The following is a 288,358-nucleotide window of genomic DNA, read 5'->3' as shown; positions in this document are numbered from 1 at the left end:
TTGTAATATAGTTTGTTGTTAATGTTGGTATTTTGTTTCCAGTATTAGCCTCTGGAAAAAATATCTTATTCAGCTTTGTATTCCCTAGGTGTTTGGTAAATACATATAGAAAATGAGAAAATATTCAGAGAAATAGCCACATGCTAACACTAAGGAGGATGAACTAGATTTTGCAGTGCTTCCTTTTTTTATCATAGGTGTTTAAAGTCACATCAATCTGTTTATTAGCATTGAAAAATACACTGCTGTTCCAGACTGTATTCAATATGAACATCCTTCTCCCAGGTAGTTCTCAGCTACATTTCTGTTAGAGGTCTGCATTAGTGGAGTGGTCGAACAAGTTACCTAAAGTTACTGAAGCACCTGCCCTGGACTCTTCTTATTTGGTCAAGTTTATTCTTGTAGATTCTGTGACACTGGAAAAAAGTGCTTCTTGTCACTTTCTAACTGACTTAATTAGGGTCATATATGGGCCTTAGGGAAGACAGTAGGATTTATAGGACATTATCATACCAGGCTCTTTTAAATTCTAGTCACACATGTTTTGAAGACAGCCTATGTAGAATATATTATAAACTTTTTTTTTGCATGAACTTGTAAAAGTTTTTTTTTATTTTTTTCATTTTTACATAATCATATTATTATTGAATACATTAATTACAAAGACAATGTCTTAATAAATAAATCTCTTTAGATCGTTTTCTTTATATTCTGCATGAGCACTTTTAATGATGGAGAGTCTACACCAACAAAAAAGCAGCCTTATGTAAACCTAAATTTATCTCTTTATAATCTACACACCTTGGTTCCTTCTCTGAAGTCATACAAGTAGAATGTACATTTTCCTATTTCCTTCTTAAAAATGTCTAAAAATATGTGACTTGCTATAGTATGGATGGCATTGAACGAAGTGATAACCTTTTTCCTGGTCTCTGAGATTTCCTAAAATACAATCACCCTATTTGGATCTTTTTCATATACCGTGATATAAAATGACATTTTCTTATGTTTTCATATTTTTAGGTCAGTGACATTGTATCTTTTAATTAGTGCTGTGTTGTGGTGTGTGAATATAGATGTGCTCCCTTGATATTTTACTAATGTTTAACCAAGAAGATCTTCATAATAGTTTTTAAACATTCTATTTTTTTCCTTTATTTATTTTATTTTATTAAAATTTATAAAAGTTTTAAATGTAGCATTACTAAAAGTATGATACATCCATGCACTCATTAATGAGAAGGGAACTGTGGAGATTTTTAAAAATGTCTGTAAATCCTTTGACAACACACCCATCAGAGATGAAGAACACTAATTCCTTTCCCTTTGAATAGAAATAGAATACAATGATGCTCCATGAATTATGAGATGAGATACTAAAAAAGCAGTGCTACTCTAGCTTGACTCTTTTGTGGATTCTTGCTCTTGGAACACTGATGCTATACTGTGAAGGGGAAATCCTTGGCCCCAGAAGAGATGTCATATAGGAATTCAGAGATATAATGCCTGAAGTTCCAGGCAGCAACCCGCATTAACCACTGAACATGGGAGGGAGGCTATGAGATGGCTCCTGCCCCAGACAGTATCTGATACAACTTAAGATACCCAAATCACTTTAGTTATTTGCAGATTGCACACAATTCCATACAATTCCATGTAATTCCATACAAACTTTAGGATTTTTTTTCTAGATATGTGTTATGGTTTGGATGTGAGGTGTCCCCCAACAGTTCATGTGGAGACACTGAAGGCAGGCTGAGAGGTTAAATGACTGGCTTATGAGAACAATAACCCAATCAGTGAATGATTCCTTCATTTGGTATTAACTGAGTGGTAACTGAAGGCAGGTAGAGTGTGGTTGGAGGTGGTAGGTCATTGGGGGTGTGCTTTTGGGGTATATATTTGTATCTGTGAGTGGAGTCTCTCTCTCTGCTTCCTGGTATGATGCCTTAAGCTGCCACACTTTTCTGCCACACTCTTCTGCCCTGATGTTCTGACTCACCTCGAGCCCTAAGGAATGGAACCAGCTGCCTGTGGACTGAGACCTCTGAAACCATAAGCCTCCCACAATCTTTCTCCTCTAACTGTTCTTATTAGGTCTTTTATTCACAGCATCAAAAAAAGTAATTGAGGCAATTTGTGAAGAGCATCATATATATATATATATATATATATATATATATATATATATTTGTATATGAACACAAAACCTTTATTTTTAAAATTTATTTTTATGTAGTGCTGAAGATGGAACCCAATGCCTCACACATGCAAGGCAAGTGCTCTCTACTGCTGAGCCCCAGCCCCAGCTCCTCATTAATATATTGATAGAGATTGAATTGAATCTGTAGATTGTTTTAGATAGTATGGACATTTTAACAATATTGATTCTTCTAATCTATTAACATGGTATATCTTTCTATATGTGTGTGTGTGTTTGTGTTTTTGAATTTCTTTCATCAATGTTTTAGAGTTTTCATCATAAAGATCTTTCACCTCTTTTGTTAAACTTTTGCTCAGGTATTTTATTATTACTTTTAGCAGCTATTATAAATAGAGTTGCTATCTTACTTTCCAAACATTAGTAGCGTTGCTATATACCGCTAGTGAATTGGAAAAAAAAAATTCCAATTCACTGTCGGTATATAGCAACACTACTAATTTTTGTATGTTAATTTTGCATCCTGAATCTTTTCTGAATGAATTTATTAGGTCTAGTAGGTTTCTTTTTCTTTCTTTCTTCTTTTGAGGAATATTTTGTGTTTTTTTTAATATATAAGATCATGTTACCTGAAAGCAGTGGTAATTTTACTTATTTACCAATTTGTATGCATTTTCTTTTGCCTGGTTAAGATTTTTAGTACCATGTTGAATAAAAGTGGTGAAAATGGCTATCCTTGTTTTGCTATAGATCTTAGCCAGAGCAATCTCAAGCAAAAAGAACAAAGGAAGAAGTATGAAATTACCAGCTTAAAAAATACATCACAAATTTCTAGACATCAATACAGCATGGTATTGAAACAAAAACAGACACAAACCAATGGAACAAGACAGAGAGTCTGGAAGTCCACCCACACATCAACATCTAACTAAATTTTGACAAAGAATATGCATTGGAGAAAGAACAATCTTCTCTGTTGGTACTGGGAAAGTTGGTTATCCACAGGCAGGATAATTAAACTAGAACTCTTATCTCTCCTCAGTTACAAAAGTCAACTCAAAATGGATTAAAGATTTAAAATATAAGATCCAAAGCTATTAAACTACTAGAATAAAACAGGGTAAATTGAACATTGTAAAATGTAAAGATTTTTTTCACAAGACTTCAAAAGATCAAGAAATAGAAACAAATAGGCAAATGGGATTACATCAAATTAAAGATCTTCTATGTAACAGAGGCAACACTCCTTAGAATGAACAGAGAACCTACAGAATGGGAGACAGTATTTATGAAATACACATCTGAGAAGGGCTTAATATCTATGATGCATAAGGAACTCCAAAAACCCAACAGCAAAAAACACCAACAGATTCCAAGTTTAAAATGAGCTACAAATCTGAGTAGATATTTCTCAAACGAAATATAGAAATAACCAAGAGGGTTATGACTGAATGTTTAAACTTCTCTAATCATCAGAGAAGATAAATAGTGCTGGCAAGGATCTGGAGCAAAGGAGCACTTCCCCATGCCCACTGCTGCTGGGAATGTGAACAAGTTCAAAGTACAGTTCATGGAAAATGGCATGAGGATTTCTCAAAAACAGGAGAAAGAGAATTGCTGTATGATCCTGAAATACCACCCCTTGGTATATGTCCAAAGGACAGGAAATCAGTATATCAAAAAGACTCCTTTACTTTGATATTTATTTCAGCTTTGTTCACAACAGCCAAGAAATGTAAACAAGTTAAGTGTCTACCAACTAATGAATGGAGAAAGAACACGTGGTACATTGCAATACTCTTTTGGAACTGGATATTATTATGTTGAGCAAACCAAGCCAGGCACAGAAAGACAAATGCATATGATCTCACTAATGTGGAATATAATAAAGTTGTTCTCACAGAATTTGAGTAGAGTGGTGGCTACTAGAGGCTGAGAGAGGACAGGGATCACTGGAGAGAGGTTGATCAATAGGTACTAAGTAATAGTTAGATAAGAGTAAGAAATTATGGTGTGCTCTTTTACAGTTGTGTGACTTCAGATAATGATAATATACTGCATATGTTGAAAAGCTAGAAAAAAGGATTTTGAATGTTTTCACCATAAAGAAATAATAGTCTTTGAGGAGATACACACACACACATATGTATATATGTATGTATATACATATATATGCATATATATGTAATCATCATGATTACATAATTTATAAATATATTGCAATATTACTTGGTACTCCATTAATATATACAATTTTGTGGTTTTATGTGTCAGTTTTAAAAATAAATTTAATTTTTAAAAAGTCTCTCTGACTGATTAGCTCAGCCAAGTCAACTCCCAGAACCCTGAGGGATAATATATCAGATAATTTTTATATTCATAAGATGGTAAAAGGTGAAGTGTGTTGCTATGCCACTATAGAGGAACAGAATTTTAGTGTCACACAGAGGATTGTCATGACTAAACCTAAAACATGAGCCATTGACTTTGGGACTGAGACAGGAACAATAGCTGGAAGAGTTCATTAACGGAGCTCAAATGATCTTAAAGAATTTTTCATGGAGATCTTAAATAAATAAAAGAGAGTAAATGGTTATTAGAAAGGACAGTCAAATTCATTTTTCTTTGAATGGAAACAGATACAGAGGAAGTGATTGCTTCATGAACTTTGAGACTAGGTCTTGCAGGACAGTATGACTTCAACCTGGCTCTTTCTTGAAGCACTTTGTTCCAAGAGTGCAAAGGAGGCCCTGGTTATATGTTGAGGTGAGAAGTTTGTCAGCACGGTCTCCTGTTGTAATATGGAAGATAAATATTCTTAATATATTTGGTATGTACACCAGGTGTATTTGGTATTTATACCACAACTTATTTCTTTTAGCTGCCTATAATGTAGTGAGAGCACCAAAGAAATAAGGGCTTAAAAATAAACTGTTAAATATAAAGGAGCCAGAACCTGGGTTTCAGAAATAAAACAGTTTTTCATTCCCAACTTCTCCAGATGGTAAACTATTTTCAAATTAGTAAATAGCTTTCAGGCAAAGATCAAATCCAGGGCACTGTCAGGAAAATATGATTCAAAAACATCTTTCAAACACTTTCTAAGATTTCAGGTGCTGCCTCAACTACCTTTTCAATCACATAAAAAGGCCATCAAAGGAACTTGAGAGCATGAGTCACAGTTTGTCTCCCTTAAAAATAGGGCTTCTAGTAATTTTTAAGACATTGTCCCACAAGAACTTTTCTGGGAGCTCAAAGTAGTGAAAAATTACCTCAAAACTATTTGTGTTAATGACTTTTTAAAAATGGAGTGAAATTTTAAAAATATGGTACTAACAGAAACACTGTCAGCTGGGACTAAAAGTAAAACAACTATATGAAATGAAAGGAGACCTTGCTGCATCCAATATTCTATGAAAAGGAAACAGGCAGAGGAGAGGATTCACCTGCAATCATGGGAGATATATATATATATTCAAAAAGAAAGACAATTCAAAGGGTGGAGCCAGTGGAGCTAACACTCAATGGATGGAACTGAAGCTATGGAGAATCCCTGGTAGGCACTAGTGCTACATCCCAATCCTGGGACTGGCACATATGCTCGCCTGAATTTCAGATTTATAAGAGATCAAGCTTTTTCTGTATCTTCCATTTTTCTATTTATTTCCTTATTTGGTAATTTCTCTATACAGGTGCATGTGTCTGATGAGTCTCCCACCACAGTATTTGGTGTGTAGAAGAGGGACCATTTATTTCTTCAGTCCATGTGTGTAGATGCAGAGGGAACATACACAGATGCTACATCTGAGAAACAACACCCCAAGTCATCTGGATTCAGTTCAAGTATTCTAAACATGAAGCCTAACTGAACGTTTAATAGATGAGATTTTGGGATGTGTTATGGGATTTGAGAACTATACTCTGCATGTAGAAAAGTGTGAATAATTTGGACCCAGAAGGTGGACCGACAATCCTTTCGCTAAGGGGTAGAATTTAATTTTCCTGTCCTTAAATATGACTACTCACCACTTTGTTCTTCTAGATTGTTGGCTATTCTTTTGTATTTCCATATAAGTGAAATATTGTGAATTTTTCTCAGATTAAAAGGAATTAACTATGAATTGCATAATTTTTCAAGCTGGTGACCTAGTGAATTTTTTTTAAAGAGAGAGAGAGAGAATTTTTTAATATTTATTTTTCAGTTTTCGGTGGACACAACATCTTTATTTTATTTTTTATGTGGTGCTGAGGATCGATCCCAGCACCCCGCACATGCCAGGTGAGCGCATTACCCCTTGAGCCACATCTCCAGCCCCTACCTAGTGAATTTTAAATTATTTTTAGTGCCATTGCCATAGTCACTAGTTAAAGCAAAAATAATTATGTGGGAAAATAAGTATTGGGTTATTCTGAGTATTTAGAAATTCATCTTTAGAGTAAGATGGAAGTATGTATTTATCTGAATAAAACTAGAAAGCATTTGTGGAATAATACAGAATTAATTTGCAATGGTATTTTATTTGAGGAAGTACACTGGATATCTCATATAGGAGAGATATTTGCTTTTGTGTATGTCCTTTAAATATTTTATATTAAAAAATTTAATGAAAAATTTCAAAATAAAAATGCAACATACATTACTAAAAATAAATAAATAGATAAATATGTAAATATGACTACCCATGATGAGTTACTTCTGACACATATTATGTGGTAAGGTGAGACCCCTGAATTCCAAGGCCAGGTCACTTCTTTGTCATAGTCTCTCTTGAGATGCTTGCTTTTGGAATCCAGTTGTCATGCTATGAGGAAACTCAGTCTGCTGAAGAAGTCAGTTGTGGCTATTCCAAATGATCAATCCAGGTCACAGCAGCTGTTTGATGCCAAACAACCAGCATCAACCACCAGAAATGTGGGTGATGAAGGATTGGGGATAGCTACAGTTGTGGGTACCCTCTGAAAGAAACGTGAGCAGACCCAAGAAAGAACTATCCAGCCAAGTCTAGTCAGTCTTCAGAAATGTAGGGGATAAAAATAATAAATTATGTTGCTATTCTGTTAAGTTAGAAATAATGTTTCATACCTATTGGTAAGTGGATAATTGCTGATGTATATGTATTGTTTTAGAGCAGTCTCCAGCACATGATATTTTTAAAAAAGAAGACTCACAGGTGAATGTATAGTAGGAGACTATTGTTGTTTTGCTTCCGTTTTTAAATTCAATTGCTCAAGGATTTTTCTTTTGCCTCAAAATCGGTGACTAGAATGTAAAGCAGGGGGGGGGGAGGAAAAAAAAAAGAAGGGATTTTATTCTTCACTCAGAACTGAAAACAACTGGGCTTAAACCTTTTTCAGAGCTTATTGAGTAAAAGCTGAATGGCTCTGTTCTGCTTGCCAAGCCCCCCTTTTATGTTGATAATTGAGATGTGTTGGATAGGTATCCAAAACATCTTTGGAGCCATGCATCATAAAATGAGAAATGGAATATATTGGTACTCTTTCCTTCCTTCTCCTGAGGGAAAGAAGAGAGTCTCTTCTCAAATCACTTTTCTATTCCAAATGAGAAGGACTCAATGAAAATTTGCTAATAAAAATTGAGTGACCAGCAAGAAGGGATGTTTTCCCAAGTCGGATTATGCAATGGAGTTTCTGACCTGCTGTCTGTACATATTTGTATAAGAACAGAGGAGTTTTTTTGAGAGAAGTAGAGGATTTGAGAGAAGGAATCGCAGAAAATTTGTCAGCTTTCTAGAGTTTATTCTGTCAAGGAGGTGTGAATATCTCCTGGATAATATGGACATGTGGGGCATTAAGCCATCTTGTTGATGCCCAATTACTGGAAGAAGTAGTAAAAAAAAAATATAAGACATGTTGTGGGATGCTTGGTAAAACAGATGTGAAGAATTCAGATCAAGGCCTTGTCCACATTATGAAAGCAGAGATGATAGTGCTACTTCTCTCTGTGTAGCCTGTACTGCTCTCCCTTAATATGCACAAATGAAATATTCACCATTGACAAATTCATATGCTATTCAGAGAACTTGAACATCCAGTGAAGTCAGAGAAAAAAATAAAAAAGCCCCAAATATTTTCTACCTGGAGCTTTACAGAAAAACATTGTTGATCTCTGATCTAAAAAAAAATTGACATGTCATGCTAATAGAACGGTTAATGAAAAGAAAATTTGAGTACTCATATTAGTATAAGAAAAAATGTGGATTAAGGCAAGGAATATTTCCAGGAGTCATTTAATAAAGACAAATCAGTCAATTTATTAAGAAAACACAAAAATTCTAATATTTTGTCTCATAACAGTTATATATTGATGCATAATATTTATACAGAACAATGGGTTTCATTGTGATATGTTCATGTATGAACATAACATAATTAGATCAATTAAGAGTTTAGAAATATGTGATGGAAATTTATATAATTGCACAAAGGAATGAATAAATCTTAAATTATGATTGGAAATTTTAAGACTACTTTTTCAATGGCAGATAGAACACACAGAATATTAGTAGAGGTTTTGAAAATATAAATAGTACCATTAACTAAGTTAATGACATTTGTAGAACACTCCACACAACTGAGTACAGACTCTATCTAAGTTAATACAATTTTTTTTTCAAAATAGACCATATTCTGAGCTATAAAACAAGTCTTAATTAAAAAGCTTTTAAGTAGCACCAAATTTTCTCTCTGATTACAATGGAATTAGAACATTAAACCAACAAGAGAATGATATCTGAAAAATCCTCCCAAATATTTGTCAAATTAAGAAAATAACCCACAGAATTGAGATCAACTAAAAAAGGAATAGAAACTACTTTGGACAGAATAAAAATAAGCAGACAACATGATTAAATTTGTGGGATGCAGCTGAAACACTACTTAGAGAAGAAAATTTTCCACTACAATATACCTATAAGAAGAAAGGTTTTAAAGGTCTAAGCTTGTATCATAAGGAACCATAGAAAAAGAGAAAAGTAAACCCTAAATAAGCACAAGAATGGAAATTTTGAAATAAGGTCATCAAATAAGAAGACATAAAACAGGAAAACAAAAAGACAAAAGAATGATAACACAAGTTATTTTTTAAAAGAGCAATAAAATTGATAAACTCCTAGCTAGACCCAATCTGGAAAAGAGGAAAAACAAGAGCTGATATTAGGTATTATGGAGTGATAGTTGCTATATATGCTACAGAAAGGTCAACCAGCTTTATGCTCAGACATTTAGTAAGTCCAATGAAACAACAGGTGTCTGGAGAAGCACAAATTACCAAGTTCATTCAACAATAAATAGATAATACAAGTAGTCCTATATCTATTATAGAAATTGAATTTTAGGTAAAAGTATTTCCACAAGGAATACTCTAAGCATAGATGGTTTTACTAGTGAATTATACTGAATATTAATAAAGAAATAATATCAATTATATAGAAACACGTTATGAAAATTGAGGGGAAGAAGCTCTTTCCAATTCATTTTATAAGACTAGCATCATCCTGATAAAAAAAATGAACAAAAATATACAGAAGAGAATGTAATTAGAAAAGAACTACAGATCAATATCAACCAATGTAATTTATAATATTAACAAGCTAAAGGGGGAAAATAATATGGTCATTTAAACAGTTGCAGAAAAACATCATTCATTCACAAAAAAAGAAAAAAAATCAGTAAATTAGAAATGGAAAGAATCTCCTTCAATGTCATAAAAAGCCTCTATGAAAAACACCCACAAGATTAGAAACAAGGCAAGAATGTCTAGTCTTACTGTTTCTATTCAGCATTTTAGTAGAGGGTCTATTCATTGTAATAAGGCAAAAAAAAAAAAAGGCATCCACATTGAAAACGAAGAAGTACAGTAGTCTTTATTCCAAGATAACATAATTATCTAAGAAACATTACAGAAATCGAGGAATCAAATCTTGCTAGAATGAATATTTAGCAGAATTTCAGGATAACAGGTTGTAATAAAAAATTTTAGCATTTTTCTATATACTAGTCATAATGAAATATCTAACTTCAGAATACCATTGACAATAATACTAACAGTATGAAATACTTAGGCATAAATTTGATAAAAGATTCAAAAGTCCTCTACACTAAGAAACAAAAAATGAAAGGTGATCTAGTTTAATTAAACAGACATCCCTGCCCATTGATGAGAAGATTAATATCCTTAATATGGCAATTTACTCAAAATGGTTTCTAGATTAATATAATTTGAATCAAAATAATCAGGTTTCATAATAATCAGCTGATTATAAAATTTACACAGAAATGCAAATATTTAGAATAACCAAAACAACTTTGATAGGGAACAAAGTTGGATAATTTACACTATATCATTTCAAAACTTGTTATAAAATTATAATATTCAAATGTGAATCATTGAAACTGGATAGAATGTCCAAAATAGCACATGGATACACATAGTTGACTGATTTTGTTTTTACAAAATTGCCAAAGCAATTTAATTGGAGAAATGATAATTATTTTTAGTTAATTGAACAACTTGATAGACATAACAAAAGAAAGCCAAAAATGGCAAAAGAGAACCCCTCAGACTTTACCTCATAAGCTACAGTATGATCAACATGAAGTGAATTATATGCCAACATATAAGAGATAAGTTACCATTTCTAGACACATTAGAGAATATTTTAGAATACTATACTTTGAAGATCATATATATGAAAAAAGATTTGTATCTAGAATATGCAAATATCTCCATAATTCAATAAGAAGATAGAGTCCAATTGAAGACAAACAACATACCTGAACAGATATTTCACCAAAGAATATGCAAACTACAGATGAAAAATGAGAACTTGAAAATATACCAATTCATTTAAAGAATGTAAGCTAAGCCACTCTGAGATATCCCTTCATAATTATTAGAGTGGCAAAAAATGTCTTAAAGACTCTATTAAGCATTGGCATGGTTGTGGAACAGCAAGAATTCTCAAACACAATGTCCAAGAATATAAAAAAAAAGTATAATCATGCTGGAAAATACATTGACATTTTAATAGAGTTAAACATACACTTGGCAGACAAACCAGCTATTTTATTTTTTGGTATTAGCCATAATAAATGAGAGCATATATTCATAAAAGGACTTGCTTACAAATGTTAACATAATCAAACACAAGCTATAATCCGTATGCCCAGCAATAGATGAATGGTTAAACAAACATGGTATATCCATACTATGGAATAGTACTCAGCAATGAAAATGAAAGAACTGTGGTTACATATATAATATGAATGAATCTCAAAATAAATATATGAAATGAAAGAAACCAAACATAAAAGAATTCATACATTCCAGTTTCATTTATGTAAGTTGTAGAAAATGAAACTAGTTCATAATAATAGAAGGCACAATAGTAGTTCTGTAGAGATGTGGCTGAGGGAAGAAAAGAATGGATTGCAAAGAGGTATAAAGAAACTTTTGGAGATATGGATATTTTCATTATCTTGACTATTATATTGTCTTCCAGAGTACTAACATTTGTCAACACTTATCAAATTGAATACTTCAAATATATATTATTTTCTCTCAATAAATTTGAGGGAAACTAGTAAACTTCATTTATCAAGGGACCAAATTAAAACAAAGTGACCATATATTTGCCATGGGCTTATAAGTAGAATATATAATAAGTTCCTAAAAGCAAACAAGATATAAAATAAATAAGCAATATAGGTGATCCAGTTTTTTCAATGAGTGAATATTTAAATAGGTACTCTACAAAAGATACATATATTTTCAATCACTGTAAAAAGTTATTCAGTGTCATTACTTATTAGGGAAACACAAAACTATAGGGAGGCAACCATCAAGACAGCTAAAATTCAAGTAATTGCTGACAGCAAGTCTTGGCAAGAACAACAAATGGAACTCTTTTTAATTTTTTTATTCTAATTCATTATACATGACAGCAGAATGCATTTCAATTCCTCTACACATACAGAGCATAACTTTTCATGTCTCTGGTTGTACACAAAGTAGAGTCATACCATTTGTGTCTTCATATATGTGCTTATGGTAAAAATGGAACTTTTTTCAGGGCTGTTTAGATATTTGTTGTTACAGTCTTGGAAACATTTATTGATATTTATCAAATCTAAACATATACCCTTTGACCCAGTAATTTCACTTCTGGGTATTAACTAATGAGTGTTGATACATATTTAGAGACACTTACATAATATTCATAGTGGTTTTATTTATCATAGCACTAGTCTGGAAACAATCAAATGCCTAATTAGGTTTAAGATAAGCATGAAATGGAATATTATGTGGTAATAAAAATGAACTACTGTCCACATAAGGGTGTGGATAAATTTCATGGGCTTAATGTTGGATGAAAAAGGGCAGAGACAAAAAAAAAAAGCATATGCTATACTACTCCAAACATATAAAGTTTTTGAGATCTACTGATTAGAAGAATTTGTAAGGGAGCCTTACAGGATGTGGAAATATAATTATGTGGTTATAAATTACATACAACAGCAAACTGCTTATTTAACATTTTCCTGTCCACTATATTTTAGTTAAAAAGAAGAAAAAAACTCATCTGCAAAAACCTGAAAGTGTAAATTCCTAAAAAAAAAAAAAACGAACATAAACATTTATATATAAACCCATGTTGGCATACACAGACTCATAAATACAAAACAGATAAATTACTAGATATTTCTGAAAGGATAAACAAGAGCTAATTAAAGTAAGTTTTGGGGGGGGGGGGCTTTACCTGCTTTTCAAATCACACCCTTTGGCATTCTTTGAAATTTGTGTCCTGAATAGGTATTTTTCTATTTTAAACAAGAAAGAAAGGTTATTGGCAAGAAGAAAATGTCAACAAAATAGAACACTCCTGCCCTGCAGTCTGCTTAAGTTGTGTTAGCCTCTTAACTTATATAACCTAGTTATTGAAATAATTCAGGAAATATTTTTAAATGGCTCATTTTAACATGTAGAGAATTGTAAAGAATTTTCTGATGTTTGGAGTAGGTTTTTAGTCCTAAATATGTATGAATTTAAAAAGACCATCAATGTTTGCTGATCGAATTGTTTCCCAATACACTCCTAACCATTGAGAATCCCTTCTTCCTCATCCCAAGATACCAAGTGAAGAACAAGGAGACTTAAAAGCATTGATCCCATAATTGAAGGAGATGTCACAGAACAACTATGTTCACCCTTCTGTTGTTACAAGGTTGAGATTTTACTGTACAAGTTGGGTAAGCTTTGCTCTTTTTTCTATCAGCTCTTAAAGCCTCCTCTACTTTTTGCCCAGGTATAATTTGGGATCTCATTTGTCCAAAAACTTCTTTCGTAGTAAGCATCCTAAGACTCAAAACAGCCTACATGTCTCTGTTAGAGACAAATTTGGAGAACTGAAATCACTGATGGATCTTGTGGGATGGCAGCACGTTAGCTTTCAATGTATTCTCCAGAGTAATTGAGATCGAACTTGGAGAAAAGCATGTGAGTTTCCTTGCACTGGCTCCAACTTAGAGACATGAATGCCTATATGGCCTTTCCAGGGATGTTAGGAGCCAATGTTGAAACTGTACTTTAAAGAGCACCAAAGTTAAAATTCACAAGCTAGGGAACAACTTGTTTTCACAGCAATGAGAGCTGGCATAGCAAACACTTCTCTGTGGTGACTTACATACTTATTCAGTGATTTAGACTGCTTCTCTGGCACAGGTCAAATGGCATATTAACATGGGATATAATCCTTTCTCACTCTGTAGGCAATGGCTCAGTATGATATTGGCACCATATTAAGCTTCATTAACCCTACAACACGTTGCCGTCTTACTCTTGGCACTCTCCTGCAGGCTGCAGGCAGTAACCCATGAGTAATCTGATTACCTACAACCGACTGTAGCTGCATGGAATAGAGGCTGACTACAGAGTGGAACACAATTATAGTCTTTTGAGATTCAATTAGAAAGCTGTTGGTAGAGCTTCCTTCAGAATTCTGAAACTGGCTCCAGTAACCCCTCACGAAATGCATGTTTCTTTAAGAGCCCATAGTAAATAATCAACTTAAAAAAGCTTCACCTGTTTCTCACATGCCTTTTTACAATTTGTCCTCCTGAAGTGCATAATAAAACTAAGTGTGCATTTAGAAACAATAATAACTGTTTCTACAGACTCCATGTGGGATAGCGCTTGCCTTCTGCAATGGGAAAACGTTTTTTTATCATCCCACAGAGTGTTTTTGTTCCTAAGAGCAAAATAATTTCTTCTTTGTGAGTGGACATTGAAAAAAAAGTTAGGGTTGGGGTTGTGGCTCAGTGGCAAAGTACTTGCCTAGCATGTGCAAGGTCCTGGGTTCGATCCTCATACCACATAAAAATAAATAAATAAAATAAAGGTATTGTGTCCAACTACAACTACAAAATAAAAACTTAAAAAAAGAAAAAAGTTAGTGTAAAAGTGGAAGAGGAATTTTTGGGAAAGGGAAAGGGAATCAAAGGTGGGGGTGGTAGGATAGGGGCGCAGGGAGGGTACAGATAAAGTTCATTATACACGTGTAGAAGCATCACAATGAAACTCATTAATTTTGACAATCAATATGCAATAATTATTAGTACATATTGCATGGGGCAGAACACTCTCAAAGGCTTATTTTTGCTTTAAATAATACCTGAGGTTAAGGAAAAATAAGCTTCTAATTTGGAAACTGCAAATCAAGACAGAGATGTTCTAGACTGGATTATGTCATCCTATGACATATCACAAACATCAATCATGTTAGATGTGCTTATCTATAAGCTGTCATTCTTTGCTTGATGATGGTTGGAATATTTAATTGCACATTCCAAATGGAGTGGTTTTAAAATGCACACTGGAAAAATATAGCACATTAGTAAGATGCTCCGAGTAATTAAAATATATTTGTTTATTGTATTATTTTTGCCCCACAGCTAAACTGTGAGATTTGCATGTTGTGAGATTTCTTCCTGCCCCTTGAATTATAGAATGCATATGAGTTTTAGAGACCAACTTGAGTTTGAATCCTGGATTTGCCTTGAACTATATGACTTTGGAAATTATTATGATATTTTGAAACTCAGTTGTTTTTGTTTGTTTGTTTGTTTGAAAAAGGGAGTAAAAAAATGTCTGACAGTGTTGTAATAATTAAAAGCTCCTGATTAAGGAAGTGGCACAGGGCCGGGGGGTGTATTTCATGTTCAGCATGTGCCTTTCTAGGCCATTGAAACAATGTAGGTTTGTTTTAAGTTTGTATCTTTATTACTAGGTATCGTCCAGTCTGGTATTATATCCATAATATTTTTCTACCATGCAACTAGAGGAATCATTACTAATTATTGAAATGCAATGCTTATAAGCATCTACTTGGATTCCTGAGTTTCAGTAAGTGACATTTATGTTTGAATAAATGTAAGGGTTTTTTTTAATGTCTACTGTCCTTTTTTCATGTAAACAGTGACTGTACAATCAATAAATTAAATTGAACCAAATTCCCCAAAACTCAAGCTAACACTTCTGACAAATGCCAGTTTGTTGACCTCTTTGAGGTAAATGCATAGAGAGCTGAATGGTGGAAAATACTCTGGCTAATTGAAAATATCTCCATTTGACTCTGGAAATGAAAAGGTAGCAAATCATTGAAGGCTTGTTAATATTGAAAGGATGTTCAAAGATCCGCCTCTGACTGGGCAGATTACCATGTTTCTGGTGAACTGTCTGGTGTTAGATCCCATTGTAATACTACAGTGCATTTGAAACCTAGCCGTGGGGCATCATGCCACCCCTTAGGACCCGGAAGTTAGATGATGGTCTGTCCAGCACTTAAAATGCCTTAGTCAGACTCATGTTTATCCTCTTTGTGGTCCAACATGACACACTTCACTTTATCATTATTGATAATGAGTTACACTGTGTCAATGGAATGGGCCAAACTCATCATCCATTATTCATCACTAAAAGTTTTAGGAAGATTTTTTCAAATTCTTTTTTTATTTTTATTTTTTGCTAGATTTCTGTTATTGCAATACATTTGCTAGATTTCTGTTATTGCAACACATTTGCTAGGTTTCTGTTATTGCAATAACTATAGCTGGGTTATTGATACAGGAAAGCCAAATGGAGCCCTGAGATTCCAGAGTGACTAGTCTTCAGGGATGCTTTTCAAAGAATAATCCTAAGAACAACATGGGCATAGATGTGGCTCAAAGAGTAGAGAGCTCGTATTCATTATTTTTTATTCTTGTTTTTACTTGACCCTTAGACATAGCCACATCACCAATGAGGAGTATAGATCAATACCAGTTCAGATGAGAGAAAGAGAATGTCTTATGAGGTTGGTATAAACTTTTCAAGCATCCGATAAAATATGTCCTTTAAAAAAATTACAGAAACTCAATTTGTAAGTTGTTTTGTCAATATTGTTCATGACTTTCATGAACCAATTTTGCTATTTTCCTTCCTTCCTTCCTTCCTTCCTTCCTTCCTTCCTTCCTTCCTTCCTTCCTTCCTTCCTTCCTTCATATTCTCTCTCTCTCTCTGTCTCTCAAATCTCTCTATTTCCTCCTCCTTCTTTGCTCTAAGCTTGCTGTCAAATAATCATCAGAATAAAGTTTGGCAGACAATTTGTATTCTCATTTGGTTTCAAATTTTGCCCCATTTTTTCCTCTTTCCTCATCCATGCCTAAGACCCTGTTGCTACTGCCTGGGTTAATAGGTTTCAGGTTTTTCTCCAGGATCTTTCCCTTCCTACCCATGCCAATTACTCCCATCAATGAATTTTCCTCTGTTTCATACCAATGTCTTTCATAAACACCAGTGACAGACTCCAGGGTCTTTTCTTACTCTCAAGCCAGGCTCAATGCATACTAGCGCTCTCTTCACAACATAAACTGATTCTAAAAATGTTAGTAAATAAGACAGATTTCACTGAAGCTTAATGTTAAGGTACATTTATGCCATCTGATCAAACTGTCTGCAGGCTCTCCAATAGAGTATCTCTATTGTTCTCCCAAAGTTATTGTTGCTAGGTACTACTGCATCCTTTCCTTTTTTTTTTTTAGGAAAAAAAATGTGGATTGTTGCAGTAAACCTTTATAACTCTCCAAATGGAAAAAAAAAAAAAAAAGGAGCTTTGGAGAAGTTCAGTATACCTGAGGTCAAAATTGAGGGGTAGATAGAACTGGAATAGAGAACAAATCATCTGGGCCTCTGAAGTCCTTGCTTTTCCCAGTCAACTAGCATGTGAAGTAATTTTAGGTGCTGGTTAAGTTGGCTTTCAAAATTTCGGAAGTTACATATTTATTGTAATATGTATTTGAAAATATACAGTACAGCCAACGCAGGATTTCATAGGTACTATTGCTTAATTTTACCAGAGCAAGTGAGTCAATTAAAATAAATTTTGAGATATATTATTAATTAATTGATAGTACAAATGTTTTATGGCTATGGAAAAGATGTGAGGATGCTATTCAAATGAATAAAGTTGAGGAAATGCTGTCTCTGACTATATTATTTCATAGTTCTTTCATTTGCTCTTTGAGCACTGTATTTAACTTGAACAGCTTTTGTGCTACCTTTCCCATCTAAAATGTCCATCTTGCTCCATTTCTTGCTGAAATCCTGCTTAAGTGACATCATTGTTTCGATTAGCTTTTTCATTGCTGTGGCCAAAAGACCTGACAAGAACAATTAAAGGAGGAAAAGTTTATTTAGAGGCTCAAGGTTTCAGAGGTCTCAGTCCACAGAAGGCCAACTCTATTGCTCTGGGCCCAAGGTGAGGCAGAACCTCATGGCATAAGGGTGTGGTAGAGGAAATATCATGGCATTGGGAAACAGAGAGAAAGCTCTGCCTAACAAGGACAAAATATATACACCAAAGGCACAGCCCCAATGACCCAGCTCTTCCAGTCACACCCTTCCTGCCTGCAATTAAGCTCAGTTGATCCCTATCTGGGGAGCAATGCACTGATTAGGTTACAACCCTTATAACCCAATCACTCTAAACTTTCTTGCACATGAACTTCTGGGAGACACCTCATACCTGAGCCATAGCACCTACCTCATAAAACCTTTCCCAGTTGCTCCTCTTCTCAAGATTCATTCATGCAAAGACCTGATGGTGAGGATCCACTCTGTGGATATTTGTTGCTCTGTTGCTCCCTTCTGTTTACCCAGTGATTAAAAACTTCCTCATACATCTCTAGAACTTCATTTTCCATAGCACTTTGCCTAGTCATAAGCATCAATAGAAAGATGGTATGGGGAAAGCTGATGGTTATTGTTATTTGTCAATTTTATTGGCTTGAGGAGTGGAAGACAGCTGGTAAACATTATTTCTGATGTTTTAGAGGGTTTATGGAAGAGATTAGCAGTTGAATTGGTAGACTAGGTAAAGAAATTCATATATCCATGTGGGTGGGCATCATCCAATGCACTGATAGCCTGAGTAGAACAAGAAGGCAGAGGAAGGGCAAGGTTGGCATCCCTGCTTCAGCTGGAACATACACTTTCGCTTGATCTCCAATATCATAGCTGCTGGTTCCCAGTCCTTTGGGTTTGGGCTGGAACTATACCACTGCCTATCCAGGGCTTCCAGCTTGCATAAGGCATATTGTGGGGCTTCTCAAATTCCAAAGTTGTATGAGCAAACCCTTCATAATACATCTCTTTCCATACAATTCTCCCCAACCCTTTGTCTGTCTGTCTGTCTGTCTGTCTCTCTCTCTCTCTCTCCACACACACACACACACACACACACAAACACACAAACACACACACAATGCACACACATACACACCACTCCTTTCAGTTTGGTTTGCCTATAGAATCTTAATTCAGAAAAGAAGTCACAGAGATTGGAGCCTTGGGTTCAAATCTCACCACCTGTGAAACCTCATATAAACAATATTTGAGTCTCTGCTTATATAACATAAAATATAAATTTAACATAAATATTATATTGTAGCAGAGAGTCAATATCCATTACTACTTTTATTTACAGCTCCAATAAATATTTTCCAGATAAATAAAAAATGTACTAAAAAGATTGACAAAAACTCTATTTATTTATTTAAACTTTAGTCCTAATTGTTAAATGACCTTGAATATAATTTGATCATTATGTAGATAAAGAATATTTAATAAAAAGGATTAATTTGCTCAAATGTTCGTAAATTTGTATTAGGCCTTTTTTGATGTACATGATTACCAATTTAAAATAGTATAAGAAAAGAATCTTAAAAAATATAAAAAATGTGTGTGTATTTATGTGTGTGTGTGTGTGTGTGTGTGTGTGAGAGAGAGAGAGAGAGAGAGAGAGAGAGAGAAAGAGAGAACTTTTTTCAATTAACTATACAGTCTCAGGGGTTAGGATTTGTTTACAACATAGGCGAATCTGGCTGCAGAAATAATGTTACCAGGGTTCTGTCTGTCATTCTCCAACCCTTCCCTCTGTATTGGCTGCTTGCTGAGGTATCTTGCATGTAAGTGCAGACAGTCCAGAAGCATCAGTGGGCTTACCCCATCCTTTTAACTAGTATCTTCAGGTGGAAGCCTTTCTATCAGTACATGTTTCAATACCCAAGGATTCTCACTAGTTTTTACTGAGGTACATGCCCACCCTGAAACTATCAATGGTTCCCACATGTTGGGTCCCTCTGATCACTCTGATGGCCTCACTGGTACATGGTTTGGTGGAAGAGACCTTGATTGAGACCAGTCAGTTCGAGAAGAGAAGGGATGTTGGTCAGGTATGAAATAGCACATACTGTGCCTAAAGAAAAATGAGGTGGAATGAGCACAAGCACTCTAGGTCTGCTGTAACAGAAGCTCTTAGGGCCTCACATATATTTCCTTGGCATTTACTATTTCAGGGTCATGCTGATAATATCCTACAACAAATACCATTATATTCACATAGGACTTTCTCTTGGCCAGGGTACAGACCAGTGGAAAGTGAGGAGGATTCAATTGCCCTCTCTGGTGATTGGGTAGTGGTGAGGATACATACCACAGTTGCTTCCTTTCTCTGAAGGATACCTTGGAGACATGCTTTTCACTGTCTTCCAGAGTTCCCTAGGAAGACTGAACACCAGTTACCATAGTAGTGCTCCACTTGATGATACACTGTTAATCAGCTTCTTTTCCCTTTCTTGCTTCACTCTCCATTTCCCTCTCCTTAAGATAATGTCCTACAACATTGATTTCTTACACTGATCTCCTGATCTTAGGGCCTGCTTTTAGGGGAAATTTTAGGGGAAGATTCCAGTATCTTCACTCCACCCTACCCCCTAAAAATCTTAAGAAACCTTCAGTTGATCCCCAAGTTTCCTGGGTCGAATTGGTTCATCACAATTAATTTCATGAGGACTGAATAATTACATGATTATGGTTATTTGTCTGTAATATGTGAAAACAGGGAAAAATCCTCTAGAGATATCAACATCCTAATAAAGATTGAAAACACGTTAGATAGGATTCAGGTGAGGAACAGCACTAATATGATTTTTTTTTCTCACCCTTCCAGTTGAAAATTCCTGCCTTTACTGTCATTTTAAGGGGCATCTGAGACCCATGAAAGCATTTTGAACCAGATTTTCAAACACTTAGCTCAAATATATGTTCAGTTTTTTTAAAGGTGATGCAAGAAAAAACAACACCATTATGTTCACCATTCTAATGTGTCATTTGGAAACAGCGTTTGCCCTTTGAGTCAATAGCTTTTTGCAAATTAAATATGTTGAAATACAGAGAAGATAAACTTATACATATGTATTCAATAAATACTGTGAAATTCTTGCTGTTACCAACTATGAGGTTATGAAACATGGAGAGCAGAGTTTCAATTCTCAAGATATGTTTAATCTACAGGCAAGAGAGGATTTAATAAATAGAGAGAGTGCAGGAATCTGACAATATACGTGAAAGTTAGTATGATCAAATACTCTTTTGAGGTTAGATAATGCAAAATTAAAATAGCCAAGGAAGACAGGTCCAACATGAAAACAGAACAATGGGAAAAACATAGAATATGTTCTGGCAGCTGCTAAGTTGATCAGGTTAGCCAATAAGGCTTAATTAGGAATGGCCTTCCCCAGATGTCCCTTACTCATGGGATCTGGATATCAGGGATTTTGAAATACTGGTTTTTCATCATTTGCATTTGGATACTGGGAAGGCATGAAGAGTGAAGGGACAGTGAGGTTACAAAGAAAGAATTCATGCTGAGATTCGGGAAAAGATCTGAGGTTGTGGCCTCATTGAAAGTTCATGTGGGTCCTCTTTGCAAGAATCTTCTCTCAGAGGCCCCTTAATGTTGGAATATCTCATAGTTCTGTTTTAGTTTCTTTCTTGAAAGTTAACTACAACCATGATAATTTCTAATGTCTTTAATTATCATCTGTATGCTGGCAACTCTCCAGGTGGCTTTTGAATCCAGAATTTTCTCCTAAGTTGAAGACTAATTTTGTAAAACTCTTTAGTCAAAATCTCCAACTTAGCATACCTAAGATAGAAATTCTGTTCTTTTTGCATAAAACTTATCTTACCTGTAACATTCATCATCTCATTTAATAGCAACCCAGCTTCTAGTTGCCCAGTCTTGAGATTATTTTCAAATCTTTTCTCTGATAACCACACATTTGAGCTAGTGTGAAATCCTTTTCATTCTCTTTTCAATGTGTATACAGACCACATCTCATCATTGCCCACCTGCATATTGTATTAACCTTGTACTGGTATGCAGTCTTTTATCCTTGTGTTACCTTAAGACTAATTTCCTTACAGTGCAGGTAAATGTTTGAAACCTTGTAATAACCTCCCTATTTCTCAGAATAAAAATGGATGGTATGATATCACCAGAGTGTCCTACCTGCCCCATGTGATGTGGCCTCCTGTCCCTCTCCTATTGCTTCTCCCTCGACCAACCTGCACCAGAGCATGGCCTCCTTCCTATTCCCAGAGCTCAAACAGCCCTGTCCTGGTTTAGAAATTGTATTCAAGTTATTTTTTCTGCTTTTCATGTCTTATTTCAAATATTTGTTTGCCTTATTGCCCCAGCTCCTTTAGCTCTTTACTCAAATACTATTTTTTTCTGCAAGGCCCAACCTCCTATTTCACCCGCCACAGCCTCCACTCTGCAAGCCAAAGTGGCCATCCTCATTCTGCTCATCAACATTTTCCAACATTACCAACATTTTACTTTTTCCTACATTGCCCCTATATTTTTCCTCCTTAATAGCACCTATCAACTGCTAACATTTATCCTTTATTTTCTAATGATATATTTTTCACTGTCTTTACTTGGTGGAATAGAAGCTGCATGCAGGCGGAGGACTCTCCCTATTTTATTCCCTGGTGCTTCCTGTGTCTGTTCTCTATTACTGAGTAACAAGTCACCAATAAATGTCATGTCTTGAGACAACAGCATGCATTTATTAGCTCACAGTTCTGTATGGATCCGAAGCCTGGCACAGGATCTGGATACTCTGCATAGGGTCTCACAAAGTTGGCATCAAGATGTTGGCCAGGCTTGGCTCTTATCTGAGGTCTTAGAGAAGAATCCACTTCCAACTTCTTAATCTTGATGGCAGAGTCCAGTTCCATGCAGTTGCAGAGCTGAGGTCTCCATTCCTCACTGGCTATCAGCCAGAGTTTCTCTTGGCTCTTCAAGGCTTCCAGCATTCCTTCTCACACATGACCCTTCCATTTCCAGACTTGCAAGGAAACATTGGGTCTTCTTAAACTTCAAATCCTTATCACTTCTCCTTTGGCCTCAATTTCTGATTTTAAGGGCTCAGGTGATTCTATTGGACCCCTCTGGACAATTTAAAATATTTTTTTCTCTCTTCAATGTCAACTCAATAGTAACTTTAATTACACCAGCACAATCCTTTTTGCCATCTAACTTCATATATTCCCAAGAGTAGCGTCAAGGAGGGAAGTTCATGGGGCCTAAATTCTGCCTACCATAGTCCCCAAGTTCCAAAAACTGTGCCTTTCTGACATATAAAATGGGTGAATGTTTATGGGACAGTGATAACATGTTACCAGTTTTACTTATAGAAAGTTGTGGCTATTTGCCCATTATATTAGGAAGTTTCTGAATCTTTTCAATTTAGGCATATGGGAATGTAAAGAAGTGCTTGAATTTTTTTCCCATCTTGGAAGAGAGATGAATCAAGAAATGGGAGACAAAGGAGAAAGGAAAAGATAGAGAGCCAGGAGTAATCAAGGTCAGGCAAGAATGATAGAATGCCCGAAGCCATACACATGGGTGCTTCTAACTTTCTGTTCACACAAACTGGAAATAGAGATTTTCCACCTTTGTTAATATTGTCAGTCCCAAGACTCTCACTTTTGTATGCCAGATGTGGTTTTCCAGGCTCTTAGAGCTGTAATTGCTTAACAACCCAGACACCCTTAGAGGTCTGCATGTACCTACAGACACAGATCCATGTCTATTATAGGAGTTCTGGTGGGTGCAACATGTTCACAAGGGCAGCCAGGGATTATGAGGCCTGGGATGGAATCCATGGCTTTTTTCCCTTTGTTGGCAATAACATATTATCATTTTATCTTTCTTGCATTTAAACACAAGATATTTGAACTTAAATATGAGAAATTACTTCATTTCCTACATGAATGCTTAAACTCCATAGGGAAATTGACTTGGTAATTATGATAATGTTTGACTATCAGAAAATTTCAGATTAATTGAAAATGATAAATTAGTCATTTTTCAGTCTGTATCTGGCTTCACGCAACCATGACTATGCTGCCAGTTTAGAACTTACCAGAGTGAACTCTCAGAATTCACATTCAGGGTGTAGGGGTCCAGCTGGCCGGTCTTTTTATCCCCATTTGGCTCTTTCAACCTGTCAACTAGGAGAATCCTTGCCCTGACTGAGATGATGGCTTTGGGTGCCCTCCAAAAATTAGCATGGCCCTTCACTTTCTGATGAAATTATGCTAGAAAAAGAACTTCATGTTGGAAATCCATAAAGGTTCTTCGTTCAAGAATCAGGAGTTTGCTTTCTCTCTTTTCTCTTTCTAATTTTGTCACTTCTTCCTCTTCCTGTTATTATACAATCATGTGTTGGACATTTTCAGAGATGACAGACACAGGTTATAATTCTGAGGCACAGATTTGAGAATGGGTCCAAATAGTTTCAACTTACTGGCTGAATTCTAGTAAAGAAAGTTGTCTTGGTGAGAATACTTTTGGGAGATTGGGGGTGACTCTGATCTGGAGCAAGAGCGGGTAAAGTATAGTCTCTGTATGGCCTTCAAGTTAAGACTCTTTCACATTTTTAAGTAGTTGCGGTGAGGCGCTTAAAACATTGTGACACATCAAAATCATATGAAATTCAAATTTTGGAGTCCATCATGCTTAGTTGGAACATAGTAAGACTCATCTGCTTCCATATTGTCAGTGTCCACATTGGTAGAATTGAGTAGTCATGATCTATAAAGCATAAAATATTTATTTTCTTGTCCTTTACAGAAAGAGTTTTCCATTACTTGGCCTCTGAAAAATGTTTAAGAAACCTCACCACCACATACAAAAAAAAAAAAAAAATGTTTGGGGCGGTAGTGCGCTCGCCTGGCATGTGTGCGGCCCGGGTTCAATCCTCAGCACCACATACAAACAAAGATGTTGTGTCTGCCGAAAACTAAAAAATAAATATTAAAAAAAATTCTCTCTCTTTAAAAAAAAAAGTTTAAGAAAGAGGGTATAACTGTGGGTTGATGTCCAGGAAGTGAAGCATACTAGCCAATTTTAGACCACCAAGGATGTGGTGATTTGGTTCAAGAGTTTGTGGACTGGATTGTTTGGTGGGAAGAAGGAAGGGCAATGGAAAGAGATGGGTGATACATCCCAGGGGCTCAGCCTTGACAACATAGGGCACTTGTTCAAGAAATGAGTTGTCTGTGTTCTATGCTAAAACAGTATTAGAATTCTTATAGTTCCAAGAGATAGAAATCCTACTCTAATTTAAAATGCCTGGAAATTTATTAGCTTGTATGTTGGGTGTCTCAGGGGCTCTAGATCATTCTCCAAGCTTTGTTGATCTGTGTAACTTTATTTTACAAAAATGCTATTTCTAGGTGGTAGGTAAGATGATAGCTATCACCAGCAACAGGGCTTTTAGTTTGAGTAATCTTATTGAGGATTGTGATGGCTTGTTATAATTTTCATATTCATCCCTGAAGCATTTCCCTGAGGATGAGATGGGAGTAGAGAATTATGATTAGCAAAATTAGGTGACCAGAAATAAGGGTTTCTGTTACCATAAAAGTGGGAAAAGTTCTGGCGAAGGAAAGATAGATGTTTGTTTCTGGGGGAAAGAGCAGCATCCATATGGGCATCTCAGGGAAATTCACCTTTACACAGAGAATATGGCTTGAGCCCTTAGAGTGTGCAGCCCATTTAGCTTGGTCAAATGAACAGAAAGGCATACAAATAGGTATAATTCAATGAAGTTAAGTGTTAAAATGTAATCTTATGGTGCGCTCTTAGAATGCTTAACATAGAAGTGGTGTTTGAGTTGGGTCTTTGGGTAGGTAGAATTCCATAATTTTTAATCAGAAAAAAGTTTTAGGCAGATAAAACAGAATATGCAGAGGAATGTGAACTTGAGAGAGTAGTGAGTAGTTCATTGCTATTGAGGAGAAGGCAGAAGGTTAAATGTTATTTTTTTTAAAGTATTTACTCTGTTCAAACACTAAGCTAGGGTGCTCTCAATTATTTGTTTAATTTGAAGTACAGTAGAACCCACAACACCTGGTTATTCTGAAGGTGAAAAACTAGGTTAGGTCATCAAAAGAGGAATGTAGGATGACTAAGGTTTCTTACTGGGATAAATGTGTAGGGAGTGGTACTTTCGATGGAGGTAAAGATGAAAAAAGTAGGAGAATAGGCATATGATTAGTAGGGAAGGTAATGAGTTTAGGTTTGGAAAATTTTAATTCACAATGCCCATGTGATAATCAAGGGGCAGTATTTAGTTGGCAGCTGAAAGTATGGGTCCAGTGCTCAGAGAATTAACTCGGGAAGTTTCCATCTACTCTTCTTCCAGTATTCTCAGAAGCTTAATAAAGCCACTTGAATTGTTCATTGTGCAGCCTGAGAATTTCTCAAAACCCATTCCTTCTGCTTGTTTGTGCCATCCAGTTCGTATCCTGACTGCCCACAAACCTCTACTACTGCATGGAACTATCTTATGGCAATCTCCCATTCTGGATATAGATGGCAGCTTTTGCATTAGCTACTCTGCTAGCTTCAATCCTTTGTTTACTTCTTACATTTAGCTACCTCGTCTTTGATTGGACCCTGATCTTTCTAACACTCTATTTTTAGATTCTGATCAGTGGCCCAAATCGACACAAAGATGAAAACAACTTTTCCCTTTTCCCACATCTCAAATCCCTAGCTGTATTTCAGCTCTAATAAATTAGAATCTCTAGAGGGAGAAGTCCAGAATTTCTTTTCTTTTCTTTTTCTTTTTAAATAACACCCTGATGATTCTTCTCACACTCTTAAATTTGTGAATGAATTTAAAGCAAGAAGAAATCTATCAAGGGAACTGGACTATTTAAAAAAAAACATGGTTTAAAATGTTAAGAATGATATTTCCATCAAAATATTTTTTAAAAAGAAATTTAATACATATTAATTGGATAATGCTTTAAAAATTAACACATAAATATGAAAACAAAGCCACCTACAATTCTATACAAAAGAAGATTGTTAAAGTTGGTATATAATTTTTCCATTTTATTCTATAGGCATTTTTTTTGGTAATATTTATGTGTAGATATAGGCTCAACCTTCCAATAGCTCGTTGTAGATTTTCTTCATTCAATATGTCAGAGGCATTTTTGAATTTCATTTAACTTCCGTAGAAATGTTTTTGAATATAAGTATGATTTTCTAGCTTACAGATGTATTTTATAATACCTGTAAATAACCTTCTAATGTTGACTATGGCTTATTTTTGTATTTAGGCTACTTTGCTAATTCTACTTTTCCAGAAATAGAAATAGAAATAGAATCCTTGTTATCTTCAGATTTGTGTTTCTAGTGACCTCCTTGTTATCTTCAGATTTGTGTTTCTAGTGACCAGTCCTGTGATCCTGCATTCAAACAACCATAGCATTGTCAAAAGCATTTTTAACAGCTCAGTGGTAGGAACAGGAACCAGGTTGAGGAATAATAGGATCTAATGAAGTTGTGAGTGGGAATGTAAATTACACTTTGAAAAATCATGGGAAAAGGAAAGTGCAAGGAAAATATAACTGCTTAAAAGGAAATAAACTCACAATAACAACTACAACAAAAAAAATTGAGAACATTGGGGTGAGAAATACTTGATCAAATTTGCTGGCTGAGGAGAACCAGTGTGGGCAGGGAAAGATAGAATTCCTATAAAAAGTAGGAATTCTCAAAAATCAGCTTTTCAGGCAATAGGGAAGGATCCAGTGTTGGGTATGGAGGAAAGTTTGCCTCAGAAAGGACGAGAGGCAAGGCTTTCTCTGACAATAGAGGGCAAATCCATGCATGAATGTAGTGGGGTGAAGCAGAGGGACTTGGATGCATTCTGACTGGACATTATCGCCTTGGTGTGGGAAGCAAGGCCTTCTGCCAGGAAAAGGTGGGAGGGAAGAAGGAGCCTGCTGGTGTGGTGACAGAGCCTGCAATGTATTCACTGGCAAGTGGAAGACAAAATGAAGGGAGAAGGAGCCATGGAAGATGAGCACTACACAACCATAACCATTCCAACAAGGTGGGTTTGTGTGAGGCCAGCCCATCAATAAAGGGTTCAAAAGCTGAAGACTGCATTGGTCTTGGATTAACTAGGCAGATGCACTGAAATGTCAAATGGCATTGTTCTTTGCTCCTACCCATCTACACTATTTTAGTGGCAGTCTCACCTGGGCTAGCACCCTCTTCTTTCTATTGTGTAGTTTTGTTATGGTAATTGTGTTATTCAACCATCTACCCTTTGTGCACAGACTCTCAGTACAGCTGTGAGACACATGCAGTTTGTGTCCTCTATCTTTCCATCTCCTCATCTGCACGGCTACCCCAACATGAGCAATGCACAAGCTGGCAGAGCCGATGACAACGCACGTGTGGCCTGTGGTCTTAGAAATGCTCCATCCTTTAAGTGCTTCTTCCTTTCTGCTGGATGTTCTCCGATTCTTTTATTGATACCAACCTATTATGGTCTGGATCTGAAATATCCCCCAAAAGCTCACGTGTTAGAGGAAGGCAGCAATGTTCAGAGGTGAAATGATTGAATCATAAGGAGTTTGACCTCATCAGTGCATTAATCTCTTTAGTAGCTCAATAATTTGAATGGCCTACTAGGAGGTAATAACTGTAAGCAGGTAGGCAGGTAGGGTAGGAGGAAGCAGGTCACTACTGTGGGTGTTGCCTTGGGGACTGTTATCTGTCCCCAGGCCCTTCTTCTCTCATTTTCTCTCTTTCTCTGTCCCCAGGTGCCATAACCTGAGCTGCTTTCCTCCATCAAGCCCTTCTGCCGGATGTTGTGCCTCACCTCAGCTCCAAAGCAATGAATCTGGCTGATCATAGACCAAATCCTCTGAAACTGTGAGCCAAAATAAATCTTTCTTCCTCTAAGTTGTTCTTGTCAGGTATTTTTGTCAGAGAGATGAAAAGCTGACTAACACACAGCCTATTTATAAAATATTGCTGGATTAAAGGACTAGCTACTCTGAAAGAAGAGGAGATGGTATGAAGAATAGTTAAGGAAACAGGGTTGCCTGAGAGACATGAGAACAGGACTTATGGAAGGGTAACATGAGGAAGAAATTCTTTGGGGATAATCAGAACAGGGATGATGTGCCTTGAATTGTTTAGCTTTCTATGCTGTAGTAATGATTCATACAACCACCAGTAAAAGTTGGGTACACACAGAAAATGAATGAATGGAGGGTGAGAGAATGGGCGAAGGGTTTTTCATTTACTAACTGATTGATTTTTTTGGGGGGGGAAATGCAGATTAGATTGTCTCAGTTTCCACATCTGTGGTATAGGTACAATGACATTTACCTTGGAAGATTGTTGTAGGTCTCCCAAATAGCTCTTATCATTCTGTTTCTTGGTATGTGAGATAAAGTATGTGATTCTTGGTGTGAGTTAAATTGATTGCGATAGACAAACCAAAGTTATAAGCAGATATTTACAAATGTATTAATGGTAAGAATTTTATGCCAATTTTTCTGTTGGGAAATATTTTCAACTTTATGAGGGGTCTTGAGTGCCTGAGTCTAGAGCACTTTTCATCCATGATAAAAGATTTTTGTTTTTGTATTATAGTTTATGTCATATTCTATGGCCTGACTTGGCAGGGCATGGCTAACTGGAATTTAGGGAGGTAGAACTGTATTCTCTAAGACCCAGGACTAGACTTACTTGATGCAGTGAAGCAGGTTATGGTGATAAACCCATCTTCATGTACTGGGATCAAGTCTAGTCTAGAGGTGGAGCAATAGTTGAAATATGCAGCAAAAGACTCTCATATTAGTTACAGAGGTTACAGAGGTCCAACAGAAAATGCAAAATGACCTTGGCACCTGGATGGAGCAAAGTAATGACTACTTATGGAAATCCTAGAGAGGGAAACATTTGGCATTTAACAAGATGATTTAATGGCTAACTTCAAAGTTGTTTATCTGCAGAAAACAAACTTTTGGACCACAGTGATGAATAAGCAATAAGAAAGACCTCAAAATTCCTAGAGGAATGAAGTGTAAACTACAGGTAATCAGGAATAGAATCTAGGCATGAAAAGTCAGTTTAAGGACTGAGAGGACCGGAGCTTATAACAAGATACAAATGGAGTTGAGCATCAGAGCTGATTCAGTAACAAGAGGAAGAAGATGCTGAGCCCTGCATTGGAGTGCGTAAGAGCCATATTACTCTGATCCCACACTATATACAAACGGAAGGTCATTATTAGTTCTAGCACACATGATCTTAGCACGAGGAAACCACATCTGTGGGAGGAGGGCAATCCACTGGGAATAGTAGAGATAGGGCCAGAGTTAAACAGATAGATTGGGCCAAAAATGCTGCTCCTACCTTTCCCATGTATCAGTGGAAAGTCAGACATATCAGACCTTCAGATCTAGAAATGATCCTTTTTTATTTTCCCCTTGCAGGGGGCGGTACCAGGGATTGAACTCAGGGCACTTAACCACTGAGCCACATCCCCAGCCATTTTTGTATTGTATTTAGAGACAGGGTCTCACTGAGTTGCTTAGGGCGTCCCTAAGTTGCTAAGGCTGGCTTTGAACTCATGATCCTCCTGCCTCAACTTCCTGAACCACTGGCATTACAGGCATGTGCCACTGTGCCTGGTGGAATGATCAATTTCTTTTTTTTTAATTTGTTTTAATTAGTACAATGATCTTGACATATCATACATTTGAATCAAATGGGGTATAATTTCTCATTTTTCTGAGTGTACACTTTGCAGAATCATATTGGTCATGCAGTCATATATATATATATATATATATAGCAATAATAATGTCTATTTTATTCTGCTGCCCTTCCTATCCCCCCTTCCTCTCCCCTCCCCTCCCATCACTTCTCTATACCCAATCTAATGTGACACACTTCTTTTTTTTTCTTCCCCCTCACATCATCACACATGTATTCTGTATAACGATGAGGGTCTCCTTCCATCTTCCGTGCAATTCCCCTTCTCCCTCCCTTTCCCTCCCACCTCTCTTCCCTATCTAGAGGTAATCTTCTTCTCATGCTCTTCCTCCTTACCCCATTTTGAGTCACCCCCCCACCCTTATATCAGAGAAGACATTCCGCATTTGTTTTTTAGGGATTGGCTAACTTCACTTAGCATAATCTGCTCTAATGCCATCCATTTCCCTGCAAATACCATGATCTTGTTATTTTTTAGTTCTGAGTAATATTCCATTATGTATAAATGCCACATTTTTTAATTTATTCATCCATTGAAGGGCATCTAGATTGGTTCCAACAGTCTAGCTATTGTGAATTGTGCTGCTATGAACATTGATGTGGCTGTGTCTCTGTAGTATCCTGGTTTTAGGTCTAAGCAAATCTGTAGCTGGCTGCTTCATTGAGTAAACACACATTTGTACTGTCCCCTGTCCTCTTGTGTCCAGACTACTCAACTGGACTTGAAAAGTCCTCCATCGTGCAGCCCCATCTCCTGTTTCTTCTTTCCTTGATATCTGTGAAAGGCCTACTCATCTTTCAAGACCCAACTAAAATGTCACCTTGTCGGTGGTTTTCATCTAACTCCCCAAGGCAACATGAATCACTCCTCCTCCATTCTATTCTCACAGTCCAAACTGCTCTTCTTAATCCATCATGTCATAACTTTATCATCTCCAACTGGACAGGACAAAAGACTGCCTTATCAATTGTTTCCAAGCACCTCATTTTGTTCTTACTGTTGTCTCATGTGGTGGCCCAGTGAGGATATCATGGCTTAGTATGTTAGAATGACCTGCCCAAGGATATCCAGCTAGTCTGGAGCAAAGCTAAATCTGCTCCAGAAACCAGGTTACCTGACCTGTAATCCAGTGCTTTCATACCACTTTGTTACACCTCCCACCCAATGACTATAGTGGTCTTTTAAATTTTATAGCAACATTTAGACATTAATTTGCTTATTTGATGCTTTCTCCTTTCCTCCAGCATAGGAAAAAGAAGCTTCGTTGCCTCTCAGATTCCTCTCAGATGAAGTGTTAAAAGTCTCAGGCAGACATTGAAAGATCCTCTAAAGTGTGCTTCTGATTTTGCTAGTAGACCCTTTGTCCACGTAGAACACAATGCTAGCTAGTTGACATAGTTATCAAAGCAACAGGGAAAAGCCAATGTGACCATGCTGGTCATTGCTTGCATTGCTATGGATACCTCCTGCAGCTTTTGAAAAACATTTGAGTTCTCCCTAAAGGAATTCTACTAATGTGGATGATGTATCACTGTCCTTTCTTTTACATATATGTCTTAAGAGTGAAAAGTATGGAACTTGGAAGCAGGAGGCCACCTACGGCATTGTGAATTCTCTTTCTCAATCAGAGTCTTTGTCTAGCTGGCATAGCTATTTGCTTACCATATGAAAGCTTTTTAGCACAGTATATTGTAAAGAAAGGCATTTTCTGTAACCAGTCATTTCCCCAAAGGAAATTTTATAGGGAATCTGGGATGAAACACTTTTCTTAAGGAAACCACCAGTGTGGATAGGTCACATTTCACTCTTTTTTTTTTTTTTTTTTTTTTTTTTTTTTTTTTTTTTACAAGGACAGGGGTCTGCATAAGACCATATGGCACCATGGGGACATTTTAAAGGCAACACTTGTTTCATAAGTTACCCTTTAGTGTATTAATAAGAGCCCCAGTGACTTGAATGATTATATCTTCCTCAATTGCAGTGTAAGTAAGACACACTCTCCTATGTGCTTATGAAAGTTTTCCTTTAGAGAAGATATGTTTCCTGGTAGAAAAAGATGTTCTCAAAACTCTCTTGATCACAAATACTCACATGGTTAGGGAACTATCTGGAATAAAATATTTCTAGCCCATTGGCCTGATGTACTGCATTGGAAAATGCCTTACTAAATCTAATTAGTTACATGTGTAGAAATAAATGTGGGACTCTGTAATTTAAGATTTTTTTGTGCACATTTTATAATGAGAATGGGGAATAGAATTTCTCAGTAGGGTACAAGGAATAGGGGTCTGTAGGCCTGCAATTATATAGAGTAGCCCTGGAGTTTATGAGCAGATAGAACTATGTGGCTAGTCTCAGGGCTCACCACACTCTGAGACAGTATTAGGTATTCTGCATTTGCTTGGAGCATGTGTGTGTGCATGTGTGTATAAAGTACCTTAAAAGAAAGAATATTTTTTTTCTCTACATAAAAATAATGCTACATTAACTTCAAAAACAAATAAAAAGAAAGTACAATCAGACATATTTATAAGGAAGGTGCAAAGAAATTTTATGTGGTTGAACTCCATGAGTTTTTAAAAGTTAATTATATTTAGAAAATACAGAAAATTGGAAAGTATTGTGCCTCAAACAAGACCCACTGGCAAATGTTCTTTTTTTATGACAAATTGTTTGTCTGAATTATGTATTTTTTGTTTTATATTATGTAGTAAAGACAAATATATTGAATTCCTTTAAGGATGCTGGAATATTACAAGATTGGTGTTGAAGACTGATGATTGCCTCAGTTGTTCCCCTCACTCCCAAGCATTCACATCTTATGTGACATTGTAGCTCCTTTCATTAGAAGATGGTTTCTTTTCCCAACCCCTAACCTAGGATGACCTTGGAGTTTCTCTGGCCAACAAGCTATGTCAGACATGATGAAGTGCCAGTTCAGACCTTAAGCTTCAAGATACCTTGTACACACAACTCTGCTCTTCTTCTTGGACACTTACTTTCACCCCAAGATTAAAAGCCCAGGCCTGTCTGCTGGAGAACAGGAGACCAAGTGGGACAGTGTGAAGTCATTCTGACTGAGACCTTCCTGGATTGGCCAGCACTTAGCCAACCTGCAACTGATAACAGACACATTAAACAAGTTCTGTCTCAATTAGCAGCAGCTAAAGGCTTCTGAGCAAAACTGAAAGGTGTAAGTATCCTGAGATTTGTTTGCTTATGTGCAACATTGTGGCAAAGATAAATAGTAAAGTTTCTCAATATTTACATATGTTGATACTTTTAAGCATGATACAGAAGCCCCTCTTGTTATACAACTTTCACTTGAAAATGTACATAGATATATGAAATACTAAATTCCAAAGGGGGGAAAAACATGTCCACTTTGCATTCCACCAACAGATGGGATGCTCTCCCCAGTGTTGGACCTACAACACAGGAACTTACAGATAGCCTTTCACAACCTAAGCTTATTTGAGGTCCTTTGTAAGTTAGCCAGAATTTTCTTTTTTCATAATAGAAGTAAATCCAAATAAATTTATAAATTAGCTAATATTTTATTCCCACTAAAGCATGAATATCTTTCTGATTTATTTTTAACATTTATTCTCTTCCCTTCATTAAAGCTTATTTTCTCTGTCTACATCCTGGATAATAAAACTTGGTTCTTAGAATTATTCATACCTTGGAAAGAGGTAGGTTATAAATCTGATAAACCATAAGTTCTCTTCTAGTTCAAAGCCAGGTAAGCAAGTAAGCCATTTAAATGTATCTGGTTTTTGGAGCAGAATATGGGCTGACTTAATAGTCTTGAAGACAAATGTTCAAATTAGCCAAACAGGGTTGGATTTTGTAATAGCTGGACAAAGTAGAAGCCAAGGGAATTCAGAGTAATATCTTAAATGTAACAGAAAAACAGACACACACACACACACACACACACACAGCATTCATAATGAAAAAAATGATTCATCTTCTGTTTTCAAACTAATGTTTTGTAGAAAACCTTAGAACTGTTAACTCAATGACTTCTTTTATTTTAAAAAGGTGCTAAACATACAATCAAGCCAATGGTATTTATTGACAATAATTAGTAATAAAAATGTGTTCTCAGCCCCTGTGAATATTGTCATTCATTTGGGAAGGTGGAAAGTCCTGGAACAAGGCCACAAAAAGAACTTTAGTCAATAATTGAGCAAAAAAAGCATGTAAATACTGAGGAAATAAAATCTATGCAATTCCAGAATAAAAGAATTATCCTGGAGGAAAGGGTTTGTCTTAGAAATATAACTTAGTTAGAAAAGCTAAGTTGTGTATTAGAGGGAGAAGTTTGAGACAGTGAATGTCAAAGATTAAAAAAAGACGTTGTCAATCTTTTCCAGTACACGGGAAGTACCTCAAATCCCTCGAATTATAGTTAGTAACCTAAAGAAACAATTTGCAATTTACACTCAGTCTCTAAGCTTCTGGAAGGAGTTTATGCAGCTTTCAAAGGTAAATAATTTAGACCCAAGGGAAAGCTCACGCATGGAAAAGATCTGCTCCAATATTTGAGATGCTTCTGGGAACATCATTTTCTGAGACAGTCGAATACTAAAAAGTCAATAGTAAGAAAGTGAAAATTAACTTATATAGGCAACACTGGAATTGTCAACTTCTTTGCTTCTTTTAATTTTTTTTTTTTTGTCTTCCTGAAAAAGACGAATTTGGTACATGGTAATTAGCTGCTCTGCTTTGCTTCCTCTTTGCAACCTGATGGGCCCCACCTTATGGAACAATCGGTGTTCTGCACTGTAGACATTTCTTGACAAGTGGTGAAAGCAAGTGCTCACACAGAGGGATGGAAACACCATGATAATGGCAGGAAGCAATGCTAGAGGGCAAGATTGCTGTGCATGTGCAGTTCCTCCGATGGAGGTGTTTGGGAAGGCTTATTCTTCCTTTTTCAAATCTTTTGGGAAGGTGGATACAGCAGTTCAAGAAAAGAGATGCCATGATTCTGACAAGTTAATTAAGCTTTCACTTCTGAGTATTATATGTATGGCAAAGAAGAAAAACCTTAATTTTCTTTGTACTGTCTGACAAAAAAGAAACACAAGATAAATGCAGGCAGATTCTTTCAAAGTTGTCCTTATTACTGATTCTAGTCTGCAGAACAGAGGTTTTAGCATCCTAAATCAGAACAAGTGAAAAGTCTCAGCATCTTTTATGTTTCTGTAATTTACATATGTATCTACATATATCAATAGATAGGAGGATGCTATTCACCATAATGTGAAAGCTGAAGAACCCACACTTGGGTTCTTCCCAATAGTGGATTTCCTCTATTTCCACTTGATTTCACCAGGTGGAAAGTAAATCTTATATAGTGTGGGAGGCAGAGTTTTGTTCCCCAGGTCTTCATTGCCTGGTGCTATACCTGTGGTTATATCACACAGCAGAAGGAAGTTTGTAGAGGTAATTAAGTTGACTAAATATTAGACCTTAAATTAAGGAGTATGTTGGACTGTCCAGGCAGGGTCAATGTAATAACATGCAACCTTAAAAGCAGAGGAGGAAGTCATATAGATTCAAAGCAAAGAAGGATTCAATGTACCGTCAGGATTAGTTTCAAAGTTAGCTTCAAGATGAAAAGGGCCACAGGTCAATTAACTAGGACCTCAGTCCTACAACCTAAGAAACTGAATTTTGTTAACAGCAATGATCTTGGAAAAAGACCCTAAGCGCTAAGTGAAAACCACAGCCTTAGCTAATATCCTGATTGTACACTGGTAAGACCTTGAGTAGACAATTCAGCCATGCTGTGCCAGAATCGGACCGAGAGAGACTATGAATGAAGGAGCAGGTATTATGTTAAGCTGCCAGGATGTGATGATTTGTTATGGCATTGGGAAAAACAAACAAACATACAAACAAACAAACTAACCCATCCAGATTTTAATTCATTTATTATTTTGAGTTTAGAGTGATCTTGTTATAATTTATTATCCATTTTTAGATCCCATATATTACATTTTTGAAAAATACATGTGAGTATATATATGCATGTGTATATGATCTTTTGTAAGTAAACATATGTAAATATAGGCAAATCATTTTTAAAAAAAGTATTTTTCCCTTAAAAATGTTTCTTCAGGTGACCTCTGAATTACTTCTGAATCAAACTGATTCACAAGAACCAATGAGCTAACTGAATTTATGGACTTTTGAAATGGGATCCTGGTAGATACCAAAGGTCCAGGACTGGAGATTTAGGAAGAAGGTCTGCAATGGGCCTCCCTGTTTGCAGCCCAGTGCTGTCTCCTCCCTGCTAGGACAGATGGTTTTTCCTCTAGCAACACCCACCTACTAAGTACACACATCTTGTGATCTCTGCCAGTCACATGGTTTGACTAGGACTGAACCCCCCTGTACTTTGGGGTGGATGTTGATTGCACTGTCATCTGAGGACCCTTCCTTATGACTACAGCGAGTGGATTAGGAATCGGTTTGTAACTTGGGCTAATACCAATCAGCTCATCACATCACATCGCTCTGAATGTGTTAATTGATCCAAGGATGTGGGTCTGTCAGAATGAATGTGGAGTATTTTGTTGAGAATGCTAAGACAGAGGCACTGCTCCTTCTTGCCAAACACAACGTCAGCCCCGGTGCCTTGGGCAGCCATCTTGGGACCAGTGACCCCAGACTGAGGACCAACTTGGGAATAGAGCCAACATCAAAGATGTAGAGTGGAGACTACAGAAATAGAAAAAAGTATCCTGAACACCATTTGACCTCCGAATGAAGTCTGCTGTGTTGTTTTACTGCAGTAAAATGAATCAGGAGGTTTCCTTGCTTTTTCTTTTTAAATAAAGACTATTTGGATTTGATTTCTGTTGAGAGTAACTAAAACATTCCTGAATTGCAGAAGGTGAAAGATAAGAGCAGAAAGGACAATGCTCTTCCTGCTCCTCATTGCCCAGGACAAGCTAAGACTATTCTTTACCTTGAACACTTGCTTCTTCCAGCTGTCAGAGTCTGAGCTGTAATTTCCCCCTGACAGCAACTCTGTCCAAGTAAACAAGGCTGTACAGTAGTTTGAAAGTTGCACATGTTTCTGTTGCTCATAATGCCTGCCTTCTTCATTTGGTCATGATTTTTGTTTTCAAGTAACACACCATTTCTTTACACCATGATTCTCAAGTGATAATTCAGGGAAAGTTGATAAGAGATGAGGGTGAACTATTGTGGGGAATAAGCTGTTGGGTGGACATCTCCTCTGGAGGCTGCAGTTCCTCAGGGCTTTTCACGTTCAGGGCCATTTAATTCATTTTCAGTCCCTGTATTTATCCTGCAATCATCATTCCAGTTGACAAATTTCTCCCTCTCACGTTGTTCAGAGCATATTTTTGCAAAATGGTGAATAAAACATCTCAAATGTACTAGTGCTAGCTGAAAATAAAAACAAAAGATAATCTTGGTCTCCTGTTGCACATCTTCCTGACAATTTGCCCTGAGGTAATCTAGTGAGGAGAATTGAGAAATCTGTGTCACCCATGCACATATTTTAACAAAACTGCCAGAACTTGTCTAGGCAAGTTCTCTCACTAGGTAAAGTCTATTTATGATAAAACCTTGTTCATTTACTTTCAATGTTATTTCATGAGAGTATGTGTATTTACACATGTTAAGTTTTTTACACTCTACACACAAAGAGATCCTTAATCATGATTCAACCTCATTTCTTTACAATAATAAACCCTAAGAAATAAAATGTGGCTTAAGTTTATATGGAAAGAAGATTATAAAATAAGAATAAATGAGATTGACAGTGTACCCTTCTGTTATAACATTCTACCTTTGACCCTTCTTTCACTTTTAATGGCTGCCTAAATATGCACAAAAATTATTGTTTTTCAATAATTGGTAAAAGACTTAAAATACAAATACAGACCTCTTTGCATTAAGGTTTAGTGACACTTACAATACCTTTTCTTTGAAAAAGTGTTCATGATTGGCATAACAATGGTGATCCACAGGAAGAACCCTAAAACATGGAAAAGGGAATATTCCAGAAGTTTAATACAGTTTTCAGTTTTCATAGTAAAATCACTTTATTTTACATTTTAGTGTATAATTAAAAAAATTAACTGTGACTTTTTTCCCCCAAAATGAAGTAATTCTTCAGGGTCTGAGAAGATATCCAGGTCTGTTTCCTGTGTTTGGTGGTGATTGCTACCTGCTCTTCTAGATGTTGTCTAATGTAGGGTTAGGACTAATGGAAGGAAGTAGACTTTTCCATAGGAACTGCTTACATTTCTAAATTGAAAATCCTTCTTTATATTGACTTTTAAGGCTATCATTTTAACCTCTTCAACATTATCCTTAGGGTTTCCAGCTTTGCTCAAGTATCATGTTGATACTGAATTGGCTACTTAAGTCTCTAAGCATTCTGAATTTAAGACTTTTTGGGGTAGGTTTTCTCAGGTTTCTTACTATGTTAATGCACATTGTGACTCTAAAAGAGGGATATAATATATACAGAGATTTCCAAACTCATAGGATCTTTCTTCTAGAACACCCATTTATAGCTCATATTATATGAGTGTTTCTTAAAAAATAATTGGAGATATCTTCTTCAATAGTTAAAGGAAAACTGTACTGTTATTAACTCCAGATCAGAAGTTCAGTCCTTACATGGACCAGTTAACTTTGCTCTTCTCTAAAGTGTTGAGGTTTTGTTTAGCTCTTTTCCACCATGGTTTACAAGTGAGGCTCAGAGGAGAGGGGCTTGTCACCTAGCTCCACTACTGTATAGGGACATCCACAGCATAAAGGAAACCAAAATTGAGTTGATATAATGACTTTCACAGCCAAAAGACTTACCATTTAAGAGGAAGTTAACTTTTCTCCCATATTTCTTCTTCTGCAATGATTTTGTGGAAATGATCGCGGAAAAAATAAAAGAACTTATGAAAGAGTTTAGAATAGAATGTGAAAAGAGTAGAATTTACAAAAAAAGACTACCTGAGAAAAAATAATAGATGATTTTGTTGATCTAACCATATAGTTTCTTAGTAGCTTTGAATAAAGAATAAAAATAAAACAACTAGAATTGATAATCAGATTCTTTGATTCCAAAAAACAAATAATCCTGACTTTTTACTTCTTGCCATTTTCTTTAGAAGCCAGTATTTTTTTTTAAAAATAATCTTGTTTTATTAGATTGAAAATAGTGCTATTGTCATATTACTAAGTTCACAGCTTTTCTTATTTAGAAGGAACATTTCTTATTCAGATTTGAAAAAGTGTGAGGTCAAAGTGTACAATTACAATATGCAAGTATTTATAAAAAACAGAAGGCCAAAGAATTTTAGAAAGATAAACCAAGGATACTCATGCTACCCAAGACAAACTGGTTCTCAGAAACTTTAGGATTTAAAGGGGTGTGTGTGCATTTGGAATCTTTAGAAGTGAAAATGGCCAAAAAAAAAAAAAAAAGTGATTGCTACCTATTGCCAGGAAAGTCTCTATACTATATACCTGTTCTTAAAGCTGCATATGTAACTATGAAGAATCAATAAAACGAGTTTTAGTGAGATAAATTTTAACTCAATGTAAATAAGAATGAGGACCAAACCTAGACCTTCAGATGACCTACAGTGTTCAAGAAGAATATCATAATGATCCTCCTTAATTTTATTTCTTGGGTGTTATATATTAGTTCCTTCAAATTGATAAGATATGTTAATTGTGCTAAGTGAAATCTGCCATTAGTATTCTCACAAGGGAACTCTAATATCCACAGATTTACTAATAAAGAGCTGACAGAGTTTGCTCCTTTGGTTTTTCCAATTTTCAAGTGCGCCACCTCAGCTAAGCTTGCAATCCTCTTATTTCTAATTGTTCTGAATCCAAGACGTCTTCTGGAACAATGACTCATTGTTCACTGTACTATTTTTCCAAGGTGTTTTACCTTGAGTCCTTAATTCACCTTAGAAGCATTTCATTTCTATTGAAATGGGACTGCAGCATGGATAAATAACAACTTCACATTCTCTACCAGTGATAAGTTACCCAAAAAGAGATGGAAAGGACTCAGAGTCAAATGCAGCCCCTCTGCCTCCATTATTTCCTTGTCATTTCTTTCTTTTTTTTTTTTTTTTTGTTTCCTGTGCTTGATTTTTCTTGGAGAGATGCTTGAAGCAGATTACTTTTCAGCACTCCATTCTGCACCATGGCAGAATGTTAAATTCAAGTTGTTGTTTTCAAAGAGGAACCTGACTTTGAAACCTCAAAGTTTAGAATACCATATAGAAGAGAATAATAGAAATGAACCACTGGGGAAAGAGCTAGCAAAATACTGGCATTAGATAATATGGGCAATTTACAAACATTGTGTACTTTGATTACCAGCTAACCAGAATTTGGTTCAAGTGTGCTGAGGTCTCCCCTTTGGTAGAACATTTTCTTCCTGTTTATTTAAACATTGGCTTTCATTTTGGCCAGTGCATGAAGTCTTGTGGGATTTCTCTAAGTCTTTCAACACATGAAAAGTGACGAACTATGGGTATCCAAGCCAGGTCAACAGACATATTAATGGATCTGTATCAAATTCTTTTCCCCAATATGGACCAAAACAAAGTGCAGGGCTCTGTTGAATGCTTTTAATTTCTAACAAAACTAATGTTGAGCACTTTACCCTAGAATCTAAAACAAAATGAAACAAAACAAAAATGGCAGAAGACCTTCAAGCTATGAAAAAGCCCCAAGAAACTTAGATGAGATAGATGTGCAGAGGTCAAAATGTTTGGCACGCATAATAATATAAGAGCTTACATATGACTAGGTTTATGTTTATTCAAAGTATTGAAGGCCATTTCTTGTTCAAGTTATCTATAGAAAAATGTGTTCATAGACAAAAATAGCTGTAAATGAACTGACAACAAACTAGTGATTATATACAACTAGTAAGTTTTCAAAAATATTTGGTTAATATACTCTAGGCTTTAGCTCTGAGCCTGGATCTTTGATGTATTAAATTTCTCCTCCTCATATGCTTTGCAATTCTTGGTATAACTATTTTTCTCCACTTTGTAAAGGAATAGGGCTATCAACTAAGGAACAATAGAGCTCAATTACCAAGAAATGGTCTCATCTTATTGTGTAATTAGGAAAAATGGTTCATAAGTTATAAAATAGCTCCTCCCTGGAAATACTTTAGATTCCTTCTACAAAAAATGTTCAGGTGGAACTGAAATTGCTGGTGTTTACATAGCAGTTGATCACATTTAGGGCTTTCAGAGGTTCCTGTTTGTTTGGTACCTAAAAAATCTTCTACGCCATCTAATGGAAACAATGCAAACTGCAGCTTGCTTTGGAGGATGACAACTTCAGGTTCTTTAGTAGGGATCAGTGCAGAATAGATGAAGGCTATAGAATTTAATAGATCAAATACCAGCCTCTAAATGTAATGGCTTGGGGGAATTGGCTCTCAGTTTTATAGTACACACAATTCAAACGTGTGCAGGGTGCTATGATTTCACCATACAAATGAATTAAAAAAACAATATATCCATTCACAGCAACAGACAATGGAGTTAAGTCACATGATTTGCCAAACCAAGATCCAGAATACTTCAGGATTTATTTTTTTAACTAAAAATTCATTTTCAAGTTTAGAGCTGTATTTCTTTGTCACATCTATGCCACAGGAGCAATGTCATTTAATTTTCAAGGTGTTTACCACTTTAAAAAACTGTGAATTTCATGTCTGCATCTACACCTAAAATGGTAAACCCAAATGAAGGCAGGGATAAGAAGGTAATTTAAATTAATATGGAAGGTAATTTACACTAAATTAACTGGTGCAATTAAGTAGGGGCTATTGGCAAAGAGGAATCACACTCATGTCTATGGTGAGTGTCACTCAGCAACAGCTGGTTATTATCCAGTAAGAATGTTCAACAGAATTCAGAAAGCTCTGCTCTTAGGTGTATTTACTTATTTTGTCAACACTTGTTCAGATCCCTGAATACATCCAAGGTCTTGATATAATCTAGGCCTAAAGGCCAACATTTGTCATTGCTTATTTATTATAATCCAAGGCAACAGCATGAAAATACACTAAAACCCACAGTTACTAGAATCATTTGATATACAAATCCTTTGAGAAATAAATGCTATCACACTTTAATTAATATGCATAGACTTGTGTTAACTCCACATGGTAAGGAAAAGTATCTAATCATGGTGTTACAGTTTAAATGTGTCTCCAATGTTCATGTGTTAAAAGCGTAATCCCTGATGTGACACTGTGGACAGTCGAACTTTTAGGAAGTTACTATCTCTTAAGTTCTCTGACCTCATAAATGGATGAATATCATTATCACTGGAATAGGTTACTTATCACAGGAGTGAGGTCCTGGTAAAGGAGAGTCTGGCTTCTTTCCATCTCTGACACGTGAGGTTGCTCTCTCTTACCCTTCTGCCTTCCACCATTGGATGGCAAGCAAGAAGATCCTTGCCAGAAGTGAGCCCTCAACCTTGGACTTCTTAGCCTCCTGAATTGTAAGAAATATATCTCTGTTCTTTATAAATTACCCATTCTCTGGTACTCTGTTAGAAGAAAAAAACAAAAAAAAAAAAAAGAAAGAAAAGAACTTAGATACTTGAGTACATGGATATTGTCCCTTCTTTCTGATATTCCTGGCCAAGTAGTTCTAAATCTAAAATGCACTGAATCCACGGTTCAGCCCTGGGATTAAGGCATCTATCCAATTTTGTCAAAACGGTTTCTGTCCCTGAGTTGAGAAGTGCACATGCAAATGAAAAATAGATTTAGAGGGGCAATGTTTGAAAGGGGTCTTCAAGTGACCATCAAGTTACTTTTAGATTTTAGGGGAAAATAAAGAAAGGAAGCAACTAGTAGCTAATTAGAATCCAAAGTTGAAGAAAATACAAAATTGATGAAAGACATGAGAAGTTGTATATGAATGAACTCAACCAGACATTTCTTACTTTTCCCTAAAATTGATTTGGATTTGAGTTTTCTTCCCATCCTTTTCCTCTACTTTTCAGAACCTGCTGCTGACTGCCTCACTATTTTGAATTATTGCTGTAGATGTAGTTACTCTAAATAAAATACTTCCCCACTTCCCATGGGCTCACAGAGACTAGGGGAATGACTCTTTCACTAGCCTTGGGAAAGATGACTGATCCAAAAACTTCCTTAAAGTACCTTTGAGGGCTTATAGGTATCTTACAACATTGTAATCATCACTATGGTCATGTCCCTTCATCAGGCAAATTTTCTTTCACAGAACTGGATCCTAAATTCAGGAAACATTAATTTGTCCAATGCACGTTATCCTTGGCACAGTATTGTGTAAATATAGAGTACATCTACCATAAATGCAGGTAATGATTATTCTCATTCAAGGACCATAAGAAAAGTTACTCCTTTGCACTTTATCAGAAGCAACCAGGGCTTCTTCAGTGGCACAGAACTTGATGGTCCAGTTCTCCTTTCTTATGCTCCTTTGTATATGATGGGTGTGGTGATTTGCTGAGGTAGAGAGGTGTTTCATCAGGTAATGAGGAAGGAGGGAATGATGGTAAGGTTATTCAAGCTAAAAGAACTAATCTAATCATTATCACTATCATTATCATTATTAAATATTGTATATTTATTTATTGCCCAAGTTGAATTGTCCTAAACACAAGAGCTATGTGCTTTTTCCTTTGCAACCCTCTTCTATACCTAATAGTTGTTTTTCAACTCAGGATCTGTCTTGGCCCTTTCTCAAGATGGTATGTATTTCCCCAATATTGGAATCTATAACATCAGTTTTCTCTACACAAGAGTCTGGGATGGTTTCTCCCATTGTATTATGAATGCCTCCAGTTTTTAAAGATATAATCTTACTTCTCCACCATCTTCAGCCCTCTGAGAACTCAGTTCATGTTTCTGGTCTAAGAAATAGTCACACAAAATCAGCTTCTCTACTCCAACATTGTTAATAGAAAGAAAACATATTTTATGAGTTTTGGAAATTTCTCATCTTATTTTGTGTGAGGTACTCTATCTAGGAGGTTTGCCACATGGAGTCCAGTAATTTGTGACTTACAAAATCTTCTCTTTTCATTATTTCTTCAATGCCAAAATGTTCTGAGAAGATTATTCCCACGAGTGATGGGTCTGATTGGAAGGCTTAAGTGGTGGAGGTTGCTTTAGAGAGCAGGAAAGGCCATTTCTCTGGGCTGAATCATGTGCATGGGGGATTGGCTGAGAACAGTTGAGTGGAGTGAAGCAATTTCCATGGAATGAGCCTTGGCACAGAAAACAATGGTGTTAGACAGAGGGAATGCAATATCCATGGCTTTAGTTTTGTTGGAGCAAAATCATAATAATTAGATTTGCAAGGAAATGGGTTACAATAAATGAGTACCTGAAAGCCACCTCTTTTCCTTTAGGGTTGAATGCCTTCTTTTACAGAAGAGAAACTATTAATTCATACTCTCATAATGACTCTATGTATTTTTCTAGTTTAAGAAATAAAGCCCACCCACTAACCAAATGGAGAAATTTCAAAAGTGAAAAGAAGAAAATTACAATTCTATAACCACATAAAATAATTATGTATATATTATAAACTTTGGGTATATGTGTGTGTGTATGTGTGTGTTGTGTACTTCAGCCTTTTATGTGTCTTTTTACCTATTTGTGATCATTCCATCCTGCCTTATATCACTTAAAATACCATATAAATGTTTTCCCATTTGTTTTTAGATGCTTTTAAAGCATTTTTTTTTTGGATATAATGTGTGTCTTAATGATCTTTCCTTTACAGAACTAGAAGAAACAATCCTAAAATTCATATGGAAGCAAAAAATACCTCAAATAGCCAATGCAGTCTTGAGGAAAAAGAGTATGCTGGAGGCAACATAATGCATGTTTTCAAAATATACTACAGAGTCATAATAATAAAAACAACATGACATTGACACAAAACAGACACATAGAACAATGGAACAGAACAGAAGACCCAGAGATAGATGGCTATTTCCTGTGTTACCCAATGTGGTCATAACTATTTGAAATTATGTTTGATGAGTATTCTCTCTCTTATAGATACCAAGTATAACTTCTAGATTTTAAGATAGATTCATTCATCTTTTGAAGTCATTAACTTGGAGTGAAAATGATACTGGAAGGATTGGGACAAAGGAATTTTTTTGTCCATAATAAAGTTTAAAGTTGGACAATGAATTATGTAGCTATTAAACTGAACATCTATTTTCAAGGGTAGTTTCAACAAAGCACATAGAAAATTGCCTTTATTTTGTCAAAAGAGAGTTTGGAAATTGGAGAGGTTTAGTATGTGAAGTTACCTCTATTTTTTTTTTTTTATTTGCAGTCTCCATGTGAAATGCTGTGTAATGTCTGCTTATGGAATTTCATTAGACAGGAACACTGGTGCTTTTCATTTATGCATATTCATGTTTTTATTTAAACTACTCTTAACAAGCAATTCTTTTATATTTACAATATAAATCCCATCCAATATTTATAGAGTAAAGAAACAATGGGCATTTGCTTATTTTGTGCTCAATATATTGTTCATATTGAATTCTCCATAGACGGCAATAAGAAAACAATACAAACCCATCAATATTAAATACCAAATCTTAATCACAAATGAGTTGTAATTGGATTCAATTGCAAATGGGCTTTTTCCCTCACAGTACAATTAAAACTTACTCACAGATTTTTTCATTAGAAAATAAAATCAGCTGCTTATTTCTAAAAATGTACTGTGACAAGAGCAAGGACATTTTATCTCTGCTGGTTTTGCTTCTTGGAAGCTACAATACTCTGGCTTTCAGTGCTGGTTGATGGTAGTCTATTCTACAGGGGTAAGTACAGAATGCAAGATGCTGTAATAGAAGAGCATCATAAACTGCTGGAGACTTGAGCTGCTCAGGAACCCAAGGTATCTTCATTACAACCCAGACTCATAAATATTAAGATTAAATCAAGAGCAAATTCCTGCTGTAGTTCCTGATGGCCTCAGTCCACGCTTCCCCTGTGACTTTTTATCTTTGCAGGGGACAGAAAAGTATTGACTTTATTTTTACTCTAACAAAAAACAAACGAAACAAATAAAACCCACAAAAACAAACCTCAGAACACACCAGAATCTACCTCTCAGACTTTCTGGTTGAAACTAGATTGGAAAGACACACAAAAGAGAGAGACTGGAATTTGGCAAATATGTGAGAGAAATTTCTCCATTTCTGGCAAGAAAAAGCTTCATTTTATTCTCTTGAGAAGTCTTGTCTAGATACTGATAAATGTCCTAGATGATCAACTAGTTAGACATATTTCTGGAAGGTGTTTGCCAGGGTGCAGATGATTGAGAGACTTGATTATTGCTAAGGGACTAAGAACGTGGCTACCATTTTCATCCAAAGCACCATAACTACCTGTTATCTTTATTGTTTATAAAGTCACCTTTCTGTAGTCATGTCTTTCAATTATTGTCCTTTAAATTCCATCATCTTATGGTCCCTCTTAGTATAAAATGGAAACTGAGAAGAGATTAATTCTCAAGCTCTGTATAAAGTTAGACTTCCATAGGCCATGACCATTAAAGCCCCAAAGTTACATGTATGTATGTGCATGTGCATACTCCTGTGGATATTCTCAAAGTATGGAAATCACTAAGGTACAATTATGGCACTGTTTTGACTTTTTAATTTCTTTCTTTCTTTTAAAAAAAAAACATAAATCAGCATGTATTCTGTCATAAACTGCTGAAATAGAAAAGATGAGTTTCTAACTTGAATATAAAATGGGATGAAGATCTGCTCTGAGAGGTGCGTATTAGAAAGGCCTCTAGGCCAGTCTTTTGATCTGCTTTAAAAATATTATCTTCAAATAAAAGAGAAACCCCTTTTCCTGGTTTTAAAAATAGTATTATAATATTTAAGAGGAATACTTAGTTCTTTAGTGGTGTGTTTGAAGCACAGATCTCGAAAGCGTTAGAAGAAACTGGTGGACATGTCTTATTGAACTCTGAAAAGAGGAATGAGTTTAAGCTTGAAAAAAGTTTCATTCTTTATATTAAATGAGTACAGATTTGATTTTTAAGTGTAACACTTCATTCCTCCCATCTCTGCTTCCCCTTGTCTTTCCTAGGTCCACTTCCTAACCTAACCCCTTAATGAAGGAAAGGCCAAAGCTTTTAATAGTCTTAAAAAAAAATTTGCAGAGAATCGTTCATTCTCAGAACTCAACTATAGGCCTTGAAAGACCTGTGCCTGGTAGCAAAAGTCCCCTCCAAGCTGTCCTGTCACATCAGTGAGATCTCAGTGTCTTTTAGACCAGGTTTGGATATATCCTGATTAAATGACTTGTAGAATCTGCAGATTTCAAAGTACAAAGTGAAGGTGGACAGTATGCATAGTGGTTAAGTCATGAGGCTGCCTAAGTCTGGAGAAAATCTAAATTAAATAGATCTACAACTCTTTTGCATATAGAACCGTCATGGGTTTACCATGTTTAGGGAAAGCATTCAAGGATGTTATATCTTCAAATGGATAATGGATTTATACTAATTCAGTCTTTTTGTTTTGTTTTGTTTTCTGGTACTAGAGATTGAACCCAGGGGAGTTTGATCACTATGCCACATCCCCAGTTCTTTTTTTATTTTGAGACAGGGCCTCACTTGGTTGCTAAAGCTGGCTTCGAACTTGCAAACCTTTTGCTTCACTCCTCCTGGCCACTGGGATTACAGGGGTGCACCATTGTGCCTGGTTGATTCATTTATTTTTGGTGGCTATTGACTATTGTAATATAGTTTGTGATGATTAGTTGGAAACCCAGAAGCATTTTGTTGCTGTCAAACTCAAGGAAATATTTTGACTTGTGTAGATGATGAATATATAATACTCTTTGCAAGACACACTGTACCATACTGATATATAGGAATCCTTTGGGTAAAGTCAATAATGCAAATAGTCGAGAGGAGATTCTGGCTCTGGTTGACCCCTAAGTAAGAAGAATGACTGTTGTACTGCCTTTATCATTGTTGAAGAGACAAACTGGGACATTTGGGGGCTGATGTTAATGATAATTTGATTCAAATGTGTATGGGATATAGGAAAGTGTAAAAGGTCCCAATTTCAAAGATAGACACATCTAATATCTTAAGTTTCTTTGTCTCTTGGTCTCTCCAAAATGATGAATCTTATAATAAAATCTTTGCAGGGGAGAAAAAAAGTAATGAAAAAATCCAAGGAGAACCAATAAATCCAACTTGCCTTAGTCCAAATCTAAATTGTATTGACCTTCCTCTAACCATTCCAATCTTATGATAAGAAGATGCTACCTATCGGAAAGGCTATGAGCTAATGTGCTGGAGTGGCTTCTTGGTGAATTTATCTGCTGCAACAACTTATTCTCCAGACTCATCTGCCACATGGTAACTGTTGCTGCACTGGCAATAAATCCCCAGGGACAGAGGATGAAAAACTCAGGGGGGTCTGGTAAAGTCTGGAAACAGAAATAGACCATCTGTCTCATGGAGAAATTGACAGGAGACTCAGAACAGATGCACGCACCTCTCCACCATGAGGCAGATGGATAAGGAGAGCAAATAGGACCCAAAGCTGATTCTGGGAGGTAAATAAGGAAAAGGCATGGGGGAAGGCTGTTTCTAAAGGATCATGTGCAAATTCAACAGTCCCAGATTCAGAGCCTCTCATAGGATGGCTCCACTCTGCTTTCCCACCATTGTTCTTTACTGTTCCCTCTAAACACACCTTTCCAGCCAGAATTACTGCCTTACTATCATCCAGATGTGACTTTCGATGCAGGACATCCATTCCTCTTCTGTCAATGCTTATTTTACCCACCTTAGAGTCTCTTTCCTCATCACACCACAACATGAATCATGTAGTCTCTTTCCTCCATTAATGTTCAGCATATATTGTGTATGCCTCTCGTTTTACAATAACACTAGATTGTGCATGAGACAAAAATTCAGATTTTTCACCACTGAGCCATAAGATTTTCCCTAGCTTTACCCCATTTCTCTGGTTCACCTTGTGTAGATGTCTATACGGTCACTCAACAGCTGCACTCTGTTTTCAGGGGTCTTGAACATTGCTACATTGCTTTCTGCTTCACAAATTAGGCACAAGACTCTAATATGAGTATCAAAGAGGGGAAAGAACATTAAACCAGTAACATGAATGAGGCCTAGAGAGGCTAGGGAGCGCAGCATCTTAGGCAGAGCTAATTTTAGGTGTGACTTTGGGATAAAGAGGATGTGAAAGAAACACTTGGGGGACAAGTAAGCAATGGATATGGCAGAGGGGCAAACATTTCTAGGTGCTAAAGGGAGAATGATCACTGGTGGTGTTGTCCACTGATAATCAACCCTCTGATCTTCTGGACCAGCCATAACTTTTATTTGGAGACAAAAAGCTGGAATCTCCAGAGCGTTAAGAGAACCATGTTGATTATGACGGACATGTTTTATTCTTGATATTCAGGGTGAAGTTGGGCAGGTTTTCTTCAGCCTCTGTTTTCTATATCTGTTTTATTTTATATCTGAGAAGTATACCATATATGAATATGAAAACACAATAAAATCTAAAAAAAAAAAGTTAAGAAATGCCACAGTTAAAACTTGAGGATTTCAATTGATTTAGTTTGTTTTGGGGAATCATATGGTTTATTCCAAGAACTAATGTCATTGAATAGATGCTCAACCAGAAACAAGGTGAGTGAATACCAAATTGTTAGACCCTAATCTCTCCTTTTAAAAATGAGTGCCTCTTATAATGAGCATGTGTGTGTATGTATGGGTCTATATATATGTATATATACATATATGTATGTGTATGTGTATGTGTGTGTGTGTGTGTGTGTGTATATACATCTATACACACATATGTATATACATTTATATACAGAAATGGTAAGGGAGAATATGTGTGAAAACACTGTATGTTTGTGTGTGCATGTGTGTGTGTGTGTGTATGTGTTGGACATTAAGATATCGGATAATTAAATAATTTTTTAAAATTTTTATGTACAACCTTATGTCACCAGGTTTTACCAGCTGTGGATAGGAATAAGATTGCTTTGGCCTTTATACTACTACTCATTGACAATTCCTTAACATGCCTGCTTTACTTCTGTGAGACCTCAGCTCCTGCCATATGTCCCCCAAGTCCACCTGTTTCTGTGGTCCCAGCAGCACTTCACTTATGTCTCCATATGAGGACAAGCCTGCTGGGCACGGCTGCACTCTAGTCATGTTTGAGTTGTCCCTTTCTCACACCTGCTGTCATGTTCTCTAGCGTTCTGTGTCTGTGGCCTGTATAAAATACCTAGAGAAATGGAGAAATAGAAGCCGAAGGTGTTCTCAATTTAGCTTCTTAATCTCAGTGTAGCCTCAATTCATGTATGTGGACCAAAGAATTAGAAAGGTCAAATAGAGGACAAAAATGTTCTTGGAACACCCAAGATTGAGAATTTTCTCTCCCTTTCTCAATCTTTCTCGCTCCCTCCCTCTCTCTCTTTCTGTGTGTGTGTGTGTGTGAAAGAGAGAGAGAGAAAGAGAAAACACCTCAGAAAGTATGTCCACCACCTCTGCAGCGCAATTCCAAACATTTCTAGGAGGTCAAAACCTCCATTAACAGAACACACATTTCACAAATTGTGTGTAAATCCCAAGGCAACAGAATTATGGATCCATCACATTCTTCATTATTGACAGTCATTGCTGTTTATGAAGATGATTTTAATTGAGACATTTTTTTTAGTCATCTTAAAACATGAACAAATTAACTGTAATGGGAATGTAAGTGTAGTTTCTGACTCTATTTTATCTGATTGAGTAAACTTTAAGGATAAGTACATTTCTATCACTTCTGTCAATGAAAAAGAGAAAGAGCTTGGTTATGTGCCATACTCTTGCATCATCTTGATTCCCCAGAACGGACTAAATCAATTGAAAGATAAACTCACTGTAGTCAGGCATATGCTGACATGTTGGCCCCTTCACAAAAGCTCATGGACAGATTTCCTCTAGACCCAAACAAACTATGTAAAGAGTCTGTTTTGATTCTTGTTAGCTTTGCACTCTCTCAGCAAGCTGCTAAGAAAATTCAAATATGGCTACTCTTTTGGAAAGAAATGGCATTCCAGGATCTTTCAGGATTTTTTTTTTTTCAAAATATAAGACAAAGTTATTTTTACAGAATAGTGCTACTCTACAAAGCATTCTTGGAATGGCATAAGCTCTAGTAGTTTAGTTCACTTGAAATTTGGGCTAAAAATGTGTGATTTGAAAGCCTTACACCAATGGAAGTTTTACATATAGCTTGACCCTGGGTCTCATGATGATTCTTGATGCACTCTCTGAGGAAGCATCTCACAACACCAGTAATGTGGCCTATCCAATTTCACATAGTTTCCAGCACCTAAAATTTTATCTGGTGATTGTAAATTAGAAATGCACACTTGATATGTGTTGAATGAAAAAACAAAGAAAATATGTGCGTGTGTGTGTGTGTGTGTTGAAAACTAATGGACTAATTTAATAATTTCAAGCTTTCTGTTGCTCATTTCAAAGTGTATTTACAATTCCAGCCTTGGCCAGGAGACCTGCCTGGTAGAACATTACATGATTTCTTTGTGAAATGCTTTGTTTTATTTTATCTCATTAAATCCTACAATCCTGTGAGGTATGTATTAGCTTTTCCATTAGTAAAATTGGGGAAATAAGGCTTAGGTTAAAAGACTTTTAAAAGGAGACACACTTGGTAAGTGACAGAACAAAGACTAACATGAGTTTCCTCAATTTGTGTTCTCTTTTCCAAAATTGTTTAATTTTTTCTAGGTGAAGGCAGTGAAATTAAGAAAAGTGGAAAGGTATATACTGCTATATACTGCTGGGCTTTCATCTAAGAGTGCAGCAGTCTCTTCTGCTCTGATATAGTTGAAGTATTGACTGCAAATGCTCTTCCCAAAATACAACCTTGAACCCAAATGTAGCAACCGGGGGAATGTTCTGTGCAGGACAATGATATAAGAAAGTAAGACCTTGATTTTGTCTGGACACATTTCACATTACAAGTCGTGAGATAATCGAGAATCCTTAGAGAGTGTGCAGAAACATCATTCACTATAGCTTTCATTCTGTAGGTGCCTTTTATTTATCAAATTTGTTTCCGAATTATAACTCTTTACTCTAAAGAAAGAGTAGAGGGGTAAAAGAATGATTTCATTCTTTGTCCTAATCAGAAAGATTTTAGCTTTGGAACACATTAATGAAGTATAAATGCCATCTTGGTTTTCCCATCATGATTCCAGCATAGAAAAATAATGCAGCAGTAGAGAGATTCCAGAGGCAGAATATAATTAAGTCTGAGGACTCCAAATGCCTTCAGTATTGACTAGAATAAATATATTATTATAAACCTCATGTTCTCTCAAAACAAAGAAGGAAACACCAGAAAGACAGAGATAATTTCTTTAAGGCTAAGCAGTAAACCAACTGTGGACCCTGAGTTCTGAGAGCTGTACTTTGACTTTTCTGGTATACAGTATTTACTTGATGATTATTCCCAAAGATGTAATAGTTTAACATTTTGAGTATTTTTATAATAAAAGGTTCTATTTCTTGAAGAGGCTTTTAATCATAGCAATGACTCTAATATTTATTAATAGAGGAAAGAAACAGAGAGAATAAAATGGATAAACCTAAGGCTGTCAGTAATTTTAATATAACATCCTTGGTATTGGAGTGAAAATCAACACTTATAAGGTGATTCATAAAATGTATAATATTTTAAGCAAAATGAATGATTAAGTTTTATAAAGAAGTCTGTCTGTCATTTAGGGTAGTTTTCCCAGCCTAGCACACTACCCAAAATGACTTGGAAATCAACTATTTAGAAAATACTTTATTTATCCCTTCTCATATTAGTTTAATAAAGATATGCTGATTGTCTATGCTATCATTTGTTCTACATTCTGAGAGAATTTTATAATCATAACAGGCTTTAGATTTAGGAAACCAAATATTAGCCCATGATTAAAGGATTCTGATTTGATCTACATCTGTTTTCCTCTTTACCATCCTGCGTAGTATTGCTTCAGAGGGTGGATTTGAGGCTAAACTTCCTATCCAGTGTTCTTTACTGACAACATCTTTCTAGTGAACAAGTCTACCTAGTACTTTCTCTTCCCTTCACCCTGCTCATTCTTCATCCTGCAGATCTCAACTTAGCTGTACTCTTTCAGGAAATGTTTCTTGATGCCCTAAGGCAGAGTAAGGGCCCCTAGTCCTACAGGGTTCACAGAAGGGGCTCTTTACTGGATCTCACTCCTTGTAGATTATCATACCTCTTAAAGAAAGAGCACAGATCTATTTATTCTTATGACCTCAGGAGCAAACATGATGCCTAAAGATAGTTAATAAATACTTGTTAAAGGAAAGAATAAAGAAATAATGAATGGATATACTATTTCTAAGCAAAATAACACAGTCAGCAAATGTATCCGTGAAATGGTAACTCAGACAGATTCAACAAAGGAGATGAGAACAAAGAGAAAATTTTGCCTCTAGCTTAGAAGGCCACTGTGCTTTACTTCTTTGTATTTGCTCTATGCAATGCCAATCCAGGCCACCGAGCAGGGGTAGCATTTTCTGGTTTTATTTTTTCCTGTGAGATGGAGATTATACTATGATTGATCTTTTTCCTAGAATTTGTGCATTGCCTTCCAGGAATCTAGGAGCTATCTTTGTAGCATTCTAGAATTTCAAAGATATAGATATGCTAGTCTGTGTACATTTTTCTAAATCATTTTATCTTGAATAAAATTAATCTTTTGTCCAACAGCCAATTAGTGAAGATTTAAAGACTCGAATAAAATCTCAATCTTGTCCCAAGGGCTTCTTAGCCTAAGTTCCTTGGATTCCACCGTCATCTTACTCCCAGAAGAGACATTTTCAGTTTTGTTTTTAAAGGCATTTGTGCATGGGACTAGACTAGGGACAAATATATCACCATCCAGGTTTGGCCTGTGCTTCTCCATCCACATCAGGTAGTTAGGCATTCCCTACCTAAGGCAGTTTCTGGGCTCTCCTTTACTCTGAAAAATCTAGTCAGGTGACAGGGAGTGTGCATCATCAGCCAGAGAAAGTCAAGCTGTGTGAGAAGAGTAGAGGATGGTGAAAGAGTTGGGCAATTTCATTTGATGGGTGCCTGGAAGATTTTTTGGAGGATTCAAGTGAGAGACCTGTAGGCATGAGATAGATAAGGGAGAAGTGTTGAAAAGAATTTTAAATGAAGTTCTAAGATTCTATATCTTCAGTACCTTTTTCTGGGGAGGGAAAATGTTCATGTTGTTCATCACATTTTCAAAGGGCCTAACAATCCAAAAAAGTTAAAAATATTGATATTGTGAGTGATAATTAAAGGTTTTTATTTCAAAAAATTTCTATTAGGAGTTTAAGCTTGTCCATGGAATAATTGCAACTCAAATTTCCAGCATGCTTCACAAAAACAAAAACAAAAGAAAGATGCATTTGTAGAGAATAATATGGTTATGTAAAAAAAGAACTATTTTGTATAAATATTATTTATATGACTAAGCATATAATTCACTCTTTTGACCTAGGGAAGTACAACCAATTAGGAAATGAGATTAGAGAGTACAAGCCTTAATGAGTATATGTATAAAAAAGGCCATATTTACACGAGTGTCCAAATGATAATGGTTTCAAGTCTTCTCTGCTTTACTCATCTCTGATTCTTTCTGGTATTTTTCCCCGCCAAATATTTCAAAACTTCCAGAGCTTGTGATCTGTGTCCATGGAGTGGTTCTGTGTGTTTTCTCAGTAGACAAGTGGAAACTGAGCTATAGTCATAAAGACTGGGCTGCATATTGCTTATCTTTCTGGAAGCCATGTGAGATGACAGAACCTTAATTGTTAAGTTAACCTTGTTAAGTTTAGTTGTATAATCAAAGTGCTCTTTTCTGCTGCTGGTAAGGATCCATGGCTGCCTGTAACTACAGAATGGTTCTTGTTTCTTGGGTTATGTCCTTCCTTTGGTTCAACTATGTGTAAATCATTAAATATGACACAATACCTCAACAGAATAAGGGATAAAAACCACACAATCATCTCAATGGATGCAGAAGAAGCATTTGATAACTTCAACATTCCTTTAAGATAAAATCCCTGAGCAAATTAAAAACAGAAGGAAGGAAGGTAGTGCAATATAATAAAGGCCATGTATAATAAACAAACAGCTACCATCATATTTAATGGGGGGGGGGGAGTTAAGAGCTTTCTAAGAGTTGGAACAAGAAATGGATTCTCACACCACTTTTGAGGGGAGAATACCAGGGATTGAATTCAGGGGTACTGGACCAGTAAGCCACATCCTTAGACATATTTTGTATTTTTATTTAGAGATTGGGTTTTGCTGAGTTGCTTAGTGCCTTGCTTTTGCTGTGATTATCTTTGAACTTGTGATCCTCCTGCCTCAGCCTCCAGAGCTGCTGGGATTACACGTGTGCACTACTGCACCTGGCCCTCACTTACACAACTGTTATTCACATAGTGGTAGAAATCCGAGCCAGACCAATCAGACAAATGGATCAATAAAAGGCATCTAGATTGGGAAGGAGGCAGTCAGTTTGTCACTATTTGCAGATGGAATGGTCTTCTATATAGAAAACCACAAGGACTCCACCAAAATACTGTTAAAACTTGTAAAATGAATTCAGCAACATTGCAGAATAAAAAATCAACATACAAAAATCAGTAGAGTTGTGTTACAAATTTTGCAAGAGATACTCCAACACTGCTCATTCAGCAATGTTTTCACAAAAGAGGAGATTTGTTGCCTCTTTTTATTAAAGAGTATCCCCTAGCAAAATTTTTTGGAGAGTAAAGTGCTATAGTTATTTAGTTACATTGTTTTCCAGATTCTGCATATGCATGCATGTGCATGTGCATGTGCACACACACACAAACATACACACACACCACTAGAATTTTATTTTCCAAAGGTGCAACTGAGACTACAGGATGACAGAATTGCGATAGATTCTTATTAAGCCCCAATGGTGGCCTCAGAACCTGTATTCCTGTACCTCCCTAATCCCAGGAGAGTATTTTTAATTCATGAGTCATTACCCTTAGCCCATGTTATGCATGTCCCTTCTTGGGAACCCATTACTATTTTTCTACAAATCTAACCTAAATTCAGCAGGCATTCCACCGCACGTGTATTTCTGCACAAGGGTATCACGTGGGGTCTGGAGCCATGGACTTCCTCCTAGGGGGTCCCAGAGAAAGTATTGAAAATAGTTTCACCTCCAAGTGTCTTGTGTAAATCAATGGTGATAGATCAATTCTCAGCAGGATTAGCTAAGGATCCAAACTACAATATAAATGCATGTTAGGGAGGGAAGTGGCCTGACTCCCCTGGCCAACAGTTCTGGAGTCTCAAGCTGTTGATTAAAAAATGCTACCAAAAAAACTTCCAAATATGATAACATTTGTTCATTTGCATTAATAAAAATATTAGATGTGTTTTGTTTTTTTTGGCGTCTTAGTCTATTTGACTGTTTTTATGTGTTGATCATTTATATTTGGGAAATGCATCTTTCTCATAATTTTTAGTCTGAATTAATTAAAAATTTTTGAAAAGAGAGTATAATACAATACAGTTTTACTTCCTAATTATTCATTTAAGGTCCAGATTTTTTTCTTTAGACAATGATGATTTACATTTTCAAGAGGATTAAAACAGTCCCAAGTTTTAATACCTGTTAGTATAGGGAGCAAAGGGAAATAAATTAAAGGAATTTTCAAGACTTATAGTGTGACTAATAGCAAATAGTTTAATATAAACTAATGACAGAGACCTTTATGTCATTAAAGATTTTTGTTTGTTTGTTTTGGGTGATGCTAAGAATTTAACCTAAGTGTACTCTACCACTGAGTTACACCCCCAGTTTTTTTGGGGGGTGGGTACTGGGGATTGGACTCAGGGGCACTCGATCACCTGAGCCACATTCTCAGCCCTATTTTGTATTTCTTATTTAGAGACAGGGTCTCACTTGCATTGCTTACTGCCTCCTTTTGCTGAGACTGGCTTTGAACTCAGGATTTCCCTGCCTCACCCTCTGGAGCTGCTTGGATTACAGGCATCTGCCCTAGTTCTTTTTTTTATTTATATTTTGAGACAGGGAAGCACTTAGCAGAGGCTGGTCTTGAACCTGTGACCCTCCTGCCTCATCCTCTTAAGTAGGTAGGACTACAAGCATGCATTCCACTTCACCTGGCTACAAAAGACATCTTAATAGCATGCAAGTCTCACCATTGCAATGAATGTCTGGTGGTTTGCCTAGAGGAAGGATATATTCAGATATTCAAAATATGTGGCTCTGATAGTAGGAGATATCCTGGGACTTAGAGGCATTGATGTTTAAGGGTCCACTAAGACTGAAATCTTTCAGACCTCAACACATATAGCTTCACCCCTTTGGGTTTCATCTTTGAAAAGATTAAAGACTTGTGTAGGCTTTATGCACATGTGTTTGGTAAACATGTGGGGAACTGTGTAGGTTTTTCAGGCAGAATTTGATGAAGCTAATACATGTACATCAGTTGCAACTGATCTGTGCATGGTATTTTAGGGCTTGGAAACCCTGGAAGGTTCTGAAAACTTTCATCAATCAATATGAGCAAGGCAGTGAGGGAAAATGCTTATGGGTTTGGTCGTCTGGCTTTGTTATCATCTGCTCCAGGATTAGGAGCCATAGTTTTATGGATGAAGATGAGTTCTGAAACTTCTGGGATCTTGCATCTCCATTGCTGTTTCTGGGCATAAGATTCAGCATGAATTCTGGGACACTCAGGGCAGGAGGTAGAGGGTGAGGAAGCCCCTCAAATCCAGGAGACCGTGAATAGAAAATGCTTGCATTCTAATCTCTTTCTTTCCCCTCCACCTTTTGAGCATCCTCCTAAAACTGTCAGCTTTGTTGTTGTTGTTGTTGTTGATGACTAATCAGATACTGGAAAAAATGTTACAAGAAAAATCATGGATTCAATGTGTTATCCTTGCAAGGGCATTTGCATTTAAAAAAAAAGTTGTCAGAGAAAGAGAAAAAGCTTACTACAAAGCAATGTATTACTAAGAATGGCCTTTCAGTCCTTTGTAGGAGATATTATTAGTCAGCAAGAACTTGTTTCTAATGCCCTGCCTACCAAAATGTGCTCTATAGTTGCCTTAAACAGACAATAATAATAATGCACAAATCTACAGGAAAGCAAACATTATCTAACAATATCACCAAGCTCTGTTTAGAAACATGGTAAATTTCTTTCCTGGAATTACCATTTACTAGCTGTGTGATGTTGAATAAGCCACTTAGTCACCCTGCACCCCAGTTTTCTGATCTTCAAGTGGGAATCATTTTTCCCCACAGAGTTATTCTGAGGGTCAAATGAAATACCGGCTTAAAGGTTTTACACTGCCAAGCAAGGCTTGGTTGTGAGGAAAACAGGCATTTAACAAATGGAAAGGTTGCTATAGGGATTGAGCCATGAAAATTAACATTCTGGGAACAGCAGGACTCCTATACTCAATATTGAGTTTATAACTTATAATTCACAAACTGCCACAATGTGGATTAATTATAGAATTCAGTTGTGTGTTCTTATTTTGGGGATATGAGTTATGGATTTCTACAGAGTCAATGTGACTATGGTAATTTCCCAAGACAGTCTTCACTGGAGCATGTCATGAATGATGCTTAGAAAGAAGCAGGATTAACTTTCAGGCGGCTTCTGTCTCCATCTCTCTAGATCTGTGTAGATTTCAGTCACATTGGGGAGCTTGAGACTATTCACATACACAGAGAAGAATATGATAAGATATGCATTAAGTTACCAGTGATGAACCCCCAGATAGGTCAGTGGACGGCATGGAGAAAATGGGCTCCTTTGCTTACAACAGCAATATCACTGATACAAACTTCTTATGCATATATAATAGTGAATTCATATAGCTGGCTGGGCTTGGACCTGCTTCTTTCCCTTCACTTTGTAGATTCTGGATAACTTTTGCTCAGATAATGCTTTGAGGGATGTGATTCATTTTTATCAAGTTATCACAAATATTTCTCATAGACGTTTTAATTTTACATCTTTCAGACATCATTTTTCTATGAACCTTCATTCCAGTGTGCAATAATCATAATCTTTGTTGTAAGAAACAGAAATTAATTCTTGCTAAGGGATTTATCAGAAGGTTATCCATGGGAATGTAATAGACCTAGAAATGGCAGGAGCCCAAGAGGTATGTGCATGCAAACCTGGTCTATATAAGGTTTCATTGTCCCTTGAAAACCAGTTACCTTGCAACAACTCCGGGCAATGTCTAATGGATCCCACTCGTTTTTGGCACTCTCTAAAGATATAAAGAAATTCTGCTAGTCTACCCACCTGGGTGAATGTAGGTCATGGGCCACTCCCCAGCTAGTGAAGGAGGGGCTGTCTCCCTTCCTTCCACCCACCATGAGATTGTTCTCAAGTAGGAAGGATATTCAGGTATTCACTAGGTGTAATCAACAAGTGAGGAGTAGTCTTCTCTTTAGATATTTGGCAGTTTTTAGAGGCTCTTTTTCACTGCTTCACAGAATTTGTTCTTCTCTGCAAACCCAATATTCTTTCTAGCACTGGTTTCTTCTTTTGTTTTTTCTAGGTCTAGTCTCCTCTATCAGAGCCAGAGAATAAATCTCTCTTTCCCAGGGGTGATCATTTTTATCTATTTGCCCTCATGCACTGAAAGCTCACGTGCCTTTCTTGCTATAGGAAAGGCTGAGAATCACATCGCTCTTCTGTGCTGCAAAAAAATCACTCTTTAAGAGAGATGCATGGCTATTTTCTTTCCCCTTGATGTTTCTTGTCTATCATCCAAACCTTACCTTCTCCTCCTTGCAATGTTACCACCAAATACCCTGGGAAAAGCTTCATTTTGTGTATTTTACCATGTAGATAGGCAAATTCATTCTGTAGATGGAGGGAAGGCTAGTGCAATGTAGCATATCTTCACATGCTTATGTCTCCCCTTTAATTCTGGAAACGTGAGGCTTATGAAAGATAAATGGGCCAGAGTACTTCTATTACTGTAGTAATTCTTAGGTTTTAAATGATTAAAAAAATCATAAAAAAAACTTATTTTGAAAGAGAAGAGGATTTGGAAACAGGTGCAGCAGTCATTAAAATCTGGCTTTATTATTTCCAATCTTTGTGACCTGAAGCAAGGTCACATATTCAGAAGTCTGTAAGCAGAAGTATCATTAGTTCTAAAATGGAGGCATTTTCCAGAGACCTATAGGAGTTCACAAGTTCTCATATCAAGAACATTTCCACAGACATCTGTTTCTCCAGAGTTTTCTACAGATATCATTAAAGTTGTATTGTTTTATCACAATAAAATTAGAGTTACTCTGATTAAATAGTGAAAATAAAGCTACAATAAAGCCACATTCTGTTAAACAGAGTTGGCTGGTTATGTAGGGATCACCCAGTTCTATAGACCTGTTTTTCAAATATAGGTCCCAGCCAAGATCCAAATTAATTTACACTAAGTACCCTTGGTTTGTAATTAATTGTCAAAATCACATCACTTAAATATGTGAATTCAATGAGTACAGTTTGCATTGGTGTAGACTATGTATAAGAAAATGTCAAGCATTCTGACCTACAGCTACACTAGACTTGCAGTCTGTTATTTTATGTTTTGCTTAAGTCATGGATTCAGAATTTTATATCCTTGAACACTTTGGATAGTTCTAAATCAAGTGAATGTGAATATCATAGCAAAGAATAAGCTATTGTTTTATTTTATATATGAATACATTGTGAAATGATGACCACAATTAACTTTGTTAGTATTTCTAGCACCTTATATAGTTGCTTTCTTTATGGTAAGACTTATTCTGTTAGAAAATCTAAAGTAGATGATATGTATTGGTAACTAGGCAACTATAGTCATCATGGTATATGTTTGATTCCCAGGACAAAAATAAGTTATTTGGGGGGTGGGGGTGGTACCAGGGATTAAACCAGGAGCACTTAACCACTGAGCCACATCCCCAGCCCTTTTTATTTTTTTTATTGTGAGACAGAATCTCACTAGGTTTCTTAGGATCTTGCTAAATTGCTGAGGCTGACTTTGAACTTGCAATCCTTCTGCCTTAACTTCCTGAGCTGCTGAGATTACAAGTGTGTGCCATTGTACCCGGCTGGGTTTCTCGGTAATTCTGAAGTGAGAAAATCAAAGGCTGTGAGATGGAGGAAAGCACATCCTCACACTCAACCCTAAGACCTGAGAACTTAGCTCATCAAATGTGACTTTTTCATTATTATTGTCATCCATATTACTTTGTAATCCCATGAGTTGTCAATCTATTGACACATATTGCTCTTGATGACAAAATTCCTTTTTCTTGGACACTTGTAGGAATGAAAGACACTAAAAACGGAACGGGGAGCAAGTGGGGTGGCAATGATAAAAGACCTGAAGTGTTCTCCACAGCACACTGCTGGTTTCACCTTTATCCATCAATTACCAATTGCTAACAATTATTTATTATTTCTCCTTGGTCAGACAGCCCTTTTTCTAGTCATATAGTGGTCTACAAAGGTCTTGACATGAAACCACATCAATAAAATATTTTGCCTTCTCCCCAATATATGCTATTTATTTATATTATACACAGATAATGCTATGCTTACATGCTATGTACAATATTCAATGTTTCTAAAAGTAGAAATTAAATGTAAGAGATGAGAGTAGATATTAATGGCAGTTTTAATATTTTCTTCCACATATGGCCCAATGGCTTAGCCTGGTTACCCCCTCTGATTCTCATACCACATTTTGAAGACCACTGGACTAAAGGAATGAGATGACACTTGACAGGTAATAAAGGTAGAGTTTTGAACTATGGCCTACTGTTTCAAGAGAGCTATTATCTCAAACAAGGAACTCTTCAACTGTGAAGCATATAAGCCACACACATCTGGGCAAACTTGAAGCTAAGACAATTTTTATCTCTAGATTCTCACCAGATGCTAACATACTTGCTCTACAGTTTGCTGTGTATGAAAGATAATGGATGTGGAGACAGGATTCCTAAGGGGAGTTTGAGAATCAGAATTCAGTCCCAAACAAATGAATGGCCACTTTGTTTCAGCTGTACAACAGGCAGAAGTGGCACAACAAAAGTGCATAAGGTCAGAGTCTATTGTAAACGTTGAAGTTTCCAGTATTATTTAGAGCAAGAAGGATTGGAAGAGTGAGTTGGATATTAAGAACAGGTTGAGAAGGGCACCTAGGTTGGTTTCATAGTTTAGCTATTGTGAATTGAGTTGCTAGAAACATTGACATGGCCACATCACTGTAGTATGCTGATATTAAGTCCTTTGGGTATAAACCAAGGAGTGGGAATGAATTAAAACAAATAAAAAAATTAAAAATAAAAAGAACAGGCTGAGAAGAGAAACAGATCTCAGATGCATGTCTGGAGAAGTCAAGGTTTCTGTGCCTAATACTTTAGCACCTGGAATTGAGGGAAACATAAGATGTTACAGGTCCCCAGCAGCACTGTCATAGAAGAAGAGGCATTCAACAGCTTCCCCCACTTCACTACCCGTGTGTTTATTAAGATGCCACAACTGTTTTCCCCTCTAACACAGAAGAGAAGCTGCTCTAGGAAGACCCTGACAGTTCCTTATATCCATCTCGCAGCAACATTTCTGGGCTTGGGGTGGGGAGTGATATTTATACAAGATCAGATGATGTTCATTGTAAGTAGCTGTCATGACATTTGGACAAGAGGCAGCCACTGACACAGAGCTCTGGGGACTCACTAGCTTCTTGCTCACAGGAAGAAAGGAAAGGAAAGCATCGCTTTCACTTTGTCTGCCTCATTCTTTTAGTACTTCTTTTCTGTTTCTGATTCACTTCTCGACCTCTGTTATGTAATCCACCTGGCCACTCCATTCTGATGGATTCAGTGGTTGCTGAAGACTCTATTCCATTAATCCTCAGATAATGTTCCTGTGTAATTTATTTATACTAAGCCAAATCCTGAAATTAAAAGTTGTCCAAAATTATGTTAATCTGCCTTTGATATTTTGAACAGTAAGGTCATAATACCAATTACTAAACTGACATTAAATTAAAAGATGAAATACATCATTCAGCTGCCCCCTCAGTAATCCTGTCTGTTAGGAAAACAGATTCACCATAGCTAATGGATTACTCATATTATAGAAAGTTGACTTTACCTGAAAAAGAGGAAGGAATTAGATTTTGCTCACGATTAAACTATATAACAAATATCTAGCTGTGTTGGGATGACACTGTGAAAAGATTACTGGAGAGAAAGTCAGGAGATCCTAATCTTTATTAAGCTATAGAATGTTTAGTCTATTTATAACTCAATTTTCTTATCTGTAAAACTAGACATATGGGCTATAGTATCAGAGGCTCCTTCAAGCATTCATATTCTGTGCTTATATATTATAATGATGTGGATTATATAATCTTGATCAGAAAATGTTTTAATTCTGAATTTTCTAGGGGGAGGGAAAATTAATGAGCTGTGCCCCAGCTGAAAATTAGTAATCACAAGAGCAGAAATATCTTAAGGCGAGCTCCAGTAGTTCCCTACCACTCCACCCCAGGAATAATAGCAGCTTTCTTCTCCTTTCTGGGAGGCTGCTGAACCACCAGTTCTATAGTAAGGGTAATTAGAAGGAGATATGTTTTCGAGAGAGTGCTGGGAAGCATCCAGGATATGTTTACTCCAAGGGAAAAAAAGAAACCCATGCAAATTAACAAGACTGTTGACTTTGAAAATAGCATATTATTAATTCACAGAATATGTACTTAGCTTATAATAACTTAATAGTCCCAGAAAAGGGAAGGATGGTGCTTGCTAAAATATGTCATTATTTCTGAAGGTATGTTTTCAGAAATATTCACAAGAAGGACGAGTTGAGACGAGTTTACCTGTTTGTTTCGGCCCAGAGGGCTGTTTGGATAAGTTTGGAATTCAACAGGTTCTTACATGTCACCCAAAAGATATTTGTTGTTTGGATCTGAAGTAACTCTCAAAAGGCCACAGTTGCAGCACCTTTGCGATTGCAAAAGTCCTCCTTTTCTTCTTTTTGGTTTTTTGACTGCACTTCAAATGCTTCTTGGTTGTAGGAAAAAAATATAAAAACATTAAATTTTTGGCTTATTTTCAAACATATGAGCTCCAGGTTGGGAATAACTCCCTTTTTTCAGAAAACTAGATGTTATTGTTTCTAAATGATCCCTTTTCATTAAAAGAACAGCATGTTAAGAAGGACTGTCTTTTCCTTTTCTTTGGTAAGTTAGAGGGAAATAAAACCCTGCATTCAGCGTTTTTCAAATGTGATTTGCAAAGAATGACACACAACATTTTAAGGGCAGCAGAAAGTTTAACCTTTTGAACAAATAAAACAACACGAGCTATGAGTATGTAATTTCAGAATGGAACACATTGCTTTCTGGCAGTGCTGCTAACAATTGGCTCCTGTAGGTTGTGCAATTCTTCCAGTAATGACTTCTGTATATGTTGGGTCTATTACAGTTAAAGGCTATCATCTGGGAACTTTAGACAATTTCTGGTAATTTTTCACTATTATCCATCTTAAAATATACATAATCAGCATTTCAATGTTTTACAAATAACCACATGTCCCATAACAATTGATTAAGATATTTGGAATGAGCTAGGGATGTAGCCTACTGGTGGGGCACTCACCTAGGTTAAAGCAAGGCCCTGGGTTTGATCCCCAGTACAGAAAAAAAAAAGATATTTCAAATGGTTCAAGCAGAAATGGACTATTTTGTAGAAAAGAGAATGTTATGGTTTGGATATGAGATATTCCCCCAAAGCTCATGTGTGGGGCAATGCCAAGAAAATTTGGAGGAGAAATGATTGGGTTATAACCTTAACCTAATCGGCAAATTAATCTGATGAGATTAATTGTGTGGTAACTGGAGGTGGGAGGGTAACTGGCTGGAGGAAGCAGTTCCTTGGGAGCATGGCTATGGGGTATACATTTTGTATCTGGACAATGGAGTCTCTCTCTCTCTCTCTCTCTCTCTCTCTCTCTCTCTCTCTCTCTCTCTCTCTCTCTCCTTGCTGATTGTCCTGTGAGCTGCTTCCCTCCGCCACCCTCTTCTGCCATGCTGTTCAGTCTCACCTTGACCTCTGAGGAATGGAGTCTGCTGTCCATGGATTGAGACCTCTGAAACCGTGAGCCTCCAAATAAACTTTTCCACCTCTACAGTTGTTCTGGTCAGGTCCTTTAGTCATAGCAGTGAGAAGCTGACTAAAACAGGCAAGTTGAGAAAAACAATTTAAGTTACTAATTAGAAAGGCGAGCCTAGCATGTGTGGGAGGAGGGAGATTGCAGAATCCACAGGTTAACACATTTTAGGAGACTGTAAGTAGACTCAGAGCAAGAATAGGTAAAAGTACACATTTGGTGAATTATTTTTCACATTTTGAGTATACAGAAAGAAGGATAAAATAAAGGAATGTTTCACATTATAGTGAAAAAAATTTGAAAACCCTTATTATAGTATAATATACTATAACACACCAGTAAGGTAGGTAGTATTAGTAACATAATTCACAATGAAGCAGTAGAAAGGTTACCTTCAGATTTGGGCCTAAGTAGTTTGGCTTCAAAGTCTTAGCAGTGAACATAGCCTCCTCTCGAATGCTGGAAACTGAAAGCTCATTAAAAGCCATTTAGTCCATCTCCATAATTTTACAGATAAAAAAACTGAGGGTCAGAGAACTAAAAAAAAAAAAAATGTCCACATATTAAAGGGACTAAGAGGCTGAGCTAGGAACAAAACCCTGATTTCATGGGTCCCACTTGAAAACTCTCCACTCCGTGTTTTTCTTGGAAAAGCAAAATACTTAATAATGCCTTTAAACATTTATAATTAGATCCTTCTGTCTCTTCTACTGTCTAAACACAGTGAGTTGAAGAAAAACTAACTAGAATTGTCATTGCCCACTTAGCAGGAGATGAGGTATATGCCATTAGCCAAATGACCCAGGAAGCAGCTGGAAGCTTAGTCCAGGAGAGAGCTTACAATACATTTCAAGTGAAGCCCTTCTTTCTTCCAAATTCATTCTCCCTCCAGACTATAACTACTGCAAGAAATATGCCTTCAAGTATTTTTTTTAAATAGAGTTTAACTTTGTTTTACCATCCACCTCACAATGGACAACACAGAGATCCTAGCATAGGATGACTTGTTAGTGGAGAAAGGAATCATGCAGCTCTCTTGCCTCAAGGTAGGATTGGGCTAAAGGTCCATTCTGGCTCCAGAAATCAATTTGAGATCACCTGAGGGTTTTATTTTTTTAATTTGTTTTTAATTGATTTTATTATTATTTTTTAAATACATGACAACAGTGGAATGCATTACAATCCTTATTACACATAAAGGTTACATTTTTCCATATCTCTGTATATAAAGTATGTTCACGTCAATTTATGCCATTATACATGTACTTGTTTTTTGCATCACAATTCTTAATACACATATATACCACAATTTTTCAAATCTCTGTATATAAGGTATGTTGACACCCCACCTGAGGGTTTTAGTGTGCAGTTACACTCCTCTCTATCCAGTTCTACTTTCTGAACTTCTCTACAGGTATTCATCCTGAACACAGTCCGCAATAAACTTTGGGGCTCAGAATATGATACTCCAAAGTATGGTGATTTAGCATGCTAAGTACTTTGAACTAAAGGGATTAGAAAAGCCTCATAAGCAAGAGTTCTTTCCGACCTGCCTCTGCCCTCCCTTTTTTTTTTTTCCTCTCATTCCCCCACCCTCCAAACAGGTCATAGATTCTAGGATTCCTCTTCTTCAAAGCAAGCCATAAACTTAGAAAGTCCACCCTCTGACTTCCTTCCCCTGAAAGAAGGTCATAAGACCTTTATTCCCCTATACCAGTGTGAAGGGGCATTGCACAGAAAGGCTAAGAAAAATCTAAATGCATAGACCTTGCTCAGTTTCCCTCAGTTTATCACCATTAGACTGTGGTCTTCTTGTCCAGCTGATTATGGCTCTTATTATGTAAATTTTGTTACATAATTTGTTGTGCTTTTCTCTTGATAATCTCTTTTTTTATAGGGGCATAAGTAAAATTTTAAAAAAAACATTTTTGTCAAAAAAAGGACAGGTTAAACAAAAGCAGAGAGACAGGTAGCACCATAGTGTGTGTGCAGAGTGCCTCAAAGATCTCCCACATTTTGGAGCTTAAACCAGATAAACATGGTAGATGAGATGGACAACCTGGCTTCAGGAGACTTGTCACCAAAGTTAAGGGAATTGGATAGACAGCATCATGTAGGAGCTGGGAAGTCACTGAAGATATTGATGTGGAAGGTTAACCTGCAATGTTTCTGTTTGCAATGGAGCATACTGTTGGCTCTGTGAAAGGGACATTTCAAAAATAAATGTCAGAGGTAAGGAAACCCATTAGGATGTTGTTGTAATAGTCCAGGGAGAAAATGATGCATGTCTCAACTGGCTGGTGATAGAGGTTACATGCAGAAAGAGAAGACCACAGACCCCTTAGCTTTTTAACTCCACTGTGTTACAGGTGGTGCTATTTACTGAGTTGGAGAATAATTAAACAATTGAAGTTGCGGTGGAGGTTGTACATTCATTTGCACTTGTGGTTTTGAGGTGCATATTGGCTATATCCAGGTTGTCATGTCCAGTAGTTGGTTAGGTACCGAGACTGAAGTCCTAAGGAGAAGTTTCTGATGGAAATAAAAATATGGGAGTCCTCCACACCCACAGTTGATCACTGAAGTATGGGTGGGTAGACTTGGCCTGGGGAAACATACAGAGGTCAAATAATTGATATCCACCTTAGTGAGACTGGATTTAATGGATAGGTAGATCAAGGAAGAGAAATGCTCTCCAGAGAATCCTGACTTCACAGGTGGAAGAGGAGGAGTCCAGCAAAAATCTGCAGGGCTTTTTACTCTAGAGCATGGACTCCAAACTCAGCTGTTTCTCTATGTATGATTTGTCTCGAAGTCATGTTGTATATTACATTGAGAATTCTAAAGTGTGTTCCTCCCCTTCATTGTTGGATCCTATCATTCATTCATCACAGATTACATCAGAGCACACTTTAGCATTTCCATGCCTATTGATCTACTAAACAGAACCATTTCCATATTTGATGGAGAGATATTAGGTATTGTATACCAAAAAGAACACTGTTAATGATCTTTTGGGGAGACTATTTCAGAGGTTGTTTCTAAATAAATGCTGAGTGCAATCTAAACTTGTTGTGGAATGCTGCCTGTCCTCATTCCATAGCTTTTTATTTAGATGGATAAATGTGACCAAAATGGTTTCTACCATTGCTGATTCTTAAGCAGGCTACCTCTCTAGCAAGTTTACAAACAGGAGGATCTTAAGATCCACAAAGGTTCGTCTCAGTTCTTGCCATAATGATACTTTTTGAGATAACAATTTAAGCAACACACATGGTAGTTGCATTAGACACTTGGCATATCTGAGGGGAAATGAATACTCAAAATATTAATTTTGGCACAACTGTGGTCACTGGCAGATCATGTTCTTGAAATTTTAGGTGCCTGAAGTTCTCCCAGAATCTGTTTCACTAACTTGTTTTGCCACCTGTTTTCTGCATCAGATTTGATGTTATCAATGTAAAAATCAAGGCCTATTTGTGGTAGGAAGGATGTGACATACATCCTTTACAAAAATGTCATATCTTAGCCCCTAAAACATCAATTGTGCTGTCATCAAACACACGCACTGCATTAAGGAAGAATTCACAGGAAAAAAAAAAAACTGGGGATGGATTTCCCAGCACAGAAAATCCAGAAGTAAGTCAAAGCTTCACAGACTCATTAATTTTATAGAGGAAAGCCATTTTATCATTGGCCTTCGCCCTGAAATGTAAAGGGTCCTCTGAAGCTCTGCAGGGATAAGAATATTATCTGCTTCAATTACTACTTTCCAAGTTCCTATTCCCATAATGGGAACATAATGTTTGGATATGTGTGGCCATTGCCTGACTCCTCTTCCTCATGAGTTTAAAGATGTAAACCTGATACTACAATTGAGAAATAGACATTTAATTTATCTATACTTCATGTTTCTTGATTCAAGAAGACACAAGCCAATATTTGATGATTGTGATAATATGCTAAAAAGAATGCTTTGGAAAGTATATACACAAATGTAAGTGGTTCTATTCTCTGTTCAATTCAATTATTTCTAGTGTCTTCATGGGTGTCTATGGCTTGGTCCCCCTTGGACCAATTTTAGTATAGCTGTGGGGAGACAGCAGAGTGAGAAGGGAAGATGTTTCTATTTGTTTCTCAGTGATTCCATTAATGTACTGCTGTAGCTTTTGTTTGGACCTTGATCTTGAATTTGGAGTCTGTTTCCCTACCTTGGTCTATTATCCAGTTGTGGTAATGTATTAAGGGTTTTCATTGTATTGCTTCATGTAGGAAAAACTCCTTGGACATCAGTGCAAATAAAGATGATAAAATAGGTTTCTCTTTCATATTCTTTATAAAACAAATGTCATTTGAATTCAAAGTAATGCTGGGGATATAAGAAGAGTTTTCTGATGAAAGCATTCACTCAGAAAGTGTCCTATTTCTGTTCAAAGCACCTCAGGCACTCTTACCTGTCAAAATGATAAACTAATTTATTGCCTTCTAAGGACACAAATTTGAGCAAACTGAAATTGTTCTTTCAAGTACTCATATTACAGTTGTAGGTTTGTCAGTAATATTAAATTGACCTAGAGGCTTTCTCCCTCCACAGGGAGTCCTTATTGGAGTTTTTAAAAACAGCAGTTTTATTCCTGAATGAGGAACACACTGGAAGGAGTTAACACCGTTTATTTCCAAAGTGCTATACAACCATAATACTAGATTCATAGTATCTCTACAGATTGGCTTGTTATTCTTGTAAGCACTGTCAAAATTTATACAAAAAGAACCTCAAGGGTGATTTTTTTTTAAGGTAAGAAAACAGAACTAAAGATAACCCAACAGTCACATGGTTAGTCCAATACACCATGGTGGATTTTGCCTTTTTTTTTGTTGGCAAAAGGACTGGCTCATTCGATTCTGAAACATTTGGAAGAAGTGGGGGGGGGGGTGGGGGTGGGATCCCTTCTCTCACTTCTCTAGTAACTCTAGATATGTTGCTGTGACTGTTTGGGAGAAGGCTGCATATTAAATAATTGGTACTCCATTTACTTTGAAATCATTTGAAAATTTACCCTTCTCAGATGTCAGGTGAGAAATTTTGCAAAATTAATACATTTAAGAACTATTTAGAGAGGACTTTAGGAACAGCTGTAAGAAAAGTCAATTTGTGAAATGGAAATTGTCACCAATGTGAATAGCAATTATAAATACTTAACATATGTCCTTGGAAAGATAGAGGTTGAGAAGGGTGGGTGACAGGCAGTCTTCTAATAATCCCCATGAAAAACTTTGATTTTTGTTAAGCTTGTTAGGGAATTAGCAAGGGATAATAAGAAAACCATGGCCAGTATTTACTGAGTGCCTCCAATATTCGGGGCATTTTATGAAATATTTTATGTAATTACATAAGTTGATATTTGGATTATATGTAAGATAAGGTAACAAACACTGAGAAGTTATGCATCAGAAAGGGTTAATCTTTGCAATTAGACATATACCTCTGTGTCCCCAGTGAAAGACAACTCTAGAATTAAGCAGAAAGGGAAAGAAAAAGGGCTGAATTCTTTCCAGGGCTGGGCAATAGGATATGAATATTCTAAGAGCCTGTTTTATTGCTGCTTCACAAACAAAATTTTAGGTGTTCCAAAGAAAGAGTTAGAATTAAACCGTGTTCAAAATCTGGCCGACGGCTAATTATTGGGAGAATCTGATTTGTGGGATGTGGCTGGGTAAATTGTGATGCCTCTACATCAGGTCTCTGTCTGCCATGTACATGTAAGTATAAGATCCACACTTGTACTGGGATCACATGGTTCCCTGGATGCACAGGTAGGAGAGGAGCAGTAGGTCAGGAGTGTAATGTGTGGGCCTCAAAGGCTTCATTTACAGCTATTTATCAACACTTAAGATGGGACTCCTTAGCTCCTGACACTTAAACCAAGGAAGATATTTTGGTTCCTCTGTCTAGATTTCATCCAGTGGGGCAATCTATAGAGATGCTTTTTTCTTTCTGTCTGGATCTTTGGTTCTCTCTTGGTACCTAAACGTGCCACAGAACCCAGCTCTGGCTGGTGCTGCCATGGTTACTTTTGATTCTCAGTTGCTGGAGTGGTGTGCTTGGCCCTGCCTCCATCTGTGCTCCCCCACTAGTGTATGCTGATCACCTTCACCTCTCCTTGCCCCATGACCTCCACATTTCCAGTCTGAAGACCTCTGGAGTGGGTTTTGTTTGATTTTGTTTCTTTATGAATAGCTCCTTGCTGCCCCCTTCTGGCTTAAATTGTAATCAAGCCTTTGGTTTGCTGATCCAGGGGTGAGAGTCAGACCTGGGCAGTAGAAACTCAGTCAGTCCTTACAGTGGCTACTTGGAAGGCAGAAAAGATAATTCTCCTCTGTTCTCATTATTTTTTCTTATGTTTTTTCACTACTCATTTGTCAATAAGTATTTGTGGAGCTTCTGAAATCTCTGATTACATATACTTTCATCATAGATCCATGAGAACTCTTTTATTTTGGTTTATGTTCATATAAAGTGTTTTGTTTCTTAAAAACTTGGAAGACACTGAGCAGCAGCAGCAGAGAGAGATAGCATAGCCTATAATTTAACTATGGTAAATAATGACCCATGGAGTTAATTGTACCTGTTATTTGTATGATTGTGTAGAGACAGGCTCGTAGCCTGTTCTTTGTCTCAGTGATATATCATTAGCTATTATATTCCTTTTAAATATTGACAGAGTCTCCTGGGGAAGGGGATCATATTGCCAACTCTGTTGGGGTCTCAAATCATCATAAGATTATAGGCTTCTGCCTGGCAGGCTTCGGCCATGTGAACAAAAGATTCTTCTGTATTCTCCCCACACTCTGGAATACTGGGCTTTTTATGCCGTGATGCTCAATAAATGTGGTTGACTGGCTCTTCTGAGTTCATGATGTGTTTTCCAAAATGGCAATAAAAATGGTAATGAAATGTTAAGTTATTCTCATCTACTAAATTCTTAGTATCAGAGACCTCATAAATTGTCTTTTTGATGATCAAAACTATTTGACCGTAAATTTCAGCTAAGTCACAATAACCGCTGCATCTCTCTCTGCAGCCCCCTTTATCCCATATGTTTCCAAAGTATCTGTATGATGACTGAATCACCTTACAAATGATTGAAGCATAAGAGAAAAATACAGCGTCTGTTTAGGTAGTGTGGGGAAGTATGCACATTTTGTAGACTTACTCCACTATATGGGGCGTATCGGGGAGCGTTTTACCCCAGATGCCTTTATGGTCAATAATTTGTCTGTCCACCTTGCTTCTTCCCTGATGGTGAAGGCAATGAATTCATGCCTACAGTCTTTTAGAAAGCAATGAATAGGCTCAAAAGCAAAGCCACATACCAATGGAGTGCTCAAAATCACCACCTCTGATACTATATTTCTTGCTAATGCTTTTAAGTTATGGAAGCTAGTGAAGTTAGTGGTCTCAAGTCCAATAATACCACAAAGCCCAAGGGAGAATCTGGACAGGTCTGTTTTTAGCTACAGCAGGGATTAACCACTATGTGAGAGGAAGCTCTTCATTCTTGGTGGTTAAAAACAAGAAACAAAATGTTAAAAAAGAAAAGAAAGGAAGCCTGGATTGAATGAAATAACTTACAAACTTGTCACATTGAAAGGGCAGAAGACTCAGACATGTTTAATAAAAAAACAAATAGATTTCCTTTATTTTTTTTTTTTTTTACAGGTCTTCTGGGTTAATAGCCACATTGGGCAGAAAGTAGAGTTTCCTTATGTCCTCTTTCATCACATGCACACAAATTTCCTTGCTATCCACATATGCACCTAAGTGCTATGGTCATTAAATTGATGAGGGCCCATCATCACCTAAGTCTATAATTTTTGTTAGGAATCACTCTTGCTGTTTCTCATTTTTGTTTTGTTTTCTTTTCTGTTTTTGGTATCAGGTTTTAAACCCAGGAATACTTCACCACTGTACCTTCACCACATCCCCAGACCTTTATAATTTTGGGGGGGGGAAGGTGGGGGCGACAAAGTCTCCTTAAGTTGCTTAGAGTCTTGCTAAATTGCTGAGGCTTCCTTTGAACTTGTGGTCCTCCTGCCTCAGCCTCTTGAGCTGCTGGTATTTCAGTCATGTGTCACCGCACCCAGCCTCATTCTATGGATATAAACATATACTGACATGTAACATACCACCATTGCGGTATCATACAGAATAGTTTCGCTGCCCTAAAAATCCTCTGTTTTTTCCTGTTCATCTCTCCTTCCCTAATCCCTGACAACCACTAATCTTTTTACTGTTTCCACAGTTTCACCTTTTCCAGAATGTCATATAGTGGGGTCATACTATATGTAACTATTCAGGATTGACTTTTTTTCACTTAGCAACAAACATTTAAGATTCCTCCATGTCTTTTCAGTTTAGACAGTGGATTTTTTTCCTTTTAGTGCTGACTAGTATTCCATTGTCTGGATGTATCATGGCTTATTTATCCATTCACCAACTGAAGTACATTTTGGTTACTTCTAAGTTTAAATAATTGTGGGTAAAATTGCTATAAATATTCATGCTTTTTTCCCCCATAGACATAAATTTTAATTCATTTGGGTACAAATCAAGGAGTGTGGTTGCTGATTCATGTGATAAGAATATTTTTAGTTTTGAGAAACTATCTTGCAAAATATTTGTACCATTTTACATTTCTGCCAGACACATACAGGCAGTATTGCTTCTCCACATCCTCACTAACACTGGATGCTTTGGATTTTGGTCATCCTAGAAGGTATGTAGTGGTATCTCATTCTTGTATTCTTAAAAAATATGTTCTATATTTTATTAGCTTTGTAATTTTTTTTTCGTTTTCTCCAGTGCAGGTGATCAAAACCAGAGACCCAAGTGTGCTAGGTAAGATATCTATCATTAGGCTATACTCTCAGCCCTCAATATTGTTTTAACTTGCCAATTCCTTTTAACATCTGCTATTAAACATTTTCTTATGTCCACTCAGGTCTTTTGCCCATGTTTTAAATTGGGTTGCTCATTTTCTTATTGTTGAGTTTTAAGAGTTCTTTATATATTTTGCACAGTGGTCTTGTCAGGAGTGTCTTTTGTAAATATTTTCTCTCCATCTGTCTTGTATTCCTCTTGTATTCTCATTCTCTTGAGGAATATGCTTTTTTTTAACTTTTATATCTTCAGTATCAGGGGTTGAACCTATGGGCACTTAACCACTGAACTGTATCTTCAGCCCTTTTTGATTTTTTATTTTGAGACAGAATATCACCAAATTGCTTAGGCCCTCACTGAGTTGCCCAGGCTCACCTTGAACTTGTGATCCTCTTGCCTCAGCCTCCTGAGGCTAACATGCATCCCTGAACATGGCATGTATGTGTGATCTCTCTCTCTCTCTCTCTCTCTCTCTCTCTCTCTCTCTCTCCTCTCTCTCTCTCACTTTTATATAAATATATATATACATATATATGTGTATATATATATATATATATATATATATATATTTTTTACACTTTTACACTTTCCCTTGATTTATATATATATATAAATCAAGGGAAAGTGTAAAAACCATGCCACATTACCACAAATTATGGAGTTGAGATTTCCCAGGAAATCCGAGGGGTCAGCATATCCAGACTAGAATAGATGTTCCCTGCCCTGAGAAAATCAAAAGCAAGATCATGGTATTTCCCCTGCCAGATACCTAAGGATATACTTTAAAAAGACAGTTTTTTTTTCTTCAAATCTTTCCTTTATGGGTGACCAATGTGGAGCGTTCCCCTTAACATGTTTAGGAAAAGAATAGTTTAATTGGAGAAATTGAGCACATAATATTTGACAATTTTTGATTCTAATTCAAGAAACTTAAGAATGCCCTATGGTCTGTGCTACCAGATATCTAGCTCTGCCTACCCTAAATGGTAAGTGGATGTGGCTTTGCAACAAAGAACCCAGCAGAGAGTCTTCTGTTTGTCTGACCTTTTGCCTAAAGCCTCTTCATGTTTTGCTCTTCTGGGCACTATTTCCTGTTCAGGAATATTTTTGTCCAAGGAAACCAAGCCCCCCCTCCGCCAGCCACTTTTGTATCCCAGAGAGGGCTACCATGACAAACAAACAAGGGGAAAAAAAAAAAAACCAAGAAACTGAGATTAAATACTTTTTTTTTAAAGATGGTATTGTATTTCAATTTTCTATCCAGCATTTTCAAATCTATTACAAATGTTGGTAACTTCTTTGTGTGTGTGTGTGTCTGTGATATACCCTTTAGGGAAAAACACTTAAAAGGATTGTTAACTATCCACATTATAGAAAATATTTTCCAAAAAGAAAAAAGAAAGAAAGAAAGGCTTTACAAATATCTTTAAAATGCTGTTGAATTTGTTTCCTTTTCTTTTTCTCCTTTCCACACTTTCTTAGGTATTTTCTGAATATAGCTGAAAGTAACATCCAATGTTTGAATTCCATGTAATTCTTTGCCTATTCTCTACGTGGTCATGTCAGAAAATGACGAGGATGATAAGGTTTGAATTTTATGACAGTTGTATGTAAAATGTGATTATTATTTTTTTAGTGCATTGGGCTCTCAGATAATCTCCCCTTTGTACTTTGATTAATTAGATATAATTTCTGAAGAGTTCAGACAATAATTTTAGATGAAATCAGGCAAGTACTTAGACAAAGTCAGATTATTCCAGTAAACACACACACACACACACACACACACACACACGCACACAGATACATGCACAAATGCCCATATACCAACATATAAAACATCCCTTCCGATTTCTTAGTGCCATAGAAGTGTTTCATCAGTATGCACACAAGCATTTTCTCTCTCTTCTCCTTGCCCTTTGAAATGCAAATGAGAACTCCATGATAAAAAACACTAGAGATATACCACCTTTCTCCACAAACACAACTTTTAAAAAAGAGTTGTCTTTATTTCCATTTTATCTTCTTTATGATAAACATAACAATCGTTGCTTTCCACAGAGAGACATTGGCAGAGTTAGGCAAGTAGACTTTGTGATTCCCCTAAGAAAAGCAAATAGCTAGGTTCAGAACCCTGATAGTTCTAATAGTTTTAGAAGAGCTGTTCTTGTTAACTACTTTATTTAAGGGCATGTTAGAACTAGTACTTCCAGCTCTTCAACCTGTCAATAGACAATGAGATGTGCTATAAACACCTCCCTGTTCTTAACATCTTTGGTGTGTTTAGGTTGGGTGAAGTCACAGTTATTAGCCTGACAGGCAATGACGTCATTGACTCTTTGGGCTACACTTCTCCAGATTAAACGTGGTTGTGCAGGAAGATAATTTTGGACAACTGCAGCAGATGTTGCTGCGTTTGCAGATCTGACTAACATGGGAGCTTTCTCTCTATTGAATTTGGTGTCTTTGAAAAGAATAAATTCTCAGAAATCATTAATAAAATAATGTTAAAAATGCTCCTGCCATATCTGTGATCTCAGATTATAGCAGTTATAGTAATTACTGCTAGTTACATGCAATATTGCTGGGGCCTATTAAGAAGGCTTTTATAGGCATCTTTTTTGCAATCTCTTCACCTATAACTTTGCAAGAGAAAAAAAAGGATGCTAATAATACCAGGCCTCAAAATTTGCTATTGCCTTAGTGTTTGTAAGAATGCTTAGAAACTTTGGTCTTCCCATTTACATAGCCCCTCCAGGCCATTGATGCAGGTTTTTGCCACCTCTAGACAGTTTGCACTTTCTCATTAAGCTTCCTTAAAATTTACTCAAAGGACAAAATATTCCTACAGTGGATAGGACAATTAATAAGACTTACAGCTTGCCTTTTGTGCTGGATGCCAATAGGGCAGCCGACAATTATCTTCTTGCTCTACCTTCAGTCATTTATGTCTGAGGCAATCAGAGGGTTTCTTTATGGAGGTAGCATCTGGCTCTGGTCTTTCTGCCTCCTACTTGAATGCCACCAAGAAACAGGATTATTATTCATTGGGATGTTGATATATAAGGATCCTGCTCTGGAAACCTAAAAAGTCCCAAGACTGATTCTAGAAACAAGGTAGATTTTCATTATCTCAATTTTTTGCACGGCTATTTTTTTTTTCATGCTGTAGGTGGGTGGATATTTTCTTTCCTTCCCTCCTTTATTCCTCCACCAACTGTATTTATTTACAGATAGTTCTTCTGTGTCTTGGGAACCCAGCTTGGCTTACAGTTTACCATGTATGACCTCTCTATCTTCTGCTAGGTGGGCATTAGTGATGATTCAACATTCTGTGAGACAGTTTAGGTACCAACACAGAGAGGCCATTGGAGTCTTATGAAAGCAGGACCTGTCATGACCACTATAAAAGCAGGTTTACCACGAAGTTTTATTTACTCTAGAATTAACAGGGTTCTTTTCAGTTAAAACTTGGGCTTTGGAATTAAGGACAGCGCTGGGGTGGGAGCTAGGTTAATTGGAAGGCAAGGAGGAGGGAAGTGTGAATTTTGTTCCTTTCAAGTCAGTGAGTAGGGAGCCTCTTCACTTATAGAGAAGCAAAAGGAAGAGCCAGCTGAGAGACTCTCTCATTTGGTCTTGAAATTTTTAAACCAATAAGTTAAATTATTTTCATCTTATAGGTATCTTTAGCAGGTCAGAATAGAATAATATTATGAATAAGAGGAAAATATTGTTCTTTTTGAATTGTCAAATTTTCCCAGATTCTCTCAGGATAAAATTTTTTCATATATGAGAGATGGTATAGTGGGGTGATTAAACACATAGACTTGGAACCCAGGCTATGTGGGTTCAAAGGTTGGCTCTGCATTGCAACCTGGGGCAAGCTTCTTAACATCCCTGGGGCTCAGAATCCTAATATGTATAATGGGGTTAAAAATACCATCGACCTCAGAAGGTTGTTATGTGCATTAAAAGAGCAAATATTTGGAAGACATCTAGATGCTGTCTGCCATGTAGTAAGCAAATAATAATAAAAAAAAAGCTCAACTCTCTCCCATAACAGGGTAATGTTAACAGCAGAATTAGTAGGAAAAGTAGAAGTGGCAGTGGAAGTAGCTTATACAGCATTATGCCACTGAAGATGACATTGCTTCTGATTTACATCCCACGAGAAGAGTTTAGATGTACATTTTGCAGATGGCCTATAAATTTTTTTGAGTGATTAAGCACTCTGCTTGATATTTGGTCCACATTGCTATTTTTCATATAGATTCTAATCTACTAAACCTTTTCATTAGATTTGAACAAAATTATAATCACAGCGGTTCCCAGGATCTTTCACTATAGAGTCTTGCTATAGGAAGCACTTAGATAAAGGCATTAAATTATCATTTATTGATAAGAAGCTAAACTTGGCGAATTAATTTTTTATTTATACATTAACCTTTAATAGTCATTTAACTTTTAAAAGAGTCACAGACATAACCATCTTTCGATATCTTCCAGTTAAGATATTCTAAAATCAATCTTTTCCTTTCCAGAAATAAATCTACCACGATCACGTCATTTCCCTGATTAGAGCTATTTAGTGTCTCTCCATCATCCACACGAGATAAAGTGCACGTGCCTGATTAGGCATACGAGGCCTTTTATGTGTGACTCTTATCCTTTGTGGCATACTCTTCTATTGTTTCTTCCCTTCCTCGTCAATTTAGCTCTAGAAGTATCAAACTTCCAGGATTTTATACCTGTTATCTTTGTACCTGACAAAAGTTGTTTTGAGTATCTCTAATTTCTTTCCCACTTTCTTGCTTTCTACTTTCTATCTCTCCTCTTAGCCCACGTGCCTCATTCTGACTCAGCTTCATATTAAGTTCTGTTTAATCAAATGCCTAGGGATACTGACTCTCCATTCTGTTGTGACTTCAATAAAAACAAACAAAACCTGCATAGGGCCTACTATGTAGGAGGCTCCATTCCAATTGCTTTACATTTACTAATTCACTTAATTCCCATAATTAACCTTGTGAAATAGATATTCCCTCTCTTTAAAGACGATGAAACTGAATCATCAAGTGGTTAAGGAATTGGTCCAAAGTCATACTGCCGATTGGTCACAGAACTAGAATTTGGAGCAATTTGCACCACACTGAAGCACCCACATTCTCATGTCTCCATTTATAAAAATCTGTCAGATTTCTATATATCTTCTTTGTTCCCATAAGTGACTTCATGACCTACCAACATCCCCAATATCAGAAATGTTCAATAAATGTTTGTAAGGTGGCTGTTCATTAATTAATTAAAAATATTTGAAAATTAAGTGCGTTGAACCCAAAGAAATGTGAATTCTGAATTCTCCATTTCTTATTTTTACTTTCTATGTTTTCACATTAATAAAACTCACAGTGATGACCTTGCCCACTGTTTTCTACTCCATGTATGTGAACCTTTGCAATTTAACTGGAGACTGGGCCTGTGTTAGGGAGCTTTCCGTTTCTGTGACAAATATCTGAGAAAAACATTTTAGAGAAGGAAAGATTTACTTTGCCCCCACAGCTTCAGAGACTTCATTCCATGACCTGCTGGCCCTTTGCTTTAGGCCTGTGGTCAGGCAGAGCATCACAGCAAAAAGGTGTGGCAGAAGAAAGCTGCTTAAGTCATGACAGCTGGCAAGTAGAGAAAGAGAGAAGGGGGCAGGGACAAGATTTAGTCCCCAGGGGAACACACCTAGGGACCAAGTTTTTTAGCAAGGTCCCATTACCTACCCTTTCCACCACTTCTCAATATTGCCTTCGAGTCCTGAATCCACTGATGAGGTCAAACCCCTAATGATCCAATCCCTTCCCAGAAGTCCCGTCTCTGAACACTGCTGCACTGGGAACTAAGCTTCAGCACATGAGCCTTTGGGGGACATTCCAGATCCAAGCCATAACAGGGTCTCTTGTCTCTTTGAACTTGACATCATCAACCACTCCCTTGTTTGTCCATCTTCTCATTCTGACCACAACAGCCTCAAACATCATGTATGCATACAATTAAACACACACATTTCCTCCGCTTTGAAGATATAACTAACTCTGTTTTATGTTTCTAACCAAAGGGAGAAGAATCAAAATTGAAAGAATTTTACTATTCCAGTACCAAGATGGTCTGATGAAGTAGCTCTTCAATTGTCTATTTTTCAATAGGGAGGGAAAGTCCTGTGTAAGATCACAGTCAACCCCAGGAAGTCATCAAAGGTGATTTGGTTACTTTGATGGGTTAATTCTCCTATTCTTATGTTGTATTTTCCTCTATGTATGATTTTCTTTCAGGCATTTAATAGTGTACTTGATGGTCCTTTGTAAAGCAGTGGAAATCTTACCTTACTAGACTTTCTTTAATAATGACATAACATGTTAGCTGGGATCACATAGAAAACAATAGAGAACATCCGTGGCTATCACTATATTGACAAAAAACTCTAGTCAACTCACTTCAAATGTGGATCTGACTAATTAATTACTGGCAGAAAATCACCTGGTTGTTTTGGTTCTAAGAAGAAACAACTTCGGGTAAATTGGGCATAACCAAATATCGGTTTGTTGCAAATAGTTCTAGCCTCCCTATAATAGCCAGAGAAAAATAACCTACATATTTCCTACTGAAAATTTGAGTTTTTAAAATTAGAATGGCAGATTCTCCCTAACTGAGCATCTGATTCCAGGTGCAGGCATGCATGGTTGTAGCAGGTATGGCTAGAATAACCTTGTGTTCTTCCTTCTCTATCTTGAAGTCTTGTTTCCATCCCTCAACTCTGTTTTGCTTCTCTAGAAATGTATCCTGTATAATTTCTTATTGTATCAATATAAATTTTTCCAATTCTAAGCCTGTGGAGTCCCACAAGTCTATCTCTGAAAAAAAAAAAAAACAAATTCCATACTCCTTATAAAACATTTTCTCTCATAATTATTTTTTACTCCCCAGGAATAAAATGGGGAAAAAGTGGGGAATGTTTCTACTAGGCAAGTGCAAATCCATAAAACAAGAGAATAAGCTTTTAAAACAAAAATGTTACTTTTGCTTATGATTCCTGTCAGCTGAATCAACCTATACATTTTGTCTAAATGGTAAACAGTTGGAAACAGAATAAGATAGCCAGTAAACTATGAATATAAAGAAAGTAAGTCATTATTTGTTTTGCTACATTTTCTGCAGCATGTTGTGGTAGAAATATTTGTGAAATTTGAGGTAGCACGTAAATATGATAATATATATTTTCAGCATTGTCAGAGTGCATTCCAAGTGATAAGCTTCACTTTTACCTATATGTTGCAAATCAGTTTTTTAAAAAGATTATATTTTATTTTTTTGTTTTTAGCTGTACATGACAGTACAGTATTTTGACATATAATGCATGCATATAATGCATCACAGTACAGTATTTTGACATATAATGCATGCAACCCATTCCAATTAGGATACCATTCTTGTGGTTGTGCATGATGTGGAGGGGCTCATTTTCTGGATGCAAAAATGGCCATGGGTTACAGAGGGGATTTTAATTTTATAGGGTACAATGAGGGTGGTTTAATCATTGGAAACTGTGGACATGCCATTCAGACAGTCGGGGGCTAGTTGTACAGGTTAAAACTTTGATTCAGGAAGGCCGTTGTAAAAATGTTGAAACTACCTGAGGAGATAGGAGTCCAGATCCTGAGGAGTGAGTACTCAAATCTCGCCCATTCTGCTGTCTGTCCTATTCTCTACTATCCCCCCTCCCCTCCCCTCCCCTGACCAACAATAAAAAAAAAAAAAAAATCTCGCCCATTCCATTTCTTTCTCTGGGATTCATTGTTTCCCAGAGTTTTGCCTCCATTTAGAACTAATTTGCCACGGGGGAAGGTCAGAGACCAGAGGCCAGCTTACATATCCACCCCCTTCCTTCAGGGCCCATTGTTATTGAGAAAAGATTTGCTGGGAGGTTAATGCTTGGTTAGTTTCCCTTTTCTCCTCCTGAGCTGTACCATCTTTTCATTTTTTTCTCTGGGGTCTGTCTTGTATAAATATTATTTTCCATAACCCTCACTAAATTAATATAGTTCTATGGTATATTAATTTCTCTCTTTAGGTTATCCTAGTATGTATGTATATTGTATAACATATATACAAGTATGTATGGTATGTTATACAATATACATACATACATACATATATATTTTTTTCTTTTATGTTTTTTCAATCGGTGCTTATGGTTGTATATAATGATGAAATTTTTTGTTACATATTCATGCATGCAAACAATGTGATGATATAATTTGGCCATATTCCTATACATTTTAAAGAACAATGTGGTTCCTATAAACTTTGTATACAAAGTTTTTGAGTTTGTGTCCTCCATGTCATCTCTTGGTCCATAAGTTGGGAAAGCAAGAGAGTGATAAAACTAGCTTAACTCTCTTATCCTTAATACTTTTATTTTGCTCAGAGCAAGAACAAGATTTAAGCAGATAGTAAGTCACTAGTTGGCTTGCCCACAGAAGATGGTCTCCAGAGGCTGCTCACTGGTGTCAAATAGCCTTGTCTCATCTCTCAGTCATTAGGGCTCCTGATAGTGGCCTCAGGGCCCTGGGACCTATCAAGTTCAGTGCATATTTCTTAGCAGCTTTACCCAGGGTGGCCCTGCCCTACCTAGTCTAATCCTCTTTCCTTTGAGACAAAATTTAAATCCATATTCCTCACTTGTTGAGGACTCCAAGAAGTAATGTCATCACATAATACTTATTCAGATCAAGATGTGTGACATTTTTATTTGCATAGCTTTCAAGTTGAGAAGGCATTATTGGAGTTCCATATCAGATGTATGGTCCTCACTTAATATAAGTATACTAAACTGATTGAGCTAAGGTAAACAACACAAATGAGAATGTGTAGAAGAGCTGTAGAACCCTAAGGATGGCCTTAGGCCTGAGCCTAAGCAACTCCATTTTAAAACTCCAGTTTGAAACTTGCAGTCTCACCAGGCATGCCTAAGGAGCCCTCCAGTTTGGCCCTCAGGCACGAACAAGTCACTTCTCCTCACCCCGATAAACCCACAGTGAAGTCTCTGACAGGCTCTCCTTCTTGGATAAGAGGGAAAGGGGGAGAAAATCAGGGTGGGGACCACCAGACTAGATTTTTTTAACCCCAGGGTAAATGACTTCACTGAGAAATCTGGTGGCATCTGATAAGGATTGAAAAGGTGTCAAAAGCACCAAAATTTGATATAAATATTGGAGCAAATGAACAGACATTCTGCCAGCCAATACTGATGCACACAAGCCTGAAAGTCTGATCAGGACCTGGACTAACATCCCAACTCTTCTCATCTGCCTCGTCCTCTGCGTTGTTTTCACCACTTTCAAACTCTACAGCAGCCTCTTGACTCTAATGAGCAAAGGACTTCTCCCTATGACTGCTTCCTCAGTCAGCTCCTCCCCAGGAGAAGCCTGCCTTGGTTCCTGATCTGATCACTACAGTCTGAGTGAGTGTGCCTTTGCTGGACTTAAAGCCTAAGGCTTGAGACTTTGGATCTGACACTTGAACTTAGCATGCAGAGGAAATGTCTCTTATGAGCCTGTCATGATTAAGTGTGTTTGCAGTGCTTAGAATTAATCTAGAATTGTTTCCTGTGAATTGATTTTGTCTATTGCAGTGCCTAACATAAAGGATTATCATTTCCTTGATTAAGAACCTATAGAGTGAAACTGTATTAAGTGATTTGAGTGAATAAAACATTGAAAAGGGCAGAAGTGTGTGGACATTCTTATTCTCTCCCCTCAACTGCAGGTGTTGCACTTTTGCCCCTCATGACAAGAACTTTCAGATGAAACTGTAAAAACCATTATCATGATTTGTCAACAAAAAATGTAGGCAAACATTGTGACAGATTATGTTGTAGAAGTCTCAATTCCATGCCTTTGGGGAGGACTTGAAGGCATTTGTTGATTTGGGTGCTGATTTAGAAATAGGGCTAACGGATTTTGGAAGAAATACCAGAATAGAAATGAAGAATTGAGCCTCTTGAATTTTTTGAAGGAAATTATTAAATAATCCCAAAAGTTGTACAAACAGAACACTAACACTCAGAGAGAGGAACGACGTGAAGCGTTTTAGTGACCAAAAATACACGAATAAATAAAAGGATCCCATGAAGAAAGATCTCATTTGGACAAAAAGGAAACTTGGAGAAATTAAACAAACAAAAAATTAATGAAGTCATGAAAAACAGCACCAAATAAAGCATTAATAAACCTCTCCCTCTGGAGATGGCCTTCATTCTCTCTTGAATGTGTTTTCCTTGCTTTACCCCAGATGCTTCTCACTCTCTAATGGTTGGTATTCTCCTTTGAAAGTGTATTTCTTACTCCCCTCCACCCGTGAAAAAAAAAACAAACAAAAACAAAACAAAACAAACAAACAAACAAACAAACAACAACAAAATTTCTGTGTCTTCTCTGGGAAAGCCCCATTCTCCTTTTAAATGTGTATGTGCTTTCCTAAATAAATCTGTGTCGAAAGAAAGAAAGAAAGAAAGAAAGAAAGAAAGAAAGAAAGAAAGAAAAGAAAAGAAAAGAAAAGAAAAGAAAAGAGAAGAAAAAAGAAGAAAAGAAAGGGAAGAAACCCTCTAAGGGTCTGAGGGAAGGGGGACTGGTAGACTAGATAGTCATGCACTGTGCCTAGCTTTTGATGATGTGTTTATCATGATCAAGTTCTATGCAAATTGGACTTAATTTGAACTTGGCAGGAATGAATAAAACAAGATCAATCAGGTCAGTATGAAGATGAAGACAAAACTGAAGATCACACTACTACTTCTCTGGGATGAGAAAAAATTTCTGTAAATAGTATATTGAATTTCATGCACACTGAGGATTCCAGAAGACATCTCCAGGGACCTTGCCCAACACGGTGTGTTCTTCCTCTAACTTAGAGGTGTTTAATTCCTCCACTGCCCAATGAACTGCATTTGTAACTGTCCAGTCTTCAAGATATAGCTACCATTTTCTGTGAAAGAGATTTCTCTGAACTCCTAAGTAAGGATTCCCAAGGCCTTTGCTCATAGGCAGCATGGATCTAGGACAGAGCACACTTGTGTCCCAGAGGAGCAAATATGACTCTTCTGCTCTCAATTTTAAGCCCAGGATACAAAAGGGGACTTGAATGATTCATAGTGACTTCCTGGGATGGAAAGGAGTATCATGCATGTGGAATGTACTTTATTAATTCCAGATAACTTTGTTTACCCATCCTGTGATAATGAGATCTTAAGTGCTTCTTTGCCAACCTTGTTATCAGGGTTGCCCATTCAAGCAATCAGGTGTTCTTTGTTCACTCATTCAACAAATATTTTTGAAGTATGTTGGCCAATGCAGGGTAGTTTTATGATCATAAATCATTTTCTTAATGTGTATCTGGCTATCACAAATGTAAACTATTGAGAGTACAGACAAGCTTATATATTTTTATATTCTGTCACTCTCCCAAATCAGCTCTTGGCATATAGTAAAGTGATTAATGCTATATGATTAATTTAGCTTAGTTGAATTAACATTTGGAAGATGTGTGTATTTCAACTGGATAAATGAAGATATTAGAAAAACTCATTTTTTTATAATAACTTATCAAAGACTGTGGCCTTACATAAGTCAGGGAAGGATTATAAAAGTTTAAACTCTAGAGGCAGTAACAGAGAGACAGTCACAGAGAGACATTTCACAGTTGCCACGTCAATATCATGGCTGAAAGAAAGAGTTATTTTCAGAAGCAAAGTCCCATGTACAAAAGGAAACCCAGAAATCTCTCTTGGATGTTCCTAAAACTATAATCCAGGTAAGAAGGTGAAACTGGTATATAAAGAGCTCAGTCAAGTGTCAGGTTTCAGGAACATGAGTTCATTCTCAGGGCGACTGTAAAACTTGGTTTGTTAACCTTCCATGGAGACTCTGTGACTGCATTAACTGTATTTGACTATATGATACAAATTTTACCCCCAATATAGTCATGTGTTTCAGTGAAGGACCTCAGATGATCTAAAGCCTCAGTTCTTCACAGTTAAGATAGGCAAGTAGTGGTGGGTGCTGTGTGAGATTCACAAGAGCAGGACAGTGGTGGAAAGAAGTGTGAGAGCAGCAGATTCCACTGGCCTCGCTGGGGGCCAGCCTGCCTTTGAACACATGGGTATGAGAATTACAAATGCAATGGACACTTGCTTCCGTGTGCTGGGGGGTGAATCTCTCAAAGGGTGTGAACTCCATTATAAGACTTGAGTACCTCCCATTAAAAGGATGAGGTCCTGGATATTGTTATGACTTATTTGTAGCACTGGATTGGAGTCAAAGGCTGTAAAAAAGAGATACTGTGTCTCCTTGCCACAGCCTGCAACATTTCTGTCTCTGCCTCGATTGGACTTCAGTCAAAGGATGCAACTTTTGCTGGTATTCCCGGGAGAAGGAGCAACAGAAGAGGAAGCTTTTTCTAGTTACTTTCATGTCCGGCCTTTGTACTTAGCAGGATCCCATTATCCACTTGCTCTCTCAGTATATGAATTACTTGAGTCCTCCCTAAAATTCTCTAGAAATATTCCATCATATTCTCCTTCTATTTTCAGTTTTTCTCAGAAAAGGTTTGGTGTGGTTTTTTTCCTCCCTTATTGGATAAACTCTTTTTCCTTCATCAGATATTTCATAGGCATTAACAATTAAATTATTATCTTTAATTTTTTGCTAACCTGTATAACTTTATGATATATAACAGGATTTTTTCTCCATGAAGTCTTTTTTCTAGAATTTAAGTTTTAAGCACCTTCAACTAGATGTAAACAGGTTAAAATAAGTATTTTAGGGATAACTAAAGGAAGGAAATCATAAATTTTTAAAAGGACATTGAAAAGATATGCAATGAAGAGTGTTTATTCTTGGTGGTGGTAAGAAAGAACACAGATTCATTCCATACACAAGCAATTTCAAGTGTTATGAGGAGGTCATATTGGTTGTATCTCAAAAGTATTTGTTTGGAATTGTATTGATCCAGGATTACAGTGTCATACTAATCTGGAAAAGTTTACTCAATGAATGTAGTAGAATTTTTTTTATGCATTGTAGCACCTGGAAATAGAAATCAAGCAACCTTGAGAGTCAATGGAAGAAAGGCTTTCTTATTTTCTAGAGATAATTGTACATAAAAGTTTGTGAGATTTGCCCTGAGTATCCTTTCTACAACCCTCTCTGTTCTCTGCTTCTAGACATTTGCATTCAGACACTCTATTATCACACTATTCTTACAGATCTATCTTCCTTCATCTTTGATTCTCCAGTTTTCTCAGTACATTTGCTTTCAGACATGTGCTAAGAACAAATAAATCAGGAAAAAGTACATCACACTGTGGTGCATAGAAATCAACTATTTCTCTGAAACTATTATTTTTAAAGTGACTTATTGACCCAAATGTATAAATCGAAATAAGTGATACAATTACAGCAACTGGAGGAGGTGTTGTTTTGTAGGAGTGCAGGGAAAACAGAAGATGGTCAACTTTCAACTCCTGCCATAAACCCATGTCTTAATAGGGAGCTTGGAAAGCATCACACCTTAAGTTTTTTTTTTTTTTTTTTTTTTTTTTTTTTAGTTTAGAGATTCATATGCTTCTCCTCTTGGTTCTCTCTGTATCAGCAAAAGACTAGAAGATGTAATTTATTATCCAAAGCATAATCTCAGAGTGTTAACACTACCTACTAAAACCAACAACTCCAAAATCACAGTGGACAGATAACATAAAACTTTCTGTTCCCATCAAGTTCTGTGGAAGTTGGGTAGCTCTTTTCCTTTAGTAGGGATCAAGTTTCACTTTTATCTCAGAGTTCTTCAACTGCAGCTATGAAGAAGCAGCATGGATGCCCTAATAAGCTTCGGAGACCAGTGGAACACATAGCTTCTCTGCCCAATTCACATTGACCACACCCTTCCATAATATGGCCTGATCCAACTGCAAGAGGGTCCATAAACATAGGGGAACACACATCTAGGGTGAACATTAGTACTCTCTGCTCCTTTTCATCTGTGGGAATTTGTCCCTGGGGTAAACTGTTTATCTTTTTCATGGTTCTTTCCTACCTGAAACCAGAACTTATTTGAAGCTCTGAAGTTTCCTCGCCATCTCCTGAAACAGTTGTGTGTGTGTGTGTGTGTGTGTGTGTGTGTGTGTGTGTGTGTCTGATATTTAACCTGGTTAATGTGTGAAATAACTGATGGTGGCATTTGAATTACCAATAATACAGGCAGAGGAGGCTAGTGAAGTAGTGTGGTTAATGAGAACGGATGAGCAATGAAGTTTGAAGCAAGAAAGTCATGGAAAGGTGACTAGTATATTATGGTTTGTAAGTCAGGGTCCTCCTCAGCTGATCTTCATTTATTTGTTTTAATAGCAGCTAGCCCAAATCACATTCTCTTTCTCTGCCACCCACTATTTTATCTAATTGTTCAGATACAAATGGTTAAAGATTCAAGGTCCAAGATGATTACCTCCAATCCTTTAAAATTTAGAGTATAATGACAAACCCCAAGTATCTGGGAAACTGTTTATACAGTTTCTAAGAAGTATATGTTAATCAGAAGTATACATCAATCAGAATTATGGAAACTGAAGCCACTCCATTTGACTCCCTTTTGTGCCAATGTAGATACCCTGGAAGTTTCTGAGTAAAACAAAAAGTGAATACTCTCTGTAATCTGAAGGGTTTTCATAGGAGGTTCTTAGTTTAGTTTATAAATTATAAAACACTCAGATTCCTACATGAGTGAGCATTTTTCTACACTGTCTACTCTGTCCTTACTGTGGATTCACCCAGCCCCAGTGTTGTTTTAATGTTGAGATTGAACTCTCTCAAATTGCTTCAAAACTTTTAAATTTATGTTTTAAAGTTTGACTATTCTATGCCTTTTGTTTATCTTCCTTTTCATTACAATTTAACATGTGTTTGGTTTTCTAACAATATTTCTTAATAGAAGGAAAAACAACTGTATGCTACGAAGAAAACATAAATTGGAGAATTGATATTAGAACACAGAGAAATTGTCCTGGCTTAGAAAAGGAAAGAAAGTCATATTCACATGGGGAAACAAGAATAGTGTGTGTGTGTGTGTGTGTGTGTGTGTGTTTTTCTATTGTAGCTTAAAGGAAAACCTGTCAGTTTCTAGATAATTCTCAAGCACAGATATATTGAAGCTTAAATGATGAAGTATATATAATATGAGTTCTATTATATAAACATAGTAAGTGTCTGGGAAGATAGAAATCTTTTTGTGTATTGTGGGTAGGCTACACTTCAGAATTTTTAGGATACTTTCATCTACTTAATTTCATTCAATCTCTACACCATCTCACATACATGCAGGGCATGCATTTTTATGCTCATTTTATATTTAAAGCAAATGAAACCAGAGTGCTTAGGCTGCTGAGGTCACACTTTCTGTAAGTGGTTGAGTCAGAAATAGAGCTCACTTCTCTGGAGATGTATTCTGAATTTCCTTGTGCTGTAATAGGCTGGAATTTCTTTCCCACCATGCTAAGACCCCACTACTTGCAAAGGTTACTTTTTATTGGTTTTCTAGATAGCTCCTTGCTCATACTGAGGGAGGGGTTTTGTCTTAATTCTAATTTCTTTTTTTCTGGAAGGTAGAAGTACTTCTTCTCTTTGGTAAGTACATGGAGAGGGTACAATAATAGTTAAAAAGCATCAATGTCATCCTTGAGTCATACCTTTTCTGCAACTCTAAAGGAAATCCCATGACTGCGTATGCAAGGTTCATTCCAAATGCAATCACTACTTATCACCTCTACCACTACTACCATCTCTAGATTGCATTCTTACATTGGTCTTCTGATTGATCTCCCCAAATCCTTTCTTGTTGAAGCCCCTCCCAAGTTTGATCTCCCCACAGTGGGCAAGCCTCCATATTCAAAGCCTTTTAAGGCTCTGATCACCTTTACAGTAAAAGGTTCCACAGTGTCCCACTAGGTATGTCCCATAAGCCTTTTTAATACACTTCCTACCACTCCTTCCTTAGCTTATCTTCTTTAGCCCTCCTTTCCATCTTTCTTCCTTTTTAAAGTGACAAGCATTCACTGCAAGCACCTGGTAGTCTTCCCTTGCAAATGTGTGTCTGGCTGCACTCCTACCTTAACCCACTTGGGGGATATTATAAAGACTCCTCTTCAAAGAGGACTTTGGGACCATCTTAAGTAGTTAAACAGCACCCCAAATATATACCATCACTTTTTATCCTTTATCATTGCTTGTTAACATATAAGCATTTTTATTCATTCATTTTCTGTCTTTCTACTAGCACATACCATTCTTAAGTGTAGGGACTTTGTCTATTTGATTTTTTATTATATTCCTAGTTGTAAGAACAGTGTCTGGCATATAATGTGTTTAATAAATATTTTCTAAGTGGTTAAATTTGTTTAAGAAATGAATGACGCATGGGGTGAGACCACTTGGTCTAATGTGGCTTGGCAATTTCCTAGCTAGATGACTGGGGATCCATTATTTAACCTCTTTTTGCCTTAGTTTTTACAACTGCAAAATGGCAATTACAGTCTCTGGGTTTTTCTGTGAATGTTAAGTGTGGTTGTTAGCATACTTTGCTTCATAGATGCCTGATGTATAACCGGCTCACAAAACTTGTTCACATTGTTGACTTTACTACCGATGGATGGAATGCATGGATAAAGCACAATTGTCTTCCTCTCAGTGGAACTGTGCCCATCTATTTAGAACATGCAATCAATGGAACGGGTAACTCAGCTCTCAATTCAAGCTGTACAGAATCTTGGATCTCAGTTTTGAAGATTGCACAATTGCCTTTCAAGAAAAAATGTGACAAAAACATGTTCAGGTTTTATAGGATGCTTTGTTTTCACTGTCTTGCCAGCAATGTGGTTTCTTTTCAGAGACTCTTGAACTTTTTTGTCTTACCCAATTGTTGTGTTAGGTTTGGGGGAAGAGGTTTTGTGGCATTAGGCATACAATTATTTGCGTGAGAGAAGGGCTGACCCTGGGCATTCAGTCAGGTGTTTTAGTTAATGGTCTACTCTGCTTCCCTAAGCCCCTGGCTTTATGAGCTTTCTTAGAAAAGCCCAGGATCACCTCCCACTGGCCTAAGGTGGCCTTCTGTTTACCCTTGTGATCCTGCTGACTCACTCTGAGCTTAGGCTGGAGACCTCATAGTCTTCCTTTGCTTAGGTTTTCTCTTGGAAGTAGAAGAAGATCTTAGAAGATGGAAAAATATAAACTGTTCATGGAGCATTCCTACCATAAGTGTTTCGGGTATTTCAGGGATTGTCCCTACTTCTAGAGCAATGCTGTAAGTACAAGCTTCATGGCAGAGAAAATTAGCAGAGAATTGCCCAGAAACCTCATCAAAACAACATTTGCGGTCAGTCACCAAAGATGTCTGAGAGAGGACCGGATTTCCTAATCCATAGAGGACATAGGACATCCTTTTACAAGATGATCCACAGATCAGGGTTAAAATAATGAGACTATGGTAAATGATATGATAGAAAGTGCTTTAGCGATTCAAGGTGAGGAATTCTTGAAGGTCTGAGACACAGGTGATCCTGTTTGACCTGTTCTCACTTGAAACCTGTGTTTTCTGCAGGTGTGGGAGCAATGGTGAAGATAACACTTGTCAAGATCCTAGAGTTCAGCAGAATCACTTCAAAGGCTTGAATAACACAGATTCCTGGCCCCCACTCTCATAATTTCTTATTTAATGGACTTGTGGGAAAGATCCATACTTAATATAACCTTCTTCCAACTGTTCATCCTTTTCTTCCTCCTCCTCTTCTTCATAAACTTTATTGACATATAAATAGCATTATAAAATGTGCATATCTTGGTATTTAGTTATATATCCATAAAGATACTGTCAAAAACAAGATATAGGATATTTCCATAGTCACAGGGAGCTCCCATTGACCCTTCCTAAAGGTTCCATTTTCCCTTATATCCCCTGTTCTCCCCCTCAATTTCTTATTTCTAAATACCATTACTTTGGTCTGCTCTTGGATTTTATATAAATGGAATTATGTACTACTTACAGTTTTGCATCTGGCTTCTTTTGTTCACCATGTTTTTTGAGACTCTTTCATATTATTGTGTATGTGAGTAATTTATTCTTTTGTTTTATTGCAGTCTAATATCTCATTGTTTGACATTGTTTCTCTTTTTATTTTGATGGGCATTTGTGTTGCTTTTAGTTTTTAGCTATTGTGAGGAAGACTGCTATAAACATTTTATGCATTTCTTTTGTGAACATACATTTTTTAATTTATCTTAGGTAAATACCTAGGGGACAAATTAAATGGCTCATATAAAAGACATGTGTTTAACTTTGTAAGATTTCTTCAAAATATGTGGATCATTTTACTCTCTCAACAGCCGTGCAGGAAAGTTCTGTTTGTTCCAAATTCTTAGCACATTTGCTATCATTAGATTTTTTAAAAAATAATTAACAATGTTGAGCACCTTTTCAAGTATTTGTTGGCCATATGTAATACATTTTTTCCGTGATACATATGTTCAAATCTTTGGACATTTTTAAATGGTGTTTCTTTGTTTTCTTATCATTTATTTCAAGATCACTTTATAAGTTTTTATATCCTTCTGTGGTAAAATATTAACACTTTATTTTTTAACCAGTGTGTAGCTTGTCATTTTCAAAGACTACTTTTAATAAACAAAAATGTTTAATTTGATTAAATTTAATTTTTTTCTTTTATGTCTAGTACATTTTGAGGTGTGTTTTAAGAAACACTTTCTTCCTTGAAATTGTTAAGATATTCTTCTGTAGTTTTTTTCAAGAAGGGTTGTATTTCTGGTATTTGTGTTCAGTCTCTGTGTGTGTGTGTGTGTGTGTGTGTGTATAAGAGAGGTGCATGTTTGTGTGTGTGTATGTGTGAGAAAATAATGAGGTAAGGGTGAGATTCATTTTTCATGTATGTATTTAGTTGTTCCAGCAACAGTTAATTTAAAAAAAAGCTTGAATAACTTGATACCTTTGTTTTCTGCACTTTTTAATAGGATTTTATGTGGTTCTGATGTAGCATATTGCAAATGTTATTTGCTATATACTGCTATGGAGAAAAGGTAAGTTGGGATCTATTTTTCTTATCTATGGCAGAAAATTAACTAGCTATGAAAAACATATGTTATCAGTCATCACTGGGAAAAGTCAACTTTATTGAGCTTTGCTGCTTTACCTCAATTATAATGAATATTTTATATTTAATTTAGTCTTTTTGAAAACCCTATAGAATATGTCTTATTATCTACATATGAGTACAGATGCTTAGAGAGCTTAACTCATTTGTCCAAAGACTTTTTAGCAGCTATCAAAGTTCAAATCCAGACTCTGGCTTTCTGAGCCCAGAATAACTGTGGACTTCCATGTTCTTTCCTCCACAGGGTGCCAAGGCTTTCCCTGCTCAGACCTGAATGTCATGATTCTTGAATGCAATGGTTTTCAAACATTTTTCTCTCAGGCCAACTTCATAATCTTAAAAATTATTGAGAACCTCACGGAGATTTTTGTTGTATGAGTAATATCTATTTACACTTCCTGTATTAGACATTAAAACAGAAACTTTCAAAATATTTATCAATTTATTTTTAAAATAACAGTAACAAATCCATTGCATGTTGACATAAACAACATATTTTAATGAAAAGTAACTATCTTCTACAAAAATAATTAAAAGAGTAAATTGTTTTACTTTTTGCAAATCTTTTTATTATCTGGTTTAATAAAAGAAACCTCTTTTCTCATATATGCTCCCCCCGCCCCAGTCTGTTGAGATACATTCTTTTTTGTTGAAGTACAGCATATAAAAAATCTGACTTCACATCAATATGTGGCTAGAAAAAGAAGGAGTATGTTAAAGACTTTTCAGATAGTTAGAATTATTCTTTGAAAACACAACAGAATCAAACAAAAGGTTTCTTAAATATTAAATGCTGAAATGTAAGTTGTAATGTGGAATTTGAAACTGTTTTTGTATCAATGTTTTTTTTTTCTATTTTAAGTGTGTTTTATCTGCTTGTGTCTATGTAACAATATGCATTGATCCTTTGGAAAATATCAGTTCACTACATTACAGGGATTGTAGTGGACATGAAAATACATGACCTTGATCTCCTACCATAGAGAATATAAATGACTGGTAGCATGTGATGCTGCCCTTCTGGATCCACAAAAATTGTATAAAGGTTATGCTTCCCATGGCTGCTCTCAGTCAGGGTTTGAACATAACAAAATCACTAATGCAGTTCCAGCCCTGCAGGATGCAGACCTCCTTAAACTGCTAACTTTGGCTCCAGAACTTACCTTTGGCCTTGCATGAAAGATTACTGGAACTGCACTGCATTCTAAATCCCATCCACTTTCTTTCCTTCCTCTTTCACTGGGATGAGATCTGCACTGTGATTTGAAGGCTGTCTCTGCCTTCCCTGGCTCCCTCCTTTTCTCCTTCACATGTTTTTTTTTTTTATTAATATTTCTCTTAAATATCCACTTTTATCTGAACACCTGCTTTCGAGAACTAATACACAAATCTCCAAATATTGACACATTTCTTCATAAAATATCAAAACCTCACTTTTGTAAATATCACCACTGATCCCATCAGCACAATCCTCAAGAATTGGGTATCTGTCAAACACAAGGTTGGAGATGCAAGTTCTCCAAAATTCTATTTTTTTTTTTTACTCAAAAACTTGAATTTTATCACTGGTACTTTAAGTGTTAGGTATTTTTCTTGATGTGGCTGACTTACTCCATTCAATGCTGTGAAAACATCTGCCAAATTTCCAGGTCTGAACAACCATAGTTTAACCTGTTGGTGGTTCCTTCACATGAAAATAGTACTCAAAGAAAAATGCTGCTAGTTCACCTCACAGCTCAGATGATCAGAAAAGAATGTTTTCTTTAGAAAATTATTTTACTGCAGAATGTAGTAGAAGTGTTTTTAATCCACTTCAGTCCATCATATCACACACATTTTAATAACACAAGTATGTATTCATGGGTCAAGATTTAATAGCATTATAAAGTCTTTGTTTCATTAAGGACATTCCCAAGTGGAATGGACCCTCTATTTCCTGCTGCTGCATGACAGTGAAGAGTACACTAACTGATAGCTGTCTGTCACCATTGACCCGATTTATGCTTTGAGCCCCTTTATTTCACCCACCATTATTTTTTTGCTTCATTCACACGAAAGTCATTACAAGGAAGACAAATGATTTCACAGTATTTATATAAAGAATAATTTTCACTTCATTGATCCTCTGAAGGTCTTAGAGATTCCAAGAGTTTACTTTGAGAATCATTCCATGAAAGCAACAAATACACACTGAGCATCTGGTAAGTACATTACACCTTTGTAGGTCCTGAGAATGGACAGAATGAAATACCTGCCTTCAAAGAACTTTGGCTTTCATAAAGCAGACACAGGTTATTAAATAATTGGATTTGAGTTAGTAGGATATGTTATGGGGCAGACAGAAAGAACATCCTGGCTCTCTCTGCAAGGTGGATATGAGGCCATATTCTATAGGAACATATAGAGAATCCATTCTCATGAGGCAATGATTGAGGCAAGACTTGAGGACCCAAAAAGGGCTTGTCCAAAAAGTAATGGAAGTAGGCAATCTAGGAGAAAGTAATGACATATATAAATATATAAAGACATGTTAGAGCATGATATGCTTGTACAACAGTCTTTACAAAAATAAAAAAATATATATTGTTTAAATTCATTTAGAAGTTCATGGAGTTTTAGTTCTATATATTTCTAGAATTTTGACATCTGTGTTATTACTCAGTGTGAGTAGGTCATTGCATGGCAGCTATAGTGACAGGTACGACCTTGCATTGAGACCCCTATGTTTTTTTCTCATGGCTACATCTTTGTCACTTTTTGGAATATCACCATTTGTTTAATTTTGGGTTTGTATTTCAATAGTGATCCAAATAAGGTTATAATAGAACTGGATTGGTGTCATCATTGATTAGGAATTATATTGGCCTCATATCTATGAAGCTGAAAGGCCTAAATTCTATAGCAACTCAGATCTGGTTTATTGAATATGTGGAAAACTATGAATCTTGAAGCTCATGCCTAACCTCAAACAAGCTTATGATTTGCTAACCTTCAAGAAAATGGAAACTTTAGATCACAAAACTGCAGTGCAAATAAATATATTAGTGTGGTGGGTCTTGAATGTCTATTTATGTCAATCCAAGATTGCTAGGGAGAAGCACACTGTCTTAGTTCACTCAACAAATCATGATTCAAATGTTTCCTAACAACCACCTGGAGGAGAAACAAAATCTTCTCATTTAATCTTTTTTTTTTATCTTAATCACCAGCAGTCAGGGACATTTCACAATTGGGAAATATCATACAAATTATTAGAGCAATCATAAAATATAATAAAGCATAGAAAAAAAATATAGTTTCCCCTTGGCAGGGATTTACATAAGGTTACTTAAATATTTAAAGATCTCTTCATGTCACTGTACCCAGCTATCAAGTTGAAATCTGAATTGTCATTTCCACTGAAGGCCTGTTTTAGGAACCAAAGGCTTTTTGCTTTATAAGCAAACAAAACAAATGGATTTTAACACTGAGTTCAGGTTCAATTTGTACATCTCCTCAATGTTTGGTGCCTAGGTGGAAGTTTTAACTTTGTCTTTTCTTTGTAGACCTGTAAGTAGTTTTAGGTCAAGAAATTTCCAGTGTTGTGTCATCCTAGATTTTATGTATGTATGTAGGTATGTATTTAGTGACAGATCAGAAATCATACCAGAGATCGCTTGTTTCTTGATTTCCTAGTGGAGACCTAGGATTTCTTTGCTCTCTTCATTATTCTTAATAATTTTTATAAAAATAGAATTTTATGAAGATAAATAAGAGCAATAGGAGCTACATGGGAAAACCAAGACCCATTAAGGCAACCTCAGAGTATATGAAGGAGAATATGGAGAGGAGAAAAGGGGCAAACAAATTGCTATAATAATAACTCCAAAAATCTCAGTCCCTGAATGCTGTGGTCTGAAAGTTTGTGTCCCCACAAAGTCACATATTGCCACCTAATAACTAATATGATAGAATTAAAAAGTGGGGTCTTTGGGAAATGATTAGCCAACCCTAAGAAAGGAATTAACCTTATAAAAGAGGTTCCAGAGAGCTGCCTTGAGCTTTCCACCAGGTGAAGACAGCTCAAAGACATCATCTAGGAACCTTCTAGAGGACCCTCACCAGATACCAAATCTGCTAGCACCTTTGTTTTGGCTTTCTTAGTATCCACGACTGTGAGAAATAACTTTCTTTTGTTTATAAGCAACCTCCCTTCTTTTTTGTATTTTGTATAAGCAGTGTTAAAAATTGGAAGTTTGTTGTGCACACCTGAGTCCAATGTGAGTTGGTGGTGATGCTAGTGATGGTGGTTTTGGTAATGGTGGTAGAGTTCTGTTCCATCTGTCCAGAGACCTGCAATACTTTCATCAAGTGACTTCATCAGATCTTAGAGCTCCAGATTCAACCACTGGATCCTTTTCTTCCAGCTGTCAGGGAGGAGATTTGGAGAATTGCTTGTAAGGTTTTAGAGGTCAGGCCTGGATATGAGCTCACTTTTATTCATATTTCACTGGGCAGATCAAAGTTTTTACCATACCTAATTGCAGAAGAGGTTGGGAAATTTCGGTCTAGTTGTATGATATGGAGAAGTCAGAATCAGATTCTGGCAAATACATTGTATTGTGTTAGCTACATTCATCATTTTTTTTTTTTTTCTTACTGATGATTGTCAGCTTTTTGGGTATTTTGCATGTAGAAAAAAACTCAAGTATGTCCTAGTGGGCAGGTATTCATGTTTTAAAGATTTGTTTTTTCAAAAAAGAGTGTTTTATGTTGACTCTGAACAGGACACTGGGCATTGTACTCAGTATATGACATTAAACAGATGTAGCACACACACAAAACCCCACGGCCCCTGCTTTCAGCAGCTGTAGACTCCTACTAGCTGACACATCTGTCTTCTTTCTCTTCTTAATTTTCTTCAAGCTACTGACAGCATGACAATTGGAAGGGAAGGCAAGCCACTGGACTGATTTTCCATCCCACAGGTAACTCTAGCATCAACTTAACCACTATAGTGTGCTTTGGGAACAAATCTGAAGAATGTATAGTTTATGTTTTATATTGTTTCATATTTTAAAGTTTTTACCCATGGAGGTGAAGAGGAGTTAATATTAGCTTTGTGATCTTAACCTAAAAGACTTAAATACTCAAGGTCAATCCCTCATCCATAAAATGGGAATAATAGTGTGATCTGCCTCCAAGGAAGACAGTAAAATTAAATGAAAGAAAATTAGTAAAGTCGTTAGCAAAATGCTTAACTAATACTAATAAAAAATGATGATGGCTAGTGTTGTCATTATTATTGACTTTAAAAATGAAGGGTAGCATTATATTCAACCTAGAAATACGACACTTTGGCATAGGGATTATGTTGAGCTGAGGGCAATTGAGATGGAGCAGATGCTAGGAAATCTCTCTGCCCTCCCATTATTTGTTTAAAGACAGGTCATACATTTATAAAGTGTCTTTCCTACCCTGTCAACCATGAAGGACAACCTTGATCATTAGTGATGACTTTAGACACTTATCAACCTAGAGTCTTAGATCCTTATCAACCAAAGGAATCTACATAACATAGGCACTTGCTAGCCTTTATCTACAATTAGTTGTTCCTATATTTAGTTGCCCAGAATTGGTGAGCTTTTCCTTTGTCTTTTCACTTCTCTAAAAACTTATTGTTCTTTGTTGATAATGCTGTGTAAGCTGGAGTTCTAAGTCTCTAAGTCGCCTCTTTGAGAATTACTTTTCCCTAAGTCTTCTTCACTGTAGGTATTTCTTTTTTATATGTCAATAAACTTCTGTTTGTTTTTCTCATGTTAATCTGGCTTTGGTTATAGGGGTTCCAGCTGAGAACTCAGGAAGTTAGAAGAAAAATTATGTTCTTCTCCATTTGTGAAGTAGATGTTATTTTATCAATAAGAAAAACTACATTTCAGAGAAGGTAAGTATCTAGGAAGAGGTTACACAGCTTAGAAATGACTGGGTCAGACTGATTCTTATGGTAGTGCCCTTTCATTGATTTAATGATTGATTCTGTGCGGGGTCCACAAGTCATAGAATACTTTTGAGAGCCATTTATTTTCTTTTATATTAAAAGTAAACTGGGATAACTTGTTAAAAAAAAAGTTAAAAGACAAGTACTACTTCCTCTGGGTAGCCAGCCATGGGAACTTCTATAAATGTGTCATGTTCTGATTAAAGGCAGTGTACCCTCAGAGCACCTACACGTTACTGCCTTTGTATAAAGCTTGCTCTAGTTTCTGGATGATGTGGGAAGAGAGAATGGGAGTAAGATTTGAGGTGCCTGGATTCTCATATTTGTTCTATAGGTGGCCAGGTATATGACCTGAAATAAATCACTTCATCTGCAACTATAAAAGGTTTCTGGAATAGTGTACCATTAGTAGGCACCCCACCATTATAGCATGAAACAAATTAGCTGATGAGGCAGATGACAGAAAATAGCACTGTGGAGTTAGAAGTGAACTACAAGTCATCTTTAGATCCGGTCTGCTGAGCCCAAGCCTCTGATCCTGAGCAAGGCTGCTTGGAGAGTTTAAATCCCTCAGTGTCCCCAGAAATAAGTAGAGTCTGAATAGTCTCTGTTGCCATGGTAGAGAAAATTCTGAGGATATGAATTGTATCTATATCGAGGGTCTAATTATGATCAGACCGAGATTCATATTCCACAACTCTCTTTGTGTTGCCACAGAAACAGGCAGTGTTGGTAAGTCTGTGAATAAACTTTCTAACCAATTAACTTGCTCTCTTCCTACAATGTCTTTGTGGCCATCAAAAAAGGCTTTTACTTTATTTAGTATAAAAATTAGGGAATAGAATTCTCTCAGTATCCCCAGCCCTTATTAATATATCTTTTTAAAATAAAAATATATATATATACTGTGACAGATTTTTAAGTAAAGCATGGAAATTCTGTTATCTTATTGAAATGATACAGTGACATTTCAATCAGTATATTACAATTCAATGTGAGCTCAGACTATCTTTTATAGTATAAAGTCAAGTTGGCAAAAAAATCGCTGATTTTTCTAGACATTGAGTATGAAATAATTGATTCAAAATTTTAATTTTAGATTTATTTAGGAAATGAAAAGGTCAGATGTTGATCTCATTGTGAATGTATTATTACTATTCACTGGAGTTATTTTTACCTATGAAGAAATTTAGGTACAATCCAGTCCATGACTAATTAGTCACAGAAGAGGGGTCAAAGACCAAGATTTGTCAGATTCCTGATACTGCATTTCCATCAGCTACATTTGGAGCATTCATCTTTAACTTGCTTGGGTTTGAAAAAACTTCTATGCAAGATTTTTGTTTCCAGATTATCAAAAGAATGATAGTGGGTGTTGGGGGATAAATATAGACTAATAATTGGTTGCACATGTAACAATCTCACTGAATCTCAGGTTCCTAATTTGAAAAATAAAACAAACAGGAATAGTCATGGAACTTAAATGGGATATGAACCATGAAGGGCCTGGGACTTACTTGGATCCACAGTCTTCAGTTCCTTGACTTCCTAGGTTGTTAGCTTTCATTTGTTGCACACATTTTGTGTCATAATTTGTACTTATGTGGTTTATATGAATAATTTCATTATTTGCTCAAAACATGAGGAAGCTTAAGCTATTAGAAAATATATTAAGTCCCAGGCCACCAGGTCAGGAGGTGTTAAAGACAGTTTTCTAATTTAAATGTCCCTGATGCTGAAGACCATATATTTAATTATTGTATGCATTTATTTTCTGTTGCTTCTGTAACAAATCACTACAGATTCATTTGAGCTTCAACAGTTCAAATTTATTCTCTCTCAGTTTTGAAGGTCAAAAACTCAAAAAACAGTTTCAGGGGGTTAAAACCAACGTGTTAGAAGGATGGATTTCTTATGTAGGTTCCAGTATAGAATCCGTTTCTTTCCTTATCTGTCTTCTGGAGGCTGCCTGTATCCTTGTTAGTGATCCACTCTTGTATTTTGAGCTGGTGATGCAACTTGACTTGTCAACACATAGCCTTCTTCTTCTGTGATCAAATCCTCTATTTTACTCTTTTCGGGCACCTGTGACCACATTTAGAGCCCACCAAGACTGTCAAGAATAATTTTCCAGTGTAGAGAGCCTAAGTCAGTCAAATCTCCAAAGTTACTTTTTGCCATGAGGCAGATGACAGAAAATAGCACTGTGGAGTGCTATTTTGCCATGGAAGATAAAATTTACAAACTCTAGGATAAGAACCTGGACATCTTTGGAGGCTCTCGTTTAGCCTACCACATGGGATTTCCCTTCCCCTGTCGAATGAACCCCTTCATGGTTCATATCCCATTTAAGTTCCATGATTATTCCTGTTTACTTTCTGTTATCTAACAGCCAAGCTTTAGCTTTAGTCCCTAACTGCCATGCTATATGTGAGTTAAAGTCAATCACTTGAAAGATTTGTTAAAAACAATAACACTTGGCTTATAGGGAGGTGCCCAAATCCATAAGCTTAGAGATTTCAGATAGGACAGGCATATCCTGGCTATTCTGTAAGGTTAAAAATGCTCTGGTAAGGCAGCCACCTCTATTCTGATCATAATAGGTAGAGTCCAATAGCCTTGAGTGCTCAGCCCTAAAGGTGGTAAAATACATGACTCCTACTAGGTATGATATAAACTGAACTAGTGGATTTGAGTATCTGGAGTTATGGCCAGAGCAGGCTCTGAAGCTTCTTTCTCCCTTTCCAGAAATGTTCTATTTTTAATGCCTAATTGTAACTGTTCTATTCATATTTCTGGAAAGCTTTATGATATAAATTTGGTTAATGACAGAGGTGAAGTCTCAAAATCTTTTTATGATTCACTTTGGACATATCATTTTATAATTTTCATACATATATTCCATCATCTATTCATCTGTTCTCTATTCATAAGTACTCAAAATCTCAAAGTACAAGTAGTTTCGTGTTCTTTTTTTTTTTTTTTTTTTGGTACCAGGTATTGAGCTCAGGGGCATTCAACCACTGAACCACATTCCCAGCCCTATTTTGTGTTTTATTTAGAGACAGGATCTCACTGAGTTGCTTAGCACCTCACTGCTGAGGCTGGCTTTGAACTCTCAATCCTCCTGCCTCAGCCTCCTCAGCCACCACAGCCTGTTTCTAATTCTTGATGCCAGCCAAAAGCAAGTCAATTTACATTCACCAACTATTTCTTTTTATATAATGATCTGCATTATTCCTAATTTTTATCATAACTAACACTCTGAAGGATATTGTATAAAGGGTTTTTTTTAAATAACAAATTAAAACATATGTAAGACAATTATCCCATCCAGGAAGTCAATAGATTGAGTTCTTCATTTTTGCATTCTTGGCAATTCAACCAATGGTCTCAGTTCCATTCCCATTTGTTCATTGGTGAGCCCTATATTACTTTCTGCCAGTCACAGACAATATATTATCATTTTCCTTCAGAACTTCCTAGGAGTAAAACCTTGACCTAACCATTGCTCAACATTTTGCAGAGGCTTAGCTGAAAGAAGCAATAATTATGGACAAGTTCCAGAAAGATATTCAATTCATATTTTCTTCCAGTTACTTTAAAATCATCCCCCAGATTAAGCAAATTAGTAGGAGGTTGCACAAGTGGACTTAATTCTTTGCTCCTGAAGAATTGCTTTGAATCTCATAGTGTTTGATGTTATACTCCTGGCTCACATTCAAGGAAACTTTAAGAACTATCCCAGGGAAAGTGCTGGTATCAGAATCCAGTTGAAACAATACATACACTCTCTTTGCTTTTCCTAGTTAAAAAATAGTATCTACACTCTACTTTCCTTTAACCTCTGTTAATCAGGGACCTGAATTCATGATTTTCTCTTGAGGGCACAGCCCTCTATTTTGAAGGTATGCCTTTTAAGTGCATGCATTTGCTGTAGAATGAAAGAAAAAGAAAACCCTACTTTTCCTCCCCAGAACAGAGTAGCATGTGTTCCTACAGGTGGTCACAGCATATTCATCACATTTGCAGTCTTTACATAGGCACTCTGTTATGTTGCCAGGGCTGCTTCTTGAATTGCTTTTTCTGATTTCTTTAAGGCTCTTGGCACTGTCTCTGTCCATTTGGCTTAGCTGGTCTTGCCTACACCACATCTGTTGGTAAGATTGCCTTCATTTGCTTAGCATCAAATGGGCTTTGTAACTAGAGATCATAGTCAATTTCATTTGTTTATAATTCTGTGGCAGTTGATTTAAGAAATTGTTGGCTTTTTCTGGGCCTTAATTTATTTTTCATTACTATTTTTTTTCCTGAAATTTTGCATTGTTTGAGAAGAGAAAACTACATGAGACCAAGAATATAGAGATTCAGCCTCCCTCTAGTTTACCGATTTTTAAGGGTGATTCTAGGAATCTCCTCAATATTTCTATCACTTCTGACTTTCTATATTCATGGTTACTATGAGGATTGTAGTAATTTTTAAGGTCGGGGCTTTGGAAAGGGAAATGATATTAGCAGTGACATAAATATTTGTGTACACATAATACCAAACTACAACCAAACTACATACCAAACTACAACAGTAAACAAACAAACCAACAACCAAACTGAAAATGCTGAAGTATTTTTGATTGGAAAAACTACTCAGGAGAGATGCTGAGAGTTTGAGGACTACCCATTCCTGACAATAGTTACAGGTTATGGTCCAGCTCACTTGAGAAAAAGACAAGATGAAACCAAGTCAGGTGCAGCGTGAATCCAACTAAGGTTTGTGAGTCCTGAGTTATGTTACTAAGGAAGGTCAATTCATTATATTCTTGATTCCTATCAGTAAAAGAGCAGTAGATATATCTGGAATGAAGACTAGGAAAAATTCTACATTTGATTCCCAAATATACCTAGTCCTGTCATCTCATTATATTTATGATAGAATTATTTAAGCTAGAATTTTTAGAGCTATTAATAACAATGGCATGGCTCCATGATAAGTGATACTCTTGAAATCCCTTGAGATTTGATTTTTGAACAAAGTTCATCCACATTCAATATCAATATACTAGAATAAAAAATATTTAGCTAGCATTACTAGTGGTTTGAAGGTGGCTATATTTTCTGGAAGGCATTTCTTATCATTTGTTTAATTTCTTAATGAGCCATGAAAGACTTGAGTCTTTGTCTCTGGGGGAAACAGGAGCATTGAAAAAAAAAAGTGTGACAAATACTATCTTGTCCATTTATAAAAGAAAGAAATATCTAATAAAATTTGACAAAATGCTTGTTTGCAATTTTCTACTTCAACAAAGCTCTTCCTAACCACTTTTCAAATGTAACCTTAATATTTCCTTTTTCAGTTAAAAATGTATAATCTGAAAGTTACTGTCAATAATGACCGAAGACTTACATTTCAGTTTTAGAAGATATGCATGAAACGAAGCAAACTTTAGGAGAAAGGAATACATAAAAGTTAAAAGGGATTGGGTGTAGCAATTTGGTGAAGACCTCTTTGAGAGAAATGTTCTTAGAGGAGAAAAAATAACACATGGGAAGTTGAAAAATGGTGGGGAAAGAGAGGGATGGAATGGGGTATGTGCCGCTTGGGTGATAATGGGTCTTATGTTCTATCTTCAGGAAGAGCTCAAAGATCTTAAGTTATCCTGAGGGATAACTTAATAGGGGGAGGGAGAATACTGTTGTAATTACTGATTTTAATTCTTATTGAAGACATTTCACCAATAGCCTTGGTTTCCTTTCTGCTAATAAACTGTAATGCAGCTGTAAACCAGGAAATGGACAAGATGGTATTTGTCACGCTATAATAATCAGGAGAAGCGCTTGGGTGTTTAGAGAGCCTGCCTTTTCACTTATTTTGAGCAATTTGTTTAGGTTCTCCGAAACAGTTTCTTCATCAGTAAAATCAGTATATGTATATTTTTATACCAATAACTGAACCTAGGGCTGCTTTAGCATCAAGCCACATCCCTAACCATTTTTATTTATTTATTTTTTTTAATTTTGAGACAGGGTCTGGCTAAGTTGCTTAGGGCCTCACTAAGTTGCTGAGGCTGGCTTTGAACTTATGATCCTCCTGCCTCAGCCCCTCTGGCTGCTGGGCTTAGAGGTATGTATGTACCACCACACTCTGCTGTAAAATCAGTTTTAATGCCTGCCTTATAATGTGTAAATGAAAGGCCCAAGTATTACATAACATAAAATGTGCAAGTTGCTTGACATATAGTAAGTACTCAAGATATTATAGTTGCTTCTGTATTTATTATTGTTTTTTCTAAGTATTTAAGTAAAATGATCATTCTGTGGGATATGTGAGTAGTATGTGGTAAGATGAAACATTGAAGGTTTTAGATGAATGTCAAATAATGATTAAAAGTGGAGACCGTGAACAACAGATTCAGAGAAAAAACTGGATTCAAAGGCAAAGCTTTCCAGAATGCTGATCAGACAGAAGCACATTTTTTTTTTTTTTTTTTTTTTTTGGCTTAAGCAAGCAGAGTGAGTTTGCTCCAAGATCTGAGCCCTTCAACAGGTTCATGGAGCCAAAGCTCTGGGAAATAACCACCTCCAGCCCAGGTCAGATAAACCATCCTGGATTGGTGAGACACAAGCAGGGAGAGCAGGTGCTCTCCAAGTCAGGAAATGTGAATCGGAAAGAGGATGTGATCCTGGACGGGCACACCTTCATTAGGATGATCATTTACGGTGTTTGTTTTGAACAAGAAGAAGCCTGGTGCCTGCTTGTAGATGACAAGGCATGATTTGAAACCATGAGAAAGAAGAGTTCTGGACATGTTGGCAAGACTCTCCAAATCTAGCTTATTTTGCCACTGATGTGATAGAAAAGCAGAGTAATATATATATAAACTTTTGTAAAGATATTGGAGCCGCAGTTTCCTCTACTGAACAAAAGGATTAAATGAAATGACCTTTGAGTTTATCTCTGTGACTGCACATCAGAAATTTACACTTCTCCAATAGAGATTTATAAATTTCTAATGGGAGAGACAGCTTAATCATTTATTTATTTATTTATTTATTTATTGCCTTAGCATTTTTTTTTTTGTCCTAGAATCATGTTGAAAGTAGGAATAGGAGACTTACAGGTTTAATTATTTGAATATTATTGACTAGAAAGTTAACACAGTTCAGATTTCAGAGCATGAGTATATAGGACTACATTTACAAATCTTATTCACCTATATTTCTTTCTGTACAGAATCACAGGTTTCCAAACACTAGTGAGAATTATTTTCCAAATCTTCCTCAGTGATGGATGTAACACCTGATGTTTATTCTTATTTTGAGTGAGGGAAATGAAGTTTATATACACATTGTCCCGAGTGGTCCCTGAGGCAGTGGAATAATGGCTGACAAGCCCTGCCTGGATAAGTGGAAAAAAACATCCAGAAATACGTACTGTTATTTTTTACTTATAAACATTTTATTTTGTCTTAAAAAATAGAGTGAAACAATAGAGATAGTTTCTTGTTCAGATTTTCTTTAGAATTTCTAGAGAATTAAGAAATAAGTATCTATGTTCACCTCCCCCTTGTCTCCCCAGCGTCCACAGACTGTGGAATGTTGGGATTCATACTGTGAATGCTCTGAAAATCAATTATTGTCAGATTCTGTTTTCGGGGCTGCCAGACAATATTTTGGCTCAACTTCAGTCCATTTGGAACACAGCTGTTAAGTTGTTGACAAAAACTAAGGAAATATGAACATGTTCCACCCTTTAAAAAAATTGTCTTTGCTGGCAACCACCACCATGGATTTGAAATTTTCTTATTGGAGAGTGAGTTAGTAGCACTCACTGGCATCCTTTGGGGCTGAACTGGTCATTTTTGTGTTCCAACACACATGGAACTCTTCTTTCACCACTTGGGATGTTCGGAATTTACTTTTGATCTTGAACTTGAGCTTTAAGTTACTCTATTAATAACTGCCTGTAACTTCTAGGTTTCTGGGATACAGTGTCTCATTGGTCTCTGCACTTATCCAGGTGCATTTGTTTAAAAACCTACTATGGTAAATCAACATTAATTTATTTCTAATGAATTAGTGGTTATATTATGCTGCATGCTTTCCTTGGCAAATAATAGGAAAATCTTATTCAATTAAATAAGTAGTATGCTGTCATTTATCTAAGAAAATAGAGGAATATATATAAATACATATATATACACTATTACTTATGCTTCTTTAAATTACACATAAAACCAATGGAAAGATAAGCCATAAAATGTTTATGAGTTTATCAAAGGGATGGTAGAAGGGTAGAGCAGGGTAGAACAGATAGGAATAGGAACTAGACTTCCTTGTTTGCTGATTTTTTTATGTAAAAATTCACCTAATAGGAAAATAAAATGGAATACACGTAAAACAAATTTCTAAACATTAAAATAAAAAGAAAATAAATGAGTTCCATCATGTACCCAGCAATCAATACCGTGTAATAGAATTTTATGTGAGGATGGAGATGCTGTATGTCTCTACTGTTCAATGTACAATAGCCACATATGGTTATTGAACACTTGAAACATAGCTAGTGTGACTGAGAACCTAGATTTCAAATTCTACTTAATTAGTTTAAATTAAACTTCTAATAGCCATATGTGGCTATGAGTTACCATACTAGACAACACAGAAGCGGAATAATCATACAGAAAGCAACTACTCCAAGTGCTGTTCAAATTCAGTAATTTAGATGCATATTCATAGTGGGGTAAAATTATAAAGCCAATATAAAAATCCCTTACAATGATATTAAAAAATTTTAGGTAATAATACTTTTATGATGAGACTGATATTATTTTGAGTCTCTTAAGTATATTTAGTGAGATAAATCCAATGAATAATTATGTTGATATCTTTGAGAATACAGATTTTGGCGTGATTGAAAGAAAATATAGGTGGAATATTAGTACAGTAAGGTTAAAGTTTTAAAGCATTTATATGAACTCCTGGTATGTGTTTCTTTAAGAAGATAATTCCCAAATTTGTCTATTCAAAAGGGCTACAAACAATAATCAGCCCAGGAGCAACAACTCCTCAAGTGCTCAGATTAGGGTCTCTAATGTCTTTTCCTATTAGAAGGAACCAGGATTCTTTGGAGAAATGATGCTTCAGAGTTTGAAATGAAACTTATAAGATAAATATGGAACATCTTGCCATAATTAAAAGCAGATATGTTTTCAAAAACTAGTAGGATTATGTAAAAAAAAAAATACTCAGGACTAATTGAAAAAGCGCCCACTGACCAAAGATGGAAAAATGTGTACTTCAGTATGAATAACAACTATAATGGATTGGAAATTTTCCAATATGTTTACATCAAGGGTTTATATTCCTATTTTAAAAGCTCAGATATCTTTGAAGGCTGATAGAGAATGAATTTATTATTTTGAAATGCTCAATATCAGGTATTTATTGTGCCATTACTTTTTGGATTGTAGTTCAGGGTGACCCAAGGATTCATCAAAGTTTCCTTCTGTGACATTGTTATATCTAGTAAATAAAAAGTAATGACAAAACTGGAATATCACTATTTTCTATTCCCTGGTGTATTAATAAATCTAGACAATAATCACTAAGGGATAATATCTCCAAAAGATGATAGAATTATACTGTTATGAGTGGATGCATGCTGATTTTTATTCATTTATTTTAGTTTTGTCTATACTGTTTGCTAAATTATCCTGATAGAAATACTAGTGCATGCACATGTGTATGTGTGTGTATATGTCAAAAATAAACAAGAAATCTCATCAGGGCTGGGGTTATGGCTCAGTGGTAGAGCGCTTGCCTAGTATGTGTGAAGTGCTGGGTTTGATTCTCAGCAAAACATACAAATAAATAAAAAATAAAAGTCCATTGACAACTAAACAATATTTAAAAAGAAGTTTTCAAAAATGTAATCAAACCTAAATATGATCAAGCTTCTAGGTCTAACTACCAATAAATAGAAGACCTGATAAAGGATCACATAGCTGTGCAATAATGGAATCAGACTATGATATGCCACAGAAAGAATCAGCAAACAATGGCCTGTGGGATAATTTGTTTCCTTGCCTATTATTCTTAATGTTTTAATAGGAACACATTTTATCTATTTGTATAATGTACATTTTGCTTTTATGCTTTAATAACAAAGTTGAATAGTGCAAGAGAATTCATATGGCTCTCAAAACATAAAAGCTTTAGTGTCTCTTCCTGCATAGAAAAATTTCCCTAAACTCTGCCTGACATGATATAGTTACCTTATTTTATCAACAACAATATCAAAAATATACTCATGAACATAGATTGGAGAGCTATGTACAGAATGATTATTAGGAAACCTGTAGACCAATCACTACTTAAGAGTCTTTTCAACTAGTTACAATATATGGACTTTATTGGTTTTTTTTTTTTGAGGTTAGAATCTTTTATTTTATTTTTTAATTTGTTTTACTTAGTTACACATGACAGTACAATGATTTTGACATATCATACATTTGAATCAGATGGGATATAATTTCTCATTTTTCTGTTTATACCGGTTGCAGAATCACATTGGTCATGCAGTCACATATATACACACAATAATAACAATGTCTGTTTCATTCTACTATCCTTCCTATCTCCCCAACCCCTCCCCTCCCCTCCCATTACTTCTTTCTACCTAATCTAGGGTAACGCTATTCTTTTTTTTCTAGCAATCAGAGAAATGCAAATTAAAACTACTCTAAAATATCATCTCACTCTAGTAAGAATGGCAGCCATGATGAAGACAACAACAAGTGCTGGCTGCTGTCGAGGATGTGGGGAAAAAGGTACACTCATACACTGCTGGTGGGACTGCAAATTGGTGCAGCCAATTTGGAAAGCAGTATAGAGATTCCTTGGAAAGCTGGGAATGGAGCCACCATTTGACCCAGCTATTCCTTTTCTTGAACTATACTCAAGGGACCTAAAAACAGTGTACTACAGAGTCACAGCCACATCAATGTTTATAACAGCACAATTCACAATAGCTAGACTGTGGAGCCAACCTAGATGCCCTTCAATGAATGAATGGATAAAAAAAATGTGACATATATACACAATGGAATATTACTCAGCATTAAAAAATAATAAGATCATGGCACTTGCAGGGAAATGGATGGCATTAGAGAAGATTATGCTAAGTGAAGTTAGCCAATCCCAGAAAAACAAATGTCAATGTATTCTCTGATATAAGGGGCGGGGGGGTGACTCAAAATGGGGAAGAGAGGAAGAGCATGGGAAGAAGATTACCTCTACAGAGGGAAGAGAGGTGGGAGGGAAAGGGAGGGAGAAAGGGAATTTCATGGATGGTGGAAGGAGGCTCTCATAGTTATACAAAATACATGTATGAAGATGTGAAAAAAAAGAAAGTGTTACCCTAGATTAGGTATTTATTTCTTGAATAAAACAAATGTGAAGCAACTTTTAAGAAAATCAGAAAAATGTACATCTTGTTTGGAAATTAAAGCATTTCACACACAATTGTGGATTTTGTAGCTATATTGTAGAATTGATGTTAAGAATTCTCATCTTTTAGGTACATATTCTGAAACATTTATAGAATAAGTTGTATGATGTCTATGATTTGCATCTAAACAATCCAGAGGCTAGAGTAGAGAGGAAGTTAGATTGGCCATATATTACCACTTGTTGAAAGTGCAGATAAATTGGGTTAATTATACCATTTTCTCTTATTTTTTTATGTTTGAAAATGTTGTTTGATAAAAAAAAATATTTAAATGTCCCTTTTCTCATGGAATTACATTTTAATGGAGGAGAAGGAAACAATAATTAGAGTAAGTCACTAATTACATACAGTAAATTAGATGGTAGAGTTTGGTGTGAAAAAGCACTACAAGTTTGAAGGGGAAAGGATGGGAAATGTTGACAGCAATGTGTCTCAACTCTTGAGTGGCTGACATGGACAGTGATGTATATACATTATAACCCATTTCTATGTCTGGGGTGGAGTTTTCTTCCTATGCTGCACCCGGGAGGACTAAGCAGTCTACAGGGATGCTTGGAAGCATGCACTCTGGAGCTAAATTCCCTGGGTTCAAATCCTAATTCTGCCACCATCAGCTGCATGAATTGGAATTTACCTAGCCTCTCTGTGCTTCAGTTTCCTTATGGTGTGTAAGAATGTGATGAATATTTTTTAAAAAAATTAGTGACATGGGAATTGATGCTGAAAGTCTTTTAAAAAATTAACAGCCTTCTTGTAAGTATAGTAGGTGACTTTTCAATATTCTCAAATTGTGGTTGTCCAATTTCAATGCACATCAGAATGATCCAGGGGGCTTGTTAAGATACATGCTGCTAGGTTTTCCCTCCCTCCTACCCCAGAGTTTTTAATTCAGTAGATCTGGTGTGGTTCCTGGCAATTTGTATCTCTAACACATTCTCAAGTGAGGATGCTGCTGCTGATCTGGAGACCTCACTTTGAGAACAGGTGCAGAAATAATTTCTTTATTCGGCTGCTGTCTACTTTGAAGGAAAAAATTTTAAAAAAAGAAGAAGAAGAAAAAGGAGGAGGAGGAGGAAGAGGAGGAGAAGGAGGAGGAAGAGGAGGAGGAGGAGGAGGAGGAGGAGGAGGAGGAGGAGGAGGAGGAGGAAGAGGAGGAGGAGGAGGAGAGAGAAAAATAAACACATTTGATTGGTTTTTATTTTCTAAAGAAAATACATGTTACAACATGTAACAGAGAAAATGACATACTTAGATATGTCCCAAATTGAGAGAGTTTGAGTCTTCTCTTCTTGGCTCTTATGACTGAATGAAGGAAAACTGTACTTATGGGGTAAAAATGACATACCAGCTGCAGATTATTTTTCCCATTCTTTTTTTTAATTAAAAAATTCAGTGTAGCCAGACAATTTCTCACCTACTCATCTCCATCTAAAACAAGACACCATCTGTTATGTATCCACTTAATCAGTACCATGACAAATTGGAGCACACTCAGGTCTCTGATAGCACATACCACTCACCAGGAGCTTCTGACTAGACCTTTGGAAGGTCCTGATCAGAGACGGAGAGGACAGCTGGCCACCGGACTGCAGCTGGATTCAATCATAGTAGAGGCCCCCCAAGGACTCCCACCAAATAAGCAGGGTCAAACTGCCTGGCCAGGATAATGATGGAAAATGAGTTACCTGGTGCCTGGGAGGATTCTGAGTTTGACATACTTTCCAAGAAGGTTAAGTCATCTTTCAAAAGCAAGTCTCTTTTCTCTTTGTGTCCATCAAATCTGAAGTGGGGATGTTAAGAGTTTTCAGCTTGTCCCCAATCTATGCCTGGACTATCACTGGGGTGCTGACTCACAGACAAAATGCCTCCATGCACGGAGTGGAGGGTCTAATTTCTTTTCCTGCTGGTCTGAGGTGACCTGCAGACTGAAACCATGCCACTTCAGAACTTCTCTCCAGCAGCTAACAGGGTCTCTCATCTCGATGCTGGCTATCAACGCATTTGAGTTCAAGAGCAGGGAAAGCAGGTGGGTATTTGAAATGAGAAGAGAAAAATCAGCAGGAGCAAAGGAAACTGATAAAAAGCAATGATATAAGAAAGGAAATAGTGAAGTTGGAATTTATAGACTGCAGTCAGGGTCAATGAGGTTAGGAACTGAACTTTCAAGACCTAAGTGATTTCATTTTATATTATTTTAGTTTTAATATCAAACAAAAGGGATGAAGAATGAATAGAAAATTATGGAAAGGAAAATGTATGCAGATTATAAAAAGAATTCTTTTAGGGTTCAGATGGGTTATACATCTCTAAATATTTTTTCCTTTAAAAAGTAAAAACAGTATATATATATATATATATATATATATATATATATATATATATAATTTTAAAAAGCTCTATGTAAGGAGTTTCCAAATTCCCTTAATAATCCACATGTCAAATGTAGAAAAGAGGAAATTATGCTTAGTTTTGGAATGAGTATGGCACATGGAACAAAATAAGCCTATAGAAATATATTTCTAGAATGCAAAAGACAAGTTGTTTATTTAAGGAATAAGAAGAAGATAAGACATATTTGGAATATTCTTAGCTTCTTACTTTCTTCTTTCATTCGTTCATTTGGCAAATATTTATGAGAACTTTCTCTGTGCCAAGCACTTTTCAAGAAATGAGGCATTTAGGAATAAATGAAAGAGATAAGAAACCCTGTTATCAAAGTTTAATAAACATAAGGAAAACATGAAAAATTTCGTTGAAATGAGATTCTTATGCCCCAACTCAAGATTCTGCCCTATATATTTGTCAAAGGACCTTCAATTTTGTACCTTTAGATATAAATTTAGGTGTCTCTGATCAAGAAATTATTATCTATAAGTGATCAAGTCATCTACTGTCTCCTGGTAACCCTGGGTCTATTTTCCAGCTTGATTCTTCCCCATCGGCACTAGATTGTATATTCAAATGGTCTCCTAGGGTTCTACAAACCTGGCTTGAAGAAATTAAGTGCAACATGTGAAATATGTAAGATTACCTTTAAGTCCTGTGTGGCTTCAAAAGTCTTGAACAAGTATAACTTAGTGAAGGAAAAGTATATTTTGGCTCATGGTTTCAGTCCATGGTGGGTAGATTCCATTACTCTAGACCTAAGTTGAGGCAGAAACTTCAGGAGGGAATGGCATGGAAGAGGAAAGCAGGAAAGCTGCTCAGCTCCTGGTGCCAGGGAGCAGAGAGGGAGAAACAGGGATGGGGGGAGGGAGAGAGGGAGGGTCCAGGGACACCCAAAGGCACACCCACAGTGATCCACTTCCTCTAGCCACACCCTACCTGCCTACAAAAATCACCTGGCAGAATAATACATTCAAACTATAAATCCATCAAATGAATTAATCCCCTAATTAAGTTATAGCTTTCAGAGTCTTATCATTCCACTTTTGATCATTGCTGTAGTATTTTCTGAGGTTCTGTGGATACCTCCTATTCAAACCATGACACGTCCAAATGTATACCTCTTACTACATTCCCATTGGCAGAAACAGTATCACTATCTAGTTTTAAAGAAGAAATGGGAAGTTCATCCTGATTGTCCCCCTTCTCCTTCCTTCCACAAATCTGGTCACCTTGTGCTTAGGTGCCACCTTCTAATAGTACCTGCCCTATTCATCTCCACTGCTTCTGCCTTAGGTCAGCTCCAATCAGCGACCACCTAGACTATTTCCAGAGGCTTGCAATTATTCTCAAAATCTCTACATTCTACCCTTCTTATCTAGCCTCCATGCTTCTTCCAGGATGATTTTTGTAAAATGAAGCACCAAAGGTGTAATTCCTATATTTATCCCTTTAATAACTCCAAGTTGTTTCCTGAACAAAACCCAAGTTTCGAGGAAAGGTTAATTCATGATCCATTGATCTCTCCAGCACTTTCCTCTTGCAGAATCTCCTGTAATCTTTTAACACACCATAATTGAACAATTAATCATGAGTTTCAATCCATGGTGCCCTTGTTCCTGACTCCTCCATATGCCTAGAATGACCTTATTCATATTCTTATCCATTTGATGAAAGCCCAATCATCTTTTGCTACCCATTTTACTGTAAAAATTTTTGAAACCTGTCTCCAGCTTAACACTCCATCTAGAATTGAGTTCTTGGTGCCCAAATGTTATTATGTGCTTCTGATACAGCATATCTGACCCTTTTAGGACACAATATTTCATCTCTGACATTTTCCACTTGTGTGTGTTTGCAAGACTCTTGGGGTCAGGGAGCTTTTCCTAATCTGTATGAGAACTTTCATCATTGCATTTGGTGGATGTGCTCTTGAACAAATGAATGAATGTGTGGGAGAATAGAAAAATAACATTGAGAAATATGAAATATAACAGGCTCTGTGAATCACTGAGAGAAATATGAAATATAGCAAGCTCTGTGAATCACTGATGAAATGCAGATGTGAGTGCACCACTGATATTGTTCACAAAGTGTTGGGGAGATAACAGTGATGTGTGGATCATGTGTTGCCTGGATTTACTTTTTAACCAAAAGGGTTACTGCTACCACTGCTATTTTTTTTTCCTGGTTGGTACTGGGGATTGAATCCACAGGTGCTCCACCACTGAGCTACATCTTCAGCCTGTTTGAATTTTTTCGCTTTTATACAGGGTCTTGCTAAGTTGCTGAGGTTTTCCTCGAGCTTGCAAGTGTCCTTTCTCACCTTCTGAATCCCTGGGAGAACAGGTGTGCCTTTCCATGCCCAGCAGTCATTACATCTTCAGCATCTCCATGCACTTTGAGTTGTTCTTCAACCATTTAGGGATAGATTCATATTTCTCCATCTGTGCTCAACCAAGCTTCCAAGAGACACATGTGGAGTGTTTAGTAGATAATCATGATCCCTGCATTTTCTAAGGTCCTTTATATTTACAATGCACTTTGCCATGCATAATCATATGTATTTGATGCCTGGCAGTTTTATGAGAATAGAGTTAAATTTACCAGCCAGTACATGCTGGCAGATGCTTGAGTGTGCCCTTGCAAGGATCACTTCCTAACAAACTTGGCTACATGACATCCTTGTGTACTCTGACCAATAGATTTCCAGAACTGTATGCAGGAAAATGGTTAAAAGAGAAAAGTCTATAAATTATTTTCTGTACTTGTCTCCTCATATGTATTACTTCGTTGTGTCTGAAAAATAATAATGAAAGAAGCAAGGCTTCTTTTACCTTCAGGTAAAAGCATCTCTGAATGAATCTTTTAGATTCCAGATGCTTAAATGCACATTTAAAGAAGTAGTTTAAAAAACTGTTTTCAAATAGAACTGTTTGCCCTTGATTTATTCCTCAAAATAATTCTCACACTGAAAAAAAAAATAAATCTTCACAATTACCTGAGCAACAAGAGAAATCTGCCTGTGGTTAATTGCCAGTTGAGAGAAATATAATGATGTAAATAACCCTTTAAAAAGATATTTGTCTTTTCTGTACCTTAAGGTTCAAAATTATGTCTCCTGATTTTTTGAAGCACCCATCTTGTGTTGTTTAAATTCAAGGACCTCATCCATATAGGACTGGGAATTGCCTAGATATTAATACCTGCATTTTTATGACACATTCTAAAGTCAATAGGAAAGAGGTTTCTGAATAAAAGCCTTAAAATTACCTTATGAATTATTAATTACAGGGCATATTACCTTTGAATTATAAAAGCCCAGAAAAATGGAAAGGAGAATTGAAAAACATCAATCTCGGGTTCTTTAAAAATGTAATACCAATCATTTGAGCAGTGTACAAATCTTTTATTAAAGATAAAAAGGAGGTGATACGTTTTTTATTAACTGGAGGATATGTTCAATCCACATGATTAAAAATCTCATTACTAACTCAAGTCAGGAAAGTGATTTATTACTGAAACAGAATGGGAGGCATTCGGTCGTCCACAGCAGCGTTTATCAGAAGCAGAACTATCAGTTTGTATCTATTTTAGCATGCTTAATATTTTTAAAGGTGGCCTTGCCATCTGTTTGAGGAATTGAAGATTTTTTTTGAAGTTGGCAAACTACCTTAAAGCAAAAACATTAGCTGTTTTTCATTTAGCTTGAAGTTTTACATTTCAGAAGTAAAGATTCTATCTGTGCTCTAAGAAGGTAAAGGTTTCCCATATAAAGCGGAAAAAAAATTACAGGGCCTATTATAGCTGATCTTAGTACTTTTGTTTGTTTCTAAGAAAAGATTGTAGTTCATGAATACATATGATAAGAAGAGAATGTTTTTGAAAGGGAGGGATAATGCCGTGTGTATTTGTAATGACAGAGATGATGATAATGATGATCTTTTAGATTCTTTCCACCCTGTGATTGTTACCATTTTATTTTTAAGAGTGATTGTAATAATTGCCTTCTGAATGACTTCAGACTCTCTCAGGTTTTAATTGAATATCTAAGTTTTTGTATTTAGAGAATAGTCCCTTACTATTAACCCAATTGTTTAGTCATTTGTTCTTATTTCATACAATGAAATAACTTCCTGGGAAATAGATGAAAGCAGATGGTGTTGGGATATGCCTCATGGACCCTAGGGGTAATTTGGAAGCTGAGTATGATCTGGCTGCATGAAGGAGAAAGAGCTTTTAGTACAGGGAAAATGGCCTCCTCTTCTTAACATAGCTCTGAGCTGAGATGGAGAAAGTTGAATGAGGAGAATGATGAGGATACACCCTTGAGTGTTCATAGAGAGCTTCAAGAAATGAGTTTGGTTCAGCTAGCACTGAACACAGTTATGGAAGATATAATACTTAATACTGAAGTTATAGGAAGTAGATGGAAGCTTTTAGAATAAAGGAGAGATGGGCTAGGGAAGGAGAGCATCCAGAAAGCCATCATTCATAAGAAAAAAAATTTTTTTGACAGAAGAAAAATTAGAAGATATTACTAGATAATTCTAACTAATTTTCATGTGATTTGGAACTGAGCCCTTGCAAATGCTTATAATGTTTCAAAGAATCCAGTATTTTTAAAACAGAAAAGTCTTGTGTTTTTTTTTTTTTTTTGCCCTCACGTCTGTAACCTGTGCAATACTAAAAGGGCATTCTCGGTTAAGCCAAGAGCATAGATCTTAGGAAGCACTCACAAGTTTTCTTCAAGCCTTTCTCTTCACTTATTTCTTTATTCAGAATCAGACCTCAAACCCTTCAAGGGCTTCTGTGGGTTCAACAGAGATCTGACTATTCCCACTCTGGCCTGGGACAGCTGAGATCGCATCTGTGTGGCAGTTTACAAATGGTGCCTTCAGGGATTGCTTATTTTAACTATCACTAGGGGCACCCTGGTTCTAAGGTTGCTTTGGAATTTGGGTTTCTAACTCTGTTAATATTAAGCAACAATTACTATGGAATAGATTGCCAGTATCATAATGAAAGAGACAGACTGAGAACTTGCAAATATTTTTCTCTCTCATTTAAAAAATAAAATTTAACTTAAGAATGGTTGCCATAGATATGATCACATTGAGTAGTTTTTTGGCATTGGTATGTGTATATATCTTCTCTGACTTATATAGTGCTTTCTAAAAATAAAAGGTCTGTAAAGTCTGGTGTCCATCTATCTGTATTGATATATATGTAAGTGTATATATGTACTTTAAAGAAAAAACAAAAGAAAAACTGTGCTTCAAATGTAAAATGCCTGTAATAAAGCATCACATTTCTTCAAGCTGTTTTCGCCCCTTTGAGTATTTGAATTTAGACAAATGCCTTTTCCCTGTTCCTTTTTTTTTTTTTTTAAGCTGGCACATTCTTCTTCAATGAAAACAAGGGAGCAAGGGATTATTCTAGCCATTGAAATAGAAATGGTGTGTGAATCTGACAGCTGGAGCTTGGGTGTGAGATATTGCAATTTTTGCTGTAGGGAAAGGAGATAAAATGAGGGTTTGAATTTCATACCATAAGGGGCTACCTAAATAGCAGCTGTTAGGTATGAAATCTGTGCTGAAGATTAGAAAATGGTGGGGTTAAATCATGAAATTGGTAGGGGTTAGGTTTTCCTAAACCCTGTAACAAACTATAAGCATTTGCAAGAGCCCAATTTCAAAGAGTTGGAGGTGGGAGTGGGGGAATTGCATTATTCACAGTGGATTTTTTTTCCCTTTTCTAACTCATGGCAATTGCGTTCTGGGTGTAAACCGCACATTCATAAATTATCTTTACTTGCCTAGAATAAAAAATACCTGAAACTCTAGAGTTTTCATTTTGAAGGGGCTAAATAATATCCATAGATTGCATACAGAGTACATATTTTGAAATTGTCAATAACATTTCAGTGTGTTTAATGCTGCATTTCAAGAGGAAATGTTGTAATGAGTTGGGCTTCCAGATGACAATACAGTGATTCCCCTCTGAATAGCCCTTACTTGATAGCTTTTCATGTACTTGTCACTCCTCATATTACAGATTTTTTAATATGTCCACTGCCTCCTACAAGTTGGGTGTTCTTAGTATCCTTCTCCTTATATCCCCTCTCCTACCATCACACACCCATTCTATGCTCCAATCAAAATGTATCCTTTCAACTCCTCTAACACAGCTTGTTATATCTCACAGGTCTCACTGCTTAGACTTTAGACCAAGGTGAAATGTAGAAAATGATAAAATTTCTTCTTCCACCAACTCTCTCTCCTTCTCCCCAAAGTAACCATTACAATTTCTTGTGTGGTTTGGTGTTGTGGTTGTCATAATGGATTTCTGCTTTAGTCTGCTTTTTTTGTGCTGTGGCCAAAAGACGTGACAAGAACAACTTTAGAGAGAAAAACTTTATTTGGGGTTCATGGGTCCAGCGGTTTCAGTCCACATTGATCAACTTCATTGCTCTGTGCCTGAGATAAGGAAGAACACCCTTGTGGAAGGGAGAAAACCAGCAGTGAACATGGCACTAGGAAGCAGAGAGAGAATTCCCCTCAACAAGGTCAATATTTAAGCCCCAAAGGCATGCCCCCAATGACCCACCTCTTTCAGCCACACCCTACAGTTACCACCCAGTTAATCCCTATCAGGGGATTAATGCACTGATTAGGTTAAAGCTCTGGTAACCCAATGATTTCACCTCTAAGCTTTCTTGTATTGTGTCATACATGAGCTTTTGGGGGACACCCCATATCTAAATAAAAAAATCTCCAAATATATCTCTAAAGTTCCAAGTCTACATAAGTGGTTCCTAAACTTTTTGGTTAACAGGATTTTTTAAAAAAGTAATTATTAAGGATCTCCAGGGGGCTTTAATTTATTTCATTAAATCCATCAACATGTACGATGGTAGAAATTTAAACTGAGAATAATTTTGAATGTTTAATTCATTTTAAACTAATAATGAAATTAATCACATATTAGCATAAATAAGATACATCTTAGCAAATAAATCTCTTAATACAAAAAAGTTAGTATTTTTCTCAAATGGTAATTTTCAAAATTTCATTGCTATTGTAATTTGTGTGATTGTGACCTGTCCAAATTGATTGAGGTTTGTTTTATGGTCTAGTGTACGTTCTATCCTAGAAAATTCTATGTGTATTTCAAAGAACATGTTTTCTACCACTGTCGGGTCAGATGTCTCTACTCTATCAGAGGAATCTGGTAGTTCTGCTTGGTATATAGGATTGTTGTTCAAGACTTATTATTATTTTTTGTTTTGTTCAGAACATTTCTATCCATTATTAAAAATAGGATAATGGATCTCCAACTATCATCATTGCCTATTTTTCCTTGTACAGTCAATTTTTCTTCATGTATTTCAGAGCTCTGTTTTTAAGTGCATATATATTTAAAAACTGTGATATCTGATGGATGGTCTCTTCAATTGTTATAAAATGTTCTTGTCACTTCAGTAATATTTTTTTCCTAAAGTCAATTTTATCTGCTATTAGTATAATCTCTCAAGCTCTTCATTTATTTATTTTTCTCTTTTCATTTTTTATTGGTGCATTATATTATACAAAATGATGAGATTTTTGTTACGTATTTGTACATGAACACAATATAACAATATAATTTGGCTAATATCACTCCTTAACACTTCCCCATCCAGCTCCCTGGACTTTTTCCTCCACTGATCTTCCTTGGATTTTCATGAGATGCCCAAATTTTCTATTCTTTTTTTCTTCTCAAGTTTTCAAATATAACAGAAATCATACAACCATTAACTTTCTGAGTTTGACTTATTTTGCTTCACACATGTCCATCCATTTTCCTGCATATTGCATAATTTCATTTTTCTTACGGCTGAATAAAACATAACACACACATATGTGTGTTGTGTGTGTGTATATATGTGAATATATATGTACATGTGTATATACATTTATATGTATGTGTATGTGTATATATGTATATATATGTGTGTGTATATATGTGTATATATATGTATATATAATATTTTCTTTGTCCATTAATCCATTGATGGACACCTGGGCTGTTTCCACAGTTTGGCTATTGTGAATTGTGCTACTTTAAACATGGGTATTGCTTGTATTATTATAGTAAGATAACTTTAATTCTTTAGGATAAACACCAAGGAGTCCTGTAGCTGGGTCATATGCTGACTCCGTGTCTAGTTTTTTTGAGTAACATCCATACTGATTTCCATAGTGGTTGTGCTAATTTACAATACCACTAACTGTGTAAAAGTGTTTCTTTTCTTTCACATTCTCCCCAGCATTTATTATTAGATGTATTCTTGATGAGTGTCATGCTGACTGATGTGAAATAAAATCTCAGTGTAGTTTTTTATTTTTTACCTTTTAAATTTTGTATTTGTTTTAATTAGTTATACATGACAATAAAATGCATTTTTGCACTTTGATATATCATACATAGATGGAATGTAATTTCTTATTTTTCTGAGTGTGCATGTTGTAGAATCATATTGGTCATGCAGTCACATATATCCATAAAGTAATAATGTCTGTTTTGATTTGAATTTCCCTACTTGCTAAGGATGTTGCATTTTTTTACCTACTTATTGACCATTTATATTTCTTCTTTGAGATGTGTCTCTTTAGTTCATTTTCCCATTTACTAATTGGTTTATTTGATTTTTTAGTATAAAGTTTTATATTCTAGATATTTATCCTCTGTCAGAGAGTAGCTAGCAAATATTTTCTCCCATTCTGTAGGTTCTTTCTTCACGTTCTTACTTGTTTCCTTTGCTGTGTAGAAGTTTTTTAATTGATGCCATCACATTTAATAACTCTTGGCATTATTTCCTGAGCTTTAGGGATCCTTTTGAGAAAGTCATTGCCTGTGACTATATGCTGAAGTTTTGACCCTACGTGTTCTTCCAGAATCTGCATAGTTTCTATTCTAACTCCTAGGTCTTCGATCCATTTTGAGTTGATATTTGTGCAGAGTGAGAGATAAAGGTCTAGTTTCATTCTTCTACTTATGGATCACTGATTTTCCTAGTCCCATTTGTTGAAAAGGCTGTCTTTTGTCCAATGTATGTTTATGGCACCTTTGACAAGGATCAGATGATCATAGTTGTGTGGATTTGTCCCTGTGTCTTCTATTCTGAGTGTCTATTTTTATGCCAGTACCATGCAGTTTTGTTGCTATAGCTTTGCAGTATAATTTGAAGTCAGGTATTGTGATGCCTCAGGTATAGTGATTACTTTTCTGAGTTGGAATTGCTTTGGATATTCTGGGTCTTTTATTCTTCCAAATGAATTTTAGGACTTTTTTCCCCCCCTGGTTCTATGAAAAATGTCATTGGTATTGTGTTGGGCATTGTGTTGAATCTGTATATTGCTTTCAATAGTATGACCATTTTAACAATATTAATTCTGCCTATTCATGAAATCCATGAATGTGGGAGGTCTTTCCATTTACTTAAGTCTTTTTCAATTGCTTTCTTCTATGTTCTATAGTTTTCACTGTAGCAGTCTTGGTTAGATTTATTCCTAGATATGTAGGTATGTATTCATTTATTTGAGATTATTTTGAATAAAATTATATTCCTTATTTCTTTCTCATCATATTTATTTTTGGTGTATAGGAAGGTGTTGATTTTTGTGTGCTGATTTTGTAACCTAAAATCTGTAAAAAAAATTTGCCAAACATTTTTATTAGTTTTAGAAGTGTTTTTTTTTTAATCTTCTTGATATAGGCTCATATCATCTGCACTTAGAATTTCTAAAAAGGAATGATGAGAGTGAATGTTCTTCTCTTGTCCCAGATTTAAAGGGAAATGCTTTCAGTTTTCTCCCCATTTACTATGACATTGGCTTTGGGTTTTTCTAGATAGCCTCTATGATGTTGAGGTAGGTTCCTTCTTTCCCAAGTTTCTTCAGTGATTTTAATCATGAATTAGTGCTGAATTTTGTCAAAGTCCTTTCTATATCTACTGAGATGACTAAGTGATTTTGTCCTTAATTCTATTTATGTGATGAATTAATTTATTGAACTTTATATGTTAATCCATTCTTGCATTTCTTAAATAAAGCCAACTTGGTCATGATGTGCAATCTTTTTAATATGTTGTTGAACATTTGCTAATATTTTATTAAGTATTTTTGCATCTAAGTTCATCAGAGATATTGGTCTATAGTTTTCTTTCCTTGATGTGTCCATATTTGGTTTTGCTTTGAGTGAGATATTGGCTTCATAGAGTGAATTTGGAGGTATTATATCCCTTATTCAGAAAATAATTTGAGGAGTACTGCTCTTCTTTAAAGGTCTTGTAGATTCAGCTGAGAATACCTGGGCCTGGGCTTTTTATGTTGTTGTTAGAAGAACCTTTTGTATTGGGGAGTACCAGGAGTAGAACTCAGGGGCATTCAACTACTGAGGCACACCCCACCCCTATTTTGTATTTTATTTAGAGACAGGGTCTCACTGAGTTTCTTATTGCCTTGCTTTTTGCTGAGGTTAGCTCAGAACTCTTGGTCCTCCTGCCTTAGTCTCCTGAGCCACCGGGATTACAGGGTTGCACTGCTGCATCTAGCTGTTAAAAGGCTTCTTATTATAACTTCTATCTTATTACAAGTTATTGGTCTGTTTAGGTTTTCTATGTTCTCTTGGTTCTATGTCCTTTGACATATTGTATTTGCCTAGAAATGTATTTATTTTTTCCAAGTTTTCCAATTTATTGTATTATAAAAGTTTTCAAAATAGTTTCTTATGATCTGCTGGATGTCTGTGTGATTTCTCCTTTTACATCTCTAATTTTACTAATTTGGGTTTTCTCTATTTTTTCTTTTGGTTAGTTTGGCTGAGGGCTTATCAATCTTATTTATTTAACTTTTCGAAGAACCAACTCTTTATTTCATCAATCCTTTGTATTTTTTATTTTCAATTTCATTGATTTTGTCTCTGATCTTAATTATTTCCTTCCTTTTACTGCTTTTGGAATTTGTTCTTTTTCAAGGGCCTTGAGATGCATCATCAGATTATTTATCTGGGATTTTTTGATTTTCTTAGGTAGGCATTCATAACTATAAACTTTCCTCTTTGAACTGCCTTCATAGTGTTCCAGAGGTTCTGGTATGTTGTATCACTATTGTCGAGTAAAATTTCTCAAAATTTCTCCCTTGATTTCTTCTGTCCCTCCTTCATTATTCAAAAGTGCATTGTTCCATCTCCATGTGTTTTATATAGTTTATGTACAATTTTGTTGTGTTTATTTCTAATTTCATCCCATTATGACCCAATAAGATGCAAGGAATTATATCAATTTATTCATATGTGCTAAGTGTTGCTTTTTTGTCTACTCATTTCTCTTTTGATTTTTGTTCGTATATTATATTGTTTTCACTCATTTTATTTAATTGTGTTTGTGCCATTGAATCTAAACTTTGTCTGTCGTAGGCGATCTGCAATTATCTTGACTCAGGTGAGGCCATCACCCATTCTCTCACTTCATTGGGTCCTCTTGGCAAATACCACTTCCTCAGCTCTGCCATCCTTTCAGTTCCCAGAACAGTCACTGATGGAAGACAGTGATTCTAGGAAAGGCAGCAGAATACAACAGACACTAGTATGGCAATATGTAAATCAATGGAAGTGTAACTGATGTGATTCTGCAATCTGTATATGGGGTAAAAATGGGAGTTCATAACCCACTTGAATCAAAGTGTGAAATATGATATATCAAGAACTATGTAATGTTTTGAACAACAATAATAAAAAATTAAAAAAAGAAGACAGTGATTCTATATGTATTGGTTGAATAAATAAAATGTAACAGATTTATCTAGATAATGTTAAATTTTATTTTTAAATGTTAACCAGTGAAAAATAAAACTACTACTAAAATTTCAGAAATCAACATTATCAAATTTTAGTGAGTTTTAAAGAATACACAGAACATGTATAGATAAACTAATCTTTAATAAAAATAATCATCAAAAGTTACCAAAAATCAACATTTTTTTCTCAGAACTCCAGAAATTAAGCAAATACATGCAACAATCTGATGGTTTCTTCAAGAGAAATGATGGAGGTTTGGCAAGAAGAGGAAGGTTTATAGTGTTTTAACTTCACCTATACCATTTTCTCACTTCCCAGATCAATGGTAGCACTACAAACTAGAGCAAAGGCTCTGAGGTACAATTCATCTTAGCATGTTAAAGGACAGCCAGAAGGCTTGATAAGTAAATGGCAAGGTTGTTATTAGATCAGAGATAAAGCTAGAAGCCAACTGATGTAAAATCTATGGGTCCTAAGCAAATTTAGGTTTTGTTCTGTGGGTGCTGGGAAACCACTAAAAGCTATTGAGTAGACAAGTTGCACTATCTGATTTGTGTGCTAATGGGTTAACTTTAATCTAGGCTATTTTTTTTGAGTGGTTTGCAATCATTGGCAATATAATTTTCTCACCTTCATGTTTTTTTTTCTGCAGAAAATTTCTTTTTGCGTGTTAAGATACTAAGAGTTGCCAGCTATGGATCTAACCTAAGTAGCTATAAAACCCACACCTGTGTATAAGGGTTTTATTCAAGAACTTGCTGTGCTTTTCATATTCATTTATGGAAATCCTCTTTAAGAAAACACTTATAAAACAAGCCACAGTACTTAGACTATCTTATGACACAGAAATAATTATTTTCCAAGTAGCAGTTTATTTGTGAAGGAGAAGGCTAATTATGTCCCCTTCTGTGTTTACATTTATAATAGGAAAGATCAATCTTGAAGCATTTAGTTGGCAATCAGAAAATAAATGTCCTTGATTTTTAGCTATAATAATAATAATTTTCTATACTTTAGTTTAAAGTTCATATGACCAAAATTCTTCTGTTTTATATTGAACATTCCATTCAAGAGCAAACACCTTTAAAGAACTAGAATTAATCTGAACTATAGAGAATGTGGTAAATGTCTCCCTAATATTAATCCTTAATGAATTGTGTAAAGTATTCTACATATTCTGACATGGAATTATTTCATCAGTAGTTTTTTTAAGCTTCTAATCAATTTCTGAAAATATCCAAGTTTCATCAAGTTATTCATTCTCAATAAAGAGTTTTGGAGTGTTGCCATTTCTATCTCTGGTAAGCCTACCTCTTGTGGTAGCCCTGGATAACACATTTGAATACAATTATATTAGAGAACACAGATTAATTTGTTTTACATATTCAGAGCTAGATTTTTGGGGAAAATGTTATGCAAATTTATGTAAATTGGAATACATGTTTATGTAAAACAACATGTGATTATGCATCCCTAAATTTACAAGAAAAATTCTGCTAGTCTTCTCTTAAAAAGTAAGGAAAATACAAATATACTCACAATCCTGGTTTGGACTGGGATTCTTGCTAGGATGGTTTGTCTGGCATGTGCAAAGGCTCTCATGTGCCATAGCATTGGTGGAGAATTCTGTGTTTCCTTTGCTGAAACATGGTTTTTCAGCTTGAGTTTCAGAAGAAGATGCCAATTTTATCTCTTCTGCTTTTCTTTATATCTGTGATGAAAGATCTTGATTTCCACTAAGTAATTCAAAACGGTTTTGTAGGTTGTTACTCAATTTTATAAATAAACATATATTGGTTGAGGCCACTGCATTTGCCTTTTTGTAATAAACTGCCATAAAGAGAATGGCACATGCCCAACTATCTGACACACGTCTAATCTTTTTTCTTTTTGAAACGCATGGGAATACGATTACTTCATCTCCTATGGTTAGGGTGACCACATCTAAAGTAATTTGTCCAAACAAGTACTCCTCTGAGAGTGAGGATGGTACAATTGTTAATTATGCTAAGTTTTATACCAGACCTGTTCCAGGAAATTTGTGACAAGTGAGTCCCCTAACTATGGCTAATTGAGTCTTTTATTTATTTATTTTTTTTTTTTTGCCCCTTGGCAAGTTCAAGTAATGGCTCCATTGCATGATTAATCCTAATTTTTTGTTTTTAAATCTCAAACCTCACAAGCTTTATCAATCAGGCATTCTCCAGAATTCTTAGATAAAACTATTGTCTTCATAGATCAATTATTTTAATTATTTCTTGTCAAACTGCCTTTCCTAAATTACACTTTTATACTTTTGTTTGGATGCATTAAGAGGTGGACATTTTTTTTCCATTGAATTTTATGTTTCTGTTTCTCAGGGAAAGAGAAAGAAATTGAGATCTATGTTCCCATCTTTTAATCAACTTCAGGCATCATTTCTTTTCTTCACAAATTCTGTCAGTTGCTTTCTTTTCTCATGTTTGCTATGTTGCCAATCTGAGAAAAATCTTACCTTCCAGTAAAGGCTTAAAGCTGTGATAGGCAAAAAAAAAAAAAAAACCATAGAATGTTGTAATAACTGAATGGTGAGCCCATGACTTGCTGGAGGCGAGTTCATTCTACCAAGTCTGATAGTAATGAAATGAGATCACACAATGCAAGGAGTTCATGTGAAAAGTTCTTAAAACTGGGGGAGTATCTTAGCAACTTTGGGGCTTACATGATGGAGAATTTTCTACTGTCTTTTATTCAATGATGGTTATATAAAACTTGGTTAAAAAATCCCAATGCAGACTTTCATGTCTCAAATTTTGGAATTTATATTTTTATATTTTTATATTTATATTTTATATTTAATACCTATAGAAGGAGAGAGACCTGTATTGGGGCCATCTTGAGTCCATTTACTTACTAGTGGTATGGTGGATAACAGAGAAGAAACATGATTCTTGCCTCTACGATGATCCACCTGTTCGTGCTTACTACACAAAAGTCAGATGGCAGACAACAGGCAGAATATGGATTATTGTCTATACCTACTATAGAACGTAGCCTCACATGCTTATCTATTGGATGGTCAGTTCTTCCTCTTCAGAGTGGAGGTAAATGAATAAAAGGGAAGAGGATCTCTGAACCTCTGAGGGAAAGGTGAAGGCAGCTGCTCCCTCCTCCTCACTTATTATTTGTTCCTTGGTAATGGTAGCTTTAGGGGATCTTGGTCTGTGATCACTTGCTGTTAAGGTAACTCAAAATCTTTTGAGATCACTTGCTCTTGAGGTAACTCAAAATCTTTGAAACTTCTGATGTAAAGTATAAGCCATGCCATGGATGTGGCCTGCTTTCTGTGTAAAGAGTGGAAATTCAACATCCCTTGAACAAAATATTCAAGAAAATCCACCCTACAGTTTACAGGCTCAACAAAAGAAACTACAGGAAGAGCAGCTTCTCTGCTTTTTCACTTGCCTTGCCTAGTCAGTATTTCCTCCTCGTCTTTAATGTTTCTTCTATTAATATAGGGAATCAAGTTGAGAAATTAAGTATCTTAGGCATTGAAGCCATTGCTAATTGTCAGACATGTTGTAGGCTTGTTGCAACACTTTTGATTTTAACAATGAGCACCATTCCTTACATACTTCCCTTGACTTTATCGCTTGGGAACACTTGCACACACATACGCGCACACACACACACACACACACACACGCACTCACGCACACTCTCATACACATGTTCACACAGCAAAGAAAATGCTTTCTGTACAAGCTGTTTCATTTTTATGTAGTGTGAATTATGTGTGCCAGAGATGTAGTCCTATCTGAATTGTTCAAGTTCATGGAAATTCTCTATCTGCCTCCCATTAAATGCAGCCAAGAAGAAAAGTGAGTACCATCCGAAAGCTGAGATTTAATAAAGATGGATATTGGGCAAATATCTCAATAGTACCCTATCTTTAATATTGCCTAATTTAGCATATTCAAAGACTAAAACCAAATAGAACTATAATTTTTATTGGACCATTGTTAAAAACCTAACATGGAATATTTATTGTCAGTTCCTTGCTAAATATTTTACAAATCTTAATTCATTTAATTCATTCACTAGTGCTGGGGTGAAATTGCTAATATCTTCCCCATATTACATTTGAGAAGGTTAGACTTGTTAAAGAAGTATTTGTTCAAAGCAGAAGTTCTAAACTCTTAGCAATTTATTGTTCCTTTTCTCCTGTGTCAAATTTTTTCTTTGTTTTTGTTTTGTACATTCATCACAGATTTATGAAACCTGGTTATTCAAAGACATGGTTATCTGTTTGTGGGTGGGCCAGATAATTAGATCTTGAAAGTATCATTCATACACTTTTGTATAATTTTGTATATGTATATGTGTGTGTGTGTGTGTGTGTGTGCCTGTGTGTGGGTATATGTATATATTTCAATTTATTCATACAATTCTTCTCAAGATCTGTTTTTAAGAAACAATGCAGAGTGCTGAATGAAACAAATATTTCATTGTTAGATTCCAAGAGAGAACATAATGTTTAACAGTTGCTAGGCACAATGGGACAGTCTTATTCTCTCCCAATTTATTAAAGTAATGCCATTTATTATTTGACTGTGCCAACTATTTCAGATGGCTTTGAATATTGACTTGGTAAACGCTGTACTGACACAGTCATTAAGTTCTCCCACTCCTGAGGCCACCAAATTTTTATCTCTTGAGATGAAATAAAAGTGATTGAATGTTGCTCAAATCAGCATCTGAGAGGGAGGAGAAAGGTCACTCATGAATGGAATCAAGTTCTGACTACTTTGCAAAAAGGAAGCAAATCAAATTGTAAGTCATGCACTGCTGATTTAACGTGTGGGAACAAGAAAGACAGGAAGATGCTTAGAATGCTGGAGAGAACTATGTGCCTGCCAGTGTCATAAAATTCTCTTTGTAATCCAAGAAGAAAAGTTAAACTACTGGAAATGATCCAAATTTGCCTGCAAAAATTTCTATTCATACATCTTGAATGGTTATGTCTAGCTCTTTTGATTTGAATTATTGTTTAGCAACAATTTTCCTTTCGGAATTATAAATTAATCACTCCGGAACTGGGCAGTTAACCTAGCCCTTCAGTTTGGAATATTTACTCTACATGGAAGGTAACCAGAGCATGGGGATGATCTTCCTTATAAGGGAGAAGAGGAAGTTTGGCCAAGATAGTTGTCCTTACTTATAACCTTTCATCCCTCCTCTTCTACCTCTTGCCTTAGCCACAATGGCTACACTGGCCGCCTATACCTTCAGGCTTGAGACTATCACCTTCCTCTACTTCATCCTCTATAGATGTTCCGTTATTTTTATTTTTATTTATGTCTATATTTATTTATTTGGTGCTTGGGATTGAACTCAGAACCAACCCTTTTTATTGTTTACTTTGGGACAGGATCTCCCTAAGTTGCTAAGGCTTGCATTGAACTTGGAATCTTCCTACCTCAGCCTCCCAAAAATCACTAATTGTCAAGCACTACCACTGCATCTGGCCCAAACTTACTTTTAAACACATTTCACAAATGCAAGCTGATGAAGGAAGAGTAAAATTCCGAAACACACAAAAAAGTTATGAACTTTTTATTGTCCTTAGGAAAGGGCTCAGTGTTAAGACAACCCCTCATATGAAGTAACACCAAAGTGGGCAAATTCACCGTCATACAGTATAATTCTGTGTCCTCAAAGAGAACTGATTCAAGGTATCTCTAACCATGGGGAGCACTCAGTCTAATTCTCATGCCTCTCCCATCCTTTATGCCTGTTAGTACTATACCTCTGAGTAACCCCAGGCTTCTACCACTTGCTTTGCTCAAACTGTCTTCTCAAGGCTATGGCTATAGCTATGACTCCCCTTCCACTTTATTAACCTGTTCCTCACTCTTCCAATTGTGTGATTTCTGCTGCATTCCTATTTGGGGCTTCCTTGGGTTCTTTTGGTGCAAAGAACCTGTGCTTTCTCGTCATGTAGATAGAATAGAGCACTGATTGTACTTTGTAGAAGCCCTAGAGAAGAGTTTCTACCTAGAATTTTTTGATAGATTTAAAAATGATAAAAATTTCAGAGTGCTTATTTTTCTTATTTTAAAATAAGGTAAAAGATATTAAGATATTGTTTCCTTTAGTTGTGTGTGTGTGTGTGTGTGTGTTGTAAGAAAGCAGGAAGAAATGGGTATTTTGGTCAGCTTTTATTCACACATATTTTTCCCAATCATTAATTAGGTTCATGTTTCAGGTACTTCATTTAAATAAGATGTTTAATCTTTTTCTCCATAAAGGAAGGGCTTCATAATTATCAATGTGATAAAACATTAGAAGAGAAAGGGAATAATATCTATGTTTTGGCAATTTTCAAGATAGGGTGACAAACTGGAAATAACTTAGGAGACTATGTAATTATATTTTAGGGCAACCATATATTACAATGTAATACATTATTATTATACTAAAGGAGGAAGATTTCACAGAGACCAAGAGAAAGCAATATTGTCTTTTGCCCTCTGGGTAAGCTCATTTTTCCCCCTTCTTGGATAAAACCCACGAGAGGTTGTGATTTTTCTGGTCACATTCTTGTAATTAAACATCCTCTAGTTCTTTTCTTATGATTTAATTTTAATAATTAATATGGCCATTTCCAGAGTCAAAACTCTGAACCATGGGGCAGAATTAAAGATACTTCTCTTTCTCTGCAGAATCCAGACACTTCTCTGGGAAATGGTTGTTCATCTCTGTCCTTCCCCAGAATTTTCTTCTCTTCTTCCAGCTCCTTCACCAAGGCTTCTGAAACCCTTCCGTGAGAGTATGGAAGAGAGAAGTGAGAAGGAAAGCTGTCCCTTGACAGGTATTTTTATGACTCGGCATTGGAACATTAAGGGATAACTGGAAACTTAGAATAGTTTCTGAAAAGTGTTTGGTGGTCTTTGGCTGCTCACCAAGGGGATCTCTGAGTCATGCAGTTTACTGACACAGGTGTGGCACCATTTGCCCAGCTCCTGCCCCTGGTGGTACATCCCAGAGCCTCTTATTGCTGAGACTTCTTCAAGTCTCCATCCCATTTCCTATCCACTTGGGCCACAGGGACCCTATGCACTATTGCCACACTAATTGGCAGAAAGTAGCTGTCCCTAGACCATCTTCATTTTCCCTTGTCACAGACTGCTACATTTAGTTTTCTCAGGTGAGTTTGAAACATCCGCCCCCTTGTATTCTCATATTTCTTAAAAACGTATCAAATGCTACCCGATTCTTTAAAGCCCTCTCACTCAGAAGGGGAAACAGTCCTCTCTTCTCCCAAAAGGAAGCATCCTAGAACTTCACAACTTTCTCCAGTGAAATATTATCTTCTGGTCTCCTTAATTCAGTTATATCCTTATATAAAGTACATATGTATCTGACTTTAAAATTTACAGGTATTTCTATTTTTCTTTCTTACATTTTTCTATGTTTTACAAGTTTTCTGGAAGAAAACTCTAGTTTTAGATCTTTCCCAAAATTAAGAATGATTAATATGGGTGCTGTATATTTTAAAAATTAACCTGAAAGAAGCAGATAATAATAGTTCCTTACTACTATATATATGATATTTTTGAGTGTTCATTCAATGCAATTATATGAATTTCACAGTGCTATTGTTTGGGAAGTTTTAACAAGGTCCCAAAATAGGCACATTATTTGATCAATGAAATTTTATAGAAGTGTTAGAATTAAAGTGAGATTCCTTCCTCATTCATTCAATGGAAGACTAAAAGACATTCTGGTAGAGATTTTTACAAGTGACTGTTGCCTCCAAAAGCTAATAAATGTCAGATCTTTAGTTCTACTTTGATTTGGTTGAGGGAGGAACAAACTTCATGCATTCCAAGGAACTCATTTGGAAGCATAATATTATGAAAACCGGGGTAAAAGTTTTGTAAAGCATCAAGAAGAAATTGAAATGATAAGTAAAAGAGAATGACCTTTTGAGAGAGATTTGAAAGGAAAATGTCTGGGATACACAAAATTTTGGAGTAGGGGTGGGGGTGCTCAAGGATGAGTAACTTATTGCCCAATTGTTTTCAGTTTTTTTCCCCTTTTAGGGGCCTGTTTTATCTTAAGAATATTACAGATGACAACTAGAATAAAAACAGGTCATAATTTCCGATTTCACAATCATCTACATAACTTGAATTCTTTATCATGAAACCAGTTTATGTTGGCAAGTTCAAATAGAATACAAGACATTTGAATACTAAATATTCAATTTACAGAAAGTAGATTGGATATCCAGTGATTTTCCTGAAGAATTATCCAGCAATTTTCCGGTGAACTTTCATATATAGATGTAAGAATGCCATAAAAATTCATAGTTTCAGTTAATAGTAAATTATAAATCTAATATGTGGTTTATATTGGTCAGTCAAGTAATTACTAAGCTATGCAAAATTCATCATGGCTGGTATTGGAATTTTCATATATCAAAGAGAATACCACCAAATTATTCCTTCTTAATCATTTTTGCTGACATACTAGATCAGGTAAGCCAGTGGTCTCAACTATGAACCTTGAGACAAGTATCATCATCTTCTGGGAATTCTTTTAGAATTATAAACTCTGGGGTCCCACCTTATACATAATGAATGAGAAATTTCAGCATCCAGAAAACTGTGTTTCAACAAGCCCTCCAGGTAATTCTGATAAACAATCATCTTGGGAACCATCAAACTGGAAGAGACAGAGTTTAAAGTATCTATAGCAATTCAGTCTGTTCTGGTTAAAGGGCTCTGTGAAGTTTAGGAAATTATATTTTAATTAGGCACTTGAATCATAATTATTGAATTTATAGAAGGTACCCTAAGAATAATATGAAGAAATATTAAAAGAAGCAGGGAAAAAGTTTCTAGGACTTGTCTTCTTTCCATTTATGGAAAATGGCATCAGTAGTTTAGTCCTGAAGAAGTGAGGGACACAAGGAAAATCTGACCATTCACGATACCTGGTGATCCCTATGTTGTAATGTGTCTCTCAGCTCAAATTCAAAACATAACATTAAACATTAGGAAAGGGAGAAAAAGGAAAACCGAAATGATATCAAATATGAAATGTAAAAGAACACAAGGTTCATTATATAGTCTATACAACATTCTGCTTGTTCTGTGACAACCTGGAAATCACAAATTTATTAAGATATGTCAGACACCCAAAGGTAAACTCTGAGGATAAACTCATGGAGAGGTCATAATCCTCTATCATCTTTGTTTTCTTTTTTTTTTCACCCCATGTCATGACATCTAGTCATCTAGGGTTCAAAATAATTGCTGTGAAACACGCAGCTCCTGAGGAAGGCTTGTGGCACATCACCTGTGGCCGGTGGAGCTGCTTGAGAGAGTGCAGATTCTGAGGGTCCTTTGGGAGAATGAAAGTCCTCTTTGGGTTTCTGGCCACCTCTAGACCAAAGATAAAAGAGATGCATGCTTCCAGATGGTTCCATTGAGTCCTCTTCACCTCCCTGTGGACTTTCATGGGACTGTTCACAGGGTTGAAAAAGTGCAAAAATGGTCAGATTGGTGCAAATCAGAGGGGGTTTCTAGTATCTTCCCTTATTCTCCAGCGTTCCTGATGGTGAGAAAACACATAAATAACACATCAGTGAAAAAATACTGAGAATTTTGTAGGATTCTCAATATTCAGGGCTGTGCTTAATAGTTTTTGTTTGTTTTTATGGTGCCCAGGATTTGACCCAGGGTCTCACACATGCTGGTTAAACACTCTACTACTGAGCTACATCCCCAGACCCAAAGTTGCACTTTTTGTCCACAGGATTATACCACCATATGCTAGGTACTCTTCAGTGTATTTGTTCAACTTTAGAGGTTCTTGGCCAACAGGAGGATGTTAGCAATGAAAAAGAAGGAGTTTGGCAACATATGAACTATGCCTCTAAGGCACTTTGAAACATGGAGGAACAGTATGAAGATTGCCAGAAGTAAGTTCAATGAGGGATGTCAGAAGTAGCATTGCAAGCTTTAATGAGTATGAATATATAATAATTCGTAGGAAAATGCCAGGAACTGGATGAGGACATATTTTTAATCCATAGTAAGCCAACTTTAAGGATTAAAGACTATAATCTAATAAGAGAGGGAGGTATACACATTAAGTCCCCAGATAACTTGATGAATTCTGCCACCTGTACACATGGTAGGGTTTCCTCAGTGTTTCCTAAAATTGCCACTTGGCACAGTTATCTTGTAGACCCAAAAGAAAAGAGAATACACACACACACACACACACACACACACACACACAGAGAGAGAGAGAGAGAGAGAGAGAGAGAGAGAGAGAGAGAGAAAACAAAAAGTCTTTTCTTCTTATTTTTGCTTTCCCACATAGAATCAACTTGTGGATTGCATAAACCACAGGATATAAATCCACTATTTTAGCCAGAAACTTTCCCATCTGACCAAGACAATTGCAAATATGCTAAACTTGCTTTAATGAAAAGTCATTCTTTACATAGCTTACATCGACATAAGATGACAAGTCACTCACTAGATAAAGGGTTCTTTGTCTGAATTGAACAATAAACCTGCTCTTCCACAAAAAAATAAAATAAAAGCCATTCTATTCTGAACTGAATGTGTTTTCAAGTAATGCTGTATTCAAGACCAAACCCAAAGGAGGCCCATCTGCTAGGAAGGCCAAATGCCCATTGTGTGGCATGTCAGTTCAGTCTGTTACAGAAATGGTCACTCCAAAACTCTTTATGATTTGGAAATGCATACCTAGAATTTTTTATGTTCACCTCTGTTAACTGAATTCTGTTAAATGTGTGATTAAGAATCCTGGCTTCCTCTGAAGTATGCATAGAACATTCAGATAGGTACATCATGGAGGCCAGTATCATAGGCTAAAAGTCTATACCTCACCAGCTCAAACACACTGAAACACTGAACATTCATTTCCATGTTGAACTGGGACTCTCTTGCCCTTGGAGTAAGGAAGAACTGGTGGAATTTGACCAAATAAGATGACTGGGAGAGTGTCAGGCTAGTTCCAGGTATAAATGCTGATTGAACAAGGCTAAAGGGCTGTAGATGGTGAAATGTGATATTACTCTGCAAACCTGGCTATGCACTTTCTGCTTAGAGTCAAAATTTACAGAGGATAGAACCTGTGTTCTAAGTCAAAGTAAGATGATGAATTAGGTCAATTACTACACAGTAGACATGTAAGACATGCCAGTTCTAAGTTAGTAAAGACAGCCCACTCTTAATTATGATTACTGACACATTTATTTTCTTTTGTCATTTAAATTATTACAGCATTGTCAATAAAGCTATTCATTCACTGGTTAACTGAAATTAAATTTTCTTTCTTTTTATAAATGTTTTTTGAACATATAATTGAATAGTGATTGGAAAACACTGTTTTCTAATATTTTCATATCCTTTTTCTAAGCTTGTCTTTTTAATAACTACCATAATGAGATGAAACGGACCACTTAATATTATTCATTAGGCTAATTTCAGTTAATTCGTCTTTTTAAAGGACATCTTTAGAAAACTGTTTCAGTATAGATTGACATAAACCAAGGTAGGTTGTGATACCATCATTTTCTGTGAATTCAAATTTTGAATTGAATTACTGAAATGAACCTTAGTGAAATACATTAATCAGATCTATCTTTCTCAGGAGTGACTGGAACCATAGTTAAAACTTTTCTCCAAATTTCCTTGCTTTTTATCCAAATTAAAATTTAAAAATATTGACCATAGTCTTAACACTAACTCATATATACTTGAGTATTTCTCTTCCTCACAGGTATATAAATTATTTAGCAATTTCTGATTGATCTTATTTTATAAAATTTTGTCATTTTGTTTTCTTTGTTAAGTACCAGCACTAATTTGAGAACAAAGAGACTTATAAAAATATGCAGCTTTAGTTTGAATTTCAACTCTAACTCTTATTAGCTTTGTGACTTCCAGGGAGGCATTAAAATTGGGAAATAATGATTTTTTTTAGCTGAATTTCAGGAAATAATGATTTTTTTCAATCTGAAACTATTTTGTACTCAGTAAAGAGCAATTCAATTAATTAATGGTCCCTGAGCACTCACTACTTTGAAAACCTGGTGCAGGATGAGCAAATAAACCCATGGAAATGCCTCTGGCCACACAAATATGGGGGCTGAACTCTGTCATGAGGTACATTCTTTGGAAATTGATTACATCCTGTGGTACATGGCAATGCCCACCATATGGCTTAGCATTCTGCCAGAACACTAATCAATGAAATGCTAACCAATCAAGGAGAAGCAAGGAAATCACTGGAAGAAAAAAAATCATTTTTTATGGATTTCACTATTACACAGATAATGAAATCATTCCCGAGTTTGGCATGAAAACATAGATAGGAAACAACTTATTTGGTTAAGAAAAACAAATATGTCAGGTTTCAATTTATTGTCTGTTTTAAATCTCCCAGTCTCTGCCTGCTAGAGTGTAATGGAGGTAGATTTTCTAGGTATTCTTCCTTTGCCAGCTGGGTTAGTATTAAGCTTTGCCAATTAGAGTGGGTCATTGGAGGAGGAAAGGGTGTTTTTCTTCTTGGCTCTAGTATTCTCCCTAGGTCATCATCCTTCATGATCCAACTTTATCCAATGTTGGGCTCCTGCACAGTATATTTAGTTACTCTGGTGCTAGGATACTGCAAGGCATTCTTTAGCAATCAGCCCACCCACAGCAATGCTTTTCCAGTTCTTGGTTCCTACAACATGGAGGTGGCCAGTAGCTTTCCCAGTACCTCCTTCAATGCCTTTATACTAGAGTGTTGCTGGTGATGTACCTCTCCTAGAATAACCTCTCCTGGTATCTCTTATGTGACTGATTTAATAGAAAGTTCAGAGGGGCAATACTTTCCTGATAGCTTCCTTTGCCTCTCAAAGGGCATATTTCCAGCAAGTCCCATCAAGAAGTCTGCCCTGAGAGCCTCAGCTGTATCCATCCAAAGAGGTTTCAATCTTAGTCTGGTTTGGGCAAGAAGTATGTTTTTGATTGTCCCATATAAGCTCTACCTCAGCTTTCAGGGTAGTATACATTTCTTATATGTGCAATTACTCTATTATTTGTGTGTTTCTTTAACTCTCCCTAGCCAATGCTTTATTATTCAAATCTCTTGTTAATAATTTTTATGTTAAATTTCCCTGTTCACATTACTGGTTTGGTTTCTATTTTCTGATTGGATTCAGACATATGTAATAAATTCCATACTTTTCCTCACCTTTCATTATAAGCATTACTGAATATCAGCAATGGCTCTTGAAATACAAGTAAGAATTCCATCAAATATTAAGTATTTGTTTATTGAATGATAAGAAAAATAATTGAGAGCTAATTTGGGTACTAATTTCAAAAGGTCATCCAAATCTTAAGGTAACACAGCCATTAATATTATGAATTTCTAGAATTTGTATATTTTGTATATTGCTGTGATGACCCACTTTAAGTACAATTAGGACCACTAAACAAATGAATACATTGGCATTTTATGGTCTGATGCTTACCTACAACCATAAATCATCATTACATTTAGAAAAGAGTTATGTGGATTTTAAGGTTGTGTTATGTTTTATGTGGGCCCCAAGGTATGGGTTGCTTAGTTAATAAAATTAATAATAAAATGCCTGTGATCAAAAACATGAAATACTATTTCTCCATTCTATTTTTCAAAATAAAACAAATCATTATTCTGTTCACATATTTAGCAAAGAAATTTCAATTTATCAGTGTGAGCTCTCTAACATCATGGTTAGGTTTAATTACTTCTAGATCTGCCTTCTAAGTAATCTTTGCCATTTATTTGTGTATTTACTTCTTGACTAAGGGCAATTTCTTTGACCTTCGGTTTGTCTATCACTGAAATATGAATAACAATTTGCTAAATTGAAAGCATACAGTAATCTTATGAAGAACATTTAAGAGTGAACATGAGAATAAAAATATTTAAGTGACAAAGATCAGAAGTAAATACTGGTCTATTTGAGATATTATAATAGTTATAATAGTTTTATATTCTCTAAATTAGCATTGTCCTATGTATTAATGCATACAAAAATTACTGAGCCATTGGAGTTTCGACAATTTTCCTCATTTAAATATAAGTTTAGTATTGTATTTACCTTACTTTTTTCATCATGAAAAATAATCAAACACAATCTGTTCAACACTGGACATTTGTTAAATATTATTTCATTCATGTCACTATATTCCATAGCATTTAATTCTGTAATTAAACAACTAACTTAATCTTATCTAATATGTGAGATACTTAGCAATAAACATTTGGTCTATTAAAATATCTCATATTATTGTCTTTTTTTTATTGTTGGTTGTTCAAAACATTACATAGTTCTTGATATATCATATTTCACATTTTGAATCAAGCAGGTTATGAACTCCCATTTTACCCCGTATACAGCTTGCAGAATCACAGCAGTTACACTTCCATTGCTTTACATATTGATATACTCATGTCTGTTGTATTCTGCTGCCTTTCCTATCCTCTACTATCCCCCCTCCCCTCCCCTCCCCTCCCCTCTTCTCTCTCTACCCCCACTACTGTAATTCATTCCTCCCCCTTGTATTGTTTTTCCCTTTCCCCTCACTTCCTCTTGTATGTAATTTTGTATAACCCCGAGGGTCTCCTTCCATTTCCATGCAATTTCCCTTCTCTCTCCCTTTCCCTCCCACCTCTCATCCTTGTTTAATGTTGGTCTTCTTCTCGTGCTCTTCTTCCCTAGTCTGTTCTTAGTTACTCTCCTTATATCAAAGAAGACATTTGGCATTTGTTTTTTAGGGCTTGGCTAGCTTCGCTTAGCATAATCTGCTCTAATGCCATCCATTTCCCACCAAATTCTATGATTTTGTCATTTTTTAATGCAGAGTAATACTCCATTGTGTATGAATGCCACATTTTTTTTTTATCCATTCGTCTATTGAAGGGCATCTAGATTGGTTCCACAGTCTTGCTATTGTGAATTGTGCTGCTATGAACATCGATGTAGCAGTGTCCCTGTAGCATGCTCTTTTTAGGTCTTTAGGGAATAGTCCGAGAAGGGGAATAGCTGGGTCAAATGGTGGTTCCATTCCCAGCTTTCCAAGAAATCTCCATACTGCTTTCCAAATTGGCTGCACCAATTTGCAGTCCCACCAACAATGTACAAGTGTACCCTTTTCCCCACAACCTCGCCAGCACTTATTGTTGTTTGGCTTCATAATGGCTGCCAATCTTACTGGAGTGAGATGGTATCTTAGGGTAGTTTTGATTTGCATTTCTCTGACTGCTAGAGATGGTGAGCATTTTTTCATGTACTTATTGATTGATTGTATGTCCTCCTCTGAGAAGTGTCTATTCAAGTCCTTGGCCCATTTGTTGATTGGGTTATTTGTTATCTTATTGTCTAATTTTCTGAGTTCTTTATATATTCTGGATATTAGGGCTCTATCTGAAGTGTGAGGAGTAAAGATTTGTTCCCATGATGTAGGCTCCCTATTTACCTCTCTTATTGTTTCTTTTGCTGAGAAAAAAACTTTTTAGTTTGAGTAAGTCCCATTTGTTGATTCTAGATGTTAACTCTTGTGCTATGGGTGTCCTATTGAGGAATTTGGAGCCCGACCCCACAGCATGTAGGTCGTAGCCAACTTTTTCTTCTATCAGATGCCCTGTCTCTGATTATATATCAAGTTCCTTGATCCATTTTGAGTTAACTTTTGTGCTTGGCGAGAGAAAGGGATTCAGTTTCATTTTGTTGCATATGGATTTCCAGTTTTCCCAGCACCATTTGTTGAAGATGCTATCCTTCCTCCATTGCATGCTTTTAGCCCCTTTATCAAATATAAGAAAGTTGTAGTTTTGTGGGTTGGTTTCTGTGTCCTCTATTCTGTACCATTGGTCCACCCGCCTGTTTTGGTACCAGTACCATGCTGTTTTTGTTACTGTTGCTCTGTAGTATAGTTTGAAATCTGGAATTGCTATACCACCTGATTCACACTTCCTGCTTAGTATTGTTTTTGCTATTCTGGGTCTTTTATTCTTCCATATGAATTTCATGATTGCTTTCTCTATTTCTACAAGAAATGCCATTGGGATTTTGATTGGCATTGCATTAAACCTATAGAGAACTTTTGGTAATATCGCCATTTTGATGATGTTAGTTCTGCCTATCCATGAACAGGGTATATTTTTCCATCTTCTAAGGTCTTCTTCAATTTCTCTTTTTAGGGTTCTGTAGTTTTCATTGTATAAGTCTTTCACCTCTTTTGTTAGGTTGATTCCCAAGTATTTTATTCTTTTTGAGGATATTGTGAACGGAGTGGTTGTCCTCGTTTCCATTTCAAAGGATTTGTCACTGATATACAGGAATGCCTTTGATTTATGCATGTTGATTTTATAACCTACTACTTTGCTGAATTCATTTATTAGCTATAATAGTTTCTTTGTAGACCCTTTTGGGTCTGCTAGGTATAGAATCATGTCATCTGCAAATAGTGATAATTTAAGTTCTTCTTTTCCTATTTTTATGCCTCTAATTTCTTTCGTCTGTCTAACTGCTCTGTCCAGTGTTTCGAGAACTATGTTGAACAGAAGTGGTGAAAGAGGGCATCCATGTCTTGTTCCAGATCTTAGAGGAAATGCCTTCAATTTTTCTCCATTCAGAATGATGCTAGCCTGAGGCTTAGCATAAATTGCTTTTACTAAGTTGAGGTATGTTCCTGTTATCCCTAGTTTTTCGAGAGTTTTGAACATAAAGGGATGCTATACTTTGTGGAATGCTTTTTCCGCATCTATCGAGATGATCATATGGTTCTTATTTTTAAGTCTATTGATGTGGTGAATAACATTTATTGATTTCCGTATATTGAACCAGCCTTGCATACCAGGGATGAATCCTACTTGATCATGGTGCACAATTTTTTTGATATGTTTTTGTATCCGATTTGCCAGAATTTTATTGAGGAGTTTTGCATCTAGGTTCATTAGAGATATTGGTCTGTAGTTTTCTTTCTTTGAAGTGTCTTTGTCTGGTTTCGGAATCAGGGTGATGTTAGCCTCGTAGAATGAATTTTGTAGTTCTCCCTCTTTTTCTATTTCCTGAAATAGCTTGAAAAGCATTGGTATTAGTTCCTCTTTAAAGGTTTTGTAAAACTCTGCTGTATACCCATCTGGTCCTGGGCTTTTCTTAGATGGTAATCTTTTGATGGTTTCTTCTATTTCCTCAATTGATATTGGTCTGTTTAGGTTGTCTATATCCTCCTGACTCAATCTGGGCAGATTATATGACTTAAGAAATTTATCGATGCCTTCACTATCTTCTATTTTATTGGAGTATAAGGATTCAAAATAATTTCTGATTATCTTCTGTATTTCTGAAGTGTCTGTTGTGATATTGCCTCTTTCATCCCGTATGCTAGTAATTTGAGTTCTCTCTCTTCTTCTCTTCGTTAGCATGGCTAAGGGTCTGTCAATTTTATTCATTTTTTCAAAGAACCAACTTTTAGTTTTGTCAATTTTTTCAATTGTTTCTATTTCATTAATTTCAGCTCTGATTTTAATTATTTCTTGCCTTCTACTTCTTTTGCTGTTGTTTTGCTCTTCTTTTTCTAGGATTTTGAGATGAAGTATGAGATCATTTATTTGTTGTTTTTTTCTATTTTTAAGGAATGCACTCCAAGCAATGAATTTTCGTCTTAGAACTGCTTTCAATGTGTCCCATAGATTCCGATATGTTGTGTCTGTGTTTTCATTTAACTCTAAGAATTTTTTAATTTCCTCCTTGATGTCTTCTAAAACCCATTGATCATTCAGTAACCTATTGTTCATTCTCCAAGTGATGCATGATTTTTCCTTCCTTCTTTTATCGTTGATTTTCAGTTTCATTCCATTATGATCAGATAAGATGTATGGTATTATCTCTACTCCTTTATATTGTCTAAGAGTTGCCCTGTGACATAATATATGATCTATTTTTGAGAAGGATCCATGTGCTGCTGAGAAAAAAGTGTAGCTGCTTGATGTTGGGTGGTATATTCTATATATGTCAATTAAGTCTAGGTTGTTAATTGTATTATTGAGTTCTATAGTTTCCTTATTCAACTTTTGTTAGAAGATCTGTCCAGTGGTGAGAGAGGTGTGTTGAAGTCTCCCATGATTATTGTATGGTGGTCTATTAGACTCTTGAACTTGAGAAGAGTTTGCCTGATGAACATAGCAGCCCCGTTGTTTGGGGCATATATATTTATGATTGTTATGTCTTGTTGGTGTATGGTTCCCTTGAGCAGTATGTAGTGTCCCTCTTTATCCCTTTTGATTAACTTTGGCTTGAAATCTATTTTATTAGATATGAGTATGGACACTCCTGCTTGTTTCCGCAGTCCATATGAGTGATATGATTTTTCCCAACCTTTCACCTTCAGTCTATGTATATCTTTTCCTATCAAATGCGTCTCCTGCAGGCAGCATATTGTTGGGTCTTGTTTTGTGATCCATTCAACTAGCCTGTGTCTCTTAATTGGTGAGTTTAAGCCATTAACATTTAGGGTTATTATTGAGATATGGTTTGTTCTTCTAGCCATAATTTGTTTATTAATGCTATTAAACCTGATTTGTTTTCCTCTTTGATTATTTTCCCCCCTTTACTGTCCTACCTCCCACTGTTGGTTTTCATTGTTGTTTTGCATTTCCTCTTCCTGTAGTGTTTTGCCAAGGATTTTTTGAAGAGATGGTTTTCTAGCTGCAAATTCTTTTAACTTTTGTTTGTCGTGGAATGTTTTAATTTCATCTTCCATCCTGAAGCTTAATTTCGCCGGATACATGATTCTTGGTTGGAACCCATTTTCTTTTATCGTTTGAAATATGTTATTCCAGGATCTTCTAGCTTTTAGAGTATGTGTTGAGAGATCAGCTGTTATCCTGATTGGTTTACCCCTAAATGTAATCTGCTTCCTTTCTCTTGTAGCTTTTAAAATTCTCTCCTTATTCTGTATGTTGGACATCTTCATTATAATGTGTCTAGGTGTGGATCTCTTATGATTTTGCACATTCGGCGTCCTGTAGGCTTCTAGGATTTGGGATTCTGTCTCATTCTTCAAGTCTGGGAAGTTTTCTTGTATTATTTCACTGAATAGATTGCTTAATCCTTTGGTTTGGAGCTCTGTGCCTTCCTGTATCCCAATGACTCTTAAGTTTGGTCTTTTGATATTATCCCATAGTTCTTGAATGTTCTGCTCATGGTTTCTTAGTAGACTTGCTGAGCTGTCTATGTTCTTTTCAAGTTGAAATACTCTGTCTTCATTGTCTGATGTTCTATCTTCTAAGTGATCCACTCTGCTGGTAGTATTCTCAATTGTGTTTTTAAGTTGGTTTATTGTTTCCTGCATTTCTAGGATTTCTATTTGTTTGTTTTTTATTACCTCTATCTCCCTGTGAAATTGATCTTTTACTTCCTGGATTTGTTTATGTAGTTCCTTGTCAATGTGATCTTTCATTGTCTGATTTTGCTGTCTCATGTATTCCTTGAGACTCCAGATCATCTGAAGCATGTATATCCTGACCTCTCTATCTGACATTCCATCTGTTGCAGCTATTACCTCTTCTAAAGTTGAGTTGACCTGCATTGCCTGTGGTCCTTTCTTTCCTCATCTTTTCATACTGCTGGCATTTCTTTCTGCTTGGTGAAACTGTTGTGTTTTTGAAATTTTCCCTCTATGTATTTATATTGCTCTTGTATAGTTGAAAAATCACCCTTGCAGGGCAGGTAGTGGCTGTGATCCTCCTCCAATTGGTGTGATCTGTCTACCATGCTGGCAGGCCCTAGGTCTGCTCTGCTGGTCGGTCAAAGGTCCGTCTACCCAGCAGGCGCGAGGGGCACCTGTGTCACTCCGCAGGTTGCTGGGCCTAACCTCCCGATGGGTCGCAGGTTCCCCTAGCATGCAGGCACTAGGGGAGGGGCCGGCTCCGCCCCTCAGCAGGCCGCTGGGCCTGATCTGCTGGTGGTCACAGTCCCGCCTACCTTGCAGACACTGGGGGAGGGGACAGGCCTGCCCCTCTGCAGGCCGCTGGACCTGTCCTACTGGTGGGTCTGGTCCGCGTTCCCTGCAGGCGCGTGTAGCTGCTCTGTCACTTGGCAGGTTGCTGGGCCTGACCCGCCCGCCCGTGGGTTGCAGGTTCCCCTAGCTTGCAGGCACTGGGGGAGGGGCTGGTTCCGCCCCTCAGCAGGCCGCTGGGCCCGATCTGCCTGTGGTCACAGTCCCGCCTACCTTGCAGACACTGGGGGAGGGGACGGGCCTGCCCCTCAGCAGGCCGCCGGACCTGTCCTAGTGGGTCCGGTCTGCGTTCCCTGCAGGCGCGTGTAGCTGCTCTGTCACTTGGCAGGTTGCTAGGCCTGACCCGCCCGCCTGTGGGTTGCAGGTTCGCCTAGCTTGCAGGCACTCTCATATTATTGTCTTGTAATATAAAAAATAAAAAGAAATGGTGAAACTATATTTTCTGCTTAAACCACTGAATAAGATTTCCATTACATCACAAATGAAAATGCCAGCTAAATCAATGCAAAGCTTAGTTCTTTGGATACTTTATCTCCATTGATCATCCTCCTAGAAAAAATTTTTCATTAACATAAAGGTGAGATAGATAAATGTGAGTTCCTCTATAATTGTTGAATGGAAAAAGTCTTGGGCCATTAACACAGTAATATGGGCTAATGAGTCTTTTCACTTCATGTTTAAGTTATTCATAATGTCACCAATTTTATTATGAGAATTGTATCCACTTTCTTTGAGAACGTTTTTGGTAACATATCACATTGAGTCACTTTGTCCATTGGTTTTCATCGGCTTACAGTATCATTAGTATTTGTTTCTCTGTTATGAGTAATTAGCAATAGGAGCTACATTTATGTGGCAGTTGTGGCTGCTGCAATTCAGGGACATTATTTATATGTAAGAGGTACACAGAACAGTGTTATATATGGATGCTTTATAAAGGACCTCCTCTGCAATCTCTTTTCTAAGTTTTCTTCATTTTTTTAACCTCTATTATAGTGCTTACATAATTCTGCTTTCAATTACTGTTGGGTACTTCATTTCAAAAACAAGGAAACATTTAATGTACTGTAATCTGGTTTCTAACCCCTACGGTGCTGTGAAAATTTCTTTCAATGAGGCATCTTTTGAATTTCATGTTGTCAGTGTCAAGGAAGCATTTTTAACCCTTACCTCTACTATATATTACCACTTTTGAGGAGTTGCTAGTCAGTTTAATAATTCTTCCTCTGCATGAAATATGTCATTTCTATTTGGTTGATGTATATATGTGGGTTATCTTTGGATTTCAGAAATTGGACAATTATATGCTTAGGGAGACTTTCTTCAAATTCTTCTTTATCAGTTTGGAATCTGTAAGTTTTATATATTCACTAAATGTGAGAAGTTTTTATCCTGTATTTCTTCATTTGTTTTTCCATTCCATTTTTTCTTGTTTCTTTTTGAGAACTCCAATTATCTATATGTCAAATGTTTGAATTTGTCCCATAAGTTACTAACTTCTGTTCATTTTTTAGAAAATAATACTTTTTAAAAATTCTTCATATCATATATCTTCAGACTCTATCCTCTGTTCTCTCTAATCTGTTATTGTCTGAATCAATTTTTTTTGCTGTTATAATAGAACATATGAAACTGGGTAATTTGTAAAGAACGAGATACATTTCTTATAGTTCTGGATGCCAGAAAGTCCAAAGTCAAGGGACTTTTATCTGGAGGGGGCCTCTTTGTTTTTTAATTTGGATATATTCTTTCCTCAGAGAGGTCATAGGTCTTAGAAAAAATCTATATTTTATTTGTTAATCCTTTTCAGCTTATATTCCAGTCACTTTGCTTGCAATATAGTGTTCTACTTTTAATAAGTTGATTTTAAGGTAGTCAATTATCCTCATACATTTATATTTAATAAATTGTATTTAGTGTAGCCCTAAAGCTAATGTTATTTCATAGTTCTGTGTATGTTTTCCTTTAGTCCATAAATAGTTACATATAGGTTTCTACTAAGTAATAAACAACTTAAGGGCATGTGTCTGTCCATCCACATAGATGTTGAGTGTTAGGCAATCACTGAAGTAGAGAGGTAGAGCTTCCACTGTCACTGTGCTCACAATCCACTAGAGAAAGTTGTTATCAAACAAATACTATGTCATAAATGTAGTGATGGTATAAGAAAAAAGTATGGGGAGCTTTGAAAACAGCAGACAACTAGATACCATGAAACAGTTTCTCTGAAAAAGTAGTGTTGATAGCTGGAGGATGAGCTATAATTAGCTAAAAAAGAGATAAGTGAGAGCTTAGAGGGATATCTGAGGAACTAAGAAGGGATCAATTTCCTTGGAATGTCTGAAGGGGATTGGTAAGAGATAAAATCAGAGAAAACACCAAATAGATGTCTCTCTGGAAGATTCCTGAAAAATGCTTTTTAGAACTTTATCCTCATTGTGTTTATATAGTAGTTTTGGGGTTTTAATGCAGATTAATAAAAAAAGGAAACTAAAATGATATAATCCAATTATTTAAATCACTTCTGTACTATTAAAGCAAACAAAGTTACATGTAAAAAATTTTGGAATTCTCATATGTTGCAGAAACAAATAAAATAAAAATGAAAGTTTACATGAGGCAGTCTAATCAAACAAACTAAATTCAACCACCATTAAAGTTTTATTGAGCTCCTTCCAAGATGGGGTATGAGAGTATTTATTGATCAATTGATTATCTACTTATCTATTTATATATATTTTTATTTTTAGCATTATACTCTTAAAAACTATTCTGCATCTACATTTTTCTATGTCATAATATATTTTGGATATAAACACAGATTCTTGCTAACAGCTCTATATTATTCCATTATGTGGATGTGCCAGTGATTACTTTCTTTCAGTTCCAAACCTACTCTTCTATACTCTTCAATATGCTCCAACTCTAGAAATCATGCTTTCATTTCCATGTGCTGCCCGCCATTTTCCCCTGCCATTAATCTCTGCCAATGGCAGGTAGTAGAAGGATGGAAGACCAGAGGGAGATGAATGTCTTCCCGTTTTTCTTTTACTATTTCAGTATCTCTTCTTTCTCCTGAAAGTAGCCATTAATTTAATAGTATTATTCAATTCCAATACTGTGAATCCACACCTTTGCCTTGTCTCAGAGACACATGTACCACCACTGGTAGCCACTTCTACGAAACTTGAGTGTGGTTGCATTATGACTTTCACTGGATCTAGGCATGTAAGTCGTTGTGGAATCTGTCCTAAACACACACGCGCACGCGCACACACACACACACACACACACTCACTCCTGAAATTTTCAAAGTCCCCCTCAAGATCGGTAATTCTTAGTGTTATCAAAATCTAAATTTTACTGATACAATAAGTGATATATAGTTATATACTTTCTTCAATTTGTTTAATTATGAGTCAAGAGGAGGCCTTGACTACATTTCTTCTATATGTTTGTTGTATATTTGTTTCTTTGTTTACATAAGCTGCCTATTTGTGTATTTTGCTAGCATTTTATTTGAGTATTTATTTTTTCCAAATGATTTTCATGTGGATGTTATCATCATCGGTATCTTTACATGTCCCCAATATTTTCTCATCAACTAGTTAACTTGTCATTATCTTCAGGTTTCAGATAGGAAATGTGCCCCATATACATGCCTCTAGCTTCTTTCACACAAAAAAGACTGAATCAGAAAAACATCTTAAATTCTGGGATTATGTATAGACATGTAACATATGTCATTCCTTATTACACAGAACTGAAATTGCTTTTTACTTTCTTATCTTCCCCAACTAGATTATCATATTGAGAGCAAGGATTTTGGATAATTTGTTGAGGAAGCTCAGATAATTAAGAATGTCTGACTTGAAAAGTTCATCTCTCTCTGTGTATGTGTGTGTGTGTGTGTGTGTGTGTGTATACTAGCTAAATAAAGATGGGAACAGTAAAAGTTCATAATAGCTATACCTCTTAAGGTTTTGAATTTCCGAATCATTGATTCAAAAATATTTGAAGACCAAATTAGCATATTTCACATGTATCTCTCCAGCTCCCAAATTTAGCCAAAAATGTAAGTGCACACTAGTTGTGAGCAAAATGTAGCACTTTTCATAACAATAGAGGTAGTTTCATTTTTGTTTGACAATTTTTATGAAAGTATTTCAATTATTTTTAAGAGAAGGCCATCTATGTTGCTCAGGGGTAGTTCATTATAGAAGTTAAATTGTCTTTTAGCAGAGGCAATTCTGCACAGCAGTTCAGGACTTGGCTTGGGAGCTCATCAGTTTGTGGAGCTCTCGGTTCCAAGACTTCTAGCTTTGTGACTGTCTCCATGTTATTAATGTTGTCTGATGCCTAGTTTTTCCATCTGCAAAACAAAGACAATCATATTCTTTTCTACCTAATAGAGTTGTTGGGAGGATTACAAGACATGGTATCTGTTAAACCCAGCACAGAGTAATTAGAACACTCAGTTGTCATCATTTTTTCTTCTTTTTTTAATGAGTTGCTCATGAAAATACAATGATCTTGACATATCATACATTTGATTCAAATGTAGTTGTCATCATTTTTAACACAATCTTCTTTCTTACATACTTGGAGCTTCTTTAGAATGTGATGAGTTGGCAATATTTTCACTCAACGCTCACTGAAAAAAATAAGGAGGTGTTATATACTCATTAGATTTCTGTGGAAATTAAGCTAACATTTACTATGATATGCACTTAGAATGTAAAAGACCAGTCTGTGGGTTTGTGATGGAATAGAAATAGAGTGTGTGTTCTTGTGAACATTCATGTGTGCATGTGCATGTGTGTGCATGTGTGTTCCCATGTTTATATATCTGCATGCATTCTTACCCATGTCCTTTCCACAGTATTCTCTTTAGGAAATGATGGTAGTTAGGACTATTCTTCCTCATTCCCTAAGTAATTCCTAAGCTTTTTAAAATATTGTGATAACATAAATATAAAGAATGCATAATGACTAAAAAAATTGTGATTGATTTCCACTTTTATAATGCCCCTGATATTCATTTTCATATTATGTAATCTACAAAAAAGGTTTGTGATACAATTAGTACTGTGCCTTGGACCACCATTGGGTTGATTCTGGCTAAGGTCAGAATGAAACCAGGATTCTTCAATGGTTTTAGTGATGCCAGATTATTCTGGGGCTTGTCTAGAATGGAATGTAGTTGTGTGTGAAGGGTGGAGAAGGTGATCAGTTTTGTGATAGAAACAAGTATCAGCTGACTAAACAGAAGATTTCAGAAGGTCTCAAAAAATCCCTGTTTCTCAACATGTTCTCATCATACCTGAAATTGGAGGGCCATTTCAGATAGGTAAGTCTTGGCGTTTTTCACAGATGACTTCAGGAAATTCAAATACTGCTGAAAGAATAAGCCATTCTCATTTATTACATTTTTGAAGGGTTATTTTCTGATTGGTTCATAATATAACCTAATTCGGATGAAATTGTCTGGCAAATAGATAAAGACCATGGAATTTCAGTGTTTGATACTGTTGTAAAAGAACCAAAGGAGATAGAAATGCCTATCTATCTATCTATCAGTCTATCTATCTATCTATGTATCCTAAATATCCACTATATGAACATCTATATATGTGTATGTATGTAGCGACAGATATGATAACGACTTAATTCAACTTCTAATGCTTTAAATTTGATTCAATTTGCAATACAGCTACTACCTTGAGAGGAAATCATCTCTCATAGTATGTTTCAATCTATACTTTTTCAAGTCTAAAAGACATTTTGGTTCACTTATGTATATTAATGTGATTACCTTTTTGTCACATAATTATAAATTATTTTTATTTTTTCTTTATGCTTTATGAAAATTTGGAAAATTTTAACTATATTTAACTAGAAAGAAGAAAAATAGGAACATACCCATTAGGTTTCTACCTATACAAATAATTCACTTGTACCTATCTAATTCCCCAATCAATCAGAAAGTAATCTGTGCTTTAGAAAAAGTGGAATGAAACAAAATATAGTTATTCAAAATAAATACAAGAGACCATATTTCAACTGTAGCATCAATACAATCAGGAAAAGAGTGGATAAATTGCAAAATTGATGTTACTTGATTATTTTAGCCTTACAGAATAAAGCCTAAAGGAAAAACAAAATCACTCACCAATGTTCAATTTTATGGAAAGGAAAATTTAAACATTTTATCAAACTTCATACAGCAATAAGAAACTTTGGTTTAGTAAACATGTATTCACTCTACTCTGAGCAACATACTCAAGATTAAGTGTAAGAAATCAAAGATTGTATAGAATGCATTTGAAAAAAGCAAGAAAAATGTCTGGAAGGATATAAGGCAAATTACCAGAGGTTTACTCTGCATAGTAAGATTATGGGCAATGGTTCTTCTCATTTTGCTTCTGATCCTGTTCCCATGATACCGCCCCCCTCATCTCTCTCTCTCCTCCCTTCTGCAACCCTGTGTATTTCATATGACTTTACTATCCACAGTTGATCCCAATGCTCTTCTGTAACCTTTAACCTCAGTTTCCTTTCTCAACAATTCTCTGTCAGCCTGGTTAATGGCATACAAGGGGAAAAGATGTTTTATACTTCAAGTTTTACACCTCTTTCTGTTCTTCCTGAAAATCATGCTATTGCCAATATAAATATCAGCCACTTCAAGAAATCCTACCTTCTCTCTAAAGACTTTTCTGACACTGAATTCTTAAACACTGCCTCTTTCACCCAGGATCATTTTTTGGTAAGGTGCCTGTACTTCTGTGTACCTTAAGACCTTATTACCTAGTACTTCACATTTTAGAGCAATTTCATGTAAGTTTCCTGATTTCATTCTGTAAGGGTAGATTTTATGATGTGAGAAAACTTACTAAATGACTCACTTAGAATTCTAAGGAGCCAAGATCAAGAGCACAGTGTTTCTGATTCTTGATATCATTTTAATTCCAGAAAATGGGGTTACACTTAGTTTATTTTTATTTATACACTTTCTTTCTCTGTGTCAACACTACAGATAATTTCTATAAGCTGAAGGACCCTTTGATATTTAAGAGTATAGTGTAATTAACAGATCTTCTGTAATATTGTTGCTTATTTAGTATTTTGAAAATGACTTTAAGGAAAATAAACTTTAAATCAAATCAAATATTCCAACTTTAAGAGATAAACCTGTAATAACAAACCTGTAGATCTGTCCTTCAAGTTTATAATATTCCATTTTAAAGCATTTGTGTTTGTTTATTTCAAGATATAAATAGGACATTAAGAAAAATATAAGCATTTAGAAAGAGAAAACTTCGCACTTTCATCTGGAAGGATACATTATAGATGAGTGACTCATTAAAGAGGAACATAACTGATAAACACTCTCATGGAGAGAGAGGAAAAGTCAACACAGGGGAAGAGAAGTGCATAATGAAGTGTTGTGATTTGGGGGTTCCTTCTGGATTTTCTGACAAGAATGTAGAGCACTGAGACCAGACAAAGTTCCACAGGTTTTCAATGTAATGATGAACAGAGATTCACAATCACTGGTGGTTTCTAAAGAGAATAATATCCTGCCTGGTTATTGTTTGCTAGTACTTTAATAATTTGGTTATTATTTACCAGCCAGAAGGCAACATTTCAAGGTGAACTTTGATTGTTATGAGTTGTTTGGATTAATGAGCAAGCTGAACCACTCACAAGGAGCCAAGATCAAGAGCACAGTGTTTCAAATTCTTGATATAATTTTACTTTCAGCATATGCAGCTTTGTTTATTTTTGTCCACATCCTAAGTGTTAACAAATGAATACCCAGGGGAGATAACAGTGTGCTCACTGTAGCAAAATACAAAATCTAGTTATGTAGACAATGACAACAGTGAGCTAGAGTACTGATGGATAACAAAGCATACTACATAGGCATTTTAATCTTTGTATATATGAATCTTAAAATAGTTCTGTTATAATGAATTTATGAAATAAAAATGACATAGTTTATATTTTTTACAAAAGTAATAGTGGGTGCAAGTAGGTATTGAGCTCCCTCTTTTGTAAGATACCTTCTCTGAAAGATACTTTCATCCATTAAATACTTAGTTATTAAGCACTGTATTGCCACACCTTGCCCTAGACACTGGTGTTATAATGGAGGGGTAAACAGAACTGAACTCTGACCACATGGAGCCTGGTGGGAGGATGAGGATTCACAAATAAATTCAAAATAAAGGAAAATCTTTGGTTGCTATGAAATATATGGCACAGGATGAGACAAAGTGAGGATGATAAAGAATTCTTCCTTGAAGAAGGGACATTTGACCCGAGCCTGGAATTAGCTACATCATTGTTATGGGGGTGGGGGATAGCATAGAAACAGGAGTGTTAAGGCACAAAGACCACAAAAGTTTGGCCTTCCAGTTGGGAATGGAAGAGTTGGTGTAGAACTCTATGTGTACTCACTTCCACACAGATGGCCTACCCCAAGAGCAGATCTAGGAAGATCTTGTCATCCTAGAGAACATCCTCTGCAGAGACAGTGTTGTATGATGACATGTGAGTGTTTCAAATGTAAATTTGAGAAGAAGTATAAAAATATGAGGATGATTGCTAAAATTACATATGATGTGTTGCTGCAGTATGGCTGCAGCAAAATAACCGGGGGGTGACAAACAACTCGTGTACATTGATACAGCAGGAATGGGAGCCGTTTATTGTAGGACAGGAGGGGTATATATACATTCCACACCGCTTATCTTAATTAACATAAACTAGATACAGCAGTCAACCAATAAGGAATTTCCACACTTAATGGCTCGCTGGCGTTACTTCACAAACCACTCCCTCTGGCAAAATGCCAGGCGCCATCTTGACTTGTTTACAGACCCTAACAATGTGTGAGGTGGAATACTTATTTTGGAACTCATTATTTGGCAGACTCTTATCTCTTTGCCTTTTGCAATGGAACTGAATAGTGACCCCATGCTGTTCATATGGTGAAGCCCTAATCCCCAAAGTAATGGTATTTGGAGATGGGCTTTTGGGAGGAAGTTAGGATTACATGAGATTATGGAGGTGGGACCCCTATGCTGGGATTAGTGCCCTTAGAAGAACAGATATCAGAGAGTGCAATCTGTTTCTCTCTGTCACATAATGGTCAGGACACAGTGAGATGGGGAATCTCTGCCAGCCTTCACCAGAACTCAATTGTGTTGTAGTCTTGATTTCAGACTTTCAGAACTGTGAGAAGTAAATGTCTATTTTTAAAGTCACCCAGTCTGTGGTATTTTGTTATGGTATCCTGACCTAACAAATTCACCCACAAATTTAAATTATGTTAAAATGCCAACATTTAAAAATGGAAAAAAAAATTTACTTCACCTGAAAAAAATTCCAAGATTTTGTTGAATGTGCCTATCTTTGTACATATCATTTGACCAGATAAGGGGCAATGAGGGCTCTCTTTAAACAAAATATGAATACCTCATTCACAATTCCCATCTCACTTTTTAAAAATTCTTCCATGATTTAGTTTTTAGCTTCTACTGCCATGGCATTCACATTTGTGACCCGTTAACTATATTAATCAGATATAGAAAATGTGATGAAGGCTTAAATCCTAAAATGAATTGCAGTATGCTATATTTGGAAGATGAACAATTTTTGTCTCATATCTAAACTTTAATGAAAGGTAAGAGGCAGAAATCTTCAGAAATTTTTAAACATGGTAGATAAAAAAATTATTCACTTTTAGTTTGATAAATCCCTTCTTATTTTCCCTTTTGCTTTGAATTTTTCTTGGGAGTTTCATTCCAGTAATTGTCCATACCTCCATATCATCATACCAAAAAAAAATCTCTTTCACAAAGAAAGGGATGATATGAAAGAGGTTTGGAGAATAAAATAATTAAACTTAAAAGAGGAAAAAAAAACATTGATACGTTAAGGCTGTTATGACTTTCAAAGAATCATTTAAATCATGTGAACTATCCCAAGAATCTCTTCCTATTCTCACAAAATTTCTTATTCATACTTTTCTTATTCAGAACATAAAGAGGAAGAATTTGCTATTTTGTTCAATTGGGAAACCTATGTAACTTTGGGTATAAAAGAGTATCTTAGAAATTAGTCCTAGATTTGAGTCCAGAAAGGATCTTGGGCAAATGAGGCAAATAAATAGAAAGAAACATAGTAACAGAGTATGCTGAACATTTTATTTCTCCATCTCCTCTTTCCTGGTAATTTATGTTTGTTGGTTTAGTTTTTCTCTTGAGCTCCATGCCTCCTCCTACTAAATCTTGATTTTCTTTCCATAACTTTTTTTTTCCTCTCGCACTCTTCTCATTTCAATAAATGACCTCTTATTGTTCAGGTTTTAAAAGAAAGAGACTTGGATAAATTTTCATAGGGTCAAGCTTTTGAGTAGGACATTAATAAGTGAATGGATGTTCAGAAAACAGGAGGAGGCAGAAGGAAATTTTCAATATAGTAGCAACAGAGTGTTGCTTTATCACCATTTATCATCATTATAGTCATTAATTTTTTGTAGCTGTCAAAGTATTTCTCCAACAAGTCCCTTTCTTTTTGCTGGTGTCTGATCCTACTCTGCCTATTGTGAAGCTTTTAACAATGGCAGAACTAGTGCATGTCAGGAGATACCAGAGTTCCACTAACCATCAATGGTGCGGTTCTAATGGCCAGCTGCCCAGATGGTGCTCCAGCTCCAGTCTCATTTTAGCCAATTTACAGGTATTAGACCACTCAGATATTAGTCCTTAAAGAAGAGATGTGTGTAAAGATGGTTATTAGGTTTGTTCTAAGGACAGTGCCTGCAAAGGGTCTGTTTATATCCCCTATTGAACTGCTTTTGGGTCATCTCAACTTTATAACTAGATGGGTATGGCAGACTCAACTTATGATGGACAGTTGCGGTTGCATAGCATGTTATATCCCATTGTCAGTCTCCTTGTCTCTACTAGGGCATAGTGGCAACCCAGGAGCTCGTTTTTGAATGGTTGATACATATGCAAAATAAAGATTTCCTCTCTCCTATGACATGACCTTACTGGGGAAGTATATCTCTTAATATTGCTATTCTTGCATTACAATTCTTAATACACCTTTATATGCAAATAATAATAATAATAATAGAGCTCATGTAAAAAAAATAAATAATTTTTTTTATTATTAGTTGTTCAAAACATTACAAAGCTCTTGACATATCATATTTCATACATTTGATTCAAGTGGATTATGAACTCCCATTTTTACCCCATATACAGATTGCAGAATCACATTGGTTACACATCCACTTTTTTACATACTGCCATACTATTGTATGTTGTATTCTGCTGCCCTTCCTATCCTCTACTATCAACCCTCCCCTCCTCTACCCTCCTCTCCCATCTTCTCTCTCTACCCCATCTACTGTAATTCATTTTTCTCTCTTGTTTTTTTCCCCTTTCCCCTCACTTCCTCTTATATGTAATTTTGTGTAACAATGAGGGTCTCCTTCCATTTCCATGCAATTTCCCTTCTCTCACCCTTTCCTTCCCCCCTCTCGTCCCTATTTAATGGTGATCTTCTTCTCATGCTCTCCCTCCCTGTTCTGTTCTTAGTTGCCCTCCTTATATCAAAGAAGACATTTGACATTTGTTTTTTAAGGGATTGGCTGGCTTCACTTAGCATAATCTGCTCTAATGCCATCCATTTCCCTGCAAATGCCATGATTTTGTCATTTTTTAGTGCTGAGTAATACTCCGTTGTGCATAAATGCCACATTTTTTTGTATCCATTCATCTATTGAAGGGCATCTAGGTTGGTTCCACAGTCTAGCTATTGTGAATTGTGCTGCTATGAACATCAATGTAGCAGTATCCCTATAGTACACTCTTTTAAGGTCTTTAGGGAATAGTCCGAGAAGGGGAAGAGCTGGGTCAAATGGTGGTTCCATTTCCAGCTTTCCCAGGAATCTCCATACTGCTTTCCAAATTGGCCTCACCAATTTGCAGTCCCACCAGCAATTAAAAAATATATTGTTATTCTTCTGTTGAAGCTTGTTATCAAACTCCATCTGGCATCTTTTCCTATCAGAGACATGTTTAATACTTTATGCTTTATTGACCTGTATGCCCCAAGTTGTAGGGCTACACCATGGCTTAAACTGCTACAGAAATATCTATTTTGGGCTCAACTTAAAAATTACAACCTTTTATGTCACATGGTAAATGGATTGGAAAAGTACTCTTTGGTGTGGAATATGATGCCATTCAAATTGAGCCCAAGAAATCTGCCAGCAATGTGCCCTCCTCTTCATTTAATGAGATATTCTGAAACATGTTTTACTTTGTAGCTATGTCTTAGCATGCCTCAGGCAACTGCACCCCTAAAACCTTCACTGATGTGATGGGCCCCTGAATCTTTGTAGAATCAATTCCCTACCATCTGAAACTTATGTGCCTTATTGAGGCAGCTAATGTCCTTATACTTCTTTTTCATCTGGTTCAATTCACATGACATCAGCAGTATAAGGAATCAATAGGATGTTCTGTGGAATATATAAAAGTATCTCAACTATTATCATGGAGGGTATGTCCATTAATATAACCCTAAACAAAAACCACAAATGTATGTTTGGCCATCCAATGTGAATGCCAGCTTCATTGTCCTTCTTTTTTAAAAATACTTTTGAGTTGTTGACGGACTTTTATTTTATTTGTTTATTAATATGTGGTGTTAGTAATAGAACCCAGTGCCTCACACGTATGAGGCAAGCACTCTACCACTGAACTACAACTCCAGCCCCCATTGTCCTTCTTAATACATTTGGAAAATGATTCATTGGCCAATCCAATGGCTGCATATTATTTTTCCAAGTTCACGTTAATCTATCTTAGCACCGATCTTCACGAGACAGGAATACTACCTCTATGCCATCCTACAAGAACCTGCTGGTTTTGTAGATGTCAGATTGGTGAATCAAATGGAGACAAAATGCAGAAAGCATAACATTTTGACTGCAAACATAAGGTTTTAAGGGTGGCACTTGTCTTTGCCATCCCCATTGAAATGCACATATTTTTCTTACTATCATGTCAACGTAGTGTATCATTTTAGAGATCTTCCTCCATTACAGTTCTTCTTATCTCATGAGCCAAAGAACCCATTTGGGGATTATGCCAACTATCAAGGATGTCTATTCCAATTAGAAGTCCAGACACCAGGAGAATGATCATAGACCCACTATGAATTATAAATTGGCCAAAATTCCATTGATCATCTCCATATGTTCTTACTCTAAGGTTGGGAAGTGGAGCTTGGTGATAAATCTGAAGTTGCATGCATTGATGTTAATTTTGGATCTTATGTTTAATTATCCTTGAACTAACTAGACATTCTTGTTCCCAGTGAACATTTACTTTAGTAAATGTCCATAGGTCCTTTTCTGTAAGGACTTGTTACTTCAAATTCTGTCTGTGATTATCCTGCTTGTTAGCCTATCATTTTTGGTCAAGAATTTTGCTCAGTCCTGGAAACTGGGTGAAATATTATGACTTTTCATGAGGGTGATCTCTTTCAACCTATTGATTATGTATCCTTGATGAATTTTGCCTATTTATCTAGTTGCCAGGGATGCCACATCCTATTGATTATTTTCCTTAACTGTGTATGTAGGCCTGCATCCCTGGCTTCCAGTCCAATCATGATACTCAATACAATTGGGCATACCTTGCTTGTGACTGGTAAGGACTGCCAAGTTCTTTCTAGTACTTCCTTGTCTTGTCACCATCATTAATACCATTATTTGGTGATAGCATATCCTACTGTCAATGCTGTTTTAAAAGAACCATCACTGTGCTTTTCAAAATGTTGTGTCTTTTAATATACATTTGCTCTGCATGGAATACACTCCATGGGTACAGATGGAGGTTGTGAGTTTTGTGTAGTGTGTGCATGGTGGCATACTTTCTCAGAGCCTTTGGATTCCTTCTGCCATTAATAAGGCAGTTATAGTATTTCATTCACTGTGGGCTATGATTTTTTTCTAATCTTCCAAGCTCCTAGTTCAAGGTGTTTATGATGTCTTTTGTTGATTTGTAACAGCTTTATTGGAATTTAATTTATGTAACACAGTTTGCCCATTAATCGTGTAAAACTTAATGGTTTTTAGGATAATTACAGAATTATGGAACCATCATTGTAATCAATTTTCAAGCATTTTATCTGCTTAGAAAGAGGTGCAGTACCTTTCAGCTCCTACTCTCCATGTCCCCTCTTCAACAACAGCTATTCTACTTTTTGTCTGTATGGATTTGCCTAGTTTGAACACTATTATACATGACAGTAGAATATATTTTGACATATTATACATGTATGGAGTATAACTTCTCATTCTTTGGGTTCTACCTGATGTAGAATTACATTTGTCATGTCATCATATATGCACATAGGATATATGATCATTCATCATAATAATATGTGGCTTTTTGTGATTGACTTCTTCCACTTAGTATAAAGTTGTCAAGGTTAATTTATATAGTACTTACTAGTACTTTATTTCTTTTTATTGCTGAATAATATTCAATATGTATCACTTTGTTTACCCATTCTTATGTGGACCTGTGCAAAATTTCTGGATCATATAGTATCTCTATATTTAAATTTAAATTCTAAAGTAGCTGTACTGTTTTTCACTCTCACCAGTAATATTTGAGAGTTTTATTTTCTTCACATTCTCCTCAAACTAACATGTATTATTTATTTTATTGTAACCATTCTTTTTTTGGGGGGGATACTGGGGTTTGAACCCAGGGGTACTTAACCATTGAGCAACATCTCCAGCTCTTTTTATTTTTATATTGAGACAGGATCTCAGTAAGTTGCTGAGGGTCTTGCTAAGTTACCAAGGCTGGCTTTGAACTTGCGATCCTCCTACCTATGCCCCCTATGTTGCTGGGATTATAGGGATACACCATCATGCTTGGTGGAATTATAGCCATCTGAGTGAGGATGAAGTAGTTTTACATTGTGGTTTTGAGCTACATTTCTCTGATATTAATGACTCTGAGCATCTTTTCATGTGTTAATTGGGACATGAAATAAGCATAGAGAAATGACTATTCAGATGTTATTCCCACTTCCATATTAGTTGTTATACTGCTGAGTTTTAAGAGATCTTTGTGTATTCTGAATATAATTCCACATGAGATGTAATTTTCAAATATTTCCTGTTACTTTGTGGATTTTCTTTTCAATTTCTTAATGGTGACCTTTAAGTTACAATCATTATTAATTTTGATGAAGTCAAATTTATCTATTTTTTTCTTTTATTGTTTGTGATTTGGGTGTCATATCTGACAAAACATGGGTAACTGATTTTTGATATGTCAACTTCTTTATTCTATAGTCCCTAGTTATTTAATAAACACTAATTCAGTTGTTACTGTGAAGGAATTTGTTGATGTGATTAAAATTTCTTATTAGTTGACTTTAAGAAGCTCTATTTGTTTGAAAGTTTTTAAATGCAGAAATTTGACCTGTGCCTATAGAATTTCATTTTGCTTTTGATCTTTCCTTTCTTCATGTCTTCCCTCTGAATTCATTCCCTCTGAATGCTTAACCAACACCCATAATTTTGTAAAACAATTTCTTGCTTTATAATACACACACACACACATACACACATGAGTGTATGTTATATACATGTTCCAATATATATATATATATATATATATATATATATATACACACACACATTATGTACATGTATGTATAGGTATATGTGCATAAATGTATGTACACATTCAGACACACAAACACAATTTATTACTGGTTTTGCTTCTATGGTCAAACTCTGACAAATGTTTTCCATCTAGTTATCATAATTTGTGCTTTTCTATCCAGTTTCTAATAATGAATAGAAAAGTGCTGTCTTCCCAAATGTAGGAAGGGATGATTAAGCAGGCAACACAGCATGTTACATGACATCAACCTCCACCCAATGAAATTCTTCTGTCTCTCACATCCCATAGCTAATCCATTAGCATCTGCTTGATAAGACATCTAAAAATACAGTCAGAAGTTGTCCACCTCTCCCCACTTCCACTGTAGAAATTCATATCCAAACTATCTTTTTTTCTTTTCAGGGACAACTGTCCCAATATCTTCCCTTTATTAGCCTCCTGCTTTTCTAACATTCCATTTCTTCACAACTGAATGAACTCTTGAAAGATAAAGCATGTATCATATTTTAGAATCTTCCAATAGATTCCCACTGCAGATAGCACGAAATCAATGTTCTTATCGTGACCTACTCTAATAACAACAGTTGCCATTTTGTAGTTCAGAGCCTGATAAATACAGTGCCTTTATGATCTCATATAATCCTATAATAACCATTCTGAGATGTTATTGCCATCAGTTTACAGATAAAGAGACCCTGTTTTAGTGATGCTAAGAAACTAGTATAGGGCCATTGCACCTGGGAAGTAAAGCCTGGATTGGGCCCAGCAGTGATTCCAAAGCTCTACACAATACTACCTTAACTGTTGTTAGCATATGTACTTATAAAAAAGAAATCCCAAACTCTTGTCCTCATTTTTGAAAAACATTGTTTGGGATTCTCAGACCACCTCTCACCTGTGAAGTCATTGTTGCTAGCAAATCATATTTTACTTTTTTCCTGGGAACATGAAATACTCAATAAATATCTTTTAAATTTGTCTTTGGTCCTTAAAATTATAATTTCTAATTGGTAAATTAAGATGGACTGTGGTTGGGTGAACGATCAAGGTAATCAGGTTAACCTGTTCTGAGACCAAGAATGGAAGCATGTCACCAGTTTCTGACCCGAGAAAATTCCTACTATGGCATGCTGCTCTGCAATGGGAGTTTCTTGATGGGAGTACTGCCTCCATGTCTTTAGTAACACACCAGTAAAACTCCAGAGCAGTGTTTTCAGACAGAATGAAGGAGACTCGTACCTAAGAGAACAGTTATGGGTCATCATTGACTAACTTGAAGCATAGATAACCAGCTGGAAGGCTTGTGGGCTCTTAATCCTGGTACAGTTTGCTGGGCGTGTAATCTTCCTGCACTTGAGAACATTAAAACCCAATACCTTCTTGTGAAGGCTTAATTTGGGAGTGAGAATTTGTCCACACATGTAACTGAGGCTTCATGTCTAAAACTGGATCATTGCAGTTACTCCAGGGATCGAGAAAGAAGAACTGACATTGTTTGGTGCTTTTTGTTTGTTTAACAAAATTGTCCCAACTCTGTATGTAAATCACTATAAATAAAACAAAAAGTCAGAAGAGCTGCTAGTTAATATTTAATGACCATTTCCTTGGCAGCAATGCACATTCCAAAGATTTCCCAATCGGTTGTGTTAATATAGCTATAACCTCCAGCATGACCAGCTTTTCTGTCACCTTAGAGCATACCCCAACAGCCAGAATTTACCCTGAGAACTTTAAAACTGGTCTACGAGAACATGGCCAGGAATGTAAGGGCTCATTGCTGATACTCTTGTTGTTAGCCAGAGAAGTTAGAAGCAAAAGGCATCTTGTTTATTATTGAGTAGATTAAAGGAATATTCACTCTTGTCAACTTCATCAGAGACAGTGTTGTATGTCAAAAGAGGCCAAGTCGTTTCAAAACTTGGTATGCAAACTTCTTGTATCTGGAGAATTAGGAAAGGAACCCAGTTTAAAGGAAACGAGAAAGTTTAACAGGAAAGATTGGCAAATTGTAACTTTATTTTCTAATATTTCTGTTGAAAATACAAATCCCAAGATCTGTTAAGGAGATAATAACCAACATTTTTGTAGGTCTAAAAAAAGAGCACTTTGCACATGGTATCACATTTGACTATATTAAGTTTTTGAGAATTCATGAAAATACTATAGTAAGAAAAAGTGCCACTCTGAATATGTCAGGAAGTGTGACGTGTGGGTGCCTTTATTGAGCAATAAAACACTGAATATTTTCCCAAGGAATTTCATGGCATTGCATTCCTATAACAGCTGAATTGGATGCAACATTCTTCCTTTTATCTTTGGTTAGGTTTTGTTTTTCTATTTCCAAATGAGTATGCTGCATATATACAAAATTATGCAGTGTATAGATTCAAAGTTTGGTTAGTAATTAGCATAAGGAAATCTATATGAAAGTGATGTGGTTAATAAAAAAATAGGATGCCATGTTTCTTTTCATCAAGAAAAGAGAGTGCTGTTAAGGGTAATATTAATAGCACTCAATATTTATTTAGTTTTTAGGGTTTTTTTTTTCCTTGTATAATCTGTAGGGTAATCCCTACCCTGTGGAGTAGACACTTACTGACATTGTTCTTACACAAATGAAGACACTGAGGCATAGAGAAGTTAGGCAATTTACTCAATTTCCAAGAGGAATGACTGGAATCCAAACCCTAGACATCTGTGGAGACCATCCTATCTGTTAATTTGCCTTTTGATTGGCAGCTTTTCCTTGCTGGGTGAATACGGCCAATGTCCTCCAATTTTTTTTTTAAATCTATTCCAATGTTCTGATACCTTCCATTATTACTCCCATGAAGTTGTTTCCAGGATTAAACTGAAATAATGTATTTATAGGCACTTTAAAAGATAATGTGCTGTTCAAATGCGAAGTGATATAACATTGTATACAATGGTTAGTTACTCAAAGCAACGGTCCATTAAATGGTCAGCAATGAATGTATTTGGTGTTCTAATACAGGGAACCACAATAATAGGTTTCTTCTAGATAGACACACATTAGTTCTTCTCAGAATTCACAAGCAAGTCAAGGCTCAAACTGCCTCTGAGCACAGTTATTTGGAGATGCATATTTCTGGAAACAGGGAGGAACTGCTGTAATTGTTTGCACATGCAGGCATTGTCTCAAATATGATTTTGCTATTTCAGAGATTCCCTTGTCATAACTATCAAAATGACACAAGCAGTACTTTTTCGTAATCTCCATATTTGACGCATGAAAGAAGACTTAATTCCTGTTTGAATAAACAACATAATAAGGTTATTGAGATTAGAGACCATTACTATATAAAATTATGTCTAAGTGGCAGATATAATTAACATTGGATTGTAATTACACTAATTACAAGTCGCATTAAGACACTCCAGTAATGACAAAGTGAGAACCCTATAATTGAATGGAATAAGTAGGGAAACATGCTGCTCACACTAATTACCTAAATGAGCTAATATGTCTTCAGAGTGACAGTCATGCTCAATGTTATTACGCAGACAAGGCAGTTGAGTGAGGTATTTTTAAATTTTTTTTTTTGTTGTTGTTGTTAATTTTCTTTCTTTATTCTCTCCAGGACCTATTTCAAGTCATCAGCAGCTTCAGAATTTCTCTCTTGAGCCAAAGAAAATAAAAATTACAATTAGAGCTTTCTCTAACCTTGTTAAAGGAGCGCACATGTGGCCGAGATCTGTAAACCAGGTAAGATTCCATTCCTGGTGTGGGGAAAGCACTGAACATCAACCAGCTGGTTCCTTGGATGCTAGAGGCCCTCTGATTTTGCCTGTTCTGGCTTTCCGGCTTACCAAATCAAGCAACTCCAGCGCACTGTGTCATTTTCAGCACTGAGAATCATCAAATTGTCGGTTTCATAGTACCAAGTATGACTTGTAGCAGCCTGGCTGCAGAGAGGCCCTGGAGAGTGATAAAACCTAAATTATTCAAGACAATTAGTATGAGCATTGCACTGGAACTCACATTTCAGCCCAAGCTGTTAAGTGAGAATATAAACCAATAGTAGTGGAGTATGAATTCATGGCCATCTGAAAATTATTTATTTTTGTTGTTTCTTCCCCCCCCCCCTCCATCACATTACCTTTTCTTTATGTGCCTCCAAGTGTCTGGGGCACTGCTTTTTTGGGTAAGACAGGAAAATAATGGGAACAAACTCAGCTATTTAAAACCTTTCTTTGAAAGAGAGGTTTTTTTTTTTTTTTCTTTTAAGACAGGGAAATCACAATATGTAGCAAGCAGAACTGATGTCTTAAACTGATAAATAGTGCTGAGGTAGTTTTTATTCTCATGTGTTGGTGTAGAAACTGTGTTGGGTATGCCTTTGTTAGTAAAGCATTGGAATGCTCTGTGTACATTGCATTTTTTCTTGCATTAACATAAATGAGATTTCCTTATCTCCATTCAAAAACTATGATTTTGCCTCCTACTCACCTGGTCTAGAGGTTTCTAATACAAAGTAGTAAACCAAAGATGCAAGGTTCATTAACAAGTGGATGCTATATTATTTCAAAAGTGTCTACTTGTCCCTCCCTCTCTGTTAATTTTTTACATGTAACTCAGAAATAATGAACCTGTTTCCTTGAAGTACTCCACTTCCAGTCTTATACAATTCTTGTGATCAATCATATTTTGATTCAAAATACACTTAATGTTGAATTTGAATTAGCGTTATAATCCTATAGTTGTACAGACTCATAATCAAGTTTAGGAGTTTCCATGAGAAGATGTTGATTGAAATAAATAGTATTGGAGGCCAGACTTCTGCTAATGGACATGCAAATCAGAGGCAAATGGAGCTTGGCACACTTATGTTAGATAAAGAGTGGGGTGATTTAGATTTCATCCTTAGCACTATCTGCTTTCACTGATGATTTTGCGAGCTACTCACTCACTCTGTTTTGATATAATGGCAATTTCAATGTTACTTGCTACTTATTTTGAGTCTTTGATACTAAAAGGAGCTCAGAAACTTATTTCATTTTATGTGACTCCTCCTAGTAACTAAGTTAGATGCCTTGGCAAAGCCATCAGATACCCCAGACCAGGGTTGGCGATCGTTTTCTGTAAAGAGCCAGATAGTAAATACTTCAGTTTTTCTGGGTCACATATGGTCTCTGTCACATATTGTTTTCCCACAACCCTTTAAATGTAAAAACCCTTCTTAGCTTGCTGTATACTGACTGTATATATATGTATATACACACACATAGTTGTACATATACAGTCAATATGTTCAAGTACCCCCATCTGATGAGCCTTGGAATCAAGGTCCTCAGGATCAAGTGATGACTGCTGGGCTTATGGGTTGGTCCTTCAATACCTTTATTACTAAGAAACCTATGACTAGCCAGGTGCAGTGGTGCAGGCGTGTAATTCCAGTTACTCAGGAGCCCGAGGCAATAGCATCACAATTTCAAGGCCAGCTTGGGCAACTTAGCAAGACCCTGCCTCAAAATAAAAATAAATACAAGTTTTTAAAAGGACCTGTAAAAGTATGTATATATACACACATAGTTGTACACATATGGTCAATATATGGAACTGTATACAGGCAGAATTCAACCCACAAGCAGTGTTTGTCAGACTCTGTACTAAGCAAATGCATTTGAACATGTACCATAGTGAAGACTGTTGTGTATTAGAAAGTAAATACAAAATTGTTTCAATCAATTCTTCTTAAGGCACTGAAAAGTAAAATATAGATCATAGATTCTCAATGTTATAGATGTTTCTTCTATTTGTACATAACTAAGTGGCTATACTGTGGGTATCTGAGTTGGAGAGTGGAGAGGGGCTTTTACAAAAACTGCGGAGAGCAGCCTGGCATGTTGCTCAGGCTCAGAGCCTTGTTGGGATGAGGAGGACATCTCTGCAAGGCTGGGGACAGGGACTATCTTTGCTTAGGGTTGGATCAAACAAGCAGCAATGCCAAGAATAAGATGATACAGGTATCAGAACACATTTATAAATACAGAAATAAATAAAAAATAAATAAGCCCTGGAGTTTCAATACATATAAACACATCAACATATAGAGAGGTAAATTATGTAAATTATGGTTCACACACATGCACACATGCATACTCATTTAAACCTTTCCCAGCTGTCTGCTGTGAGAAATTGGGAGCAGCACAGGCTTAGCAATGGGAAAACCCCCCAATCAGGATTTCTCAGTATCATTCTTCACCAAAAGAAACCAGGAATTCTTGAAGAACTGGTTGATTCAAGAGCTGAGGATATTTTTCAGAAGCAAACAAACAAAACAATCAGAAAATGATTGGGTCACATCAAGAAGATCCAGAAACCAGTTTGAAGAGCCTCACACTGGAAAAATCAGGCATAATTTCAGCAGGGTTGACCTGGGCAGGTTGCTATATCACAGGACTTAATACTTTGTCCTGGGAAAAGGATTAGCAGACAAGGGGGTCTGAAGGAAATGATATGGATGGTAAACATCTTTATTATTAAGGGTGGTTTAATGCCTAGAGAGAAGTCCTTGATATTTCCATCTGTTGCTTCTATTTTCTTACTAACATTGTGGGAAAAAAACCCTTGGTTTCAGGAATGGTGATGTACTCCTGCAATCTCAGCAGCTGGGGAGGCTGAGGCAGGAGGATTGTGAGTTCAAAGCCAGCTTCAACAAAAAAGCGAGGTGCTAAACAACTCGGTGAGACTCTTTCTCTAAATAAATAACAAAATAGGGCTGGGGATGTTGTTCAGTGGTAAAGTGCCCCTGAGTTGAATCTCCAGTACCCACCCCCCCAAAAAAAAAACCAACTTAGTTTCACTCCTGTTACTCCATCCCCAACTCTTGCATACATAGATGTGAAAAGCTTGCACCCCTGGGAAAGCATGCCCACAACCTGATCCTCTATAGCTGGGTCTGTCTTTGTAGTATTGCATAAGTAAAAAAGACTAATTGATGCTCAAACAAGTTCAATACTTTGGAGTTACTATAATAAGTCAGTACAAAATTCTCCCTTCCTGCACTCAACAAATTTTCTACTGTAATTCTAATATCTAAATTCTAAATACTCAAGGCAGGTTTCTGTGGTTAAGAATTCCTTACCAAGAGTTCAAAGTCTAACATGGAGTGGGGAAATAAATTGTGTTATAGAAATGGGAGCTTCAGTCAATGTTACTTGTGGATGATTTTATGCTAAAAGACCTTCCCTGAGATCATCTACATACTTAGTACCACACCAATTGTGACTGCAGAGTCCAGGCTCCTGATTAAAATTCTATTTGTAAGTAACTATACCTATGAAGATAAGTGGAGGTGCAATTTGGGCCTCATTTTCCAATGTTTCTTTTGTATAACACTTTCAGACACAAACCATGAAGTCTTATGACGTGGGCTCAATCTCCTGCCTATTCCTGAAGAAACCTTGACTAAATCAAGAAATACACCAGATACTTCAGTCCCTCCCCACCCTCCCATCTGATGGGCCTTGGAATCGGTCCTCAGGATCAAGTGATGACTGCTGGGCTTCTGTGTGGGTCCTTCAATACCACTTTATTACTAAGAAACCTATGACTAGCCAGGTGCGGTGGTGTAGGCCTATAATTCCAGCTACTCAGGAGCCTGAGACAATAGCATCGTAAGTTCAAGGCCAGCCTGGGCAATGCAGCAAGACCCTGCCTCAAAATAGAAATAAAAATCAAGTTTTTAAAAGGACTGGGTAGCTCAATAATATAGTGTCCTGGCTTCAATCCTCAGTGCCCCACTTATACACATTCAAACAATGACAAGAGCCCCACCATTCCCTATAGGCTGTGCATCCTCCTTTTTTTCTCTATTCTCTTTCCTGCTCCCATGCTGGTCCTCTCCAAAAGCTTTCATTTTTGCCTTTCTTCCTGCTCTTTAGTTCTAGCTGAACCTAAATGTCATGGTTTGACCAGTAGATTTTCTCTCTCGTACCAATCCTTTCCACTCAAGAAAAGATCTCTATATAATCAGATTAGTAGCTAGCACTCTGCCATTTGGGGATTAATATTTTAAAATATGACATTTTCCTATCTTAGAGTAAAAATATTTTTCAAGTACAGTCTCATTCAGTTGTCTTTACGGGTGTCTGGTGCATACGTACAATCTTTGGGACTCCTGATAGTACCTTCCTCTCACCACTCTCTAGTGTGCTAGGTCCTAACTTCCTTAACCCCCTTGTTCTCCTTCCATCCCTTGAGTTGAGTCTTGCCTCAATTAAGACAATTGTAGGAAAGTATCACTCAGCCTTGGTTCTTGATTTTAAGGTACATTCTGGCGTCACACAACCTTCCATTTGCCAAATGTTGCTTTTAATGACCTTGTACCTGAAATGCTGACTATGGAATTTAAGAGGTTATTCTACACTTAACTCCCTGGTAGGACTCCAAACAAATTTAAGAGTAGAATTCAGGAGTTAAAACCATATGTTGGCCAGACTTGGTGGCACATGCCTGTAATCCCAGTGTCTCAAGAGGCTGAGGTAGGAGGATTGAGAGTTCAAAGGTAGCCTCAGCAACTTAGTGAGGCCCTAAAAAGGGCTGGGGATGTGGCTCAGTGGTTAAGCGCCCCTGGATTCACTCCCCAGTACCAATGAATGAATGAATGAATAAATAAATAAATAAATAAATAAATAATAAAAACTTATATTGACTCTACAGTTGCATAAGTTATTTAACCTCTCTGAGCCTGGTTGATATGAGTATAATACACAGATAAAATGGGAATAACAATTCATATATCATAAGAACTGATGACAACAACTATTTATCAAGTGATACTATATGTGGACCCCAAGATAACTGCTTTCCATATATTATTTGAATTTCTAAAACTCATATTGCAAGGTATGTTGTACTGTCAGATGAGGAAACTGAGGCTCAATGTAATTGTCAATTTATCTCAGGTCACTACATTAAGCAAGAGTCAGAGCTGAAATTCAATTGCTTGGACCCTAGAAAATTTCTCTGTGTTCTACAGAGTACTTCCAATGAGAAGGTTTTTCTTTTCTCCAAAGAAACAAAGAGACACATTTTTTTCTGTGGCATTTCCTGTTTTCCTATTTCAAACATAGTTTTAGTTGCTGAGGAGTTGCCAGGATGAAAGACATAATTTATGTATTGAACTGCTGCAGGCTGGAAAGAAAGATGCATTTTATCATGTTCTATCCTTTAACTCATTCAGTACGCATATTTAAGCAATTCCAGTGAGGTGGTGATAAGCATATTTTAATGAGAGATAACATTAAATAGATAAGATATTGGTGGGACAGAGGATGTGTGAGATGGAAATATCCAAGTGCTAAGGATCCTAGTCTGTAATGTTTTGGGTGCTTTAGAAAATTCTAAGACAGTGAATTTAATTCTTTAATGCCCTAGAGAAAGGAGCGCTTCCCAATGTGTTGGCAACTTCAGAGTACTGTTTGCTGACTATTCTCTTTATAATTTGTCTATAATATATCCTTTACTCTCAACCTCTTTTTGATAACATTTTATACAAATAATCATAGTTGGTATTTTTTTTATTTCTTTATGCTCCTGAAATGCAGGCTACCTAAATATGGGATCATGTTGCACAGTTTCTGGTTCATAGTAAGTACCCAATAAATACTTGTTGAAAGGGCATGGCAAAAGTCTATGGAAGATTCTCTTCCTCTGTGCATGGAGGGATCTTGGGTACTGCCACACCAAACTCTACATTCCCATATGGGAGTCACCAAACAAGGTACTAATGAACATGGATTCATTTTTGTTAATACTCTTCTGTGTCCTTCTCGTCATTGACATGGGCTCAGAAATAAGATATGCTGGCATCTCACCTAGGAAGAGAGGCAGGGAGCATTAGTGGAGGCTGAGGAAATGGGGTTATAGAGTTAACTCAGGCACAGTTGGCCAGACTTGAAGGTGCATTGAAGCCCATGGGCAGTTCAGCAGAAGTTTCTTTTAGAGGTTGCTGAGGTGTGAGGCAGGGGCAGATGGGTGGTGGTGTCCAAGATGAGGCTCATATCAGAACAGAGCCAAGATTCAGAGCCTTTCAAAGTTCAGAGGAAACTGGTAACTAGATAACTTCTGTTTGCCTGTGAGCTCCTGTGGGTCAACAGCACCCAAAGTGGCATAGCATACACTATACTTGATGCTGTGGCCTTCAAATCATGTTACAGAATTTAGGTTACTAGGAAAATATTCACAACAGTTCATTGAGTGATAAAAAGGTTTATACAACCATATGCACCATATGAGGCAAAAGCATCTCTTTATATTTTTATCTACAGCTATATATGCAGAGGAAAAGAACAGATTGGGAGGAAATCTATGAAAATGTTATTAGTGATTATCTCCAGGTGGTAAAAATCTCAGGTGATGTATACTTTCATCCATATGTTTCCCAAGTCTCCTCTAGTTAATAAGAATTACTTACAAAAAAAAAAGTAAATAAAAACCCTGAGAAAATAAATCAGGCCATGCTGGTAACTCACTTCAAGTTTGTGTTTCTTGTCTCCTGGATGCATTTTCTGGGGCTTCCTCTAGACAACAGACTATAGAACCTCTCTAGGGTGACTCTTGAATCTCATTATCCCCCATCTTCTCAAGACCCTGACTCTATGCTCACAAGTCTTACTCCTCACAATATCTGATGTTAGAAATACTATTTTTTTTTTGTTTCTTTGTTACCTAGCACTCAGCTATGGAGGTCATAACAGAGCTGGCCTTCAGACAGTGTCCAGGCAGAACACTGAGGCAGACATCCCACTTAGGAGACTTCCTCTTTAACCAGGTGTCAAAGACCCCATGGTAGTTTCCTAGGTTTCTACTGTGTGGTAGGAAAATGCTGGCACTTGCTGAAATGTAAGGACACAGACACTGAATCTGTGAGTTCAAAGATCACAATGTCTGCTTTAGAACAAAGGATGTGCCTAGGCATGGTTTCCGTGCAGCAGGAATTGGCGAGAACAGAGCAACCCATCCCTCCCAATCGTCTCCCTCTGGTCAGCCTTCACTTTCTTTCACTCCTATTTTCCCAATTATACATCTTCCTCCAAAGAAAGCCCATTTGTCACACTTTCCCCTTCAGTGTGCAAGTCCTGGGTTTTATTCCCTTTCAGGTAACTGATTAAGCTTTTTAAAAAACAACAACAACAACAAAAACCCAGAAAAACAAGAATTCAAATGGAGGTGACCATAGGTGATTATAGGTGATAGGGACTAGAGGTGTGATGTGCATCCTGATGTCACCAACTTTCCTAGTGACCTTGAGAATCTTAGGGTGTAGTGGAGATTCAAGATACCCTGAGGTGCTGCAAGACAAATACATGAGAACAAAAGGGACTTTCAAAACCCTGGATAGTATGAACAGCTGTCTATTTGAACTCAACATTTGTCCAGTTCTTATTTTCAGAGCAAATCCTCTGGAATCAATTATGTTTGCCTTTGATTTTTGTGTAATACCTAGTATTTAAATTTCAAAATTTAAAAAAGTAAATGGTAATTTCAGAAGAATTTTTATGTTGAGTCTGAAAGAAGACAATTTGATGGTATTTCTGATATGGTTCTGTAACCTGAGTGTCCCATGCTTTCGCCATCACAGCTACAGAAACCTAAGTGGTGGCTGTGACCTGGGATGTGTAATTCTGTACCTTTTGCAAGTTAATCCAAGATGGAGATTTTAAGTTGGCCAGAGAAAACTAACCACAAAACTCAGTGACAAAAGCTCCGATCATTTCTGAAACATTGATTGAAGTGGGCTGAATATAGTTTGCAATTTAGTGACCCTTAAGCTAAACTGTGCTTCTCTTAGCTTTCTTGGTGTGGCCTTGTTTTGGTGAAATTCACATCCTGAGTTCTGATTAGAATTTTGGAAAAATCAGTATTAAATAGAAGAAAAGACATCCACTTTTTAATTTCAACCAATTATGCTTTTTTCTTTCTTTTTCCTTGTTGTGCCTTTAAACTGATTGCCTATGTCATTTTAAAAATTCATATATCAATTTTGGCTTCTTTGTCATTTGAAGAGACATGACAGCCAGAAGTCTATTTTTTATTTCACTGTCTGATTGTAATTCAGTGATGTGTGTGTGTTTGAGTGAGTATATATGTATTTGAAGATTAAAAAGTTACACAAAACATAAATGATGAGAATAGTTTTAAGGCTATGAAAATAATTTAATTTCAGTCTTCTTACCTAAAAAATAAAAATAATGTATCTGTATCTTAGAAAGTAGTTGTAAAGTTCACAGAGATAATAAAGAGAAAGTGTTTTAAAAAGCATACAATCTAGTTTAATTACAAGTGAGATATTGTTTATATTGCTTTAATTTTTCATATTTCTACTTCTAAAATTGTAAATTTTAAAGGTTGATATGTTACACAAAATTTCTATTACCTTTTATTTTCATTGAGATAATATCTAAATTATTTAATATGCTATATTGATGTATCCATGTATGTAGAAATATTTTTCCTTTTACATTTCTTCATTTATTGTAAGATTTTCATTTTGAATGTCAATGAATAAAAACTCCAAATTTAGCAAGCCTAGTAAAATACATGTACTTTGGATTTACACAATTATGGTGAAGAATTTAAGTTAAAGGTCATTAAAGTTAAATAATACATGCTTTTATTAGATAACAACTCACTTTTCCATATGGTTAAAATACAACAGAACTTACTCTTTGGGGAGATAAATAAGTAAAATAAATAGCTCTTCCACTAGACAAGAGTATCCACTAAAATATGACCATTCTGAAAAATACTGAAAGGACATTCAGCATGAATTTGCAGTCAACAATTTTAAGATTATTTTTCCCTTTGTGATGTTTTTATGCTGGTCAGGCTAGCATCTGGTCTTTTAAATAAAGCATCCTGTGCTAGATAAACCCATACAATTTTTGAGATGATTTAAAATGAATAAACAAGTGAAGCATTTGTGTTATAGAATATTTAAAAATATGAGCAATTTTATGTTATAAATGTTAGAAGAATTCATATTGGCAAATATGATATTAATGTATAAAGACCTTCACATTTTAAAATTAATTGATCAGTGTGGCTAATGCTTGTCCCTGTAATAAATCTGTCATTTTTCTCTGGAACTATGCAATTGCATGGAATTTTCAAGTCTTTGCAAATGCGACCTCATTTGGATGGATATTTTTAAATGTTTGCCAGAAAATAAACAGGAAGCAAATCTGAAAGTAATTTGGAAAAGTCAGAAAGACACTCTATTTCCAAGAATCTGACTCAGTCACCACAACTCTCACTGACCCTGTTTAATACTCACACAGGCTTTTGCTTGAAGAACCAAGTGATGACTACAAAGTGGATTTCAGCACCTTCTGGACACCTCAGAACTACCCAGATTCTTTCCTTTCTTTTGCCACACCCCTCCCTTACTCTGTTAAATGAAGAGTTGTATATGTTGCAAGAGACTACTTGATCACTGAAGAGACAAAATGTTCTGCTTTTCAGCACATTTTAATCCACAGCTGGTGCACAGATTGGCAGAGAGTATATGTTAGTTTTAGCTGTGAATTTTTTCAAGTTGAGGTTGCCTATATTTAGATCTCTGGAGTTTTAGGATTGCTGAAAGTAAATGTTTGAATGAGAAAAATATTGACTGGAGGAAAATACTGTTTAATAGAGGTGTTGATTTTGACCAGCCTAAAATATGCTCATGTTGGATGAACATTTGTAATAGGAGAGATGAAATTGTGGGTATTACTGGGAATGCACATTTATTCAATTACCATGTGTTAGAAATAAACTGGGGTTTAATTTGATGTCTAAAGGATATTTGATTCCTTTGGAGAAAAAATGCTTATAAGGCTTCATTTTTGACAATGAGTTATTGCTTTTTAGAGACAGAAACCAATACACAACCTAATTCAGACTTTTGAAGTTTAATTTTTAATTTATTAAAATCTTTAAATAATTATTTTACTATGACTCTTGTACTATTTTGCAAAACAGGCTCTTCATTCAAAGAACTATTATGTTGATAGATGTTATTTCCTCCTGAACAGATTTTTGATTCATTTCACAAATATTTATTGAGCACCTATGGAGTGCCAAGCCCCACATGCTAAGCACTGAAGATCTGTACATTTAATTCTAGTTGGTTGTTGCTCTATGAGTTGTAACAAAACTCAGATAATTGTTTACCTTGATTTTATTATGGTTCCTGCTTTCCTAGTCAGACTGTTATCTGAGTAATCTTAATTATATATTTATCAAGCAGCTAAAATAACTCAGAATGTGTAGGTTTTGCTTAGAGCTTACCTTCATTCAGTAAGGGATGCACAGTCTGTGGACTCAAGTCACTGACACTATGGGATTAAATGATCATTTTTGTCCCTCAATATTTTCTGTACTTAAACTGTACAAATCTGATTCTGTTCCAGTATAGAACAATAAGAATGTTTTAAATAGAAATTATTGCTTCAAAATTACTACAAAGAAATGAACTGGATTGATTAGGTGTTGCATGCCTCTACTTTAACTAAATATTATAGATGCTTCATGTTTAATTCACTTTTATCTCAGAATCAGATCAAGAATTGGTCATATATTCATATATGAACATAGGAATGATACGTCTGATTCATTCTACTGTCTTTCCTATTCCTCTCACCCCTCCCTTCCATTCATTCCCCATTTGTCTAATCCAATAAACTTCTCTTTCCTATGCACCCCGCCCCCATCCTGTGTGAGCATCCACATATTAGAGAGCACATTTGGCCTTTGTTTTTGTTTGTTTGTTTGTTTTGGATTGGCTTATTTCACTTAGATGATAGTCTCCAGTTCTATCTATTTACCAGCAAATGCCATAATTTCATTCTTTTTTATGGCTGAGTAATATTATATTATGTATAGATACCACAATTTCTTTACCCATTCATCTGTTGAAGGGCATCTAGGTTGGTTTCATAGCTTAGCTATTGTGAAAAATTATATCTTAATAATAAAAACAGAATATAAGTTAGTTAAATGTAAACTATAAAATACTTTTTCAACTATGATGTGATATTAGATTGAACATGATGATATGCCACATGACTGTTTAAGTTATTTTTGAGACTATATCACACACATATTTTTCTTAAGTTCCACTAAGACTGCTTCTATCAAGATCTCAAATGAGCTTCATAGAGAAAACTGCCAGGGTCTCATTTTCTGCATGTGTCTCTTCATGGCTGACCGTGTTCTTCCTTTGAAATGCTTACTCATAAAAGTGATACCACACATTGCTGATTTTTTTCCTCCTCTGCTGTAAATGTTGGAAAGCTCCAGGAACCTTCCTTTTCCATGCATAATTTCTACCTAAATAACCACACACATTTAATGATATGTGCCAGCTATAGATCACTGATGCACAAATCCTTGTTCACAGACTTGACTTTTGCCTTAAACTTTACATATTTTTTCAAGTCTATTTGACCGTTCTACTTAGATATCTGAAAAGAATTACTGTACTTAAACTGAAACATTGATTTTTCTACTTCTCCAACATTATTGCCCTTCAATTTCCAAAAGCTTATCAGAAAGCAAGCATATTTTCTGAATACCAACAATATTCTCATAAGACTTTTTCAAACAAATTATATGCTTGTCCTTTGTAGGAATATATTTACATTTTTACTTCAGTAAAGAAGTGTTGAAAATCTTGCTTTGAGATGTTTAAGGGTCAGTTAACACCAGTTATTAGCCATATTTTTCTCCCATAATAGAAGGAAGAATTATCACATGGTCAATTCTGAAGAAGACTGTAGCCTTTAAAGATTTCTTTCAAGCATCTTGTGGAAATTTCCATCTCTGTCATTCATTCCTTTTTGTCCCTCTCTTTCAAACACACACAGTCTTCATCTTTCCTTCTAATTGGTCCTTGCTCTTCTTATATGTCTCTCTCTTCTCTTCCTCTCCACGCCCATTTCTTTCCTTTATCCTTTTCCCCATCTCTATCATTCCTTATAGTTTCTTTCATTCTCTACCTCTCTCAAATTCTGTTGTTACCACTGTCATCCCTACTTTTACCATCCTTTCCCTACATCTCCTCTCTTTCTCTCTCATGGATCTAAAGTAGTGGAGATGTAGTTGGTTTGCTAGAGTTGATAAGCTTGGAAAGTTTGGATTACAGATAAAAGTAGACAGATGAAGGAGGTTGTCTGTGGGACTTAAGGGAAGAGAAAGAAGGTAGAAGATGAAAAATGGAGACGAATATGTCTACGTTCTCACTTAAGGGTTGTGTTCTCACTTTTTCCGTAAGGAATAGGGAGAGAGAATATAAACTAAGTTGGTTCTATCAAGGTACTCTGAGTTTGAGGGAAACATGGAACTCCTTGGAGACCACCAAATAATGTCCTAACTTAAATCATCAGTTGACAATTTTATCAGCTCTACCACAGATCAGTAGGGTTCCAGCAAATTGAAAACTCAAGAAAATCATTGGTGAGAGACACCTTTGCCTGACATAGTGCCCAAGTATGCTAGAGCAAGAGACAGAGAGTGGAATAATACAACAAGCAAGGCCTGAGCACACGTGAGACAATCCTAGCAAATATGAAAGAAAATGCAAAGATTAGGTTTTCTCATGGAGAAGGTAAGGACCTTCAAAATTCAAATATTGGATTTATATAACTTCAGTGGTTCTAGAGGGCTTTTGCATGTAAAACTATGGATGATCAGTATTTCAAACATTTCTGCATTTTAAAGCTTTTGTTGTAGTAAATATCTATGGATTTTATGGTCATAATTAAGATTTTTGACTGTTTCATACGCTATCATTTGGTCTTGGTTAAAATCCCAATTCCATTTCAGGCAACTTTTGTAACCTGTACATTAGTTCCTTCAACATCACCAAAATGGGGGGAAAAAGTTAAGGATAAAGCAATCAATATCTGTAAAGCGCTTACAAATTTCTAACATACAGCAAGTGTTACGCATTTTCTATCATTAGTACTAATTCTAGTCCACAGACTTTAGATAGAAAAAAAATGGTACACTCAGGATGTTTAGCCCAGGTTGTGGGCCAAATATTTTTAAAAGAAATTATTGTAAATGACATGTTTTTTACACTATGGGTGAATTCCTCAGTTTTCCTAAGAAGATAATTTCATTCAAACTACAATCAAATGGATGTTAATCATTTTATTTCTTTTTAAATTTTCATTGCATTGATGAAACTTCCAAAAATGTGATAATCATGTTAATAATGGACATCCCTAACCTTAATTGAAATTCTTTTCCCTTTTGTCCATCAGGCATAAATTTGCCCTTTAACGCTATGTTTTTCTTTTCTTATTTTATTTTTATTTTTTAAATTTTATCATCATCATCATCATCATCATCATTATTTTGGTAAAGAAATGGTTTTCTAGACAAAATCTTTAGGCAGTTGTCAGCAATCTCTGATAACTAAAAAAAAAAAAATAAGGTGAAACCTATGGATGTCTTGAAAGTACCTAGAAGCAGTGGTGCAGGAGGGGGGAACCCAGTGGGAACTTATTAAACACTGTGAGTTGAAAAATTATAGCTGAAAGTCTCAGGAGACCAAGACAGCTAGAATTCACTAAAACATCTCAAAGGAGAAATATGCTTGTAAAAAGAAACTAGAGATCTGTAGAGTGTGTCTCTTGATTATTTAGCACAACACAGATCAGTGCATGTGTGTGTGGAAACTCCCCAAGGAGAGGGAGTTTAGAAAGAAGCATAGAAATAAATTAGAGGCAACAATGCCCAAAGTGTATGCAGACAAAGAAGGATATCCATCACCACCAGAAGAACAGCAGTATTTTATAACACATAGGTATTGGTGAGCATATGTAGTAGGTCAGGCTTGTCTTGGTAGTGAAAAGAATTAGCCCTCAAATAAACTTTGCCCCTGTCTTGGCTACCAAATCATAAACACAAGATACAAAATAATCAAAATGATTTTAAGTAATCTCACTGTGTCTTAGTACAAAGTGCAAGAATATTTTTTAAAATACTAAATATCCAGCACCCAGAATAATGTGTACCAGGCACACAACATTGTGTCAATACAAGTCAGAATTTCTATGAGGGAGAATCAATGAATCACCATGAACCTAGAACTGACATAGGTATTAAATAAACAGAAAAAGACATTCAACTATTGTTATAACTATTTTCCACATGTTAGAAAAGTTAGGTAGACACATAGAAGCCATGGAAAAATATTTAAATCAAACATCGAGAGATAGAAAGTCACAATGTGTGAAAGGAAAATGCGCTGGGTAGAATTAACAACGAAATAGACATTGTAGAAGAAAACATTAAATAACTTGAAGTCATAACAATAGAAACTTTCCCCAAGGGAATTTTCAAACGAAAATTAATAAAATCCCAACAGCAAATACATAGAACACAACATCATAAGTTGTAGACAATTTCAGGTGGCCTAATATGCAAATAATCAGGCAGAGGGAATATCTGAATCTTTAATGCCAAATAATGCCCATTTTTCTCCTAATTTGATGTAAACTCAAAGATCCTAAAACCCAAAAAATTCCAAGCATAAGAAACATGAAGATAACCACAGTGAAACACATTATGATCAAATACTCAAAACCAGTAATAAAGAGAAAAATCTTAAAAGCTGTCAGGAGGAAAAAATATTTTATTTGTAGAAGGACTTAAAAAAGTGCTTGCCATATATAATTTTTTTACTTATGGTCTTTTATTTTAGAAATATATTTTAATTTGCTTTTTTACTTTAAAATGCCAGTTTTGGTTCTAACATCCCCAACCATGGACACTTTACAACCATGGACACTTTACAACCTCTGCTAATCAACAGTTTCACATTTTATCACAATGTCTAATTCAAACAGGTACCTATAGTAATCTTATGAACTCTTTTTTAATTTCACATATTTAATTAAAAAACACAGATTGAATACTTTCAAGGAATACAATGTATTAGTTTATATGCATATATGTTGTGGAATGATAACTACAATTAAATCAATTAACACACCCATCATCATTCATGCTATAAGATCTTCAGATTTAATTTTGCAACTGAAATTTTGTTGTATCTTTAACTAATATCTCCACATTTCCCCCATGTCTTTGCCCCTAGCAATAACCCTTCTACTCTCTACTTTCTTATCTTTGACTGTTTTAGATTTCTTAGATAAGTGAGAATACTTTTTTCTGCATCTGGTTTACTTTACTTAGCATAATGTTCTCCAGATTTATGCATGTTATCACAAACAGCAGGATTTCCTTTTATGATTGAATAATATTCCATTGTATGGGTACCACAATTGTTTTATTCATCCATCCATCAAGAGATACTTAAGAAGTTATCTCAGATATTGTGAAATATTACTACAATGAGCATGGGACACAGACTACCTTTGGAAATACCAATTTAATTTACATACATACACACACTCAGATACACAGACATGTCCACAAACATTACACAGAAGTGGAATTATTGGATTGTGTGATACCTCTATTTTAATTTTTTTTCTATAATCTCCATTGTGTTCCTACTAACAGTGTATAGGGTTCCCTTTTTCCCACAGCCTTAACTACACAAATCTATTTTTCTTTTTTCCATAATAGCCATACTTACTGGTGTAAGGTGATATTTTATTGTGGTTTTGATTTGTATTTATCTGATGATTAGTGATAGTGAAAGAAATATCCATTTGAAAAAAAAGCCTATTAAGGTTTCTTGTCCACTTTTTAATAGTTATTTCATTTTCTTGCTGCTGAGTTATATGAGTTCTTAGGTATCATGGATGTTTAACCCCTTATCATATATATCATTTGCAAGTATTTTCTCTCTTTTCATTTCACTGATTATTTTCTTCATTATGCAGAAGGATTTTAGTTTGAGAAAATCCCATTTTCTACGTTTGCTTTTGTGTCCCATTCTTTTGTTGCCATATCCCCCTCTCCCCCCCAAAAAAATCATTGCAAGACTAATGTCAGAGGGCTTTTTCTCTAAATTTTCTCCTTAGAGTTTTGTAGTTTATGACTGGAAGTTTATGTAGTTTATGACTTGAGTCAATTTTTAGTTCATTTTTATATGTGGCATAAGACAAGATTCCAATTTTATTCTTTTGCATATGGATATCCAAGTTTTGTGGTACCATTTGTTGTATTTGCCTATTGTGTATTCTTTATTCCTTTATCAATAGTTACTTGACCACATACATGGGTCTATTTCTAGTCTCTCTATTCTGTTCTATTGATTTGTGTGTTTGTTTTTCTGCTAGTATTATAATGTTTTGATTAATAGAGCTTTGTAATTCAGTTTGAAATAGAATATGTGGATTCTAGCTTTGTTCTTATTTCTCAAAATTGCATTTATGATTTCATGTTTATAAACACAGTGGAAAAGTAGTTAGCGTGTCCACATGAGGGCTATGCTTTTTACCATTGATGACTGGATCACAGAGAGCCATGCAGACATTTGTATAGCCAGTCATGCTCAAGCCTCTTAAACTTAGCCAAAACACCTAAGTGGTATAAGATTAAATACAATAGTTTACTAAAAATGTAGCTCAGCATATGCCAAATAAAAGTTGAATTAAAAATCCATCCTAAAGAGGCTGAAGATGTAGTTCAGTGGTAGAGCACTTGCCTAGCAGGCTCAAGGCCCTGGGTTCAATCAATTCCCAACACCAAAATGAAAAAATAAAATAAAATAATAAATAAATAAATCCTACAGCAAAAAATATTTTAAATTAAGAAAGTAGTATCTCTTCTTCAATGTAATATTCATGGCCATCAGTTTTCTATCAACAGATACTTTGTAATGAATATATCACAAAGGGCTGGTATTGGAAATGGTATTTAAGATTTCTAAATTTAATAAATATTTCAACCTATTTCTAGAAAGAGAAACTTCAACAGTTCTCTTTTGTTTATTTAATTGTTTGTGATTGGAATGCCATGTGTCTTCCTGGAGCATAAGTTTTATTTTTAAAAGCAAAACGATGTGTTTTCAATATAATTTAGTCATTACAGTTAATGACAAAGTAATGGACTATTAGGGTACTTTCTTTGGTTCTTATGTTTTATTATTTAAATTCAAACCAAAACCTCATATCCTTCTCACCAAAATGTATATGTGAAGGAGCTTCAAATTAAGAATAATATCTGATTTAGTTTTGCTTTAGATTCATGAAGAACAAAAATATCAATGACAAGATTTTATATAAAGTACTAAAGTTGCTAAACTATGTTACATTATGTCTCACTTTTCTCTCCTGACTCTCCTATTTTTATAACTATACCCAAAAACTCTTATTCATTTTTATTCTACCTGGAAACTCTTGGGTCTTTTTTCAAGATTCAGAGTTCATTTATCAGTGAAGATGATCCTTTCTTAAATAAAATAAGCAGTGATTTCTTGAGTGCTATCTTGCAGCTTCCCATGACATTGACTAACAGCATTGTTAACACATATGCTTTTTAACCATTTTTTTCTTTATACTATGAAGTATTTGAGCAAAATGCCATGTATGAGGCTTTCCTTAATCTCCAGCATAAGAGTACATTCTTTATAAATACTCTTTGAATAAATTTTGGGGGACTATAGGGTATTGAACCCAAGATACTTTGCCACTGAGCTACATCCTCAGTTTGTTTGTTTGTTTGTTTGTTTGTTTATTTATTTATTTATTTGAGTCAGTGTCTCACTAAATTGAGCTGCCTTTGAACTTGCTGTCCTCCTGACTATGCCTCCCTAGTCACTGGTATTACGGGCATGTGTCACTGTGCCCTGCTCTGAATAACCATTTTTAAAGAAATAACAGTGGAGATGTTGTAGCACTTATTATTATATAGTTTTTAAATAAAATAAATCTATTATTCTGCTTTATTCTCTCTCCATTGAAACCCTTCTTTTCATTCTTGCAGTGAGGATTTAAAGAACAGAGAATCCTTTTCTTTCTGAAACTCTTTGTGAATAGAACATAGGATATGATAACTTAGTCTTTTCTATACTGGTTGAAATAATCCAATTTTTTAAAAAATATTATTTTTTAATCAGTTATGCATGACAGTAGAATGCATTTATGCACTTTTATATATCATACATAGATGGGGTATAGTTTGTTATTTTTCTGATTGTACATGTTGTGGAATCACAAGGGTCATGCAGTCACATATATACATAAAGTAATAATGTCTATTTCATTCTACTATCTTTGCTATGCCCACATCCCCTTCTGTCCCCTCCCTTCACTCCCCTCTTCCTAATCTAAGGTAACTCTTAAAGTAGGTATTTTTTACAATTAAAACCATATTTAAAAATTACTATTAATTTAGACAAAATAGATAAAAGCACTTAAATCAAATAATGTTGTTTGACAGTGATGGAAATATGTCAAGTCCAATTTACATTCTGTACATAATTTTAAGAAATGAGTTCTATAAGGTAAATATTGTAAACATGATATCATCTTTGGCTACTATATTCAAGCTTTAAAAAATATTCCTGCTACTGACAAAACATAAAAAAAATACAATGCTGAATATCATCAGATGATTATTCAGAAACAAAATAGGAAACATTGATGAAACATGCTTCTCCAAATAAAGATACCACTGAAATGGAGAAAATGAATACTGTCACATAATGGATTTGAATATTCCTGTCATAGGAAGAGATGGATCAATGTGAAGATCAAAGTCCTGAGAGTCAGGGAAACTTTTCTTCTGGGTCTCGCTTCAAACATGGCTTGAGAACAAATTAGGTAACAAAACATAAAATATTAGAACCAAAGGCATAGTTATTTTTTAAAAATCAAGTTTCATGTTCTTTTTCACTTTGTAAAAGATGATACCATATTCATTTTTTGCTATATTTTGCAACCACCTCATTCTGTATGGACTTTCAAGTATAGTCTTTTAAGTGTGTTAAATTATAAGAAGTATGATCCTGATCATTGATTCTTGCATATAATTTACTCACATACTCTGTGAGTGTGAAAAGATCGAGGGAGTGGGATATAAATAAGGCTTAATATCAGAGAAGAACTGTGTATTTGCTTTTGCAAAACCTTCAGCAAGGAATTTCTGTATTGTTTATTTATTTATTCTTATGTTGAGCTATTTTGGCTTTACTACCAACTTTAGGAATGTTATACATATCTTAGTTTAGATATCATAGTCATGAATTACCAAGAACAATAGCCACTTGTGAATCATATTTATATTTCTATCGTAAATGATATTCTTTTATATACTGAATTGTGAACTTAAACCTTTCACAGTTGCAATGTAAAGGGTTTGTTTCTGTTTTATAATGCCATAAAGTTGTTAAGAAGATGGAGGGAGATGTGGTATGTGAAAGTGCTTTATAATTATTAAGAAAGGATCCAATTGCCTGATATTAATTTTATTTATTGGAGTATCTGGTGTGCTGGGCACTGATAAACTTTATAGTCATCATGATTTAAATTGACGTTAAGAAATCCCAAATGACGTTACAGGAGTAATATTTTAAGCATCCATCCACGATTGTGCACTTTAGAAATGGAAATGCTGTTTTTATTCACTGGCAGAGATTCATTAATTTAGTGAAGGAGAAATAATTTAAGTATTTTTAATAATTTATAATAATTTATTTTATCATTTGCTATTATACAATGAGGGTATTAGTCTCTCTTTGGTCTTTGGTCATAGCATATTTTTAATGTTATTATTTGATCTAGCTCATGTGAGTGTGAAAATAAAGAAGAATAATTAAGCTTTGTATTTGGTAAATGGACTATAAGTCATCTTAGTATCTGTTAGTTGTGAATGTTTACAGTTTACTTTTATGAGCCAGCTTCCTGCTATTGCAAATATTCAGGCAGGTGCCTTTCTTTACTGGTACTTTCCTTTGTTACTGCCTTTTTTTTTTTTGTAACTGCTTTGCTATTCCTTCCTTTGTTGAGAGCACATGATTAGTACAGTAGATGATTACATGATGATGTCAATATGCTACAAGTTGAAGAGTCTTGGCCTATTACTCTGTGCTTTGAAACCAAAAGCTACTATATTAGCCATGGTTCTACTTGTCTCATTTTTACAAATAGATTTACTCTCTGATTTCAGTTGCCAAAACTATCTCCAGCCATGAACCAGAAATTTTATATCTACAAAATAGCACAATAGAAGGTAGTAAAAAACTTACCACTGGTTTTCTCTCACTCCTGCTGTGCAAGTGCTTGCGTGCTCATGCTCTCTCTTTCTCTCTCTCTTCCTCTTTCTCTCTCTCTATCCCTCTCCCCCACCTCCTTCCTTCCCTTCCTCCCTGTCTTTACTTTCTACAGGAAAGATACAGATCATGATGTTTCAGTTCTTTACACACCCCCTGATAATCCCACTAGAGTGCAATATATACTGATACACAAAAAACTATGTAGACCAAGAGGAAAAGATTTGTTTTGTAAGTGCTTTTGTTCCTAGGATTCCCCCAAATAATAATAAAAAAATTCATGTGGATATTTTAGGTATGAATTTGAGGGGCAGGTCCTAGTTGAAGCAAGTCCTAGGAAAGACAATGGTTTTGGAATATGGGTACTATCCTTTTGGCTCAAACAATGCCCCTAGGTACTACTGCCTAGCTGAGCTGATCTCTGTCAGTCACAATGATGCTGAATCTTCTCAAGTGGGCCTGTGTCTCCCTCTTCTGGCCCTGACTTGGGTGGTCATTTCATAGTCTTCTCAGAGTCATGTTGACCACTATATAAGTAACCTCTCAGCAATGAGGTAAGATTGTCAGGCCCCAATTTGAGTTCTTTCCACCAACATAGGAACAAGGACATCAGGGAAGAGCTAACTCTCTGAAGCATTCTGGCCTCACTGAGGTACCTGGCATAAAATGATGTCTCCATACTTAGGGTGTTATAGGACAGCCTGCAATGAAGTCTCTTGCCAGAGTAAGAAGGGAAAACAGTAGAGGGAGAGTTTCCACTGTCCTTGGTGTTAACCTCACACACCGGATTCAACTCCTGTGATCTAGACCAAGGCTAGAAAGGCAATGTTCACACAAGAGCACAATCATTTTGAGCTCATTTTTATGCTTTTGGTTTCCTTTCTGCGATTGCAGATTGTGTAGCTTTAATTTTTCTTGTCCTATGTTATTATGTCTTTTTTTTTCCAGACTTCATCAGAAACATAATGACATAAAGAAGTAATGTCTGGTATTTCAGGTGAGCTAATTTCTCTAAGCTAAGTTGTTAAATTGCATAAGGGTTGGAGAACCTGCAGTGGGAGGAGTAAACAAAGCAATGCTGATTCAAGACTGTCCATGGAGCTTGATGTTTTTTTTTTTTTTTAATTTCATTATTTTTCTTTTCGGTAAACCAGGGCAAGGATCTTATATTGAGAAAGGCAAAAGAGAAAATGAAAATAATTTAAACATATTTATTTGTTTGTGTATCATCTTTCATCCCTGTTAGACTGTTTAGAACACAATAGCAGAGACTTTACAGTGGCTACTCATAGAATGTTCAGAAATTTTTATGTCTGTGATTGAAAGAATAATATATCATACATATTAAAATATTAATACAATTACTAAATTATAGTTTCATTATACTGTTAGGAAAACATAAACTTTATTATTCTGCGTTTTAGAATACATTGCTGTCTTCTTTATATATAATTATGACTATCCCATGGCACTAGCAAAGGGATGTATTCTCTGTTGAACGAAGTCTTTAATCATTCAACTTTATTAATTATAATATTATTCCTCTTTCTCTTTCCAATAATTTATCTCTATCTGCTTGTTTCATCAAACATTGAAACATATTAGATGTCCATTATGATTGTACTTTTTTTCAACAGCCCTCAATTCTTTTACTGCCTATTTTCCTTCTATCTTGTAGTTCTCCATTTCCTTCACTTTCTTTTCATGCTTCTTTTCTATTTTCTTTTTCTACTGCCCCCCCCACACACATTTTTTTCTTCTTCAACTTTCCCCTTTGGCATTACTATTTTTTGTGTTTTCACTGTCTCTTCTATAGTCTTTGGTCCATTATACTTTGTGGCTTTTTTTTTTTTTTTTTTTTTTGAGAGAGAGAGAGAGAGAGAGAGAGAGAGAGAGAGAGAGAGAGAGAGAGAGAGAATTTTTTAATATTTATTTTTCAGTTTTAAGCGGACACAACATCTTTATTTTATTTTTATGTGGTGCTGAGGATTGAGCCCAGCGTCCAGCGCATGCCAGGCGAGCACGTTACCGCTTGAGTCACATCCCCAGCCCACTTTGTGGCTTTTCGATGTTGATTATAAATCCTACTAATAAAATAACCATATTTACATTCTTATTTCATTTGAATTCTAATTGAACTGTAGCTTCATATAGTAAAATTTTATTTCCTTTTTCATCGTATATGAATTATATATCTGATTTCTTTAAATAATGCATTTTATTTTGGGTAGATTACCTATAGATAGAATGTTGTTGCCTTTTTAAAGGTCAATGTGAATCTTTGTGTTTTAATGAGGGAAATAAACTCACTTGAAGTTACAAATTGCAATCCATACCAGACATGAATATTTTATTTCTGCTTTCTTGACTTATACTTTCATTTTAAAACATTTTTGAATTGACAAATTTGCATATATTTGTATTGTACAACATGTTTCGATAAATGGATACAGAGTAGAATGGCTAAATTGAACTAATTATCATATGCCTTGCTTCATTTAATTTTTGTGGTGAGAATATTTAAAATTTACTCTCTTTAGCAATTTTTGTGTATATACAGTTTTCTATAGTTATCATCATGTTCATAGATCTCTTAAACTGATTTTTCCTAAGTTAAACTGTGTGTTATTTGATCAACATCTCCTTAATCCTGCCATCCCCAGCCTCTGGTAACCCCATTTTGCTCTCTGTTTCTGTGAGACTGACATTTACAAATTCTGCACTTAAGTGAGATTTGTACTGGTGCCTTTCCTACTTCACTTAACAAAATGGCTTTTTTGTTTTCTTGCTATTTCCTGTTTTCCCTGCTTCTGATCCTATATTAATCATATATTCTGTGATTTTTTTCCTTTTCCTCTGTACAAAGGCTATGAGTATTTTATTATTGCAGTTAAATTTATATTTTCAAAGGACATTCTTGAAACTTTTATTCTTAGTTACAGAATTAAAACAGCTATTTTGTAGGATTTTCCTGAGGTGTTACTCCTGATTATACAAGGGCTTTGGGGAGAATGATTATCAATTACCTTTTAAAGTAATATAAACAATAAGGTAAAAATTGAATACAGTTACCTAATTTACCATGTCTATTGTTTTCATTCCTTTGCATAGATCCCTATTTCCGTCAGATGTCATTTTTTTTTTAATGCCTACAGGACTTCCTTTAGCATTTTTTAAATTCAAGGCTAATAAAGGTGAATTCTTTCAGCTTCTGTATGGGGAAGTCCTTACTTCACTATTCAGTAAGGAGATTCTTTCTCTCTGGGTATAGAATTCATTCTGGCAGGGGTTTTTGGTTTTGTTTGTATCATTTTGTTTTGTTTTTCTAAGATGCTTCTCCACATCTCACTTGGATTGCTTCTGACAATCATCACTCACTCTGTTCTTGCATGAAATGCCTTTTTTCCCCCAGTTCTTTTAAAGACTTTTTTTTTACAACCATTTTTAAGCAGTTTAACTATAGTGTATTTAGCTATGGTTATCTTCATGTTTGTTATCTGTGGATTTTTTGAGGTTCTTGGATCTGTGTGTTTATAATTTTTTACCAAATTTGGAAAGTTGGGGGCATTACTTCTTCAACCAATTTTTTCTGTTCTCTTTGTTTATCATCTTTACTGAAGATTTTTAATATATATATCCATTGAACTTGTCTGTGTTTCATTTTATATAGTTTTGATATCTGTCTTTACATTCACTAATCATTTCATCTTTAGTATCTCAGTCTGGTTTGTCCTCATTAGTTTTAATCTTACATATTACAGTTTTCATTTCTGAAAAAGTTTACCTATCTATCTGTCATTTGATCTATCTCCAAGTCTGTATTTAACTTTTTGAACAAATAGAATGTAGTTACAATACCTTTATAAAAGATATTCTTGTCTACTAACTCTATGATCTGTGTCATCTTTTGTTTGTACTCAGTTGATTGACCTTTCTTTTTATAATGTGCTAAATTTTTGCCAAAATTTTTTGTTTGGGTGGTAGACATTATATTTCTTGTTGTTGGGTGCCTTACATTTTTGTATTCCTGTTAGTATTCATGAGCTCTGTTCTCAGACATAGTTTAATTAATTTAAAAAAATTCCCAGGGCTAATCTCCACTTTGAGATACAATCAGTCCGATGATACTTTCAAATACTTTTGAATTATCAGTTTATCCAGATTGATTAATGGGAGACTAAGTTTTTGTCCAGGTAGTTTCCTGCATTTATTTCAGATAGTTCTTTTCCAAGCCCTTGGGTACTTTTTCATGTGCATATGCTGATACACACTCTGTCAAAGACAAATCTCTAGAGATTCTCTATGAACAGCTTTCTCTTCTTTGCACTCTTGTGAACAGATCTGCCTTTGTTTTCTTAGACTCTCAGATCCACTTCCTGTAGTTTAGATTCTCTTGGATTCTGCCTCGGCTGCCCTTCTCATGCTGTAGTCTGAAAAATCTCAGCACAGTATGCTGAGCAGTACAGTTGCCCCTGCTACCCATGGGGGCTTGGTCCCGGGATCCTCATGGACACCAAAATCCAAAGTATGCTCAAGTACCTTATGTAAAAATGTCATAGCATATATATATATATATATAACCTATGCACATCCTCATGTATACCATAAATCATACTTGGAATACTTGTAATAACTATATAATGTAAATGCTATGTAAATTATTATTCTGCTGCATTGTTTTAGGAAACAAGGAAACTATTCCATACATGCTACAGTCAAAAAGTCTGCACATGCTCATTACAGATGTAAGTTGCTGTTGTTGTTATTATTATTTGCATTTTTTTCTATCTGTGATTGTTTGAAACCGTGGATGGGGAACCAAGGTTACTGAGGACTGTATTCATCTTTCTCTGGGAGCATCCCATCTTTCAGAGATCCTTTCCCTTTGTTCCTAATGTAAAGTGGCTTGGAAATGATTATGCCAACTTCTTTTGGCTTTTTCGTTAGTGTTTCTTGTGAACGGGAAAATCTGGTGTCTTTTGCTCCATCTTGGCCAGAACCCTCTCTCATCTTTATTGATTTTTTTTTTCTTAAAAAAATGCTGGTCTTTGAATTTTTTTTTGAGTCTTCAATTTGATTCTTTATAACTTTGATAAAACTTTATACATGTTTATAATTAATTTTAGGGCTTAAATTTTATTTGAAAAACTGGTTATTTTTTAATTTTTAAATTTATTTTATATTTTGCATTTTGTGTCTTCTGATATCCAGTCACTTCTTTATTTATAAGCATATGAACTTAAATTATCTTTATTTCCTGCATTTTATAATCTATATTTTCTCAAAGTTTTGAGACCACAACTATTCTTTCAAAGTAGTTTATTCAAGATCTTGTATATGTCTAACAGTGATGACAAATCTTTTCTCTTATGGGGGCAGATGGTGAAGTTAGCTTTATTATTTTTTTTACCTGTATTATCCAAATTTTCTTCATCAAATTTATCCTTTTATTATATGAAAGTCTATTGTGTAAGAAAAATGCTTTGTTATTCTCTGTAGATGGTTGATGTTTCATAGGCTGATGTGTGTGTGTGTGTGTGTGTGTGTGTGTATAAAACCTCATCCATATATCCCATCTCACATGTTCTTCTTATATGTGACTGACATTCTTCTACTGAGAAGCATAGGTTTTATTCCCTCTCTTTGAATATGGGCTAAACTTAATGACTAGTTTCTAAAAATAGATTGTAGCAGAAAGGATGGCTTATGACTCCTGGAGCTAGGTCTTGAAAGGCAGTGTAGTTTTCTTTCAGAATATCCATTATGGGAATCCTGATGCCATGGTAAGTAGAAGTCCATGCTACATGGAGAGGATATATATATCTTCAACAAAAGAATATATATATCCTCTCTCTCTCTCTCTCTCTCTCTCTCTCTCTCTATATATATATATATATATATATATATATATATAATTCTCTGTCACTCACACACACATTAATATGTTTAGATTTTTTATTTAGCCAAATTAATGTTTTGCTTTTTAAACTTTTATCTTTATTTTACCTTAAAAACGATTCCTGGGTGAAATCAGATAAATAAGAAAAATAAAACTAAATTAAATAAATAAAACTCTGTGACTTAGCTGATTAGTTGTTAACTCAATGAACAAATAAATACAGATAAAATTGCGATTTCCTCCCAACTATCCACCTGCTCTGCCGTTCTTGCACCAGGTCCAATGTCTTGTTTGGTTTTATCTCAAGAGGCAATAGTCATTCTTTTCTGTGTCCAACATTTTGCCATTTGCAAAACCTTTCAATTCCACTTCTGGTGTCTCCAGAGATACAAATGGTCAGTCAGTAAGCCTAATTAACCAGAAGAGAATGAAATGTTATTTTTTTCATATTGAGGTTCTATAGTTGAGCAAAATATTACCACAAAACTTATTGTGTAAACTGACCACTTATTATGCCCATGGATTCTGTGGCTCAGAAACATGAATGGGACAAAAAGGGAAGTCATATCTTTTTCTACCATTTTGGAGCCTAGCTAGACTCAAAGTATGGGGACTAGAGTCCTATACTCACAGTCGGTGGTTGGTGTTGCCTGTCAACTGAATGCCAGGAACATCCACCCATTGTCTCTCCATGTAGCATGGACTTCTACTTACCATGGCAGCAGGATTCCAATAATAGGTATTCCGAAAGAAAACTACATTGCTTTTCAAGACCTAGTTTCAGGTGTCATAAGCCATCTTTTCTGACAATCTATTTTTAAAAAGTTTGGCCCATATTCAAAGAGGGAATAAAACCTATGCTTTTCAACAGAAGAATATCAGTCAGATGGGATATAGTCTATCTTTGAAATACAACCTCTCAAGTTCTGAGCTGCATTTAGTCTCCCAATCAAAACTATTTCTAGATTTTTTTTCCTTCTAAACCTCCAGTCTTTCTTACTTCTCAGTTCCATGGTGCTTTTTTTCTCCAGGCCAATCAAGATAATAATTGTTGATCATTTTCCTTTACTTTTTCAAATAAATACCCACATGAGATATTTGTATAGATTCTGTGCAGATTTTACTGGAGGATTAGTGTGAATGCCAATGGGGGATAAACATACCCAATATGGAGAAAACAATTTAAAATATGAATATAAGGAAACCTGATTTAATGACTTCTTTGGATGTCTCTGTCACCAAGAACTTTGTAAAAATCTGAATGGCCAAACCTTAAAAAATCTTAATAATATGTAATTATACATCTCTATGTGGTTGATTGTGATCTTTTATAACATTATACAATATGCACTGATCAAATCAGGGTAATTAATATTTCCATTTCCTTGTGTTTTGAGCCTTTGAGCTCTTCTAGCTGTTCTCAAAATATACAGTTGGTTATTGTGAACTATAGTCACCTTATTTTGTTTTAGAACACTAGAACTTACTACCTTTTGTGTTTTGATACACTCTATTCAATCCTCCATTATCCTTCCTCCTCTGTTTTAGTCAGTTTTTTTAATTGCTATAACCAAAAGACCTGGCAAGAGCAATTTTAGAAGAAGAAAGGATTATTTGGTACTCATGGTTTTAGAGGTTTCATTCTATTATTCTGGGCTTGAGGTGAGGAAGAACATCATAGAGGAAAGGCGTGGCAGAGGAAAGCAGCTCAGGACATGGCACTAGGAATCAGAGAGAGAAAGAGAACTCACCCCAATGCGTGACCCCTATGACTTGTCTCCTTCAGTCACATCCTGTATACCTACAGTTAACTTCCAGTTACTCCATATCGGAGGATTAATCCACTGTTTGGCTTACAGCTCTCATAATACAATCATTTCATCTCTCCCAAGTTCTTGCATTGTCTTAAAAATGAACTTTTGGGGGAAACCACATATTCAAACCTTAATATCCCACACCTTTGCCAAATGATATTTTTTAAAAAATCTACATATTACAGAATATGCAGTATTTTTCTTTCTGTATTTGATGTTTCACTAAACATAAAGCCATCCAATCCCATCTCTTTTGCTTGCAAATTAAAGAAATCATTCTAATGGCTAAATAATACTCCACTATGCATATATGTTTGTATGCCATATTTTCACTATTTATCCACTGATGAGCATCTAGGTTTACTCCATGTCTTTTGTATTATGAAAAGTGCTGCAATAAACATGTGTGCAGGTATATCTTGGATATGATGAGTCACTCACTTTAGAGAGATAATCATGGATGAGGTAGATCATATGGTATATCTATTTTTATTTATTTGTTTAGATACCACAAAACTTTGTAGTTTAATATAACTGCACTTGTCTATTTATGCTTTTGTTTGCTATGCTTTGTGGGTCTTATTCAAAAGCACATCACCTATACTAGTGACTTAAAGTATTTACCCTATGTTTTCTTTTTGTGAGTCAGAATTTCAGATTTTATATTTAGTCTTTGATTCATTTGGGGTTTATTCTTGTGAAGGGTGAGAAACAGGAGTCAAATTTCAATTTTCTAAATGTGAATATCCAGTTTTCCCATCACCACATAACAAAGGGACTATCCTTTCTCCAATGATTTTTTTAAATTAGTACGGAATTGGTTGGTTGTAAATGCTTGGGGTTTTCTGTGGGCACTCAGTTCTGTTCTATGCATCTCTGTATGTTTTTATTTCAATACTATGCTGTTTGACTACTATGATTTTGGAGTTTGTTTTGAATTCATGTGAAATCTCACCAAGGACTTCTAGATGATTCATGTGTCTTTATCAGGCATTCACTTTTGTCATGTGACATGATTTCTTTCTACTCAAAAGATTTCCCTTTTTCTTCTTTTCCTTACACCATTTTCTACCTGTTCTATAACAAGATATATCTAAGTATATCATTATTTTTCAATCATCTTCCTGTTTATGCTTTAAATACCTCATTTTTGAAACCAAAGCAAGGGGAAACATATGTGTGCAAGTGAGCTGAAGGTCAATCATTCTAATAGTAGAAGGCCAGAAACTGCACTTGTTTGTAATTTTAAATACAAATTTACCTAACCTCATACTATCAAATAAGTAAACAAACAAATAAACATAGAATTTCTTCAATGACATTTGTAAAAATTTTAGCATTGAAAATGCTATCTACTAAAAACATCACATTTGTGATAGTTGAAAAGAAGAGTTGATCATTAACTTTTTAATTTTTTCTCTCTTTTCTTTTTTGAGGAGTCTTAAAAATTTTCTTCACAAATGTGTCAATCTAAGATAAATGCTTATGATATGGGAAAGTTTTAAATTTTCACATGAGGTAAGAGTTAATTATTTTTGTATAGATAGAATTTGTGACAGGGTTGAGGTAAGATGTTTGAAACAGCTATTCTCAAAATTATGCACTCTAAAGGAAATATTTCTTTAGCACTAAAAAGCCCTTCATTCCATTATGGCACAATAAGACAAAACATTATTGGTTCCTTTCCAAATTTTCCATCTTTTATGACTTGAATTCAGAATAATTGTTTGCATTTCTAGTCTTCACAGAGATGAGAAATTGAATTATACTTGAGAGATATTGAGTTGGGATGATGATACCTAATGTGAAATATTCTACATCACCAACACAGCAAAGGTTTTCTATTAGTTCAGAAGTTGATCAAGTAGTTTTTAAAACAAACTACTTTGTTGTAAAGGTCACCTACATTAGGACAGGGTAGAAAAAGAAAACCAATGCCTTTAATTTCTTCTCAGTGGGAAGGCAATACTTGATGCAATGGTGAATTATCTAAAAAGAGTTTCTAATTCTTGTAATTGATAAATTATGTTATGAAGATTATAAGCACTATGGATTTGAAGATGAAGAACTCCATGAAAATAATGAATTAGAATAAGTTCCATGGAACAGATAGGAGAGTCTGAGAGGTAGAATTTGAATAAAATAATTCTAATTAATAACATGTGGTAAGGGTTCCTGGTCATTTGGAAGCAATGGTAGGTTCACAGTGAAGTTAAAAAGGCTTAAGATTCAGGGGTCTCACTTGCCTTGGTCCTCTAACAGCAAGGATTTGCAGAACATTCTAGATACAGAGAAATAAGGTTGTATACCAAAAGCACTCCATAGCCACACTTCCAATAATTTATCCACAGAGATATTAAATGCCTCCAGTTATTTGCTGTGATGTTATTTCATCAAAATAAATATTCACTTTCATACATATTTTTGTATCTAGACTTTTATCCTCTTTTTCTTAGAAGGCTGACCAATTTATGTAACCTCAGAAATCCTGGGTCCACTCTTGATTGGGAGACAGTCATGGAATCTGCAGTCGTAAGGTTTATTTAGTGCAGTCCCCTCTAATCACAAAGGGGCATAGCTCTTAGCAGTGGAACCAAGATCAAAACGTGGATCTCTTCCTTTCTTGCTCTGTGTTATTTCCTTTATACAACAAGTTTTGTAGAGGAATCACCTTCAGCGATCTTCATTTGGCTAATCCAGGTTATCCAGATCTGATCTAATAAACTGTGACAACAAATTATGTCATTGATAAAGTGAAATGCTTACAATCTGCTATAGAAAATGGCTCTGGCATCGTCTACCTTTCCTTTGTAGATATTATAGTTTCTTAATTACTACCCAGCTGAAATGCCTAGTGTTTAGAAATTGGAATGAGTTCATATAAGCACTTACATTATCAGGAAATATAAATAGCCCATTTATTCATGGTAGCATTACTGTGTTCCTAATATAGTTTTTATTGATGGACACTTGAACTGTATCAATCCACTTAAAATTCAGAATGGTTCTTTTGTGCATGGCTTTATGGCAATGGCAGTATAATTTAATTTAATATAATCTTTTAAAAACAATGATGTTTGTTTCATAGATGAATATTTTATATGTTGTGTTTAATTAAAATAAAACTATGCTACTGATCTAGAAAACACAAAACAGACTTGAGTTCATATTTATGAAGTGTAGCAATATTGGCAAGGCACAACTTATCTTGTTTATGAGACATGCTTGCTATTACTTGTACAGATTGCAGTCATTTTATTGCTGAGCTTTACATGGTTTACAACCCAACAAATGCAATGAAACTGTCAGGAGGAAAATAAGCCTATAAAATTTTTTTTAAAAAAGAAGGTGGCACTCACAGATCAGAATGCAGTTTTTGCTGAAGCATTGGAAGATTTTGAACTGTTACATCCTTTTAGGTAGTAGATTTTCTGTATAGATCTCGAAATGAAAGGGAGAAAGTTTAGATAAGACATCAGGCTATTTTTAGTGCCTCTGCTTTAAGTACAATTCCTGGGAGATCTTCCTGCTTTTTCTTTTACTCTATTGGTAAGTTTCAGAATCCTGGGTAAATGTAGAAATGTTTTTGACAAAAAAACTATCCAGAAACCAGGAAATGGCATTTATATGTGAAAAAAAAAAGATGTGTGTCTACAAAGATTCCCATCTCTTCAAATGTTCAATGTGAGTATTGATTTGATTTGTAATTTATAAATTGTTATTCCTGCTCTGGAATGAGAAAGTGGCCTTAGGATGTCTGTAGATGGTCAAGGTATAGCTTCCATCCATTCTGTCCTCATATGTAGATTCATTTCATTTACTTTTGTCTCCTGTAATCCCTTTTGCAGAAATCACATATGTAGCCTACCTCTTGACTCCAGCTCACTATGGTCATTTTGTCCAGGTCCTCATTTTTCAAACAACCAACCCTTACAGTATACTTGCTTCCTCCGTAGAAGGCAAGACACCAGCAATGTGATCTTGCCATTAGTGGGCATGCTTGGGGACACCTGAGTGCCCACATGGTGGGACCTACCTATTTTGACAAGCCCAGCTATCCCAGGTCTCTATTAGTTTAAGGTCCAGCTAGAATGCTCCTGTGGTTGACTCTGGCTCTCTGCCATTCTGCATGGCTCATTACATCATCTTCACTCTGAGAAAACTGCCTTCTCATTACAGTTCCACTCTCATATCTCTTCTGTGTCCCCAACCCATTCAATGCCAGTGTCCTGCCCTGAGTGGATGGTTTTTCTTGGATTGTGGCTATGACTAGCATCTTCTAGAATTCAAATATCACCCATTTCATTGACTGATCTATTAAAAAATGTCCTTTCCTGATTTCCTATTTCACCCTTGACTCTACACAGCATCAATCACACTCTAAACTATATTTGCAATTATATAAACCACATGTTAAAGAATGGACATTTACCACAAAGCTATGTTTGAGGGGGTTAGCTAGTCTGTTGACTAGGTTCCTTTCCATAAGCCCATAATCCACAGTCAACTTCAACCTTGTATCCACAGGTATGTAATTTTGAGGCCCCAGCATTACTCTTATTAAAAGAGTCTGAATTGAAATTGAGCATGACTTTATCTGACAGTATTCTTCTTCCCCTACATACATTAAAAGAAATCCATGTAAGTACATTGCACGTAAAATTCAGTTATATTTTTTAATAGATCACATATGTATGCAGTACAGCATTTAAAGTTTCTCAAAATAAGAGTTAGTAGTTTTTTATCTCTGACACCTTCCACTTTGCCTCAGTCATTGCAGTTTATTCTCTAAATATAACTAACCACCATTTCCAACATAACATATTCATATATAGAATATACAAACATATTTTGAGTGTATGCCTATTTTACATATATATATATATATACATGTGTTACATGTGTGTGTGTATATATATATATATATATATATATATATATATATATAAAATCACACATATAAGTTATTTTACACAAATGGAAGCATGCTAGTACATTATTCTGTACTTTTCTTTCTTTCTCTAACATGATGCTCTATGAAGATCATTCCATGTCATACATAGGAGATAACTCATTGTTTTAATGACCATACAATATTTCATTGTAGGATTGTATTCTATTGATGAATATTTATAGAGTTTCCAATATTTCATATTGCAAATGAAGCTTTAATTAATATTTGTCATTTGCAATGTCCTGGTATATATGTATTAGTAGGATAAATATGTGAAAGTTCTTGACTAATAGGACTGTATGTACTTATAATTCTGATAGATATCACCAATTTTCTACAACTAAAGTTGTACTATTTTACTACAATGAGGATGTTCTGAGGATGTCAATGTATCCTAAGGAACACAGAAGAAAGCAGAGGGATGAATCAGGTAACTTGCACCAGATTGAATAAATGGACCGTTGCCAAATTGAGGCAGGACAGAGAACATTCAAGGTAGGCTGCAATTTCCCAGAGCTGGTAAAGGCATCTGAAGGGGTAAGGGAAGAAACACTTACTAGGACCTGAAGACACAGAGGACTCCTTGGACAGGAAAACCTTAAAAGGGTTGGGATATTTAATCAAGGATACATCCTGCTGGAAACACATCATCAGAGAGAAAGTCTAGGAAGTAAACATCGATACTATCCTTGTCCCTCCTCCTCATTACTTGTTGGTTCCATCATTGCCTTAATTTGACAGATAGATGTCAGACAAACTAGACCCTTAATATGATCAACACAGGTCAGACACCTGAAGTTTACAGCAAGAGAAGCATGGCTAAAAGTATAAACAGATTTCTAGATTTTTCAACTTCTCCATACCTTTACCAACTCATCCATCAATATTGTGTATTAAGCCTCTGTATTGAAGAGATGAGCTATTTTGTATGCATTTCTCTTCATATGAGTGGGCAGTGAACAATGCAAAATAAGAGATAATTTTATTTCTTTTTCTGGACAGTATTTATTCCTAATCTTCTTCTCTTATTACATAAATACATACACACATTCATACATATATATTTATTTTTTATATTTACATGATTTCAAAATTCAGGAACATTATGAAACCAGAGTTCATGTATAGCTTTCATCCACATTTATTGATTGTTAGCATTTTGATATATTTTCATTATCATTCCCACTTCTTAAGTGTCTTTTTTTTAACATACATATCATTCTATATTTTGAACCACTTGAGAATGATATGCAAACATGATACACTTAAATGAATGGTTGTCTGAAAATAAAGGCATTTTAGGACTGGGGTTATGGCTCAGAGGCAGAGTGCTTGTCTAGCCCATGTGAGACGCTCAGTTCAATCCTCAGGACAAAAATAAATAAAGGTATTATTTACAACTTAAAAATTTTAAGAAAAGAAAAGAGAAAGAAAATAAAGGCTTTTTTGTCACTCAGCCATAATTCAAAGTCAAAAAAATTAATATTTTATTATTATCATCTAAACTTTAGATGACATTCAAATTTTTGCTATTGTCAACACAGGTTTTTTCTTGTATTTGATTGTGATTTCTTTTAACTCTCTTTCAATCTGTTTCACAGTCTTTGATAACTATAGTAGTCAGGCTTCTCCAGAGAAAGAATCAATAGGATAAAATTATATAAAGGAATCTATTAATTTATTGGCTTATGTGATTATGGAGGATGAAAAGTCCCATAATCCGCTGTTCACAGTTGAGAATCAGAGAAAACAGGTGGTGGAGATGGAGGCCTGAATGTTGGACTGTCAATAGTGTTGATTTCAGTCCAAGTCTGAAGGCCTGAGAACCAGAAGCATTAATGACCAAAGATTGACAATGAAGCTCACGCAGTCACACAGAGAAGAACAAATCAAACCTTCCTCCACCATTTTGTTTTTTGAGGCCTTTGTTGGATTGAATGATGTCCATCCAGACTGGGGAAGGCTACCTACTTTACTCACTTCACCAAATGTTAAAATCTTCTGGAAACACCCCCACAGACATAATGTGCAATCAAATATGTGTGTATCATCCATACCACTCATTGGTACTTATCTGAAAACACAAAAACCTGCATACTATAATGATACATGGATAACCATGTTTACAGCAGAAAAATAGTCCAAAATAGTCAAACAGTGGAACAAGCTTAGGTGCCAATCAAAGGATACATGAATCAAGAAAATGTGATACATATACACAATGGAGTTTACTCAGCCATAAAGAAGAATGAAATCATGTTACTTGTGGGGTACATGAATAGAACTGGAGAAAAATAAGTCAATCAAAATAAGGTAGACTCTGAAATTCAAGGGTAGAATGTTTTCTCTCATATGTGGAAGTTAGAGAAAAAAACAGGGAAAGGAATTTTCATGAAAATAGAAGAATACCAATAGAGTAGTAGATAGGGATCAGGAGAAATCAGAGGAAAGAAGAGGTACGACAATGAAATTGACCAAATTATGCTATTTGCATATATAAATATATCACAATGAATCCCACTATTTTATATAATTATAATTCACCAATTTAAAAATAACTAATGATACACATACAAAAAATATATGGAAATCCCATGGTCCAGTCAAGTTTACACATAAAATTAACTATCACAATGACCTCAACATTTAGAAGAGTACAGGGCAGATTAGTAAAATACTTCTTCTTGATATGTCCATTTATTTTCAGTAGGCATATCTTAAAAATAATGCTGTGTTCCTCTCATTACACTACATTGGGATCATATGATATCAAGTAATGTTATCCCATGACTGTAATAAAGTCTCATTACTGGCTAACTCAGTTTGTGCTAGGCTTTTTCAGTATAAATCTAATTAATGAGAATTTGTACTAATTAATAGGCAATTAAGTACCTTGTGAGGAGGTACTTTGAGATCTTCACTTAATAAAACTTTTTCTTCTTTCTACACTTTCTTCCCTTCTTTCCTTCCTTCCTTTCTTCATGCATTTGAGCCAACCAGGGTGTGGGCAAAGAAGCAAGATGGAACTAGGTGTATATAATAAAGGATATTTATGGGATTTGACCAATGTGGTGTTGGAAGCTAGTGATACAGTCTTGCTAGCCCTTTGTTTTCATTGTATTTATACTCTGAACCCCATAGGGAAGGCAGAAAAATCCACTGCCCTTCATCACAGCCTAAAGATGCATCTGTCCAGGCACAGAGAGGCTGATGTCAAATGTCTGACAGGAATTGGCAACCTGCAGACCTGTTTGCTACTCTGCTGACAACTACATCAGACAACAATATGAGTAGGTGAAGCAGCATTTTGTCCTTGAGTTGTTCAGATCATAGAGAAGTTGTTCTTTCCCTTTTGTCTTCCAAATATTGTGCAAAATACCACTTTTGGATTATATTAACTGATTATTGCTCAGGGACATGAATTATAGAAAATGTAGTCACATATTAGCTAAGTTGAAACAGCACAAATTCACCTTAATATTTATTATAATATGAATTCATAAATTCTTATTTTCTTCAAAAGGTTATTATCTATTATAATTATTATTGGTAATAAATTTGCCCAGTAAAAACTGTACTGAATCCTGTATTCTTTAGGCAGTTTTCCTATATTCTCTTAATTTCTGACACAAAATGATGCTCTAGTCTCATCCTATTTTCCCCATCATAATCCCAGAGTCAACTCTTTGTTGAATGAGTTTCTATGCCTTGAGTGTGGAATGACATTTGGAAACAAAGATCTAGAAGAAGCACCCTTTATGTCTCACACAAGAGCAGTGCAAAGTAAATAATAGGTAATAAATATTGGTATAATGAACAAATGAATGAATGCATGATTGGTTTCCTATCTTTAATGTTACTGGATTTTATTAGTAAAAGGAGAACTCCATTTCAGTCTGATGATTTAATTTAAATTTATCTTTGCATCCTAGTTATTAATGCAGTGGTGGTGAGCCCAACCATCTTGGTCTTCTTAATCTAATTCATTTGTTGGCTTGGAAAGGATGGAGAGATGAGCTTCAGATGCTATTTCTATGCCATCCATCAAACATCTCTGTTCCATGCCACGTACAGACACATTCTGTTCACCAGCTGCTGATTTCTGTTTGTTCTCAACTTGCTGTTTCCTGGGCCAACGGTGCCTCTGCTGCTGCTACTGGCCTCTTTTGTGCTCTAAAGTCTACTAATCACATCACACAGATATAAAATATATCCACACTCTTTTCTGTCTTAAATTTTTTCTTCTAAGAAAGAATAGGAAAAGAGGAACCTACTTGTCAATGTATATTTTGCAAACTCTCCCTGCCTACAATTTAATTCCTAGTTCCACTTTGGACCAGAATTTGGAATAGTAGCTAGGGCTTGGAACAGAACAAAACAGTACTCTAGGGATTTCATTTTGCATACATTTGAATATTAGGGTCACAAACTTTTAACTTTAAGCCTTGAAAGGTGAGTGTACTACAATACATTAATTATTGAAGTGACTACATTTACATTCTAATTTGCTGATCAGGAAAGGCAAAATGTAGTATGAAACCTCAAAATTTCATCTGTCATATGTTAGTCATATATTGGTTTATGTGGGGTGGCCTCATGAAATTCCTTTGACATTACTTGTTCTCCCGTTGAGTTCTTAAAACTTTCTCCACAAAGTCCATTGGCAATTTTGACTACCAAGACCAGTATAATCTTTGAGTAGACATGGGTTCTGTTGGCACCTCCATGTGCTCGACGTCCATTTTTATGAAGAAAGAATACATTTGGGAATTTCTCCTTCAAATACTAGTAGCACTGAAGGTAGTCAATAGGCATTGCTGTTTCTTTGAGAGAAAGGCTGCAAACTTGAGGGAAAGGCATACATGTAAATCCAGTCTGACTCTCCTCCACAGAGATTTCATTTTGACATGCACTGTAGAGAGGCAAGCACTGTGTCAATTTCTTTCACTTCAGAGACATCAAAGAAGTCTTCCTGGAGAAAGTGAATCCTAGGCTAAGTGTCACAGTGGATTAATAATTTGGAGAATAGATAAGAGCTTGGATGAGTGGATGGTGTTAGTGTGTGGACTGCCCAACAGTTAAAGATGGTGTCTGCCTGCTGACTAAATGGCATAATAATAACTGACATTTATCAGATGCTTAACAGTAGACCCTTTGGTATATTATATTTAATTTTCTCCCTCAACTTTCATGGTAATTATTCTCATCATATTAGACCTATTTTGTAAGACAAGGAAATATTTCTCAGAATATTTCAGTAAATTGCAAAAATTAAGTATATGAAAGAACCAGGATTTCAACATAGAATTTTCTGTACTACAAGCACTTTAGCATTATGAATACATGTGAAAGGAAAGAGATTAAGAGGGCATTGGAGATGGAGAGAGAAGAGGTAAGGAGGGAGTCAGGTCCCATACCGTGATGTGTTCTGTAGGACAAAGTAAGACTCTTGGCTTTCTTGATGAGAATGCTGAAGCACCTCTCACGGGCTTTAAGGTAGGCAATTTCATGGTCAGAGTTTGCATTTAGAAAGATATTCTAGGTTACTGGGTTTAGGAAGTTCCAAAATTATAGGCAAGAAGAACCCTTGTTGAATTATTGACTTGATCCAGTTGAAACATGACAGATGAGTTTATACAGCTCATTAGTATCAAATGAGCTGCACCACAAAGTCATTTCCTTTTCTAATCAACTTGATGCTACTTCCTACTCAGTTCTTTGGTATCAGCTGGGTCCTCTAATACCATACCAAGTCATCCCTTCCAGTTTTTATTTGATTTCCTTCCAACCTGCCGCACAGCTCTTGATTCTGGAGCTTGCATTGAATCTCCTGTTAGCTTAAGCATTGCCAAACCAGCCATTGTCATTTGGATAATTTAATATTCACCTCACTTAAGTGACCTAACATTTGTGATCCAGTTTGATTTTATTATTCTTCTTTTTAAAATCCATATGAATAATAGATATGAAAAGTACACTTGCACAATTCTTCTAATTTTGTGAGACATATGTATCATTTTTCCCCTTATGTAATTGCATACACTCCTTGCACGGCACAAATAATTTTCAAGTTTATTCACTTGATTTTTTTAAAGGATAATGATAGTAAACTATCACTTTGAACATGAGAAATAAAGAAAGTTTTTACATGCATAATTTGTCAAGGATGAATTCTATAAATCTACATGGAAGGAACCCAGCAGGAGATGGGTGAATCAGGCTGGATCCAGAGAGTTATTGTGCCCTGCAATGGATATATATATGGTGGCTGTGGGTATTCAGGCAAGCAATACATCCAACCCTACAATGTCAGGAGGTTTATGAAGAAATTGGGAGATCAAAGAAACAGGGCAGCTGTCAGAAATAGACCTGGGACTTTGAACCAAGAGAAGGGTTTATTTCCCATCCTCTTTGCCTCTTAGTTATAAGTGGGTCTGAGTCCACTGCTGTATTCTGTAGTCAAAAGACAGGCTAGTCTTCTGTGTAGTTTGATCCTTATCGACTTATAGATCCCTTGAATGCTTGGTTAAGAGCCTTTCCTCATAGAGAAGATAAGGACCAAGATGGATGTCCCTATTCTGAAAATGCATGTCACAACTGAGCAGCCCAAATAAGTGCCTGACAAGTCCTAAAGACCTTTTCTTAGAGCTTTGCAATTTATAGAACTCTTTTCACAGACATTTAATTTTTATATCACACCTCTGAAAATTTATCTTTAATATTCATGTAATTATACCAAGGCAAGAAGTTGGACTGAGCTCCTTTTACCCCAAATCCTCTCTCTCCTGAAACACTAAGCCCACACTGTTAGAGATGTTGTGGCAATGTTGTCTGGATCAATGGAATGACTAATTGAAGATGCTTTCTATTTGACTTTGTTTGCTCTTACCCCATTTCCATCTATCTTATCTTTTAGATGAGGTAAGAGATACTTATCTCAAGTACTTTCTGCTTTTTCCCCCCTAAAAAGTTTCTTGTCAGAGTGATTGCTCTCCTATTCATCTTCCCATAGCAACTCCTTTCAAATCTTTCTATGATAGTTATGTTGCCATGTGTCATTGCTCTTGTATAGTATGTCCACCCACAAACTCTCTCCCTCCCCACAAAGCCCAGACTTAGTAACATCTTTATCACTGTGAATATATACCATATGTAGTCAATAAGTGTGTGAGTGTGTCAGAAAGTTCTAGCTGTATTTTACTCTACTCATGTTGAATTTGAGTATTGAAATACCAAAACATAAAATGAAAACTGAGGAGATATTGGTTAAGATAGAGTTAGAGATGCACTCTAAAAGTAGTCTACCTGCTTTTAAAAATCACATACTTGGGAGGCATAATGCATTGCCTTTAAGAATGTAATAGCTTATATCATCCTAGTGAATGCAGGCTTCATGTACACATGTGAAGATTTTATTGGCATGACATTTTACATATTGTAACTTTCTTTAGGTTCACTAGGTGGAGAGTGTTCAACAGAAATGGGTATTTTTTTTTTTAAAAAGGGGAGAGGACAGAGGCAAGTGAGAGATAGGAAAGAGGTCCCAATGAAGTATTTGTACCTAAGGAATCACAGAGGAAACTGACACTGAAGAGGGCCTGAACATTGCAGGAGAACAAGTATGTTCAAAAAGGTTGGAGGGCTTTTGAGTTTGGTCTTCCTATTTGGAAAGTCAGTCCCATAAATAGAAAATGATCTTAACTGGTGAAGATTGAATGAAAAAGAGCAGATCACCAGCTCCAGGGTCAAGTAGTTGAAGTCATCTGAGTTACTTCACTGAATGTCAGGTAGGAATTTCTGCCTGCACTCTGGGTGTTTTGAGAGTAGAGTACTCATGATATCAGGACTAGCAGCTTCATCTGCATGTTAGTCAGCTTCTTGTCATCAGGACCAAAATACCTGATAAGACAACTTAGAGGAAGATTGTTTTATTGGCTTATAGTTTCAGAAATCTCAGTCAAAGGTTGACTGACTCCCTTGTATAATATTATGGTAGAAGGGCCTGACAGAAGAAAGCTACTCAGCTCAGGAGCTGGGAAGGACTGTGGGGGTGAGGCAGGGAGGAGGCCAAGAAAAAGGTATGCCCATGTTCAGGGCACACCCCTAGTGATTAATCCAGCAAATGGATTAATGTTAATCCACTGATGAGACCAGAACTGTCATGATCCCCTCATTGCTAAAAGCCCTAACTCTTAACCTTGCTGCCCTGTGGACCATGCTTTCCATACATGACTTTTAGGGAGACATTCCAGATTCAAACAGTAGCAACCTGGAACTTTTTAGAAATGTAAATTCTCAGGCCCCACCCATACCAGACCCAGAAAAGCAAAAAGTTGAGGTGAGCTCCAGCAAAACCTGTTTACTAAGTCTTCAGTGGAGATCCTTATGCTCTCTCAAGATGAAAACTTGAAAAGTGAGTTGGAGGTGACGTTAAGAGAAGAGACAAGAGTTGAGAAATTCATCGGGGGAAAAAGTTAAAAAGAAATTAGAGAAAATGAGTTAATTTCCAGATGCAGAATATACCATTTAACATTTTGAATATACCAATTAACACTTAGATATTTTGATGATGAGAAAACTAGAAATAAAAGCTTTCATTTATTGCTTAGTCCTGCTTCCCATTGCCAGAAATCTTGAGCTTTCAGGGTAGAGCTAATATGAAAATTTTGATTAGATTAATTTTTTACATTGTCTGTTTTTTATAGGCCAGCTTTTCATTTTGCATGCCTTATAAGACCCTGTCTTCCGATTTAGTTAAAACTGAAATTTGGATAAGACATACTTTCTATAAAATAATATAACACTAATACTTGTCAAAAGAATTCTTCTTAATGTTGACTTTTTTTAACAGAGAGAGAGAGATTTTTTTTAATATTTATTTTTTAGTTTTCGATGGACACAACATATTTATTTTTAATTTTTTTTTATGTGGTGCTGAGGATAGAACCCAGCTCCCCGCGTGATACTGCTTGAGCCACATCCCTAGCCCGGATGTTGACTTCTTGAGAATGAATCTGTCTACTCACAGGATAAGGCAGTGGTGAGGACTGACCTCTCCTAGGAACTAGAAAAAGTTTGGAATGGAAAGAAAGATCTTCTCTCTCCTCATTTGGAAATATAGCAACAAAAAGTTGGAATTTTTTTTTTTTAATTTAGCTTGATGGAGTGTCAAGCAGAGATGCATAAGTTCAGAAGTATTTACATTTGAGAACCAAAAAGTAATCGAAGTAAAATTACCTCTGCCCCTTCCAGCATTTTCTGACAGCTGCTCTGTCATTTCCGAGTGGTCTGAAGTTTCTGTACAGACAATCATCTTGCTAATGACTATAATTTATCACTGGAGGTATTTAGTTTTGAAAATGAAATATGACTATATATTTTCGAGATTGATAGTGAGTGCTTGTTTATTGATTATACTCCTAGGGTAAAAAAATGATAAAAAATAAGGAAACAGAGCAGAGAAAAGTGCATTTTTCAAGGTTCATCCCAATAGCTAAGGTAACTGGGTGTAAAAAACTTCTTAAAAAATATCCTACCTGTAGCTTTATATAACGATAAAATAAATCTACTTTTAGCATTTTATGTATGCACACGCTTTTCAAAACTAAATGGCAAAGGTAAAGTAAACTCTAAAGACAGCACAAATTTTCCTCAGAAAAGCATCTTTAGATTTTTCTACAGCATTTGAGTAAGTGTGTTAGTTATGGAGTATGCAGAGAAAACTTGAACCAAAATAGTTTTCCAAGCAGTGCCTCCCCGATTTTCATTAGAAAAACCAAGAGTTTATTTTCACATAAATGATACTAAGCAATTCTTTAAGGCTGTCACCAATCTAGTGTTAGTTTTATTCACTCGAGACAATGTAATATTTTATTCTCTTGGGATAGTGAGTTAAACAATTGTGAATAGCTAAACTTGGGGACTTTCTAGAGAAATTTGAATCTCGGGTTAATCTAAACCAATCTAACTCCTATTTCTCTTTTGAATTCCTTAAGAACTTCACATTCTACAAATAAGAGCAGCTTCTCTACAAATGACTTCTCTCTCCCACATGCATTGAAAAACATCCAGTCTTGAAGAATGTTCCAGGAAATTGAAGGAATTGTCAGCAAAATTCTTAACTTACTAATTCATTGTACCTTTAAAAAAATAGCTAAAATATTTTGTCCTGATGATTGGAATGTTCACATTTGATTTGCCAAACAAAAGTTTAAAAATACACTATTAAAAACGCTGTAGGCTTTGCAGTGTGGTTTTTCCACTGGCTGGATGTTACAGCAGGACCAAATGTTTATTAATTCTCTCTGCCACAGAGCTAATAGAACTGTTCTTTTAATTCAACAAACAGAAGCCTGTGTTCTTTGGATGGTTATTTTATTTCCCATGGAGTCTGCATGCTGTTGGCTGACAATCACAATGGTTATGTATCTATCTGGCATCAGATAGCTCTACTGGAAAAAGAAAAAAAAAGGTGATAATTTAATTTGTTTTTGCAATAATTCTGAATATATATTCAAAAATTTTGAGAAAGTTTCGGGAAATGATTTTCTTCTGGGACACATTGGGGGGACATAAAACTATTTAAAATAATAACATAAAAATCAATTATTGACAGGTGAATTCTCATAGTGAATGCTCTTCCAGTTGCATCTGAGGTCACCTCTCAACCCTATCACTACTCTCTTTAATATATTCTCCTTGAAAATATATGGAGAGATAAACACTACCCCTCCTCCCCACTTCTCTCCACAGTTATGCTTTATTTAAGGAACGTGAGAGTACTTAATGCAAAGCTATTCTGCCAAGACAGCTGTAAAGGGTGGTCCAGGAACTACACTCTGGAACACAACTCTCTATGTTCAAATATCCTCTCTGCTCTTTCAGCCATGTGATCTTGAACAAGTTATTTTATCTCTCCTTGCTTTGCTTTGTTCATCTACAAAATGCACAGAAGATAATTTTGACTCCTCTAGAGAAGGGATATGAAAATTAAAGTTAGTTCGCAGAAGACCACTGGCACAGTGTCCAACAGTAAAGCACCCAGTGAGTTGTCATGGTTGTACTTGCCCTTGTGCAGAGCCATCTTAATGCACTTTCCTCCTGATGTTTCACTCTGCCGTGATCTGCCTGTGACTATTGACAATTCAGTGCTACATTTACACCTTTAAATTCTTCTGTTTGCATTTTACTATGATTTTTGTCTCTACTCTACAAGAGGTTTTGCTTACTGCTTCTTTTATTGGCTGTGGTGTGGATGAATGTATCCTAAAGATCTTTGGGTTGAAGGCTTGGTCTTCCAGGGGTTTGATCTTAGGAGGTGCTATGTATCCTTTAGAGGTAGAGTGTAGTGTGAGGTCCTGGGATATTTAAGGCATCCCCTCAAAGGGGACTGTGAAATAGTCTCTTTTTTCTCTTTGGCTCATGAGGTAAGCAGTCACTTATGTACATATTCCCACCATTATGGGCCAGAGGACAAAACCAATGGACCACCCAATTTTGGATTTGAACCTTCAAACTGTACATTAAACAAATATTTTGTCTTTATAATTGCCTCAGATATTTCATTGCAGTAATTGAAAGCTGAGTAAAATCATTAAACACCTTGCAATTTTTAATCTGCAGAAGCTGAAAAAAATCAGCTTAGTGATCCAGTTCTAATATTGATCAAATTCTAATATTTGAAATAAATTAGGAGTAGAATTTGACTCAGTAAGAACTTGGAGTGCTCTGCTAGGAGTAAAACATATCCTCTTGACTACATGGATTTTGTACATGGTTCTATCCTTTTTGTTTCCAGGAACCTCTTTTTCTTTTTAAAGTAAAGGTGTTAGATTGGAGAAAGTGAGGTATTACAATATTAAATTGAATTTCCTTGATTTTAGGAAATTTGCTGCATTTATGGAAAGCTTGTCTAAAGAGCATAAACAGAGAGGAAGGAGATTCATGTAACAATATTTGTTACATGAGTGAATGAGGAACCTAACAAATGAGTTTATTGTATCATCCCATCTGCTTTTCAAAGCACCTGGCAATAGGTTTACAGCAAAGGGACATTGTGTATGGGGTAACAATCTTTTCAGGTGATTCTGATGAAATCTAAAGTTTTAGGCTCGCTGACAACAGCTAGTGGTACTCAAGCCTGATTTCATATTAGAATCATGCTAGGCACATTCAGCCTCACAAATTTAATTAGTGCAAAGTAAAACCAAAACACTCCAGGTGATTTCAGTGTAAACAAGGACTGACATCTTACTTCTACAGACCTTGCTTACAAGTACTCATCAAGTCCTTTGCTAGAAACTGGCTGTCAGAAATTATCTGTCTTCAATTAGTTTAACTGGTAACAACAATTTATGGTTTCCAAACCTTTACCCAGTTTCCCAGAATGAAGAGTGCTACAAAATAGCAACAGAAACTTGTTAAAAATGCAGACACCTGGGTCTTGTCTTTGTAATTTCTACTCAATAAACTGGAGATGGGGCCCAAAATTGAGCCATGCAGGGAATTTTTCTGCCAATGTTTCTCTATTTCTCTCTCTCTCTCTCTCTCTCTCTCTCTCTTCATTTAAAAAGGATATTTTATTCAAGATAACTCATGGTCATGGCCATCAATTTAGTAATTACTATTATTATTAAGTGTGGCTGGCAATTTTATAGTAAAATGGAAATACTTTTCTCTCTGAGGTTATTTAGTGTACACGTTTACTGGTTCACAGGTTGATTACTGGAGATTCCTTTTGATGATGGAGGTTTTTCCAAAATTAATTCACTATTTTCAAATTTGTAGATTAAATTCTTTTATATTGGATTTTATTTTTAAAGTGATGTAGCTTACATGGCCATCTAAATTTAGGAGATGAGAAAATCATTTGTTAGGTCCATTACAGCTAGAAATCCATTCAGGTGGCAAAGAGCACATAAGAAGGATGTACAGAGCTGCATTCTAGAAAATTCCAGTGACTATTCACATTTCCATGTGATGATAGTAATCATATTCTTGCTATACTGATTGAAATAGCTATAGGAGTATAGTCAATAGACTATTGTTATTTGAAAACATAGCTTTTCTAAAAATTGTCAGCAGTTACTAGCTTTATATTTTCATTTTTCCTAGTTTAGGACATTTTTAAAATCCAAAGTAGTATCATGCCTTGAGTAATATAACAAGACTTGCATATTTCTATAGAAGAACAGAGATTGCTTTCCCAACTATTTTCATATAATAATTTGGTACAAATTGTGTATGTTAGCACGTGCCTGCAATCTCAGTGATTTGGGAGGCTGAAGCAGGGAGATTACAGGTTCAAGATCAGTCTCAGAAATTTAGGGGGATCCTGTCTCAAAATTAAAAAATACAAATAAAAAGGTCTGGGTATATAGCTCAGTGATAAAGCACTACTGAGTTTAATCCTTTATACCCCAAATTAATAATAATAATAATAATAATAATAATAATACAATTACTCTGAAAGTTATGATTAGGGAGATTTCCCCTAAGATACTAGGTAATATAGTTGAGTGTTTAAGAAAATTATGAAGGTCCCTGTAGAATATATGCACTTGAAAGGAATGAAAAAATCCAATTTTTTGAGAATCTTTTACTCTTTTTTTTTAAATAAGTTCAATGAATATATTCATTATGAAAGAATATTACCAGAAGTACTTCTATCAATAAATCTAATGGCATCCATATAACCATGAAAGGTGTCAGCTAAGAATATTTAGGCAAGAATAGGAAAGGATATTTGATATCTTAAAGATACTATTTCTTAAAGATATTGTTAAATGCAGTTCACGTACACAAAACATGTTTCATTAAATCATAATTGATATACTTACAGAATGGCCCATCTTGCTCTGAGAGGTGTTCCAAGAGATTTTTCTCTGAAAACATTTCTTCATTTGTCTATGAACTACAACTCAACAAACAACTTAAACAGTCATGGCAGAGATTTGCTGCAAAGCAACATTGTGTTGGTATCACTTTCTTAAACTGCACCTTGACACATCAGTTTGACCAGGGCTGGCTCATCTGCTATCTGGCATTAGGAACAGTGTGTGTGTGTGTGTGTGTGTGTGTGTGTGTGTGTGTGTGTGTGTAAATTGTCATATTTACTCAGACATCCATCCTTGTCCTTATATTTGCTTATTGTATTCAGCATAGAGACAGTATGGGAATAGAAGTAGCTGCCTATCAGAAACAGTTGCCAAGTTTTAGGGTCCCCAGGGAAATATCTTTAGTAGAACACTCCAGAATCCTTCCTAATTTCTATGCTGTAAAACAGTTAGTATTCAACTCAGGCTGATAGGCATTTCCTGTGTTCATGCCATACTAGGTGTTATGCTATAGAAGGCATAAAAATGCTTCAAGCAGTATGTTTTCCTTCCTGGCATTTAGGAAGAACGAAACGTGGGGAGGTGTGAATGTCACCCTGGATTTGCTTGTTTTCTGTAGCAGAGGGTTATTTGTTAAGATCATGGAGATACTTTTGTGAATGGTACCTTACAAAATAAAAGAATATTGCTACCTCTCTTTCTGTTACTGTTCCTCTCTTTCAGCAATAATATACTTCTGATCTTGGTGTAAATGTCATATTGTGTGAATATGCAAACATCACATCCGCCTACATATGTTCTGTTGCTTAGTAATTCTTGGCACTAGAGCACAGAGAATTCTATGCCTAATAAATGAGATATCCATCAGAATGAAAAATGAACTATGCTGGTCTCTTAAATAAGACATCGTTATTTCAAATCTTAGTTTTAAAAGTAGGTTGTATTCTTGTGCAAGGTAGTAAAGAAATTTGGAAGGAAAATGAATTCAAGACTAACATTTGTTCACTTATTCAGAAAATAACGTTGATTATTTCCCAAGCTACAGGCCAATAACGCCGTATTCATCTAAATATATACAAAAATTTAGACATAAAGTTTTATTGGAAAGAAATAATTTACTTTTTAACAATCTACTAAAATCTCCTTCTGTAGTAGGAAACCTATTTTGAAAAGTGAGATCTGGAATTATGCCTTGAAGATCAATGAATTGTCTTTATTTTAGAATAATTATCATAGTCTACTTTTCAACTCAGCCCAAATTTCTTTCTGTAATGTCCATTCATAAATCTATAAAAGGAGATTATCAGTGGGTATCTATCAGCTTTAAATCACTGAATTAAAAGATATAGCTATATTAATATAATTTTTTCATTCTCTGAATTTGAGAGACACTTTGTCTAAGTAATTAAATACACTTTAATGTTTACTTTGAATTCCAAAAAGTAGGTTGCAAGATGTCATTCTTGAATGTCATTTTATTAGACCTGTCTTGCACTATTATTTCCTACAGCCTTGTTTTGCACTAAAGGCTAGACATAAAGATTTTTTAGAATCCCTTTCATTTAGGAGCTTATACTCTTTGAAAGAGACAGATACGTACTTTGAGTTACAGTAAAACATTTGACACCAAGAGGCAATAGATAACACAAAACCAAAGAAATGCAGAATCATTTCTAAGGGAGGGCAAAGATCAATTAGATGACTCTTACAGTTTTTATCCATGTTAAAGGAACTTTTTTAGAAAGTCAGTAGTGGGGAAATTGAGAAAAAAAGTTTGGGGAGAATTTTTAATGTGCTTTGAGGGGAAGGAGTGCAAGGGGAAGGAGTGCAGATTGTTCTTCACTCTATGTAAATAAGAGTTTGCTTTAAAGAGACCACTAAGAGGATGAGACAAGTAATGTGCACTTTTTGGGAAGAGAAAAGGGTATACCACCTGGAAAATTAAAACATTAAGAAGTGCACCTCGGTATCCTGAATTTGCAAGGTCATCAGTGGATCAGCTACCTACCACATTATGGGATAAAGCCAGCTTAGCGTCTCTTTAATTAATTAAGTGCATGGTTTATATTCCTTATCTCAGGAAAATATAGAGTAAAACTATGAGTAATGTTTTGTAGCCAAGTTATTTTTATTTCAATTGAAACACTGCTTCTATGCCTATTGCTCAGCTCTAAATATGGACACTCTTTCTCTCCTCATGCTCTCTCTTGGTAACTACTTCTCATAGCTTCAGGTGCTTACTAGGGATGTTATATTCAATATGCATGTTCGATGAGACTTGTAAACTTTTCAACTGAGTGTCCATGGTACCTCAGTTTCCAGAGGTACCCACCTAAACTAGTAACTTTTTAAACCACCCTTCAATTTATACTTCTTTTTATATTCTCTGTCTCACATGGATGACAAAACTATCGACTCAGTTGCCACCAAATTTTGCAAAATGAGTCACCCTGGATACTTCAGTTACGCTTTCACCCTGGCTCTGTAGGTTTTCACATAATATGAAGTTCACTATCATTCTCTCCTATCTTTATTAGCACAGTTCAAATTTTCATCAGTTTCCTAAAGTTTCATTTAAATTTCCTTCTTTAATTCCTGCTCCACTAAAATTTATCTTTAACAATCTATCCAGGGTGAGGCTTTCTGAACCCAAACTCTAAACATGACATTCCTTGAATAAAAAGCTTTCAGTAGCTTCTTTAAATCAAAGGCCTGGAATGCTGTAACCAATTGTTTCCTTGATGTTGCCCCTGCCTACTCTCTGGTCAGATTTCTTATTACCTTTTGCCTTTTATTTTATTTCCATTCAACATATACACTGTAGTTCTCACTGATGTCATTCTCCTGTGTCTTCTGTGTCCCTGTTCTCATGACATTTTCTCTGCCTAAAATATCCTCTCCCCATTTTAAGATGAAACATAGCTATTAATGCTATGGAACTGTCACTGAATACCTAGTGGTGAAATTCACACTGATAAAATTTTCTCTTAATATTTATATTTTTGCACTTTCACAATTTTTCACAATTTTTGTTTGGGACTCCTGGAAGACAGTGTTTTTTTTTTTTTTTTTGAATCTGTTGTACATAACCAAGTACTGATGTACTAGAAATATTAGGTGGATGAATGACTAAGAAAATAGCTACTAGTCCTACTTAACATTTGATGCTGGTGATATTTGAACTAGTAGGCTAGAAAGGCACTCCAGATTATTGATCAGAATAAATATGCCCATGACATGATAGAAGTGATATTTAAAGAATTGTAATTTTGATATTATTTATGATATTGGTGAAAAGAAAGGGAAGTGAGTCAAGAACAACAGTGAGGAGATCTTGAAAGTTGTCCAAGATGAGTATATTTAAGGTGGGAGTGGAAAAGGAAATGAGTAGGTTTGAAAGATACCATCAGAAAAAAGTCAGCTAGGAAAACCAAGTACATCAGCTGTTCTAGTGCAGGAAAAAGTCTTAAATATTGAGAACGCTTAACCACATAACTTGTAATTTCTAGGCAGGGTTGAGTAATTGAGAAAATTTGTATAATATTCCCCAAATTGGAAAGATCCTGTTTATGCATAATTAACCTTAGAGGCATTGAGATTTGTAGAGTTTTTATACTTCTGCCATGATGGAATCATGGTATTGGTTTTGTCTTATCACTGGCGATCAGGAGAACAGGGAATGTAAAACAAGCCAACTGACTTTAGATGTTAGACAACAGATGACACCACTGTGAACTCCAAGAGAAAGGGGAGGATCAAGGTGAGCTCTGTGATAACTGCTGGCTTTCTGCATGGAGTCACTTTCTGAATCATACAATGGAGGAGTTCAGGAGGAGGGCCTAATTTGCAGGATTTGAGTTGTGTAAATGCAGACTGACTTTTTGAGACAGGGGACCAAAGAGCAAGAAATTAGAAAAGAGTTCCTGAAATACACATATGGGTGGCCTTCAGTGTTCCTGAATAATAACGTGTGCATTTGCAGGCTGAAATCTCACGAGATTACAGGAGCAACAACCATCAAGACGCTGTCAAGTGGACCAATATCCGGGCTCATACAGAGCCAGAGTTACCATCCTGTAGGGTGGAGAGACGTTGCTGAGCACCCGTAGGCCTACTGTAGTGCAATAGAGAGGTGGGGCAATTTGCACTTAAAAATATGTCACAACATACCTTATATACAAACAGAGATTTGATAAATTGTGGTATAAAGGTGTATTAAGAATTGCAGTGCAAAAAGAAGTACGAGTGTATGCACTCCTTTATTGTGATGTATGTAAGAAATAATAAATAAATAAATAAATAAACACATAAATAAATTTAAAAAATATGTCACAAATATGTCAGGGAATTCATAAGTAAAATGTACAAATTACTGAGACAAAGTGAAACAGACTTCTTAAAAGGCTAATTGGCTAAAGAAAAAAAAATAAGTAAAAAAATGGCCCAAAATAGTAAAAATTTTAAAATAAACCAAAAATTTAAGATAAATTTAAAATTACTTCTAATAAACAAATAAAATTTAATAAAAAAATCATTTTATATAATTGATTAAAGTGTTTAAAATGGCAAAAAGTAGCAAAAAAGCAAAAGATACAACTCTGACTCAAAGAAAAAGAAAACATTTAAGCATGAATAGTTTTATGTCCAATAATGAAATTTAATTTGTAATTTAAAATGTTTCCACAAAGAAAATTTCAGTCTGAGATGGAATCACTGATGAATTCTATCAAAGGCTTAAGGAAGAAATAATACCAATTCTACACATTAATTTTTCCAAAGAGAGAAGTGGAAATTCTCAGCTGGTTTTGTAAGGGTTTCATCAGCCTAATACCAGGCAAAGACATAGCAAGAGAAGAAAATCAGAGTCTGCTATCCCTATGAACCAATTTAAAAACACACAAAAAAATTTATCTAAATATTAGGAAATCAAATATAGCAATATATCAAAAGAATAATAAATCATGATCAATTGGGATTAACTCCAGTAATGAAAAACCATAGAGGATTTATTAATGCCATTTAACATATTATTGGTATAAAAGAGGAAAAAACAAGATCCTAGGATAGGGGTCAGAAAAATTCAGCTTGTAAGTCAACCACCTGTTTTTATGATTTTTTTAATAAAATTTTATTGGAACACAATTATACCAGTTGAAATATTGCTTATGGTTCTTCTTGTCTTGCAGCAATAAAGTTGGATGTCTGAATACCTGCAACAGAGAATACTTAATTTGTTTGCTTAAAATATTTCCCATCTGGCCCTTGAAAAACAATTTGTCAATTCCTGAGCTGAGTAGTGCAAGAGGAAAGGGAGAGAGAAGAAGGAGAGACAAAGGGTAGATGGACAGATGAATAGAGAGAGTGAAAAGGAAGAAGTAAAGTGTCTTCATTTCAGACAGCATAATCATATACAAAGGCAATCCTGGCTACTCTATCAAGAAGCTATGCAAAGTAGTAATTGAAAGTCACAGGATACAGGTCTGGTTTTAAAACTCAATTTCTTTTCAACATACTGGCCACAAACACTTCAAAATTAAACACTTAACGAATGAAAACGTTTTATCATAGCATTGAAAAACACAGATGATGAATTAGAATTTTAAAGTGTGAATGGAAAAGAAGTCAACCAGCCTTCTATATTCAGTGAAAACGTCTTGCCAAAAAGCTCATCATTGTAAGCTTTCACATTTGACTTTGTTTCTTCTACTGGGTTAAGCAATAAAAGGGCATTCTTAGCAATCATGGAAATGAGTTCTGATTTTCTGGGCTGGAACAGAAGCCTAAAATATATACACTCTGAAAGCTGGACCTGAGCAAGTCCCACCTGACACTGAAGTTAATTTGCAAAAATCAAACATAATTTTTATAATTATCTCAGGCAAAAAAAAATTAAATGTCTTTTTGGTAAGAAGAATGTTTGTGGAAAAAATATATTAGACTTTTAATACCTGAACATTTAGCATCTGATATACTCAATCAGCTTGGCAAGATCTGCATCCCTGCTCTAAAGCAGTCCTCAGATAAGTGATTTTTCCGTCTGTTTTTACCATCTATGCACACACAAGCCTAACATCCCATCTAGTAGTCTAATTTTTGTTGCAGCTGTTAAATTGGCACACTGGCCTTTTACTTGATGCAGTTTCATAGCTTGGTTAACATGAGTTGGCCCTTTGACCATGATCATAATGGTATTCCTGAATGATTAATTTTTTCTGGCCCTTTAAGACTTCTGTAAAAACTAGTTTCCCCATCCACAGATATCTGTAGAATAATAACATCCTACACTCCTCAATCTGTTTTATTTTAATTTTTTAGCTTTAAATCTTGTATAATTTCCAGCTGATAGGAGCATTGAGAGAAAAATCTGAGGCACACCTACTGTGTCCTTCATCCATATTTTGAAATTGTACATATTTTTCTCCTTTTGCTTTATTATTATACATATATATGCATGCACAAAATTTTTCTAATGGTATGTTGGAGACAAATATTTCAGTGTGTATTTCTTCTAAAATCGGGCATCCTTTCATATAACAATGCTATAATGATCAAAATTAGAAAATATCTAACATTTTAATTTGATATAATACTGTTCATTAATTGATGTAATACTGTCATTGAACAATACTGTCAACTGTTTTTTACTGCATTTGTTTCTTCTTATCGTTATGTTGGATTTTATTGATGTGCTATATATATTTCATTGGTGTGAATGGTCAGGAGCAATTGGGTAAAATTTGAGGCTTTGTTATAAAAATCATGTTCTGTAAACATTCCTGTGTCGTGTGGAGAATCCATGCACACTGTTCCTTTCAGGTCTGTCTAGGAGTGGAGTTGTTGCTTTGCACAGCACCAGACTCTCAGCATGGTAAGGGATTGTACCCCAGTTATATGGGAGTCCAGTTGCTCTCAAAGAATACCATTTTTATTTCCTTCCCATTAGTCTGTATCTTCTTCCTTGCCTCATCACACTCTCAGAAGAGTCAAGAAATGTTGCATAGCATTTTTTAAAATCATGAATGAGAGTTAAACTTTCTAAACGTATTCAATAGCACTATGATTTTTCACTCTTTATTTCACTAAGCCCATTTTGTTCCAAATGCAGAACACCTATAAAAACTTAAATGTGCTGGGTGTGGTGGTACACGCCTATGGTTCAGGAGGCTGAGGCAGGAGGACTGGGAGTTCAAAGCCAGCCTCAGCAAAAAAGAGGTGCTAAGCAACTCAGTGAGACCCTGTCCCTAAATAAAATTCAAAAATAGGGCTGAGAATGTGGCTCAGTGGTTGAGTGCCTCCAAGTTCAATCCCTGGTACCTAAAGGAAAACAAACAAACTTAAATGTGGCATATAATATATAATGTTATATATAAGAAATAATTACATAATAAGAAGATATAATATTAATTGATATACTAATATATATATAAGCTCTAGATTATGATTTCCAATGTGTTTTAATGCAGCAGTGTCAGTTTCACTGAAATATTCAAGAGTTGAAAACCTGAGATTTCATGGGTAATATGTTGATTTACATTGATTGATTTTCAATTGTTAAGCTAACCTAGGTTTAGTATATTAAACTAACTGGAAATGATGAATTTTTTATTTAAATATACAACTGGATTACATTTGCTAATATTTTATTAAGTATTTTGTATTTATATTCATGAGAAAGATTGGCCTTTTATTTTTCTTCTCTTTTTTATTAGAGCATTATCATTATATATAGTAGTTGGGTTCATTCTGACAAAATCATACAGGTATGATATTGGATTTACTCCATTTCAGTTCGTGGAACCTTCCTATTTTCCTACTTCTTCTGATCTTCCTTTCACTTGTTTATTTATTTATTTTTGATTGGTACTTTATATATATATATATATATATATATACATATATAAAGGTGGAATTCACTCTTTTATATTTATATATTCATAGTATGATTTTCTTAAGTTAATTCCACATTTCTTCCCCTTTTCTGTCTTCCTTCCCTCTTTCTTCTACTCTGCTGATCTTTGCTATATATTTATGATATCCGGTCCCCTCTTTTCCCACTTAGTTTTGCCTTAGCTTCCACATATGAGAGAAAACAGTCAACCATTGATTTTCTGAGTCTGGCTTATCTCACTTAGCATTATGTTTTTCACTTTTATGCATTTATCAGAAAATGCCATAATTTCATTCTTCTTCATGATTCAGTAAGACTATTCTGTATGTATACCACATTTTATTAATTCATTCATTTATTGATGGGTCTCTGGGCTGAGTCCATAATTTGGCTCCTAGGAATTGTGCTGCTATAAACGGTGATGTGACTCTATCACTGTAGTATGATGATTTTAGTTCTTTTGGATAAATACCAAGGAGTGGGATGGCTGGGTCATATAGTGGTTCCATTCTTAGTTTTTTTGAGGAATCTCCATGCTTTCCAGAGTGGTTGTATTAATTTGCAGTCCCATCAACAATACATGTGTGTACCTTTTCCCCACATCTCTGCCAGCATTTATTATTATTTGTACTCTTGATAATTGTCATTTTGACTGAAGTAAGATGAAATCTTGGTGTAGATTTGATTCACATTTCACTGATTGCTAGTTCAATATTTTTTCATATATTTTTATATATATTCATATATTTATTTTTTGTCCCTGCCAAATTTTGGTATCAAAATTATGCTGATTTTATAAAAACTTAGGTGGTCTCTTTATTTTTATTATAAGTATTGAAGTAATATGTCTATCTATCTATTTTTTCATTGTTTTTGTTTATTTAAATTTGAAATAATTCACTGTTGAAACTATTTGAGGTAGGGTTGTAATTTTCAAGTTTTAAATATTTAACTCAATTTATTTGCTAGACACAAGAATATTCAGATTTATAATTTCTCTTCCTGTCAATTTTGGTAAACTGTGTTATTAAGTAAATTTTACAAGTCATTGCAATTGTTAATTTGTTGTATAAATTTAATCATAATAACCTGTTTTGACTCATATCTGTAAGACCTCTAGATGCTCATTCTTTTATTCATGATTTTTAATTTGTGCTATTCCACTTGTTTTATTACTTATACCAGTTTTATCAGGTTTGTTAATATATTCAAAGAACTAATCTTTTTGGTTTTTCTCTATCATAGATTTATTTTGTATTGGTTAACTTCTGATTGATTATTTCTGTCCTTCTTTTATTATTCTATTATTATTTTATTTCTTCTTTCTTGATTTGCTATTTTTCTGAATTCATTTCCATTCCTCTGTGCTACTTTCATTGAGGATCATAAATTTCTACTTAACTACATACACAACCTTAACATGCCATATGTGATGCTTAGTTTTCATGTGTTTTAAAGGTTTTTAATAATCAGTATAATTTATTCTTTGACAAATGGAAGTTTAGAAATATATCATTTAATTTCCAATTTCTGTAAAAACAGACACTTTCTATATCTGAGCTATCCACTAGAATAATTATTAGCCATTTGTAGCTCCTGGATATTTGATATATGGCTGGTGCAATTGAATAACTAAAATTTTTATTCTAAAATGTAATTAATTTAAATATAGGTAGACACATGTAGAGAGTGACTTTATTTGACAACATAGCTAGGTTTTAAACAACTTAATATTTACTATTTATATGTTAAAAGTACATACATGGAAAAAGAAAAGAGAAGAAAACTAATGAGATCAGTGTTTTGAATTCTCCTGATGTAAGGTAGAAAGGACAATATGTCTGGAGTCTAAACAGGGTATTAATTTTAAAATCACAGTGGGGAATTATGAGATCTCTAGTTAAACCTTGACTATTCTCATGACTACAGAGTTGATAGTATTGTGATCAGCAATGTTATAGAACAAGAATATCTGTTGGGTTCTGGTTATATGATTTATAAAGCTTAAGTATGATGCTTTTGTAATAAATGAATGTGAATTTTCTAATACCACCCAAGCCTAACAGATAATTCAAAACATTCTTTTCATTTAGGTGTGTCTCTTTCAAGTTCAGCATTTACAAGAGGAATCTTATTTCTTTCTGCTCCAGGGAGGAAATTTGTATAGAAATATCTAAAAAAGAAAAAGAAGGAGAGTAGGGGTTAATAGAGAAAGGACAAAGAAGAATGAAGTTGACTTCAATAAATAACTAGGTTTGTGCTTAGAAACTGTGACATATGGTCCGCATAAAAATTAGAATTCAATTATGTTATTGAGAAAAACATGATTACAATCCTCACATTTTATAATTATCATCATAATTTTCCTCTTTCTTTGTTAAATATTTCAATGAATTATCTTAAAGTTCCTGTAATGTTGGATAAATAAATGATATGCACTGATGTGGACCTCAGATAGCTGAGTATATATTATCTTTCACTGAGTCAAAGGTGATTATAATTATTCCAGTGTAAACTCATGAAATTACCACCTTCTTGAAAAAGAACTGTTAACAAGTCCTGCATTTCAGAAACTAGAATCAGATCCTACTGTTATTTAAAAAAAATGAAATTCTCAGGGGTCCTGTGAACAATAGCTTCCAAAAATAAAGCTCTTGTCTTTTGGTAACATATCAAAATTGCATCACAGACTTGGTAATAGTGCAGAGAAGAATGAAATAGCTTTAAGAATACTTTCCAGCATGAGGATCTTTCAGAGTAAAGTCCTCTAGGATATTGTCAGATTGGTAGAACACTAACTGTACCGTTTCTTTATGAAAGGTCACCATCAGAGAGATTAATTTTAGAAGTACAGGATCAGAAAAATGTTTCCCTTGATGGAGGCTACTTTGTTAAACTCCAAAAATTTGTCAAGAGTAACAAATTGATCTGACATGTCCAGTCAAGGACTGTTTTAAACAGCAACCATGGCTTGCAGGACACTGCTACATTTTAATTTTGTTTTCCAACTACAAAAAGGAGTCTTTGTTTGCAGTCAGGATGAACACCTGTGTAATCCTTAAACGTTTACAGACATGTCTTTAAAAGCTCTATGGTACAGTTAAGATTTAATCTATCAAAGTGTTATAAATAATGTAGATATAGCCTTAGGTGCCAGGTCTTCCCACAGCAAATGGAAAAACATAACTGCAAGAACTTCTTTGCTGATTTTCTCATAGCTCAAATAATATTGCCAAGAAGGGCAGAGGGAAAAAGTGCAATTTTGTAGCTATAGCCTTGGTGTTATTAATAATGTGTTAATTCTGGAAATTGGAAATTGGTTTCTGGCAAAGTTAAAATTATGCAACAGTAAAATTATTCAGACGGTTTCATGCGCCAAACCTTCGATCCCATTTTGAAACTCTTGTAATTGAAAAGAAGATGGTTATGAGAATGGTCAAGCAGTTCTATGTCTCAATATTGACCTTCTGTTTTCTTTAAATCTGAGGGTATTTCAATAGTTATCCAAGTCACAAAAATATGTTTTATGAATGTGGAGATTCAATCTAAATTTTAAACCAACCACTTATTAAATAAGTGGTTAAATTAAATAAGCAAAGTACTCTGGTGGCTACTATACTGAGTAGTATGAAGCCTAAGATGTAACTGTAACTTAGAGATGATTCAGATCTAGTAAGAAATACAAGGAGAAAATGTTTGAGGAATAATCACAATTTTAAAAGGAAATTGGTCTTGGTTGCATTATTCTGGAAAAACCTGCTTGGTGTAACAGTGGATGATATTTGATAAAGGCAAAGCTTGGCACAAATCAAGGAGATGACAGATGTTCTTGACAGGAGCATTGAGGTAGTGCTGAAGAAAATTAGAAGCACAAAGTAACCACTTTCAGTTGAAAAACACATTTATTAGGAATCCAGAAATGAGAGGTGTTTTGTTTTGTTTTTGTTCCAGAGTGTGATAGGACTGAAATTTCAAAGAAGGGTTGTGCAGTAATTAAAGAAAAAAAAATGTAATTTGAAGAAAAAAAATTACCTTTACAAATTAAAACCAACACAAAAGTAGTTCCCCAATATATATTGGTTTAATGAATGAGGGAATAACTGGGAGATTACTGGATATTTATTACGAGTCTTAGCATAAAGATCCCATATAGATAGAAATATATGGCAAAAGCAGATACCTTAGAATGGAGGTCCTCATTTCATTTAGAATAGAATTATGGCATTTCATGGTAAATGGATGAAACTAGAGAATATCATGCTAAGTGAAATAAACCAATCTCAAAATACCTAAGGCTGAATGTTTTTGATGATATGCGATATGCAGATGTTAACTCACAGTAAGGGAGTGCAGTAGGGAAGAATAGAAGTACTTCGGATTACACAAAGGGGACTGAAGGAAAGGAAGAGGAATGGGAATACAAAAAAAAATAGTAGAATGAATTGGATATTACTATCCTATGTGCATATATGATTACATGACCAATGCAATTCTACAACTAAAAGAATGAGAAGTTATGTTATACTCCATATATGTATAATATGTCAAAATACATTCTACTATCATGTACAAATAATAAGAACAAATAAAAATAAAAATAAATACAAATACAAATTTTAAAAAGTACAATTAAGAGTAGGCCTGGGACCATCCCTACCGACTAACAGACCCTCGCAGGAACTCAGGCCCCAGGCCAGGACCACCTCCACTGACCAGGAGACACCCGCCGGAGCTCAGACCCAGGCCAGGACTGCCTCCACCAACCTGCGGAGGAGCCCAAGACCAGCATAGGCCTGGGTCTGCACCCCCCACCAGGGAGCCCCACTTCCATCTTGGGACATTGCAGCCATGGCTATAGCCTTCCCCGCTACCTTGCAACAACAGACAGGGCCTAGAAGCAGCTGAATCTAGAAGCAGGCATCCCAAAGCCAATGTAAGGCCCATTCTTTCAGGCCCTGTCTGAAAGATGTTGCATCCACCTTGGGGCATTACCTTCCTATTGCTGCCACCACCTTTTGTTGTAGTAGCATCCATCGTGGGACATCAGCAGGGTCTGGAAGCCCAACATCAAGGAGAGATACACATAATCTGCATGGATACTATAAGATTTTACAGTAGAAACTGTAATATCTCAGATCCACGCTGCAAGAAATGAAAACACATAGACACCATGAAAAAACAAGGGAGGAAAATGCCCCAAACAAACCAGAATACTACAATAACAGAACCCATGGGCAGAGAAGTTGATGAAATGTCAGAGAAGGAGATCAGAATGTGTATATAATTAAAATGGTCTGGGAATTAAAGAATGACCTAAATGAGCAAATATAGGCAAAAACTGATCATTCCAAAAAGAGATAAGAGAACAAATACAAGTAGTAAAAGATTACTTCAAGAAAGAGATACAGACTCTGAACAAAAATCAGAAATCCTTGAAATGAAGGAAACAACAAACCAAATAAAAAACTATAGACAGCATCACCAACAGACTAGATCACTTGGAAGACAGAACTTCAGATAATGAAGACAAAGTATACAATCTGGAAAATAAAGTTGACCACACAGTAAAGATAGAAAGAAATCATGAACAGAACATCCAAGTACTATGGGATAGCATCAAAAGATCAAATCTAAGAGTTATTAAGATAGAAGAAGGCACAGAGTTTCAAAGCAAAGGAATGCTTCAATGAGATAATATTGGAAAGTTTCTCAAGCATGAAGAATGAATTGGAAAATCAAATACAAGAGGCTTGCAAGAAACCCAATGTACAAAATTACAATAGATCTACACCAAGACACATTATAATAAAAAAGCCTAGCATACAGAATAAGGATAGAATCTTAAAAGCCACAAGAGAGAGGAATCAGATCACATATAGGGGGAGACCAATTTGTATCTCAGAAGATTTTTCAACCCAGACCCTCAAAGCCATGAGATCCTGGAAGAACATATTCCAACCTCTGAAAGAAAATGGATGTCAACCAAGAATTTTACATCCAGCAAAATTAAGCTTTAGATTTGATGATGAAAAAAAAACAACAAAACTTTCCATGATAAACATGTTAAACAAATTTACAACTAGAAAGCCTGTATGATGGAACATCCTCGGTAAAATATTCCATGAAGAGGAAATTAAAAACAGTGATGAAAATCAGCAGAGGGAGGTATTACACTAAAGGAAAAACTAATCAAAGGAGAAACCAAGTCAAGTTAAATAACAAAAATGGCTGGGAATACAAATCATGTCTCAATAATAACCCTGAATGTTAATGGCCTAAATACATAGTCTAGCAGATTGGATAAAAAAAAAAGACCCAACAATATGCTGCCTCCAAGACACTCATCTCATAGGAAAAGGCAGCCATAGACTGAAGGTAAAAGGTTGGGAAAAATAATATCACTCACTTGAACTGAGGAAGCAAGCAGGGGTTTCTAGCCTCATATCAAATAAAGTAGACTTCAAACCAAAGTTATTCAAAAGGGGAAAAGAAGGTCATTTCATACTGCTCAAGGGAATCATACACCAAAAGATATAACAATTATAAATATATATATATGCCCCCCAAAATGAAGCATCTATGTTCATCAAACAAACTCTTCTCAAGTTCAAGAGTCAAATAGAGCACAACATAATAATTCTGGGTGATTTTAACACACCTCTTTCACCACTGAATAGATCCTCCAAACAAAATCTGAACAAACTGTAGAACTCAATAATACAATCAATAACTTTGACTAAACTGACATGTATAGAATATTTTATCCTTCAACAAGCGAATACACCTTTTTCTCAGCAACAAATGGATCGTTCTTTAAAATAGACCATTTATTATGCCACAAAGCAACTCTTAGCAAATATATAAAAGTAGCGATCTGTATTGTATCAGATGATAATGGAATAAAATTAGAAATCAATTTCAAAATAAAAATTAAAAGTTACTCCAATACCTGGAGACTAAATAATATGCTACTGAATGAACAATGGGTTGCAAAAGACATCAAGGAGGAGATTAAAAAATTCTTAGAGGTAAATGAGAACATGGTACAACATATCAAAATCTCTGGGACACTATGAAGGCTGTACTAAGAGGAAAGTTATTGCATGGAGTTCATTCCTTACAAGAAGAAAAAGTCAACAAATAAATAACCTAATATTACATCTCAAAGCCCTAGAAAAAGAAAAACAAACCACCAACAAAAGCAGTAGAAGACAGGAAATAATTAAAATCAGAGCTGAAATCAATGAAATTGATACAAAGAAACAATTGAAAAATTGACCAAATGAAAAGTTGGTTCATTGAAAAAGTAAATAAAAACTGACAAACTCTTAGCCATGCTAGTGAAGAGAAGGAGAGAGAAAACTCAGATTACTAACATACATGATGAAAAAGGAAATACCACAAGAAGCACTTCAGAAATGCAGATGATAATTAGAAATTATTTTGAAAACCTGTACTCCAATAAACTAGAAAATATTGAAGGCATTAACAAGTTTCCAGAGTCATACAATTTGCCCAAATTGAATCATGATGATATACACAATTTAAATAGATCAATTTCAATCAACAAAATAGAAGATGCCATTAGAAGCTTACCAAACAAGAAGAAACAATACTAATACTCTTTAAATTATTTTGTAAAATAGGAAAAGAGGGAGCACTTCCAAACTCATTTTATGAGGCTGGTATCACCCTGATTCCAAAACCAGGAAAAGACACATCAAGGAAAGAAAACTTCAGACCAATATTTCTAATGAACATAGATGCAAAAATTCTCATTAAAATTTTGTCAAATCAAATACAAAAACATATCAAAAAGATAGTGCACCACGATCAAGTGGGGTTCATCCCAGGGATGCAAGGTTAGTTCAACATATGGATATCAATAAATGTAATTCATCACATCAATAGACTTAAAGATAAGAACCATATGATCATCTCGAAAACATGAAGGGGTACTGTATTTTCTCAAATGCAGAAAAAGCATTTGACAAAATACAGTACCCCTTCATGTTTAAAACACTAGAAAAACTAGGGAGATCAGGAACATATCTCAACATTGTAAAAGCTATCTATGCTAAGCCCCAGGCCAACATCATTCTAAATGGAGAAAAATTGAAGGCATTCCCTCTAAAAACTGAACAAGACATGGAGGCCCTCTTTCACCACTTCTATTTAACATAGTTTTTGAATCACTAGCCAGAGCATTTAGACAGATGAAAGATACCCATAGGAAAAGCAGAACTCAAATTAGCACTATTTGCTGACAATATGAATCTTACCTAGAAGACCCAAAAAATTCAACTAGAAAACTTCTAGAACTAGTAAATTAATTCAGTAAAGTAGCAGGATATAAAATCAATATCCATAAATCAAAGGCATTTCTGTATTTCAGTAACAAATCCTCTGAAAGGGAGACAAGAAAAACTATCCCATTTACAAGAGCCTCAAAAAAAAAAAAAAAGAAAAAAGGAAAATGCTTGGGAATCAACTTAATAAAAGAGGTGAAAGTGCTCTACAACAACAACAACAAAAAAAAAAAAAAGAAGAACACCAAAGAAAGAAATTAAAGAAGACCTTATAAGATGGAGAGATATCCCTTGTTCTTGGATAGGCAGAATTAATATTGTCAAAATGACCATACTACCTAAAGCACTATACACATTTAATGCAATTCCAATCAAAATTCTATTGACATTCCACATAGAAACACAAAACGAAGTCATGAAATTCATCTGGAAAAATAAGAGACCCTGAATAACTAAAGCAATCCCTAGCAAGAAAAGTGAAGTAGGTGGCATCACTATACCAGAGCTTAAACTATACTACAGAGCAATAGTATTGAAAACAGCATGGTATTGGCACCAAAATAAATTTTTAGACCAATAGTACAGAATAAAGGACAGAGAGAAAAACCCACATAACTACAGTTATCTTATATTAGACAAAGGCACCCATAGCATACATTGGAGAAAAGATAGCCTCTTCAATAAAAGGTGCTGGGAAAATTGGAAATCCATATGCAACAAAATGAAATTAAACCCCTATCTCTCATTATATACTAAACTCAAAATGGATCAAGGACCTAGGAATTAAACCAGGAACATTGCATCTATTAAAAGAAAAATTAGACTACAAATCTCCATCATGTGGGATTAGGCCTTAACTTCCTTAACAAGACTCCTATAGTGCAAAAATTAATACCAAGAATCAATAAATGCGAGGGATTCAAACTAAAACGCTTCTTCATGGCAAAAGAAACAATCAGTGAGGTGAATAGAGAGCCTACATTTAAGAAGCAAATTTTTACCATACGCACATCAGATAGAGCACTAATATCCAGGATATATAAAGAACTCAAAAATCTTAACACCAAAAAAAAAAAAATAAAAAAGCAAAAAACAAACAAATAACCCAATCAATAAATGGGCCAGGGAACTGAACAGACACTTCTCAGAAGATCATATACAATCAGTCAAAAAATGTATGAAAAAATGTTCAATAGCTCTAGAGAAATGCAAATCAAAACTTTCATCTCACTCCAGTCAGAGTGCTATTAAGAAAACAAACAACAATAAGTATTGTAGAGGATGTAGGGGAAAAAGGCACACTCATACTTTGCTGGTGAGACTGCAAATTGGTGCAGTCTATATGGAAAGCAGTATTTCCCTTGGGAAACTTGGAATGGAACCACCATTTGACCTAGCTATCCTGCTCCTCGGTCCATACCCAAATGACTTAAAAATAGCATACTACTGGGACACAGCCACACCAATGTTCATAGCAGCACAATCCCCAATAGCTAACTATAAGACCAACCTAGATGCCCATCAGCTGATGAATGAATAAAGCAAATGTGGTATACATACATAATGGAATACCATTCAGCATTAAAAGATAATAAAATCATGGGTAAATGGATGGAGTTGGAGAATATAATGCTAATGTTTCCACTTAAAGGGAATCTTTTCATATCTTTTGGCATTTTTGAAGTTAGCCAACCCCGCCCCCCCAAAAAAAATGCCAAATGCTTTCTCTGATATAAGGATGGTGATTCATAATGGGGTTGTGGAGGAGCATGGGAGGATAAGACAAACTCTAGATAGAACAAAGGGGAGGGAGGGGAAAGGAGGGGGCATGTGGATAGGACAGATAGTGGAATGAGATGGACATCATTACCCTAAGTACATGTATGAAGACAGGAATGATGTAACTACTTTGTGGACAACCAGAGATATAAAAAGTTGTTTCTATATGTATAATATAAATTGTAATGCATTCTGCTGTCAAATATAACAAATTAGAATGAACATTTTTAAAAATAGAAATAAAAAGTACAATTCATTACTGTAAGTGTTTTGTCCCATGTTTGACTTTCTCCTTCTTTATCTATCTATTCCTAGTGTAGTATATGTTCATTATCTATTTAAATAAATGTTTTCCAGTGTCATAATTCCAACAGCATAGTGGAAAATTTATAAAATATGTTATCCCTAGAAAATGAAATAAATGGTCAAGGATTTATCCTCTGTTGATGCTCCTTAGTATCTGGAGTTGGGGATATATAAGAAGTAAGTGAGAGGGTTCTGTGTGTGTGTGTGTGTGTGTGTGTGTGTGTGTGTGTGTGAGAGAGAGAGAGAGAGAGAGAGAGAGAGAGAGAGAGCGAGAGAGAGAGTTCTAATTTCCACCCTTTATTAATATACATTTCTTTTAGCTTTAGATATTCCATATGCATTCCTATATGTATATTATAGTATATATATATATATATATACATACATTTGTGTGTGTAGACATGCACATTTATGTAATCTTACTGATCTACTCTTTCATACTCACAGAAATTTTTAGTTAGTAGGATTATCTAAAAACCTGCTAGGCTTTTGCTAACATGAATTTTCAAACAGGTGCCTTAGAAAAAATGAAATAATAATATATAACTATACTTCCTTTAGTCACACATCTCTTTAGTTACTTGTTGAATTATATATTTTGCTGGGCATACCTAAATCCTAATATTTAGAAATGAGCAATGATTAGATAGCCTATGGAACAAATCTTATAGTAAAATCACAGTAATTTAAAAGAAGAAAAGTTTCTAAAATGTTTGCACTTAAAGGGAATCTTTTCATATCTTTTGGCATTTTGTTTTGTTTTATGCCATTCTGGATATCCACAGCTGAACTTCAAAGGGTTTGTGCTATAATCTGTTATTGTGCATTTTTCTTGGAAAAAGTTTCCCTCTTTTTCTTGTGTATGTATCAAAATCAAACTTTGGAGGTGACCTCCAAACCGCACCCCCACATATTCTATTCTGTTCATTTTAATGTGTTTAACAATAGGGTACATATTTTATAATAATAGCAACTATAGTAACAATTTATACACAGATGATTTCATCTTTCTCTTATATAATTTTAATCTTTTCAAAGTTCTCAAAAGTTGGTTTTTAAATGTTTATTTTGCTGATAATAAAATTAAAATTCAAATATCCAGCATCTTGCATAAGCTAAGCAAGTCACTACATGGTAGACAATGGAACTATGTCTCCCATGACCAGATCTCTGACTCATTTCATTTGCCTTATTCTTTGTTCATCAATCATATGCTCTTCAGGAATCTCTCTCTTTCCATATTTTTTTCCCTACACATGATTAGACTGAACAACACATCCAACTTCTCCCAGACTGACTTCCCATCATGTTTTCAGATCTTCTGAGCATGGAAGGACTTGGGCAGGGAAAGCTGACTTAGCAGAATTGATATTTTGGGTTGGTTGTCAGAAATTTCCAATGGTCACACTTCATTACAGGGTCAGAATGGTGACATAGAAGAATGTAAGCATAACTGTTAGAAAGAGCTTTGTGTTGGAAATTTGAAGGAAGGAGTACAAGAAAAAGAATGCATTTAGAAAAAAACTTACAGGGGTAAGGTAAAAGTAGAGGGACCCACGGATGTCCAGGACCTAGGGTCAAGCAGGAAAAGGCTCCCAATTATAACACTAGAGTTACAAAACCTCAAACTATTCCCAGGGACTCTTAGTGATACTGCCTCAATCTCTAACTAGGGTGTTAAATCATGTTCCCTGGATAAAAAGAAAAGAACAAAGGAACCTGAGGCCAAAACCATCCACCTGATTCAGCCCTCTAGGAACATTTGAAACATCTTGCCTCAGCAGTGCCGCCTTGATGCGGCATGAATTCTGAGTCAACTGGCTCTTCATGAGGCAAAACGATGCTCATTATTTTCTCTTACAAAACTGACATCCCGAGTCAGAATGGCAACATAGTGTTTCTCCCTCCCTCTTCCTGGAAGCTTTTGAAACCTGACAAAACTAATGTAGCTTAAGCCTGAGGAGGAACCAATGCTGAGTTATGTTTTTTGATTGCCCCAAATAGATCTTACTACTTCTTCTTGCCGCACATTAAGATATGTCACCTCAACCAAGAAGCCTAAAGTCTTTGGATTTCAGCTCAGAGCTCTTCCTCTCGAGTGTGGAAAGTATAGAACACTTGTTCTCAATAGTATTTCTAATTTTCTGATCAGACATGAAGGTGGCTACTGCTGCTTATTCTTCTTAGTATTAAGTTCAATAAAACTTCAATTTCTCCAATTTATTTTCTTATACATCCATGATTTCTTAATACATAGCTTCCATATCAGTGCACATACCAACTAATTAGGCCAATGGTTAGTGTTTATTTCTACTATGGACCATGGACCATTTAGCTTTTTTTTGGGGGGGGGGTGTTAAGCTTTAGCACTGAGTGACATCTCCAGCCTTTTAAATTAATTAATTAATCAATTTTTAAAATTTTAAGACAGTCTCTCTAAGTTGCTTAGGGTCTTGCTGAGTTGCTAAGACTGGCCTTGAACTTGCAATCCTCCTTCCTCAGCCTACCAAGTCACTGGGATTACAGGTATGAAACCCTGTGCCCTGTTGGACCATTAGATTTCTATCATACTGTATTTGATTCATGTTATTGGACATTGCATATCCCCAAGCACAGTTTCTATAAATATGTGTGAATTCTCTACCTCCAAGCTAATAGCATACTTTAAAAATAAGCACTCTTCGTATCTAAGAGTCCACCAAAGCATTGAACTATACCTTACCAAAATATCTGAACAAATTTACCTGTTAAGTCTCAGGATTCCAGGCAATGGTGGCAAAGAAAGAGTGGAGATGGGAAAGATAATGGGCAAATTAAGTGATACTTGAATGATTTCTAAAGTCAGATTTCAGAGTAAAATATCAAAGCTAGTGATTTTTTCCTTCAGTGCTTTCTCTTTCTGGACCTATTTTAATTAATAAGAAAACTTCCTTATCCACTGAGTGCCTGGAGCTCCCATCCCAAATTGACTCCTGGCTGACCCAAACCTCATTTTCTCTGGCATTTAGCATTGAAAAGGAAAAACAATCTAAGGTTTTATAGTCCTCTCTTTTCTGTCAAGGTAGCCAACATGGTATCATTTAGAGTGTATAAGATAATTCATGACAACAAGCCACTGAAATTTTGGGTTGTTTTGTTATTTGATCCTTAGCATAAATTGCCTGTCCTAACTGGTCTATTTCATACATTTTTGCCTCCAGAAAAAAAGTTCCTACACTGATTTTTAAACAGGAAGTTGAAAAGTTACCTCTTGACTTAGTCAGCTTGGTCTGCTAAAACAAAATACCATTGATTCAATGGCTTAAACAAAAGACATTTTTTTTTCTTCCAGGTCTGAACATTGAAAGTCAAAGATCAAGGTGTCAGGAGATTTGGTACATTGTGAGGACACTCTTCCTAATTTGTAGACAGCTGTCTTCTCACAGTGTGCATGCATATGTGTGTGTGTGTGTGTGTGTGTGTGTGTGTACATGCATGTGTGTGTGAGAGACAGAGAGGAAGAGAACAATCCATTTTGTGTCTCTTCTTCTTATAATGGTATCAATCCATCATGAAGTTCATACTTTTACAACCTAATCTAAAATCTAAATCTAATGACTTTCTGTAATGGTTTGGATGTGAGGTGTTCCTCAAAAGCTTACCTGTCAGACAATGCAAGAAATTCTGAGAAGGAATGATTGGATCATGAGACCCTTAACCCAATCAGTGAATTTATCATGTGATGGGATTGAATGGTAACTGAAGGCAGGTAGGGTGTAGCTGAAGGAGGTGGGGCATGGGGGTTGTGGGTTTGGGGTATATATTTGTATCTGGCAAGTGGAGTCTCTCTTTGCTTTCTGATCATCTTCCCTCAGCCACACTCTTCTGTCGTGATGTTTATCCTCACTGGGAGCCTTGAAGCATGGTGCTAGACTTCTATGGATAGTAGTCCTCTGAAACTGTGAGCCTTCAAATAAACTTTTCCTCCTCTACAATTGTGCTGGTTGGGTCTTTAACTCAAAAGCTGACTAAAACACCCCCAAGAGCCCAATATCATCACATTGTGGGTTAGAGCCAATATTCTATGAATTTTCAGGGACACAAGCATTCTGTTTATAACACACACGTACATATAACAACTAGGAATTCAAGCTGAATGAAGACTGGTGTTGTTACTCATTTAGTTTAACAATACTTCCTAGCTTGGTATTTCACTTCAACCAATGATAGATGGGCAACTCCAGAAACTTTTGTTAATTTCTCCAAGCCTCAGTTTCCCCGTTTATGGAAAAGAGATTATTAATGTCTTCAAAATCCCCATCTATGAGAAGGTTACTAATAGCTTTAGAAGGATTAAATGAGACAGTGCACATAAAATACCTAGCACAATGCTTAGAGATTAGTAATAAATGAATAAATGGAACAATTATTTTTCTTCTAACAATTTTTCCTTCCCATCTCAAATCCTGTCTGATTACATTCATGCTTACTTCAGCAGTGTAAAAATAATTATTTTTATTCATATGAATGGCTTACCATTTATGCCTAATGATGTGTAGCACAATAGCTGTTATACATATCATTAAATATGTGTCTGATTAACTTTGTTATAATTTTAATTGCAACACGAAATTCCTCTCATGCATACTCAGCCACCAAAGACTTGCTTATGAAACATGGTTGGCTGCTTTCAATCTGAAAGGATGACAGGGAACACTGGTCACATGTAGTATAAATCATAGACCTGAGGGCAGCAGAGCACCAAGGAAAGAACACAGGGATGGAGTTAGGTAGACTAAGGCCTGGAAACCTGAGCTCCATCAGCCCAATTTACTCAACCTTTCTCTAAGAGCTTTTCTCTGTGGAATAATGCTAGTGACACCTACACAGGGAGGAGTATCACTGATGATGAATAGAGATGCTAGATAAAAGATGATGAGTGAGGGTCTTGGTACACAACAGACAGCTTTTATTAGCTATTATTATTTTCATAATTTCGGATTATAACTTGGAAGGGGCTTTAAAAAAAACATTTTATAGCAGGTAAGATGCTATCACTTGCTCTCCTCTCATTTCCTACAAAGGCAGGGTATGAGGTGCCATCCTGAAATGCCCAAGGCTATACAGCCAGTAGGTGAAGCAGAGCTGAGCCAGCCATAGGGAACCCACCCATTCATTCCTTTACTCTCCTCTTTCACTCAGCCCATGGCCACTGTTGCCAAAACAACCAAAACACACATTCCTCTGGTACTGAGTCAGTGGCATCCTGTGTGTTCCCAAAGAGAGGAAGCACATTTGAGACAGGAGGAAATGCAATTTTCAAGTAGGAAAAGAAATCCAAGAACAAAGGACAGCCAAGCAGTTTTTGTGTATTAAATATGGGGGGAAAAAAGTCACATCAAAATGATTCCGTGGGCTCAAGAATCTTGACAAAATTAAAATCTGTATCTGAGTTCATGTTCCTCCTCCAGGAAGGAAACTGGGGCTGTGCTCTAACATAACCTGTCTTCATGATTCCTGAACCCTAAGTTTCTCAGGAGACCTGGTCCTTCCTTTGATTATCATCCCTGAATACATTCTTCCTTGTTTGGCCCTTCCCCTGATTCTCATCCAGCAGGCACACAGACTGGGTAATCCAAGCTGGCCCAGTTACTGTATGATGTCAGTGTGGAAGTAGCTGCTCACCAGAGGGCCTGGCTTGACCAGGGCAGTCCTATGTCAGAATGGCCAAGTGCAGAAAGCTTCATTCTGGTGTATACATCTTCACTCAGAGCCCTATGAGGGCCCAGTAGGCAAGTGAGACTTGACTAATGTATACTTTTCCAGTCCTTGTACATCTCGATCCAGTCTTCTCTCTGAAATCCTGGGGACAGGGTATTTTAGTAGTTTAAACCTGGGCATAGTATTTCACTGCACAGATGAGTGACTTGACTTCTCAAATGGCTCCTCTGAAAAGTCATTGCAAGGAAGAAATAAAAGACTATGAATAAATTCACTAGAAAATATGCTAAGTATGATGTAAATGATGGTTTTCCTTCATTTAAAATATTTTCCTACAAAATTGAAGCTTGATCTCAGGAAAGACAGTGATAATATACGTAAATAACTGTTTCATAATGGAAGGGTTAAAGATAGAAGAGGATGATTAATTCACCATCATATTGTGTATTCATTTCATACAAGTATAATTAAAAATTAAAATAAAAATAAACTCATGTGGAGAAACTATGTGTCTTCCTTTCAGGAGTATCATATATATTGGTATTATGGCACTATTTTGTAACTAAAGTTCCTTTCAAACATCAGAAAAACTTTTAAAACAGAAACAAAATTTGAAATTTGACATTATGCTTTGTTAAAGACTTTAGAGTATAACAAAGCAATGTAAGGGAAATATTTTTCTGGTTATGATAAAATCTGTTTATGATTTTTCTGGTTATGAGGCTGTGGTTTGGAAGATTAAAGACATTGTTGCCAGAAGAGTTGTTTTTCATCAGCTCAGGTGATTTTGTTAGATTCTCAAGTAAGGTCTTGGCAAAAGTTAATCCTCAGATTAAAGCTGAGGATCCCATGGTACTCAATTATTTCTTAAAACACTAAATGGTTTATTTTATAACAACTACACTTATTGTTTCTCAGTGTTCTTCACAGAAAAAAATTGAGTAGAACACAAGCAGTTAACTTATTTTTTGCATTAAGTAAAATAAAAAAGAAGGTGAAATTGGGCATTTATTTCTGTAAGCTCAAATATCATTCTCAAATATCATTTCCTCGGAAGCTGTATGATCTGTTACTAAGAGTTCAATATAATAAATGTATTGGTTTATTTATATCAGCAAGTCCGTAGCATTACTGTTGTCATAATAGTTGGATAAAGGAACACTGTAAAAATGTTCATGAAGACTTCATGACTCCAGGCCTATATGAACATTAAACTTCATGGAGTTATTCCTGGAAAATGACTGCGAGGTTAAGTAAATTTATATAAAAAGAAATTTGTAGCTGTTTTACCCTCATCTAGATAGTCTAGATGATTGCATTCATCAATGGTAGCCAAATTCCAATGAAATTTTAGAGGGGACAAACCATTTTCAAATCATAGGAGGTATTGATATATTATTGGAATTGAGAGTTCTGAGAAAATAATAATATTATTGATGATGAAATATACATATATTTATATGTTTATATGTATACATATATGTATATATATTGCAGTTTTCTAGACACTCGAGTTTTTTATATGTTTAAAAATGTGTGATTGCTGCATAAATATCTAGGTGCAACTATTAGCATACTGCTTTTCTTTCCTCAAATTAAAACTTTTATAAGCTCCTGCTCTTCCTCCATGACCAGATTTCAGGAAGTCTAGAATGATTCTTGTCTTATTTGTCCTCATTTTAGAGATTCAGAAAAGTTGGGTAATTTGCCAAAGGTTGAATATCAATTAGTGTAATAAAAGCATGAGAGTAATAACTATTGAATTACATTAGCAAATTTATTTCATGTAAGAGAAGGCCCTTGGGAACAGTGATAGGATTGTTACTTAGTCCTTTTTTCCTCAGATCATTAGCTCTAAAGCAAATATATGTTCTAGTTGTCTCATTTATGTTCTTTAAGTGGGAAGCAAGAGGTCTTCATACTTACATATTTTTTAGAACCTGCTGTTTCTATGTTAGGCACTGAATTTGTGCTGAGGCTACAGCTGTGAACAAGACAAACACAGTTCTGTGCTCACACATACTATTGTGAAGATATGAGCAAGCACACTGAGATAAACATGTTAGGGACTAGTTCTTCTGAGGCAGAATTACTGCTGTGGAAACTTACAGCAAAGAAACTGATGTTTGATGGCCCTGAAGTAACTATGAATTAGGACTAAGACACCTTTTGAGAGAGGTTTCAGATGGGTACAGGATTACTATTATTTAACAAATTAGTGGCTCAAATATCACATATGCATTATCTCAGAGTTCAAGTGGTAAAAAGTCCAAAATGAATCGCATTAGACTCACAGGAGTTTGGGCTGTGTTCTTTCTGCAGGCTCAAGAAGAGTTTCGATTTTTGCCTTTTCTTGCATCTAGAGACTTCCTACAGTCTCTGGCCAGCAGCCACATCACTCTTACCTCTGCATCTATTCTTGAAGCTTCTTGTCCTCTCTGTTGTCTACTCTTTCACTTCTAAAATCCTCTATGGGCAATCCAGGCTACTCACCCTATCTCATGATTCTTAACTTGATCACAACTATAAAGTAAGCTTTTTAGCATGTACTATAACTAACTATTAAAAAATTCTGGAGATTAGGAGATGGATGTCTTAGGGGAAGGAATTATGTTGCCTGACCCAGGATATAAGTGGGAATTATAAACATTTTAATTTAATATTTGCTTTGGACTGAATCTTTGCATTGTTTCAAAAATTTCTCTATTGAAATCCTAACTTCCAACATAATGGTGTTAAAAATTAGGGCCTTTGAGGTATAATTTAGGTCATGAGGGTGGTCATCAAGAATGGGATCGATGCCTTTATTAAAGAGACCCCAGGGACCTTTCTTGCCCTCCTCCCACTATATGGGGATATATGAGAATACCCTTCTTGTGCAACCTGAAGCAGACCCTCACTAGAACCCCACTGTGATATCCTGTTCTTAGACTTCAGGCTCCAGGACAGTGAGACACAAATTTCTATTGTTTATAAGCTACCCAATATATAGTACTTTAAAAAAGCTGCCTGAATTGACTAAGATAATAGTTAACTCAGATCTTTTACCAATTGAAATGCCTAAGTTATCTGTAGAAGAATAAGAGTCAAGTTGTAAAAAAAAAAAATCCTCTTCAAACTCATTACTATCAGGTTGGTATCCTGGATCTTTTTTAAATCTGTGGATTAAAAACAAGTGATATTTGGGACTTTAACACTCAGGGTTTGTTTTTTATCCTATAGCATAATCTTAAGTGTGAGTGTTTGGTTTTGAAATAACTCCAAAGGGCAGTGTAAGCTAACTGTAAATTGGAACTATTCTTCTTTTGAAATAAGCAAATAAAAAGTGGTAAAAGTGTCCTAAAAATAGGGCAGTAATTGCTGAAAGAATGGAACAAAACCCAGTGTTTAATATATTTTACTCCTGTACCAGTTGTAAGAGTAAATAAAGAAGCACATGCCCTGAAATTATTGGCCAAAAATGATAAACAAAATTCTTATATGGCTTTTCCAAATTTAAAGCTGATGTAAGAATTGAATATTGGATTTTATAATATATGCTATATTGACTACATTACACATATTTTAGTATGGTTTTCTGGAGAAACAAATTCAATAAGAAATATCAGGAAATATATGTATCTTGGGAAGCCTGGAATCACCTTGAGTAAATCGATCTGGTTAGTTTAAATTATGAACTTCCCAACATAATACATTTTAAGGTATTTGGCTCATGGTATTATGCAATTGTGGGGGCCAACAAGTCTAAAATTCACAGGGCAGGCCAGCGGACTGGAAATTCAGGTTATAGATGAGGTTTTGGTAGGCTTTCAACTGAGGCACACACACATAATAGAGCACGTTGTGTCTTATTTAAAGTCAACTGATTGTAAATGTTACTTTACACCCACAAATTGCTTCACTATAACCTGTAGATTAGTGTTTGACTAACCAACTGGGCACTACTGAACCTAGACAAGTTGACACATAAAATTATCACCACAATGCTCAAGGCTAAGAATAATATTCTTCTTTCTTTGGTAAGGAGAGAGGGTTTTTTTGTTTGTTTGTTTGTTTTTAGCAGAGAAGTCTTCAAAATTATCAATAATTAGGACTAATACACCTTATGTTAAAACACGCTGCATTTAAATATAAAAAAAACTTAGAGGCTTTTAGAACAAAAAAATGGAAAATTTTGAGATTTTGGTATTTGTCATTGTACATGATTTTTACTAATGATTGCTCCTATAAGTACTTCATTGCACAGATATCGAACTTTACAGAAACATAGGCAAAAATTCCTGTGCTGATCAATTATTTGGGCAATCTGAAATTATCTTGAATTAATCAGCTAAGTTAGTTTAAAATATGATGTACAACATTAATTTTATAATATTATCACAACTATGGAAACCAACTGATTTGCAAATGGATTACCTATCATATTGAAAAATAGAAACTGCCCAAATGCAGAGGAAATGTTGACTTAAATCAATTACAGATATTGATATTGATAAAACATAGTTTCTTAATAAATATAACGAGAATTATTTTTAGCATTTCAAAGGATTAGGAGCTTCAAATAATTAAATGAAGCTTATAGAGTTTAATGGAGAGAGATTTTACTAACTCGCCTCCTAATTACCTTTTTAACTGGAAAAAAATCAAGGCTTTCAAAAAATGTCAGCATATTTGTTTGACACATAGCAAATGGTGCTGGCCTTTATACCTGTTCAGATACTATCTCTGAAATCTTTCAGGGATGCTCGTCCACAAAGCCAGGATTCATACACTCATCCCCTACAGCACTGGTGTAGAAAACATTTGATTTCAAGGTAGTCAAGATTGATTTGGGATTATGTATAGTTACTGTTCTCCAGAGGCAACAATGTGTGTATGTGTGTGTGAGAGAGAGATAGGAGGGAGGGAGGGACAGAAGGAGAGAGAGAGACAGAGAGAAAGAGAGACAGAGAGAGAGAGAGAGAGAGAGAGAGAGAGAGAGAGAGAGAGAGAGAGAGACAGAGGAGAGAAGAGAGAAGGATTGGAGGCTTCATAAATCCAAAATCTTCAGGGTAGACCAGAAGGCTGGACACCCAGGGACAAGTTGCCTTTCTTGTACAGAAAAGTCTGCAAGTAGAATTTCCTCTTGCTTGGGGAGATCAGATTTTCTTTATTAGGGACTTCAATTGATTGGAAGAGGTCTGCCCACATTATGGAGAGCACTCTATTCTATTCCATACACTGATTAAATTGTTATTTACAGAAATATCCAGAATAATATTTAACAAAATATCTGGGCACTGTGGCCCAGAAAAGTAGACATATAAATCATCACAGATTCTTTACTGATTTAAACTTTGAGTTGGAGCAATGTGTGCATTAGGAATTCAGGCAATAATAGAAGAGATTAGGGCATAAATATTAAATTCTTCTGGGTTGTTTTATTTCTCAAGAGCTCTTCAGACCTCTTAAGTTCAAATACAATTCTAATAATAACTACAACAAAAAGGATTGTGCCAAAAGAAAATGTTGGTGGAGCAGCAGGAGAACAGTGTCAGCACAGGAGAAGACAGAAGGTGGTTCTTTAGCTGCTAGAGCTGATCTATTCATCTTTCTAATGGTTAATCTCTGCCTCTCCTCTGTGCCATTGAGTACACCTGCTGAGTTGCATCCAATTCTCAGTTTGGGATCTCTCTTCACTCCTGGTTTTCCTAATAGCGAAGCGGGGTAGGTCAGTGGAGACATGGCCAGCAGGATGCTTTTGTAGGCTATTGGTACCTCAGTACAAGAGAGGCAGCTCTAAATTCACCTGCTGCAATAGCTCTCTCGACCCCGGTTACCCTTTGCACCATCCTTCTTCTCTTCCCACTATGCCAACAAGCTGGCTATGTTAAGAGATGGCAATGTTTATACTCTTTCTACCACTGACTGTAACAGAAAAACGTAAAACATAGGGATTCTAAGCAGCAAAGACAACATTTGCTTACTCATCCACCTTTAAGTTTCCTAAAGTTCAACATTTTCTCTTAAATAAAATCAGATTGCATTTGAAGTAACTCCAAATTTGAGTGCATTCTGAGCAGCTGAGTCTTTAATTTTTTTTTTTTAAGGCAGGGGGGGGGTCCCAGGGATTAAACTCAGGGGCACTCAACCACTGTGCCACATCTTCAGCCCTATTTTGTATTTTATTTAGAGACAGGGTCTCACTAAGTTGCTGAGTGCCTTGCTGTTGCTGAGGCTGCTTGGAATTTGCTATCCTCCAGCCTCAGCCTCCAGAGCTGCTGGGATTATAGGCGTTGTCCACCATGCCTGGCCTGAGTTTTTAAAATTTAAAGAACCCTTACAGAAGGCTCCCATGGTCAAGCAGGGTGGTGAATGCCTATAATCCCAGTGGTTCAGAGGCCTGAGACAGGAGGATCAAGAGTTCCATGCCAGCCTCAGCAAAAAGAGGTGCTAAGCAACTGAGTGGGAATTTGACTCTAAATAAAATACAAAATAGGGCTGGGGAATGTGACTCAGTGCTTGAGTGCCCTTGAGTTCAACCTCTGGTACCTCCCTCACTTCAAAAAAAAAAAAAAAAGAAATCTTCCATGTCTGTCAGCTCCACCCATTTCATCTCTTGCTAGGCCATGTGCCCACAGTCTGCTCAGGTGAAAGCAGAAATCCAATATGTTCATGTAATTCTCACTCACCTTTGACATTCAAGGGAGACTTCCATGGAGAGAAATTAAACTATTAGGTCTATCAATTTATGTACCATGCATATGGGAAAATGATCATGGAATTAGATGTCACAAGAAGACCAATGGCACTGAAGACCTGTAGAGACCTTTTCCCCCCTCTCACATAAAAAATGATTCAGTTACATTTGAGCACGGGATGGATTGAATGAGGTTTATGACAAAACTACAGCTGTCTCTGATATTCTCTCACAAAGACCTTGGGGATAAATAAACAGAATAAACACACATTTTATACTATACAAAAGTAATTAACCAACTAAGTTTTTTTTTTTTTTTAGTTAAAAAGCAGTTAATTAATGAGTTCTCTCTTAACTAAGATGGCAAGGTAGTCTTGTTTAATGTACTTAAATTTGTTCTTCTATTCCCTAAACTGATTGCATTATTAATGTCCGTTTTGTCTTGCCAAATTCTATTATTGAGTATGTTGAAATACACAAAACATTAGGTTAGGAAAAATAGTAAGATACACCAGTTATATCCACAGTTATCTACCTATAGTAGGGTTCTTCCTACCCTTCATATGCTCAAAGTGTCCTTTAAAGAACACTCAGTTTGTTTTTTTTTAAGGGAAGCAATAACATGTTTTCCTAATGGACTTTTAATGTTGTTAAAAGTCTTTTATTCACAGGTTATTTGTATGTTTAGTTATATAAGTGTTACCAGCCCTAGTATCCACAAACAACCCCAGTCAAAGCAGAAATAGAAACCTTTTCAGATCATTCTTATTTACCTTCATAATTCTCTTGCATGGAGTGAAACAGAAGGTTGCAGCCAGAGTGCTCTGGGAAGCAGACTCAGGAACAAAAATTGACATGCAGAAAGTTCATTAAGGAGTATTCACAAGTACCCTGCAGAAGGGAAGGAAAGAAACAGGTTCCACAGAAAGCCCAAGGCTGAGATGGCCCTGCAGAGTTGACCTTTCTCCTGGACAAGTCACTAAATGCCATGTGGCCCAATGAAGGGTGCTTGATGGTGGGCAAGACAGCCTTCTCTAGGCCAGGGCCAATGCCATGAGGGCTCACAGCTGAGAAGCATCAGCCAGCAGTGGAAAAGTATTTATAGTATTAAAGCCCCAACCGCTTGTTTGTATCTATACATTTTCATATTCATTATGTATATAGTATTCTATGTAAATACTTGTTGCCCTCCCCAATGCTCCTGTGAGGACATTCAGACACTTCTTTATCTCCTTATTTTCAAGTACTATATTTAGATAACATTAAAAGAGAACATACTGAAAATTTAAATTTAACTTATTTACGAGACAAGGAGGAAAAAATGCATAATCTTTACTTAATACCCATGTGAATTTTATTGGACTGCCTAGACTGTACTCCTATTTCTTTGTCCAACTGATCAAAACAAAATATTAAAATAACTAAGTTAACATCAACATTTTATGATATATTTCAATACATCTTGTGTTTAAGCAATGCTATTTTAATATCCTTAAATAATATAATTTAAAATTTGGTTTTGTATAACAATGCAATTACGTATTAATGCTACTGAGAATTTTTTAAGAGTGATATATAAACTGAGAATTTTTATATTAGCTCATAAAATAACTTAATTAAGTTTAAATTTCATTGGGTTTAACATTCTACTGTTTTGTTTGCCTCATGATGTAAAGCAGCTTGATTCATCAGTATGGTCACATTTTGTGATCGTTCTTCAGGACAATGAAGGAGAAGGAGAATTGCTTTCAGAGAGAATCAGTGATGGGGAAGGACCCCTGGGCATGCTTTACTTCCATGCATCTTGGAAAATGAATATGGAATTAGTTAGCTATGTTGATATGCAGGTGCTCCCTTGCTAATTATTTGTTGACTCTATTTGCATGCTTGTACTATGACTAGAGTTCATTATACTTGATTCTCCTCCCTTTTCTGGTGGTCACTGAGCTGGCTGAGAATTAGTTGGGCAGCCACATGACTAGATTTGGCCAGGTAGCTGTGATTAGATAAAGGCCTTTGAGAATAGGTTGAGTTTTCCCTCTCTCATTTGCTTGACTTAGTGAGCTTGGAGTCTACATGTTGAGACAGAGATAATCTCACAATAAAATTAGTGTATTTTTAAGTCACTGATTGGCAGAGAGTTGCCCTAAGGAACACCTGACACATAATGCACTTTACAGGGACAGAAAAAACTTCTTTATGTACTAAAAAGCTGAAGTTTCAGGATTTTCTGGTTACCAAGAGTATAGTTAAATTTTTAAAAATGCTTACTTTCTACTGTATATTTTATAGCATTTGTGCTTGCATGTGTGTGTCTCCTTGTGAATTGTTTAAAAGGTGAATGAATGGGAACTTAAAAAGGGGGAAGAAACAGGATAGGCAGCTCTTGGTAGTTGTAAAATTGCTACATGAGTCTCACGTTGTCTCAGTTCAACTTTCTATAGCTCCTAGTTTGATGCTTACCAGTCCATGGCTTAACTGTCCTTATTTCTAATAGTGAATAGCTAACAGGTGGTAGAAAGATCAAGGACTATTCCCTCGGAGAAGGAAGAGCAGAACAATCACTATTTTTATATGATAATACTAGAAGTCAACATTTGTACCTTTTCCTATTTCTGTGACTACATGCAGGTCTCTTCAAGTGATTGTCCAACGTGTAAATTGGACATGTCAGTAGCACCTGACCCATGTTCCTTCCAGTCTTAAGATATGTAGTTCTTTGATATTGGCCTACTAAACTCATTAAGAAGAGCAATTAGACAGGATGAAAAAAATTAAAGAGACACCCATAGGAAAAGAAGAACTCAAATTAGCATTATTTGCTGATGATATAACTCTGTACTTAGAAGACCCCAAAACCACCAGAAAACTTCTAGAACTAGTAAGTGAATTCAGCAAAGTAGCAGGAGATAAAATCAACATACATAAATCAAAGGCATTTCTGTATTTCAGTGACAAATCCTCTGAAAGGGAAATGAGGAAAACTACCCCATTTACAATAGCCTCAAAACAAACAAAACAAAACAAAGAAAACAAAAAAACTTGCAAATCAACTTAAGAGATGAAATATTTCTACAGTAAAAACTACAGAATGCTAAAAAAAAGAAATTAAAGAAAACCTCAGAAGATGGAACGATCTACCTTGTTCTTGGTTAGGCAGAAATAATATTCTCAAAATGACCATACTACCAAAAGCACTATACAGATTTAATGCAATTCCAATCAAAATCCCAATAACATTCCACATAGAAAAAGAAAAAGCAGTCATGCAATCCATCTGGAAAAATAAAAGACCTAGAATAGCTAAAGCAATCCTTAGCATGAAGAGTGAAGCAGGTGGCATCACTATACCAAAATTTAAACTATACTACAGAGCAATAGTAACAAAAACAACATGGTCTTGGCACAAAAATAGACTTTTAGGCCAATGGTACAGAATAGAGGACACAGAGACTAATCCACATAATTACAGTTATCTTATATTAGATAAAAATTTTAATGCATTTGCTTGTCCAGTACACAACTTGTACAACCATGTATATTCATTAGGCCTCTAAGTACCTTATCTTAATCCTGCCTGTGTGTTGTCATTCAAGATGTTTCCTTTAGTTTGAAAGTCTAATTCTTGTTTCATCAAAGTCATAAAATTAAACTCTAATACTTCATGTTGCTATTAAGTTTCAACCTTTAATTCTTATCCTCTTTTAGCTTTACTTCTCTGTGATCAAAATAACTGGCAAGATCAATTTAAGGGAGGAAAAGTAGATTGAGGCTTACAGTTTCAGAGGTTGCCATTCATGGTCAGCTGGTTTCATTGGTCTGGAGCTGAGATGAGGAAGAATATCATAGCAGAAGGGTGTGGTGGAGGAAAGCTGCTCAGTTCATAGCAGGAGGGAAGAGGGAGAGAGAGAGAGAGAGAGAGAGAGAGAGAGAGAGAGAGAGAGAGAGAGAGAGAGAGAGAGAGAGGAAGAAGAAGGAGGAAGAGGAGAGAATCAGGTCTAAGGCTACACACCCAATGACTTACTTCCTCCAGCCATGCCCTCCAACCCACCTACAAAAAACAGCCAGTAGTTCATCAAAAATTTTAACCCATCAAATGGATTAATCTGCTGATGTGGTTTTAGCTCTCATATCTAATCATTTCACGTCTGAACATTTCATCATTGCCTAACACATGAGCATTTCAGGGGACCACTTTATAACACTTGCTTCAATTGTGTACCACAAAATTGTGCATTAATGTTATGGTATACCAGCATAGCCTATCCAGTTCAGGTTCCAAAGTCAAAAATCAGGTAAAAATCATGTGTGATTATGTTAGCCTTTCACCTGATCTATAAACATTGTGTATACTGCTGTACAACATCCTCAATGTAATAAGTACATTATTTTAAGTACCATGGAGCAAGATAAAAGGAAGAATTAAGAGGAGAGTACTTTCAAGTTGGTCTCTTTTAAAGATGAATATGTTATCTTACCTAACTAGGTGAGAAATTCTAAAATTATTTCCCATTGATTACTCCCAGTTTTAAAATTGAGCCTCTATAATGTTAATCCATGTCAATAGGAGGGTTTTGCGTTAAATTTGGACAGCATATGACACTGTTCCCAGTACATAGTAGGTACTCTGTAAACATCTGATGGATTTGAATCTGATTCAGTCTATTCTTTAAAGAGTTGTAGGGAAGATAAAGACCACCTGAATAAATGTCAAGATTAGCTTTTAAATAAAATCAAGTTTTATTTAAAACCACTAAAATTTACAATTTGGATATCAACCCTTGCTATAAAGCTATAGTTTTAAAACTGTGCAGTATTTCCCCTGTGGCTGAAAAACTGAGGGATGAAGAGATGGAAAATTAAGAAGTGTGCCAACACATACACTGGAATTTAATTAATACATGATAAAAATGACATTTAAAATGGGAAATAAAATAATAGTCAATAAATAGAGTTGCAGTTATTAGTTATCAACATATCTTTTAGCCATTAACATACAACCACATAATTGGATGTCTTTTTCAAATTATGAAAAAAACAGAGTGTACATGGTTTACAAAAGTAAATGCTAAATATTTTTTTTTCTATCTTCAATACCTATAGGTATCTACAAAGTACATATGTTATTGAATTATGCATAGAAGATGTATGTTATCAGGCTGCTATTCCTTTAAAAACCACTTGATTTTTGCATTTTGCTTATGTTTTTTTCTAGATATTTTCCTGTTGGTACATACAGTTACTTTATTTTAATGTGCACATAACATTTCATTGAACACTCATAGTAATTTATTCATTCATTCATAAGTATGTAGGTTGCTTCTGATTTTTCATTATTAGAGATACTGCTGCAATAAATATCTTACATGTTTTCTTCCACATATAGATGAAAGCCTTTCTAGGATATGTTGAATTGTTGGGACAGGAGATGTATTAACTTTCATACTTTTGCCTATTTCTCATAATAGTGAATACAACAATTTATAATCTTATTCCATGAGACATTCTCCTTTTATAAAGTCTCATCAAAACTTTGCATTTTTACACCTGTAATCCCAGCTGCTCAGGAAGCTGAGGTATGAAGATCACAAGTTCAAAGCCAGCCTCAGTTACTTAGCAAGGCCCTAAGCAACTTGGCAAGACCTTAAAAAAATAAGCCCAGGGATGTAGCTCAGTGGTTAAACATCCTTGGGCTCAATCCCTGATACCAAAGGGAAAAAAAGCTTTGTATTTCCAGCCTTCCATATTTTTACTTATAAACAGATTGTATTTCATTACTATTTTATTTAACAATCCCTAATGACTAATAAGACTGTGTATGTTTTTACGTATTTATTTGATTTTTCTCTTCTTTAAATTTCCTTGTTATAATCTATTATTGAGATATTTCTTTTTAGGTTTGTTTTTAAACCTAAAGTTTTGTCAGTTTTGAGTTATAAATGTCTTTTCTCAGTCTGTAGTTATTTCAAATTTTATATTTACATTTTCTTTTGTTGTACAGAAAATTTTAATCTAAATATATTCATATTTATCAAAATGATAATTCTTATTACATACATCTTATTAAATAATATTTTCCCATTTAGATTTATTACAAAAGATTATAGTTTATTCTAAAATTTTAAAGTTTTTCACTGAATTATAGGTGGTTAAACAACTGAAATTAATTTTATATGGTTTATGATGTCCTAATTTATTGCTTGAGTATTCAATTTCTTATTTCTAGATTTAGTATTTATATATTGAGTATTATATATATTTACTTACTAAAAATTATAAAGATTTGATATCAATTGATTTGTTGCCTCTCAGCTCCAACATCATACTTCAGAGCCTACTCTGTTGTAATTAACTGGAATTATTTTTAATATTTATTTTTTAGTTATAGTTGGACACAATATCTTTATTTTTATTTATTTTGATGTGGTGCTGAGGATTGAACCCAGAGCCTCACAAGTGCTGGGCCAGGGCTCTACTGGTGACCTACAACCCCAGCCCATAAACTGGAATTTTTAACCTTCTTTTTTTTTTTTTTAAATGGGCTAGAGGTTAAGCTATATCATGAAAGTAGCTCTGAGAAGCATTTCCTTAGGCAGAGAATGTCTCTTTCTAGTTGTGGCATGTTTGCTTCTGCAGTGTCTGGTTCCTAATGAATGGTTGGTTAGTGATACAATGTGTGGGGAAAATGTTGATGTCCAAGCTGTGTGCTCAGAGTGCTTAGTCCCCTGACAAGGGCTCAGCCCTCGCCCCATGCCATGTTTTCAGGACCATTGCAAGGGAGATACTGCAAGGTTCAGGCCTAAAGCCCAAGCAACTTCCAGAGGACTTTTGTGACATGGGGAGACTGCAAACAAAACTCTGGGTCCAGCATTTAGGGAGAAAGACAATCATTCCAAAGTTTTTCTTCTTAGATTCCCTCCCTTAGGTTTGAGATTCGTTTGAGATTTTTTGGTTACTCTTCTATCATAAAAATTTTTAAAAAGAGAGATAAGTGGAGTAGAGGAATGGGTTTCAGGGGGACGCAGGAGAGACAGGAAAATGGAGGAATGGTGGAATGAATCTGAAAAGAATTTCCTATATACATATATGAATATACAACAGTAAATTTTACCTCTCTGTATATCCATATTGCACAAGGTAAAAAAAAAATTAATAGAAAAATAAAAAGAAAGAGATCAGTAGAGCAGAGGAAAGGGAATGGGGAGGAGGAAATGGAAACTACTAGGCAATGAATTGGAGCAAATTATATTTCATGTTTATATAATTATGTCAAAATGAACCCCAATATTATGTATCACTGAAATGCATTAATTAAAAATACTTATTTATATCTAACTTCCTATGTTTAAATTTTCATATATTTTTCTGGATCTTAATCAGATCCAGCCAAACACAGATAGTGCTCATTTTACAATTGATTTATAATATTATCCCTGCCATACATTAACAGTTATATTCATGGGGTGGTTTTTGATAATGACATTTTGTATTTTTTTCTGCACCAATTCTCATTTAATTATTTCTCAATGATATTTTTAAAACATTCAGTTACTAAAAATTCAATCACATTCACTAAGTTTATATATATGAACTAAATATACCATAAATTTAAAATATATATATTTAATTAACATAAAACTTAACATATGTTGAATTAAAATGCATTTAAACATATGCATAGTTAGATTAACTCTATAAAATGCTTAAAATTTTGTAGGTTGTATTCCCTTCTTGTCTTATACCTGCCCTTTGTATTTTAAAATATTTAAAAAAATCTACTTTTCAGAATCTTCATATAGTTTGTGTGGAGTATACTGTGAACTAAATTCAAATTTATTAAGCAAGAAGTATCATTTTTATGATACTGAATCTTTCTATTCGTGAACATGGTGTTTTTTAATTCATCCAGATCTTGGTTTCTTGTCTTTTAACAAAAAAAAATAATTTCTTAAAACAATTACTTGCTACTTTTTAGGTACTTTGCATATTTTTGGCATTCTAATGAATGAGATACTTTATAACAATATTTTTAATGAATAAAAATAGTTTTCATCTGCTTTTTTTGTATCTAGAAACCTTACTGCAATCTCTTACTGGGTCTAAATTTTGTGAAGAGATTCTCTTGAATTTTCTAAGTGAAACCTCATATATCTGTTAATGGTAGCAATTTCCCTTGACTGTGTCCCTTTTAAAAATTCTTCAGTCTTTTTTTTAACTTGATTATATATTATAAGCAGTACAATATTTAACAGTCTAGTAATGAGCTCTGACTTAAAATAAATCCACAATTTTACCATTGAATATAATAATTACTATAAGTTTTGGTCAAATATCCAGGGAAACTCTAATGTTACTGGTTTGCTATCAGTTTTGGATCAAAACTGAGCATTTGTTTTGATTAAATTCTTTTTCACTTTTGGTTGTGTGATCAGATGATATCTTAGAGTGAAAGATTACATTAAAATTCTAAAATTCAAACATCTTTTCCTTACTATATAAGCCTTACTCAATCATAAAATTTCTTTAATGACTTGATTCCCTTGACTCATTTACTTAGTATTTTTTTGCGTATTTTCCTTTCTTTATTTAATTAACCTATAATTTTGATTTCTGATTTTGTCATTGTCCAGTTTTAATACCAATAGTTTTTTCTCTTGATATTATAAAATGAGTTGGGAGTAAATTTAATCTCCATATCTGGGACAGTATTATAAGAAAGGCTTATGTCATAATTGGGATGCTTGCTTGTGGATAGAATTTTTAATTGTAATTCCATTTTGTCCATAGTTACACTTCTTCTCAGTCTTTCTGTATCCATATGGTTTTTGAAAATGTATCTTTCTAAAAGAATATTCAATTTACCTACATTTTCATAAAGTTCATTGTATTTTTCATTCTGACTCTTTATGTCCTCAACTTTGTAATTCATGATATTTGTTGCTTATATTGTCAGTTTATTTTTTAACCAGTCAAGTTTGTAAAGCATTCTTCTATTATATGGTTCAACCCTTCCTTTGGTTTCTCTGATATTTTCTTCTAGACCACTCGCCTGCGGTTTTCTGCTGCCTTCATCACAGTCTCCTTGTTGCTATCTTTGAGCCTTGACTTCACTTTTTTTGTGTGTGTTGATTTTTGAAATCTAATTTTTGGGTCACAACTGTATGTAAGCCTACAAATATTGCCTTAAATTTTGTTTGTTATATTGCATGAATTTTGAGATAGTATGGTTCAATGGGTCTACTGTAATTATATTACTGTTTCCATTGAGATCTGTTCTTTGGCCAAAGAAATATTTTAAAAATCTGACTAACTTTCCTATGTACACATATGAATATAGCACGGTGAACCTCACCTTCATGTATATCCTTAAGACACTGATTTTTTTTAAAAATCCTATAAATAAACAACAGAAAGACCAGTATAGTAGAGGAAAGGGAATAGGGAGAGGGAGGATGGGAGGGAAAGGGAAAGAACTGAGGGCTAAAGTAGAACAAATTATATCCCATGGGTGTATAATGTGTGAAAATGAACCCTAGCCAAGCATAGTGGCACTTGCCTGGATTTTCAGTGGCTTGAGAGACTGAGGCAGGAGAATTGCAAGTTCAAAGCCAGCCTCTGCAATTTAGTGAGACCCTAAAACACAAATATGGATAGAGGGGGTCGCTCAGTGGTTAAGTACCCTGGGGTTCAATCCCTGCTACAAAAAATAAAACAACAAACAAACAAAAAACCAATAAAACAAAAACCCTAATGTTATGTCTAACTAAAAGGAACTAATAAAAATAAAGAAAAAAATATGATTTAAATTTCCGAATTTGCTGGTGCTTCATAGACTTTTCTGCTTGTTTCCAACTTCGTTACATTTTTAAGAGGATTTAATCTTCTTATTGATTTGAGTTTCTTTAGAGTTTTTAATATTCAGTTTTTATAAATTTTATGTGCTTAGACAAAGCATACATCCTATAAATTATGGTTTCATGTATATAAATGCACATGAACAACATAAGAAAAACTGCAATAAGTGTTGGAGCTTTGGCTCAGTGGTAGAGCACTTAGCTGGCATGCATGAGGCCCTGGGTTTGATCACGGACACGGCAAAAAATCCCAAACAAACAAATAAACAAACAAAAACCTTATCTAATACTTATGCTCTGTGTGCTTTCTGTCATTCAGATTCACATTTTTTTCAATTTTATTTTGTAGTTGTAAGTGAACAGAATGCCTTTGTTTATTTTTATGTGGTGCTGAAGATCGAACCCAGTGCCTCACACATGCTAGACAAGTACCCTGCCACTGAGTGACAGCCCTAGCCCCAGATAATTTTTAAAATTTAATTATATATGATACACATCAACTTTTTTGATGTATGTAATTCTAAAAAATATTTTTTTAAGTTTCTGATGGACTTTTATTTTATTTATTTATATGTGGTGCTGAGAATTGAACTCAGGGCCTCACACATGCTAGTCAAGCTCTCTACCACTGAGCTACAACCCCAGCCCTGATGTTTGTAATTATTAATGGACTTTTGAGATATGTATTTTATCTCCATGACAGCAGATAAACAGGTTTTTCCTTGTATTTCTATGAGATTTTCTTTGTGTATTTTGAGACTCTATAGTTATGTGCATACCTGGTTTTTAATTCTAGTTAAAGATTTTTATATCTTGTTATTAATTTATTCTGTTTTCCTCAAATGATTTCTCCCACTTAGATGCCAGTTTCTATGTTATTAAATTACTACATTGGCATTCTTTCTCGGTTAAGATTTGCCAGCTGTATCCTGTTCTATCCCTTTATTTTCAAACTTGTGCGTTATATTTAAATGTGTGTGTTCACCACATTATAAGTTCACCAAATTATGGCCAGCCACACTTTTTTCCTGGCTTCATTTTGGTTGTGACTAGACCTGGCCAATGAGCAACAGGATTCCTTGGGGTAGTGATTGTGTTTTATGGATAAAGTCTAGCCAATGTCTTCCAAGTTCATTTAGAATGAGAAACAACTATTAGTTTAGCCTCTGAGCTTGTGGTTTAATTTGTAATCATCCTGTGGCCTAGTCTATTCTGAATAATTTTATAGCCATATTATAACAGAATTTCTATTGTTTTTGTTTTCAGTCTGACAATTTGTCCTGTAGCTAATAGGTTGATTTTGATAAAATTTACTGTGATTGCTGTGATATTTGGCTTATTTTTCAATATTGTGCTTTCTTTTTACCATATGTTTTCCTTTTTTGTTTGTTCCAAATTTCTGCCTTCCATGGGATTGTTAGTGATTCATTTATTTCTCCCTTTCTGCATTTTCCTTGTTTGGTGGTTATTCATTCAATTTTAATTATTTTGGTGATTGGCCTTAAAATTTTAACATGTCTAGTTTTCTTAATAATGTCTTAGTTGAACCTACAGTTTATTTCTACTTCTAAAAAGATTTAAATCTCAAACGATTTTTAGACCTTAGAAAATTTGATTCCAAACAATAACTCTGAAATTGTTGTCTAAAACTTTGTTTTTGTAATTTTATTAACTCTCTTCTAAATTTGTAATTGTGAATTTTGATTACTTAGATAATTTATTAGGTCAAAATTTATCTAAAAGTGTATTTAAATGCCTTAATTATTAAATTTAACTAAAATTCTACACATTTATCTAGAAATTAATGAGAAGTATCATATGACTGCTCCTTGTATCTTGTTTCTTGGTTCTAAATTTTTATTCATTTTATCAAAAGTATTCATTGACCTTTTAATCAGAGTCTATGGGAGTAAATTATCTTCATATTTAATGCTTTTATTTTGCATTTTTATTTGAATCTGTTTTCTTAGAACTTTATACTTTTAGGTTAATGCTATTTTTTCTCAGCTTTTTGAAGATATTATTACATTATTTGCTTACATTTTTGCTAAGATAGCTCTTATAAAATTTTAATTCCTTTGTATGTACTGATATTTTTTTCTATGTACAATTTTATATTCTTAAAGACTTTTTTAGATCCTGTGTTTTCACTCTAATATATCTATTTTTAGATTTATATATTTATTGGGTTCAGGATTCAATCTGCTTAGTTGATCCAAGTATTCTTCTTTCATCAATTCTGGAAAAATACCAATTATTATTTCTTTGAAATTTTTCTTTTCCCCAACTAATTATTTTCTGTTCTCTTAAATCTTTTATTCCATAAAATTTGGGTCCTCTCATTTTATCCTCCATGTTTCTTTTCAATCATCTATTTTCACCTTTCTGTTTTGCTTCTTAGATAATAAAATCATATCTAACTTCCTGTTTATATATTCTCTGTGAGTCCAGCTTTATTTGTTATATATTTCAACAAGCTCTTGGTTTTATCAGTGACCATGTTTCTAATTTCTTTAAGTTCATTTGTTTTTTTCTTTAAAGCCCCCTATTCTCAGTGCCTCTTATAGGATTTTATTCCTTCCATTTTACTTTAAAAAATTTTAAAATACATATTTATTCTGTTAATGCTTTTTAAAAAACATGTATATTTTAAATATCTTTGTTTTGTTTATTTATTTATTTTATGTGGTGTTGAGGATTGAACCCAGTGCCTCACATGTACAAGGCAAGAGCTCTACCACTGAGCCACAACCATAGTCCCTTGTGAATGCTTTTTATTGCTTTATTTCATGCATTTTTTTTAAGCCCGAATTCTCTTGTTTGTTCCACCCTCTCTCCCCATCGTGGTAGAAATTGTTTTTAAGAATTTCTTTTTCCCTTCCTCCCTCTCCTCCCCTCTTGTTCTTGTCTCCTCCTTCCTTCCTTGCCCTGTGTTTGTCCTATGAACTCTAGGTTATAGAAGCAGATTTTCAGGATGATTTTCAGTGGACATCTGCCAGTGCCTTTTGAAGCTTAATTAGTCCAATACCAATGTTTATGTAAATTATTGGAGGATTTATGCACCACTGGTATAATGTAAATTTGAAATTTATGTATATAGAGTGTAGTCTTATGATTTCAGTTTCTAAGAAGATAGTTTTGAGGGGGTTGGGGTGGGGGGAAACAATCCTTGTCAGATATAGAAACTTGTTTATTGGGGTTTTCTGGGCCCAAAATTGAAATTTCTCTAATTATATTTTCATAAAGTGAGAAAGATTTCCCATGCTTGAAGTCTTATTCAGGGATTATAATTCCAACTCTGCGACTTTGCTGGAATCCAGTCTCTGTCCTCTTTCCTGTTTATATAATTCTACCCTGTTCTTGTTATGCTGGGCTTATTTTCTTTTTTGCTTTTTGATTTTGGGTACTAGGGATTAAACCCAGGGGCACAGTCCAACAGAATTACATCCCCAGTCCTTTTTAATTTTTAAATTTTGAGACAGGAACCAAAAGTGTTAACACATGCCTGTAATCCCATCAATTTGGAAGGCTGAGGTAGGAGCATTGCAAGATAAGAAAATCAAAAGTTCAAGGCCAGCCTCAGCAACTTAGTGAGACTCTGTCTCAAAAAATAAGGAGACAAAGGAAGGAAGGAAGGATGGAAGGAAGGAAGGAAGGAAGGAAGGAAGGAAGGAAGGAAGGAAGGAAGGAAGGAAATTTTAAAAAATGAAAGTAATTTCAAGATAGGGCTCCACTAAATTGTTGGGGGTCTCACTAAATTGCTGAGGCTGGCCTTGAACTTTTGATATCCCTAACTTTACCTCCAGAGTCACTGGGATTACAGGAGTGTACCACTATACTTAGTTCATTTTGGATTTTATACTTCCCTACATATTTTGGATCTGATAATGAAGTGTTACCTTGCATGTTTTGCTCCTCTCAGCTCGAGTTTTTGGCATCTGTCTTTTTTCTGTCTTTCCTGGTCAGCTTTTTCTTTAGTTTTATTTATCATAGCTTATTCAGAATTTTTAAGTCTTTGGATTAAGGTATAAATTTGTGTTATTTTAATCCATCATCTTGTAAGACTTCAAGTCATTTTTAAATACATGCTTTATTTTAATTTTGCACAATTATAAATTTACAGAGTGAACTTATATTGCTTTTGCCTATTAATAAGGTTCTTACCACACCATAAAAAAATCGCTTACAGAATATCCAAGCTTTTATATCCTTTAAAATTTCTGTTTATGACTAACATTTAGTGTTGAGTAATATACTGGTTTTTAGAAAGTTTTTGCTAAGTTAAGAGGTAATGTGGACAGATTTACTACACTAATGACTAGCACAATGTTTAAATTGTATTAGAAAACCAAAATAATAGCATTTAAACCAGATTTTGTATAAAAAAAAAGAGAGGTTAAATGCTAAGAAGACTTTAAAAAACAGTATTGAAGTGAATTAATTGTAATACAGAATCTGATTTTGTGGCTCATAACTAATGTTTCCTTTTTAATATTGAAATTTTGGTCAAACTTAAGTGCTGACTTTTGTTTTGATGGCTCACAGAGATTTAAGTAGAAATGCAGAACATTAGAGAGTTGACTCACAATGAGAGATGTGTCAGGCAAAATGAGTGCATTTTCCTGTTAACTTCATCATATTTTTTTCTATATAGATAAATATATGAGAGGGAAATTATCAGAGGTTGTTATAGGTTATTTTGGAATCAAAAAATAAGTGGGCATTTATCAAGTTTCTGAGTACTTCATATCATTGGTGCTCAAAATTCATATATCAGTTCCGAATAGAGGAACTGGTCAGTCCAAGGGAACTGCACTCATGTTCCTCTGACTATTAATAGTGCTTAAATGGTCATTGCTTATGTTTTCCCAATGGCTTTTTCTATCTGTGTTTCTGTTGCTAAGTAATCTTTCTTGGAGTTTCCATTTCCATTTTTGAATTATGTGCCTATCTTTGATGAGGTTCTAGGTCAGTTTTGTCAGCCTTGAAGGCATTCATTCTCCCCTATTATGTGCAAGACTTTGAGGTACACCATTGCCACTACTCTGATTATTGCTATAATTAGCTGCTAAGGCTTATTGAACTCTTCCTATTTCTGTTATATTCTTTTATATATATTCTCTTATTTAAATTGATACAACTAAACTATGAATTAGAGGTTGTTACATTGTCCATTTTGCTAATGCAGTGTTCTGAGTTGGCCAACCATCTAGTAAGAAAGTGAGGGTCACGGTTTTTATACTTAGGCAGATATATTTACTCTACAGTGTTTCTACCCATTTTAACTTTCCCTGGTTGTTGGAATAAAGAGAAAGACCTCCCTCACACTTCTTTGTAATGCCAAATTATAGTATATTAGATCATCCTCATTTTATATGCAGGGAAACAGATCTAGAAGGTTGGGTTTTATCTAAGACATAAATCCAGTTGCTTACCAGTCAACCTGGGAGCCATGATATTCAAACTATGAGTCCCGGGATTGTTCCAATATTATTATTATTATTATTATTTCCCTACCTCTTTTTCCTTTCCATGGTTGCCCTTCTTAATAGGCAAATCATTTCATCAACAGGTTTTCTGGATAGATCTGCCATTTAACAATTATGGTTATATATTGATTCGTGATATTTAAATATTCATGAGGGCATGTGTTATCATATACATGTGAAGAAATGGCTATGTCTATCATTACTAAGCTTACCAAAAACACTACTAGCATTTTAGATGTGATGATGACTTTTCTTTTTCCTCTTCTCTGAACTATATATTCTTTTTAGCCCACTGAGCAAATATGAACACTTTTGACAGTTTTAAGAACTGCAAGTATGAATTCTGAGCTTCAAAGAAAGCCTTAAACAAACCAACATAATCTGTGGGAAAACTACAATTTATTACTGAAGTCATCTGTAACTTCATAAATAAGTAGTTCAGAGAGACATTTCACTAGGCACATTCCCTTTTTATTATGCCCTGGATGGAAAGTTTGTGGCTTTGCAAAGCATTGAAACCTGCTATTAAAATTCAGAAGCAATATCATTGTTCAGCTGGGTTTCTATATGGGTCAACTACCTTTATTTTTATATTTAAATGACTCAAGTAGTAATGATAAAGGGTTGGTCTTTTGAAACCAGCAGGATACAGAAATTGTATGACCATAATCCCATAAGGGAGGGTATTTGGGTTTTATATAAAAATTTTTAGGGAATGTTATGCCCGTGCAAGCTCTCAACTTGAAGATAAATATTCTTTGTTTACATACAGTGAACAGGTAGAAGCTAAGACATCTCCATAGCCCATCATGCAAGTATGTACCATTAGTAATAGCTGCATTCTAGCAGGGGAGACAGCAGCAGTAAGTAGCCAGGCTCTGCCAAGGTGACTGTGATGATGTACTGCTGATCCAGAGTCACAAGTAGTCACACCAATGAAGCATCATTATCCTATGTGGATAAAATAACATTCCTCAAGAAAACCATTTTTCAGGTACTCTCAGAGACTGAGAATCCTATCATTCAAGGTTAGATTTTCAAATTTCAAAAGTGACTAATCAGTATAAAATCCAAAGGATTTCTTTTCCTTATCATTTTTTAGCAGTTATATTTATGATGAATTTATTTATAATAACACTCAAAATATAATTTTTCTTTGGAATCAGATGTTTTCTGCTCAGTTACTTAAAATTTTGCAGCTGACAAACTGAATGGCTTTATGCTTTGGTCTCCTTATTTAAGAAACTTGAGAGGCTGAGTTTTTCCTAATATTAAAAATGAGCATTTGAAAATTTTTGCCAAAATCGAATAAAATAATAGACCAAAGTTCTACAATGGCAAGGTCTATTCTTTATCAATTTTGATTGTACAAGCAGTTTTCACCCTGTTAGCAAACATTTATTTAAGCCCCACCAAGTATGCCATTTTCTGTTGGGTCCTGGGGTTATCAACATGATTATTGCTTCCTATAAATTTACTATAAAAGTAGAGAGACATACAAATAAACAAGATCGTAACATACTGTTCAGATTCAGAAGAGAACTAGAAAAAAAAAAACAGATGAATAAGTGAGGCTTACTACAGTAGCTGCCTAGAAAATGTTGAATTAAATAAAATTAACTATTCCCTTGTTCAAGACAATACCATATTTTTCCAGTTTTATCTATGCTTTTCACCAACCAGCTACTTCCCTTCAATACAAAATTCAGTTTCTCTCATCATTTCCAAAGCATATACTATAAAATGTCCTTTTCAATTCACAGATTATCTGAAGACGTGAGAGAGTTTAGTTATACTACAGATCCCTGAAAATATTGACACTTAGATGGATTTCAAATCCTCTAGATGCTAAAGTGTTGTAATGGTCCTTATGCAAACACTAATGGTGTTCTACATAGAACTTTAAGAAATCAGACTTCTTTTTTCTGTTAAACACAGTGGCATTTTAGGATAATGTGTACTACCTTCTCTGTTTCTGTAACAGTTCCTGAAACAGATCTTTTCAAGCATAGTAACAAGTATGAATTGTGCTGGCCCAAAGGCTGTGAAAACCAGAAACTGTGAAATGAAGTTCAAGCACAGCTCTTTGTAGCTGGCAGAAGTGCAATTGTACTTTGGGTAGTTTGGTCAGCGGTTTTCCACAAATCCTTTGAAAACTTTATCTATATATAAGCATTCTTATACTGAGATGTTGTGAGTATTGAAAAGCAAGTTCTTTATTTTTTTCATCCATTGTGCATGTACTACATTAGTGGGAATAAAGACCTCTCATTGAATACATTTGCTAGTTTCACTGCCAATTAAATGTATGAATAATTGATACAGACTGGATTTGCTTTCTTTCATTGCAAATCCCTTTACACATTATACCAGGATTATAGCTTCGGAAATGAAGTAGGTGTGAACCACATTTCAAAAGTCCAATGTTATCATCCATTATTTCAAATACGTTTGCTTCATATTTTTTTTCAAAAGTGTAATTCAACCATAGAAATGATTACAAAAGCAAAATGGATTTTGCCAAGCTATTATTCTAATTTATGTTTCTTCTACTCTTCTGATTTTTTGTTTGAAAATAAAAATTCCATTGGGCAAAAGATGTCATAATTAAAACTACGGGAAATCCCATTGGACTTTCTTTCATTTAAAAAATACTTTTTTTGATCCAAAGCCATTAGAATGGATGAAATCATTGAAGGTAACAGTGTCAAGAAAGTTCTGGGATGAAAGATGCTTTATAACTTTTTATTTGAAAGGCTTTTCAAGAATGGATCTGGTGCTAAAGGCATAATATAGTACCCTAAATTTCTGTCATGATATGTGATTACTAAACCCTTCCAAATGTAAAAATAGTATTCATTTCATAAGAAAAGAGAGCTGAGCATGGTGACACAGCCTTAATCTGAGCAAACAACAAGGTTGAGATAGGAGTATTGCAAGTTCCTGGTCAGCCTCAGCAACTTAGCTAGGACCTAAACAACTGTGTAAGAACCTGTCTCAAAATAAAGTAAAAAGGGGTGGGGATGTGGGAAAGTTCACCTTTGAGTTCAGTCCCTAGGACCAAAAAAAAAAAAAAAGGGAAAAGTTTTGGAAAGATATAGATTCCAGATCTGAATCCTGTGCTTAATGGGAATGTTCCAGGATTTCTCCTGTTCCAACATGAGCATTGCCTTCAACAGGGGCTACATATACTGCTGTCTGGATGGCTACCAGAAATGGCTTCCACAGGATGGTCCTGATTTTGGGTTTCCTTTCAGTTGACCTCAAAGTCTGGGGAGAGGAGATGTAGTTTCCTGCTTTTGCTAATTCTTTGATTTCCTTGGCTACCAGACATAGATTGTCCTGTTTCCCTATCATCTTTGTGAATGATTCCTGAGTTCAAATTCTGCCTGAAATACCCAAGAATGCTTTTTTTTTCCTGATATAACCTCTAATCCCCATTTCTTCTCCTGAAAATGCTAATTAAACAGCTCACATGTGAGACAATGCAAGAAGGTTTGGAGAAGAAACGACTAAGTTATAGCTTTAACCTGTAATAAATTCAGTGAATTAATACCTGATGGCATTAACTGAATGGTAACTGGATGCCAGTGGGGTTTGGCTGAAGGAAATTGTTTACTAGACATGTGACTATGGGGTATATATTTTATATCTGGAAAGTGAAGTCTCTCTCTCTCTCTGCTTTCTGATGATCATCATGTGAGCTGCTTCCCTCCACCACACTCTCCGGCCATGATGTTCTGTCTCACCTCGATCCCCGAGGAATGGAGTCAGCCTTCTATGGACTAAGACTTTGAAACTGTGAGCCCTCAAATAAACTTCTCCTTCTCTAAAATTGCTCTGATCAGATCTTTTAGTCACAGCAGCAAAAAACCTGGCTAAAACAACTACTGTGAGGATTAAAATAAGAAAATAACTGAATGACCAGGTCCCAGATATAATAAAAGACAAACCATTAGTGGGGGAAGAGGGCCGTCATGGGAGCTGGGAAAGGCTAGTGGAAGAAAAGTAACATGTACTCAGGGTTTTCTTTGTCTTGAGCACCCCAGTGCTGCCAGGTGATGATCATTGTTTTCATTTTCAAATTGAGGAAGATGAGACTTGTAGACATTAAGCAGAATACAGTCAATTCTATGGAATTTAGAATGCAAGTCTATTCATATAAATGTTTATTTATTTTTTGTTTGTTTTGCTTTGTTTTCCTGCCTACCATGATGACTGCATTTGAAAAAGTTTCAGTTTTAAACTACTACTAAACAGTGTTGGCAGATCCTGTTTTCAGAGATGGAATTTGTAGTCATTGACAGAATGCAGAACAAAATTTCTTAAGCAGATCTTGTGCTGTGTTTACATGAGTTAAAGAAAAATCTCGTTCATTTTAAACACACAGACACACACACCCACACTTTAAGAGGTGAGTAACTTCATTTAGGCTCATGGTTTTTAACCCTGCCCTGGCATTCACGTCCAGAAAACCTCTCAGATCATATCTGGTCTCCATTTTATTTGTATGTTTTAGCCCTTTGCCAAAATAATCAAGATAGGCCATGAATCAGAAATGTTCTGCCTTTAATTGCCTGTATTGTCTATGTAAATGCCCCCTTATATTACCATCTGTTTCCCTTTTTGCTGTAAGATGTTTTATTCACAGGGTTTGATAACCTGTTTTTTAATCATCAAAAAATAAATCAGGCAACAAAGTTCAGAAGTTATTGGTGGAAACTACAAATCTCTGATTTGAAGAAAAAAAAGGATAACTTAAAATAAATATGCCAGGTGTGGAAGTTAAGATCTCTAGCAGGTGCAAATTCTCACTTCCAGTTTTAGTTTTGTATGCCTTACAAAGACTTGAAGTTTCTGTGTGATAAAAGTAAAGGTCTTTGAAAAATGTTAAAGGCATTCCTTTGTGTTTTTGGCAATTTTACAGGCCAAATAATGTAGTTTATGTAAGGAAAATAACATGGAAAAACGATTTAATAGCATGACATTATACATGAAGAGAACTTCAAAAGCTCTTGACAGCTGTGAAGGGTGAGCTCATATTTTGTGGAATGCAACACAGAAGACAGGTGAGCACAGACCTCAAGTTTCCCACATGTGAGATACCTAGGAGGTCTACAGACTGCTGTGGGAAGCCGTGATTTAAGGAAGGGAAACTTTTATAGACACACACAAATGAAGAAACCAATATTGGAAAAATAAAAAGGAATCTCAAGGAATGTGGACATCACTTCCAAGAAAATATTGTTCCTGTTCACATAATTGACTTTTACTTTGTTTCCTAGATGTTCAGATTTTGCATTTACTTGCCCAGGGCATACCACCCTGAATTGTGATCTTAGATTTTATAAACTGAACAAAGCTTAGTCCAAAGTTAGCTTGTAAGGGGATAAAAAGACCACCCTAGGAGAATTGTACATGGAATCATTCAACTCCAAAGTTTACTAATGCAATAAGAACACCATGAAAAGGCTATAGATGCTAAAGTTGGAACCCAAAACAATAAAAAAAATCCTGGCACCAAAATAGGGAAAGTTAGAAAACAGGTTTACAATGTTTGCTGACTACGGTTGAATCTCTTTAATCTTCTTTTTGGTCTTTGTATCATAGGATACTATTTGAATGAGGAAATTACTAGGTAACATTGATAACTATTTAAAAACCAGCACTGAATTAAGTCGGTCATTTGACTATCTCATTTAATCTCCAAATAACACTCTTAACAGATGCACTGTAACTGTTTACATATTGCACATGAGAAAACTTGAGGCTCAAGCATGCAAACCCCATTAGTAAAGGAAGAAGAAGTTCAAAGAGGATGGGAAGTACCAAAGGAAATGATTAGTGAATACAACTTGTACTATGATACAGGACCAGAATTTAAATGTTTTAATTGCCTGATAGCTTTAAAACATTTCTAAAGTCATACGAGCAGCATTAAGCTAGGGTGTTACCATAGAGTACATCTCTTTGGCCAAATGTGCTTTTAAGCACCTTTGGTACTCCCTGAGGAAATGTGGATGCTTTCTAATCATAAAGGAATAAAGACCCCAGGATTTATGCCAGTCTACAATTTATCTAATGTTCCTCCCACAATTTCAACATGCTATCAGCACTGACTATGAATGGATGTGTCTGTGGAAATACATAAAGTGTGGCTATGCCATTAATCAGGTATGATCTTTCAAAGTATCATAAATTTCAGTGATCAATGCCAAGTCTCATTTTGATGACTTGGGGACTCAACCCATGGATCAGCCTGACAGAGACAAATAAGAAGCTAAATAGGGATGTGATAGTCTGTTAGGGGTGGGAGCGACTTGTTAGATTTTCAGACATGTCATTTATAAAAGTGTAAAAGATGCTAGATAATTTTAAATTCTGCATGTCCCTCATCTACAATTCCTTATGTTTCAGAGTGAAATTTTGTGTCATTCCTTGTAGATTTTATTTATTTTGGTTTGAAGCCCAAAAATATTATCATTCAAATAGTTATTATTCAAACCATATGTTATTTCTCCCTGAGTTTCAAATGAACTAGAATTAACAACAATGCAAAAGCTATATTACCCATTACTTTTTTTGTGGGGATTATACTTTTCTTAGAGATTCAATGAAAAATTTTAAGATGACTTTCTAAAAAATATTTTTCTTGATCATATGATGCAATTAACGACTGAAATTTGGAAATTCAATGACAATATGAGCAAAAAAATAGATTCTTTTATTAATTGCTACTGAAAACCTTCTTATGTATACTTAACTAACAATTTACAAATCTGTATTTTGAAAATCAACAGAATGCAGTCTGTAGCATCTTTCAAATAACTTTCTCATGATACTCAATAATGAAACATTCAGAGTATCAGTGTTTCTTTAGAAAAATAGAAGCTGCTCTGTTACTCCCAGAATTAGGGGTACTCCCATTTGTGAAAAAACCAGGAAAATGGAAGGCAGGGAGCTGTCACTCACTCCCCTCAACCTGCAGAATGGAAAAGGTAGATATTCAGGGCTATCTTTGGAGATACTTCGAAACTCAACTACCCCCAGGAAATTCCAGATATTTATCTTAGCCATCTGTACTAGCTGAGTCCTTCACAAGAAGCCTTGTCATCTATCTCAACTGGGGATAGCATCTAAGTGGAATTGTGCAGAAGTTCACCCTGAAGTTCACTCCGAACTTCTCATCTCATATCTATTTGTGTGTCTGGATGAATCTGCCTCCAGTGAGTCATATCATTTTCTTCCCATTCACTTTCCAAAATTCACCTGAGTGTTTATGAGTAAGGGAATCTAACTATACAGGAAAGTATACAGGGCAAAGCATTCCAGGGCACATGGTCCTGGTCTTCTCTGAATGGCCTCACTGCCATCCCTGGCTAGCATCAAGGGGGACAGCAGTGATGCTGACAGCTGTGAGTTCAGCACAGTCCCCCCATATTTCATCTCAGCATCCTTTTACACTTCTTTACTCAAATTTAAACTTCTGACCTCCCATCCCCAGCAACAACAAATCGTACTTTCAATGTGAAATATATATATGACAGAGAACTGCTCACCTCTCTAGAACAAAGGAGGGTACCCAGGTCTCTATGTCCTATACGTCACTGTGTCCATTTCTAGGTCATGTGTGTTCATTCCCTAGCTTGGTCACATCCCACTTTTTTATCCTATGACTTAAAGTCAAAATTACAAGGTTAAACTTATGAATACAATATATTTTAGAAAGTTGTGGAGAAGAATTGACATTTTAGTTAATTCTGGTCAAGAGAAGATGTATCTGGAACTGATGAAGAGACACTGGGCATTATCTAGAGATACAGGACTTTGTGCTTGAAATGGTGACTACATGGGTTGTTTCCTTTAAGGATGGTGAAAGTATTTGCCTGCAGGAAGTAGTGTGAATCAAGTATCTGTTAACCCTGAAAGCAGACTTTTTGTCATTACAGTTTTTATCAAATATTTCTGGTTCACTGAACAAGTGGAGGATTATATGAACATGAGATAACTTGCTTTGAACAATGAAATGTGACCAGGATGATGTGTTCCACATCTACTTGTGAGCTCCAAAACCCAGTACAATATTTCCTAAGCACACTCTCTCTTCCACAGTCACTAGCAATGCTGTGGACACCAGCTGCTTCATGGTCTCGGGCCTCAGAATGAAGATAGAGAGCCCCAACCTAAACTCTTTGGCATTTAATATATGGAAAAAAATCATAACATTTTATTATGTTAAACAACTGAAATTCAGGAGCTCATTATAGCTGGGTACAGGTTACTGTATCCCACTTTGAATCATATATGTGTATCCACTAACAAATACAAAAATGCTTATTAATTTTTAAAGTCCAAATCATATAAATACTTGAAAAGCAATACTTAGACAATGATCTTGACATTCAATGCAGCTTAGAAAATGTAGAACTAGTGTTACATATTTCTAATTGTATCAGGATCTATTATATGACCTAGATAGCTTTCATAAAGTTGCATCACATTCTAGATTTGGGTCATGAATTCTAGTGAATCATCACAGTGATAGTCCCTTTCTATAATATTTGGAAGAGCTGCTGACCAACAGGTTTTTGTCCTGAGGCTCACAGTGTGTTCTGACCCGTTGCTTGATGGGCACATGCCTCATACTGTTCCAGATGCCTGTGGACAAATAAAAGTCTGGGTATTTTTTTGTTGTTGTTATATTTTCATTTTTATTTTTGAAGTTTATACAATTAAAAAAGTTCACTATCGTTTACTTCTCCAAAAAATTCATACTTCAAAAAACTGATACTATTGTAAAGAATTTGGTATGCTTGATTCAGTAAAATCAGGGTATTGTAACTAAGTTTAAGGCATTAACTTTCCTGGGGGAAGTATATTGCTATGAAGAAAAAAAAAAAAACAACAAGAAGAAAGACCAAGAGCCCAATCCAAGTTCTTAGTAGCTATGTACTTGGTATAAATACTTAAGTGTTGAATTTCAAATTCATTTTATTAAGGGTAGGATGAAATAAATATCTCACCAATTATGTGTGAGATTTAATCAATGTGTCAGACATAGTAGTTGTTCAGCATATATGTTTATTTTTAATATTAATCTTCAGTAATTTTATCCTGAATATGTGTATGAGGTATTTTAGATCAATGATAGATTTCTTAGTAATAACTTAAAAGCAAATGATAAGTGTCTCAACCTTAATAGCAAATGATAAGTGTCTCTGCTCCTTTGTTTATGCTTAGGGCAGTGTGATGAGAGCCAGTAGGTGCTTCCCACATGAGTAGGTGGAAAATGAGTACAGGCAAGGGGTGAGGAAAATTTTTTTCCTCTGCTTATATAGCAAAAGGAGAGAGATATTCCTTCTGCTCCCAAAAAGATCTCCTTGAAATATAATGGACCTCAATCCTTATTTGTATTTGGCTGTGATAGACTGAATTCTTTGTATATATTTCAATTGAATTTTAGAATATATATGTCAATTTTTCAGAGAAAAGGGTAGCTGACTTTTGCAATGTTTTCCCATAACATCATGGAAAAACTTCAACGACCTCAATTCTATGTTGCAATCTTTTCCTTCATACAATCCTGTTAACTCAGCTGTTTGTCAAAATTAAAACTAAGGTTTCAGCAACTGACATTCTGCAGAAGGCAGTGACGTGTGGCCGTGGCACAGGGTAGTAGCTGCAAGAGGTTTTCTTCTAAATCTAACTAGAAAGTCATGGAGCATGCATGAGAAGCCCTTTCCTAGACAATGTGAAATTGAATAGAAAAGCACACTCCAATTACTGGCCTACATAAATATCCAAATGGAACAAAGAACATCAGTCAGGAGGCTATTGTCTTTCTAATTATGTTCCAAATTGGAAATGGCAACTTGTTTTCTTCCTCACATAATAGTTCTCTAAATAAATCGTCTTCTCCTGCTGTCTGCTGCTCTCTTGAGGATTTGGTTATTTAGGGATAAAGAACTTGGGGTTGTGAAAAGCATGGCTCATGAGCCAGCTCCCTGACCCAGAGAGAAAATGGGAACAAAAGCTGAGGTTACAACGTGATGAAAATCTGAGATGCTTTAGTAATTCCCCTCTGACTGGGGACTATGGAAGTGTTTGTATAAATTTTATGTATATCTCATCTGACTGTTGGAACATTGACCTAGCATAGTGTAACAAACAGCTCTGCTTCCTGGAAATCACATATGGGATCTTTGATGATATCCCTATCTTAGTAGTTCTTCAAAGTATGAATTTATCACATGGGATTTAAGAGATAAATGCTCATTCATATTAGTCCACTTGTACTAGCATTTTTATAAAGAAATATTTATTAGCTTCAGAAAGTTTTCAGAATTTAAATTAACAAAATTTGCTATTGAAATACTTACTTTTTTCTCTATTGCTTATTGACTTCCTCCAATTATGAATTTTTGTTTGTCCCTTTAAAAGAGATTATTACTCTATTTATGCTTTGTCAGTAAAATATCTCAATTGTAAAATAAAAATTCAGATAATTACCACCAATATCTAGGTTTCAATGTTGTGTGGATAGTCAATCCCGAGTTTGCTTATTTGTGATTATTAGTATTTCAGTTCTATGTGCACAGAATTTACTTTTAATCCTGAAAATGTTTATCAACTATTATCTTCTCAGATTATGGGTATGATATAAAATTATTATGATGATCTTAAATTAATTTCTTTGGAGTCCAATTTAGTGTGCTACTAAGTTGTTTATAATTTTCTAGGAATATGAATTTTTTTATAGCTAGCTGCATTCTTTGGGAAGGTTGTTTTGTGGTCTAAACATTATAAAATTTATATCAAAAGCTAGTGGCAGATTGTTTCCAATAGATCTTTATCTTCATTATACCTTCTCTCTAAATATAAATCCGAACATCTACAGTTTTGAAATTTCAAAAATTACAAAATAAATGAAATTACAAAAGCTAAAATTATATTATAAAATACTAAAAATCAAAAGCTTCAAACACCTTAAAATGAGAGTTATAGGAGCTTAATTCTCAAGTAAGGTGAATATATCAATGCCATTTTCCTGAGAGATAACTGTAGCACAGAATATATTGTGGCTAAATTAAGTAATTGATTTGACATAGCACTGTCAAAATAGAAAAATACAAAGAGTAGGTATGCTATTACTTGAGAATATTCTCTACTTAAGGATTTTTAAAATGTTTTATAAAAATGTTAACTAAATTTCCCCCTTGATTGATCATAAGTGTGCTTATCCAGGGCTCTGTTCATGAGGAAACTTGCTTCCATGTAAATTTGTTAATGCTACCTAGTACTGTTTTATTCTGGAAGGGCCGATTCTCTATTAGAACCCTTCTTTTTCTGCACGTACATAATCTGAAACAAGCACAAAAAATGCTATCAGTTTAGTATTGATTCTTTTCAATGGGATTGTTGGTAAGGCATGTAGAAGAAATAATTCGAGAAAAATAATGTTGGCCTCCAGCAATCTTGCTAACTTTTTGACTTTAAATTTTAGCTGGTTTAGAGTAAGGAATTCCCAAGGAGACAGAGGGCAAATTATTATTATTATTATTATTATTATTATTAGTCCAAAGAAAAGAGAGCTCATCAAATGTTAAATAAGAACTCGGTTTAGAATTTCGACTTTGAAGAACAGATGTCTAATTGACAACTTTAGGCTTAGCAAGAACTAGCAAATTCCTCTTCTTTTATTTATCTCTCTCCTCCCATTTGATTTTATTTTGGAATCCAGACTCATTCCTCAAAATCAGGCATATCTTTTCTTTATGGACTATGTGTAAAGAGGTACCTGTATCTCTTCAATTCCAGAGTCAAGATCAAGATTTCTGGGTAATTCGTGATACTTTGTTAAGTAAAATTTTTTAGGTTCAATTCACAATTCATAAAGCTGAATAAATCATTAAAGATGAATGGCAAGAATGAAAATTTATTTAAAATTTAACATAATAAAATTGTGGATAACTAGGTAAGAAATGAGAAGCATTATCAAGGAGCATCAGATTTGCTTATAGATGTTCTTTATGATCTAAAACAGGTCATAGTGCTACCATAAATGGGATGAGAAGCACAAAGACCTGTGTTTGGTGATGGGCCACAGTCAGGAAGCTCTCTCATTACTTCCCCTGGGGATAAAATATCTCATGCTATCCTGTAAGTATTTAATGATTAGACATGATACTTTAAAATTTTTGATCCTCATTATAATTGGCTAAGCTTTTTCAGATATTTTGTCAGCTTACTCTAGAATAACAACAAAATGAATGGGCATCTTCATTTTTTTTAATTAAATCAATTAAAAAATAATGAAACTCATTTGCCTAATAGTTGAAATGGAACCAGGTTAGAGAGCTAGAATACTATCTGAACTTCCATAACAATGAGTAAAATATAAATAAGCCTAATAATAACATCTCTGTTAGTTGCTGAAAACTAATCAATGCTTCTTTAATTTCCGATAGCCTAATCTAATAAGTAAATCGACTTCCTTAAACTCCATGTGAATACTTAGGGCTCAATAGTCATGGAAAACATTAGAAAACTAGGAATAGAATGTAAATAATGCCTATATAAATACCACAGTGTGTTTTGAAATGGATCTTGAGGATCTCAATAAATAATGACTGTAATATGTACAATTGAAATAAATTTTTAACCTTCATACAAAATCCAGTGAATTAATACTAGATGTAGCTTCAGTTGAGGATATATAAATTTAAATAAATGAATGAGACAGTGTTCAACTCTGCTAAAATATACTTTTATGTAATACTTAAAAGTATCAAGGCAAATGCATGTGGAATGGTGTTCTGGTTTTCTTCACAATGTATTAGTGGGATAGGTCTGTGTACTTCTGATAAAAATGCTGGAATCTTAAGCCTTTTGCTCACTAACCCTGACTATCAGCTGTCCTGCTATTCAGAAGCCACAAGCTTCTTGACTCTGCTGGAGATTTTCTTGAAAGATCTATTCAACAGTGTTTTGGAACTAACAATTTTTTGGTTGATGAATCCACTGTTTGTATTCTGAAAATGGTTATCTGTGCAAAGGTTTTTGTGATAGCGGCCAGATAAGTTGAAAGCTGCTAAGCTTTTTTGCTATTGACAAAGTGGTTTTGATCTTTAACTTTGTAGAAAAGGGACCTTTTTTTCCCAGAGATGTTCCCTAATAGAATTATCTAAGTATATGTACAGCTGTGTGTGTGAGTGTGTATGACATAAAGGCAGACATAAAAAGTGTTATACTTGCAAGAATTATTTATGGTATAAATGTCAAATTTATTTCATGGACAAAATATGAGGAAAAAAATGAATGAAATCAGACTACTGCTTACACAGCATCATAGGTGCTATGGCTTAGTCACTGGCACAGTTGGAAGACAGAAAGATAGTTTTTGTGCTTGATGTTACTAGTATGGACACATCCTCAGACAAATTCATTTAGGTTCAGATTCATATTTCAGAAAAGAGCATGGCAAGATTTTTTTTCTTCAAACCAACTAGACTTGAAAGGAGTTTGTATAGAACACAGACTGTGGCTGAATTGGAATGTACATGCCTGTTTGCAAATAAGTAACAAATCAATCAAGGTTTGAAGAACCTCTATTAGTTTGCATTTTTATAAACTATACTGGGAAATGATACATAGTGTTTGAAGCATGTTCTGCATCACTTGTGACATAAAACTAATAGGATGGAAAATTACTTTGTGAAGAAAGTAAGTTCCATGTTAGATAATTGGCCCTTTTATTTAAAATTATTCAATAACTGAATGGCAGTTGGGAAATTCAGCATTTATGATGTTGAAATAATATCTCTTTAAATAAAAAATCTTTATATTCAAAGGGGAGCATTTTTCTTCTATGGCAGAAAGAAAAAACATATTGCAGAATTTTTTAAAAAAATTTTTAAGTTTACTGTTAAAAATAAATGTTATTAGGCATAGCATATACTCTGATTTAATAATATTTTAACTTTGATTCATTATTTTTCTTCTTAGACATTAAAAATAAGTTCTTCCCTTTGATTTTATCCAACCCTAATTTTATTCTGAAATGCTACTAAGTTCAAAGAAGATATTAGTTTTGAAATGTCTAGGCAAACATAATAAATATAAAATTATTTCAGAAAATTAGATGTTTCTTGGTAAATGTATTAATTACATGCCTCTCAAACAATTATTTTAAGATAAATTATTAATATATAAATTTTACATATGTTATACATGTATCTATTACATATGAAACTATTATTATAGTCTTTGGAGAGTAAGGTGTCAATAAATTGAAGAATGGATTGCATTCAGAAAATAGTAGAATATAATGTCTGGATAATTTAGTCAGAAACATGAGAAACTCTTTTCTTCCCATTCTTAAAAAAAAACGAAAACAAAAACAAAAACAAAAACAAAAAATTTCTCATTGCTCAGAGTTGTTTCAGAATTACTGAGCAACTGTCTATATAGGTAATAAATAAATATTGATTATTTCTCCAAGGGAGGTATTTACCTTCTCTGCTAGACAGACCAGTTCTTCCTTTCACCCCATGCTCAGTCTGTTGATAGTTGGTGACTTTCTGACTATGCAGCTGCTGATTTCTTCCTTCCTGTTAGCTGAACTCTGTTCTATATGATCAGCCTACTTATTCTATACTTTACTCTCTTTAAATTCCCTTATATCTCTGCTATGACCCAGAGGTTCTATGTGATCTAGTTCCCTTTCTCTTTCCCTGGATCATTTTAACCCAGCCTGAAGGTCCTCCTTATTTATCCTCACAAGCCCCAGGCATAATGTGCCTCTATATTAGTCTTTATATTTAATACTGTGACATCTCCCCGTAATGCTCTTTCCCTTTAGCTCATACTTTGACTTTATGTTTATCTTTATTCAAATGAAAAGTATTTTTTCCTCTGATTTTCTCTAACACACCAGTCAGTTAGGCACATGATCATAAGAGGGAGCAACCAGCACTCTTCATTTCCCTTAAAACCCACTCTTCTTCCAGAATTATCATTGATTTAACCTGGTTAACGCTTCTCTGCCTGAAATAGAAATGAGTAAACCAGTGTTTTCTGCCTCACTGTCTTCCAACCAGAATCTACTTTAACAGTCAGTAACACTTTCCAGTTGTCCAGTTCTGAGTGCAAAGAATCTCCAAAGAACTCCAGCTTTTCAGAAGCTGAGTACAGGAATTCACAATTAACCTCATGGGCACTAGAAAAATCCAAAACAGTAAAACAGTTCAGATATATTGAGTATTTTAATTATGCTAAGTCTGAACTAAGGGACCTAAATGGATTTGTTCATTTGATTCTTCCAGCCACATCATGAAATAACTGCTACGCTGATGTCAATTTACCATGATCATCCAGCTAGGAATTGGCAGACGCAATGTTGGAACCAAGGCTGTCTGCCTCCAAAGTCACACACCTATGTAGGAGGAATCTGTGCTTTACAGAGAGGCAAGTATTCTAATGAGGTTTGTGGGGTTTTTTTGTTTGTTTGTTTGATTTTGTTTTGTAGATTAAATAGAATCTTTTTTAAAAATTGCTTCTAAGGATCCTCACTTAATGATCACATCCAGATTCATGCTTGATTAAATAAATATTTGTCTCTGGCACTGATAAGTCACAAATAGCAAGATACTTTCATTTTATTGAGCAGGGAAGATGATAAGTTCCAATTCATAAATATTAAACAGGGAAAAGAGAAAGAATAGAACTGCACAGGTAAATTACATTATCTCTACTTGTCCTCTTTGATAAAGTAACATTTGAATAGAGATTAAAAATAAAGTGAAAATACGAGCTATTAAAATATCTAGGGAAAGAGCATTATAGGTAGAAGAAGCAGTATTAAATACAAAAACTGATATGGAGGCACATTATGCCTGGGACTTGTGAGGATAAGGAGGATCTTCAGGGTGGGTTACAGTGATCCAGGAAAGGAGAAGGAAGCTAGATCACATAAAGCCTGGTGGGTCTTAACAAGCTCCTCAGAACTTACCTGGAGTGAGACAAGAAGACACAGGTGGCTTTTGAATGGATTCATTAAGTATTTGGCTGCTGTGTGGAGAATCAACTCCAGGGAAGCAAGAATCTCCAGGAAGCTATTGTAATAATCCAAGTGAGAGATGCAGGTGGCTTAGAATAAAGTAGTGGTGCAGGTGGTTAACACACATGCTGAGAGACACACATGCATATAAACTTTGTCTTGAAATATAATAAACCAGGATATATATATATATATACATATACATATATATGTAATATGTATGTGTGTATATATATATATATATATATATATATGACTAATTTATGATGGTCCAACTTATAATTTTTCATTTTATGATGGTGTTAAACAGACATACCTTCAGTATTTGAATTTGATCTGGGCTAGTGATATGTGGTAGGATGCTGTCTCAAGATGCTAGACAGCAACAGGAGCCACAGCTTCCAGTCTGCCACATGATCATAAGAGGGAGCAACCAACACTCTTCAGTTCAGTGTGTTGCTTAGCTAGGACATTTATTTGGTCAGGTGTGTTAAGTGCAAATATTTTCAGTTAAGGAAGGTTTATCATGTTGTGACTTCATCATAAATCTAGGGGCATCTGTATTGAGAGGCACATATCAGAGGTGTACAGCTGTATGAATTTTTCCCCAGACACATTAGCCTAACCTTCATGTAAGAAAGCAATGATAGGAAGTTAGAAGCTACCTCACCCTGCAGTCCAGTCATGACCCACAGCACTCTTCTGCCAGGTACTGCAGCTTCTTAAAGCAAACTGTGGAAAGGAAGCCATAGTAACTGTTTAGGTTTTAAGGGCCACATATATTTTCTGATACTTATTGATCTTTCCAGTTGTTTTTATAGTCTTTCTATGTGTATAATTCAATATTAGAAATCATTTATCCAATAATATTTATAAAAGCCTTGATATTCAATTTTTCATCTTCTAGAACAAGAAAAAAATTGGGGGTACACTATTTGTACATTTCTAAGCTGTAAGCCCTAAAATGAGGCATCTTTTGACACAGAGATCTTATATATATATATATATATATATATATATATATATATATATATATATATATATATATATATATATAATTCCCCCCCCCCAAAAAAAAAAAGAAAATTTGTCTGTTGCACTTCTAAATCCAATATATAGTGTGACTCTGTTTGGCCCTCATTGAACTGTCCTGTCCTATAAAGCAATGAACAAGCAAATTTGTGCAATTCAAATGCTATTCAGTTTAGGAGGATAAAGGAATAGTTTTGCTCATTTGAGACTGCTCAGATTGCACAGCAGTAAATAAAAGATTCAGACATTTCCAACATCATCCCAGAAGTCTGTCTAATCTCAGGAGGGACTTTATCTAATTCAAAATTATTGTTACTTCAGAATCAATATTTTAAAGTAGCATATTATCTGATAAAAGGAATACCTGGGCTATAGAAACTGTTTTTTATACTCAGAGGACATACCAAAAATGGCCAGTACTGCTTCAGTTTGACTCTAGTAAATCATTCCTAGAAAATACATTTGGTGCACTCATTTTTTACCTGGCAATTATTCTGGGTTCTCAGAACTTGTGAGATAATTACTATTATTTTCAGGGGTCCCCAAGACCATCCACATATTCAATGATTTTCTAGAATTCACAGAACACAAAGAGTCTGTTATACTCATGATTATGGTTTATAAAGAAAGGAGATAGATTAAAATCAGTAAAAATGAAAGGCAGCATGGCAGAGTCTGCAAAAACCATATACACATTTCCAGTTGGCCTCTCCTACTGGGGTCTCATAGACAGCACTTAATTCTTCCAGCAAAAATTATGAATTGTAAGAATTGAATATGTGACAACACAAAAAAGATATTGTCAACCTGGGAATTTCACCTGAGCTTTGCTTTCCTGAAATTTACTGGTCAAAAAAGGGAATATTCATGACCTTGGTTAATCAGACTCATCCATAGGTCAAACTAACATTATGTGGCTCAAGGCCCCCACCACAAATATTTTATATCAGCATAAAATATCTGGCATGGCCCTAGGCTCCAAGTAAAAAAAGATACTCTCACATCTTCAAAGAATATTCAAAGGGCACAAAAGCCACCAAGTGTCAGTTGATAACCAAACCTTTATTTCTCAGACTGCCTGAGTCAATCTCTCCCTGTGCAAGTGTATTTTATTACTCAAAATTATGAGATCTAAGCTTCATTCAAGATCTTTCTCTATAGATTTCCCAAGCAGAATAACTCAAATTTGAGATTACGATTTTATTCCCTTATAAAAGAGTTATTTTCCTCCCTTTTAGTTGACATTCATTTATCTACTTTCTACCCTATGAGATTATGGCAAATTTTATGGTATGAAATATTTTGTTAGTTATGTCATTCAGCATTTCGAGACTCTAGAAAGCTGAGTCAGTCAGACCCTGCCATGCAACATGCAATGTGAAAATCTCTGTTGCAAACACTAAGCATTTACTTCTCATGCAGTCACGTGTGATGTACTTCTAAATGTTCCATACCTGTGAGCTTAGATAGCTCTGCTTCACTAGAGTGTAAGTGGAGAGGCAACAGCTACCTGGGATTTGTTTATTTCCATGGCTATACCAGCACAAGAGGTCAGCATAGGTGCTTAATCATACTTTAAGTCTCTACTCATGACCTGTTAGCAAACCATGAGCAAAGCAAGTAACATAGCCAATGGCACCCAAGAATAGGGAAATACATGCCACCCACCATAAGTCCATGATACAGGAATGGATGAGTAATAATACATGGGTATAATTTGACTTAAAGAATAGGAATCATTCACTATTCAGTCAATCATTGGGGCCTTTGTTTAATAAAATATTAAAGTCTTTTAAAACCTGCCTTGGCTGCTTTCTTGCATAGATCTGGATGCAATTATTCAACATCTTCATTACTTAGTCTCCTAGACTCTAAGAAGAAATCAAAATAATTGGGGTTTTTCACTTCATGTTGAAGAAAACACATAGAGTGGAAGTGAAGGGATGGAATAAAATACTCCACACAAATAGAAGCCAAAAGAATTAGGAATAGCTATACTAATATCAGATAATATAAATTGTAAACCAAAAGAGTAGAAAGACAAGGAAAGTCATTGCATATGATAAAGGGACAATTCAACAGGAGTAAATAAGAATTCTAATTATATATAAACCCAATATTGGAGCATCCAAATATATAAAGCAAGTATAATTAGACCTAAAAGGGCGGGGGACTCTAATACAATACTGATGGGGTTTTAACTCCCTGATTTCAATGGCCAGATCATCCAGATAGATAGTCAACAAAGAAACATCAGAGTCAAATTATACCCAAGACCATGTGGTCTTAACAGACTAAGAAAATTCTACTCAACATCTGCTGTGTACACATTTATTCTATCAGCACAGGAAGCATTCTTCATCCTCATATAATAGGCCACAAAACAAGTCTCAAAAGTTTTTAAAAATTGAAATAATATTTAGTATCTTTTCTTACCATAGGCAATAGAACTAAAAGTTGACAATAAGAAAAACTTTGGAAACTATGGCAAATTCATGAAAACAATTTATTGTTGTACAATCATTTGATCAAAACAGAAATCAATATATGTGATGGACCATATCAACAGGATAAAAAACAAATACCATATGACCATCTCAATCAAGGCAGAAAAGGCCCTTGATAGAATTAAATATCCCTCAATGATAAAAAAAAGATGAATAAATTAGGTATTGAAGAAATGTAACTCAACACAATAAAGACCACTATAATAAGTCAACAACTAACATTATATTGGATGGGAAAAAACTGGAAGCTTTCTAAGATCTGGAACAAGACAAGGATTCCTACTTTTGCCACTTTTATTCAATATCATGGTGAAAGTTCTAGCCAGATCAATTAGGCAAGAGAAGGAAATAAAGATCATCCAAATTGGAAAAGAAGTCAAATTGTCACTGTTTGAAGATGACCCTTATATTATGCATTAAAAAACCCCAATACTCTTGCTGAGAAAAAAGTTTTTAGTTTTAATAAATCCCATTTGTTGATTCTTGATTTTAACTCTTGTGCTATAGGTGTCCTATTAAGGAATTTGGAGCCTGACCCCAAGAGATGGAGATTAGGGCCAACTTTTTCTTCTATTAGATGCAGAGTCTCTGGTTTGATTCCTAGCTCTTTGATCCATTTTGAGCTAACTTTTGTGCACGGTGAGAGAAAGGGATTCAATTTCATTTTGTTGCATATGGATTTCCAATTTTCCCAGCACCATTTGTTGAAGATGCTATCCTTTCTCCATTGCATGCTTTTAGCACCTTTGTCTAATATAAGGTAGTTGTAATTTTGTGGATTGGTCTCTGTGTCCTCTATTCTGTACCATTGGTCTACCCACCTGTTTTGGTACCAGTACCATGCTGTTTTTGTTACTATTGCTCTATAGTATAGTTTGAAATCTGGTATCGCTATACCGCCTGATTCATTCTTTCTGCTTAGAATTGCTTTAGCTATTCTGGGTCCTTATTTCTCCAGATGAATTTCATGATTGCTTTTTCTATTTCTTTGAGGAGGAATGCCATTGGGAGGGAGCCTACATCCTGGGAACAAATTTTTACCCCTCACACTTCAGATAGAGTGCTAATCTCCAGAGTATACAAAGAACTCAAAAAGTTAAACAACAAAAAAACAAATAACCCAATCAACAAATGGGCCAAAGATCTAAACAGACACTTCACAGAGGAGGATATACAATCAATCAACAAGTACACAGAAAAATGCTCACCATCTCTAGCTATCAGAGAAATGCAAATTAAAACCACCCTAAGATACCATCTCACTCCAGTAAGATTGGCAGCCATTATGAAGTCAAACAATAACAAGTGCTGGCGAGGATGTGGAGAAAAAGGTACACTTGTACATTGTTGGTGGGACTGCAAACTGGTGCAGCCAATTTGGTGGGCAGTATGGAGATTCCTTGGAAAGCTGAGAATGGAACCACCATTTGACCCAGCTATTCCTCTTCTCGGACTATACCCAAAAGACCTAAAAAGAGCATTCTACAGGGACACAGCTACATCAATGTTCATAGCAGCACAATTCACAATAGCTAGACAGTGGAACCAACCCAGATGCCCTTCAACAGATGAATGGATTAAAATGTGGCATTTATACACAATGGAATATTACTCAGCATTAAAAAATGACAAAATCATGATTATTCTGGACTCATCTGGATTCAGGCAGATATCTGCAATGAGCTTCTTGATTGATGAGAGCTGCCTTGGCCGTTAAGGATCAATGCTGTTCAGTGTGCTCTCCCAACCTCCAGCAGGAGCTTGGGCTTGTGTGTATGGTAGCTGGGTAGGGTTCTAAGAGAACAAGGAGGAAATTAAGTTGGCTTCAGGCCTAGGCTTCTGGCACCTTATTATTTTTATGTCATTCAGCTAACCACAGCCAGTCAGGGCCAGTGCAGACTCAAGACATGAGGCATAGAATCCATCTCTTAATGAGAAAAGCTACAAAGTCACATTACAAAGAAAAATAGAGCAATAAAAAATTTTACTCTGTTTTGCAATTTGTCACAATCTACCTTTGACTGCAATTTTCACATTCTTATCCAGGCAAAATATATTCTTCTTTATTCCAGGATTCCAAAGTGTTTCATAGAATTCCAAAATGTTCTTCCTAGAATTCTAGAATTCAATTATTCATGTAAAGTTCAGATAAAGGTCATCAGATGTATAGTTTAATGATCCAGAGACCAATAATATAAAAAGGTAAGTGATCTTTCACACCAACATCCAATATACAATGCAGTCCTAGGCTTATACCCAAAGGACTTAAAATCAGCATTCTACAACAACACAGCCACATCAATGTTTATAGCAGCTCAATTAACAATAGCCAAGCTATGGAACCAACCTAGGTGCTATTCAACAGATGAACAGATAAAGAAAATGTGGCATATATATACAATGGAATAAAAGAAGAATGAGATTATGGCATTTACAGATAAATGGATGGAATTGCAGACTATCATGCTAAATGAAATAAGCTAATGACCCTAAAATACAAAGGCTGAATGTTCTCTCTGATATGTGGATGCCCACACATAATAAGGGCAGAGAGGGAAGATAGAAGTTCATTGGATTAGACAGAGGGAAAGGGAAAGGAAGGGAGTCAGAACAAGAAAGGCAGTAAAATTGATCAGAAATAACTTTCCTATGCTCATATATGAATACACAACCAGTGAAACTCCACGTTGTGTTCAACCTCAATAATGGGATCAAAATTATAATGGGTTGTACCCTATGTAGGTATAATATTGTCAAATATACCCTACTGTCATGTATATCTAAAAGCAACAAATGAAAAAAAAAAAAGAACAGAGTAACTTCAATACAATAATACTACCATTCTAAAAGAGAGAAAGGGAAAAAATGGGATGTACATAACAAGTTACTATCCTGCGTGGGAAAATATTAGGCTATCATACTGGGAGTAGAAAATACCTTTTGATTAAGGCAATGTTATGCTTCTAAGGATTGGTCCCCAGTTGGTTATTCTTCATAGATACTGTTTTCACCTTCTGGGCTCTTGACTTTGCCCTCTTGAACCTCCTTTCTTTTCAATTTCCTATCTTAGCCTTTGAAAACCTTTCTCAGCCTGTTTCTTGATCGTAGAAGTTTGACAGTCTGGAGGCTTTTGGGCAATTTGAGTAAAATCATTCTTTTTAAACCTAGGTTGATGACGCTTTTACACAATTTCTTCCAAATTACTATGAATTCGCATGTTCTTTGTGTCTAGTGCATTTTTTCACCATACCCATGATTATTTTCAAGATATGCCTTTGCACATGGTGTTATTTGCTGTTACTTTGAGATTGGACTTCTGCAAAACCATGCTCTTAGGAATATGGAAAACTATTTTTTTTTCTACTTGAGAGTTTAGTAGACGACATACAAATTCTTTTAGATTTCTTAAAGGTTTGTGTAGCTACCCCCTTGAACATTCTCTTCAGTCCTCATTTTACTTAGAGAATTTTTTTGTGGCTGGAAAGACTAAAGATAAAAAACAATTTTATTTTCCCACCCAGAAAATTCTGTCCCCTCTGTATTCCCTCAAAATCCTCCTTGCAAGCTGGCCAGTTCTTTATTTAGACCATTTCTTTCTTCTTGTACCTATATGCAGCTAGGACCAACCATCTGACATTTCTACATTCTGTGGAGGTCTCTTTAGCCAAAATCAAAAGTTCATTATATGCATTGGCTGTCTTTCAAGTTCCTATAGGCAATGCTTTTGCCAATTATTTTATTCTAAAAAACACACATCACCATTTTTTTCTAACCTCCAATAACAATTTGCTTTATTTTTTTCTCCAGCATTTGCTAAGAGTTTGTTTGCCATTTTTCCATCCTCTGCTCAGTGCTTACTGCCAATGGCACTTATTTTAGATTTTTGTTATGGCAGCACCTCAATTCTAGGAACCAATTATTTCTGCATCAGTTAGCTTTTACCATGTAAAAAGAAAATCACAGAATTTAACATTTTAAAACAACAATTTATTTTATTTTCTAGCTCTTAATCCTGCTGGCCATTAATATGGGCTACACTCAGCTGAGCTGTGTTTTCAGTCAGTTGCCTGGTCAGCTGCGGACTGACTGGTCTAGCACGGTCTCAGCAGGGGCTGCTCCTCTTGGTTCTGTGTACTCGCTCATCATCCTGCAGGGCTTGTTCTCATGGTGACTGGTCAGGGTTCCAAGAGAATGAATGGAGGCAAGCTAAACCTTTTTAGCCTAGACTAGGGATTGGCATACCATTGCTTCTGCTGCATTCCGTGGACCAAAACAAGTTACAGGGCCAGTCAAGATTTAGGAGAAGGGAAAATGGTTCCTAGCTCCTGATGTGAGGAGCTGCAAAGTCACACTGTAAAGGATGCAGATATACAGAGAATAGAATTGGAGCTGCTTTGCAATATGATAATTCCACCCACTATCAGCAAATCTTGTTACTGTTTTCTGAAGAAATACCCCAAAGTAATTATTATACCTTACAAAAAGCATGGCTGTGACCTCACCAGAACTTTTCTCTTTCTCTTAGGAGAGACACTGACTCTGAGCACACAACTCTCCTCTGCACATATTAATATCTACTGTTGATCATCCTCATGGGTCTACTTGGCTCAGTAGGTAGTGCCCACTGATATTGCTACTTCCCATCCTGCTCCTTTGCACAATCATGGGGAAATTAGTTATCTCTGACTGGCTTCTGATAATTCACTGAGATTAAACTCTTAACACCAATCAACGTGATGTTAGAAAGCAGACCCACCTACCTATCCCAGCAAGTCCCATTTTAGGGGTGAACATCATCTAAAGTTCCATCTTCTTATTATTCACCAACTTCTGATTAGCTCAGTCATTGGGTTTTTTTATGAGCCATAAGTTATCTAGACAAATATAATGTGTAAAATATATAATTTTATTTTCTGAATTTAATTTTTAGAATCTAAAAGGGGAAAACAAGTGTAACTTGATTAAAATTCTTGCATTTTGTCATCAAAATTTCTTTCATTTTACATTTTTGCTTAGAAGCTCTACAAATGGAATTAATTCCACATAAGGCAACATGACTTTCAAAAGTCAGAAATTCCCTTGATTATATACTGACATGATGTACCAGGAATCAATAACTAATTAATCTAGCATATGGTCAATTAATAATAAACTGATTTATTAATAATTGTTCAACCTACATGCTGGTCAATTTTCTCAACATCCTATAGAACAGGATTGTGTTGATTTTTACAGTGGAAGAAATTTCTGCAAAAATAGATTCTGTTCGACCAGTAACACCATGGTCACATAAGTCCTTCCACATATATTGAAAGAGTTGGTAACATTTGTTTAGGGGACACTCAGAGCTAAATGCTGGCTGCACCCTGTATTTAAGCTCTGATCATATTGACTTGGCACTCCTACCCTAAGAGGCTCTAGGGGGCAGAGTGAATGAGAACTATCTTAGAAGGGTTCTATGTTCACATAAATTCGCATTTGACTTTTATAATAGTTTCCTGCTGATCTTTCATACCATGTGTATGTTCTGCTGGATAGTATAAGATAACAACTCAAAGTAGAGAAAATTGATCAGAGATATGTTCTTTAAAATCTAACCATGCAGAAAAGGGGAATGTCCCACTGTCCAGTTCAATGTGTCAACTCCAGGAGTTTCAGTTATCCAGGAATAGAAGACATTAAATAGAAATCTTTGAATGTATAAAACATGAGCACACTAGTTTTCCTTTTTCATTGAAAACAAAATGGTTCTTGACTGAGAGATTTCTGCATGAAATTCACAGTATCAGGCACCGAATATTCACTCTCCACCCTGCTCTGTGGAAAAGTTTTAAGATAAGATAATTGACATTATTTTCATGATTGTAGGAACTGCATTTTTACATTTTCTACAGGGATGATGAAGAGGAAGAGTTGACACAGGAATGTACTTATCTGACATGTCATTTTTTTCCCCAGTTGTGAGTAGTAGTCAGGCTGTCTCCAGAGCCTTCTCACCCACTGACGCCAATTTTGGTTGTAACATTCTAAAGAAAATGGGTTGATCCCTCATGTCATGTATAGTGGAAGTGTCAAAGTCTTTCTAATATCTTCTGTGGGTTTTGGTGAGCTTTCCTGATAATGGTGAGAAAGGTGGTAAGATGGAAGTTTTAAGGAGATAGAAAGACTTCAATAGTGCTCATGAAAAGTAGGAAACATAAAACTGGAAGGATTATCAGACAGATGTGAAAGTTCAATTAAAATTATAGATATGAATTTGGGAAGTTTTGTCATTGTCCTTCAATTACCTGACAGTAGAAGAGAAGGTAGCAAGTAACTAATTAATCCAAACATATATAAACCCCATTAGAAAGTTAAAAAAAAATAAATACTGATTTTAAAAGTGTCATTGCAATTTTTTGATGTCAATTTTTTGTGTTCTTTGAGTTTTAAGAATTACTATGTGAACAAATATCGAGTGATATCAAACCAATGTCATTTTTTAAAAAAGTTCCAAGTATCTCAAGAAGCAAACTGTTTACTGTAATAAAGATCCCAAAAGTTAAAGCTTAAAAACTTGTGTTCAAGCCTAGCAACTCTTGTAGATGTGAGGCTTTAGTTGCCTTACTTCATTGGCTTTTAATTCTGTATTAAAATTTGCTCTTTATTCTTTTTCATTTTATGGCAAGTTTTTCTATGTAGGAAATATTTAATATACATGATCATGTTCAAAAAACTCAATGCTGAAGATATAGGATGATACCAAAAGGCCACATGTTCATTAGAATGGAGAATAAAATCACTGAATGCTTCTTCAGAACCATTTAAAACTTCACTCTATATTTATTTATAAGGAATTTCTTTTTTCTGATTTTTTCTTAACGTACAATTTTGAGATGACTCTGAATTATTCAAGTTAAGAACATTTTGCAAATTAAAAGCACAGAATTCCTTAGAGTTCACATGCACCACACACACATGCACTCATACCTCTCTGAAATTTGCATTTATTGCATTTATTGTTGACCAGTATCATAATCATATTAAATTGCTTAACTAGCATTTTACCACAAAGGAAACACACGCACACACACACACACACACACACACACACACACACACACAAATACAAACATGCACTTTGGTCTTGCTTTCCTTAAGTACAAAAAATTCTAAGTTTGAATTGACCGAATTAAAGGATGCTATTACAAAACTAAGAAATAATTGAACAGTATTTTTAAGAGTTAAAAATAAAATATAGGTTTATTGCTCCAATGCAATATTTAGCAAAACAATATTTATTTTTGGAAGAGTGGTATTACAACTGGTTTCACTGGGAAAAATAGATATGTTTAGATATGTAAGTTTCAGGATTTTCTTGTTTTATTAATAACATCCACTTCAATATGGACTCTACAAGAAAAGTATTGATTCTACAAGAAAAGTATTGATGCTTAGGAAATGAAAAGGGCTACAATACTTTTTACATGTTTAAAATATTACATGATTATGTTTCTGTAAACAAAACTGTATGGGCAGCTTTTTAATTGTTCCTAGCCAAAAAAAATTTTATAATACTAAAATAAAGATGCATAACATTAAAATATACTTTCACTCATCTGTGTTCTCTGGTCTTTATTTACATAGATTAAAAATAAATAAGAATTTAAAAATTGAAGAACATTTTAATCCTTTCAATTTATTTATTAGTGCATTATATTTATGCATGATAGTGAGGTTTATTTTGACATAATCATACATGCATGGAATATAACTTGCTCCATTTCAGTTTTATTCTACTTTATTCTACTTGCTTTCCATATTTTATTTATATTTTTTTAAATTGGTACTTTGCAGGTATACATAAAAGGTGAAATTCTCTATGGCATACTCATACACATACATAGCATTATTTGGTCAATTTCATTCCCCAGTTCCTGCCTTTTCCCATACCTCCTCCCATCCTCTCTATTTCCTTCCTCTATTCCATTGATATCCTTTCTATTGTCATGGATTCCCCGAGCCCCCATTCAATCTTAAAATGAAAGATACCTTTACATGAACTTTTTTCACTCCATAAAATACCCATTTCATTCAATGTAGGTTAATGCATAAGACTTTTCTCCTTTAGTCCCAAAATAAAGTTAAACAAAATTTAAGTATTTATGGAATCTTAGGATCTGAATAATATAATGACATAACCAGAGAATTATGCAATAGGCCTCCCTCCACACCTCAGTTCAAGCTTTGGATTGATATCTTTCATTGGACCTCAGGGTGATATCTGGTTAAAATATTCCTATTTGTCTCAGAAGACAACCCAAGAAATAAGCATTTCCTCTCTTTTGTGACCCATAAAGGAGATGTCCAGTAAGAACAATTATAATTTTATATTTAAACTGATATGCCTGGAAGTACACTACAACGTTAGTTTAGAGGTATTGACAACAATGCATTAAAGTAGACATGGCTCTTGTCTTTGGTGGAGACATGAAACTCATGGTGTCATCAAACAGATCATGCCCCCTTTTCTAGGAGTATTAAAGAGGCTACCTGACATTCGTGGAGATCATAAACAAATTCAGGGGGAAAAAGTCAGGAATTTTCTAAGACCTGAATCAACATGTTACTGACTACAAAGACTCAACTGCTCTGGGGATTTGGTCTAAATCTAAAATATTTATATTCAAGTCTTTTCTACTTAGATCAGAAAAGATGTTTGGACAGGAACAATTCAATTCAGAGAAGACCACGGCAGAACAGTTTGAGAATTTTCCTCTGTTTCACTTACTGTACATAATGTATCATTTTGTGGTTTGTACTGTTTGTTTGGGAAAGATATATAAAATGTAGCATGCCATAAAATGACTGGCATAATTGGTATATTACATTGTCCCATTTGTTCAGAAAATGGAATTCAGGTTCCCATTGATGATTCCATCATTCTAGTAAAATTAGACTGTTGATTTATTTGTACCTAAATAAATGTAAGCAACAAGTATATCAACATTATGATATATAATGGCCATCATGTGAGAACATCAACCTTAAAACTGCTCTTTGAAGCTTATGAGAGACATTTTCTTTGAAATGTGAATAATTAGAAAGAAGGAAACTATGACAGTATGACTGATTGGAACTGTCTGTCTTTATTGGAACATGCTTTTTTATTGTTATCTATAGTTTACAGTACTCAGGCATCTATCCTTATCCCACTCCCTAGAACAGGTAACAGATTACAATTTGATTATTCCTATGAATTCAAGTATTCAAAAAGGAATCTTAGTAACTTCCTTATATAGTGCACATCCATTGTAATAGATACTGATATTTTGACAAACTTCTTATACAAGTAATAAATATGAACTTACTTATTCATAGTTCTTTACGAGTTTCCTAAATTCCAAACCAGGAATATTTCATGAATATGTTAAAACGTCTGAAAATGAATTGTTCAGTGTTTTTTTTTTCTTTTTCTTTTTTTTGGAGGGGATGATATGTGAGTATTTGGGATTGAACCCAGAAGTACTTAACCACATCCCCAGCCCTTTTAATCTTTTATGTTTGATACAGGGCTTCACTAAATTGCTTAGGGTTTCACTAAATTGCTGAGGCAGATCTCAAAACTGAGATCCTTTTGCTTCAGCCTCCCAAGTCACTGATTACAGTCATATGCCATCATGCCCAGCTTGTTCAGCATTTTAAAATGTGCCTTTACTAATCTATTAGTGGTTAACAAGTTCACAGGCAAAAGTTTAGTTTATATGTAATTAAACATGGTTCTTACCTATGAGGAAAAAAGTCTCTTGAGTTCATTCACTAGACATTATATAGTAGCACCAATTTATATTGGTAATATCTTTCTAATATTTCATTTAATGAAATAAATATTTCTCACAAAAAGAATTTATATTTAGTGAGCAACATACTGATAATTGGCGTTGTGTAGTAACTATTTTATGAATTAAGAGCAGATCTTTACAAGATGGTTTATGAAGCCTAGTATATGTTTAGAATTAAAACTTGCAAAAAATAATATGTGCTCTTTGGATTTGTATGATTTCATTTCTTAATACAGTAAGACAACTTTGTGTCTATAGTCATATGAAAGTCCTATTGAAATGAAAAAAGAAAGATCAGATTTGCCTACCCCAACATTAAACAAAATATAGGGTGAATAAATCTCATACATGTCTTTTACTTAAATGGTTTTCTTTGAGAAAGCATAAAATTCAGCAAAATATTACCA

Source organism: Urocitellus parryii, chromosome 1 (genome assembly GCF_045843805.1).
Source record: "Urocitellus parryii isolate mUroPar1 chromosome 1, mUroPar1.hap1, whole genome shotgun sequence".
NCBI classification, from domain to species: domain Eukaryota; kingdom Metazoa; phylum Chordata; class Mammalia; order Rodentia; family Sciuridae; genus Urocitellus; species Urocitellus parryii.
Note: the sequence above shows the minus strand (reverse complement) of the source record.